Below are 276,792 nucleotides of genomic sequence, written 5' to 3'. Positions count from 1 at the left end.
AAATAAATTGGACCGCCCCCCTCCCACTCAAAAGTTTATGGTTGGGGGGGGCGGATTGATGCTATCGCCCCCTCCCGACCCCACCTAATCGGCCAACATACTAGAGGGGGGGGGCGAAATAATCTAAAAATAGTTTGAAATATAAATAATTAGTATTTATTATTAACATAAGTAATAAATTCGTATACAAATTGTGTGACTTCTATACTAAAATTCGTCCGCCCCCCCCCCGGGGGGGGTCGGCCGAGTGGGGGGGGGCGATCGCCCCTACCGCCCCCCCCCTGGATCCGCCAGTGAGGAGTGGCGGGGGCGTTGGGGGTGGGGGGAAGGAGGTAGGCCTATCTGTGAAAATATTACCGTGATCGCTCTTTAAAAGCATTTATAAAAAAAAAAGTTGAACAATCTGGATTCAAACTTGAGGACTTTAGCCTCCTCAAGCCAATACACTAACCACTGTACTAAAGAAGTGCTAATGAAAATAGAAAATTTTGTTTCTATTGTTAGTTTCAAACTTTAAAGCAAAGTATAATGGGTACTAATTCAACTTATACCAACATATCAGTACAATTTCTTTCCCTAGTTAATTAATTTGTTAATTTTTTAAAAAGTGATGTATATTCTGTCAGGTAATGTGCACGATGTCAGCTTGATCCGAGATTGGGTGTGGGAGAAACAACATGTACAAACTTTTTACCAGACAGAGTGAGTTGATGAAAGCTTTGTAAAAACTAAGCGAGCAGAAAGTGTAAGACTTATTAGAAATGTCTTTCTGTCACACGAAACACAGGGAATATAATTTTAAAAAATTACTTCTCAAAATAACAAAATTTGTTTTGATAAAAAACAACCTGTCCTTGCTCCGATTAAAAAAAAAAACCCGACTAGTGCAACTATGGGTGATTCACTTACATAACAATGCCAGCAGAAACTTAAACTAAACATTTCTACCTGGTTCTGACACAGCACGACTGCATTATGGTTTTTAGATAAAGGTTAAGTTTTTCCTGGCCTCAAACAGGCACCCTTGTGGAAACATAGAAAAAGAACCATAACTTGCAGTAAGCTTCCACAGTACCGTGAGCTAGAAAGAAAGGCTCGCTGTCACTTGTCCCATTCACTAAATCTTTCTTCACGGTTAGTGGCGGTACATTGTAGGATAAAAAAAAATCCCAGTAAGGCTCGGGATCGTCACGACATGGGAATACCAGGCGGTGATAACAGGAGTCGAACTGGCAAAATGGATTAATGAGCATTGGTCAAGTCAAGGGTCTCAATAGCCTTACACATAAACTTTCTGGACTTTACAGATTCCGTGGCTTTAGCGTTGTGCCTCGGTGGAAACGTCTGTTTGTGGAATCAGACAAACATCGTAAAGCGTAAATGTTCCTTATCAGATTAACTTGGTAGAGTTTCAAGGTGGGAATGAAAGAGAGACTCGGCAATCTATTCCCAAAAAAATCCACCACACCGTACCACAATGGGGCTCCATCAGTGACCCGTTGCTGAAGTGGCGTTCATATAGAAAAAAATTTAGAGGTTCCGCGTAGTTGCACGGCCGTCGGCCGCATAAAACGGGCTCAGGACAGGAGGTCTGCATTATGTATATGATACGACCCCACGCAGTAACGGTCGATGCCATTGTGGAAGTTTCAGACAGGACTTGGGGCGAAGCGCTACCGGTCAACGCCTTTCTTTTGAGAGAAATCCTTCTCAAAGCCATGGCTTACAAAGTGAACGCAGTCCTCTAGAGTCACTCTAGACCATAATATGTAGTCTAGGTATAAGTTTGATATAGGTCTACTTAGTCTACGTTTTATCTATAGTACCTCGAAATCTCTTACCTTGAAGGCATGTCTTCTTGTTTAGACTCAGAACGACAGATCTTCACCACAGTCCTGTTCGGGGGAAGCAGTCTACGGTACGAAAGATTTGACCCGCTCTGAACCTTGACACGAATATCTAGGCCTAAAAAAATAATAACAATCAATTGCGCATGGTCATTGGGTCGGGTTGAAGTACAAATCCAGGGGCGGCATTAAAAAAACAACTTTTTGTTATGCTAAAAAAAGTGGTTAGTGCGAAACGGTATAAATAGTGTATTTCGCAAAAATAACATATACACTATATTCTATATTGCACAGGAATGTGGGAAACATGGTTATAGTGTCGTTTTATTGCGCTAGTAAGTATAAATCTGTATTAATAATATAGAGAAGATGGCCCTAATGGAAGAAACTTAAAATATCTAGTCCCTGCCGCCATGTCCTTGAATCAGTCTTTCCCCTCTGCTAATGTCTATGAAGGCCTAATGGCTAAAAGACCTGCTAAGATTTATCTTTCTGATTTTTTCGAGGAGTCCTCGAAGGGAGGGAACTAGGAAGGAATTTACTTTTGTCTGGAAGTGATTACTCTTATCTTATCTTATCTAATACAGACGTTACTTCAAAAAAGAAGATGATTACGTCCTACGCGTCATGCATTCAGTCATGCATATTAACCAATGACTTAAATTCTGCCAAGTCACTGGTTTTCCTGGCTAGCTCAGGCAACCCATTCCATGCTCTAATAGCACTAGGGAAGAAGGAGTATTTGTACAAATTTGTCCTAGCATATGGGACGAGGAATGTGCCTTTATCTTTGTGTCTTTCAGATTATTTTATTAGGTTTTGTTTTTGTATTTGAAGTTAATAATATGCAGGGGCGGACTGGCTACATGGGCATTCAGGTAAATGCCCGGTGGACCGGTACCCAAATGGGCCGGCAGGGCCACCGAAAGTACCGCACGGATAGGGGCCTACCACTATGACACTGTAGGTTGTAGGTTCAATTCTTTTTGGGACTAAACACTGAGCGATTAAAAAGCAACATTAGGCCTAGGTTTCTTTTTTAAAGATATAGAGTTCACTGTATATATGCGTACAGTTATCAAATTTAACATACTGATTTTGGTTATAATAAGATGCCCATCATAAGATATACATCTTATGGGCTGGAATGTAGGCCTACAGGAATGCCCGGGCCGATATTAACACCCTATTCGCCCCTGATTATATGTGATACTTATTAAAAGAAATGTTTTAACTCTTTCTCTCTGTAATTATTTTTCCATATCTTGTCAAATTCTTCAAGCTGCTCATTACTATTTCACTACTCTGTTATGATTTTTAACAAAAGTTCCTCTTTCAGACCTAATGTAAAGTTCATCTGTTTCTGTGGCCTACGGTAAACGAGGGTGTCATGTGGCCAGCACAACGAACAACCGCCTTATTTTTCCCCAACTAATCTCAGGTATCCATTAGAGCTGGGTGGATTCAGGCGCCCAAAGATCCCGAAATAAAAAATCCCAGGTTCACCAGGTTTTGAGAAGCCAATCGCTTTACCGCTCAGCCACAGCGCCTCCACTCTGTAATGATTAAGCTTCAATAACTTTTTCATTTGTTATCAGAAAATGTTTTATTTGGTATATAATGGGGAATACATGCTCCTTTTTTAAAATAAAAAAACAAAGTAAAGTTTATCAAATCAAACATTAATTTAATTTAATGAGGTCGAACCAACGATGGTCAATTAGAAGAGCAAGAGTTTAAACTTTTTCTTATTCCAAAAGAGAGTATAATTTTGTACTGCGTGTAGGCCTATCTATGTGTCAACCATAGACATAAATAAATATAGACTGGAAGTAGGAAGTTATTTTGATTTGGGGGGAGTCAATATGTTTTATGTACTATATCTATGTGAAAAAAAAATGGCGGCGATTGAGCTATAAATTCTAGGACTAACATTTCAGCCAATATATACCTTTGATCTTTAGTTTTGAAAAGTGCAAAACTGCCATATTCCCAATATTTTGTCTTTGTTTTATAATCATAGAAATAGGCAAATATATATAGGTTTGTGATGTGGATCTACAAACTTATCTTTTCCCAAATATTTCCGATAATAATTTGTTCTTTATCGTCCAGTCTATATATATGGGAAAGGACCAATGGCGAACGCTTTTGTGCCAGTTTTTAGTTTAGAATTTTTAACTCCGCAATGGTTAAACTTATTTAAAAAATGAAAACATCTGCGGACTCCTCAGCTATTGGGCGATAAAACTAAATTTGACTCTTTTTTACATATCAGCTATTAAATTTATAATTCAAGTCAACTTACGGTAGGGGTCGGACCTAATCAGCGAACGCAATTTTCGCGGGAGTCATAATGAGCGAAAGGCCGTAAAAAATAGCGAAATAGCATGTTAAAATATAGGAAATTATGCTTCAAATAGTTCTATCATCTAACTTCTTCCATGAAGCATTATAACCATTGTCCTCCTTGTGGCATTAGGCCTAAATTTGTTTTCACGTTTCTTGTGCTCCACATCTCCTTTCTCTGCTTGGAACTGATGTCTATATAGCCTACGAAACTTGCGATCAAATATTTTTTTTAAAGAAAGAAACTACAAAATTCTATCTTGCCTCCTCCCTATAGGCTTGTCCACGTCTCCATTTTACAAACTCTCGTTACTGCGACTATTTTTTTTTTAAAGAACACATGTTCAGTGCACTTAATCACCATCAACTCGATCTCCCCCCCGCCTCCACACACACGCGCGCTGATTGACCCAAAGGCAGATCCCGAATGCGATGGATTGATGATGTATGGGGGCAAGATCTACAACAGCTTGGGTTTCGGGCATGGAGACGAAAGGCTCAGGAGAGATCTTGTAATTTTATACATGTATATTATATGATAACTCTTATATTTATTACTAAATATATAGTTCGTCTTTTTTCCGCTCCTGAAATCGAATATTTTCTGGAAAACTCTTGGAAATCTCCTGAAATCCTAATCTCAGAATGGTGGGGGAACGCTGTGAAAATGAATTGTGATCTTTTAAATATTTATACACATATTAATATCATTAATTAGTAACAAGAGGTTAACCAGCTAGTTAAAAAAAGGAGGACGGCAAAACAGAGCTCCCCCCCACCCCACCCCGTATAAGCCATATATGCCTAAGCGCTGTTAAGATCAACTGAAGCGTCATTTCACCCTCACTGGCATAGAGGAAAGTAACTGCCAGCATATGACATCTGAGAGACTGTTGGAGAGCTGCGAGTCAAACATTTTAGACGGAAAGAAAATGCGGGAAAATATGCTGGTCACAACTGGGCGTAGTCATGTGAAACACGTAGTGATGCACTCATCCTTAATCTTCGAAATCCAAGACATTGGGTTAAGGTTAAAAATAGGCCTATTATTTTAATATTTCAATTTACAAACAATAACAATAGATAAGACAAAAAGAAAAACAGATTAAATCAGTCACTAAATTACCATTAAATGGCTTTTTTAAGCTTATTATAGGGGCTTTCGCTGAATAGGTTTTCAGTTAAAAAGGTCATTTTGAGCGAACACCCCATAATATATTTTTTTCAACGGAATAAATAGCCTTTGCTATTATAGCTAACTATTTCCTCATCTATTTAGAAGTACAATATGCAATTTTTTTTCGGCCGATGTCTATTGATGCTTTAAAATCGCCTTAAATTCGGACCTATTCTCGTTTATCCGGAAACGTTTTGAGAATGAAATTTCCATACATGTCAACTTTGACCTTCAGCTACGTTTTATTGTATGAGGGAAAACGAAAGTGAATATGTGGAAAATGTAGAAAAATGGAGCCTTTGTAATACCAATTTATTAGTTCTGCAGTTACTTTCGAGATAAATTAGAATGGATAAAATTACGGGGAGGTGTTCGCTTTATATGCCATTTCGCTGATGGGCCTTTCCTATATATGTCTATGGTGTCAACCTATAATAGTCATGCATGTTAAACAGGAACTTTAACTCTGCTAAATGTTTATTTGGTCGTGCGCTATAGAGTAGAGTCACTATTGCGGAACAGGCATGTTTGCGGAACAGCTCATCGAAATTAGTTAAAATCTACTTTATTTTGACATTTTCTGCTAAACTACTGTAACGGTACTGCGCATGGTCCATTTCTCTACATTACCAATATAAAGGTTTTCCTTTTATGAAATGCTCAACTTGTGCAATTTTCAAAAGAAATAACGTGAAAGAAAAATTGCTACCTCATTTTGTACCTCATGCTGTACCAGAACAGACCATGGAAAAAGGTTGCGACTGATTTGTTTGAATGGCGGAACAATGACTACTTGCTAGTTGTGGACTGTTTCTCGAAATAATCTGAAATAAAACGACTGCAGAACAAAACAACTGAACAAGTCACCAGGACACTGAAAGTTATTTTTGCTAGACATGGCATACCAGAAGAGACAATAAGCGTCAACATGCCATTCAACAGTTTTTAATATAGACAGTCTGCTACTGAATGGGGTTTTACAATAACCACATCAAGCCCAAAATACCCTCAATCAAATGATCAAAGTGAGATGTTGGTATTGTCAATCAGTTATTCAACAAAGCGTACAAAAGTGGAAAAGATCACTGTCTCGCTTTATGATTGAGTACAGGAATACTGTATTCACCATCAGAATTGCTGACGAACACAAGACTCAGAGATATCATTCCAACTTATCCTTAGCTGTTCAAACCATCCTTACACGAGAATGTGCAGACTTTACTTAATTAACGTCTATGACAAAAAATGGGAGAAAGCAATTGTGAAAACAATATTCATGTCTCAGATCGTACATTATGAAGGTAAACTACGAAAAAACCTACAGACCAAACCAACGATTTCTAAATAAGAGTTTCGACGAAGACATCAAGTCATAGAAACTACTTTAAAAGAGCTGTTTTGACTGTCAATACCACCAGAAGTACTCGAATCAATTTTAATTCATTTTTGTGTTTATTAGTCTACAAGAATTAATTTCCCAGTAGAAACAAATCACCCATAGGTAATTATTTTTAAAAAAATTAGGATTTTCACAATTCGAAATCGCCTTCAGTCCAAGTGGTCGACAAAAACAATGTGATTCATCTGCAGTATTTCAAACAATTACTCAGATTCATTTTTGAAAAAGGCACACCGAATGGTGTCGATCTACTCTCGTCTCTTGTACTATGAAAGCCAATGTAGTCAAGAAGTTTTGAGTAAAGTCTGATTAGCTTCTCCTTCGTGGTAGAAGATGAGCACAATCTCATTTCCTATAAAGTTCAAGGCTATGAAGTCTGATCTTTGCTTTGAGAATCTTATCAGACTCAAGTCAAGGGTAGGTTTGGTCTATTGGCCTATGGCCTGCTTTTACGTTTTTTTTCGGCTGACGGCTCTACTCTTCGCTTCGTAGCTTAAAACACCGACACTCACTGCTTCGCACTGTTATAAGCGACTTCAGGCTAAAGTACCAGTCATGGATTTGATTCCATATTCTTTGGGGGTGGAGATTTTGAGAGATTAGTTAATTCTCCTGGATTGACCGCCTTGAGAACGCTTTCCGATGCACAGATCACATAGAAAAGTCGTTTAGGGAGTTTGGTATGTTGGCCTATGACCTCTTTTTTTCGGCTGACGTCTCTACTCTCTTCGTAGCTTGAAACACCAACACTCACTGCTTCGCACTATTATAAGCGACTTAAGGCTAAAGTACCAGTCATGGATTTGATTCCACATTCTTTGGGGGAGATTTAAGAGATTCATTAATTCGCCTTGAGAACGCTTTCCGGTGCACAGATAACATAGAAAAGTCGTTTAGGGAGTTGATTATCAGATATGCAGACTACATCTCCAGCTCGTCATAGTATGGGGCCTTTTATTGGTTAATTGAGACTACAGTCTAGATCGCATACAACACGACCTGGCAGCCAATGCAAACAAAGGCCTACTGTTCTGTGACGTGTGGAATTTTCAAAAGTGTGGATTATGGTCAAACAATTCACCTGTGTATGTTTTACAGTAATGTTTGGTGATCTTATGATTGTGGTGTTAAACTGATTGTCTTAGAAATATTAGAATCGAATTTGTCGAATTTGATTAGTTAGTCACACTTGGTGCTAATGTGACATTAGTTGTTATGTGTGAACATGTATATTTCTACTTGCTGGTCAGAAAGTGACCCAATTATTTTGAAAAGAATATAGACAAACACAAAAGTAAAAGTTTCCTTTAAAAAATTGTATTCTTCAAGCTAAAATAAAAATAAGGACTACTGGATACGAAACAATCACAGTTCAGACTAATAGAGTTTTAAATATGTTTTCAATGTTTGATTCAGGATCATGTAAAACATCATTGATTTTATAACTAAAAAGCTAGTGAGAAACTTTTACACTTTACAGCTCAACTGCCAGGAGCTAATTGAATTGGACTTTTAAATTTGCAGGGGATGCTTACCCGTGTGGTTAAGTTTGAGCATTTTTTTTTCATGACTAAACTTTTAATTTTGATAGTAACTATGTACCAGCAATTAAAATAATGTGTAACAAGTGTAAACTGATGGCACTTCAGATGAAAACTTATAAGTGAACTCCTGGAGCTATTTTAATTTCTTGCATATTTTTAAACCCAGATTTTGAGATAAAATTATTAAGAAAATGAGAAAAATCTTTAATAAAAAAAAAGCAAAGCTTAAAAACAGATCTTTTAAAATAAAAAATGAAAGATATGCAAATGTTTTAAAACTACTTCTAATATACATGGCATTTGCACTTAGTCTTTATCCTCAGACTTAGGCCTATTCAGTACTAATACATAATAAGATTATTTATGGCACAGACTTTATAAAATAAAATTAATTAGGGTGCATAGTTAGAGTACAACAAATTAATTAACTCAAATGAAAAAAATCAAATATAAATTAAAAAAAAAGGAATAGAAAACTTATAAAAAAAATTGAGCAATCAACAATTTAGCAAACTAAATTACAAATTTTAGCACATTAAAATGATTTAGATTATATGAAATATTAAAAAAATATTTTTCTCTCTTCAATAATAATAAAATAAACAAAAAAATTACACACAAAAAAGATTGTAACAACAATGCCATGAATCTATAAAACATCTTATGTCAATGAGCCCATTCTTTTCATGGAACATTTTATTGTAGAGAAGTCACACTGAAAGCTGAAACACTATGAACAGTTGCTACCATAGTTAACTAAAATAGCTGTAACTCCAACAATTGTTTGCAATTGTTTCCAGACCCAGTTAGTCAAGCCCTTTTCTTTGGGAGAAATAAAAATATGCTACATACCTAGTTTGTGAAATACCCAAGCACTTTTCTTATGGAGATAGAAACATATTTATCTAAATGTTTGTTAAGGTTATTTCTTTTATAAACAGATTGCTAAGACATTGATTGCATAACAATCCATCCACTTGATTAACATTCTGAAATCATTGTAAAAACTTCCCTCTCACTTAACTGAGTGCTGACTGGTCCAAATAAGGACATCACTTTGCTTTTTCAAAACTTGTCTGTTTAGGGACATGTGAGGTAGCAAGAGAGAGAGCAAAGTTATTCAACAGTGTAGCAGATTTTTTGTGTATTGAGGATGACTGGAAAAAGTGAGGGTGAGACACATTCATCAGAGATTGCAATTTATTTTGTGACTTCTGAGGATTATTGTTTTTAGCTATTTACTTCACTGGATTATAATTTCATTAAAATTTAACTCAGTTTATGGATTCTGCATCCCATGAAGAGTGTATCACGAGTAAGCATGAATCAGATTGGTGAGCAATATTGAACCCTAATAATAACAATATATATATTCACATAGAACTATATTTCTTCTATTTTTAAAGAAAAAAATTTAACCATGGATTTCCTCCTAAAAAGAAAAACATTGCAAGATTTGCAAAATTCCAATATCAATGTATACCTAGTCACTATGAGCATTGAGACATTTACAACCATAAAATTTGTAGTTAACAACATAGTCAGTGAGTTGCAAATATCAAGAGAACAAGCCAGTGGCCTTGAGAACCCTAGAAGGTCAACTTGTCTGCTGTAAGGCCAACACTTTGTTGAACTCTTTCCACAGTGTAGGGAGAAACTGATGAGAACAAAATATAATGAAAGATAAAGATCATTATACGAAATAAAATGAAAGATAAATAGTATTGTACCAGTGACATCAAGAATATTTTGTAAGTTAAAATCTAGACTTAATGAATCAGGAATAATAACCCAGATCTATGTTCAGTTGCTAATCAACTAAACACAGCAATTTATATTCTAAGTTAAGACCGAAACTTGTTCAATGCTGAAGTCTGTATTCACTAGTTAAATAGCTGAGTCATTGTAACCATGTCCCTGGTTGTTTTTAAAAAAAGTCATTATTTACCAGATGGAATGTAGTCATTTGCGCCAAAAAGATCTTTGCGGGCTGAATGCACTGCCAGTTTATTGGCCAAAAGAGCACCAACAGCTAATGAGATGGTTGGCTCACCTACAGCTAAAATAACAAAAAAAAGAATAAAATTGTACAAATGACTTAATTTTTGAACTCAAAACTAAAATAGTTCTCTAAGAATACAAAGATGTTCATGATGTTAGGCTATCATCAAAGTTACCTTTTGAGCTTCGGATGCCAGAAGGATTGGGTGTGTCTGGCAAAAGATAGACTCTCCAGTCTATGGGAATGTCTTTAGTGGTAGGTGGTTTGTACTCCTTTAATGAAATAAAAGCACAAAATCACACAAATGTAGGCCCTACTATTACAAGTAATGTAACTCAAGAGTTTAAGAAACGGAATGATATGGTTAAATAATGAAAAAAATTTGTTACATTTTACATATGGAGATTTATTTCTATGCAAATATCTGGTAGGCTAACTCTCAACACCAAAAAAATGTATTTGTAATAAAAATAAAATGAAAATAATTATTTAAGACAAAGTTAAATAATATTTTTAAAAAGTAAAAAAAAAAATGTTCAAATATATATAAATATTTTTTTTTTTTTTAAAGTAGCATGTGGATAGCAGGTGTAGTTATAGTCTATACAGTAAAATGTTAATCCTTAAATGTTTAAAATAGAATAATTATAAACGTACCCATGTCCCATCATTTAGAATCCTGCCAGTTTGTCCATCAAATATAATGTCTTCAGACAAATAATATCCTAGGCCCATGACAAAAGCTCCTTCAGCTTGACCAATGTCAATAGTTGGGTTGAGGCTATTAGAGACATTTATTAACAAAATATTTTACGATCCAAATCTTTTATCTTTAGGCAGTACAAAAAAATTTAATGACATTACAAAAATTTAAGTTTTTTTCCAAAAAAGTCCAAGGGGGAAAACTTGAAGTGCGCAGAAGAATGACCATTTAAGCTTAATTACTTTGCCCTGAATATATCACACCAAAGAGATTTCTTACCATCTAGAATAAAGAATTCAATCTTTCAACCAAAATCTAACTACAGATGCTCCATTCGGAAGCAAAGCACTTCACTCCTAAATAATCATGATCCATATATTTTATGACATTGCAAACTGTCATAACATTGCAAACTGTCATTAAGAAGCATAAAATAATTTGAACAATTTATTATTTAATGTAATCAGCTTACTACAACAACAGTATAGAATAGAATCCAAAATACAGAATTCCTGAATGACAGAATGATTTTAACAAACAGACATTTTTATACTTAAGTAGCATTATTTTAACTTTAGACAATAGGGCTATGATTTAAGATTTAAAGTAATCTACAATTAGTACATGCCTTTCCCCAAAATCAGCCATTAAATCAACTCTTCTGATCTGAGACTCGCCAGTTAGGACATCCACTTCAGTTTCTATCACAGCAGCGCAGTAGGTAAAGTATTGCAGAATTTTACTACCAACTGGCAAAGTGTAACTGAAAACAAATGAAGTACTGTAGTCCAAACAATTCATTTGTTTTACAGCTTTCTTGTTAGTTTCACTATAGCATTACTTAGGCATAGATTTTAAGCTAAAATATCTTGTTTTGAAGGAATGTCTGTAATTTATAAAATAATTAGTGCAAAAGAAGGCAACACAGTAGTCCGCATATTTAATATTGTTTGTAGTAAATAAAACTGCTAAATTTTAGTCGTGTCATACAATGGAGTAAACATAGATTTTGAAAAATGTCTGCAACATATGAATTACAGACGTATGTTTTGATGAGGAATTTCAACTCCACATACATGTTCTTTATTTTAGTTTTAAATCTGGTTGCAATAAAGCTATTTTACAAATGTTTAAGGTTGATTTAAGTTCTTATAGTCATCTGCAATTATAATTTTTTTTGGGTCTCAAAAGCGTTGGCTGAGGTTTTGCCAAAAAGCACTAGCTATATTTTTTTTTTAATTAGATCAATCTGCTTTCATTAACCAGATACAATATGCAATGATGTAAAAAGTACTGATGAAAATTTGGGAAAGGGATGAAATAAAACAACTTGATCTCTCAATTTACCTGTGGTGTGCATTCAGATCTATTCTGTTTTGTACACATTTTGCACACAACTCTTTCCAACTGGCATCTGGAAACTTCTCTCTGATTGGCCGCATTTTTTCTTTCAGTATATTACTTGCTTCAATGGCAGACTAGAAAGATATAAAAGTCCACTCAATACAAATTAGTCTAATAATTATTTTTAAGAAAATCATTTTGTAAGATAAATTAAGAGTGGGAAAACTAAGGCGAGAGAGGAGTCACATTGCAGAGGCAGGAGGATGCCTCTAAATCTGGCTTCAAAATTAATCTCAGTAAGAAAACTCTTTATACCAACAAGAAACTAAGATATGATAGCAAAGTTTGTTAAATAATATTTGTCTAAACATTGTATAATTTTTCTGCATCATCTGAGAGTGTTTTTTTAGTATTTGACTTCAGTGCCTTATAGCTATAATGTTTTTTATATTGTTTCTATTTAGAAACTGTTCTAATGGTGACTATAGAAACAAAAATCATTTAACCAAAACAGTACATAATTTCAAAACTAGGTTTATGAAAGGGTGTGATTGGGTAGAAATTTACTTTCTTAAACTTAAAATGAATATTAATTTCTATTAAGTAAAAATAGACTTGCCTGCATGGCCATTTCACTAGCCACACTACCTCCAGATATATTATTGTTTGGTGTAACAATATTCTGATTCGGTCTGACTTTGATCTGGTCAATAGGTACACCTAAGATATGTGCCACACCTTGAATCACCTGACATAAACATAAATGAGTTTTATGCTTCCCTATAAAGTCACATAAATCAAACAACATGTTATATATCCTAACAGTTAAGAACAGTACAATAACATTAAAAACCTTTGTATACAGGCCTTGACCCATCTCTACACCTCCTTGACAAATGACCACAGTGCCATCCCTTCCATAGATGGAAACATTAGCTGCTTGTCCAGTGCCAAAACAGTTCATTCCATACTTGCATGTAGTCATAGTTATGCCCCTTTTTTTCCAAAGATTTTCCTGCAATAATTTTTTTTTAAGTATTTTTTTTAAATGGAAACTAAAATACATTCCTTAAAATTTAACACTAATTATTATACATTTTCAATAAAAAACAACTAACTCTACTGAACTTATATGGCAGATGGACAGTGTAAACCTAACAGACTGATGTCATGTAGGATTTGAATATTCACTTATTAATAGAAAGGGGGGATAATGAAAGCCTTATAGAAGAATAAAGTTAGCATTTACACAGACAAGAAAATGTTTGCTAGTGTTTACTAGCCCACCATTACAATATGCATTTGGTCTTTCAGAGAAATGTAATGAATGAATAACTAAAAAGGTCAATTCTTTAAAACCTACTTATTTTTGCTTGTTGGTATAAAGAATTTTAAAACAACTTAGTCTACTATTATAGTTAAATGCAGGAAGCAGAAGCAACCTGAATAATAGAAGACTTTAGAGAATGTCTGTCATTGCTCTAGGGAGACAGACATCTTTAGATTTAAGTTAGTGCTTGGCACATAGCACTAATAATACACTTGATATAATAGAAGACTTTGAGAATGTCTGCCTGTAGGGTGATGAGAGACTGACACATTTAGATTAAAAGGCAGTGCTTATTATAGCACATAGCACTAATAATAAACTGGTGTCCTTGAAAACTATTTCATTTGCCTTGGCAAATCTTAGTCAGAAGTTGTTCATTGAATGCATTTAGAGCCAAAAATCTTCTTCTTAGTTCTTTGATAGTTCTTTGATATACAGGAAGTGTTTTTAACAAAACCTGATTGAAAGCATCCACTATTCTCATTCTTCCTTCCACCTCAGCAGTGTCTTTAAGACGTCGCCACAAGTCTCTAATAGTGCACTGAGTCAGCTCAACATTGTTCAAGTCAGTCTGTCAAATAAAACTTGGTTACAGTAAAACCATGGTATGTTGTGGATGAATTTAATTATATTTGTTTCTACATGAAGAAATGAATGTGGCTTTTTCTTTAGCTCTTTAATATCTAAACTTTATGGTGAAATTGAGTTAATGCATTAATAGAAACAAGAAAAACATTTTTAAAAAAAACTTAAAAAAAAAACAAAAAAACTTATATTGAGTGTAATTGTATCAATTAGTTTGGATCAGTCATGTAATTACATCTATGATTGACAAAAGAAATGTGTGCGATTAAAAATATTTTACCAATTGTTTTTGTTTAGCCTCTCAATGCGCTATGATCAGTAGTGAAAGGGGAAGGGAAGAAGGGGGTATCTTGGTGAATGTTTACATGATAGTTATTTAAATAAATAAAAATAAATTTTCACTTAGGCACAAGATTCCTCAAGGAGACTAATTCAACTTTCAAATTCTTTCCCTTGTTCAAGATACCAAACAAAATAATTAATTACCAAAAGTTAATAGCTAATTGTTGTTATTTTTTTTTTATTGATTCTTGTGTTGTCGGGTAAAGTGCAAAATTTCAGCTTAATCAGAGATTGGATGTGGGAGCAATAATGTGTACAAACTTTTTACCATGCAGACAGACAGAGTGAGTTGAAATAAGCTTTGTAAAAATATAGATATAATTTTAATTAAATAATGATTTTAAAAAAAGGAAGAAGAATGACCTGATCTCTCTCATACAGATTGAGTTCCTTCACAAGGATGGGATGCCTGTCTACTGCTTTAGCCACATGTTCCATTATAGTTTCAATGATAAATGAAGCTGGTACTGAACCTGCATCCCACAAATGATGAAGTTAGGAAGAAGTATAGTAACAATAGCATAAGCTGTATATAATTTAATAGAGTATTGAGCCAGAGGCAGCCATTCAGAGAGGCCTAAAGCACTGATTCTTGTGGAGTTATTTAAAAAATAAAAATCGTCACTTGTTAGTTATTCATGTTTTGACATGAATATACCACTTTAGTGGCTACTTTACAGTTTAATCTAATTCATATTGTTTAATAGATATATCATGTTTCAAAGGAATAGACCAAAACTTTTGTAATATGGTGGCTCCATTATTGATGAATTATCTTCTTATCTTATGAAATACAAACATTACTTCAAAAAAGAAGATATATTTCGTCCTATCAACCTTATTTAATGACTATTTTACCCAAAGAGGTCAAGGCACCGTGACATTTAAGTTGATTAGTTTGATGGACAATATGAAACAGTGGATGTCATGAGAAAAATGTATGAGACACTGGACTAATCATAAAGTGAACTTGAGTGAGTCAGGGGATACTTCACATACATACAATGCATCGCGCTAGAAGATCTAAAATTATTTTATGTAGTACTCTACTTGTGTTACAATTTTAAGTCCTTTTAAAATAAAGAAATGTAATCCTGTATTACTTTCAAAGAACTAAGAGCATTGTTAGAGAATGGATGAAAGAATCTACAATTAAACCATTAAAACACCCTGATTGTGAAACACACTGGATGTGTGATCTAGCATTACTCTAACCATTTAATCCTATCAAATTAATGATAGATTCTCTAGATTGCTAACTAATTTTGTGAAAAGCATTTTAAGATTGTCCTAGCACAATTGATCAGTGGCCTGAGCCTCGTCTGAAATTATTATTTAGTAACTTCAACTGTTATTGATTTCAAGTACTATTTTAATCCATGAATTCTTAACTAATAATCATGGTCAATATTTAATAGAGATGCTGAAAACATTACCTGGAGCTCTGACTGGGGATACATTTTGCTTGTCTGTTTTCATAGGATGCAACCGCACATGCCAATTAGGCACATGATAACCTACAAAAAAAAAATATTTTTTTTTTTTAAGTTTTCTGTCAAGCAAAATTTTTGTTTTACTTTATCTTATCTTATAAAATATAGACATTACTTAAAAAAAGAAGATGATTACGTCTTAGAAATTTGAAAACAGTAAAGGCAAAAAATAAACTCACACATGTCCAAGCCTTTTGTTATATAGACCAAATCATACACTCTGGCTTCATTGTGCCCAATTTCTCCATAAAAATCCATATCAATGACCTGAACATTGCCATCATTACTAAATCCAGCCTACAACATAAAAGCAAAAGCTCAAATTCAAGAAATAACTTTGGGTACAACTTAAAAGTGGTTTAATTAATTTGCATTTATTCCATTACATACCTTATATTTAGCAATAATGTTTGGTCTTTTACCACAAAGTCTCATATTAGTTGAGAGATCAAGAGCAATGCGCACTGGCCTATAGAAACAAAACATTAAGTTATTTTTTTCTTCTATTACTGAGATTTCTTTCTTCAATATTCTAGAGCCATTTGACTGAACTCACCTTCCAGTGAGATAAGCCGCAAGTGTACAGGCAGTGGATGTTGAACATGAGTCCCAAGCCTTGCCACCAAAACCTCCACCAAGACGAGGCACAGTCACATTGACACTGCACAAAGTTTAAATTCGAGTCATTAAATTTTTTTTTTTCTAGGCCAATATCCATGTTGCATATTAGGTTTTTTTTTTCAATGTAAAAATAGATTGTTAACAAAGGCATGCTTACTAATTCATAGGCTTTCCAATGACGTTAGCAGCAGCATGTTGGTTCATGTCACCAAACTGTGTGGCTGCGTAAAGGTCAATGCCATCCTCAGAGGGAACTGCCAATGAAACCTGAAAAAATCCAATGTGAGTGATTCAAATAGATTTCATAAATGTGATGGAGTTGAAAATCAAATCAATGTGAGTGATTCAAATAGATTTCATAAATGTGATGGAGTTGAAAATCAATGTGAGTGATTCAAATAGATTTCATAAATGTGATGGAGTTGAAAATAAATGTGAGTGATTCAAATAGATTTCATAAATGTGATGGAGTTGAAAATCAATGTGAGTGATTCAAATAGATTTCATAAATGTGATGGAGTTCAACATATTTTATTAACACGTAATTTTCTTGTTTGAAGACACAAAACCTATTTGTGTAACGCAATACAATGTTATAAGTAAAAAAAAAAATATGATAAATAAAAATCTTACATGTGTTTCCAAAAAGAAATGATACTGGGTTCCCATTCTACATTCACCTTCAACTATTTTGTCAACTGTCTTGAAAGCATCTATTCATTGAAGTAAAATAAAAACTCTTATTAATTGTGCTAGTTTCTTTGAAATATTACTTTAATTTTTAATTTATTTATTACCACTGTTATAATACGAAATGGCTTTGACAGAGCAACAATTTTTGGTAGATTATATTTCAGCAATTTTCGCTTACTTTCTGGGTCACCCAAACGTACATCTGGTACTTTAACATCAAACTTATAGTTCGAAGACAAGCTGTCATCCAGACTTAAGACAGGTTTACATAGGTCAGTGTAAGTAGCTTTCACTTTCTTTACTGCAGCAAAGGCCTGCACTTGAGTTTCTGATAAAAGAAAGATTGGTCCAAAAAGAAGAAATTAAATTTAGTATTTAAAATGCTACATTCTCTCATAAAAATGCAGTAAAAAAGAAAGACACCTATAAGATTAAGTTATAAGATTTTATGATCAATAGATTTAAGTATCAGAATAAAACATAAAAGGCATAATATGTCCTAAATATATCTAGGCTTATAATGGTGCTTTGAAACTGCGGATGAAAGATGACAAAAGATAGAGAGAAATGAAGAAAGATGGTAGACAGAACATGTGTGTTGATCCATCACAGGAGAAGGTGATGAAAGATGACAAAAGATAGAGAGAAATGAAGAAAGATGGTCGACAGAACATGTGTGTTGATCCATCACAGGAGAAGGTGATGAAAGATAAACAAAGAATACAGGATTTTATATAGTTATGAAGGCATGTATACTTGAATACTAATTCTTTGTATCTTAATGTTTACCTGCAACAATCAAACCAATTGACTGTCCAGCAAAATATATTTCCTTTGAGGCAAATAACTGAAAGGATAAATAATAATGGCATTCAATTATGTCTGACTTGCCCAAGTTAAACTGAATATTTTTAATATGTGCATCTAATATCTCTTTTGCACAACGTTTTATTAAAATTTCTGTGACAAAACTTGTATGAGTATAATATTATGCAAACACAATTAACCAACCAACTTTATGAGGATATTTAGTTACCAATATTTTAACCCTCAAAATGTTATTGATGCATGTTGATGGCAACATAATGATTGAATACAATCAATGAAGGAACTTAGTGGCCAATACAATGACCGAACCATTTTTTCTCTCCCCTCCCCCCCCCCCCCAGATATTAGATATTTTGTTGGAATATTAATATTTTTTTTATGAGTTGAATAAAAAAAACATCTTTAAATGCCACATTGCCTTTCTTTAAACAAACTGATGTTAGAGCTCTACTAAGGTGACTTTAAGTGCTAGAATGATCAGATTACATCACTCTATTTACTTCAAACTTGTATATCCCCCACCTCTTCAGACTTGAAGTCAAATCCTGAGCCTGAAGGCAAGTAATCATTAACTCCCCCTGCAGGAATATCTTTAGCAGAGTAAAATGCAACAACACCTGGCATAGTCTGGAATAAAAAAAATAATCATATTTTAAACAAATTTTACAATACAATATTGTTACACTTTGTAAGATAAAAAACTTTATTTAACATGAGAAAAAAGCTTAAACTCTTTCTAAAATACAGTATAGTTACACTTTATTAGATAAGCATCTTAATTATTTTATGTACACCCATTAGCAATAAGAGAAGCTAAAGCAATCGCTAAATAAACACAGAAGTAGCTACATTTCTCTTATTTAGTGACATTGTTAAATAATCTATTAACTCTTTCTCTTCTAATTGATGATACCATCGTTGATTTGACCACATTAAATTATATTTTGGTTTTATAAACATTAATTTGTTTTATTTAAATAGAGCATATATTCGCATTTAATTCTATACCAAATAAAATATTTTTTGAATACCAAGTTATTGAAGTTTAATCATAACAGGGGAGTGAACTATAAATGAGTAAAATGAATAATTCCTTCGGATCATAGATCACATTTGTAATGTTAATTTCATATAGATAGTTATTAGCACTTAGAAATATACACAAATAAATCTTTAATTGCACATTTTAGCAGCTAATTTAAATATATAATTTCTATGATTGCATTACCAATTAACATAACTGTTCATTTGTTTTACATTGGAATATACAGGGATTTGTTTTTTAACCAAAAAAAAAAACTAAAAAAAAAACAACATTTAACTTTTTAGTCTCACCAGTGCCTCTGAAGCATCAATGGAGACTAATGTAGCTGGACCAACATCAGACAAAACAAAGGCAGCATGTAATTCATTCTTGAAAGCTGGCATGTCATTGATGAATACAGCCTCCCCAGATGCCTAGACCAAGAGATTCAAACAGTTAAATTTTTTTTTTCAACATACACTTTCTTTACTATTCAAGAGATCATCTACTGATTTAAAAAATCTCTGGTGTGAGTATTTAGAGACAGATTCTGTTCATGCCAATGCACTGATTTGATTCCATATTTGCACTCAGATTGAATAAGTTCATTGCCCCAGCCAGTTAAGTCAGTTTGTTCATTAAGCTTATTGCTCACTGTGTATCAATAGGGTAATCTACTTTTCTGTACTTAAAATTTAGCATATCACATAATAATTATGAGCATTATGAAGGGCAAATATTTATTAAAAAACGAATGTAAACTAACAACATTTTTTGAAATGAATAAAAACTACAATCCTATATACAATCTTCATTCAAGTATATTCAATTGGCTTACCTGTAATGGTGCTGTTATTTTAGGCATTGCCTGTTTTAAAGGGAGCTCAGTCTTAATTTCTTGGTATGTTTGCAAACCTGATGAGATCGGACGATGAATGTTCTCTGGTCCTGACCTTAGTTTGGGATTATTGGGATTGTATATTCCCAATAAAACCTACATTAATAGAGAAAATATAATTTTTAGAAAAAAAAAATGAGCCAAAACTCAAAACATCTAATAAATATACAATGCCATGAAAGTTATTCCTTCATATCTGCATGCTAATATCTATTTAATTAAATAAGCCACTAACTGTAGTATTAGTATATTAAAAAAGTTTACTTTTTATCAAATCAATGATGTGTTTTATCTTTGTTTTATCTCTGGTTTGCAAAGGTGCTAAATCTAACATTGAACACAGCATATTCAGAACACAATATCATTGTTTAAAATATTTTAGTACTGTTTTATCAGTTGAATAAGAAATATTACCTAGCACACAAAAAAACTGTGTTCTCAAAAAGAAATTAAAATTTTAAAAAGCTTGGGTTTTTTCCTGTTTGATTGACACATTCAAATGTAAATAATAAAAAATTGTGTACTACATCCTATAACGATGAAAATCAAATTTAAATAACAGCGAAGGATTAATTAACACTTGCATTTACATGATATGATTTTACCTTATAGAGCAATGCTATGGATAAGTCTTTCCTATATTTTGGAGAAGCCAGTACTAGATCAAATTCTGGATTCAGTTCACTGGACAGTATGTTTAGTGCCTCTTTTCATAATACAAACATTATACACTTTAGTACAGACATGAAAAGATAAATATTAAATCATCCTAAAGCCTAAAAAGATTGTAAGTCTTTGCAGATTTATTTTGGTCCATGTTTGGAGTATTTGATTGGAATATAATCATCTCAAGTCTATGGAGATGTTTTTGGCCGACATTATTAATTCTATCTTTAAAAAGAACTTCAATACTGTAACCAAAAAAAATGAATTTTTTTTTTAAAAAGTAAAGAACTGAAAAGCTATGTAGTCATATCAAATTTTAGTAATTATGTACTGATTAATAAAATTCATATTTCTGTGAGATCAAAGTCATAGAAGTCTTAATATTTGACGTGCAAAATAAACTTCACAAATGTGTAAACATCTTAAATATTTTAAATTGCATTTCAAGATTAAAGAATCCACCTACGCCACAATCATTATTACTGCTCTAGCACCAGAAGACCTACACATAAAATACAATGAAAAGATAACTTTTGTTCCCTAACTCAGAAAGTGGTGCAGTAAATGAATAATTTTATGAGATGCACATATTTAAACAAAATAAATAAAAATGTAGAACCAAAGCCTAAGAATTTTAATTTCAAAACTTTTCAGCAATATTTCAAGAAGAAAATGTGATGAATTTTAAACAAAATATATATTTCCCATGTCAAGTAGAAAAATGACATTGACAGCTGTCTCATGGTGTAATTCATTGTTGTTAACAGTCTATTATGGATCTATGAATCATGTGGGCAAACAAGTCAAAGAGCTTACTGACTGTCAGAAAAGGAAAACACTTTTGAAACTTAATTTACTTTTCATCTGAATCATTTGACTACTGTTGTTTTCCAGCATGTGACAACATTCAGAGTTGCACAAAGTGAATAACAGACTTAAAGCTTGCTTGTGTTTCTCCTAGAAGGCATACTAGTAAAATTATGCACTAAATTGTAAATCATTCTTAAAAGAAATCACAAGTTAGACAAGTACCTTGAACAACAGCATCAGATAATGTTTTGTTGGTTAGAAACTCTTCAGTCTTTAGTGCATGCTCCTGTTTAGAAGAGGAAAAAGAATATGTCTACTAGGTTTCATACAACACCTTTTACATTTGAAGGTTGGGAACTTTTTGGAAAACACATTTCTAAACATCAATATTTACAAAGCTGGAAAGCCTAAACTAAATTAAAAAAAATGCCTTTGTAAATAATCTAACATTTTTATTTTAATATGAATTCACATTTGTATGAAATGACACTTCTAAAAAACATTTTGTATCAGTAACTTACAGTATCAGCATTAATTCCACCATAAACCAAAGATGGTCTCCCCTTGATGTCAAGCCCAACTGCTGGCAGACGGAAAGCAGCATTCACATAAGCATGAGCATTCTGGGATGGAAAAAAATGAACAAGCAAGAACAATGAATGTAATTTTCACCTGAATTTTTAAGAGTTATTTTTTTTAATGTCTACAACTTTCTTACTTGCCATCTTGGAGTTATTTTAAATGATCTGAAAACTTCATTTTCTGCCAGTTTGGGCAACTGAACAGCAACTATGACCTTTCCAGTCATGTTGACCTTTCTCAGGAAGTCCAACATTGTGTATGTTGCTGTTGTTGATGTGTCTGCATCTAATACAAACAATAGTAAAGGGAAAGTAGAAACTTTATGTTTTAGGTTAAATACTATAATAAAAACAAATGTAGTTGGAATAAGAACACGTTTCTTAATTCTTAATTGATTTAAGTACTTTTTTATCATAAAAAACAAAGAGTTGTATAAATATAAAAGGAAAATATTGTGTCAGTGGATGACTATGAAAGGGAAATAACCTGTCAGTGGATGACAATTAAAGGGAAATAATGAGAATCTTGTTAACTTACCATAAATATCTACTTTTGCTCCCAATGCTTCAAACACAGTAAATATGTCAGAGGGGAAGTCTGGATGTTTATGCTTGATCATTAAATTGCCAGCAATAGAACCAGCCTGTACAAGTGTTTCAACAAGAAACAGATCAGAGAAGAAAATCTATTTTATGGATCATGAAATATTTTAAAAGCACAAAGATTTACCAATAACTTAAGAGTGCTTACAGTCGACTCCTAGTGTGCTTTGCAATGCTAAGTTACCAACCATTTTTATAACATTTGTTTTTACAAAGAGTTCTTCATGTCTCATTTAGAGTTTGTAAAGCTTTATCCTAAGTAAACATTAAACTCCTAAAAATAAGATCAAGATGTAAAGGGAACATAAGCCTTCGGGGTAAAGTGTTAAAAAGACAGTATAATGTGCTGGTAAGAAGCATAAAAACTATAATTATAAAATCAAAATGTAACAATAAGGTTATCAGAACATTAATAATTTTTTCAACCAAATGACCTACATTTCTGACCATGACATTGGCAATAAACTTGAGGTGTCTGACAACTGCTGAGAAATATTGGAATCCAGCTTTGTCTTGATCAGCTTTCAGTTTGTTCATAAGGTTGGTGAGGGAAGTGGCAGCACCAAATGTCACTCCAGCATCACTTAACTTTCGAGGTCAATTTGAAATCAAATATATGAACATTGAAAATTATGTACTACAACTAAAAGGTCTGAACACATTGAAAACAATTCAATCATCAGGAATATAAAAAAATTCATCCTTTAAGACTAAATTTCACAAAACCAAAGCAGAAAATGGATGCTCATGTCAGGAACCTTTCCCTCCAAACATGATTTAGTTTCATGTTACAGTAACTCAAAGATCAAAATGAAGTCTAAGACTAAGGCTGCTTTACTGATCCTTATGGAAATTTTTTGTGATTACAAGGACTCTTTTCTCGTATAAAAACAACACAACAGAAACATTCACATAAATAGAGCAGGCACAACATAAAGAGTTCATTCAGCGACTACACACAAGCATCTTGGTCCTTTTCATGTTTCCTGATCAACGAGTGGTGTTGATATAGTCTGACTGAGTAAGGTACGAACGAGACTTGGAAACATCCAGCAAAATAATTTTTTTCTTTACTTAGTCAAGCTATTGGGCCTCACATTTACTTATTTTCTAATCATTTTCTCTCAGATAGTTATCATCAAGAACAATGCTCACATAACTGTTTCTGCCCTTAAACACACCAGTAATGCATTTCAATTGCTCAAACAGAAATTAATGAGTTAATTATGGATTGATTAGTTAGTGCTTGTTTTTTTCTTATCTACTATAAACAAGAAAAGTAACTTAACTTACACTCTTACATTTCTCTATTGAATGAAATATTATTACCTGGTAGCAGTATATTTCTTCAACTCGATGTAAATCAATGTAGATATCAGAGAGCTCCTCATTTTTGAATATTCCTGTAATGGGAATGTCTTTTCTGTTATTATTTAAGGAAAACTTTAAAAAAAAAAATTTTTTTTTTTATATAAGAAGTCGATCTTCTTTAACTTTTTGAACCCACCAGCCCGATTTATCGGTCTGCGCGTAAAAACTTCACGCCCCGCCAGCCCGACATATCGGTCTAGCGCACCTTACCTTAAACCTTATAATGTCCATAATTAAAAATCCAAAGAAAAAAAAAACATTTCATGTAGGACTGACTATTCTACTTATGGTAAATAACAATAATCTCGAACCCATGAGTTTTGTATTTTTAAATGGTAAATTGAATTACAAAATGAAAAGAATTTTTATTGATTCAGGTACTCGTAGTCTAATCCAAATAAATAAACTTTTTATGAACAGGGAACTATATCCTCAATTATTCTAAGAAATGAACTAGATCTAGAAAAGGATTACAATAGTACTAATGATAGGGAAATGGAGATTTACTCAATGATCATCTAGATCTAGACAAAATCGGAACAGTTACACTAAATAAAAACACTAGATCTACATCTATACTAGCACCAGATTCATTGAAGGAATGAGGGGTCTACATGCTGAGAAGACTGCCATGGAATACCAAGCAAATATATGGGAGATAAAGATTCTATTAAATAAATTTCTCTCAAAATAAAATAGTTCATTTAAAAGTTTTAATACCATTAGTATGTTTTTAATCATGCATGTGTAAAGCGTAATTTTCCCCAGGAGCCTAGGGGAATAGGAAAGTAAAGGTTAGGGCACTGCGAGGGTTCAAAGGGTTAAGGTGTAATTGTATTAACATTAATAGTTTGGTAAAAGGGAGATAAAAAATACAAACCAGTTGAAGTATTGCCAAATATCATTTTGACTTTCTTGTTGACATTATCCTTCAATAATTTTCCTAAATCTTTCAAACTTGTTGGCCTGGGCAACAAAATAATGAAATAATTAAAAGCAAGATCTATAGTTTCACATTATTATAATGCTAATTTTAAAAACATTTCTGTAGCCTAATAATAAACAAGAAAATCAAAAATACATCTTTTTTCATCTCTATAATATCCACACTACAACATTCCATCAACCCTTAAAGTAATTTTATATTTAATATACAACTGTTTTTTTGTATATTGAATAATTCCAATGATATACATCTAGGCCTTTAAATCTAGACTTAGAAGACAATGCATAAACTTTTCCTGAACATTAATTTATTATAGGCCTACTCTTGAATCAATAATAACTTATATTCGGAAATTCTCAAACAGGATAGTCCTTTCAAAACCAATATTGGCTCTAGATTTAAGTCTAGTCAAGTCAATTGAAAAATTATAACAGTGAAACTAGAGCCAACAAGCAGGTAATTCCTTTCTCAGCAATATACATCAAGTGTTAAATTTCTAAGGCAATTGTTAAAGCTGTTTTTGAGATCAGCATCCAGGCTGGTTCCTGGCTGTTTCTAGGTTCCATGAAGTTTTGACTTGATTAGAAGTATTGTTATAAAAGTATCAAAGTAGTTTTAATTTTATTTTGTAAATAGTAACTTTACTGTACTCTACCTGTACCATCTGTTTCCATTGACCTCAATATCCAGACTTCTTTTACCACCTTTCTCTTCCTGATGACCAGTGCAGGGCTCTCCAGTTCTAGGGCACAAATGTTTGTTCAAATCCTAAAACATAAGTATAGCCATAGACTTATCAAATAGTTTTATGTTTTGAAAACACAATATATGTCTTCGGTTATTTCAAGAATTCTACCTCTATATCAAATTCTACCTCTATATCAATTGACTTTGCTCCTGGAATATTTCCATCAGTGGAGAAAGATTTCATGGCATCCAAAATAGATCTGTAGCCAGTACATCGACAAATGTTCCCATCAAAATTGTCTTCAATCTCTTGAGCTGTGATGTTGGGGTTTTGATGAAGAAGGCTGGAATTTAGATAGAAAAGAATTAATTTTTTAAAATAATGGAACAGAAAGAAAAAGAATATACAATCAGCAATTTATTTGATAAAGAGAGTAAATGTAGTTAAATATTAAAATGAAACAAATTAAACAAATAGGAAATTTATTTAAAATGCAAAAATATAGACAACAAAGAGTTTCAATTGGAAAAAAACTGGCAGAAGTAAACATGATTACTTATAATCCCATGTAATCAGAATGGGAATACACAGAGGACAGGTCAGACAAATAATTTTGGAGAATATTTACAGTCCAAGTGGGACTACAGCAAGTGTCTAACTAACTTTTTAAAATGTTACTTAAAACTTAAACACTCTTATGCTTTTCATTTTTAGTTTGTTAAATAATTAAATGCTTTAACTATCACCTTTCAGTCTGCCACAGCACATGGTTGACATCAATATGTTGACTTACCCATACATATTCATCACCATGCCTGGAGTGCAGTAGCCACACTGGGTTCCATTAAACTTTGCTATTCTCTCTTGTATAGGATGAAAGCCAACTTTCTGACTGCCTATCCCTTCCACTGTGCTAATCTGCCAGCCATCAACTGCGTACAAGGGAGTCAGGCACTATATAGGATAGATTAGTCATATATTTCAGCAGCAATACCAATCCAATTTAAGTTTAAATTTAAAGTTGAACTTAGATCTATGTAAATGGTATGATATGTAAGGAGAAGAAGAAAAAAACCTTTTTTCTCATATCTAAGAATATATACGCATTTTTCTTCTTAATTGCTAATATGATAATGAACTACCCTATCTATTGTTTAATGTCCAAAAAACTTATTTATGTTTATAGCTTGATATAGCAAGAGAAAAAGATAACTATTACACTAAGGTTACAGTGAATCTAATAATGATATTAATTGCAGAAATTTCTTCTAGAAAACTGACTTTGCAACAAACTACCTGGTAGCCACACTAAATAGTAAGAAGTTTAGAGCGTGGAAGTAAAAAAAAAGTTAATTTCAAAATGATTAAAATAAAAGGATAAAATCTATTAAGCTTAATTATAATTATAATGGCAATGATGAAATATGTGATAAAAAAAGCAGTGAATATGTCATTACAATAATTTTTGTAGTACAATCAATAGTACAATCAAGTGATATTCACACACATTTTGTTAAAACAACCCAAGGACTTTCACTAAAAAAAATAAAAATATTTCCATCAAATTTTATGAGTTTTCTTAATGAACTTTTTCCAGATTTTTATTTTCTGATTACATATGATATTATTATGTAAAAGGCTATTGCATATTCAATTAATTAATCTTTTTAATCTTTAGAAAGAGAAAACTTAACTTATTTTTAGAGGAATTCCACATCAATTGTGTAAATAATTTTGAAGAACATAAAGGTTGAAGTTTCATCTACTGAAACCATTAAAAAGGCTTAATTCTCAGGCTGTTTGGCTCTAAAAAATATTCCCTCAGCACATTTATTAATTTTCTTAAAATAATCAACTCACTGATTGGACACTGTATGTCTGAAGTTTGTCCGAGTCTGGCAGAAGGTGGCTCACAGCGACAGAGCAACAACCACAGCCTGCCTCTCGGCACATGACCTTGGTGCCTTTTAGACCTGCTACCTCTCTCAGGTACTCATTCAGAGATGTAGTGAGAGAAAGCTTTTGGGAAACTGTTGTAATATTTATGTATCATAAATAAATAAATATATATATATATATTAAAATGAACAATTAACTAATGCAATTTGAAAAGTAATCAAATTAATCATCCCTGTATAATAGACCTACTTCATAATTGTTATATTATCACAATACAATAACAATACTGTTGTTTAAAAGTTACACTCCATTTTTATTTACGTGAACAAGAGTAGAGAAACAAACAGGAGAGTCCGATACACACTAATGACACACTTAAAGAAAAACGTGAACAGTAGAACCTGGGAGACTACAAGAAAAACAAACGCACACACAACATACATAAACACACATATAAATATAACAATAATTTTTTCAAATTCATTACTTAATCAAATACAACAGACCTCACATTAAAGCTAGTATTGATCTCTTATTGAATTAGTAAAATGTAGAGTCAAATGAACAAACAAAATATCTTTATCACTCTTTGATAGCTGTGTTGTTTATTTATAAGGCTAACCAGGCTCAGCACTAGTATTATTAGGACATCAAATAAAAAGTCTTAGTTTGATTGAGAGTAAGTAAAGAAAACTATTTTTACCACTGTGTTTCTCTCCATTGATGTAGAAACTGATCTGATCAGAACTGGAGACAGAAAAAAAAAATATACATCACTCTTAAGATTTTGCTTCATTGCATATATTGGAAGTTTAAAAAATTGTGCACTGATTTATTTTTCCTTAGGAATAATTAATGAAATAATAATGAAAGAAAAAAGATTTTTTTAAAGACAAAATTAAGTTTATGAACAATTTAAACCACTTGAATAACATCCTTGATCCTTACGGATGCCTGCCTGGTCACTCTGAACAGTCGTTCAAAGGTCTCAGGTTCAAACCTTGCCTGTTGCCATCCCCCACAATCCTATGGGACATTTTAGCTATATATTATCGGATTAGGGTGGAGTTTGACTCGCTTGCGACCTAATGTATATGTTAGTTTCACCTCTAGTTTCATCTCTTTATGGATATTTCCAATGGTTCAATGGTGCAGTCTGGTGGGAAGGGGGTTCATGAACACAGCATGCCTTCACATCCCTCACTATACATGCATAGTGGAGATTTTCATGGTATACTAAGCAATGTCAAGGATACTTTGAGACAGAAGTCACGTGAAACTTACTTGCAACAGATAAATGTCTTCAGCATAAAATCCTGCCTTTTAGCCTTATCTTTACACGAAGAAACTTGTTAACTTATTAACTTAAGTCACTGACCTATATTGCAGCGTAAGGACTAGTTGATTTCAAAACAATTGTACCCTCAATTCATGAATAACCATTGGGACAGTTATTACAGGACAGCACTCTTTGCTATCATCTCCATAAAACCATCTCCACAACAGACATCGTTCTTAAATTCCAAGCATCATATTTCAATTCATCAATTCGTTACCTAAATTTGTAATATTTCTCGGGTAAGTCAACTTCAAATAACATTATTGTTTCAAGACATTACTCCACTGTTTGGTGATCACGTGACATGAAATTATTCAAAGAAGGGGAAGGCGCACATGCAGGAATTAGAGCGTTTAAGTCTGCATCTTTGTGGATATGAGTTGGTGTTTCTAAATCGTCTGACGTGACATCATCTCCAGGAGTAAATGGAGTTGTGAATGTTCCTTCGTTAAAGTTATCCTGAGATTCAGTAATGTTCCTGAAATGTTTGTGCCAGTTGGGGAGGAAATTAGTCATTTTAATGCATCTCTGGGCAGAGGATTCCAGTTATTTTTTTTTTTTTTTTGCTTTTTTATCTCTCATTTTTTTCTTTACCTTTTCCTTTCAATTTATATTTAGTTCCGTGTTGAACAGTTTAAATAATAATTGTGGTTTGTCAATGACTTCGTAGCTGTGAAATCCTGCGATCTTGCAACAAACCGACCAATCCAATTATATAATGCACATCAGAGAGGACAATCCATTACTGAGTCAATTTTAACAGTGGACTGCTGTAAACATAACTACATCATAACATGAGGGAATACTTCCAAATTTTAAGTCCAGAGTCCCGTTTTAGATTCACACGAGTATGTTAACACCAGTTCGACTTCTATACGACTATAAACAAAACATAGGTCTTTATGTAGTTTGTTAATCTCTTAGTGTGTCAAGAGGATTATCACAGAAGCACGGTAAACTGCTATAGGAAGTGAACCCATTATTTCGGATTATGTGGTTTAATACACAGCTAAGTAAGTAAAGGTCTTTATGATAGACAAGGCGAGACCAATCAAGTTTACGGGACTGGCGCAAACAGCACCAAATTAACACTAGGATATGCAAAAATATATGCATAGAACGTATCAAAATTCGTATTAAAAGTAAACGTGTACATTGGTTCTAAAAATACAATCACTGGGCGAGCTAGCATGTTTATCTTTCTCGACAATAGTTAAAATATTGTAAATCATTGCATTAGCCGACAGTGTTGCTGACTAACGTAGAAACGTCAAGTCTGCTGTTGTGCACACGACTTCTCATTTCAGCAGAGATGTTACGGAGATGTTACGTATTCAAAGGGGGTCAACGTGCCAAATTGTGTAACTTTGTGTTGCGCCAGTAGAGTAAGGAGTGAATAATACGAAAATTGGCATCGCGTGTTGAATGTGTGAATTATTAAACGCGTGAACTATTACAAACTTGGCTTTGCACAGTTGGGGAGTTAGCTAAGAGTGTCGTCTAACAACCACAACAAATAATGACTAATATGAACATTAGTAATGTCATCTAACAATCACAACAAATAATGACGTAATATACGCATTAGCACATTCATCTAACAACCACAACAAACCAACTTTTTAGTTCCTACAAATAGCAATCTAAGAAGACAACCGCCACCAGCGCCATTATAACTACGACAGGTTGTCGCGAAGTGAGCGACTTCTGTAAATCAAGACTAGAACCGAACGGTTCAAATGCTCTTTAAAGTTCCTTACTCTGTCAGACTGTATCAGCGCAACTCGTTGACTAGTGAACGTGGAAAAGATCAAGAAGTCTGTTTGTAAAATGTTTTACATGTTTCGGATGTTCCTTCAGAGTTGAAGATAATTACTTCCTAGTCCAAACCTCCCGGAGGACGACGGGGGATGGGAGCTGGCAGGGTTTTAACCCGGGACCATCGATAAATCAGAACGACAGTCCAGCGCGCAAACCGCATGACCAGGCAGCCATCCTGGTCACTCCATGAACTTCTCTGAGTGTTCTGTCTGTTCTATTTATTATGAATGTTGTTGTTTTTATTTGAGAAAAAAAGTCATTGTAATAAAATTTGCAGCAAGGATCTGTAAAGCAATTTTAGTCTTAGATTTAGCAAGTGGGTAGACAAACTAAGACAACGGAATCAAATTATTCAACCCTGTCACTGAGATTCGACCTCGTTATCCTTGAATGGTAAGATGACTTTTTTTAATACTCACAAACGTTTACCTGATCTGAAACTTCTTTCATGACGAACAATGTAGTGGGATTAAGTCCCAAGAAGCTTGCGAAAGGAACCAGGCAGTGTTGCTCAAGGTCATCTTGTCACCATTCCAGACCTTACTCTAGCCTTGAACGAGTTCATTCTCCTCCCCTAATGTCGGAATCATCTACATGTGGGTTTTGAAAGCTATATCAGTCTTCAGGGACGTCGATGATTTGGAAGAATCCATGGTGCACTTCCGTATTTAAATAATCCCCATAAAGCTGCTTGACACTGGGTCAGCTGAATAAAATTCGGCCTACTTTAATTTCTGCATCTCCACATAACACTAACGGTAGTGGCAAAACCAGGACAGAGTGTGTTCATATAATGAAACATTTGTTAGCAGCCAAACACACGGACACCATGAATGAAAGCCACATATTTATTTTATAAAAGCAGCACTATGGTACACATTTCTAATGGAGGATACCGTGAATGAAATATAGCAGCTCTATTTTAACATTTCTCAAAGGAATAATCAGAAAACTTAATAGAGCCATGGTTTGTCTGTAATATGCTAAACGACTATTTGGATCGCTGTTAAGAATGTCGGGGAAGGCGGGTATTGAAAGGTGGGGGAGGGACTGTTGATCTCTGGATGACAAGATGAGACAACACGTATGTCAGGTGTGGTCCCTGATTGGGACCTGACGACCGATACCAACGTTTAGGTGTGGAAGTGTGAGCTGCTTGTACTATCTTATCTTATATAATACAGACGTTACCTCAAAAAAGAAGATAATTACGTCCTACGAGTCATGCATTTAGTCATGCATATTAACCAATGACTTAAATTCTGCCAAGTCACTGGTTTTTCTGGCTAGCTCAGGCAACCCATTCCATGCTCTAATAGAACTAGGGAAGAAGGAGCATTTGTACAAATTTGTCCTAACATATGGGACGAGGAATGAGCCTTTATCTTTGTGTCTTTCAGAGTATTTTATTAAATTTTGTTTTTATATTGGAACTGTTAAAACTGATACCCAGTGACTTAAACCTTAGGAGAAAAGAATATATGGGTTAGGGGAGGCTTGACTATTCAACCTGTTATAGTTCGCGTTATTTTATCGTCAAACTGTTTAAAACTTGTGTCTTTCTTTTATATACCAAGCTTATTATTAACTCTTTTTTTTCTTTCAAGGAAAAAAACACCAAAAAAAAAACTAGTTAATCAATCCCATGTAATTAATTCAATTTGTGTTTAAACTAAGCCTAAGGGAAATAAGCTTTATAATACTGAGAAATATGACAGCCATTAAACGCTGCTCTCCGCCCAAAGTTCTCGAACAACAACCTACGAAATGGCAGGCGTGTAGAAATCGAAAGATCAGGAGAGTAGATTACGCAACTGTGTACAGTTATGATTCAAATTGATTGATGCCATTTCACACAGTATAAGCGACAGTTCTGGGCGCATGCCGCAAGACCAGTTAGGTTGGCTGATGTGGAAGACTAACGGGCGAATTGTATGAAGATCTAGATCTGGTTCGAGAACTTAAATCTAATAAGGTGCTTATCCTGACTGGATGAAACCATAAACGAAAACTTGTCCGTATATGAGGCTTCGTCTGACACAGATGACATAGGTCCAGTAACTAGGGCAAAAGTGTGTGTGTGTTGGGGGGGGGTGTCAAATATCTGGCTAGTCTAACCTTGAAAGCTATGTCTACGAGAGGCCAATTAAAAACTTACTGGCTTTTAATTATTTAAATCTGAAAAGACAAACTTATTGCGAGAGGTAGAACTAAATCTTTAAAAGCTTTCAGTTGAACTGATTGCGGTAGGCCTATTTTAAAATCATTTATAAGGCCAGCCATGGGCGTAGCCAGGATTTTTTTTTCGGGGGGGGGGGATTTTTTTTCGCCCTCCCCCGCCCCCCCCCCCTCGCGAAAAAAAAATATTTCTATGTATGTTTGTATGTATCATTCTTTCGGAAGACGCTTATTGTGCCCTAGAATAGGTTCTTCCTGGAGTTAGTACGAAAATTGTAGACTTCCGCCATTGCTAGCAAGGGGGTCTGGGGGAGCGCTAGGAGCTCCCCCAGCGCGGGGCAGAGCCCCGCCGCCAAGCACTATTTCTGATATTGAAAGCCAACAAAATGCATATTCTGATGTATCTACAGTGCATTTTCCTGCTATTAAAAAGTGCTGTTCTTACTGACTTACACCCTCCCGCGCCGTTCGGCGCATTTGCCGTCAAGCTGTTTCCACAAAATTCTGTCACTGGTAATGTCTGAAGCCTCTTCCTACCTGCTCTGAGGACCTCAATGAATGTGTGGCGCCAATTTGTACTAGGATGTTATTGCAACTCTTCTTATGCCTAATTCATTTTGTCGGAGAACATGTCCCGCAAGCCTCATGCGACGCTCTGTCACAATCTTACTAAGGGGGTCGACTCCCAGTTTGGCATAGGATTTCCTTGATTTAAACCCGATCTCTATAACTGACTCCTAAAATCTGTCTTAGCCATCTTTGTTGAGCCACATTTAGTGTTTTTCAATTTCGGCAGATGACTATTCACTGCACTTTATTAATTGAGCCCCCCCCCCCCCCACTGGTAGAAATGTGTAACCTCTCTTGAATACGCTCTTGGAATTAAGTGACTGTAGTTTGCTTTAGATTTTATATCGAAAAGGGAAGTTTTATCGTCAAAATCATCTGTTGGGGGTTTTAAACTAAAAAATCTCTGGTGTTTTAAAATTCAAAGCCCCATTTAGCTACGGTCATAGAATTTAGTAACTGTAGTTTGCTTTAGAATAATATTGAAGATAGAGGTTTTCACCCTCAAAAAGCTCTGTATGGGGATTTTTAACTCAAAACCATCTGGAGGGGTTTTAAACTTAAAAAATAAGCCATCTGTAGGAAAGGGATTTAAACTCAAAACCCCCAATTGTCTTGGCTACGCTCAAATAATTTTAGTGTGTAATTTTTTATTTTTTTTTATATTGAAGAGGTATTTTTTAGCATTAAACCACTTTGAAGGGGGGTTTAAACTCAAAACTCCTTTTTTCAACGCACATAGCATTTTGAGTGCGTAATTTGCTTTTTTCTTACATTGAAGATGTAATTTTTACCTTCAAACCCCGCTTGCGGGGGGTTTAAACTCAAAATCCCTTTTGCTACGCTCATAGATTTCTGAGTGTGTAATTTTCTTTTTTTTATATTGAAGAGGAACTTTTAGCTTCAAACTCCACTGGAGGAGAATTTAAACTCAAAACCCCTTTGAATACACTCATAACATGTTAAGTGTATAATTTGCTTTGTTTTTAATATTAAAGAGGTTTTTTAGCTTCAAACCCCGCTGAACGGGGGTTTAAATTCAAAACTGAGTCAAACCCCATTTAGCTACGCTCATAACATTTTGAGTGCGTAATTTGCGTTTTGAAGAGGTATTTTTTACCTTCAAACCCTACTGAAGAGGGAGTGGGGGTTAACTCAAAACCCCTTTGGCTACGCTCGTAGAATTTTGAGTGTGTAATTTTCTTTTTTTATATTGAAGAGGGGGTTTATCGTAAATTTTGGAGGGGGGTTAAAAATCAAAATCTTCCTTAACTGTGCTCCTGAAATTTGGGGGATTGTCGTTTGCATTTTTTGTTTGTTTTGTGTTACAAAAGAGGGGAATTTAACTGCAAAAACCCCTGGTAGGGGGGGATTTAAACTCAAACCCCCTCTAGCAGGGGGGTTTAACCTCAAACCCCCCCTTGTAGGGAGTTTTAAGCTCAAAACCCCCTGGTAGGGGTTTTAAACTAAAACCTCCCTTGCTGTGCTGAGGCAAGTGATAGTTTAGTATTAAAATCTCACCTAAAATAAACAAAATCAAAGCAAAAAATCAGTGACTAAATTCCGATCCCCCCCCCCCCATGAGGCCAGCCAATCTGTAGACGTTAAATCTAGCATATAAACAATTCATCTTATCACAAATATGTCCTCAAGCAGCCCCTTTAAAAGTACGGTTATGGACATCCTAGAGTCCTTGGCGTAATGCTCTGTGTGAAAAATGATTTGGGTTGAAATTCCTCGGCCTACTATTCAACTTATGCAAGGGCTGGAGCTATCGACCCTTGAATGACTCGGCAAAATGTAATGCCTGCAAACTAAAAATAGCTTCTCACTAAGACTGAATTGGCTTTATCATTTAGAATGGGACACTTTAATAGCTGTGCGGAAAAAAAAGCATAGGCCTATTTACATATGCCTCTACTACTAATAATAATGGCAATGTCTTCGATTCCGAAACTTATGGAGATTTACAGTGTTTCATATGACCACGCAAACCCAGTTGCGACCTACATATTTTTCTACTCCTCATGCAGACAAAGCCGTTGTCAACTAGGGGTCTACTGAAGTTTTCTTAACGTCTTTTAAGCTTTTCTTCTACAGGGACTTTTTTTGAGCCTCAAATGTGTGTCCCGCGGTCAATTGCTGCCAGCTACTTTCTTCCATGCTAGTGAGGGCGAAATGACGCCTAAGTCGATCTGCATAGCCGTCCTCTTGACGCACGCCAAAAAAAAAAATTACCTTTGGAATGCGGTTGTCCAACCTAGCGCAACTGTCAAATGCTAGTAGTAGTAGAACATAGTTATTTGTAAGCTAGAATTGCGTATGCCCATTACGGAAGCGTTCGAGGAGCCTTTGGTGCCTTTTATAGATCACCCAGGTCTCAGAGCCACACAAAAATGGGGTGAGAACCACTGCTTAATAAACTTTGATTTTTTTTAAAGAGACCTATTCCGCCATAATTCTTGGATACACCAAACATGAGCTTCAACTTGCCCTCCATGAATTAGCTGAGGCTGCTGCCTCGTTTGGTCGGTCTATCAGCCTCAAAACAATAACAACAACAACAACAAAAACTCAAAGGTCCCCAAAAGGAACTAACCCAGCTCCACACATCGATGTCAATGGCCACTTCCTTAATGTTGTCAACCGCTACACGTACAAGGGCGGAGAAATAAACCGTCTGGCTAAGCCTGAGGCCAACAGCGCCTTTGGTCGATCTATATCTAATATTATCAAAAATATAGCATACAGATTTAAATTTTCAAACATGACATCTCTACTGCGGATCCGACAATCAAACGATAACGTTAAAAGTTCACTGAAAATAACAAAGTCCACAAAGGTTCAGCAGTTATCCACGTTTTACTGCAGACTGGACCACAGTTATGTCCATGTCACTCAAATGTTGTCGCCGTAGAAACTCTATTCCAACTGTCAAGAAACCAAGAGCCCTGAGATTGTGTATAACGGTACACAAAATCAGATTAATACAGCAAATAGTCGCGTTCGGAGTCGGTCATCTATGGTGCGTCGCTATACGAAATAAGTACATGACAATGCGTACATATCTATAATAGGACAACATACTGTAAAACTTACAATATAAACGTATGTAATTGTAGCATATAGAAAAGTTTGTGACGATGTGCAGCCACAATCAGGGCCACAGTTAACACCGAAATTAAAGCTTAAAATAGAATCGCCATTGTATTAGCACTTCAGTGTCAATGGCATTGATAGAGATTTTAAAACAAAACAAAGGAAGAACAATCTGGTGGATATTCACAGGTCCGCAGTAGATACGAATAAATACAAGGCACGTACAAAATCAATGCATGGAGTGTGCAGCAGGCCATCTATTGATAAACTTACAATATATCTACATCTATCTACAGAGGGAGAATGAGAGAGAGAGAGAGAGAGAGAGAGAGAGAGAGAGAGAGAGAGAGAGAGAGAGGAGAGTAGGGCAAGAAGAGAATGACACATTTCAACACTTCAATCTCTACAAAAGTCACGAATAGTTTACAGAATCATTCGCGATGTAATGAGGTAGTATACCTTAGAGCAGAAGTCGGCAACATGCGACCAACCCACCGAGCCTGGACAAAACAATAGCAGACCTTTTGACTACTTTTTTTTTCCCAAAAGATAAATAAAACATATAGGTTTACTTATTGTAATGAGACAGTCCTAAAAATACGGGTATTAGAAAGGGTAAACAATTTTGTACACTAAAAAAAAACAAATAGTGCTCAATAAATTATTCATAAAGCTAACCAGCCTACCTTCTTGTAAAAGTACAATACGTTACGCAAGCTCAATCATACATGTGTTTAGCTTTCAATTATAGCTATAAAACTTGACATAATGATTGTAAGAATCAAGTACGATTGGATGACCATAATTTGACTAACAGTGTGTGGGTCGGGTTATATGACAATGTCGGGTTCCATTTCGACACCCAGTTTGTCCCAGGTAGACTAGTTTATTGTTCGTATATATCTATATCTAATCTAGATTAGTTGTATTAAAAAGTATTAATTATAGAGTAAGTAATACAGGGGATATTATAGGCCTAAATTACATTAATATTCTAATATTGATTTCATATAGATCTATATACTATATATCTAGTATATATTCTAAATTCTAGTATATATACTTTTTGAATGGAGTCTAGATGTAGATTCTACTTCTTACTAATGTCTAATATGATCTATATAGATTTAGATCTATACTAATCTATTATATAAGATATATCTACTCTTTAAAATATAAAAATAATCTCTTACCTCGAAGGCATGTCTTGTTGTTTAGACACGGCACGACTGTATTGTGAATACATGATGCACACACCACAGTGCTGCTCGATGAAGCAGTTACTGGAACGCAAGTGTTTGACCCGGTGCGAACTTTGACACCAAACACAGAGATATGTAACCTTGACATTTTTCCTCCAACCAATAGACTAACGTCTACAGATCTTAAAAAAAAACAAAAAACAACAACAATGGATTGCGCAACGGCAGGGACGACAATTGATTTATTTTTTTTTGCGTTAAATCCCTTTTTATGCTTCAAATATTAAAATATTGTATTGCCATATAAATAATAACCACATTCAGCATATACTAAAAAAAATGTGAAAACATGGATAGAACATTTAAATACACTTTTTAAAGAAGAAGAGGCGGACCACATAGATGAATAGATGCACACTAAATTACTATTTAAAAATTTACATTCACATTGTATTAGACTATTAGTGTTGCTATGTAAATCTCACACATTAGACATATATCTATCAAACACACTCATGTCATGATGTCGAATGTCGAAAAGCCAAATCCCTTGCTACGCCTCTTCATGTTATAAAATTACTATAAATTGTTTGTAAATATAAAATACGTGTGATATGGTTATACTTATTAGCGACAGTAGGCCTACTATATAATTCACCTTAAACTTCACCTATCCCTTAAACGCACATGCAGTGTCGTATTTAAAACGAGCTACACCCTTTTAAGAACAATAAAATTGCTAGAGAAAAGAAATGTTATTCCCAGAAACATGCGTTCGCGTCTGCGGAGTTGAAATAAACATTTCATACTTTGCCTAAATCGTTTCTTATCATTGTATAAAATACACTTACATTTGATTAATATCCCTAGGTAATGTAGGGCTATACATAGGGAATACAGAAATAGAATGCTTGATCTTGTGCCTCGCCAGTGACATTAATGAAGAGACATGTATCGCCAAGGAACATGATTTAAAAGAAAAAAAAAAACTCATGCTATTATTGTAAGTCATATGTGTTGCATCAAGTGTCCCTTACACCTAAACCCTAACACCAAAACTAAACACAACACTGACTAAAACACACTATTTGTCACTTACCTGTAAGTCCAAACGTAGATCTAGGACATAATGCTCTAAACTGAAACTTATTTTGAAGTTTTAAAAAAATAGGAATCAGAAAATAAAATGTTACCGTACTATCAAAACCTACAGTTCTATACTTTATTATTAAAATACATAATATTAGTTAGGCAACTAAATATAACAAATGTTATAAGTATTAATCATAGGCCTACTAGCAAATCAAATGATTAATAATATGATTACGTTATATTTAAGAAGGTAACAAAAAGAATCCATTATTATACAAGATTAATATCTAAATATCTATATCACACTCTCTCTCTCTCACACACACAGACACACACATATATATACATATTATAACATATAACACATAAACATCTATGATGTGATCACATTAGTAAAGATGAAATTAATCACAAGAAAACAATCACACAATCCCATGACAACAATCATATGACAAGATATTCAACAATAACATGACAATCACGACAATCACGTGACAATAATGGATTTTGGCTGTTGCGCTTGAAAAGGCACTGAAGATGACAACTAAAGAGTATGAATACAGATTCGTGAAAGAAAATAGATTTCGATGAACATGAAGATTCAGTTTCAACTGCTCTTTCTCTTCGCAGAGCCAGGTCTGTGCTGCCAAGCTGTTTGCTCTTTTGCTGTCAAGGAAAAATAGCGTGCTGTTCTTCCTGAGCTGCTCCGCTGTGCTATCCTATACAGACTGTTTGTTTCAAAGGTTATATAAATATGTATTAGTTCTAGATATTTAAAAAAAAACATTAGGAAATTTCATTTCATAAACAGATCCTCTTCACAATTAAACAAGTAATATAAATTTAAATAATATCATTCTCTAGACCAACTTTGTGTTTAAATAAGATCCATTCCAATGTAATCTAATCGAATCGGACTTGATTTGATAGGATCGTCATTGATTGGGTAGAATCTGATCAGATCAAATGGAATCGGATCTGATCTGATTTGATTAGCTAGGATCGAGTTGTCCAATATAGGAATGGAACCCACGACATTCATGTGATTAGCGCGACGCTCTATCAACTTCGCTGCTAGTTTTGGAATTCTCCAGACTTTGACAAACTTTTTCCTTTCAGCCATCTCTAGCCACTCATGAAAAGACTGTAAGCTAATATTTAATAATAGTAGGAATTGGGAAAAAATATTTATAGACTACATAATATAAACATTTATCATAATCTTCAATCTTGTCTTAAGTGCTTTTACTTTAGCATGCAACTTTTGGCGAACGAAATGGGAAACTACTCTGCAGAAAATATAATCAGCTACACAATTTGATCTACTAATTCCCCTTGAACTTGAAAGTACAAGAAATAAGAAAGTAAGTAAAGTTCCCCTTTCAGACCTTGCGATCTATGAGCAGATGATATAAAGCTGTAAAGTTCAGCGGTTTCTGTGACCAGCACAACGACCGACCGCCTTTACTTGTCCCCAACTGTTAGGTACCCATTAGAGCTGGGTGGACTCAGAGGCGCCCTAAAAAACCCGAAATTAAAAATCCCAGTCTTCACCAGGATTCGAACCCGGGACTCCTTACCACTGAACCGCCGCGCCTCCATACTTGTACGGAAGGTAATTTAATTTTCTAATCCATTAAAGCCCAAACTACGACTGGACTGTTAATCTGTGCTATCAAACCCCTCGAAAGTTCCGTCCACAGTGCATGGTGAACTTTGTGAAGACACATAGGCTCGGTTCCCATAAACTCCTTTTTTAACTCTTTCTCTCCGTAATTATTTTTCCACGTTTTGACGGATTTCTTCATTTCGCTCATTACTATTTCACTCCCCTGTTATGATTAAGCTTCAATAGCTTTGTTGTTTGTAATCAGAAAATGTTTTATTTGGTATAGAATTAAAGGGGAATGCATGCCCATTTTATTTAACACGAAATACAGTTTATACAATTCTACGTTAATTTAATTTAACGAGGTCAAATCAATGGTGGTATCGTCAATTAGGAGAGAAAGAGTTAAAATGTATTTATTCATTTGAAATTATGTAGTTCATCACTCTTGTGTCTGAAATGTAGGCCCTAATGCCCCCCATGCCGGAAACTACTGACATCCTTTCCTTACCTTGCCACAGAGATATGATTCTGTTCTCGAATGAAGTCTTTGGCTCTGAACATCTCCCAGATATTCTGGTTCGTTCAAAACAATCAATAACGCGTTCTGTAAGTCTGTCCATAAATGTACACAAATGATGTATTTTTATTGGGTGGATTTGTTCACAAAATTGTGATTTTATTGAGCACATACAAATGCCACAGATCTAGTAGAAAATACCCAACTTTGGAAGCACTGAAAACATCTATTTAGAGTAGAATGATCGAAAAAAAAAAAGGTTTGCTAGACGTTTTGTCCCACTAATAAATTATATCTACCTTATCAGTTTATCGGGAAAAGGATGCAGCTTTTACAAAACTGTTTTTAAAAAGTCAATTTAATTTTCTAATCAACATGGTTAAATCGCTTGCAGTAGAGGCGTAAAATCCTTCTACGTCTTAGTGAACCGGACCAAAGATTGAAGTTACTTTTTCTTCTACGCAGAGTGACAATAAGTGACTTCAAAAGATGCACTCCCTGGTCATGGACACATTCTTACATGCTTGCGAGTCTTGGACGCTGAGATAGAGAAGAGGATCCTAGCAATGGACCCCACAATGACCTGCTAACTATTGTTAAAAAAAAACGCTAACTAAAACTCTATGGCCAAAGTAGCCTACAAGGTCTTAGGGGCTAGCAAAGACCTTCCTTCAGGGAACAGTACCAGGAAGAAGAAGAAGAGGCAGACAAAGAAAGCGAGGGGAAGACAACATAAAAGAAAGAAATGGCCTGCCATTGAAGATGGTTCTATCCAAGGCAAAAAGACAAAAGAGGAATGGCGAGAGACGGTCGACAAATCTTGTGTGGTGCCCCAACGGTCTAACAGACTAAAAGTCACTAAGGGACAGGTGAAGGTGAAGGTGAAAAAACAAAAAGACAAGGAAAAAAAGTTAAAAGTGTTGTTTTTTTTTAATCATGCCAATAAAATTGATGTGAACCTCTAATGTTAATCAACGTACATTCTAACTTTTCTAGTGAAGATTACCGCGGGGATAGGGACATGAAATGGACTGTGAATGTTACAAACTAAATAAAAACAAATTAAACACTAATTGTTACAATATCTCAATGCGTAGCAATCTTTGTATCAACTCCCTTTTAATTACTGCTAGGTAATTGTTACAATATCTCAATGCGTAGCAGTCTTTGTACCAACTCCCTTTTAATTACTGCTAGGTAATTGTTACAATATCTCAATGCGTAGCAGTCTTTGTACCAACTCCCTTTTAATTACTGCTAGGTAATTGCTACAATATCTCAATGCGTAGCAGTCTTTGTACCAACTCCCTTTTAATTACTGTTAGGTAATTGCTACAATATCTCAATGCGTAGCAGTCTTTGTACCAACTCCCTTTTAATTACTGCTAGGTAATTGTTACAATATCTCAATGCGTAGCAATCTTTGTATCAACTCCCTTTTAATTACTGCTAGGTAATTGTTACAATATCTCAGTGCGTAGCAGTCTTTGTACCAACTCCCTTTTAATTACTGCTAGGTAATTGTTACAATATCTCAATGCGTAGCAGTCTTTGTACCAACTCCCTTTTAATTACTGCTAGGTAATTGTTACAATATCTCAATGCGTAGCAGTCTTTGTACCAACTCCCTTTTAATTACTGCTAGGTAATTGTTACAATATCTCAATGCGTAGCAGTCGTTGTACCAACTCCCTTTTAATTACTGCTAGGTAATTGTTACAATATCTCAATGCGTAGCAGTCTTTGTACCAACTCCCTTTTAATTACTGTTAGGTAATTGTTACAATATCTCAATGCGTAGCAGTCTTTGTACCAACTCCCTTTTAATTACTGCTAGGTAATTGCTACAATATCTCAATGCGTAGCAGTCTTTGTACCAACTCCCTTTTAATTACTGCTAGGTAATTGTTACAATATCTCAATGCGTAGCAGTCTTTGTACCAACTCCCTTTTAATTACTGCTAGGTAATTGCTACAATATCTCAATGCGTAGCAGTCTTTGTACCAACTCCCTTTTAATTACTGCTAGGTAATTGCTACAATATCTCAATGCGTAGCAGTCTTTGTACCAACTCCCTTTTAATTACTGTTAGGTATTGTTTGGACTATTGGTTTCGAATACGTGAAAAGTGATAGAGTGAATTTTAAAAAAGACCGTTTGTAAACAAATTGTAACAAACGGAACAAACAGTCCCTTTTAAGCATTCACTCAATGACTTTTCACGTATTCGAAACAAATGGGGGGAAGGGCCCTGGATATTTGTTACGTAACAAAACAAAACAAAATCAAATGTAATAACAGGTACCAACCAAATGTTTAAAAACGAAAAAAAAAAAAAAAACACTGCATAAAAAGTAAGAAGAATGACAAGATTTTCCAGAGAACTATCTGGTTTAATTTTACCGTACGATAATTTGGGCAGTTCGTTTAGTTCTCAGAACTTCAATTCACAAAGGTTTAGAGCTTCAAAATTTTACACATGCTGGAGAAGTTCATGTTGATATTTTTTCAAGCGTAATCATCGATGGACATATGGCAAGTGCTGAATGTATGTTATGTATCCCTCCGCCAGGCTCAGACCCAAATGAGACAGATTTGAGTTAAGAGAAATAAAGAATGTAAGGCCAAACATACACGCTCGTCATTGTACCTTCTTTAGATCAACCAATGCACAGTTAGGTTGTGTTAGGTTGCATTTGTTCCAGAGCAAGATTTTTCTTTTGGGTTTTATATTGGTACTGCTTTTATTTGAGTGTGCATTTTAATGATATCATGGTCAGATAGTCCAGGGATTAGGCCTATTTCATAATTTACCACTAATCCAGGTCTGTTGGTCAGAAATAGATCTAATATGTTGTTTAGTCTAGTTGGTTTCTTAATACTATTTCTAAATTTAAATTGTATATTGTTTCTATGAATAGTTCATTAATATCCTTAAGGTTTTGATGGTGGTCTATGGTTAATGATTTCCAATTAATATCGGAGAGGTTGTACTTGTGGTCACCCATAATCCAAAAAACTACATTTTTATGTAACCTGAAGGTTACAAACAATTTTGTCCAAGTTTGAAAGAAAGATTGAATCATGATTCTGTAAAGAATGCAACACAAGCATCAGGTATTTTGCTGAAATCACACAAACAAAACTTTCATGGCGTCGTTACAAAACTTATCTCAGACCAAAGTAAATGATTACAAAGTGATGAAATGAAGTTCTCGTTTCTGATGGCCATCTGTTCGAATGGATAGACACGAAAAATTTGTGAAGATTGTCTTGAAATTTTAGACAATGAGATCAAAGCGCCGAAAGAAGTAGATATTTCTCCCATCAGTTCTATTGATACCATGATGAAAAATGTAATTTGGGAAAATTATAATAAATATAAAAAAAAAAGTCTTTTACAAAAGTCCTTGGGGAATTAATATCATTTTTGCTAAAAATGGAAATTTGATTCTGCAGTGGTGAAATGTTCACAAAAATTATCCTACACCTTTATAAAAACTAGCTTCATGGCACTTCCATTATTTTGTATGCCAGATTCACCAAAAAGTTAGCTATTTATGAAAATCTACAAAAAGACTTTTAGGTCCAAGGCTAAGTATGGTGGAAATAATTTTAAGGGTGGAGTGAACTCTGACCTTTGATAACAACATTTGAAAAAAAAAATTACCCGCAGTAAATAATGATGCCTGTTGTAGTGGTGATGCTCCTAATAATATATTCAAAACTATCACAAATCTTCAGACGCTCTACGCACGTGCCAGTGACAGCTGAAAATAAAATTTTTAGAAAAACAATATAGAGTTTCAACCCCTTCCTCCAACCAAAAAAAAAATTTCAACTTTGTTCATCTTCCTACCAGTTGCTGGAATCCATTAATAAAGTAAATCATCAGGAATTCAAGCTATAGCCTTAAAAAAAAAACATATTTAAAAATATATTTTTAAAAAGACCATACCTCCATAATTAAACTTCAAATATAATAATTAAAGAAAAATTTAAAAAAATGTATTCAATATGGATATTGAATCCTTGACACCCTCAGCTGTTAGTACTTACTCATTTTCTGATTCAGGCAGCGAAGAAGACATACTTGTGTGATTATGTATTGGTATGTTGGTTATGTGATTGAGTGACATGAGAGTGGGTGGACCCGAAGATTACTCAAAATCTCATTCTCGTGACGATTAGAAAACTAGTTGGAGGGGGAGGGGCAAAAGCAGGTAACCACATGATCAAGTTTTATATTCAGTTTAGAAGTAGACATAAGAAAACATTTAAAAAAAAAACAACTATAAATTACCTCCACATGTAGGTACGATATTTGTAACCAATGAGATTTCAAAACCATCAACTATCATATTTTCACGATAACAGATTGGATCATTTCTGACAAATTCAAAACATCTAGAGGCAGACATTGCGATCCTGTAAACATGTTAGTCAATAGTTTTAACTTTTACAAACTTTGTACAGTAAAGTAAAAAGAAAACTTAATCAACTCGAAAAAAAAAGTTAATCTAAGGGAAAGAACTATGCACTTACAACTATATCTCTCAATAATGTAGAAGTTAAAAGGCAGACAGACAGACAAACAATATAAGCATTGTAATTAGGTAAAATATATTTTTTTACCGGCAATAAACAGAACTGGTCATAGCATCATGGATGGCCTTTAATTCATCTTCAGCAGACTGACAATAAGCTAGACGATGACTACAGCTGCCAACAGTGGCTAGATTTTAAAAAAATGAACATTATATAAGAAAGATTTTAAACACGAGGTTTAATAAACATTACTATACCGAGTTGTTCTAGCATTTCCTTTGAAGAATTCTTTCCATATAGAAAAAAACAACACTACGTCACACGGCCTAGTTAGACTAAAAAACGCCTTCATCAATACGAGCCAGTTATCAAGTGTTCATAGACATTGGTGCACCGAGTGAGTTCTTATAGCATTTCATTTAAAAAATTAATTCCATGACGTCAAAAGAAATTAAAAATTCACTACGTCGCACAGTCTAGTTAGACTAAAAATGCCTTCATCAATACGAGCAATTTTTCGAGGGTTCATAGACATGGATGCACCGAGTTTTTTTAGCATTAGATTTAAAGAATCCATTCATATGACGTCAAAGGAAAAACATTCCATTACGTCACAATAAGATAGTACCAACAAAAGGTCTTTATTAACACGAGATATTTAACGAGGGTTCATAGACACTAGTGCACTGAGTTCTAATCCTATACTCTTAAGCGAGCAATTCTTGTATGTATGTATGTATGTATGTATGTATGTATGTATGTATGTATGTATGTATGTATATATATTTATATTTATATTTATATTTATATATGTATATAAATTTTATTTCGAAAACGGCTCTAACGATTTTCTTTAAAATTTCACGGTATGTGCATAATAGTGAGAAAAAAATTCTCAACTCATTGGCCACATCGGGAAAACTCGAAGTAGACCGTTATATTGATTTGAAAATGGCTCATTATCGAAAAATTAATTTTGGCTAGAATGTTTTATGAATGAAATTTTCTATATGACGTCAATGGGAAAAAACTTGACACCGCTTACGTCACTAGGCTCACAGCAGTACACTAAGACTTTTCTTCCCAAACAAGAAAAAGTTTTAATGATTCAATTGGCCTAATTAAACATTTGCGCACCATCTTATTGTACATTGATCCATTATGAAACTATGGAAGAAAAATAATGAAATTAAATATCTTTTGTATGATTAGTTATTGTGTTTTAAAGGCTTTATAAATTGTTTACACCATAGGTAGCTTTTACTTTGTTATTATTTTGCTGGTGAATTATCGTAATGTGTTTAAGCTTCGAAGTCTACTGTCCCATACCAAAACATAGGAAATGGTCATAACACAGCTTATCTATGCCTTACTTGCACAACCAGGGCCGGCCCTAACATTTGTGGGGCCCCTTTGTGAAATGGATTGCGCGCGGATCAGTAAGGGTAGGGATAAGGATAATAAGTGAAAATAAAGATTTTGTATTAGAAAATAAATTCGTATTTGCATTACATTTTTATTAAATGAAAGCTGACGATGCCGTTTTTTTATATCACACGTAGGACTGGCTTTACCATTTTGATTGACACCCCAAAATGACAATTTTGCCTTTTTAAGGACATTTTTATGAGTTTCAGATGATTTTCAGCTGCTCCTTGAAAACAAGGAGACCCTATTATAAATTATAATGGTTTAATTTAATAATTTACACCTAGAATTAGTGCCACCCAAATCACCCCTACCCAATTTCTCAAAATATATCTTTTCACGTTTGAGTTTGTACTGACCACATTCCGTGTCTTGATCTTTACTATGTGTGGAGTTATTGTCGTCATTCAGCGTAATAGAGCTTTAGATGTTAACATGGTTTTTGTTATATTAAAGTGTGGCACTTAGCTAGTTCGTATATTACACTAATGTCAAATAAAAAAAATCTTTTGGAAAGAAATCCAAAAATGTCATCCAGTGTGATTAGCAGAACTCACATATAGCATGTCATTACCATTCAGAAATCTAACTTATTATAGGCCTATATTCATGAAATAAGCAAAACCTTTATAATTAAAAAAAAAAAAAAATCGCTGAACGGTGTTAGAATTCATGCTATACATACAATATTATGGTAGAGTGAAATAAACATTGTTATAAAAGCTACGTGCTTGTTAAATTATCGTCAAATGATATCTCGCGCCAAAACGTCCCGTCGCCAAAACGGCTCGCGCCAAAACGTCCCGTCGCCAAAACGGCGTCGCCAAAACGGCGTCGCCAAAACGTCACGTACCGTCTACCACTTTAAGGGATGTCTATGCGCGGTGATCTTTGGGCTGAGTAGGTTTTATTGGGTGACTTCTGGAACATGATTTCTGTTTTACTGAGATTTATATGTTAACCAAAAAAAGCAGCAGCGTGATGAAAATTCGTTGACTGCGAGCTGGATATCAACAGGGCCAGCCTTAGGCCCGGTACGTGACGTAACATTATCTGGGAAGCATAGTATCAAATGACGCATTGCTTTAAAGAGAGGTAGATATGTGATCAGGGATCAGGGGTGGAATGGCTATATGGGCATTCGGGCAAAAGCCCGGTGGGCCGGTAGGACCACCTAAAGGGCCTCGTGAATTCCACTAAAGAATGTATTAGATTGTATGAGGTTTTATATTACCCTCTTGTAAACGGGGCCCTCTGAGCTTTCTATAGGTGCTAGATCCAACAAGTGAAATCAAAATATATCTCTTGCCAGATGTAAATTAATTAAAAGTTGTACAGTAGATATAAACCTTTATATAAAACTTGCAGATTAATGAAAAATTAATTGTGTTGTCATAAAAGAATTGAAAAGTAAAAAACTTGCGACAATTTGTAGTGCGCTCCCCTGTCTGAAACTGATTTCTCATATCTTGAACAAGAGCAGCTAATTCTTGTTCACAAGGGAGAGAACTAGTGCATTCTAAAAATTTTGCTGCAGCCCTTAAAAAAATAGTAATATAATGTAAAAAAAAAATTTTTAAATAACATAAAATATTTTTTTTCTTAAGTCTTAGTCTCAAGGTATAAATTGTCATGCCATTTACCCTAGGTCAAAATGTTTTTTGGTTCTGTTAGCCTAACAGGACCTACGGAGCAGATCTGAATATGACTTTCATCAATTTACAATCTTTATGAGATCACACATCCTAAAGCTATGCATATTTAATTTTAGCCATGTTTTAATAGAATCTTGCCTGTTCAGGAGTTTCACTTTTAATTTAACAGGAAATATTCATATACATTTTGTATTTTAACTAGTTGAATGATTTTTCAAGTCTGTGATTATTTATGTGATAAACTTCTTTGTTTCTATTGAACACAAACTGTGTTATTGTGTTTTATTATTTAAGCACACATGAAAATAATATATCATTAACAAGCTCAACATCATTTCAATTTCACATTTGAAGTTTTAAAACAACATGCCAAAAGCGGAAATTACCTAAAGTATTAGGTGTAGTTGAAGGATAAAATAAGTTCAATGAAGCCTAGACACTGCTGTGCTTTTTTTTTTCTTTACCCAAAGAGAATAGCCTTTTCATATTTAAGATTATATTTCTGTCACCATGATTTTTATTTCTAAGTCAGAAGAAAATGTAACAAAAGACCCCCCCCCCCCCCCAAAAAAAAAAAGAATATTATCATAAAAAAATTTATGGTGCACAAGGCTATATGTTCTTGTTTTTTTTATGATTAGCATCATAAAAAAACAGAAAACAAAGTAAATAACAAAATAAATATACTATTTTCAAGATAATCTTGTTTAAAACTTACGCGCATTGTGTTTTAATATCTGACTGTGGAGTTAGGCTCACAATATCTGTATTGCACATGCTTAAACCAACAACACATTGGGAGGGTCGACCACTGGCATCTAATGATTGAAAAAATCACATCATTTTTTTAAGCCATAACAAAAAAAATAACAATTGTGGGAGAAGGAAAATGTTAGTTGTCATTGTAAAGTTTTTTTTAGAAAGATTCTCACCACAATAATCTTTCAAGTAGGCATTTTGACTTGCCAACTGCGCTCGTAGAAATTGTGCTCCTGAAGTAGATGAGCAAACACTGGTTGCAGTAAAGTTTTTCATACAGCCCAATGCTGTAAATGAATCTCTGTTGGAATAAAACATGTAATATTACATTTACTTTACCTTGTATTATTTTTATTTTTCATAAGTTATCTACCTTATTAGGTTTTCAAAAAAGCATAGAAAAGACATTATATATTTATAAGGAATGGATAAGTCACACATTGTTTCAGAGCCTCTGTGCAAAAGAAAAAAAAACATAAAATATTGATAATGCACATTATTTATAGTGATCCTAAATTAACAGTTGAAGTGTTCACTCATCATCGCTCAAGTCAGAACATTACAACGAACATGATTATTCACAAGAATTTTTCTGCTTTTCCTAATTTGATAAAATAACTAACTTGTCATTTGAGATTAACTAGTATTTAGGGAATTAGTTTTGATAAATGTTTTCTGATATTATTTATATATGTATATTTAGGTGACCCGACAAAATAGTGCCGATAAAATAGCGTGAAATTTCCCGACAAAATAGAGCAAGACAAAATAGTGCGGACTTTATATATTGCGGTCAGATTTTAAAAAAAAAACTTAATTAACGTTAATTAACGGATCACTCCGTTATAGTTTAACATCGACCTGGGATTTTCTTACTACGGGAAGAAAAATGTGTTGTAGACGAAAGAGAAGGAATTCATGAAGCTCAGAAGGCAGGAAAACACTTGGCGGAGTTAACGGACTTCCCCAGACCACCTTGCTGGACGGAGAAGGAATCTGATGACTCTTTAATACTATTTCTAGAAAAAAATTGTTTTGGTTATACAAAACACTTTATAGTTATCTACAAAGCACTATTTCTGACAAGAACAAGACTTAACGTTTAACTGGATGCCAACGGTAAAAGTTTGAGAATCACTGCTCATTTGCCTGGGATGAAATTGAATGTCTCTCACACTTCAGATATGGCCAGTGCCATCCTTTCTTAACTTTGTGACTTACAATCTTCTTACTAGGAGACATAGTCCAAGCTAGACTAAAGGAGAATGGGTTTCTGAAGCTTAGAAATGCTGAAAAGCTCTTTAGCGCTCCCCAAACCGATTGCTAAAGGGGCTGTTCTGTAGTCACAGATTAATAATAAATTACTGTAGACGTTACTAACTAATAATGATAATAACGAGACTGTCTTGATTAAGGTAGACATATATAACTTCTACATTATTATCATTATTAATTAGTAATTTATTATTAATCTGTGACTACAGAACATGATGTCAGATTTGTTTTCAGATCTTGTGTCAGATCTGGTGTTAGATTAGGTGTCAAATCTAGTGTCACATTGCTTTAAAGTGCTGGTAAAAGGTAGATTTAGATCTAGTGGTTTCTAAATTGCTAAAAGTACATTTTATTTGTGGTGTCGTTAGTTCATGTTGTTAGATCTAGATCTAGACATAGAATCTAGAATCTGTACGAATAATGGAATTATTCGATCCTCAACCGTTGTCACTAGACGGTAATCTATCTGAAAGATGGAAAAAATGGAGACAAAGTTTTGAACTGTTTATGGTTGCCACTGAAAAAAATACGAAGCCCGAGCCAGTGAAGAAAGCTTTATTGTTACACCTGATCGGTGAACCCGCTCGCGACATCTACAATACTTTTCAAGTATGTGAAGATGAGACTGTAGACAAAGTAATTGAAAGGTTTCAGAATCATTTTTTGCCTAAGTCCAACACTGTGTATGACAGATTTAAATTCTTTTCAAGAAAGCAGAAAGACGGAGAAACGTTTGAACAGTATTATACTGAGTTAAAGAATTTGGCAAAAGAATGCAAGTTTGACAACCTTCGAGATGAACTCATCAGAGATCGATTGGTGTGTGGCATACAGTCGGATCGAGTGAGAGAGAGACTTCTGAGAGATGTAGACTTAACTTTAGAGAAGGCAGCAAGCATAATTCGTGCTGACGAGCATACACAGAACCAAATGATAGATATGAAAGGACTACATGTGGATGCTGCTAATAAATTAAAGAAGACAGAAGATAGAAAGCCAGTCAAAACCTCACAGGGAAAAATGGCAAAGAATCATGTAACAAGTCTCATTAGAGATTGCAGATCTTGTGGTGGATCTCATGGAAAATACAATTGCCCAGCATTCGGACAGACATGCCGAAAATGTAAAAAGAGAAATCACTTCGCTGTAAAATGTCGTTCGAAACACTTCAAGGCTGTTGATTTTCTGGAAGATGAAAGTCAGGCAAGCCAAGTAAATGAGTTGTGGTTTGAAGCAATTGGTACTGACAACAATGTCAAAGTTTGGATGGTTGATGTCAATATTATGGGAAAAATAGTCAAAATGAAGATTGACACAGGAGCACAAGCTAATGTGATATCAGAGTCAACGTGGAACAATTTAGAAACTGATACTCAGTTAAAGAATTCAAATACTACCCTACTAGCATTGGGGGATGAAGCATTAGAACTGAAGGGAGTTGCATCAGTCACATTTAAAGTCGGCGATGTAGAAGTTATATATGTCTACCTTGATCAAGACAGTCTCGTTATTATCATTATTAATTAGTATTATTAATCTGTGACTACAGAACAGGGGCGGCAAACTTCCTTTTTATGGTAGATGGTGGTTGAAGTTTATACTATACATCATAATGTTGTACCGCTTCCGTATAAAAGTTTAACAAAGGAAATATATTTAGGTGATTTTAAGTTCAATCTTGATTATCTGCGGCATCTCTCTTTGATTAAACCAGGGCGATTAGTTAATCTGCCGATCACTATTCTTATCTGTAAATCCTGCCTTTGAAGAAGAAATTTGTATGACTATTGGGAGGACAACGATGTTGGTCGCCAGAGACGAAACCGCAGAGTGACTACAAAATTTCCTATAGCATTATGGAATGTTAGAGATCGTGTGCAGGACAATCTACCACGAACAAACAATTCTGTGGGGTGATGGCACCATGCATTTCAACTGTCTATTGACGGTCATCACTCCAATGTGTACAAGTTAATCTCTCACTTCCTCAGAGAACAGGAGAACACTGAGAACAAGATTCTGAGGTACAATGCTGGAGAACGAAGTAAAGCTGCAAGCAAGACAAAGTGCCTCCAACTTAACAGACGTCTTGCAGCTATATTGCCAATGTACGGAAACAAGCAACAGATGGAGTTTCTACGTGACATTGCATACAATTTAAATTTGTGAAAATGTGTATATGTATGTGGATGTAAATCTGAAAAGTATATAGAAGTATATATGGGTGTTTTTGAGGTGCATTTTTAGAATATAAATAAAAGATTTATTTAGAAATTTTTCATTTTTGCTTAGTATAATTTGTGCATAATATTGCATATTTATATCTTAAGATATCTAAAGTGTTTCCTGCAAAATTACTGAAAAATAATGATAACGTAACGTTAAAATAAAATAAAAAATATTGGCTCTATTCATATTTTACGATATCTAAAGTAATTTTTGCAAATAAATGTAAAATATTTTTCCGCGCTATTTTGTCGGCGCTATTTTGTTAGCGCTATTTTGTCCGCCCTTTTTTGTCGGGGTACCATATATTTATGTATTTATTTATTTATATATTTGTATGTATTTATTTATTTATTTTTATGTATTTACTTATTTATTTATTTTTATTTATTTATTTACTTTTTTATTGGCCTTCTTCAGTCGTAGAACGACTATGGTTCATCTCGAACACTTTTTCATGTGGCTGTGGAGCTTTATTTTAGAGAGGAACACTACCGTCCACATATATTGCAGGTTAAGGCACTAGCGGATCCAGAACTTCGGAATTTGGGAGGGGGTGATTCTTTTCCAAACCCTAACCCTAAAGCCCAGGAAACCCTAACCCTAAGCATAATTTTTTTTTTAAATGCAATGTTTCTCAACCTTTGGCCCCCCCACCAACAAAAAAAAAACAACAAAAAACAGCCATGTTGAGGCCTTTCTCTTGACAGCTATGGGGTCCAACGCCAAAAGTGTTTTCTTGCATTCTTCACAGCAGAAACGCATTTTCCTGACATCTACAGCTCATTATTCATCCTATTCAAAAAGGACCTTTTGAAAATGATTTACTTGAAATATATTCTAATATGAATGTACAGGCCCATACTACATTGCAAACAAAACCAATTTGCTCCTTGAAAAGATAAGGTACCCCGCATATTTAGATAAAGACTTTGAGGATCGCCGCCGAAAAATAAATATTCGAAAAATAATATTTAAAAAAAAAAAAAGCTCCTTTGTAAGTGATACATTTTGTTCAATAGGCATGTTTGTAATTTTGTTTTGATACAGAACTATAATTCAAAGCTCTAAACAAAACATTTTGGAAATGGGAGGAGAAATTAAATGAACTCATTAGATTCTACTCTAAATTTTTTGCATTTTTAGGATTCAAGCATATATTGTGAGTCTCAAAATTATTTATACAAAAGAAAAATATCAGTACGAGTAAAGGTTGGAAAAAGGTACCTAGGAAAATAGTATTTGGGTTCAGAACTCATCTCAATTGTCTAAAACAAAGTCTTTCTTAAGATAACTAAGATAAATGTGTGTGCAATTACATAAACTCTGTCGCCATGTTTGACTATTCTGTTTTAAAACGTCATGTTTACGTCTGGAAAGGGGAGAGGGCGGTAGAGTGAAAACGTTAATCCTCGCTCCTTTTTAAAATTTCTGCTAATGATTGCATTTGGCATTAAAGAATATGGGTGGGGCGACTCGATATAAGAATTTAATTTATAGCATATATAAATTATATTAGTGACATTTTTTTTTATTTTGTAATTTCTTCACTAAAATACAAAAAGAAAAAAAGTATTGCATGTCGCTCCTCACACCTGGTACAACCCTTTTTCATTTATATTTACTAATGCTAAAATTTGAGATAAAAGTCTGTGTGCGACATAATATACAAATGGGTTAAAACATCAATATTTAGCATATATTTATATTATAGAGATATTCAACAATTTTGCTAACAAACTATGATTTCTCTATTAATATTTGACCGCCCCCCCCCACTCAGAGGCCTAGAGTGGGGAGGGCAGTGTCGTGCGCATCTTGTAGGGTATTTTCGTTTGAGCACCATAAGGTTTTATTAGTTCTGTTCCTAAGGATGCGCTATATTAGTGTCATTGTTCTCTTGTTGTGCCTTGAGATGAGTCTCTTTGTGTTCGCTTGGTGTGCCTTGAGATTGAGTTATCTGTGTGGTGTTATTCCCCAGTATTGGGTAAGTTAGTTTATTTTACTATCTTCTACATGTCGTAGATCTAAAATCGTTTCTTTAATAATCGTGAGAATGGCGGTATCAAAGGAGTGTTTATTTTTCTTATCCAGGGACGCAGGCTTGGGACTCTGCTGGAGTCAAGTCTGAGTTGTAGGCTTGGTAGTTGACTATTGCCCGTGGCGTTGGGTTGGCGTTGTGAGAACTGATTGACTATGGCACTGAGATTAAGGTGTGCTATAGTCCTGTGAATGTAATTTGTAATGGCTATTGATATTTATTCATAATGTATGCCTCATAATATCATATATATCATTAACTCATTAAACCTTTGTTGTTATATGCAATATTGTTATTCACTAGTATACGTTAATATTTGGTTTATTCGTTCCTGGATATTTATTGCATAAATTGATTACTAGACTGTTAGGGGTGCCCAGGCAGACGAGCCAAGGCTAAATTATAACCCCGGCATAAAGTTAATAAACACTGTTCAGGTGGGGAGCCCGGCGGAGTACATCATACCCTAGATGAGCGCGAGGACAAAACCCACCTGACAGGCAGCAGAAGCAATCACCCCCCCCACCTCACCGAATCGGCTAAGATACCAGAAGTATAGCGATATAATATAAAAATTATATAGTAATTCAACTAATTTTGTTTACAAACAATGATTTCTAAATAGAAGTAGGATCGCCCCCCCCCCTCAAAGGGCTTTGTTGGGAAGGGAAGTAGATGTATTCGCCCCACCACCCCACCCAATCGGCTAACAGGGGAACAAAATAATAAAACGATTAGTTAAAATATTAATAACAAGTTTTAATCAATAGATATTTAATTGATTGTGTTAACAAGCTGTGATTTCTACAAAAAAATTGGACCGCCCCTAACTCGAAAGTTTATGGTGGGGGGGGGGAGCGGGATTGATGCCATCGCCACCTCCCCAAACCACCAAATCGGCGAAAACTTCTAGAGGGGGGGGGGAGCAAAATAATCAAAAACTAGGTTGAAATATAAATAATTTTTATCCGGCGGGGGGGGGGCGGATATATATATATATATATATATATATTGTTACGATTCTCTCTCCTAATCAGTCTTCTGTAAACACTGCTAAAACTCAACACAACACATCAAGAACTTGACAACAACAGCTCCACAATATCGGGTACTTTAATAATGAGTGAATAAGTAGATAACAGCCAATACTAGACAATTGGCACCAAACACATCAACAACTAAAATGTCACTCTGTACATCACCGTACAAAACTCTACTATCTCTCTTTCTGGACTCGTACATCAACACCTGAGGACTCAACCAGGACCGACTTCATAGCCGACTAACAGTCCCGGTCTCGACGCTCTCCGGTCTTGAACTGCCGCTTTCCTACACACTGTGTCCTCGTACACGCAGGCTTTCGATCACATGACCATAACATTGGTCATATTTGCCTGTAATCGTGTAATCGTAGTACTGTCCCTTGTCCATGGCCCCGCTGACCTGAGTGATTCACGTGTGTGTCAGCTGAGTCTATAGTTAACCCTTTTGCGCCGCCAATAGGGTCATAACATTGCCCCCTTCTCAGATTTGTCCGTCCCGGACAAAATCTATCTCACGACATGGGCAGTGGAGATGAATCGATGCAGGAGGAGGTCTATCGGTGGGGGCGACAATGGGCTTATATTGCCATCTCGATGGAGCCATCTGTGTTGTAGTCAGCGTATGTCTCTTTCTTCTGCTCCAGTTGACCTTCACCTGGTTGCACTGACGTCTTGGTTGCATCGCACTGCACTTTGGACTCAGCAAACGTCGCCTTCTTTGGTCGCTCACTACTGAGAGCAGCCACTTAACACATGGGGAGGGATATGTCAGGACAGGGGTCACCAAGATCGTTGGTCTAACAGGTTTCTTCATAGGGCTTTGAAGAGAAAGACTTGGGGGTTGGGTTTCAGGTTCACAGGAGGGGACATTGTGGCTAACATCATCTTCAGGCTTGCCCGGAGGGCAAACTAGTGGAGCAAGTTGGCAGCACTCCACTTGCGAAGGTCCCTCATCTTCAGCATCAAGCTCCAGTTCACTTACTTTACCATCACCAGGGCTTCTCACTCTGGTCTCGTCAGCTGGACAAACGTCTGCTGGGTGCAGACCTTGCCGATGGGTTCCTTGGAGTTGGCGTTCTCCCTGCAAAGCTCGACACACAAAGTTCTTGCCAAACATCTGGGTGCAGCCACCAGGATTCGAGTTCCTCCCATCAACACTGGCAGATTGACAGATGTCTTTAATGTCCTCAGCTACGAGCTTGGGGAAAGACACAACGTTGTCAGGTTCTGTCTGACTGATGGAGGCACTCAGATCAGGTACGTCTACAGCAAAAGCGTTGGTTGAGCTATTGGTCTCTTCTCTTGTTTCTTCACCTGTCTCTTTCTGCGAATCACCCTTGATCACATTCTGAAAGCCAGCCAACATCTGTTTTTGAAATGTGATCAAGAGCTCTATCACATCAGGTTCGAGTTCAAAGAGGAACATGTTTGGATCTTCCTCTTCATCCACCAGGGCTTGCCGGAGACGTTCTTTAAGAGTTTCGTTGTTCCTTTCGTAGTACTTCAGTCCTCGCCATTTCAGCTCTTGTTTCAGTTCTTTCAGATTCAGTTCATCTAGCAGTTTTACAGAAACCATAGGAAATCCCACTTCAAGACACCAGTGTTACGATTCTCTCTCCTAATCAGTCTTCTGTAAACACTGCTAAAACTCAACACAACACATCAAGAACTTGACAACAACAGCTCCACAATATCGGGTACTTTAATAATGAGTGAATAAGTAGATAACAGCCAATACTAGACAATTGGCACCAAACACATCAACAACTAAAATGTCACTCTGTACATCACCGTACAAAACTCTACTGTCTCTCTTTCTGGACTCGTACATCAACACCTGAGGACTCAACCAGGACCGACTTCATAGCCGACTAACAGTCCCGGTCTCGACGCTCTCCGGTCTCGAACTGCCGCTTTCCTACACACTGTGTCCTCGTACACGCAGGCTTTCGATCACATGACCATAACATTGGTCATATTTGCCTGTAATCGTGTAATCGTAGTACTGTCCCTTGTCCATGGCCCCGCTGACCTGAGTGATTCACGTGTGTGTCAGCTGAGTCTATAGTTAACCCTTTTGCGCCGCCAATAGGGTCATAACAATATATATATATATATATATATATATATATATATATATATATATATATATATATATATATATATAGTGAGGATAAATTACGGTCTTCAAAATCCCAATTGATCTTTGTCCTAGAATGGCCACCCTCCATTTGAAAGGCTGTAAAAATGTGTAAACTGGCCTTTTTCTTCTGGCTTACTTGGCTGCAATAGAGATCTACTATTGTTTCTACTTAACACTAAAAATTGATGATTCCCTTGAACTGCAGAGAAATGTGTGTTCATGTTTGACAGTAAGTCAACACATTGTTTGCTTTGCTAGATTTAGTAATTAGGAATAGTTTAATAGGTTAGTGTTATTGACGCGAAGTTATTTTGTAAATGTAACATGGCCTACATTTATTTATATATATAAATATATATATTGGATATTCTTTTAGAATTGAAGTTTATTCCATGCTAACCCAAACTTCTGACAGGGCCTTGTGCAGGGTTCAAACCTAGAACCATCAAAATAACAGTCCAGAGCACATATCACACAACCAAGCAGCCAATTGATTGTGAGATAAAGAATCAGGAAAACTTGCCTCCAGAGGGAAAGATTTTTTTGTTATGATGCTTTAAACTAAATTTAATAATCTTTCAATTCAATGACTAAAAGTATTACCTGCAAAAGCTTGTCCAGTTGGTTTGAGTAATAGATAGTCCTGAGATATCAGTGGTCAGGCCTAAAGTACAGTTTCCAATAGCAGCAGCACAAGGTCCATCTGTAAGTCACAAATATGATAAAATTTTCTATAATAAAGATGCCAAGGAGAAATTTAGCAATAAAGGAATAAAAAGAATATCTTAGTTTTAAGAGTAACACTTACAGCATCTAGTCAATAAGGTATCTTGTTTAAACATTGTCTCTGCGTCAACCAAAGAAGCTACCAATCCTGCATCACACTCAGTGTTAGCCTTGATGGCATTAGCACAAGTAGAGAACTTGGTCACAACACTGAAAGGTTCACAAACGCTCAAAATTAGGTGCTAAAAATTCACTCACTAGAATACTGTCTGTATTTCAAAACCTAGACACTAATTTGAGTATATAGACTAAAATTGATAAACTCTAGTTGGAAACTCAGGCAAAATAAAATTAATTGATTCAATCAATAATAATTTTTTTTGCATATGAAAAAATAATTTTCAAGCAATTTTATACATTTCTACTTACGGACAAGCAGCCATGACATTGTTATTTTTATAATCTAATAATATATTTTGAGCTTGTAGTACACATTGATAGATGTCATGGCCACAGCCTATTAGTTTACCATCAGGACCTGTTGTAAAAAACAGATATAAGGTGTATTTTGATAGATTTATTGTTTAACACTGACAAAGTTAACACAAAAGAACCATTGCAATTCTAAATCAACTTTACAAATTCATTTACACTTCTAAGGGACCTTTTTTTTAGAATTAAATCAAATCAAAACATTTTTTTAAAGGTAATTTTGATGTTTGGCATAATCTGTTGACACTTAAATTTATTTTCCAGGTGTATGTATTATTTAAACATAATACAATAGAAGATTATCCACACAAGTCAAAAGGAAATGTTCTGATAAAATTTGGACTTTATGTATAAATAATGATTACTATCTTCTTAAATCATATTTTTAATGAGCATATGATTATAAAAATGCTGCTAAATATGTAGCTCTATAAAATATTACATAAATGATTGATTTTGAAGTGATAAAATTAATTCAAGATTGTATTTTCACACTAAAAACTCAATCATTAAAATTTTGTGTACTTATTTTGTCTAATTTTACATTTTAGTTAACATTTACACATATTCGAGTTAATTTAAAAGAACACACAATATAACCATTTAAGAGAATACATAATCTTACCAATGAAGAGAATACACAATCTTATCATTTTAGAGAATACACAGTATAACCATTTAAGAGAACATACAATTTTAGCATTTAAGAGTATACACAATCTTACTATTTTATAGAATACACAAACTTACCATTAAAAAAAAACACAAAATATAACCATTTAAGAGAATACCCAATCTTACCATTTAAGAGAGTACAAAATCTTATCATTTAAAAGAACACATAATCTTAAAATTTAAGAGAATACATAATCTTACCATTTAAGAGAACACACAATCTTACCATTTAAGAGAACACATAATCTTACCATTTAAGAGAACACACAATCTTACCATTTAAGAGAACACATAATCTTACCATTTAAGAGAACACACAATCTTACCATTTAAGAGAATACACAATCTTACCATTTAAGAGAACACATAATCTTACCATTTAAGAGAATGCATAATCTTACCATTTAAGAGAATACACAATCTTACCATTTAAGAGAACACACAATCGTACCATTTAAGAGAACACATAATCTTACCATTTAAGAGAACACATAATCTTACCATTTAAGAGAACACACAATCTTACCATTTAAGAGAACACATAATCTTACCATTTAAGAGAACACATATTCTTACCATTTAAGAGAACACACAATCTTACCATTTAAGAGAACACATAATCTTACCATTTAAGAGAATACACAATCTTACCATTTAAGAGAACACATAATCTTACCATTTAAGAGAACACATAATCTTACCATTTAAGAGAACACATAATCTTACCATTTAAGAGAACACACAATCTTATCATTTAAGAGAATACACAATCTTACCGTAACCATTTCAAAGAACACATTTAAGAGAATACACAATCTTACCATTTAAGATAATACTCTTCCAAAAAAAAAGATTCATTAAAAGACATATACGCCTATTTTTTTTATTTTAGAGATGATGAATTGTGCATTAATAAACTGTGCTGTGAAAACTGTGCATCAGTAAATCTTGCTGTAGTAGATTTAAATTGTGCAATCTAAGAATACTTAACCGCTTGATACATTTTATATCTGACCAATTGTTCATTAGCTACAAACTCCTTAATCAAAATCTTATAATTAAACTGAAATGATAAAAACAAAACTGAATATAAATCTGTTATTAATTCCGTAGAGCCTTCATAATCTAACAAACCTACCACATGTATTGTGAGTTAAATCATTCAGAGTTGTAAATGCAGCTGCAGCTGCTACTTGACATCCAGCCACAGTGACAGCATTGATGCAGTCTAGGGCATATTTATAGTCACTGTGGAATAAATTACTTTCAATTTTGTAGGAGCATGGAATCTTCATGTGTATATGACATAAGTATTTAAGTATGTAAATTGAATACTGCAGTATTTCTTTATTAATTAGAAGATCCATGATGAGACATACAGATCTAGATTTTCATTAGACTGGTTTTGTAGTCAATAGTTTTGTGCTTTTAAAAAGCTACCTTTTTTAATAGCTGTGATCAGTTTTCTACTGGAGGGATCAATTTGTATGAACCAAAAAAAAAATCACTATTTGGCCTATATTATTTACTGCTTAAAAATCGGATATGTGCCACTTTGACCTAGATCTACATCTAAGCTTTCTTGTTTCATTTACAACTTTTGATTACTTAGATATATAAAGATCTGCTTCATTTTATTTGTATATTTCACTTTTTTTTTAAATCTCCTTTCAGTGGCCTTCAAAAGGAAATAGTCACTATTACAATTACTTTTTTTTGTAATCTGTTTGGGTTTCATAAACTAGAAAAAATAAAAAGCCGACATCATGCAATGATTTGCAATGGCTACTTCTTTTCATTTTTTTAAAGCAACCAATATAATAGTAACAACATTAATATATTTCCATTCTGTGCCTCTGTGGTATCATGTCATCAGTCGACCTAACAAAAACAATATTATGGGCAACACTTTCAATACCTTAAATGTATAGGGTTATGGTTGTTGATATTTTGCAGATCATAGACTTTTAATTGAAAATATTGAGACCCGGACCTTGTTAATGTTATGAGTGGACCACTTAGAGGACCTATTCTGAGTTTGTGTTTCCACACAAACTATCTTTTAACTCTGCTCATTTTTTTTAAAAAAAGAACATTATGACATTTTTAACCGATATATCTAGATCTAGATCTACATACAAGCATAAGTTCATAATATGTTACTTTGTATTGAAGAATGTCACATAGATATAATATATGTTACCGGCAAAGTGCAAAATCCAGCATTCTATAGAATGCCTAGATGCCTATGCCTGAAATACTTGAAACGTCGTAGAAAAGTGAGAAATAATTTCTCCATTTCCTACTTTGCTTAGGCATTGTATAGAATGCCAACAATTGCTTTAGGCAAAGTGTTTATTCATCTTCTTATCTTATATAATAAAGAAGTTACTTCAAAAATGAAGATGATTACGTCCTACACGTCATGCATTCAGTCATGCATATTAAACAATGACTTAAATTCTGCCAAGTCACTGGTTTTCCTGGCTTTCTCAGGCAACCCATTCCATGCTCTAATAGCACTAGGGAAGAAGTAGAATTTGTACAAATTTGTTCTAGCATATGGAAAGTACTTTATTAATAATATAATATTTCTATTTGCCAGTAATCTAAATAATTTAGTCTTGTTCTTTTAAGTGTGGAGTTTGTTTAATTACGACTGTCTAAGTTGGCATGCTTTGTGCAATGTAATTGTACTAGGTAAAAAGTTGATACAAAAGATGTTTCTTAATGTGTTGTATAAAAGGCAAAAGAAAATAAGTCTATTCTATAATCAAAGCAAATACAGATACTAAAAAGGTACCACTTGATTAGATATTGCAGGGGCGTAGCTAGGTATCTTGGGGCTTGGGGGGATTTACCTCTTTGGGGGCCCCTTGCATTTTGACATTCGACATCATGCCATGAGATAATGTACTTAATAAATATATAACCCTACATTCAAATTGGTAAAGTTTATCAGTAAAATTAACACGTCGTGCTTTCTGTGCAACAAAGGTCAGAGGTCATCATCTACATCAATTGTGTCTAGTATTTGTGACTCCACTGACATTAAAGCCATGCTAAGCCTATTTTGTGTCATTGTCATTTATTAACTTGAGCTTTGAGAATTATCTCTCACATGACGCAATTAAAGTGGCCTGAGTTAGCAGTATTCAAATGGATGTTGCAAGGTTTGAGCACACATCCTTACCATATGAAGCCAGCTTCCTCAATATGTCAATTGGTGATTGTGGCACTGGTTTATTGATAAAAAATGCTCGTGCATCAATAACATCATTGAACAAGCGATTTGCCTGTATTTCATCAAACAGAAAAAGTAGCACAGTTTTTCATCAGCATGTCATCATCCATAGACTTCAAGAGGTGTCTTGGTTCAAGAAGAACCCCAAAGGTGTCCACATGGTTTTCCAGCCTTTGAAATATATCTTTCATCTCCATATGAAGTCTGTCCAGCACTTCTGTTGCAACACGTTTGAATTGCAGTTCTATTGACAGTCCCACATCAGAACTCAACTCCCCATCAAGTCTTTTCTTTCTTCTGGTTGTTTTGATTGCAGGAAATCCATAGCATTCACTACCTTCTTTTGCTCTTTCGATGGATTGAGTGATCAGTCTCTCATCATTTTGCAGAAAGCATGAAAGGATTTTAATTTCTTCAGCAGCTTTCGCATGTGCAGTACAGACTTTTGTATGTTTATACAGATAAGCAAAAAATTCATAATTTTCCACTACATGAAGAAGATTCTGTGCATTGCTTCTAGTATCCATTCTTTCAGTTGTTGATTCAGAAAGTTTCTCCAACAGCTTGATGCAAGGAAACTGCCGACGTAACTTCAAAAAAGAAGATGATTACGTCCTACGCATCATGCATTAAGTCATGCATATTAACCAATGACTTAAATTCTGCCAAGTCACTGGTTTTCCTGGCTAGCTCAGGCAACCCATTCCATGCTCTAATAGCACTAGGGAAGAAGGAGCATTTGTACAAATTTGTCCTAGCATAATGAACGAGGAATGTGCCTTTATCTTTGTGTCTTTCTGAGTATTTTATTAAATTTTGTTTTTGTATTTGAAGATTATGGTTCAGTGTTTTATGTATAACTGCTACTTTACTTTTGAGTCTTCTATCCTGAAGGCTTTCAAAATTTAGTGATTTTACTAAAGGTGTTACTCTAGTCAAATGTGAATATTCGTTTGTATTTTGGATGGCTGCCTAGTCGTTTGGATTTATCGATGGTCCCGGGTTCCAACCCTGCCTGCTCCTATCCCCCGTCGTCCTGCGGGAGGTTTGGACTAGGAAGTAAACTATCTTCAACTCTGAAGGAACATCCGAAATAAAACAAAAACAAACATTTTTGTGTCTGTTCTAGTTTCTTAATGTTTTTTTGAGTTGAGGGGTCCAAAACAGAGGATGCATATTCTATTTTTGGTCTAACCAAGGTTAAATAACATTTTAGTTTTATGTTCTTTTTTTATTTATAGGTGGGAAGACATGTTCCAATTTAATTCCCATTTCTGTAATTCATCTAATTCTCTTGTAAAATATCTGCATCTAGTGTTGTTTTTATTGTTCTATATATTATGCAACCATCTGCGAATAATCTGTTTTTTTTTTGCTCCTGAACTAATGCAATTTGGTAAATCGTTTATGTAAATTAAAAATAGTAGTGGACCTAAGACTGTTCCTTGAGGTACACATGAGTTTACTTTTATCGGTGTTGATTTAGAGCCATTTATTATTACAGTTTGTTCTCTCCCTATTACAAAATCTTTAATCCACTGATGCAATGGACCATTAATGCCGAAATATTTTAATTTTTTATGCAAACTATGGTGGTGAACTTTGTCAAAAGCTTTGGAAAAATCTAGTAAGATAGCATCTATTTGCTCACTGTTATCTAAACCTTTTGATAAATCATCAATTAGTCCTTTTAGTTGTGTTTCACATGATCTATATTTCCTAAAACCGTGTTGGTATGGAGTAAGGACATTATGTTTGTCTAAGTGGTTTATGATGTTGCTACATATTATGTGTTCTAGGATTTTACATGTGATGCTCAAGTTTATTTAATTACAGTTTACTATTGTAAATACTGTATCATACCTTTTGTGATTCCAAGTTCTAATTTAAAGTTTCTGTACTTGATAACATTTAGATCTAGAGATATAGAATCCTCGGCATCACGGTTATAAGATCTCAGCACTCCTGACAATTCGACAAAGATCAACTAACAAGAAACTGATAGTCAAGCTCATCATCATCAAAGATTATTAACGATCCTTCAAGATCTTTTATTACCCGTGATACTTTATAATTATCTGAATAAGACTTTTCTATTCTGCCTGACGCAGAACTAGTTATTTCATAAAAAGCCTATCGAATCATTTCGTACTTTGCCTAAAAACGCCTTGCATTTATCAATTTGCCGGTTACATATAGATCTATATAATAGGCCTATTTTAAAACAAAAACACTTAGCTTACATGCAGACTGATGGAAAATCTGCCACTTGCGATTTCCGTCCAATTTTCTCTCTGAAATCATTTCCAATACAAGCATTAACAGCAGAACAGTCTTGACACTGAATGTATGTTACACAGACCACAGCTGAAACGTAGAGAGAAAAAAAGTTCTCTAATCTCTTTAAGATATATGGATGGTGGTGTGACATAATGGGGAATAACATTTTTTTTTAGTAATTTTGATTATAGGAGTGATTCCCCTTACGAAGTTTATATAAGGCATGTAGACCGTGTTTAATTTTTACTTGCTCCTGAATTACTAGCTTGACCACTGGACCTGTGTTGTGAAATTGTATTTTTTTCTGTTAGTGGTCGTGTGTCTTGGGGTACTCGTGAGAAATGTGCCCTGCTCTGGAGATCTTTGGACTAAGTATATCTTTAGTCATTATTGTATTTTATATAATGTATTAATTAGTAGATATAGCCTCAAATGATTTCCAGGCAGTATATTGTTATAAACCTGGTGGTGGCACAGATGGGGGTAGTGGTGTAAGTGTAGTCAGCCGACGCAAATCGCCCCAGGCCAGCGCTAGACGAGCGGTCAAGCGTGACGAGTTACGACTGTCAGCCGAGTCGAGGGTCAACAGGACAGTTCGGGAAGGATCGCCGATGTGAACAGAGCTCAGGAGCGTCACGAGAGTTATAGTCATCTGACCACCTAGAAACGTCGAGGGGCGTTCTGTCCGGTTCGAGAAGGCCAGTAGGGACCCTATATAAGAGCGGAGGTTGCGCAGTCAAGACGGTCGAGAAAAGGGGCTCAATACAGCAAGGTTCAGAAAGCGGGTTCACGGCAGGGGTTCAGAGCCCGGTTCACTACAGTCCGGTCGACTACAGCACAGTTCAGCGGTGTGGTTCTGTACGGAGCATTACGACGGTTCAGTGCGGAGTACTGTAAAGTACAGTTGAGACGACTGGCGTCTTGATCTTGGTCTGCGATCGAGTCCGACACAACGAGCCTAGTGTGTGAAGTCAGTCCTGAACTATTGAACCCAGTGCAAGCCCGGAACGAGACGGAGAGGCCAGTGCAAGAGTTGATACGGCGGAACGGTGTTATCGAAGAGATATTTGTACAGTCTTGTGTTACGTGCTGCCAATTGTACAGTATTGGCTGTTATTTATTCAACCATTAAAGTGTTACGTTACTTTGGAGCCCTGAGTTGTCAAGTTCTTTAAGTTGGTGGTGTATGGTGCAGTTTGCAGAGAGCCTGGATAGTGAGATTCGTAACAATATTTTAACCCTGATGTTATGCATCATGGGGTACTCCTAAACGTGACATATTGTTGTAGCCTTGTCTGTGAGGGATTCAACCTGTATTGAATCATCAAATAGGCTTTACTGAACGGATGTCTATAGCTGGGATTCTATGAAGCTTGTAGGCTCATAGGTTTCCCTGAAGCTTATAATTCATCATGACCCTTTTGTTTGTTTTGGTGACCCGTCAAAATAGCGCCGACAAAATAGCGCGGAGAAAATAGCGCCGACAAAATAGCGCGGACAAAATAGCGCGGACAAAACAGCGCGGACAAAATAGCGCGAAATTTCCCGACAAAATAGCGCGGACAAAATAGCGCGGACAAAACAGCGCGGACAAAATAGCGCGAAATTTCCCGACAAAATAGCGCAAGACAAAATAGCGCCGACTTATATATGACATGTATAAAAGTAAATGATTTTTAGTAATTTAATGTCCTGGACATCATTTTTGTTGATGTCTCTATCTTTTTCAATATTAATAGATCTGAGATTGAAATTATGCCATACTTGCATAGAACAAGAGTACTTTAAAGTTTATATCATTCATTGATTGAAATGATGGAAAGATGGCGATCACATTTCTAATCTCGCCAAACGTTTGTTTAATCTCAGGCAGTGACCGACCAACTCAATCATTAACTTTGCTATTTCCTTTCCGTCTTTGTCTAATACCATTACATAGACATCAAAGTTTAGGAGTGTCAATTTGGATTGTAGTCCTGAATCCATTTCCCGTCTCTCCCAAGCACACCCCTTCATGAGACAAGAATAGAAACCTTGCCTTCCTCTTGACAAGCATCTTTACTTGTTTTTTTAAGTACACTTTTATAATGTAAATAAATGCTATATTTTTAAATTATTCATTTGACATTATTAAGATTTCTGCTTATTTATGTTTTAAGATATCTAAAGTGTTTCCTGCAAAATGACTGACAAATTATGATAACATTAAAACAAACAAAATATATGGCTCTATTCATATTTTACGATATCTAAAGTATTTCTTTCAAAATGACTAAAATATTTTTTTTTCTGCGCTATTTTGTCCGCGCTATTTTGTCGGCGCTATTTTGTCGGCGCTATTTTGACGGGGTACCGTTTGTTTTGTGTTTTTTTCTTTGGCTAAAAAGGGATGTGTCAGCCTGAAGCCTGTATCCCCGGAGTGGCCAAAAGTGGTCATGTGTTGACCTGAGACCTGTGACCTTTTTTTTTCTACACTGATGTGTGATTCCCAGAATGTGACGATAGTGTATATATTACATGACTAGGGCTGTGTGCCATACTATTTTTGAATGTGTATCTTTTGTTCATTTTCTGTGGAGTAGGCCTGTGAGTTGATGGCCATTTACTTACATAATTATTTTACTCATGTAAATAAACTTATATATATATGTTTACCTGCGATTTTCTTAAGTCTTGTTTTGCATACATTAGTTTAATTGTATACCTGGAGATTATACTTTATAACCTAGGCAGTACATGTAGGGACCAATGTACCTCTGGACGAACGTGCCAGCACACACTGATCTGTTGATCTAAAATACCTAAATCTCGCCTTGGTGATCTCAAACAAGCAATTAACTGCATGAAAAATAGAAAATCCCCAGGGAGTGATGGTATCCCAGTGGAAGTAGTTAAGGTCAACGAATCACTCCTGCTCCATGAACTCTATAATCTCCTCTGGCCTTTTCAAACTCCTAAGGAAAATAGGTTGCCCTCCCAAACTACTGAAGTTCATTGAGTGCTTTCATGAGGAAACGAAATGTACTGTCAAATTCAATGGAGCCCAATCAGCACCTTTTGAGGTTAGCAGTGGTGTCAAGCAGGGATGTGTGCTCGCACCTACTCTGTTTGGCATATTCTTCTCTTGTCTACTACATTGAGCCTACAACGACATCAACGAAGGTGTGTTTCTCCATACAAAAAACAAGGTTAGGAGGATACTTATCAGAGAACTCCTGTATGCTGATGATGCAGCTATTGTAGCTGACTCTGATATCCAGCTTCAGACCCTGGTTGACAAACTATCTGCCGCTTGCCAGAAGTTCGGCTTAAATATTAGTCAAAGCAAGACCAAGATACTTGTCCAAAACACTAATACCTCACCTCAAATAAACATTAATTGCCAACCACTTGAAATTGTTGATCACTTTTGCTTTCTTGGCTCCATCATATCCAACGATGCTCTACTGGATAAAGACATCAACAATAAAATAGCCAAAGCAATGGGCACCATGTCACGGTTGCAGAAAAAAGTGTGGGACAACATATTGATGACTAACAATACTAAAGCCTTAGTCTATCGGACCTGTGTGATGAGCACTTTGCTATACGGAAGTGAAACATGGTCAACCTACTTATGGCAGGAAAAAAAGCTGAATATCTTCCACCTCCGATGATTAAGGCGGATCTTTAAAATAAAGTGGCAAGATAAGATAACCAATGAGGAAGAGCTACGAAGAGCAGGGTGCAGGACATCCTCTCTGTTATCAGCAGCAGACGCCTTGTCTGGCTTGGCCACGTTCGCAGAATGCCAGTAGGTTGACTTCCACAAGACACCCTATATGGCGATCTTATTGAAGGCAGGAGAGCCGCTGGTCGCCAACTCTTACGGTATACAGATGTATGCAAACGCGACATGAAGCTATTTAAAATCGACACTAGCAGCTGGGAAAAAGTAGCACTGGATAGATCCACATGGAGAGAGAGCATAAAGGAAGGGTCTCGGATTGCAGATGTCATACACAACAGAAGCAGAAAGAAGGGTGAAAATGCAACGGCGCCTGGTGATTTCATATGCCCAATCTGCAACTGCAGCTGTGTATCAAAGATTGGCCTCTTTAGCCACATAAGAAGTTGCATAGGGAAAAGATCGTCTCTCGAGACGTAAAATGCCACACAGAGTTTAATCGTATACCTGGAGATTATACTTTATAACATAGGCAGTATAAGTAGGGACTAATGTAGGCCTACCTCTGGACGAACGTGCCATCACACACTGATCTGTTGATCTAAAATACCTAAATCTCGCTATAATTCTAATTGAATATTTCTAGCTACACCCGCTAACAGGTAAATTAATTGATCAACATTTTGTTATGTTGAATGGGGTGCTCTTTTAGAATCAATCCCCATTAGTATGTAACAGATGGCATGTGTGACTTGTTGCAGTAAATCGTTTGACTAGATCTAAGAGACTATATGGTGGGGCTCAAGAAGGTGTTGTTGTTTTTTATTTTATGTGTATGGCGCGACGGAAATCATAGCGTTTCTCAAAATGCTGGGCGCACCGATGCTTCTTAAGAGAGGTCCTTTGTATATATGGGGGGGGGGGATTGAAGCAAGTTAATTTATGAATCGAGTGGCAAAAAAAAAAAGATGTATTTTCATTGAGTTTTTTTAATCCATGTTTGAAAATTAAACAAGTAAAATGATATTAAATAGCAGTGTTTCAAAAATTAAAATATTTCAGTAGGAGATGTCTCATTTTAGGTTAAAGTTATAGACTAGATCTGTAGATCTAATTATTAAATTAACTATACATATATATAATAATATTATAATGAGTCTAACGTTAAATGTAATTCTTCTCGGGTTTCTTGCATCAGAATAGTCGAAATTCTCCTGAGCGGCGAAGAAAGAATAGATCTACAGATTCTAGAGACATAGATTTTGTAAATCCAGATAACGTTACATTTATTTTATAGACTTATATAAAGTTACATTGATGACTTTTATGCGACAATAATAGGTTCTTGACAAGAAATCTTACTTTCACGAAGATGATCTTATGAACCCCAAATGAGTGTTCGAAGTTATTTTTTTTTTACATTAGATATTATGCAGTTATCTCATGTCATAATGCAGGGGCCCTTAAAAGGTCAAGCTCCCCCCTTCCCCGGGCCCACAAATGATGGCAAATTTCTAGCTACGCCACTGTTTCAAACGACAATCTATAAAGGGGACTAATTCAGCTTATACCACCACTTCAGTCAGGTAGTATTTCTTTCCCTTGTTTGAGATACAAATTAATTTATTACCAATAGTTTATTAACTAAATTGATTAACTTTTTTATTATTGATCCCTGTGTTGTCAGGTAAAAGAAATAATTGTGCTAAATTTCAGCTTGATCCTAGATTGGGTGTCGGAGACAGATGCACAGACAGACGGAGAGAGTGAGTTGATATTATTTACATATTAATTATAGCAAAATGAAGGCCATCAAATGAAATGTACAACTCAAGTACTCTATTTCTTCAGATATATCACATACTTTTAGAGGTTTTAGTAGCAGTGGCGTCACTAGAGTGTGTGTCATCAGGTGCGGTCCCCTCAGGGTGCCACCCCCTCCCAAATTCCTGTTTTTTTCGTTAAGCCATAATACATATACTTTAAATATACCATCCTTAACGAATTGTTAAATAACTATAAAAGGAGTATCGATTCTATTTTAGAATTCCATCTATTACAATGTATCTAGAGTTCAATTTTGCAACAATGCGGCCTTACAATTACAAAAAATGTTGTTTTTTTCTGGATTTCTCATTTTAAAACTAATCAATAAAAATTAAAGTCGATATAAAATATTTCTTAACTTTATTTTTTTTTTTTATAAATATTTTATATGACGTCAAATATACGGAGATAGTAAGAAATAGTTTATGGCTTTCTTAAATGATTCAGAGATATTCTTTAAGGTCTTAGTGGCACATGAATCGTGTACTGTCAAATTTTAGTTTCTTCAAGAAAAGTTTGGAGCCTTTAGATTTCTTCTCAATCATGGTCTATCTGTTAAAATGTCTTATTTTTGAGATTCATCAAATACGCTAAAAATTTTGACACTTAAATCTACGATACTTCGTCAGTTGTTGAAATAAAGACTTTTTGGTTTATCTGCTTCATCAATGATTGCTTCTAGCATTAAAAAACGAATTGGATAGAGTTGAGAGGTGTCTGAGTGGTTAAGCGCTTGTCTTCTGAACCAGGGGTCCCGGGTGCGAATCCAGGTGAAGGCTGGGATTTTTAATTTCGGGTTCTTTATGCACCTCTGAGTTCCCTCAGCTTTATTGGGTGTCTGATATTAGTTGGGGAAAAGTAAAGGCGGTTTTTGGTTGTGCTGGCCACATGACAACCTCGTTAACTGTGAGCCATAGAAACAGATGACCTTTACATCATCTGCCCTATAGATCGCAAGGTTTAAAAGGGGAACTTGGTTAGTGAGCCCGACATCTTTTGATTGCTCGCCTGACATTTTCTTCTTGTTTTTTTTTTTTTATTAAATCACACCTTTTTTTTTTTTTTTTTTTTTTTTTTTTTTTTTTTAAAAAGAGCTTTTCAATACCACTTTGAGCTAACGTGTTATGCTTTAGGTTAAGAAAAGGTTTAATTGGTCACCACTTTGTCAAAGGTTTAAAGGTACTATTGTGTATCTTTGGCCTTCTAGTACATTTTCTTAACAACAAAACTAATAAAGCAAAGACGGTAAAATGATAAACATCTTTCAATAGATCTTAAAACTCGCCTCTAGTGGCTATAATCTCACAACGAAAATATTCTTTCAATAGTACAAAAAATATTTAGGCAAGAAGTATTTTCTAATAAAAATGTTGACCACATAAATGAAATGAATGTTTTACACATCTATTAAATAGCTTTTCTGTTGCTTCTTAAAATTGTCTGTACTCCTCCATGGTTCCAGACATAGTAGCTGCATTTTCATATCCATGAGCTGGACACATCATACAGTGAAGCTCACACATTTCTTTACATTTTAAGTTATTAAGTTTATCTCATCAACTTTTTTTCTCCCTTAAAATCTTATAATTTCTGAATCTGATCAGTGTCTGCTATGTCAGGTGTGCCTAAAACGTCTATAAATTTTTCAACATTTTAGATGTACTTGCAGTAATGGATTTTGTTTACATTTCCATCATATCAAAGAAATTCTTTATTCAGTTAAGACACATCGTTAATTTGATCTCAAAATGTACTGATTTTATAAAAACAATCCAGGTGAATTTTCTTTTAATATTCCAATTTTAGACTTTATTTCCGCTACCTCTTAAATTACGTAACAAATTTCTATTTCATTTCTACAGAATTGGATGAAAATAGTTACAAGAAAAGCTAAAAAAATTGGTTTGCTATTAAGTGACTAATTCATTCCAGTTAATAAGTCTTTTATAGAACCATTCTTTCGAAAACTGGCATACTTTTCCTTAAGTTCTGGATAATGTTCTTCATAAATCATGTGAATTAAGCACATGCCATATTATAATAAATGAAAAACTGTCATGGAATCCACATATTGATGAAACTACAAAAAAATCAAACAAAGCATTAGGATTTATTAAAAGAAATTTCTATAAATCAAATAAGAACATAAAACTAAAATGTTATTTAACCTTGGTTAGGCCAATAATAGAATATGCATCCTCTGTTTGGGACCCCTCAACTCAAGAAAACATTAAGAAACTAGAACAGACACAAAATAGAGCAGTGCGATTCATAACAAACGAATATTCACATTTGACTAGAGTAACACCTTTAGTAAAATCACTAAATTTAGAAAGCCTTCAGGACAGAAGGCTCAAAAGTAAAGTAGCAATAATACATAAAACACTGAACCATAATCTTCAAATACAAAAACAAAATTTAATAAAATACTCAGAAAGACACAAATATAAAGGCACATTCCTCGTCCCATATGCTAGGACAAATTTGTACAAATACTCCTTCTTCCCTAGTGCTATTAGAGCATGGAATGGGTTGCCTGAGCTAGCCAGGAAAAGCAGTGACTTGGCAGAATTTAAGTCATTGGTTAATATGCATGACTAAATGCATGACGCGTAGGACGTAATCATCTTCTTTTTTGAAGTAACGTCTGTATTATATAAGATAAGAATATAAGAAGAACAATCCCTAAAATATTGAAGTCAATATCAATCGGCTGACTCATTGTAACATTTCCTTTATCTTGTCTAGAGCTTCTTTTACAGTCAAATTCTGACATTACATCATCGTCTTAAGAAATCTCAATTGCCACTTAGTTACTTTCCAATTCTGTGGAATTTATATTAATGGCATGTGAGATTTTTTTTAACATATTATGCCTGAAGAATGTCGTCATTTGATAAACAGTGTTTATCTAGTAGCTACAACTTCAATAATTTCTATAAAATAGATTCGAAAAAAATATTTAAAAAATCAAAGCAGTGTTCATGCAGCTGGTATACAGCTGACAGTAACCTTCACTTTTTGTTTGTGATATAAAGTATGATGTTATGTTTTGGACATTTTGAATCAATTTAATTTAAAAAACTAAAAAATGTTTAGCCGAAACTTAAATAAAATGTACATAGATATATTTATTTAATTGTAAATTACATATTCCAATATTTAGCCATTGACACTCACTTTTTAAAATTGTTAGTTATTGCAAATTGCATTTTTTTCACTTGGGTGTCACCCCCCAATTGCGGACAGCGCCCCCTTAGTAACGCCACTGAAGTAGCCTTTTATTAATTACATATTTAAGTTTGGCCTCCACTTGCTAAAATCCGGCACTACATTTCACTACATACAATTGTATCAGGTGGGTTGTAAGTAAATATCAAATAATTACTTTTCATTTAAGGAAAAAAAAACTATTTAGATATAACAAGATGCTTTGCGGCTTGGAGACACTTCGCAAACATTCGCTTTTATTATTATTATATCGCAACGACATAAAAGAAAGAACGTTTCTTTTTAATGTATGAAAAAAATGAGATTCTTAATAATAAGGCTTGCCTTCGAGTCCGAAGATTAATGAGGAATGCAGTATTCCCTCTTGCTTTGCAGACCCAGTACAATTTTTATGCATAGTATTGTATTTTTATTTCTTAAACTATTTTAAACTTATGTACTCACCAAATATCGTTAGAAGTAGAGTAGACCTCATTGTTGGGAAACAAAACTTCAGCTCTTGAAAGTGTTACAAATAAAAAAAAAGTAATTTTAAATACTTTTTTTTTCTTCACAAAATAGGATGATCCCGATTCAGACGTGGATTATATTTGACTAATCTCTAGAAGAGATTTAAAAAAATTATCTCCCCCGACTCCCCCCTAAGATTTATCTTAACTATGATAAGTTCAAGTTCTCATTAATCTCATTCAGCAGTTCTCAACTTCTCTTTCTAAAATAAAAAAAAAATACTTTAAAAAAAAAAGCTAATATTAAGTGTAGGCCTTTCAATTAGTTTGGATCAGTCAATAGAACTAGACCAACAATAATAAATCTGTACCATTAGAAATATTTTTTACCAATTGTTTTTGATTAGCGCAATTTCATGTTTTAGTTACTGTTCTCAATACGCTATGATCCGGACCAGTTGGAAAGTGGTATGAGGAGAAAGAATGGGGTATCTGGGTGATCGCTTGCGCTTTTATTTATTTTATTTTTTTAAAGGAAACGACCTGAACATGTGGACTAAAGCCTCTCAAGATTCTTAAGCACGCGCGGTAACCACATGAGAGATTTTATAGTTTTTTATTGTTTCTATTTCATGTTTGTGTTCACTAAGGCCTCAGATGATTACCTTATGTAAAGAGGACTAATTCAGCTTATATCACCCCTTTAGTCAGTACTATTTCTTTCCCTTGTTTGGCGGATACTAAACAAAAAGCCGGATGGCCGGGAATGTGGATAGATCAATAGGGTCGTGAAGTTTACAAAACTCTAAATATTAATGATAGTGAAGAGGGAGATCCGCAATTGCTATTAAAGAAAATAGAAGACTACAAAAGGGCAAGACAAAATAACAGTGTCTAGATTTAGAGCACATCAGAGAAAGCAGGAAGAAGGAGAAAGTTTTGATAATTTTGTTAAAGACCTAACGCTTCTCATTATGGACTGTAATTATGATGATCCAGATGATATACTTATTGATTTGATCATTAGTGGAGTCATACACGAATAGGTATAAGTAAGATCAGGGACAGAAGTTGACTCTAAGCAAGGCTTTAGAAATAGGACAACAATATGAGATGTCGCAAAGCCTATTGAAAATGTTTAGGGGCCAAGAAGTTCTAGCAATCAAGAGACAGTCACACAATGTACTCAAGCAGAAGTCTAAAGTTAAAGACAACTCAAATAAATTATGTAGTAAATGCGGCAAGAACCACGAAAAGGGAAAATATCCAGCAATAGGAACCACAAGCAATGTCTGCAAAAAGAAAAACCACTGGTTTCAAATGTGCAGAAAAAGCCATAGTGATGAAAATATTGTACATATTAGCACTGCAAGTAGCCAGGATAAAAAGGACAAAAATTGAGAAGATCAATGTCGTTGAAGACTGTAAAACTACTCTTGCATGGCAAAGCATTAATTTTTCGTATCGACACTGGTGCAATGTGTAACATTCTTGTGAAGTCAGAGTTTAAAAAGCTCAAAGACAAAGTAAAGCTTGCTTATTCGGCAAAGTCAATCAAGTCTTACACTAATCACGTCACAAAGCCTGCATGTTTTTAGATATAAGTATTTTTATTCATAAGTGAATTTTAATTAAAACTTTTGAAAAAGTGTAGGGGCCTCCACAAAAATCCGGCCCCGAACCCCCACATTCTTAAATCCGGCCCCGAACCTCCACATACTTAAATCCGGCCCCGAACCTCCACATACTTAAATCCGGCCCCGAACCTCCACATTCTTAAATCCGGCCCCGAAACCTCCACATACTTAAATCCGGCCCCGAACCTCCACATTCTTAAATCCGGCCCTGTAGATAATGGGTCATGGTATATTTATATAAAATTAGTGTTGTTGTTTTTTGTGAACTTACTAGGACGTAGCAAGCGCTTTTCACACTAAGTAAGTGCCTCTATAACCGTTCTGCGTTCTCTAATCTTTATTTGGAATGGGTTGTCTGAGTCAGCCAAGAAAACCAACGACTTAGCAGAGTTAACGTCTTTGATCAGCATGTATAACTAGATTGACACATGAAATGCGTAGGACGCAATAATCTTCTTTTTTTTTTTTTGGGTAACGTCTGTAATTTATAAGTAATATTTAAAAAGTTACCGAAACATTTAATAATATATTAATTTCAAACTCATTAAGACTGCTATTGTACTGTTAATACTTTTCAGATTAAATGCACGTATACATGAAATAAATTACGTCATCCTATGCAAGCAAACATCCAGTTTTCGATGCATTGTTAAACGTTATATATTTCGAAGAGAAATAGGCTTACACATATCATATGACTTGCCATTTGTGGGTCGGGTTATATGGTAATGCCAGGGCCGATTTTGATACCCAGTCCGCTCCTGTAAATAGGCAGAAACGTTTTATAAACTAATATTTTTAATTCTTTGTTAATAACTTAATACCCAAACACGCTTAAAACATTATAAGAAAAAAGAAGGCAATATTATGTGATTACTTTTTCATTTCCATTTGAGAAAAGTTATATCTTACACCGGAAGAAGAGGTCAAACGCCCCAAGTCCCACTTTTGAAGGGCCCTGCATTTAGTTAATGATTTACATGAAATATGCTTATTTGTGAAATTGTGATGTACTTGTTCAGGCTGTCTTGAGGTCAACTATAGATGACTGTTGAATTTCAACCAATTACTCTGCAAGCGTTTGAGTTTTATTGTTCGGGTGTATTCAATGTAGTTGATCAACAATACAAAATAAACAAGACGATCGATTTAACTAGTAAAGAGATGTGGTCAACACTGATGAACAATTCATAATCTATTTATTCTAAGAAAAGGCCACAGTAAAAGTCTCTGTCAAATAAACCCGTCTTTACCCTAGAGGATTCTATCGCTAACAGATTTTCCGGTCTCTAACCCAAAATATCCCAAACGTCATTAGTCCCGTTCAATATACGTCTTCTATGCTGCGTCGCTAAATAACTAATCTATAAACAAGGTGTCTAACAAAATGTATAACCTGTTCTTCTGTCGTGTTTCCCTTCGATGATCAATCTAAAATAAAAATTTGCAGAAAAAGGTTCAATTTAGCATCTTTGGCTTCATTTAGTTAAACTTGGAAATCCCCCAAACAAAAGAACAAATAATTCTAGATCAAGGGAGTCTTAGACGAATAGGTGACTAAATAGAACAAGATAACAAACTTAAAAAAGTGATAACCCCCTCTCATCTGTACTAGCTCCTTACTCTTTTGATTCATGGCGGGCAAAAAAATGGGAGGTCAAAAGATAACGTTTAACGTTTCGTTTATTTCTTGCTTTAAGAGTCTAGATTATAGGTCCACCTGTTTTTGACCTGAATTATCTCTTCTACTTGTGCCGTTTTTCTCTTTTTATAAAAAAAAAATTAACAAATGTATGAAACGATAATCAAACTTACAGTAATAATGCGAAATAATAAATTTGTAAAAAAAGCTAATGATTTAGAAAAAAAAAATTAATTAATCTATTTTCTCGAACTGGTATTATTGTTTTTGAATTAGATATCTATCTTGAAAAATGCCAATATAATTCAGTTGCTAATAACCAGTTTCATTTCAAATTCTATTTTCATTTCAAATTCTAGTTTCATCCTCTTCATTACCATAGAGATGTTGCAAAGATAGTATGTAAAATTTAAAAAGCTTTCATAGACAGACCATGACTGTATTCAATTCAATACTTGATTCTTGATATTTTATTTACCATATGTCATTTCAAAATTTCCAGATATTATCACTAAATAAACATGCTACATGTTACCTCAACAGAGACGATTTGTTTCAGCAATAACAGACAAATGACCCAATTATGAGCCCAGCTAGATAGAGACCATACTCACGTGAATATTTCAGCTATCTGGGAAGTAGGATTAGCAAAGACGGTGGAACCTATGACGATATACGAATTGACAGTAATAAAGCTAGGTTTGTCCTTATCACTCTTCGGCAATCTCATGCTCCAAAGCACTGTCTTTAGAGAACAAGATCCAAATCTTTAACACAAATATCTATAGGCGGTCCTCTCAAAATATGGAAAGTCACGAAAACAAATATGGTAAAACTCCAGACCTTCACCAACAGCTGCCTAGGCTTTTATTAGGTGGCCCAAAAGGATATCTTTTGTCAACTTGTGGGAGAGAGGCTATCAAAAAACCCATTGCCTAAGATATTAAAAAGCGAAAATGGAGCTAGATAGGACACACCCTTCGAAAGCAAAAAAACAATTACATGCACCAATGTTGCAAGGCAGACACTAGATTGGAATCAGCAGGGAAAGAGGAACGTGGGCAGGCCCACTCAAACCTGGAAGAGGCCATTCATCAGCGAAGCTGAGGATACTGGAATGACATGGGAGCAGATGAAGAAAGCTGCTCAGAACCGTGTGAGCGGTGGAAAGGTGTATATTAAGGCCCTATGTTCCACTAGGGCTAACAGAAATAAGTCGATAAGGTCAAGAGACAAGCTCTTTCATACGTCCGTAATAATGTGTTCAGCACGGCGTACATTTTCAAAGCTGCGATTAATTTTTAAATTGCTTAAAAGGTTTTTTGTTAACTTGCAAATAGTTCAGAATATGATATTGTTATCTTTTCTACTTAAAGAGTTAGAGCCAAAACAGCAACAACACAGATTTTTAAAAATATTTATTAAATTATGTTGAAAAAATATAAACTCAATACAAAGCACTGGCGGATCCGGGGGGGGGGGGAGTCTGATTTAGATTCGGTGTAGTCTGATTTAGATTTGGTATAGTCTGATTTAGATTCGGTAGAGTCTGATTTAGATTTGGTACAGTCTGATTTAGATTCGGAATAGTCTGATTTAGATTTGGTATAGTCTGATTTAGATTTGGACACTTAAAAGATATGGTTGTGTTGTAGAATTTAGCCTGGTCGTCATGTATGCGTCGGTGGTCTCGATGGTCCCGGGTTCGAGCCGTGCCCGCTACCATCCCGTCTTCCTGTGGGAGTTTGGGATAAGAAGTAAGATTATCTTCTACTGTGAAGGAACATCCGAAACAGATAAAACAAACATTTTACAAATAACACTCCAGTCATTATAATTTTAAGAACGAAAGTTAAGAATGAACAAAAAATAATATGACAAATGGAGTCGAGCTGTAATGATGCGGTCACTGACCGGCTTCCAAGCAATGAGCGCTGAGGCTGCTATTTTAGACATGATGATTCCTACATCACCAATGTGCTCCTTGTCATGTCCTGAATATATTATTGTCTTGCCATCATTGATTATTTGTCCACTTGATGTCCACCGCATCTCGCAGATCCCAAAGATGTCCAGCTTGTAAGAGTCAAACTCTCTTAAACGTTGGGCCAGTTTACCACATAGATTCAGGGTTCTTACATTCCACGTGCCTATAAGAGTCGATTTCCTTGCGTTGAAAGGCTTGCCATGTATCGGGTATTGGACTTCCAGTTGGCTTTGATCCAACACCGTCATCAGGGTTTGGCCGCCCTCGCCGAATATATAGTTTTCTTTAAGTTTGCCGTTTCTGTAGCAATAGTGGTTTTACAGGGTGGGGTCGCTAGCCCCACGCCAAACCCTCCTCCTTTCTCACCCGGGCTTGGGACCGGCAGATGGCGGAGTTAGGACAATATGACAAAACACACTATCTATTAATAGACTTCGGATCATCCTTTAGTTGTCTGCAAATGACCAAATTACCAATTTAATTATGTGCGATTGAATGTTTTAGAGATCACCTACTGGTTCGGGTGGAAGATATTCCTAAAAGTGTGCAATGTGCTTGACGACTAGAAACCTAAATACACCATATCAATTTAGAGGTAGATCTAAAGATAAAGTTTATCCTTTTATTTGAACGGTTTGTAGTAAGCTTTTATTTTAATGACCTATTACTCAAATCTCAAAATATGTATCCATGGCTAATTGAAGCTGCTAAAGCCAATGGCAGCTGACAATAAAGTTAAGGGGGCCTTTACTGGCTACACAATCATTGAGGTTAGATACAGCTGTGTTCTAGTATCTCTCACTTTATAATCTCTGTTTGAGGACATGCTGTTGGTATATACTTCGTTTTAACTTTTTGTAGACAGTACTCCAATAGCTCTTTACATGAGTATAAAGTTGTTGGACATGTTTCAGGCCAAAGCTAGAATTTCAGATCAAGGCAAATATTTTTTTTTAATGAGCCCTCTTTCAGGATGAAAAAAAAAATGTTTTCAGTGACATCATTGGATTTTTAAGTTGTTTTTTTAAGCTGTATGGAGCATGAACTGAAGAGGGGCTGACGTGTCTCGATATACTTTGTCAAGAGAAATTTGGATGAGTAAACTGGATCCCTGTTCAGCCAGTCTGCAGCACTGGCTTTTTACAGAGGGAAATGTAGAGCTTGCATTAACTGTGTGAAGGGAGAGATAAAATATTGTAGAAGTTTGAGTGGGTACACAGTGAAATCAATGGTCAGGCCATGATGAGGACTTCTAAGCAGGCAACAAAAAGTTGCTGGGTGGGCCATGATGAGGACCTCTAAGCAGGCAACAAAAAGTTGCTGGGTGGGCCATGATGAGGACCTCTAAGCAGGCAACAAAAAGTTGCTGGGTGGGCCATGATGAGGACCTCTAAGCAGGCAACAAAAAGTTGCTGGGTAGGCAATGATGAGAACTCTAAGCAGGCAACAAAAAGTTGCTGGGTGGGCAATGATGAGAACTCTAAGCAGGCAACAAAAAGTTGCTGGGTGGGCCATGATGAGGACCTCTAAGCAGGCAACAAAAAGTTGCTGGGTAGGCCATGATGAGAACTCTAAGCAGGCAACAAAAAGTTGCTGGGTGGGCAATGATGTGGACCTCTAAGCAGGCAACAAAAAGTTGCTGGGTAGGCCATGATGAGAACTCTAAGCAGGCAACAAAAAGTTGCTGGGTGGGCAATGATGAGAACTCTAAGCAGGCAACAAAAAGTTGCTGGGTGGGCCATGATGAGGACCTCTAAGCAGGCAACAAAAAGTTGCTGGGTGGGCCATGATGAGGACCTCTAAGCAGCCAACAAAAAGTTGCTGGGTGGGCCATGATGAGGACCTCTAAGCAGGCAACAAAAAGTTGCTGGGTGGGCAATGATGAGGACTTCTAAGCAGGCAACAAAAAGTTGCTGGGTGGGCAATGATGAGAACTCTAAGCAGGCAACAAAAAGTTGCTTTGTGGGCCATGATGAGGACCTCTAAGCAGGCAACAAAAAGTTGCTGGGTGGGCCATGATGAGGTCCTCTAAGCAGGCAACAAAAAGTTGCTGGGTGGGCAATGATGAGGACTTCTAAGCAGGCAACAAAAAGTTGCTGGGTGGGCAATGATGAGAACTCTAAGCAGGCAACAAAAAGTTGCTGGGTGGGCCATGATGAGTACCTCTAAGCAGGCAACAAAAAGTTGCTGGGTGGGCCATGATGAGTACCTCTAAGCAGGCAACAAAAAGTTGCTGGGTGGGCCATGATGAAAACCTCTAAGCAGGCAACAAAAAGTTGCTGGGTGGGCCATCATGAAGACCTCTAAGCAGGCAACAAAAAGTTGCTGGTGGGAGTTCATCATTACAAAGAAATAAAATGTGAAAACAAAAAAGAACCCCATGATAAAAACACTTTTTTTCCAGCATGTTTATTTGAAGTTTTATTCAATTTGCATGTGGAACTTTAAAATCAAATTAGTTTGTGGCACTTAACAAAAACATAATTAGAGAATAGTTTCCTAAAAATAAGGAAAAAACATACTTGCATTACAAGATATATCTAACACTAACCAGGACTTCATCAAGACTAGTTCAGTTTACTAGGCTGTCATGTTACTATCCATTTCATAGTTGGCAACACAACAAATGAAATATAAGAGACACCATTTAACCTAAATAGGTTCTGATACTCTTCCATACTCAGGTAAAGCCTGTGCTATACTAACAAATTATTCCAACACTATTTGTTAGCAGAAAGAAAGAAATACTTTATCTACTTAACAGCTAGATCTAGTCTGATTGTAATCTTTGATGGGCTTTTGATTTGTTTGATGTTTCTTTTCATGTTCCTTAGAGTTATATGCTTATTAATTATATGTAAATTATAATAATTTGACAATTTTACTTTCAACCTGATTATAATAGATCTAGGTCATTAACTATTGAGGACATTACAAAAGCCATCTTATAACATCTACAATTCTAAAAGGTTCAATGTATATATAATAGAGACATTTACTATCATATTAATATTCTATATAGGCTTACAAATCATTTAAAATTATTTATAACTGTTGTCATAATTTTGCAACAAAGTTTAAACTAAAATTATAAACAAGAGGTATACAGTTAGAAGGATTATAAATAAAAGGTTACAATTGTTTTGTAAATCTAATATATTGAATGAGATTTAAAATGACTCTTTCACACACAGTTATATCTCTCTATATATATCACACTTGCCAGACTTTCAATGATTAGATCACTCACATAGAATGAAAGGAACCTGTGAAAATCTCTCCTAAAGCATGAAAGACATGACAAGATGAAAGACATCAAAATGTTCTGGATTTCACACATAAATGATGACTGATGATATGAATTTCAAACTACTTGATCTTGAGATAACACTGAGTTAGCTCCCTTGATTTATATCTGGGTGATTCGTTACCATAATGGAGTTACGATTTTGTCCATGCTAACCAGCAAACAAGCCACTAAAAGAATGAGTGGAACATGTACCATGGTAGCACCTGTGAATGAGGAATAGTTAGAGGTTTGTAAAGGGAGAATAATAGCAATACATTTTGTTTGTGTTTACTAAATTATAGCTTTAATATACCGGGTAGCGCTACTGTCATGCTTATAGCAGTTGGGAATTGTGCTGGCCACATGTTAACCTCATGAATAGGTCCCAAGGTCTGAAAGGGATTCCTTGTTGAAAATAATGATCTTTAAATATCTAATTTATTTTTACATAGACATATCTACATAAAAAAAAATCTCCCAAATCAAAAGGGAATCTGTAGTTTACCAACCTATGCATTATCATTAGTTTTTAAGAACCAATTTTAAGGTAAGGTTTTATTAAGATAAATATAAATATAAAAGTTAAAGAAAAAAGGTTTTACAATATATCAAATTGCAAAATATCCCAATACTTGCACAAAATACATGGTGTTAAATATATACCCTGTCTATACTTTCTATTAATACTTAAATATATACTCTGTCTATACTTTCTATTAATACTTAAATATATACTCTGTCTATACTTTCTATTTATAACTTAAATATATACTGTCTCTATACTTTCTAATTATACTTAAATATATACTCTCTCTATACTTTCTATTTATACTTAAATATATACTCTCTATACTTTCTATTTATACTTAAATATATACTCTCTATACTTTCTATTTATACTTAAATATATACTCTCTCTATACTTTCTATTTATACTTAAATATATACTCTCTATACTTTCTATTTATACTTAAATATATACTCTCTCTATACTTTCTATTTATACTTAAATATATACTCTCTCTATACTTTCTATTTCTACTTAAATATATACTCTGTCTATACTTTCTATTTCTACTTAAATATATACTCTGTCTATACTTTCTATTTCTACTTAAATATATACTCTCTATACTTTCTATTTCTACTTAAATATATACTCTCTATACTTTCTATTTCTACTTAAATATATACTCTCAATACTTTCTATTTCTACTTAAATATATACTCTCTATACTTTCTATTTCTACTTAAATATATACTCTCTATACTTTCTATTTCTACTTAAATATATACTCTCTATACTTTCTATTTCTACTTAAATATATACTCTGTCTATACTTTCTATTTCTACTTAAATATATACTCTCTATACTTTCTATTTCTACTTAAATATATACTCTCTATACTTTCTATTTCTACTTAAATATATACTCTCTATACTTTCTATTTCTACTTAAATATATACTCTCTATACTTTCTATTTCTACTTAAATATATACTCTGTCTATACTTTCTATTTCTACTTAAATATATACTCTGTTTACCTCCTTTGCACATAGGAGCAATCAAATTTCTGATGGTGGTCTCCCACTTGGTGACTTGTACTTTATCCTGTGTGCAGTTATTGTCAGTTCTGACAGTGTCAAAACAGTTGATACCTTGTCTTGTACGACTGTTGATAGCATACACATTGATGCATTAGACAGATCTATTTATGTCATTACTTTTAAAACTAAGCTCGATTAATAAAATTATTAAAGGTCTACATTGCTAAACTTAAGGGAAAAAAAAATCAGAAATGCCACTAAAAAAATTAACAGTTTTTGATTATAGCTTTCTAGTAAATAGAACAGAGAATTAAGAATTCAAATGCTAGATATTTCTACAAGATGTACAAAATGTCTAATGGCCAAAACACTTGCAAATACATTTCAATTATCATATATGTAAGAAAGTCTTACTTGCAGAAGGCCACAGGGTCTGTTGTAGCATTGATATTGTTAATGATATGTTCAAAGTCATCACAAACCTTAATGCGGTCCATGCATGTACCAATGACAGCTGAAAATTTATTTAAACTTAAAATGAAGAAGATAAAAGCAAAAAATCATAAACAGAATACCACTAGCAACACTTAGAAACAGTGATAGCATGGAACACAAATAAAAAAAATTATCAAGATTATGACTCTGATAGAAACAGTAGCACAAAGACTAAATATATTTAAAATTAACTTTATTCCTTTCTAAACAGTATAAATCTGAACAAAAAAGGTTACAAAGACAGTTTGTGTGGAAGCACAAAATCAAAATCGGCCCCCCGAAGTGGTCTGCTCAGGGAAGTAAAAATTGACAATTTTCAATATTTTCAGGAAGAATATCAGAAACTATCAACAACTACAACACTATCTCCTTCAATACAAAATGAAGAGACATACTTGAGTTGAAAGTGTTGTTAATAATGTTGTATTGTTAGTTTGAGCATATGGAGATATATTAATGCAATTATTTTTACATTGTTAATATTCAGATGTATTCAAAATCAAAATCGGCCCCCGAAGTGGTCCGCTTAGGGAGGTAAAAATTGACAATTTTCAGGAAGAATATCAGAAACTATGAACGACAAACTATCAACAACTACAACACTATCTCCTTCAATACAAAAAGAAGAGACATACTTGAGTCGAAAGTCTTGTCAATTATGTTGTATTGTTAGTTTGAGCATATGGAGATATATTAATGCTATTATTTTTACATTGTTAATATTCATATGTATTCAATGAACTGATATATTTTCTAGTTTATTAAATAATCTAACATATTTGATTTTTTTAAAAGGAAAATGAATAGGCTACAAAAGTATAATAATAAAAAAAAATTATTCAAGAAAGTTTTTTGTTCATTAATTTTAAATGAGCATGGAAAAAGAAAATATTTTTAAAATTCATTAAAAAGTCGATATACTGAAAGATTAAACCTTTTAATTAAACATTAAATCCATAAATATTAAATATCACAATAGTAACACATTTAATCACTTCAAATTTCATAAAAGATGAACAAATGCATTAAGGAATTATATTATTTACATTTTTCGGGTTCAGAGAAATAGAGTAAAAAAGAGGAACCATTAACATAATGTTGTCTTCTTTTTTTTTTTTAAACGTGTTGGTACTGCATCAAATTTACTACCAAAACAAAGAACAATCACTCCCACGGAAAATAAAAAAAAGAGAGAAATAAAAAAGTTTAACATAAAAAGATAGTGAAATAAATATTTTTAAACCACGTTACTAACTGAGAGTTACGCCAAACTCACCAGTGCTAAAAGGTTACTCACTGAGAGTAGTGCCGCACTGAAAAGAGTTAAAAGGAAGGTGGACTCATGAAAAAAGTTTTAGGTCTTAAAATGACTTTGCCATTGGAAGAAAATCTTTCATTATTTAGTCACTTTGTTTTATTCATTTCACTGTTCAAGTTGCTAAATGGGATAAAATGGATTACAATTAATCCAGAAAAATATTAATTTTTTTCTTTAAAGGTAGAAAAAAATTCAGTTGTAAAGTACCTCCGCAAGTAGGTGCAGCATCTACAGCCATTGAGGTTTCAAACTCACTGACCATCATATTTTCACGTTCACAGATTGGATCATTTCTGACAAAGTCAAAACATCTAATGGCAGATGTCACAATTCTGTGGACATTTAAAAAAAATAACATACACTTTTACATTCCCACAAAAATGCTTTTTTTTTTTTCAAATATAATATTTATACATCTTTAAAAAAAAAGACAAATTTAAGTAGTTTAATAATTTTTTTACTTGCAAAATTGTTGCTTTGATGTAGTAGCGGTGATTGTTTTCAGCTGGACATCGGCTGACTGACAATTAACTAAACGAGTGTTACAGCTTCCAACAGTGGCTAAATAAAAGTAATTTTTTTAATAGTAAAATTTTTCAACAATTTATTTTATTAAAATAAAATTTTATGATTATTTAGAGAAAAATTGGAGGTCGAGAACAGCAGGTGGGTAACATAAGTCTTTGATCAAGGACAGTAGGTGCAATCACCCCACCCTTACTCATATAAAAATATAGATAATTAGTATATATTATAAAGAATAGCAAAAATTTTAGTATACAAATTGTGTGACTTTTCCCACGCCACAACCCCAACCCCCCTTGGATGTGCCAGTGATCAAAGCAACCACTACAATTCAATGAAACATCAAGCTGCAGGCAAAACTAATCCTACACTTATCTTAATTCCTCAACAGCTCTGTAGCATTCTTCCTACCATTTTCTTGTAGACACAAGAATTGAACATAATGCAAAAGTTTGTCTTCAGTGCATAATCAATACTAAAATGTCCTTGTAGTTCAAAAATATAATCACAAAGATGTTCCTTGAGCTTGGCTTAATCATCTCCTAGATGCTTCACTACTAAATAAAAAAAAACAATACCCAAACTATTCTTTGTTTTAGCCCAAACTTCATGCAGAATGACTGGCGTTGGTATGAACCTGGAACCATCGAGACAATAAGAAAGCCAGTCCAGTGTATTTCAATTAATTAGTATATTTTTATATAATACGTCATAATGACCATCAATGTCAATCTATTAAGTAGAGCTCAGATTAATTAGATACTGTCTATTAGTTCAAATGTAAAGAAGTACAGAGTTGTATCTAACAGCAGAAAGCCATGTATGATCTACTCATGGATATGCATAGGATGTAATTATCTTTGCTTTTGAAGGAATGTCTAAAATGTATAAGATTGACAGATCAGACAAAGAAGGAACAAAACACAATGCACATTTTTGCCTTTTCTGAGATGTTTTAAGAAATAACCAATAAAGAAATTCCATACATTTGCATTTATTTAGTACCTCCTGACATACACCTGTGCCATTTTGGCAGGTTGAGCTATGCTGATCTGGTATGGTGATTTCATGGCACATGACTTGCAAAGTATTAGACAACAATTTGGGTAAGACCATTTGGAATACCTCACTTAATTCTATCTCACAATGTTTACAATTGTAACTTACGACAATTTGTAGAGCGCTCCCCTGTCTGAAATTGGTTTCTCATATCTTGAACAACAGAAGCTAATTCTTGTTCACAAGGGAGAGAACTAGTGCATTCTAAAAAATTTGCCGCAGCCCTTACAAAAATATTGTAACATAATGTAAAAATTGTTACAATAACATAACAAAATATAAATACATTTTTTCGTAAATAAAAGTCTTGATCCCAAGGTATGAGTTGTCATGAAATGTCATTCCCCCTACGTCAAAATGTTTTTAAGTTCTGTTAGTCTAACAGGGTCTACGGAGCAGATCTGAATATCACTTTCATCACTTAAATAAAGCCAAGTCCCCCCTCAAGACCTTGTGGTCTATAGGGCAGATGATGTAAAGGTTATGTTTCTGTGGCCCATGGTTAATGAGGGTGTCATGTGGCCAGTACAACAATCAACCACCTTTACTTTTCCCCAACTAATGTCAGGTACTCATTAGAGATGGGTGGAATCAGAGGTACCTAAAGAGCCCAGTCTTCACCAGGATTTGAACCCTGGACTCCGGTTCAGAAGCCAAACTCTTTACAGCTCAGCCACTGTGCCTTCTCATCGCTTAAGAGCCAATAAACAATTTACAACATTTATGAGATCCCATATCCTAAAGTTATGTTCATTTATTTTTAGCCATATTTTATCAGAATTTTGGCTGTTCAGGAGTTTTGCTTTCAATTTAACAGGAAAAAAATTCATATACATTCTGTATTTTAACTTGCTTAATGACTTTTCAGTGATAAACTTGTTTGTTTCTACTGATCACAAACTGTGTTCTTCTGTTGTTTGTTTTTTGGTTATTTTTATTATCTAAGCATACATGAACTTATTCCATAAAAATATCTCATTGACAAGTTAGAAAACAGGGAGGGGGTAATTCATTTGAATTTCACACAGATAGGAACTACAGAGTGCATTGTAAATTCAAAACATCATGGAATCATCATCAGAAATACAGTATTAGATGTAGTTTAATGAAACCTAGACTCTGCTGTTTTTTTTCCTTAAGCCAAAGAGGATTACATTTTCATATCTAATAAATTATTTCCATATCTAAGAGGCTTATATTTCTGTAGTGATGAGTTTTATTTATACATTGTAACAAAAAGATTTAAAAAAATAGAATATTAACATAAAAATAGACATTCATATTCAACATTAATTTGAAAATTTATGATGCACAAGGCTATATTTTTTTGTCTTAGATGATTAGCATCATAACGAAGCAACATAAATTTTCCAGATAATTTTGTTTAAAACTTACGCGCATTGTGTTTTAATATCTGACTGTGGAGATAGGTTCACAATATCTGCATTGCACATGCTTAAACCAACTACACATTGGGAGGGTCGACCACTGGCATCTAATGATTGAAAACAACTCATCATTTTTCAAAGTCATAACAACAAAATTAACTATTGTGGGAGAAAGCAAATGTTATTTGTCATTGTAAAGTTTTTTTTTAACAGATTCTCACCACAATAATCTTTTAAGTAGGCATCTTGACTTGCCAACTGGGCTTGCAGAACTTGTGCTTCTGAAGTACCAGCACAAACACTGCCTGCATTTAATTGTTTCATACAGCTTAATGCTTTGTATGCATCTCTGTGGGAATAAAACATTTAACATTACATTTACTTTACCTTTTATTTTTTTCTTACGTTTTCTACCTTATTAGGTTTTCAAAGAAGCATAGAAAAGACAACATTATAAGGAATGGATAAGTCACACATTGTATCAGAGCCTCTCTGCAAAAGATATAACAAACAAAAAACATAAAATATTGATAATGCTGACATTTTTCTTAAAATGCACATCATGTATAGTAGTCCTGAATTAACAGTTGAAGTGTTAGTTTGATAAAGATTTTCTGACATTAGTTTTTCTTTTTATATGTGTATATGTATTTATATATATATTTCTTTATTTATTAATTTATATAGTGAGGAAAATAAATTACTACAAAACTCCCAGTTGACCTTTGTCCTAGAATGGCCACCATCCATTTGAAAGGCTGTAAAAAAGTGTAAACTGGCCTTTTCCTTCTGGCTTACTTGGCTGCAATAGAGATCTACAATTGTTTCTCCTTAACTCTGCAATTTGTTGATTCCCTTGAACCGCTGAGAAAATTGTGTTCATGACTGACAGCAGGTCAACACATTGTTTGCTTTGCTAGATTTAGTAATAAGGAATAGTTTAATAGGTTACTGTTCATGCCGCGAATTTATTTTTTAGAAACCCAACATTGGTGCAAATCAATGATTTTATATTATATATACCGGTATATATATATTTATATGGCTCCTTATGTCTTGGTAGACAATGGATGCGCCCAGGTTAGTAATATATATATATATATATATATATATATATATATATATATATATATATATATATATATATCATATATATATATATTGGTTTTTTGTTTTGTTTTATGTGTTTTGGATATTCTTTCAGAATTGAAGTTTATTACAAGCTAGCCTTTAACTCTTTCAGTGTGGTGTTTCTCTCAGTGAGCAACTTCACTAGTGCTGGTCAGTGCAGAGTTACTCTCTGCAAGTAACTTGGTTTATAATATTTATTTCACTATCTTTTTTATGTTAAACTTTCTATTTTTTTTTTTTCTTCATTTTCTGTACATAGGAGTGATTGTTCTTTGTTTTTGTAGTAAATTCGATCTTCTTATCTTCTTATATAAGAAGATATCTTATTCGATGCAATACCAACATGTTTTTTTCCAAAAAAAAATACAACATTGTGTTAATGGTTCATCTTTTTTAGTTTATTTCCCGGGATATAATACAATTTCTTAGTGCATTTGTTCATCTTTTGTGAAGTTTGAAGTGATTAAATGTGTTTAGTATTGTGATTTTTCAATATTTATGTTTAATTAAAGGGTTATATCTTTTACTATATCATTTTAAATGAATTTTTAATATATTTCCTTTTTCCGTGCTCAGTTTAATGAGAAACATTTTTTCTTGAATAATTAATTTAATTTTTTTTTGTAGCTCATTCATTTTCCTTTAAAATAAAATCAAATATACTATGATTATTTAATAAAATAAAAAAGTCATATTAGTTTTAGTAACTCTGCCCCCCTTGAAAATTTGTGGTCATCGAAGAAAACTCCATTTTTTAGGGACGGGAAAAGCCGATATTAGGTTTGTGCAAAATGTCCGTCTGTCACACTCTGATCTCGAAAACTAGAAGAGATATGAAAAATATTATTTCACCATTAGATGCCACTTAAAAAGTTTAGGTGCAACGGCTACTTTTTGTTTTCTCTCTCTCTCGTGTTAATAAAGACATTTTTAGTCTAACTATATAATAGGCTGCGTGACTTCATGTAGGCCTATTTTTTTCCTTTAACGTCACATGGAATAATTCTTTAAATGAAATGTTCATAAGAACTCGTGTTTATTAAACCTCGTCAACGTTCTCGTATAGATAAAAACATTTTTTACTCTAACTAGGCCGTGTGACATAGGCTAAAGGATTTTTTCTAATCTAGATTTTTTCCACTAGATCTAGATTTTTTTACACTAAATCTAGATTTTTAACACTAGATCTATATATATATTTTTTTTACAATAAATCTCGATTTATACTCTAACTAAAATCATTGTAGATTCAAGATATATAATTTCAACGTCTAGTTAAGAATTATAAAGACTACATCAAGATCTAGAATTTCAATTTCTAGATCAAAATCTTGACTTAAAGTGTAGATTTTAATTTCCATATGTCTAGGTCTTTATTGCAATGTAATAAAATATTAAAATTAATCTACTATTTTTAAAGTTAATGTTGCTTTCAGTCTATAGATAGATTATCTAGGCTTTTTTATTTTACGTAAATCTTATCTAAATTACATCCAAATTTAGATCTTAGATCTAGGAGATATATATATTATATATATATCTTAAAAGTGCTAAATCAGAAGTTAAGTTAAGGTAGTCCTTATACTAGTTCCATTTAAATGAAAATGCCTATAGTTGTTTTGGAAAATGCGCTGGGTAATCGAGCAGGCATTGTCGAAGTAAAAGCTCAAAACCTGTTCTTTTCTATTTGTTTTTAAATTACAAAATATGCCAAAAGATTATATAAAGTGGCTCGTCTGACATATTGTACATATTCTGTAGTTGCCATGCCGAAATGTGTAATATATCTCTATATCAATAATTGGCTATTAGTTTTTTTATTAAGTTAACAGCAATGGCTGGTCGTGTGGACTGGCCTGATTATTTCAAGTTCATAGCTGCTCGTTGCCAACCCCATCGTTCATCGGAGGTTTGATTTATATTTATGATTTATAAAATCTTTAACTTAGAAGGAAAATCCGAAGCATGTAAAATATTTTACAGAAAAAACATTTTTCCAATGCCAAATAAGTCTTTAAAACATAATAACTTTGACAATCAATACAAAATTACGTCCTGAATATTCCTTGCAAATAGGTGGATCTATAGGGATCTGACGGGGGCCGCCTCTGAATTTGAGTGATAAAACAAACTCTTTGTAATCTTGTTTTTTTTATCAAAATAATTTGCACTGAAAGATAAAAAGTTGAACATCCAAGATGACAGTCCACAGCACATACCACAAAATCAGGCAGCCAATTGATTTTTAGATAAAGAATCAGGAAAACTTGCCTCTGGAGGGGAAGATTTTTTTTTATGATGATTTAAACTAAATTTAATAATCTCTCATTTTAATAACTTAAAAATATTACATGCAAAAGTTTGTCCAGTTGGTTTGAGTAATATATAGTCCTGAGATATCAGTGGCCAGGCCTAAAGTACAGTTTCCAATGGCAGCAGCACAAGGTCCATCTGTAAGTCACAAATATGATAAAATTTTCTATAATAGAGATGCCAGGGAGAAACTTAACATTAAAGTAATAAAAGGAATATTTTAGTTTTTAGAGCAACACTTACAGCATCCAGTCAATAAGGCATCTTGTTTAAACATTGTCTCCGCATCAATCAAAGAAGCTACCAATCCTGCATCACACTCAGTGTTAGCCTTGATGGCATTAGCACAAGTAGAGAACTTGGTCACAACACTGAAAGGTTCACAAACGCTCAAAATTAAGTGCTAAAAATAAACTTGCTCACTAGAATACTGTTTTTCTAAACCTAGTCACTAATTTGAGTATATAGACTAAGATTGACAAACTCTAGTTGGAAATTTAATGCAAAATAAAATTAATTGATTCAATAAATAATATTTTTTTTTGCATGAGAAAATAATTTTCAAGCAATTTTATAAATTTCCACTTACGGACAAGCAGCCGTGACATTGTTATTTTTATAATCTAATAATATATTTTGAGCTTGTAGTACACATTGATACACATCATAGCCACAGCCTGTTAGTTTACCATCGGGACCTGTTGTAAAAAACAGATATATAATGTATTTTGATAAATTTATTGTTTAACAATGACAAAGTTAACAAAAAGAACCATTGCAATTCTAAATCAACTTTACAAATTCATTGAATGTATATTTACACTTCTATGGGATCTTTTTTTAGAATTAAATCAAATCAGAACATTTTTTAAAAGGTAATTCTGGTGTTTGGCATAATCTGTTGACACATAAATTTATTTTCCGGGTGTATGCATTATTTAACCACAATACAATAGAAGATTATCCACAAGTCAAAAGGAAAAGTTTTGATAAAAATTGGACTTTATGTAACTAAAGATTACTTATCTTTTTAAATCATATTTTTAATGAGCATATGATTACAAAACTGCTGCTAAATATGTAGCTCTATAAAATATTACATAAATGATTGAGTTTAAAGTGATGAAATTGATGGATTGTACATTCACACTAAAAACTCAATCCCCAATCCGTTCTGGACCAAGAGAATACACTTCCAAAAAAAAGATTAAATAAAAGACATACAGGCTTATTTTTTTATTTTACAGATGATGAATTGTGCAGTAATAAACTGTGCTGTGAAAAACTGTGCATCAGTAAATCTTGATGTAGTAGATTTAAATTGTGCAAAGTAAGAATAGTTATGAGTTTGATACATTTTTTATCTGACCTATTGTTCAGGGATACAAACTTCTTAATGTACATCAACATCTTATAATTAAACTGAAATGATAATAAAACTGAATATAAATCTGTTAGTCATTCTGTAGAGCCTTCATAATCTAATAAACCTACCACATGTTTTGTGAGTTAAATTTGTCAGAGTTGTGATTGCGGCTGAACCTGCTACTTGACATCCAGCCACAGAGGCTGCATTGATGCAGTCTAGGGCATTTTTATAGTCACTGTGGAATAAAGTACTTCCAATTATGTAGGAGCATGGAATCTTTTTATGTCTATATGACAATAGTATTAAAGTAAGTAAATTGAGTACTGCAGTATTTCTTTATTCAGTAGAAGATGAGACACAAAAATCTAGATTTTCATTTAGACTGGTTTTGAAGTCAATAGTTTTGTGTTTTCAAAAGCTACTTATTTTAATAGCTGTGATGAGTTTTCTACTGGAGGGATCAATTTGTATGAACCAAAAAATCACTATTTGGCCTACATTATTTACTGCGTCACTTTGACCTAGATCTACATTTAAGCTTTCTTGTTTCATTTGAAATAACTCTTGAATACTTAGATCTAGAAAGAGCTGCTTCATTTTCTTTGTATATTTTACTTTTTTTAATCCCTTTTTAGTGGTCCCCAAAAGGAAATAGCCACTATATACATATATGTAATTTACAAAATCTATTTATAGATTGATGGAAGGAAAAGGTTTCTTCCTTGAGGTCTTGAATGAGAGATTGGACCTTTAGATAACCATCAATTAGATAATCGTTTATTAACATCTGTTAGGCCAGGTTAACATTCAACCATATCTTCATTGAATACATATGAATATCAACAATATAATAGTAATAACATTAACATATCTCCATCCTGTGCAGCTGTGGTATCACATCATCAGTTGGCCTAATAATACAATATTATGAGCAACAGTTTCAATATCTACATGTATAGGGTTGTGATTGTTGATATTTTTCAGTTCATAGGCTTTTAATTGAAAATATTGAGACCTGGGCCTGGTTAATGTTATGAATGAACCACTTAGGAGGCCTATTGTGAGTTGTGTTTCCACACAAACTATCTTTTTACTCTGCTAAACTCTCGATCTAGATCTACATACAAACATTAGTAATGATATGTTACTTTGTATTGAAGAGTGTCACATATATATAATATATATGTTATCAGCAAAGATCAAAATCCAGCATTCTATAGAATGCCTAGGCATTCTATAAAATGCCTGAAATGTCCTGGCAAAGTTAGAAATAATGTCTCCATTTCCTACTTTGCCTAGGCCAGGCATTGTATAGAAAGTCTAATCCTTCTATAGAATGACTACAATTGCTTTAGGCAAAGTGTTTAATGATGATTTAAAGTACTTTATTAATGATATAAATTTCTCTGAATAATATTTCTATTTGTCAGTAATCTAAATAATTTAGTCTTGTTCTTTAAAGTGTGGAGTATGTTTAATTATGACTGTCTAATTGTAGTCAAACCGAATTTCCATTTGATTAATCAATAAAAGTTATCTTATCTTATCTATCTTATCTAAGTTTGCATGCTTTGTGCAATGTATTTGTACTAGGTAAAAAGTTGAAACAAAAGATGTTTCTTAATGTGTTGTATAAAAGGCAAAAGAAAATAGGTCTATTCTATAATCATGGCAAATACAACTACTAAGAAGGTACCACTTGATTAGATATTGATAAAGCTCTTAACACGCTTTGTTGGGATAATCATGGAAAGCACAAGTTTATTTATCAAGTTAATCAAGGTTTCAATGCAATTGATTTTTTGTCTGAAATATTGTCATCTATTTTGCCATTTTAAAAAAAAGTGCTTATATCTATATATAGTATAAATAATCATTTTGACATTGATCATTGTAATCAGCTCAGTGGGCTGTTTAAAAAAAAAACAGAAATGATGTTTGAAAATAATTATAATTATAATAAGGAAATTCTTGCTACAAGTTTGATCTAATTAAATTTAATCTAAGTCCCCTCCAGATAAAAATAAAAAGAACATATAATAACATTACCTGCCCAATGAAAAGCTTTTTTTTTATACTTAGTGCAATTTTAAAAAAATGTTGTACATGGAGTCCCATGCGAATGATAAACAGTTCTAAAAAGTCACTTTGTAAGAGAAACTTATGATATACATACTAATTAATTTTACATTCTTTTTCATTAAATACTTTGTAAGCAAAGTTTGTAACATTCAATTTGTCTTTTTTTTTTCTGTACTCCTTTGTGAGGTTCTATCTATTTAATTGTCTTCCTATTGTTTGAAACATGTCTGGTAAGCTTCAATATCCCGTAAGCTAGAGTGGCGGTCTTTGCACGGAACAGTAGCGGTTACAGTATAGGAATATGAGACAAGCTCCCCGCAGTCAGCACTGATCTCGGCCACTTGTAGCGAGTGGGGCCCAGGAACGGGGATGGAGCGCTGTGTACATGGCACGGCCCATTCTGGCCCAGTCAACCGATATGACCATCTACCGTTGGGAGCCCTCAGACAGGACAGGGGTGAAGAGCCCCATGTCCAGGCCTGGTAGTTGGATAAAAGCCTTTCTAACCACCAAGGGTATAATGGCACCTAAGGCGCCGACGCCCTACTGGACTTCACTGAAGGTAAGCTTCAATGGGTCTCATGACATTTTTTATCAACATAAGACAATTTATAAACAAATTATGAGTGCGTCTGGTTTGAATGTACACTTTGGTTTCTTATAGTTATAATGTTTTTTGTTTGGTGTAATGCACAAATTGTAATACAAATTTCCATATCTTATCTTCTTCTTATATAATACAGACGTTACTTCAAAAAAGAAGATGATTACGTCCTACGCGTCATGCATTTAGTCATGCATATTAACCAATGACTTAAAGATACGGACAATAAAGATTATTATTATTATTATTATTATAGGACCAATCAAAAATTGGGAAAAGCAATAAAAATGCATGCATATTGAATATCTAGACTATTCTTACATTTATCGACAGATTAAAAAATATATCCTATCATTATTTTAGTTAAGAAAGTTAATTAGAACATTATTATATAAATTTTGTATTTGACGCATTCCATAAAATGCCTAGGCAAATCATTTTATACTTCGCCTAAAAACGCCCAGCATTCTTTAGAATGCCTGCATTTCGCACTTTGCCGGTAACATATATATACATATATAATATATCTAATATATAATAGGCCTATAAAAAATTAATATAAAAAACAAAAACAGTTAACCTACATGCAGACTGCTGGAAAATCTGCGACTTGTGATTTCCGTTTAATTTTCTCTCTGAAATCATTTCCTATACAAGCATTGACAGGAGAACAATCTTGACACTGAATGTATGTTACACAGACCACAGCTGAAACATAGAAGTAAAAAAAAAGTAATCTTTTAGAGATATATGGATGGCATGTGTGACTTATTGGAGTAAATCGTTTGACAATATCTAAGAGACTAAATGGTGGGAGCTCAAGTTCAAATGTAGATGGAGTTGTTTTTTTTATATGATGTGTTTGGTGAGCGCCCAAAGGCACCACAGAAATCATAGCGTTTCTCAAAATGCTGGCTGCAACGATGCCTCTTGAGGGAGGTCCTTATAAACAGGTATAGGGGGTTGAAGCAAGTTAATTTATTAATCACGTGGCAAAAAAAAGGTGTATTTTCATTGTATTTTTCAATCCATGTTTGAATATTAAACAAGTAAAATGATATTAATAGCAGTGTTTCAAAATTTAAAATATTTCAGTAGGAGATGTCACTGATGTCTCATTTTAAGTTGTTTTTTTTTTAAATTATAGACTAGATCTATTATAATCTATAGATCTAATTATTAACTTAATTATAAATAAAATAATATAAAAATAATGAGTCTAGACTAACATTTTCGCGAGCGGCGTCAGTGCAGTCAGCGTCAATTATATAGACATAGAACATCTAGTCCCTGATCTAAATCTAGACATAGATCGAGAATTCTAGATCTAGATTAGATCGAGAATCAAGAGTAGAGTCTACTAGTACTACTACTACTATACTTATAACTATACTACTACTACTACTAGTACTACTAGGTATGTGACAAAAGTTTTGAAGCATAGGCCATAGTCACACTCATACACCTATAGACCTAGTTTTTATGCTTTATGGGGGTTATAGATCGAGATCTAGACCTATATTACTATATAACGTTATGTTGATGACTTTTGTGTGACAAAATGAAAAGGTTCTCTGCAAGAACTCTTACTTACACGAAGATCAACTTATGTCAACTTATCAACTTATCGAAGTTATGATGATCACAGGCGTAACTGCGCTAGATCTATGTAGATCTAAATTTCTAAATCTAGATCTATGTAAATCTAATTTTCCTCGCATATTATACTGCCCAGCGCTGTTTTTTTTTTTAATTATTAGACTTAATTTGACCTACCATTTTTCTTTTACTAGGAAGAACATTACAATATGCCCCCCCCCCCCCCAACTCCTTTTTTTTTTAACTTTCTGACATGCGCTCTTTTTACTTTGAGAGGAAAAAAAAGGCGTTCTGATTCAGGGAGAAAGGATTTCTGAATCTCAGGACGACGTTTTGGCGCAAGGGCTCTGACCCGAACACACTGGCGGACGAATTTTAGTATAGAATTCACAAAATTTGTATACGAATTTATTACTTATGTTAATAATATATACTAATTATTTATATTTCAAACTATTTTTAGATTATTTCGCCCCCTCCTCTAGTATGTTGGCCGATTTGGTGGGGTCGGGAGGGGGCGATGGCATCAATCCGCCCCCCCCCCCCAATAAACTTTTGAGTGGGGGGGGCGGTCCAATTTATTTGTAGAAATCACAGCTTGCTAACAGAATCGATTAAATATCTATATGATTAAAACTCGTTATTGATATTTTAACCGATCTTTATATTATGTCGTTTCCCTATTGGCCGATTGGGGGGGGGGGGGGCGAATACCTCTACTGCCCTTCCCACCTAAACCCTTTGAGTGGGGGGCGGTCCTACGTTAATGGAGAAATCATAGTTTATGAACAAAATTAGTTCAATTGATATATAAATTTTATATTGTGTCGCTCCCCTTGGCCGATTCGGTGGGGTAAAGGGGGGGGGGCGATTGCATGTACTGCCCTCCCCGCTCTAGCCCTCTAAGTGGGGGGTGGTCCTATTTTTATGGAGGAATCATAGTTTGTGAACAAAATTAGTTGAATATCTATATGATATAAACTACGTATTGATATGTGAACCTATTTGTATATTATGTCACACCAGACTCTAATATCAAATTTTATGATTAATAAATTTAAAAGAAAAAGGTGGGAGGGGTGTTTCATGCCATTTCCTTTCCCTCATCGGACAAAGCAATAATTTTTTTTCTTTTTGTATTATAGTTAAGAAATTACAAAATAAAAAAAAAATCTGTCACTAATATAATTTATATATGCTATAAATTAAATTATTATATCGAGTCGCCCCACCCCTATTCTTTAATGCCAAATGCAATCATTCGCATAAATTATAAAAAGGAGCAAGGATTAATCGTTTCATTCTATCGCCCCTCCCCTTTCCAGATAGAGTTTATGTAATTTCACATGAATTTATCATAATTATTTTAAGAAAGACTTTGCTTTGGAAAAGTTAGCATTCAAACGAAAATTTTCAGTGTAAGAGTCACGATTGAGATGAGTTTTAAACCCAAATAATGTTTTCCTAGTCGCCTTTTCCCAACTTTTACTCAATCTGATATTTTTTTAGTTAAATTTGGGACTATAACTCACAATTTATGCTTGAATTTTATTCAATATTATTTATCGAATTTTATTTTTCGGCGGCGATCCTCAAAGCCTTAATCTAAATAATATGCGGGGTATCTGATCTTTTCAAGGAACAAATCGATTTTACTTGAAAAAATATTCTATTATGAATTTAGAGGCCCTTACTACATTGCAAATACAACCGATTTGTTCCTTGAAAAGATAACATATCCCACATTATTAGATTAACACTTTGAGGAAGTCAGAGTAAAAGTCTACAAACAGGCTTGACGCCACACTAGAATTCATCTACTAGATTTTAGAATTCATCTTATCAATAGCGTGCCTGGTATAACAAAACAAAATTACGCTCTTTAAGTACACACGTTCATCAAAGTTGATCAACTTTGCTGTATCATTCTTTGTTTTCCTTTCTGTATGTAGGCTATATTTTATTATTGGCCTAGTTAGATTAACTCTTTCTCTCCTAACTGACGATACCAGCGTTGATTCCACCAGAATGTGGTAAATAATTACGGAGAGAAAGAGTTAATATGAGTGAGTCTGGTGTGAATGTATATTTTGGTTTTCTGTAGTTCTAATGTTTTGTTTGGTGTAATGCCAGATTTTAAGACTAATTTCCTTGTGAAGGCTGAAGTCATTGCATGTGTTCAGTAATTTGACAAGGGACACTAAAACTAGTTATGTCTACTTTGATTTATCGAAGCCCTAACGTTTAGATTAGAATATTAGAGCTAGACAAATAAAATAGGCCTATAAATATCTAGTCTAGCTAGGCCTATAAAGATCTAGTCTAGCTAGGCATATAAAGATATAGCTAGCTATGCCTATAAAGATCTAGTCAAGCTAGGCCTATAAAGATCTAGCTAGCTAGGCCTATAAAGATCTAGTCTAATTAAGCTTATAAAGATCTAGTATAGTTAGGCATATAAAGATCTAGTCTAGCTAGGCCTATAAGATCTAATCTAGCTAGGCCTATAAAGATTTAGTCTAGCTAGGCCTATAAAGATTTAGTCTAGCTAGGTCTATAAAGATCTAGTCTAGCTAGGCCTATAATATAAAGATCTAGTCTAGCTAGGCCTATAAAGATCTAGTCTAGCTAGGCCTATAAGATCTAGTCTAGCTTGGCCTATAAAGATCTAGTCTAGCTAGGCCTATAAAGATCTAGTCTAGCTAGGCCTATAAAGATCTAGTCTAGCTAGGCCTATAAAGATCTAGTCTAGCTTGGCCTATAAAGATCTAGTCTAGCTAGGCCTATAAGATCTAGTCTAGCTTGGCCTATAAAGATCTAGTCTAGCTAGGCCTATAAAGATCTAGTCTAGCTAGGCCTATAAAGATCTAGTCTAGCTAGGCCTATAAAGATCTAGTCTAGCTTGGCCTATAAAGATCTAGTCTAGCTAGGCCTATAAGATCTAGTCTAGCTTGGCCTATAAAGATCTAGTCTAGCTAGGCCTATAAAGATCTAGTCTAGCTAGGCCTATAAAGATCTAGTCTAGCTAGGCCTATAAGATCTAGTCTAGCTAGGCCTATAAAGATCTAGTCTAGCTAGGCCTATAAGATCTAGTCTAGCTTGGCCAATAAAGATCTAGTGTATCCAGGCCTACTAGATCTAGATGTAAATGTTGAGAACGTATAAATATTTAAAAAGAGAGGACTAAATAATCATCATTCTTAATTATTGAGTTAATGATTCATTGTTTGTGTAATGATAATTATTGCTGTGTAGGCTCAACACTACATATAATTGTCAGGTATTCTTTTGAAAAAAAAAAAAACTACAGAAAATTTAACTGTAGCGGCACAGTTACAATGATGTTGAATTGTATTAGCTACATCAGCATGCATGCGAATATGATATATAGTTTTATATAATTTACCACCAGTCCGGGGTTTACAGACCGCATAGAAAGCGCCATTAGTGCCCAATTTACCCATCATACCTGAGCAGATAAATACATATTAAATAGGACCTAGTTATCATATTGTTCTTTTAATTGAAAGGCGTGGTGGCAGAGTGGTACAACGCTTAGCTTCCGAACCGGAGGGTCCTGCTGAAGACTGGGATTTTTTTTTATTTCTGGATCCAGCTCTAATGTGTACAAGGCGGTTTGCGGTGCTGGCCTCATGACACCCTCGTTTACTGTGGCCACAGAAACACATCATCTGCACCATCGATCGCAATGTCTGAAAGGGAAACCTTACCAATATTGTGTGTGTATGTGTGTGAGTTTGTGGTGATACGTATAAGCCCATCTGCTCATGTGTTTGTGGAGGGGGTGGGGCTAACTAGTTATGGCGAACCGCAATCAAAGACTTATAGATAATTAGAAGCAGCGCTAAAAGACTACTGTTGATACTGGATTGTCTTTTTTGTAAGTAGGCCCAAATATGATAACCAAAAGTGGTTATCTTATCCTTGGCTTTTATGACTATTGTACTAACTGTGTTCATGCACTGGTGTTTACTGATGCGCACCAGCGCTTTGTTCAGCAATGAATATGCCATATGCCGGTCCCAAGCCCGGGTGAGAAAGGAGGAGGGTTTGGCGTGGGGCTAGCGACCCCACCCTGTAAAACCACTATTGCTACAGAAACGGCAAACTCGACACATAATGAAAACTATACATGCGGCGAGGGCGGCCAAACCCTGATGACGGTTTTGGATCAAAGCCAACTGGAAGTCCAATACCTGATACATGGCAAGCCTTTCAACGCAAGGAAACCGACTCTTATAGGCACGTGGAATGTAAGAACCCTGAATCAATGCGGTAAACTGGCCCAACTTTTAAGAGAGTTTGACTCTTACCGGCTGGACATCCTTGGGATCTGCGAGATGCGGTGGACATCAAGTGGACAAATAATCAATGATGGCAAGACAATAATATATTCAGGACATGACAAGGAGCACATTGGTGGTGTAGGAATCATCATGTCTAAAATAGCAGCTTCAGCGCTAATTGCTTGGAAGCCGGTCAGTGACCGCATCATTACAGCTCGACTCCAAACAAAGCAAATTAAAGTCACTACCATCCAAGCTTATGCTCCTACAGAGGATGCAGAAGATACCATCAAAGATCATTTCTATAATCAACTACAAACCACTCTTGATGAAACACCTACTCACGACCTAATTCTACTGATGGGAGACTTTAACGCCAAAATCAATCCCAACCGAACTGGCTTTGAATATGTAATGGGACCATATGGCTCTGCAGAAAACATCAGTGATAATGGCGAGCGCTTGATTTCTCTCTGCGCATCCAACAGCCTTTCAATTGGAAACACATATTTTAAGCACAAACAAATACACAAAAAAACATGGCGATCACCAAATGGAGAAACCTTCAACGAGATAGATTACATTTGCATCTCCAAACGATGGAGGTCATCTCTGTTAGACGTGCGGACCCGCAGAGGAGCTGATATCGGCTCAGACCACTACCTTGTCAGTGGCAAATGTAAGCTCCGATTGAAACGCCAACCAAAACAAACCACACGACCCCGCCCATTTAATGTAGAGAAGCTTAAAGACGGCAATACTGCAGCACAGTTCCAATTGAAACTAACGAACCGCTTTGAGGCTCTTGCAGATATATTGACCCTTGAAGAAGAGTGGGCCAACTTCAAAGATACCACTATTGGGTGCGCGGAAGAAGTTATCGGAAGGAGGCGAGGCTCATACAAGGAACGGTGGATACAAGACAGAACATGGAAATTGATAGATGAGAGGAAAGAGGCCAAACGTAGACGAGATCAGAAAAATGAAACACAGGATCGCAGCCTAGCGGAAGAAGCCTATAGGGAAGCAGATCTGAAAGTAAAGAGAAGCTGTCGGCGAGATAAATGGGACTGGATTGAGCAGAAGGGACAAGAGGCACAAGCAGCTGCAAGCAGAAATGACACAAAAACCCTCCATCGTATTGTCCGAGATCTCACTGGAGCAAAGAGTGGACATGGGGCACCAATAAAAGACAAGCAAGGCAAAACTTTGTTAACCAAAGAAGAACAGGATGCAAGATGGGTAGAGCACTTTAAAGAGACCCTTAACCAACTGTCGCCAGACCTAACTTACATATTCAAGGACCCCTCTCCAGACAATGATCTCAAGGTCAAGACAGACCCAATAACTGCTGAGGAGGTTACCATGGCCATAGCAGTGCTAAAGAATAACAAAGCACCAGGACTAGACATGATATCAGCAGAAATGCTAAAATATGGGGGACAGTGCATTGTTAACAGAATGACTGATCTCTTAAATCTCTGTTGGCGAACTTCAAAAGTCCCAGAGGACTGGCAAAAGGGAGTGATTGTAAAGCTTCCAAAAAAGGGCAACTTGGCAGATTGCAACAACTGGAGGGGCATTACTCTCCTCTCTGTCCCAGGCAAAGTTTTCAGCACTGTTTTGTTGAGACGGCTTCAACAGTCTGTAGATGAAAGGCTCAGAGAAGAACAAGCAGGCTTCCGAAGAGGCAGATCATGTACAGAGCAGATTTTCGTTTTACGAAATATCATAGAACAAAGTCTTGAGTACCAACAACGGCTAATGATCAGTTTTGTGGACTTCAAAAAAGCGTTTGATAGTGTCCACCGAGAATCACTATGGAAAATAGTTAGAGAATACGGTATCCCAGAAAAATTCGTCCAGATCCTACGACGCCTTTACAGTCAGTCTAGTTGCTGCATTAAAACAGAAGAGGGAACAACAGAGTTTTTTACAATCGAGACAGGTGTGAGACAGGGGTGCATCTTATCTCCCTTCCTTTTCCTCCTAGCCATCGACTACATAATGAGGAGAGCAATGAACCAGACTGCCTTTGGTATTCCATGGCATGAACAACTCCGATTGATGGACTTGGACTTTGCTGATGATGTTGCACTACTCGGGGCTACAAATAAATGCATTCAAGAAATGACGGAGAGCCTAGACAGAGAGGCACCCAAAATTGGCCTCCGCATAAACTTGGATAAGACTAAAATTATGCGAGTGGGATATAAGGCAAAGGGTGTCCCCATCAGACTTGGCGAGTCAAAGCTTGAAGAGCTGGACAAGTTCACGTACCTTGGCAGCATCATAACAAATGATGGAGATGCTTACCATGATGTAGCATGTCGAATAGGAAAGGCAGGGAGCATTTTCCAAAGGCTGCAGCCTATTTGGACTAGCCAAGCCATTGGACTCGAGACAAAAATACACCTTCTCAACACAATCGTCATTCCAACTGCTACATATGCATGTGAGACGTGGAAGTCATCTGTCAAAATTGAGAAAAGACTAAATGTGGCTCAACAGAGATGGCTGATACGGATTTTGGGAGTCAGTTACACAGACCGGATCTCAAACAAGGAAATCCTATGCCGAACTGGGAGTCGAACACTTAGTGAGGTTGTGACTGAGCGTCGCATGAGGTTTGCGGGACATGTTCTACGTCAAAATGAATTACGCACACCAAGAGTTGCGATAACCTGGAAGCCAAAACGAGGAAAGCGCAAACAGGGACGTCCTCGTATTACCTGGCGACACACCTTCATGGAGGACCTCAGAACAGTGGACACCAGATGGGAGGAGGCTCCAGACATTGCCAGTGACAGATCATTATGGAGACAGCTTGCCGCCCAATGCGCCGAACGGCGCGGGAGGACCTAAGTCTAAGTCTAAGTAAGAATATGAACGGACAATTTGGTTGAGCAACGAGAGTAACAATTTCCGGTTGAAGTGTGTTGTCTTTCTATTACAATTTCTCTCATTAGTAATAATAATAATAATAATAATAATAATAATAATAATAATAATAATAACATAATAATAATAATAATAATCTTTATTATCCGTAAGGAAATTTGTCTTACAATTTGTGCATTACACCAAACAAAAAACCTTATAACTATAACTATACCAGATTGTTCTTATTTAATGATTTGATTGCCAGGGGAACAAAAGAGTGTTTGTGTCTGTTTGTCTTTGCTATCGGTGTCTTGTATCTCTTTTGTGATAGTAGCTAACTCCTGGAAATATTATGAAGTTATCACGGAGTTAGAGCCAAGTTATAAGTCTAGCCTAAATAATACCATGACTCCATGCCAAAAGAAGTTGTTATTTTTGGTTCAACTTTCTGTGGGGTGACTTCTTCCCGAAGATCACCCAGGGCTGATAGTCTACGGTCTATTCTAAACAGATTTAGTTTGAATCATCCTTTTACAGAGATAAGTAATTTATTCTGAGTGAAATGTTATATGGGGTCAGCATTTGTGTCTCTGAATTTTTATCTTTCACCTCTGCTTCTGTTATCTCTAACTAGACTCTAGTACTCCTCCAAATGTAATGTTAGTCATCAAAAACTTTCAAAGTTAAAAAAAAATAAAAAAATTCTGTATTTTTAAAGCTAATTTTACTGTTTTCCTATCTGTGATATGAGCTGTTTCTTAAAAGAATGATATTCAACATCAAGAAAGAGCCGTAGTTAACAGCCTGGACAGAATATTGCTCGTTATAACTATAGTCTGTACTGATTCTTCTTAACACTGGTTTGTATATTATATTTTTAAAAAAATGTTACTATTTGAGCACGATTGTAGTCTTTAATTTTCAACCGATTCCAAGCTTGTAATTGTAGTTCTCGAAGTAGCCCCCTCCCCCATACATACAAAAGGGGGTGGGTAAGTGAAGCATAATTCACTAAGTCAACTAATCAAACAATAACATTTTATAACCCACTTTGCTGATGTTTTTCGCCCTATTTAAAAATTAAATCAATATTTGCTGATTTTTTAGGACTCTAACAATTTAATGCCCTCTAACAATTTAATGCCACAGACGTTAGAAATGACCTTGATTTAAAATGCACGCAGTTTTGTTTTTTAATACCGAACTACTTAAATATAAATTCGATACATTTAGTCTTCTTTACCTAGCTTATATCTACTCACTCTGTTTGTCTGGTAAAAAGTTTGTACACGTTATTTCTTCCACACCCAATCTCGGATCAAGCGGAAATTTTGCACAATTATTTCTTGAATCTGACAAAACAAGAATCAATTTTTTTTAAATTAACCAATTAGTTAGGTATTGGTAGTTAATAATTTTTGTTTGGTATCGATAAGGGAAAGGCGTTGTACTTGACAGATGTGGTGGTATAAGTTGAATAATTCCCCTTTATAGGTCGTCGCTTAAAAGTTTGAACTCACAATAAAAATAACTACCGGTAGGCCTATAGGTTAAAACCTATTTTCATTAGCATTTCGCTGGCACAGTGGTAAGTGAATTGGCCTAAGGGGGCTAGAACCCTCAAGTTAAAATTAAAGTAGTGTAACTTTTAAAAAATAAAATACATTTAAAAAGCGATCACGCTAACATTTACACAGATACGACTTCTCTATTCCTAACCCCCTCCCATCCACTTTTCCCAACTGGTCCAGACAAGTGATAGCGCATTGAGAAAGCTAAAACCATAAAATTGCGATAAACAAAAACAATAGGTAAAAATATTTCTAATCGCACTAATTTATTATTGTTAGTCTAGAGCTATTAGACATTTCATTACACGATGGTCACAGCCTCGGGCAGAACGAATCCCTTCGCGCAATGGTTGATACACCACTAAGTTTTAGCAAGCATACAATATAATATTTTTTTTATGGATGAGCGTAAACCAAAAAAAAAAAAAGACATTTTTAAATGACTTACCAAATGTGGCCAGTAAAAAGAAAGCTTTCATTTTGTAAACACAGAAGTCAATATAAAGTATACACAAGAGATTCTGGTGGATGAATATGGACAACACAAGTGTACGAAAATTTCCCAAGAGTCACTTTCTCATTAGCATGCACATACACAAATGGAACTGAATAACTTGTCTTCAACTTAATCGCTACCCGACATAGACTGGTATAAAGGGGGCGTATCAAATCACGACTTTAAGTGCTTTGTAGCTCACACGGTTGTATTATCAATCGGATGCCAGTGAGATAACGTGATATCAACGAAAGATAAAAAAAAACAATTAGTCCAGCCAATATGAAGAGACCATAAAAGACAACTGCGATGCACGGAGACGCTGATGGATTTTTTTGTCATTTTCTGTACATGGACTTAAAAAAACAACCTGGGATTATTTAACACGTAGTATTTGGTAAAGTTTATTCTTCAAGGTATTGTAGGGCGGTAAAAATAAATGGACCCCCAAAAAAATGTGGGAAAATGGGTTGTACAATCTTATATAGATCTGGAGGACCAGATCTTATCTGGGGATACGCCAATGACCGAGAATGGGGATGAAACCCCGCCTCACTCCCACACACACGCAACGCAAGTGGATGATTAAACTTTAGAGATAGCTTTTACATTCTCCACCGAAATATTTCTATTAAGGCTATAAATTAGATCAATCAAATGTTATATTTTAAATATGCAAAATTTTAACAATTTTTAGTAAGGACACTGGGACTGCTAATGTATTAGAAACCAAAGAAGCTCATTAATCAACATTAATCAATTATAAACTCGATGGTGGATGTGGAATCTTACTTCTGCGTTTAAAAAGGTCTGGTATAGCTGAATCATGAGTAGCATGGACCTGAGTCAGCTTTGATTGGACGTTTCCTATAATAATAATAATTTGTATTTATAAAGCGCTGTTAACAAACAAAATGTAGGCTCAGAGCGCTGTAATAACATTAGGCTACAAACACAAACACAACAGCTAGAATGACAAACTAATCTAAAAAAAAGTTTTAAACAGATAGGTCTTAATGTTCTTCTTAAAAGTGGTGTAGCATATTGTTTGTCTGAGATCAATGGGGAGTGAGTTCCATACTTTTGGTCCGTGCATTGAAAAAGCCCGCAGACCGTAGCTTTTGAGGGAGAAATGTGGCACCACTAAAAGCGTTGAGTCCATTGAGCGTAGGGCTCTCTGTGGGACATATGGAGTAATCAGTTCGCTAAGGTACAAGGGCATCTCAATGTTATATATACACTGATGACAAAGTGTGGCGACATTGTAATCGATTCTCGCTTTCACGGGAAGCCAATGGAGCGTGCGCAAGAGCATAGTAGCAGAATCTCGTCTTGTTTTTCTAAAGGCGTTGTTCTGTATACGTTGCTGCTTGGCTATTTTGTCATCAGGAATCCCTGCTAGCATGGCGTTGCAGTAGTCAAGGCGGGAGAGTATGAATGCCACATCTAGCTTTTTTGTTGATTCCGTTGTTAAATACGGTCGGATCTGGCCCAATCTGCGCAGCTGCAGATAAAGACCCATGCAGAGCTGACTTATGTGTGGGTCAAAAGATAGTGTTGTGTCGAAGAAAACTCCAAGATTCCGCACAACATGGACCTAAGGAACCTGGCAGTTCGTGATAAAAAGAGAATATGTGTTTTCAACTTTGTATCATCTTACTTTTTGGGCTCACTATTCTGTTAGAACTTCCATTGAAAAAAGAAAATAAAGCAAAGGACATCTTTTATCTAACTCTGTACATGGAAAGGTAGAAGTGGGTCAGTACTTCTGATTCTTTCACAACTTTTCATTCTCATGTTTTACTCCCTAATAAAATAGCATATTTGTTGTTCTTATCTTATCTTATAAAATAACGACGTTACTTCAAAAAAAAAAAAAAAGATGATGATGATGATTACGCCCTACGCATGTTCGTAGGGCAATCTTGTCATGCATGTTAACCAATGACTTAAACTCTGCAAACTCGTTGGTTTTCCTGGCTGACTCAGGCAACCCATTTCATGGTCTAATAGCACTAGTGAAGAAGGAGTATTTGTACAAATTTGGACCTAGCATATGGAACAACGAATGCGCCTATAAGTTTGTGTTTTTTTTTTAGTTTTTTATTAGATAATGTGTTATTTTTTATTTAAATATGTTGGTTCAGTGTTTTATGTATAATGACTACTTTACTTTCAAGTCTTCTTTCCTGAAGGGTCTCTAAATTTAATTATTTTATTAAAGATGTTACACTGTTGTTCGCAACTCAACAATAATAAAAGGCAATGTACAGCAAACAATGGTGTGGGGCCTACTACTTTAAACAAATTTTCAATAATATTTCGGAAAGAAGATTTTCGTGTGCATACAAAACGTTAAATAATGAGTAGGCTGCATTATGTATCACGTCAAAGTCTAGAACTATAAAGAGAGGGAGTAAGAGAGGAGAGAGACAGAGAACAATGAAACAAAAGGGGCGATTTAAATATTATTTTAATTCATTTAACAAAATAGCTTCCTTCTAGTATTGGATTGGGTCACAAAAGACGCCTACTCTAACGCAGGGAAAGGAATCCAATGGACTCTCACACTAGAGCTGGAAGATCTGGAATTCGCTAATGTCATAGCCCTATTATCGCACAGACTACAGGATATGCAAGAAAAGGTCACAGCTTTAAGCGAAGTAGAAAAAAAGAGTAGGCCTCAAAATAAGCCACCAAAAAAACAAAAGTACTTAAAGTAAACAATAAACGAATTGGAGACATAGTACTGGATTCTCAGACCATAGACCAAGTAGACAATTTTATATACCTTGTGAGTGTAGTCAGTATATCAGGTGGAACAGATGAAGACATTAAACGCCGTATAAATCTAGCGCGTCAGACATTTACACAGCTAAGACCAACCTGGAAATCTCCTCACATCTCAAACAAGACTAAACTAAGAATCTTTAACTCTAATGTCAAGTCTGTCCTACTGTATGGTTCTGAAACATGGAGAACAACTGAAGCGACAACAAAAAAAGTACAGGTACAGACCTTCATCTATGCATCAGATGCATGAGAAATATCCTAAAAATACACTGGTAAGACAAAGTAGAAAACACCAAACTGTGGGAGATGAGAAAATGTAAATGATGTTAAATGGTGTAATGTTGAAGAATGCGAATGTCGTGGAATGCTGGGTTCGTGCTTCCTGGAGTACTCTTGACACGTGACAAACATATATACTACAAACTGACTTAAGTCCGTTTCAGCAGACAAACGTAAAGTTTATTTGACGATAATAATAATAATACTGCACTTCTTGTTAGTGCTACAAGTCAAGAAAATCCTGTCCGCATAACAGCGGTATCAAATATATCCAATACGTTAAACTCTCTATAGTACATTACAAATCACATCCGCATCTCAGCGGGTAACACTGTACAGAATAATCCAGAATAATACTATAAGTACATGTCTCAAAAAGAACTCTGGCATCAACTGCCTAAAAGTTACTTCTTACTGTAAATACTGCTCGACTTTTCTAAGTCGCTACTGTCCGTCTCGGACCAAAATATACTACTTGACTACCCGGTCCAAAGAATACCACTTGACTTAACTTACTGACTTGACTGAACTCAAAGTCAACTTTATTCACTCTACTTCCTGTTTTCTACATCAGGAATTCCACTTGTCTTTTAAACTCTTAACATGACGTGAACATTAGATCAGGCAATGTCAACTGAGACTGTGACAGTTGACAGAAAAATATAGAAGTGCAGATCTTACAAAGGAACTGAAGATGGTCACACCCATAGAAAAGATACCAGCAACAGAGCTAGGCAGGCCTTAGAGTGGAACCCCCAGGGAACAAGACGCAGTGAAGGCCAAAAAGAAGATGGCGACGCAGTGTACTTGAAGAAGCAGAGAAGACCGGGGAGAGCTGGGAAACCATCAAAAAACTAGCAAGAGACCGTGGAGAGTGGCGTGCTTTTGTCGAGGCCCTATGTTCCACGAGGAACCCATAGGAATGATGATGATAAACAAAATAGCTTAAGAAAATAAGAGTTGAAAACAAATCAATATATTATCATTTGTGACCCCCATAAAGAGAGTTGATATTAGTAAAAAAAAAAAGACCTTAGCTTTATCTATCTATCTATCTATCTATCTATCTATCTATCTATCTATCTATCTATCTATATATCTATATATCTATCTATCTAAGAGTGAGATATTACTGTACATATTGGATAAGTCTTCGATTCACATGACTACGCAAAACAAACTCACTTGCGACCTGCATATTTGTTCACATTATCTTATCTTATATAATACAGACGTTACTTCAAAAAAGAAGATGATTACGTCCTACGCGTCATGCATTTAGTCATGCATATTAACCAATGACTTAAATTCTGCCAAGTCACTGGTTTTCCTGGCTAGCTCAGGCAACCCATTCCATGCTCTAATAGCACTAGGGAAGAAGGAGTATTTGTACAAATTTGTCCTAGCATATGGGACGAGGAATGTGCCTTTATCTTTGTGTCTTTCAGAGTATTTTATTAAATTTTGTTTTTGTATTTGAAGATTATGGTTCAGTGTTTTATGTATTATTGCTACTTTACTTTTGAGCCTTCTGTCCTGAAGGCTTTCTAAATTTAGTGATTTTACTAAAGGTGTTACTCTAGTCAAATGTGAATATTCGTTTGTTATGAATCGCACTGCTCTATTTTGTGTCTGTTTTAGTTTCTTAATGTTTTCTTGAGTTGAGGGGTCCCAAACAGAGGATGAATATTCTATTATTGGCCTAACCAAGGTTAAATAATATTTTAGTTTTATGTTCTTATTTGATTTATAGAAATTTCTTTTAATAAATCCTAATGCTTTGTTTGATTTTTTTGTAGTTTCATCAATATGTGGATTCCATGACAGTTTTTCATTTATTATAACACCTAGGTATTTTGCGTTTTTAGTCTGTGTTACTGGTTTGCCATGAATAAGATAAGTGGAATTAATTTGTTTTAGTTTTTTTGTTACTCTTAACAACTGACATTTTTCTGGGTGGAAAGACATGCTCCAATTTGATTCCCATTTCTGTAATTCATCTAATTCTCTTTGTAAAATATCTGTGTCTTGTGTTGTTTTTATTGTTCTATATATTATGCAATCGTCTGCAAATAATCTGACTTTTGTTCCTGAAGTAATGCAATTTGGTAAATCATTTATGTAAATTAAAAACAGTAGTGGACCCAAGACTGTTCCTTGAGGTACACCTGAGTTTCCCTATCAGAAAGTCTTTAATCCACTGATGCAGTGGACCATTAATGCCGAAATATTTTAATTTTTTAAGCAAACTATGGTGGTGAACTTTGTCAAAAGCCTTAGAAAAATCTAGTAAGATAGCATCTATTTGTTCACTATTATCTAAACCTTTTGAAAAATCATCAATTAGTCCTATTAGTTGTGTTTCACATGATCTATATTTCCTAAGCCATGTTGGTATGGTGTGAGGACATTATGTTTGTCTAAGTGGTTTATGATGTTGCTACATATTATGTGTTCTAGGATTTTACATGTGATGCTGGTAAGTGATACTGGTCTGTTTGATGCAAGCAGAGCCGTTGTCCACTGTTACATAAGGGAGATCTCATTATAGGTGGTTTGGACTACAGTTTGAAACTTTTTCACCTTTACTCGTAATTTAGAATAATCTACGCTAAAGACTCGCAAAGTTACAACTTGCGTACCGGTAACTATCAACATGATGAAATGACTTAGTAGACCTGCTTTACTATTGGATATTCCCATAGTTGGCGGATAATCTATAAATAGCAAGCTTTTGGTGTATCCGGTGTAGGCTGCAAAAATGTTGAAAAGCTGGGTTTTAAAAAAGATACATTTTATGTTTCCTACACATTTTAGCACAGCAGAATCAAAAAATTTTCAGCTCTTCTTTTTATAACCGGAACTTCTATTTAGTTTGCAATTTTGAAGTTCAATTTCGCGTCCTTGACATTGTTTAATTAGTCGTGAAAATAATGAGAAACACAGTGTGTTTATTAACGTCAGTCAAGATTAGTCTCTAGATCTGTAAACAAGCTCGCAAACAAAACGTACGTATTCTGTTAAACAAATGTTTAAACTTTAATAATGTAAACAGTGTCTTCATTCCTTAGGAATATTTCGACGTCTCTTTTAAAACGCTTTAAGAAATATTCTTGATAGGGAACATAACTATGGAGTTTAAAGTTGCTTTGGTTTTACTTTGCCCAGTTTTTTTTTAATGGAATAATATTAAAAAATAAAAAAAAGACTTCTAATTTGGCCAGTGATGGGCTTTTATATATATATATATATTTAGACCATAAACCTTTCCCTTCACGTCGACTTTATCTACCACGTGTTTCTGACACGTGATTTAAAGTATTCGTTATGTAACTGTGATAGTGCTCCTTACAAAGTAAAAATGAGATTAAAGTATGGTCACAGACTTACATATATATAAGTCTATGGGCATGGTCTTTGAGTCATGTTCACTTTAAAATTATCATATTGGGGATTTTCATAAAGAAGTCAAAGCCATGAATAGCAAGGGTTTTGGTTGTTTTTTTTGGTGTATCCGGTGTACACAATGAAGGCAATGTTGATAAGCTATGGGTTTTTTAAATTACATGTTAGGTTGTTGTTTTTTTGCTTTTATTAGCACTACACAATAAAATTTTCTAAGCTCTCGAGTTTGTAGGTTTTATTTAGTTAGCGACATTGATTTGATTTAGTTAGCGACATTGATTTGATTTAGTTAGCGACATTGATTTGGTTTAGTTAGCGACTATGAAGTTCAAAGTTAATAAGAGTCCTTGACATTGTTTAATTTATCGTGAAAATCTACAATAGATCTAATATGGAAATAATTTACAATGCTGTACAATAAGTATTCTCAGAAAATATAAACTTTTTCTTTAACTCAGTTTAGAGTTTCATTAAAAAAAAACAGTCAACAGACAGATGCAGTTTGTAAGACTTCAATTTTAAATGAAAAATGATTTGTAAGTCTGAAATGGTCATTACGCAAAGTGTGGCCCCATGTGGACGCTAGCAAGGAGCTTTTGTACGAATATGTCTTAGTATAAGCCGTATGAGATGCAGCGGGTGTCTTAGTCTTTGTGTCTTTCATAGTAGTTTATTAGCTTTTTGTATTTGTAAATTATGGTTTAGTGTTTTATGCATATTGCTACTTTGATTTTTAGTCATCTGTCTGAACTGTTATAACTAACTAATGATGTTACTCTTGTCAAATGTGAATATTCATCTATTATAAACTTTTAAAAGTCCTGAACAATGACTGACTCTTCACTAATTTTCCCCACTTTAAAAAATACAAAGATTTAACCTGTTATTACTTAGCCAGTACGCAGAACAAAACTAAGACATTTTCAGAATCGAAACGTCAGAAGTAAAATTTCACGAAAACGATTTTTTTTCGCAATGTCTCAATTCTTAATATGTTTTCATAAAGTCGGCATATTTGCTTTAACTATTTTTAGTTGCAGTTTTTAATGTTCATTTCTACCCAATCTGGACATTACTAGTAAGGGATATAAAAAAAAAAAGAACGACCAGCGCCTCTCCTGTCTTTTGTTACATGACCATACAGAATGTCTTGTGGATGTGGACCTTGTGGCACTCAGTGAGCCAAGGCGTCTGCCGCTGATAACAGCGCGGATGTCCTGGCGCCCTGCTCTTGGCAGCAGTTATCATTGTTTTGTTTTTTATCTTGCCACCTTATTTTTAAAAAATTCGCCTTAGGCATCGGGGGTGGAAGATATTTAGCTTTTTTTCCTGCTATGAGTAGTTTTAGCATGTTACACTTCCGTATAGCAGAGTGCTCATCACACAGGTCCAGTAGGCTAAGGCTTTGGTATTGTTAGCCAGCAAGCTATTGTCCCACATTCTTTTCTGCAACCGTGACATGCTGCCCATTGCCTTGGCTATCCTGATGATGTCTTTATCCAGTATAACATCGTTGGATATGATGTAGCCAAGATAACAAAAAATGGTCGTCACTTTTCAATGGTAGGCCATTAAAGTTAGGTTCAGTATTTAGTGTTCTGAACTAGTTTTTTAGTCTTGCTTTGACTAATATTTAAGCCAAACTTCTGTCAAGCAGCAGATAGCTTGTCAACCAGATTCTGACTAGTAGAGTCGGCCACAATAGCTGCATCATCAGCATACAGGTGTGTATAGTCTTCATAATAACTTTACATTTACAATAATATTTCGAGTTTTTAGTCTGTTCAGGTTTACCATGAATAACATAAGTAGTTTTTTTTTATATACTTTTGTTACTTTTTTGTTACTGTTAATAATTGAGACAGAAGTCAATATCTAAAAAGTCGCGATCCATCTTTAAGAGTACGTTGCCTACATTCACCGGTGTTTGCTCCTCAACTGATTGGTCGAATAACTGCACTGAGTCAATGTAAGCGCCAATGTATGCGCCAATGTGTTGGATATAGATCGGTTGCAGCACGAATTCGATCTCTGAAGACTTGTTTTTATATTTAAAAAAAGAGATCCTTATTACAACAAATATACAGTTCACAATTCAGATCACCCCCATACCTGGGGCCTCGGCTATCTTTCTTATCTTATCTTCTACATCTTATCTTATACATTACAGACGTTCCTTTAAAACATGATACAAGTATAGGCCTACGTCCGAGGCACATCCATGAGTTAACATAGACGTAGGCTACTTGTTAATAAGAGGCAAACTCTATTTTCCTGATTTATTCTTCAACGCCGTAGCAGGGTAAGAAAGAGTAGGAAATGCCTACTTCGGCATAGATCTATATGAATATGTCCTAGAATGACCATTTAGAAGGTGGAACAGGGCCGGCCCTAGGTAATTGGAGACCCTAGGCGAAGTGAATAGGGTGGCCCAAAATGAAATAGAAAATCAAAAAAAAAAAATTAAGACCGAAAAATGTGTAATGAATGAAAAATCTTCCTGTATCCAAAACAACAAATAAGTTCAATTCATAGAGCGCCGATAGTACGAATGTACTTCATGATTCATGGTCACCAGACAAGAAAATACGTTTCGACATTTCAGCAAATGGAAGAAACAATGGTCTTCTAACATGTGTAGTCTAACAAGTAGATCTAAACATTCGTCAATATACCTTATATCATTCATAGTAGAGACTTAAATGTAGGCTAGCAGACATAGAGCCACAGAGTTCTGCTAGATTTGTGATTTGATCCATTTTTTTTTCTTTGAGTCCTGTGCGAGGCCCCCACCAATCGGAGGCCCTAGGCTGCCTAGTGTGCCTATGCCTAAGGTGGGAAGAATGGTGGGATGTGTGGTTGAGAGGCCAAAACCACTCATCGAAGGCTTGGCCATCTCGAGCAGAGTTGTGTTTGCTGATCTACTAAAGGCAGCATGGAAACCTTCTCCCATATAGCCTCCCCCCTCCCCCATAGGTTCACAAAAGAGACTGGAACATAGCGCTCTGACATGCTATAAGCGTGAAAGATTCCCTATATAAAAGTTTTTAAAAAAAAAATCTCTGATGTATTTTTTTAGACATTGTTGCCCATAAGGCCTACGTGTCTATAGTCGTTTCCCAATGAAGTCCAATGATTGTCCCCCTTAAATGTGAGGTACTCAAAGGGGAAGCCTTTTTTTAAAATTGCTTCATCTATTACATCTAATAATTACGAAAAAAAAATATTCACCCTGAACCACTTTTACGCCTAGTAGCAGTCATCAATTATATGGGTCAGTTCTTTTTGCGCCAGTGGGCGTTATTCTTTATCAAATGTTATCTTTTAGCAGAAGATAACCTGAAGTCAAAGTATACAGCAGAACTGAGCATGTGACAGACCCATATTTGGTCAATAGGGAGTGTGTTAATTTTAAAACACGCAATATACGGTTTGAGAATATAGTACGTGCATATTAGATCTATATGCTACAAGCAACAATGATGTGTGTTAGCCTATACATTATGTACTTCTACAGAATGTAAATCGGTAAGGTCAGTGCCTGGGGAAATATCGTACACACCTGTGATAGATAACCAAGACCAAGTGTAGGGCCTATGTTTTGTATGGGAGAAGAGAAAGTATAGAAATATTTAAACAATTTAAGCAGTAAGATATATGACATTGAACAAATATCTTTACAATTGCTTCCACCAATAGTCGTGTAAGCAATAGCCTTCCACTAAACATTTCTTCCATCAAAATTCTTCTGTTCCTAGTTCCTTCCAGCAATAGTCATCTACATATGTCTTCCACCAATAGCCCGTTAGGCCTACTTATAATTTGTATTGTTCCACTCTCAGAAAATGATATAGAAACTATTTATTGTTACTTCTTTTCAAACGTATGTTTCACAATAGCCTCGGTCTGCAGCTCTAAAAGTTGAACAATCGTTTCGTTCGTCACGTGGCATCAAACTGCAAAAAAAAAAAAAAAAATCGAAATGGAAACGAGGTTCTGTTGCTTCATTAGGTACTGTGCGAAGAAGTTTCGAAAGGCCGGATTGTTCTGCGTCACGTGGCCCGCGGGTCGTAAGGTGGGCATCACTTGTGTACAGGGTGCACGCAGATGAAAAGCGGGTTAGACAACGTGTTGACGCGGACCGAATTGTTGAATGATTCGTTATCGCGGATGTTTCCGAAAATATTGATTGATCCTCCATCTCACGCTTTGTTTATTCCTCTAAGTTTTTTTTGTAGGCCTATTGTTTTGACTTCCTCTGGGAGCTGATAAGAATCTGGCAATGCTCCCTTACGCTCCAGACATCATCTGGTACCATACTATCGGGCTTATATTAAACAGCAATGGATAAAATATGGCTGGCTTTCCGGTCGTTGGGATACGATCTGGATTGTCGTTCAATGGTTACGATGATCCCGTATCGGATTTGAGCCCTGCCCAATGTCACTTGAGCGAGGAATCTGAAGGAACATCCGAAATGTGTAAAAACAAAACAAAAACGGACGACTATGCAAAATATTCTAAAATACGGAATAGCTTGTTTGCAAGGCAACGCTTCTTTTAAACTGTTGCGCCGTCTAGAAAACATCATAATAAGGGCATCAAAAATCACACTCACAACATTACCATATTTAAAGGAACTTTTTGAATAAAAAATGTCTAAGAAAAATCGAACAAATCTTGGAAGACAACGGCCACCCGCTCCATCAGAGCTACGTCAGGTCGACTGCTGTCAATCAAAACAACAACAGAGCGGTACAAAAACTAGTTCGTACCTCACTCGGTCAGACTCTATCAACGCCACTCGCTAATATCAGGAAACATGAAAAGGACCAAGATGCCTGTGTGTAGTCGCTGAATGAACTCTATGTTGTGCCTGTTCTATTTATGTGTATGTTTCTGTTATGATGTCTTTATATGAGAAAAGAGTCATTGTAATCACAACTAATTTCCATAAGGATCAATAAAGCAGTCTTAGTCTTAGAGTTAGGTTTAATAGATCACCAGGAGTGAACACATTTTTGTTATCGGATATCATGAGATTAACTGAAATACTTCCAAATCACCATATGATATTCCTGGATCAATGATTCAATGTGAACAATAGGGTGTCTACGCAATTAGAGGTTTTTTTTTCAAAACTATAAGTCTATTCTATTGAGTAATAATAATAATATGTAATAATAATTATTATAATCTAATAACATGGCCAACACGAGGAAAGCGCAAACAGACTTCCTCGTATAACTTGGCGCAACACTTTTATGGAGGACATCAAAACAGTGGACACCAGTTGGGAAGAGGCTTCAGACATTGCCACTGCCTGGTCGTGTGGCTTGCGCGCTGGACTGTCGTTTGGATTTATCGATGTTCCCGGCCCCGGGTTCAGACCCTGCCCGCTCCCATCCGCCATCCCCAATCGTCCTACTGGAGGTTTGGACTCTAGGGAGTAAACTCTGAAGGAACATCCGAAACATGTAAAACATTTTACAAACATTTTTACAGATCTTTGTGGAGACAGCATGCCGCCCAACGGGAGGATCTTACTTTAAGTAACCTAAGTCTAAAGTAAGCCGTTATTTCTGCATGGTTTACGATATTCACAAATGACCTGTAGAACAATGATAGAAATTTATTACAATTATATTTAATCTGTAGTAAGAGAAAATGAATAATTTAGTTTTATTTTGGCGGTGCTGTGGCTGATTGGTACAACACTTGGCTTCCAAACTGAGGGTCTTAGATTTCATCTTGGTGAAGACTTGGATTTTTTACAATTTCAGGATTCTTAGAATGCTCCAGAGTCCACCCACCTAATGGGAACCTCAAATTTGTTGACACGACACCCTTGTTAAACATTATCCATAGAAACAGACGACCCTTACATCATCTGCCCTATATATCGCAATGTCTGAAAGGGGAATTTTACTTCACTAGTTATATTTAGTGCATTGAAATAGTTTTATTACTAGGATACTGATCTTCTTCTTCTTCTTCTTCTAGCCAGCTTTATTGCTGCTGAGCTCTTTTGCAGACTGTGCCAAGGGTTCCAAAGGACTGTCAATGCCGGGGGTGAAAGTGGGGATAAGCACCCACTTTCCAAGAAATGCTCCCATGGCTTGCGTCTCTAAATGCCTCTGACAGTCAAATCCAGCTCCTGGCCTTCATGTGTGATTTTCTAAAAAATCCGGCGGAACCTGTTCTTACTGACAGGAGAAGGGATGAAAGGCGGAACACTGGCGCCTCAAAACCAGTTTAGCTTCGTGTTGTTGGGGCACGTCAGCCTAAATAACGCAACCCATCTAGGAGAAGGAAAACTCTGACTCCAAACCTCCACTTTGTGGCGATACTCCCCCGTGTGGGTATCGGGGCTTGGAAATGACCAAGAGAAATAAATAACCCCACTGCCTTTCCACTTGCATTTCACTAAGTGAATAATAGTGGACCTTCCCCCCCCCTCTAGGTGCTTTTTGACAGAGGTCTGGATTGCACTACACCAGACGGAGGTCCTTGTCTCACTACATTCTAATACTAGACATAAACCCATCATGAAGTGTTTTTTTTTCTAAATCTGGTGAATGTGATATCGTGAAGGGGCCTGGATCCAGGATGTGACGATTCCACAGAGCATACAGAGGGCACAGTCCACTTTAAGCTTTCTACTGCAGAAAATTTCCATTTGGAGAGCTCTATGGATGGCGGAGAATGGACCATTGGCCAACCCCACCTTGTCCCATGGATATTCCGGTTACAGTCTTCAGACCTAGATGTTTCCTTTTATGTCAGTATTGGAGAAAATTGCCAAGACCGAAAACTCCCTTAAAATGCGGGGACTATATATTTATATATTTTTTAAAAGCCTGAGGAAACACCCAGCCTACACTAAATGCCTAGGATACTGATAGTGAAATGGAAATGTTAAAGATAGAAACATTTTTTTTTAGAATGAGAATGCTTTTTTAGATCATGTACTGAGTTTTATGTCATTCTTATTAAGATAATCAAATTTTCAATATTAGTTAAAACAGAGGTCACCAAATCTAAAACAATGTTAACTTGGCTAACATGGACACGTATCTAGCTATTTAGGTTAAACGTTGTCATACTTTCCCATATATTCTCCAAACATGTAAATGAATTTAAATTTCAAGGCATATTTCTCAGTCTTTTCCTTGACTCCATCATACAGCCATTTCTAAAAAGAACATTTAAAGACAACAGGGAATCAAAATATAACTTTCAGTGACTTCATAACCTTCATTCCTTATCCACAAGCAGACATTCCATGGTAGTGATGAAAATTCAAGTTATATATAATGTAGAACATAAAGTCAGGGAAACCAATGACAGGAAAGGCCATCAAGCTCCTGTAACAATTGAGCTTAAATAAACTTCTGCAAGACTAGGATTCCATAAGGTTGTTATTGCCAGAAGTGGTAATGGATTTAAGCAATCTACAATCTATAAAATGTTACGAATGGCATGAGTCTCAATTAGCTTCTGATAAATGTCAAACTCCTGACCTTCATATGTGGCTCAGAGATTGGGTCCAGCAGAACTGTTATTATTGACAGGAGAAGGGGCAAAGGCCAACAAGTGGCACCTAAAACAGTAAGCTTTGCAAAGGAAGGGCTTCTAAGATTTCACTAGCTACTCATCTAAGATGAGAAACTCTTAATCCAAACCTCTGCTGCCTGACGGCTATACATGGGAAATCTTCGGAAGGAAAAAATCAGGAGGTGGTGACTCCTAGGCAGATTGCAGCACACAGTGGCACAACCTGTGATACTGCTGATCCCAAACTGTATGATGTACCTGCCATTCATTTGGACATGTGGATCGCTGGGAACTGTTGTGTGGGTGACATTGTTTCAATCATATGTAATGTCCAGGTTTTCATCTCGAGATGAACCATAGTTATTCCACGACTGAAGGAGGCCAACAAGGACTTTTAAGGGAGGTCAACAAGAATCACTTCCACATTTCAATTCATTTGAGATAAACTAATTCTGCTGATCAAAGGTATCCAAAGGCTACAATAATAATAATTTTAAATTATAAGAGTGCTGTTAACAATCATGATGTAAATTCAAGGCGCTGTGATTACATTACAAACATAAACATGAGAGTTAAGAGGACAAACTAATCTAAAAAAGTTAATTACAGAAAACAATAAGGCAGAGGAAGCTATCAAACATTGGCTAATATTATAGACATAAATATATTTATCTATCAATTTAAAATTCTATAAAAATTCAGGCTATGTGAAATCTATCTTTAAAAAATACTTAACAGATATTCCTACAGACAGATAAGCATTAAATGAAAGGATAAGAAATCTTTGGCACAAAGTATTCAACAGTTATAAATAGAAATATTAAATGCCATACCACGAAAATCTCTGAGACATTCTCTCTTAGTTTTGCATGGAAATGGATTTTCACAGCCCATAAATTCTTCTTCAATGCATGAACGCTCTTTGTAGTTGACTCTACATCCTTTAAATCTCTAAGTGCAAATGTAGTCTTCAAAGGTTTCTACACCTTTCAAAGAGAAAATAAAAATATGCATTAAAAAAAAATAAAATGTGTGTACAATATCACCAAGATAATGAATGGCTGCCTGGTCCTGGGGTAAGTGCTCTGAACTGTTGTCTGGATGGTGTATAGGTTAAACTTTGCTGACCGCCATACCTTGCCGCCCTGCAGAAGGTTTGGGATTGGATGCAATAATCTTCAAAACTGAAGGAATGTCCAAAGCATTTTTTTTTTAAATCGACCAATAATGGTATACTTACTTACTTATGGTAATTACAGTAAATGTCCATAAGGATCACTAAAGCAGTCATCGTCTTAGTCTTACTCCTGTGAGGGAAGGGCCACATCTATAAAACCAAACGTGGCTCTGAGCAGCTTTCTTCATCTGCTTCCATGTCACTCCAGTATCCTTAGCTTCACTGATGACTGACCTCCTCCAGATTTGCTTGGGTCTGTCCTCTTTCCTAGCGGATTCAATCAAGTGCCTGCCTTGAAACATTGGTAGCTGGTTTTCGTCCTATCCTACTCCACTTTCACTTTTTAATATGGCTATGGATTTTCGCTTGGTTCTTTCCCACAAGTTGACAATAGATATCTTTACAGGCCACCTACTTCCTAATAGTCGGCAAACTGGTTGTGAAAGTCTGGAGGTTTTTTTTTTCCATATTGGGCATTATTGGCTCTCCATGTTTCAGAAATGTATTAAGAACCAACTAAACATTTGGTATATGCAAGTATTATTTCCTGCTCAAATAACAGCACATAGTTTAAGATAGAGCAAATAAAAGCCCTCTACAGGATTCTAAAGAGGAAAAAGTTGTCTTTTAGTCTTTTTATTTATTTTTTTTTAACTTATTTTTATGTTTGAGAAAACTTTTTAGAACAGAAGACTCAACATCTCAGCCCAAACTCTCCTGCAAGGTGGCAAGCAGGGTTCAAACTTACAATCATTGCGACAACACTCCAACGATCAAAGTATGTAGGCTATACCATAGCAAAGATCAGGATGTCATCATTATGTCAAAGATAAAGAAAATAATACGGTAGTCAAAATGCAATTTTGTGAAATTTTTTTTAACACATCTTATGTTATATAATACAGAGGTTACTTCAAAAAAGAAGATGATAATGGAGTGTGCTCTTATCCTTGTGTCTTTCTGAGTATTTTATTAGATTTTGTATTTGAAGATTATGGTTCTTTGTGTTTTTACCTTCCTTTATCTATGTCTTTTGAAATGATCCATAATATCTAAATTTGTAGATCTATTAATTTTGATCTAGCTATATATGTATAGATCTAATATGTTGTTAGCTTTGTTTTTTTTTTAAACAAATGTTTGTGTTTCTTAATATTTTTTTAAATACACCCTGGCAAGTCTGCAATGCCGCTGACCTCAAACAGTATCAACACTGACCTTTCCTTTGGATACTTCAGCTGCGCGGAGAGGGGGGAACTGATGTGTGGGCAACATCGTTCCGACCACAGCTAATGCCCAGGCATTCATCTGATTTTCCATGAGATGATCCTTGGTGCATGGTGAAGTTGATCTACACTTGGCTAACTAACAAAGAGGGGGGGGGGGGTGAGAAAACACTTTTTACTAGCTTCATATCTATGGATCATCTCATACATACATAGAGAGAGTGGGTGGCGAAGAGAGAGACGTGGATAGCGGAATACCGAAGGATCTTAATTATAACTACATTAAAGAGAAGAAAAAAACAAAGTCGTTTATTATGAACTATATATATGCTTTTTAGAATTTTCAGTGCTAAGGTAATAATTTGTAATACCAGGGGAATAGTTAGGAATTTCCAATCGTTTGGTGGCCTGGGGTGCTAGACCTTTTTGGGGGACTCTTTATTATGAGTGAGTCCGGTGTGAATGTACATTTTGTTTTTTTCTACTTACAATGTTTTGTTTGGTGCAATGCACAAATTGTAAGACAAATTTCCATACGGACAATAAATTTATTATTATTATTATTTTGCGTAATATTTAATTTTTAATGTAAAAAATACTCATTTGGGGGCCCCACTCATGTTTTTTTTTTATTCTCCCCCCCCCCCTTTTAGCTACGCCACTGTGTAAGACCAATAAACAATATAAATACTATTAAATAAAGCTATACATAGAGAATCTAAATTTAACTACATATGCAATAAATACAGTGGCGTAGCTAGAAGTGTGCCGGTGGTGCGGGCCGCACAGGGCATCAAGTAATGAGGGGATCAAGCCGAGGATAAACTTTGTCAGTAAAACCTACACATTTGTTTAACAAAGGAAGAAACACTAACAAATGTATTTATTTCACTGCTTTGTTTTTCTCCTTTATGCTTCCTTACAATTCATTTAAGCTGCAGATTATCTTGAATCAATTTAATTACATTTGTTTACAGCTCTGAAGCCAACACACTTTTACACTTTCTTCAGGGTCACATGGTACATTCATTGTTCAATGCTTCGTATAATAATATGGGACAAAGTTGTGTTGGTACATTTTTTTTATTAAATTGTTCAGTACACGGGTTTCATCTAAATCTAGATTTTATTTATATGCGGCATTATGCCTCTTGACTCTAGTTAACTTTTGTAGCTTATTTTCATTTCATTGTGATTAGTTTTAGTCATTCTGGAAAGAATTCACTACTTCTTATCAATTTTAATGCCCAAATTTTTACATTTTAACTTTTATTTTCGAGATCATTGTAATGTTGAAATGTAAACACAAACTCAGCAATAGGACAGGCCAGAAAGCTTTGGAAAGTCTCCTTCTTCCAGTTAATGCCAAAGTTTTGCTACCCCTGCTTACTCTTCTCAACAAGGTAAAGTACTACATCTACATTTAAATCCAACGACAGATTCAATGAGTAATGGAGGTTATCTATAAAAATGAACAACTATAAATGAGACAAGCAGAGCTCACATTCAGCAATCGCTTAGAGGGAACTTTTAGTTGTCTGCTAGTAGGGAACTCTATTGACAGCAAGGCGCCAAGACGCAAGATTTAATTAAAGAATATGGAAAGAGTACAGAGATTATCTAAAGAGAATCTTGGATATCATTTGTTTTCTCTCACAAATAAACTCTGTGTAGAATATTTGTATTACACAAATAACAAACTAGTGTTGTCCAATTTCAATAGCCTTGCTAAGGGTCAACTTCTGTCCCTGATCAAGTAGTCTTAATTGTACCTTTTCGTGTATGACTCCACTAATAATCAAATCAATAAGCATATCGTCTGGGTTGTCATACTCACAGTCCATAATGAGAAGCTTTAGGTCTTTAACAAAGTTATCAAAACTTTCTCCTTCTACCTGCTTTCTCTGATGTGCTCTAAATCTAGACACTCTTTTATTTTGTCTAGGCCTTATGTAGTCTTCTATTTTCTTTAATAGAAATTGCGGATCTCCCTCTTCACTATCAGTAATATTTAGAGTTTTGTAAACTTCACGGCCTTGTTGACCTATCCACATTCCCAGCCATCCGGCTTTTTGTTTACTATCGGCACCAGCTAACGGTCCTTTGAAACAAAAGCTCACCTGCTGTTGAAACCTTAAAAACTCTTGATACAGATCTTTAGCATTCCAATTCAAGATTGGTTGCTCAAAATAAAAAGAAGCCATTATTAGATTAATAAAAACCTTTGTCTGGACAGCTTTTTAAGTTTTATTCTGACACCATGTAGAATATTTGTATTACACAAATAACAAACTAGTGTTTAAGAGGGAAGACATTTTAGGAACTCCGTTTATTACGTAAACACAAGCGGTGTTGCACTGACGCGCTAGTGTGCAAATGTACATATAATACTATTATGTTACACTCTGCACTCTATCCAGAAGAAATGAAGAAATTAATTGTAGATAAAATAAATGAGAAATGGACGAGCTCTCATCCAAATCACAAGAAAGATGACGCTTACTATAAGCTATCCCGACAAGACCAATGTCTAATCTTTCCACTCAGGATTGGACACAACAGAATGCGACAACACATGTACCGGAAGCTCAAATTGGAACCAGTGAAATCTGCCCATGTGGAGTATCACCAGAAAATGCTGACCACGTCCTCCAAAACTGCTCTCTTTACCAAGAGGCCCGTATAAGTCATTGGCCCCAAATCACCCTAATAGAAAGAAAACTATATGGAGAGCTCCCTGATTTGGAAACCACTGCGCAGTTCATCTCATGTATTGGTATAGTCATATGAACACTCCAACATAACAATGAGAACGATGAAGAAGAAGAAGAAATTTGTTTTCTCTCAAAGCAAAATCTGGCACTCTGTGGAGATGGCTAAGTTAAAGAAGTAGTGGAGGGTCAAAAATGAAAGCAATTTCTTGGATCTGATGAAACCATTATCCAAGAACAAACCACTCCTGACATAACATGTGCTTCAAACCAAGCTTAGTTCCACACTGAATGCGTAAATGTCCCTACAAATACAAAACAAGTTTATTGTAATTTTGGACGATTACAAAATCAAATACTACAGCAAGTGAAACAATTTTTAAAAATTTCATTTTTATTGGACAGTAACCTACATCTGACACGTCAAGGCTGGATTAAAAGTCCTAAATTAGTGCAATATTGGCTGCATGAAAAAAAAAAAAAAAAACAGGCAAAAGCAAGAAGTTTCTGTAGAAACACACATATAAGATCTACGGGTTGATTTTTTTTTATTGGACCACATTCTTCTAGAAACTATCATCAAATTTTAGCAATATCATGATGCGATATGAAAATTATTGATAAACTGCTAGTAAGAAAGCACTGATTTATTTGTAGTATCTTTTTTGTAAAATAGATTTTTTTTCCAAAATAGCAGCACTTTAACATTAAATACACATTTATTTTGAAGGGAAAAAAAAGGACTTTTTGTTGGGGTGGGGCATCATGAGGACCGGCCGCACCAGGCATCAAATACCCTAGCTACGCCACTGAATAAATATCAGCACAGTTTATTACCATAAATTAATTGACCTTTAATTACCTTGTCATATCAATATTATATTAATTAGTTCTAGCAGCTAGATTTTGAGTCTAAATAATAGATTTAGGACTATAAGCGTTATAAGGTATAACTAGAATAATCTAGATCTAGAATATTTTTTGGGCTACTAGATCTAAAATAAAAAGAAAACAAAAACCCAAATCTGAGAGAAAACCCTAGATTTAAGTCAAAACAATAACAAAGATGGCTGACCCGTGAACTCATCCAGTAACGTTAGTAATTTGTAAGATTAGATGTTAAGTCAAGTAAAAACAAATCTAGACAATTATTCAATTTTTTATTACCTTGATATTAATTAATCAACTTCTTCTTTTTTGAAGGAACAAAGTCACTCAGATCCTTTTTTCCGTTAATTTTCGGTTTTATGCGTAGATTTTCAATAAGCGAGCTCTCTAGCGTTTCCGTTTTCACTTTCAGTTTTCAAGGTTCTATGTCTATAATAAGTCTTAGTCTTAGTGATTTTAGTCGAGTTGTTGAAGAACGTGCTTTTGAGTTGGACAACTTGGACATATTTTATAGATCAAGATCTAGAATATCCAGGTAAATTAAATGGTTAAATCTCTGCGTATCTAGTTACGTAAACTAATATATAATATATTAATAGACTAAGACTAAATAGATCTAGATTATTCTAGATTGACTAGATAATAGATTAGATCATTGATCATTGAATTATTTTATTATTCTCTGCTGGTAATATTAAATATAAAATATAAACTATCTATATAAATTATAATAATTATAATATTATATATTCAATATTGTCTATATTTTAATATATTATATATCTACTATTATAGTACAATATTTTATTATATATAGTTACTCAACTTACTGTAATCTGTAATAGTATAGCACTATAGTGACTATATACTATATTACTATTAGTATATAGTCATTATAGTGTCTAGTCTATAGGCTATTACTATAGTATAGTCTAGTTACTCTAGTAATACCCTGGCCTAGGGCTAGGCCAGGCTAGCTTACTCACTGTAAACTAGTGTACTGTAACTCAGTAACTTCAAGTTAAACTAGCTAGACTAACTAGTCACTAGACAGCTAGAGCCCTATGATTGATACTCATTGATATTATTTATTACAAGACGGCCTAGTGAGGCCTTGTCCTAAAAATACTGGAATTAGAAAGTAGCCTAGAATCTAGATCTATAAAATCTATAATCTATATTATATGATAAATAATCATGTAGTAGATCTATATGAAGTATATGATATGAATATTTTAATCTATATATATACTATACACACACTATAATATAGATTATAGATAGTTACTAAGTTAGTTACTTAGTATATTTAATATTAGACTTTATATATAGTATAATATAATATCGTTAAATATAGTGTCCTATAGACTATAGTAGATTATACTTATAGTTATATAGCATCAAGATCAAATCTAAGCATCTGATCTATATTCTAGATCTAGTACAGATCTAGATTTATATTATATAGATCCTAGATTGACCTAGAATCTAGATCTAAATTTGAAATACTAATTGTCAAGTAAAAACAAATCTAGATAATTATTCAATTTTTTTTACCTTGATTTTATTAATTTTTATCAACTTCTTTTTTTGTAAAATGTTTTACATGTTTCGGATGTTCCTTCAGAGTTGAAGATAATTACTTCCTAGTCCAAACCTCCCGCAGGACGACGGGGGATGGGAGCGGGCAGGGTTTGAACCCGGGACCATCGATAAATCTGTACGACAGTCCAGCGTGCAAACCGCACGACCAGGCTGCCGAGTCACTCAGATCCTTGTCATTCATTAGATGGGTCTTAGTAAGATTTTTGTTAGATGTAGCTTGAAAATAATTTGAATATATTCAATTTATTGTATTTATTATGTCTGTTACAGATAAGGCCTCTATCTAGTCCATTTTTTCTATAAATTTTTTTTATTTTTTAATATGCAGTTAAACTGAATTTTTAATTTCTTTTTTCTTTCATTTATTCTCTGCAAAAAGATTCTGCAAGTTTTTTTTTGTTTTTTTTGTGGATTGTAGCACGTTTTTTGGAGGATTCAATTATTTCATTGTGAAAAATATTTGTTCAGAATGTCAAAATATGTGTTTTGTCTGCGTCAAGCCGTGAGATATATTCAAAAAACATCTAAGACACTCACCAAATCAGACATATCTAGGTCATGCCCAACAACGCACAACATTTGCTTGCTTTGCCAAAGAAATTTTGTCAATCATTCATCTGCCTCACCAATCAAAAACAATGACCTTAAAAAAGATGAAGAGGGCCATATAGAAGAACTGGAGGAATCATTCCTCCAATCAGGGGAATTAGGTAAAGAAATAAGAAGTGCAAATAAACACAGAGACAGAGAAAACTTGTCAAAAGACTATAAAAGCTTAGAATTTGCAGAGAGTAAAAAGAGTCTTCGTGAAAAATCCAAATATTTTGAGAAGAAATTCTTGAAACACACTCAAAGCATTGCCTCTAGTGATGAGGACCTGGAGAATAGTGAAAGCAGAGTGTCTGAAAAATTCTCTCACAAAGTAAAAAAGAAGACTAAAGATGTTGCTTCAGAGGAACAGTTTGGTTTATTGGCACAAAAGATAATTGGAAACACTGAAACTGATAAGAGGAACCCTAATGAAAGGTAGGATAACTCTTAAATTTTTTTTATCTTTATTGGTTTGATGGAAATGTGTATGTGTTTGTTTTAAATGTAGTGTGGGTAATCGTAATGCTAAAATCTGAAAAATGGTTGTTGAGTCTGATACTAAATGGGAGTACAACATTCAAACAAGAGAGTAAAGTACATTATTAATTTAAAAAACTACAATTAAATAATTGTGATGATATACTGTTTGAGTGCCAGATGACAACGATGTCTTGATGTCATGATGTAATTGTGTTGATTAGACAATGTGTTTCTGATTTTCTAAATTTGTACAGTTCTCTCTATTCAACAATTTCAGGCTTCTCCAACAGTATCATGATCCTGGAGATGCTACTACTTTAAAGTATAAACTCAAAACTGAAATCTTCTTTTTAAAGCTTTAATTCTTGAACTAGGAATCACTTTAATAATATACTCACTACATAAATGTACAATACAATTCATTTTAAACTCTTTTACTCTATCTTCCTCAACTGAATATATCCGTCCTTTAAATACTACCTTTTTCCCCTTTTCTAGTAACACCCAAACTATTTTTAGAGCTTATGGAAAAGCCATCATCGTTTTAAATAAACTTGTCATTCCTCGTCAACAACATATAACCTTGCGCTGCAGAAATACAATCTAAAAGTAAACTTAATGCAATATCTTTACTAGGCTACGTGAATATAATACAAACAATCTACTGCTTTTGTTGTGCTTAATGATTTTGACTTATTTTTTCACTTGTATTTTAGAATAGATGAAGCTCTTCCAGAAGATAAAGATGAGCCTAGAGATCGCAGGCTGGACATTCCTTTAACCAGAGAAGGAAGAATAGGGAAAACTTCTTTTTTTTATAACATGCAAATTGCAAAATTTGGACGAGAGGGCAAGGTGAAAGTCTTTGCTATATATATATATATATATTTTTTAAAATAATATTGTTAGAAATATTAACAAGATCCTCTTCAAGATAATTATCAGTCTTGGCCTTTTTTTTTTTTAAGAGAGGCACTGTTTGTTTTCTTTTTTTTTTTTTCTTTTTTTTTTTTTTCATCAGGCTTTCTTTAGCTGTGCAGAATTTATTTACCTAATCTACAGTGGATAGTTTACCACTTGGAAAAAGATTTTCCTAATGTTAGCTGTTATCTTTTTGGTATAGTTGTTAAACATTTGGCATAGAGTATTTATTTCAAATTTTCAAAATGGTTTATAAGTTAGCTGTTATTCAAACAAATGTATAAATAAACTAGTAGGGTACCTGCATTTAGAATTTCATGGACATGATGGTCTATCTCCCTTCCTCAAGTTATTCACATTTATCTTGAATGGTCAGTCTTAATTCATCTTCCTTTATCTTGAATGGTCAGTCTTAATTCATCTTCCTCTGCATTCTCAAGTTGGATAATCAATTTCAACAACTCAGCATTGTTATATTTTGGTGATAGTTTGTAAATAAAATTATTCCAAGTGTATATTTACACACTAGCTCTAGTGTGGGAAGCGTGGTCGAGAGGCTAAGTGCACTTGAACTTGGTTTGTCTTGGCTACCTAGAAGGGGGCTCGAGGTTCGACACCCGACTCGGGCAGAGTTGTGTTTACTGAGCGCCTAAAGGCAGCACAGAAAACCAACTCCTAGATATCCCCTCCCCCCCACCGGTCCACAAATGAGATTGGACCGAAGCGCTCTGAGCATGCTATAAGCATGAAAGTAGCGCTATATAAAAGCTATAATAATAATAATACATTCAAAAAGAATCAATGACTTAACAAATTTCAGATAAAAGAAGCCATTGCAGTATTTGAGGACACTATGATGCTGAGAGACAGAGTCATGCCCAGTAAAAGAACTTTCATTACATTGATTGGAATTCTGGGAAGAGTTGGTTACACAAAGAAAGCATTTGAGCTCTACACAAAAGTAAGGCATCATTAAAACATTTATTAATATTGTCATAGAGGGGCAGGATTTTCTTTATGTTGTATTACTTTTTAAAATATTAGTCATCCATGGAAATCTTGGTAAATTTGCTCAACTTAGGGTTTTCCAATCCATTCAGATCTAATGAAAAGCTGAGATAGTTGAGAGCAAGAAGTGATTGGTGGTTATGCTGAAGGAAAATTTTGTTCTTTGATGATAATTTTTAAAATGGTGTGGGGTTTTGTGCTTATTTTATTTTTATCATAATGCTTTGTAAAACAAAATAATTTTCAGTTTGCTATGAGATTAACAGCATGTGAAAATGATAATTTAAAAAATTAAAATAAATAGCTGTATCTTTTTTTTAGTAGTAAGGATTGTTAACAGCATTGACTGTGGGTTTTATGTAGTATTAAGGGCTTCATTTCTACACTTATTTCAGAAGGTCCAGGTGTCAGGATGTGCATTTTTTTCTCCCTATTACTCATATTTTTTTAAAAAATGTTTTTTCTTCTAAGTAGTTAGAAGATAGAACTCGTGGCATCTGTTAATCTGTTAAGTTAAAAAAAATAATTGTTCTTCACATCTGCAGATGAAGCATTTAGGCCTTGACCCTGAAGATCACATTTATACAAGTCTGTTCAATGCTTGCGCCAACTCACCCTTCCCTGCAGAGGCCCTGAGAAAAGCACAAGACTTGCTGTGGAGCCTCCAGGATCGAGGAATAACGCCTAATATTTTCACCATAAAGGCAGCCATGAAGGCTTTCTCGTTGTGTGGTGATTTCACAATGGCTTTCAGACTTATGGATAAAGCCAGCAAATGGTTAGAGCTAGATGCAGAATGTTTCAATCATCTTCTTATTGCCAGCATATCGGATAAGTCAAAAGGTTTTTACAGGGCATTGCAGGTAAATATTTTAACCCATCTTCTAGCAAATATCCAACATTTACATGCTTGATCATTTTCTTGTTTGATTTTCTTTTTCAAGTAAAAATTTAAAATTAACAAAGGCAAAAAAAATGATAATAATATTTTATATATTAATTTTAAAAATTCCTAATGTGTTGACAGAGCCAAAAAAAAACTACATTATTATTGACATGCTTTAGATTTCTTAAGTAAATAAATAACAAAAAAAAATTAAGATAACTTCTGGTTGTCAGCCAGAATAAATGGAACAATGTTGACTGTTTTGCTGTTTTAATTATAACTGATGGCTACCTGCTTTTGAGGTATGCACTTTGGACTGTCTTCACTGTGGTCCTTGGTTAGAACCCAGCTTGCTGCAGGAGGTTTGGGCAGACATAATTATTTTATTTCTGAAGGAATATCCAAACCTATAAAACAAAAATAAGAAAGATATTATTAACTGTTGAGGAAATTATTTACATTCATTTTCCTTATGGTGCAAGTTATTCTGTGTTTTTTTTAAATAGTTTCTTGTATCAACATTATTATTTTATTTTCTCTTATACATTTCTGTTATCTTTAAAAACTACACTTCAGATGACATATTTCTGGTTTTTCTTTTAAGGTTTGGCAAAAGATGAGAGATTATAGAGTAGTGCCTAACACTCAGACTTACAATTTGCTGGTCCGGTGTGTTAGAGATTGTGGTATTGGAGACCTTAAGGAATTTGCTGTGTATTTAGGGCTTGAGTCTCCAAATGCTGATATTGACAACACTGTCCTCCTTGGAGATGGTCTAGAGAAGAGAACTGATAAGGCAGAAGAGAACTGTCAGTTAGTTGTGATTGGTGAATCTATTAAAAAAAACAGAATAAGCAGGAAAGAATTCAAAAGTGAAAGTGAATCACTCAGTTCAACTAATCCCAAGATTAAAAGTTTGTATGCAAATACAGACAAGGTCAGCTCTGAAAAATTGTATAAAAAAACTCTAACACTTCATGCAGTAAATGAAACAAAAAAGGAACAGGGCATAAACACAGACTTTTCAAAGTCTTCATATTTAGACATATTGACTGATAAGAAGAGTATCAACAGTTTACAAGTTATTCCTCAAGATAAGGTCTCCCTAAGTCAGTTGAAACATCCAGAAGGGAGGCTTGCTGCTCTGGGAGGAGCTGGCAGTGTTTTGAAGCACATGTCTGAGACTGGAGTGCCACCTTCTATCCAGACCTACACATTACTGTTATCTTGCACCCCCAACAACCAACAGAGTGAATTTCAGCTGTTGGCTCATATGGAGGGCTATGGCCTGGTGCCTGACATTGATTTCATGAATGATATCATGATGAGACGCAATAAGAGGCATGAATGGGACACTGTCAAGGTGAGCTGAGACATCTGTCTTGTATTTATTTATAAATTAGCAGGTCACTAAACAAATTGAAATCTTATGAAAAAAAAATATCTACATTGTCATTTCTTCTGATTGAAAGTAAGTTTGATTTGTTCAGATAAATTATTTTTTTTAGTAGTTATTTATTTTTGCAATTCAAAATGTTTATATATAACATTTAAATTAATTTTTTATTCATCACAGTTGACATGTTTCTTTCATTGACTTGCAATTGATATTCTGTTGATGGGATATATTTTTTTTTCACTTTGCTCATGGTATACCCATATATTTTTATTAAAAAATTAGCTTAAGGAATCAATTAAAATTAATTGTTGCTTTGAAAAGCTGGTGAACAAGTCCTGTGGCCACCTTTCCTAAACCTTTTTTAATCGCCTATTTATCATTTCACCCAGTGATCAAATGCATATCGAATATGTTCTGCCAACTGCAGTGCTATTCTCAAGACCAAATAGTTGAGGAGTATTTAGAGCTAGTTATTATAAAGCTATGATTAAAATGATTTTGTCAAGGGCAAAAATCATAATGACATGTGTTATATTTATTTAGTGATGTTCTAACAATTTATTCAATAATGAATACATTTTATCTTAAGGATATTCTAGCAATGTATTCAATCATATTCAATGCTTGTGTTTGTCTTCTTATGCTTTTGGATATAGGACCTACTTCCCATTGTTTCAAAATTAAGACTAAGCCCAAATATGAGGACTTATGCTGCCCTGGCTCTGACGTGTCGGACGAATAAAGATGCTCAAGAATTTTTGGACACCATGAAGGTTTGTTATCAAAATATTGATTTCTGTCAATTGGACATATTATATAAAATTAACCTGTTTTGATGACCAACAATTAAAGAGTTTGTCCTGTAGGAAGTAAAACTAGTGGCAGCAATTACTTTCCCCAACAAATGTTAGGTAATTGTTAAGGTAGGTCTTAAAATTTTAAATAGCAGCCTTCACTGGGATTCAAACGTAACACCTATAGTTTGGAAGGCTTGTGACAGTGCAGACACCCTAGGCCTTGATGCCTCCGGATTTAAAAATATCTAATTTTTTAACAATATATACATATTAAATATAAGAAACTTAGAGAAATGATATTTAATTCACAAATTCTCAATTTCTTTCCTCATAAATATGAAGTGCTTTTAGATTTAGCCTATTAATAATATTGTTATTATGTGTATTTCTGTTGAACTCCTTAATTTTGCATATATAACTTTTGCCCCTGATTCTTCAGTTTATTTTGGTCTTGATTTTTTTTTAACAGATCTAAGTTGTGTATCTATTGTTTGTTTCTCATCTCTAGGCTGCTAACTTAGAGCCAACAGCTGAGATTATGGGCCATCTCATTGCTTGCTCCCATCTAAACTATAACTACAAGCTGAGTATGTTGATGAAATTAGAGGAGCTTTGTTTGAAGCCTACCAAAGAAACTATTTTCATCACAGAGAGCATCATAGCCAAAACAAAGAAACTCATCATTGAAGCAGTAAGTTTTTGTAGTTTCCAGCAAGCTGCAGTTTTCATGCATTTTAATTCTTCCAGTAAATCTGGCATGTTTTTAGAGTATGTCACAACAACAAAATTGCTTAATGGTGAGTTTGGATTCCTAAAGGATAAAAGTTTAAGTAGTGTTCATAAAAAGATTAAAACAAACACTGTAAACACATGATATAACTTAGTTTCCACAATAGATTCACATGAATAGAATGAAGCATGAAACTTATTGAATCCCCAATATAAGCTTGTCTCCCCTTTTATAGGTTCCCAAGCTCAATTTAGAAGATTCTACGACCATATACCATATTAACCAATATTTAAATTCTAGGCTCCTCTTGAAACCTTTAAAAATACAGATGGTGTCAATAAGCTGTATTACATCCTTATGGCCAGTTATATGTTACTTAATATGATGATATTTTTGTTATGCCAACTTGTAAACATTTCAGAATTTATTTATTTTTTTTTTTTTGTTTGTTCAGGAGAAAAATAAAGATGACAACAATTTTGTACTTTCTCCACAATTCCAAAAAAATTTTCAAAAGTTTTTGAGATTTTATAAACAATGGCTTCAGAGAACAGAACTTCCAACACCAAAACATCCTTGGAAAGCTTACGAACAAACTAAAGACACAGAGTCAAGTGACGCTTCTGAGCTCAAGAAATTGCCAGAAAGTTTGAAGGTTTAATTATCATTTACAAATGTAAGGGAAAGGGAGTGAAAGAGTTTTATGTCAAACATTTTTTTTCCCTCATTCTCTGTAAGATAGTTTTAGAGGAATACTGTACGGAATGTGAAGTCAGGCATAAAAAAAATGTTTATCTTCTGTGTTCATGTGAAAGAAAAGTGAGGCATGTTATGTTATTGTTATTTTCAGGAAGTGATCTGTTATTAGTGAAAATATTTTGATTTTTGTTCTCAATGCGATAGAAAATTAATGATCTAATGTTTATTGGGCATCTTCATCTTCCTTTATAACCTCCAGGTGTAATAATTTCTTCCTATATTTTGCGCATAGCCAACAGGTTTGTTCTCTACTTTGTTATTTTGGCTTCTGTACATTCAAATTCATTGGAGAGCTCCACATGAACTTGAATTTCTTCAAATGTTCACAAGACATATAAAATATATTGAGGGAGAGACACTCACACTTAGAGAAACCAAAACGTCTCAGAAAAAGCTAAAAAGCTTACAAAGAATGTACTGAGAAATTATGAGAAAAAGTTGATTATTACACTCTAGGTTTTTTTTACATAAACAATTTTTGGAGGGGAGGGAGACATTTTATCAGGCTTAGGTAACAGTATTATCAATGTTCATTTAGGAAGAATTATCTGAAGATAAATATTAAACATTTCTTTGAATCCAGAGTTGTCTTCTCATGATTTCCTCAAAATTTAATTTCTATTACAATTTCTCAATCTTTTGATTTTTAAATTTTGTTAAGAAGATTAAGTTCATTTCTACACTGTGTTCACCTTCACCTATCTCTTAGTCTGTTGAACCATTGGGGCACCACACATGATCTGTTAACCATCTTTTTTCCATTCCTCTATCTTTTGCCTTTATATAAATCTCTTTTAATGGCAGGCTCATCCATTGTTTTATGTTTTCTTCCCATTTTTTTTGTCTGCCTCTTCTTTTTCCCTGGTACTGTTACCTGAAGGAAAGTCTTTGCGAGCTCTGAGGACTTTGTGATATGGCCATAAAATTTTAGTTGGATGTTTTTTATGTTTCATTTTTATGATATTGTTGAGTATATTATATAGTTGTAATATATACACAAGCAGTCTTCTCTATGGAAGGTGCAGACAATATGCTATCATAAAACCGAAAGACAGCTTCCAGGAAAGATTTTAAGTGAATAAATTTATGATTTTTCATTGCATTTTTGTTTACATTTACATATTTGGAAATGTCTAGAGTAATGATTTCATTCTTATGTTACTAACAAGTTAAAAAAAATATTCTTAAAGTTTCTTGAATACATTAGCTGTTTATAGGCTTATATAGACACATAATAACTTATTTGACTGCATTTTAAAATAAAACTTTCAGTTCCCAATTCTACTTTAATAGTAAAAGAAGCTAGTTTTGACAATGTCTTAAAGCCAGATATTCTAGTCAAATTTTAGTTCAGTAATTAAAATGAATAGATTTTCTATTGTGTACTGATACACAAAGTACTTGCAAGTTGATGTTTTTAGTTATTACCTGTAATTGAAATTATTGAATGAATCCCCTGTCCACTAAGATCTTAGTACTTGAAAATGAATTTGAATTGAAACAGACTATTGACTCGTGGCTTTGCTTTTAGTATAATTATGTACTGAATGTTTGCAGATGCAATTTAGTATCAGAAAAGCATGAACTGAAGACACTAGCATTGTTAATATAATTTAATACATTTGTTGGAAATTTACAAAGACAAAAATGATTGCCATGTAAACAAAGAATTGAGTTTTTAAAAAAATACAAGAGGAATGTAACAGACAATGTGTATGGTATCTATAGTTTTACTTTTTTTACTTATTGTTTTATTAAGTGAAACATAAATTCAGTTTTCAAGAACTACAAAATTATTACATGATAAAATGATTTGGATTTCAATGTTAAATGGACAACAATTTCCACAGAAAATAAAAAATTTCATTTGAACCTTTCAAAACCAATCCTTCAATGCACACACTCCAATACAGTCTAGAACACTAAATTCATTGCCTAAAGCAATCACATTGAATGTTAAATGTTTTGTTCAATAGTGAAAAGTAACAGCTCACTTTCACTCAAATTCAGAAACAAAAAAAACAAACAACTGCTGTTCTTTATTTCCTGAATGAGAAGGGGGGGGGGGGGCAGGTTACACTTCCAACTTATTTTTTTCCACTTAAAAAACAAGTAGTTTGATTGATCCCTGGTGCCCTTATGGGACAGAAAAGTCTTGGGGTGTAATTGGGTGCAAAGGTGTCCCTAACCAGTGCCTCCTGGGCATGTTTTTTTTTTTTTTTGAGGATAGCCTGATATAGAGGAATATCAAGAAAGCACAAGGAACCTAATTATTACCATATGAAAACTTTTCTTTCCTCAATATGTGAGTCAAAATTTTGTATTCATTTAAACTTGGTCTTCACTCCAGTCATTTAACTGAGAAAATTGCACTGAAAGAATCACAAGGCAACATTGGCTGCTTCAGTAATCACTCATACCCTTTACACTAAAAAGCAATTAATTTGTATTATGCAAACCTTTTATTTCAAGCATAAATAGTTTTTAGTTTCCCACACACTTTTCCCATTCTGCCATTGAATTATTAAAAAGCCATTTTGTTTTTCCCATAGCTGGGGTCAAGTGTGGTATACTTTTGGAAAGTTGGCTCTCCCCATAAACAAATACTGTACAAATATATCAGACCTACACAAGTAAGGCTATGGTAAATATTAATACAGGTGATTATTTTTTGAAGCAGAACCTAAAAAAAAAGTTAAAATGTGAGCATTTGTCACAGACATTAAGTTTAAATAGTTGTCGTTCTAAAGTTTTAACAACACTTTTATAAATAATTACCAATTTGGTCTGTTAAAAAATGTTTATTAGTAAAAAAAAAAAAAATTATGAAAAAACATCTTATCAATAATAGCCATCAAAATAAAATACCCCTCCACACAATAAAGTTAACCAACCCCTCCATTTTATCTTTTTTTAAACAAAATGTACTCAGCAAATTAAAATTAAATTTGAAAAATTGTTTAATTAGAAACTTGTTTAAATGACAACTCAGCACTATTGACCATGTGGTCAAACTAATTATAATACAGTCCATAAATAACTATTAAGTCAATATAATACACAAAATTCCCTCATCAACAACCTCAAACAGTGGGCTAAATCATATTCTGTGAACTTAATTCAGCCTTGGAAGAATTAATGGGCAGTATAGCCATCCCGATATTGCACTGATAATAAGACAAGGGCGCTGAGTCTGCAAAAGCAAATGTATCAGCCGCCAGCAACTTGTTTTGTGTATACTTTCTAGATCCAGTCAGATGAGCACTAGTTCTGTATTTTGTGTTTTCTCTCATTCTTTTGTTGCTCCACTTGGTCCTGCACCAGATGTCGCTTTAGAGGCAGCTGATGACAACATCTAAAAATATGGCATAATATTTAGTTGTTCTTTTTTTCTAAGTTTGACAATGAATGCTTCTATGTGTCATTGATTATTGTAATTTTTGTGAAACTAAAAGTAATGTTAACTATATGTCTAAATTGGATAAATAGATGAATTAACTTCTTATCATATCAAGCACATACATATAGGTTCTAACAGAAACCAACATTGATTGGAAAAGTAACTGGTGTTTAATTGCTGAAACTTGCTGAGCTCCCCTGGACAAGAGGGAGTTAATTGATATGTGACAGAAACATATTTGACAACCCACGAGTCTTTTTTTTTAATTATTATTTTTTAATACATAAACTTTAAAAGCTACTTACAGAAGTAAAAAGCTTTGTAGATAATATATTGGTTGCTACTGAAGATAAGTTTTTCTTGGCACCAACTCTGCAGCGTATGTAACCATATAGATTAGCTCCATTCATCAAAAAACCCACAACTACCACCATCTGTTTTCAAATGAAACCAGAACATAACAAGTCAGTAATGTGTTATACACTAATCAAAGTTATGATGATAAATGTTTTGAGGCACATCAACAACTCTTTGAAAATGTTTTTGTTCTTATTGCCTCAAATCAATGCCAATAAAAAAAAAAAAAAATACTTTAAAAAAAAACAACAACAATTAGTTTGGATTAGTCATGAGATTAAATTTGTAATAGATCTGGACTAACAATATTTTTACCATTTGTTTTTGTTTAGCACAATTTCATGATTTAGCTTTCTCAATGCGCTATGATCCTATCACTTGTCTGGACCAGTAGGGAAAGGAGTGGGGGGGAGAAAGAAAGGGGTATCTGGGTGAATGCTACCATGATCGCTTTTTCAGGACTCAAGCTTCCTCAAGGAGGCTTGAGTCTGTCAAGTAAGATTTTGTTTCCCTTTTTTAATACCAAACAAAATAATTAATTATCAATAGTTAATTAACTAATTGGTTATTTTTTTATATTAATTCTTATTTTGTCTGGTACAAGAAATAATTGTGCAAAATTTCAATTTGATCCACAACTGGGAGTGGGAGAAAAAATGTGTACAAACTATTTACAAGACAAACAGTTCACTCTTAATTTTTGTAATGACTATTAAAACTTGTCTGTTGACCTCAACCAGAGAGCCATAGTAATGCAAATTTACATCAACGTCTTAAAAAAAAAAGAATAACAATTTATTTGATGTCAAGTTTAACTTCATTTAAATTAATTTAAAAAAAAATGACCTTTTTAAAAATATGTCCACAGTCTGTTAACTTAAAGAAAATGGATTCAAATTCAGTCATTATGATTTGTAAGATGAAAACAAAAAACAACATTAAATTTAACAACAATCTAAAACTACAAACTACTTACAAACCACTTTAAGCTGAGTTGAAATATGGTGGCAAAGAAGAACACAGCCCATAGCACCTGACATACAATAAGAGACAGCCAAAATATTCTGGATTCTGCAGCAGAAATTTTGATGGTACCTGAACCCTAAAAGAGAAATATTCAATTAACAGTGTCTATTAAGTAATTAGAAAGATAACACATAAAATAAGTTATATTTGATATTTATTTACACGTCATTAAATAAAGTTATTTGTGACCAATGAAGTAAATAATATAACACCAATGAATACAATCAATGCAGACAAAAAATTTACTAGTTAACTGTTTAAGCCTTCTGTATATGAAAAAAAAAAATTTACCCTAACCTTACGAGATTCATAAATCCATCGGCTAACACCATTTTCATCAACATAATTCCACCACCGCAAGCCAACTAATAATCTACCTGGAGTAATGAAAAAAATATTGTGTTTGATTTCTTTTAATATTAAGTTATGTATAAAATAATCTCTATAGCTTAACAATAATGTAATAAAATGAAAGAATTATTCATCCATTATAACCCCATTATATAGCAAATTTAAATATTATATTTTAGTACTTCAAAGTTAAGTTAAATGTTTTCTTGTAATGGATAATATTTTTTTAACATGAGTAGGTATATGAAATGTATATATACTTCAAGATAGCAATAACATAACATAACATGCAACATTTCCCTACCTGATATATTTTTCACAGTCCAGAAATCCATACATAATAAAAGTATAATCACAACAAAGTTTGTAATGAAACTAGAACTAAACAGCCCACATAGTAGATAAGCAATCAGTGCTGATGCACGGAAGAACAGATGAAAGAATACAGCAACTGGATGTCTGAAATGAAGCAAATTTTTCCAGATATAAAGTGTCAGTAATAATAATAATTTTAATAATAATAATTTTTTTTATAAAGCGCTGTTAACAAACAAAATGTAGGCTCAAGGCGCTGTAATAACATTACAAACACAAACACGACAACAGAAATCAAATACTAATCTAAAAAAGTTTTAAACAAGTAGGTCTTAATGTTCTTCTTAAAAGTGGTATAGCATGTTGTCTGTCTGAGATCAATGGGGAGTGAGTTCCAAACCTTTGGTCTGTGAACTGAAAAAGCACGCAGACCGTAGCTTTTGAGGGAGAAAGGTGGCACCACTAAAAGTGTTGAATCCATTGCGCGGGGCTCTCTGGGGGACATATGGAGTAATCAGTTCTCTAAGGCACAAGAGCATCTCATTGTTATATATACACTGATGACAAAGTGTGGCGACCTTGTAATCGATTCTCGCTTTCACAGGAAGCCAATGGAGCGTGCACAATAGCGTAGTAGCAGAATCGAGTCTTGTTTTTCTAAGTACTATTCGTGCTGTGTTGTTCTGTATACGTTGCAGTTTGGCTATTTTGTCATCAGGTATACCTGCTAGCACGGCGTTACAGTAGTACTTTAAGAACGAAAAGTCATTATTTGGTGAGTCTGGATGTTCTACTTTCACATTTAGATATCAAAACCTAAAAGCAGTAATAAAATATGATGAAAGCATCCTCTTCCTCTTGCTTAAAATAAGTGAAACAAAAGTTTAAGGTCTTTTGAAGCATGAACTTTTGTTTTTTCAGCTTCTTTAATGCATCATTATACACAAAAATTACGCATACACACAAACCATTTTAATGAAAAAGCCAGTTTGCAGTATGCACAGGCTTATAAATATATTCAAAATCCTTTTTTATTGCCATTTTCATCAAGTCATCATCATGCTCAAAGCTGCAACTTATGGTGTTTCAAATTGTGTCTTTTTTCATTGCTTATAACTGTCTCTATCTGTCCAATGTTGTTGTTGGCTAATGAGACAAAAATTAAAAGAGCATATGCTGGGAAATCGAGAAGAGATGGTTGGTTTATCAATATTCTCCATAAGTGAGTGAAAATTGTAGAGGGCCATATAATTTTAAAAGACTGTTTCTACAAAGATGCATTAATACATTTTTAGACAAAAATTTACATGGATTAGGAAGCTTCAAGTAGTAACTTGCTTGTAACATTTCTTTCTGGAAATTAACAGACATAAGCATCTTAAAAAAAATGAAATGCAGTTATATTTAGTGTACACCAGACATAAATGTTGTGTCAAGTACTAACAGACTTACATCAATTTCTTATCTTTATTAACCAAATCATCTTCTTCACCAAAATTTAAGGCAACATCAGACTCCTCCATTAAGGCCTGCAAATAATAAAAAAAAGCCTATTAGATGCTGAGTACACTTGCTTGAAAAAAAGATAGTAAACATAGAACATAAATAGTAAATTATAACCATATTGGATAAGTCATTTTCACTTGGACATCCCATTTAAGCTTAGGCTTTTAAAAGGGAACAATAAAACAGTGTGGGCTTCCCTTAAATTAACTGTACTCCATCTTTTTTTCCCTGGCTGTTACAAAATAAATAGATTTTATTGACTCTTGGCTTCCTCTTCATTCTTTTTAAGTATCCAGTTATTTAGTGGTGAAAAAGAGCACCAGGTGAAAAGGATTTTTTTTCTTTTTAAAAAAAAAGGACACCCTATTAACTCTTTTACTGTATTAAGTATGATATTGACAAATGCAATTGGCAGAAATGGAATTGACAGACAACCTGTTCAACTTCTATAGTATTTAGTGTTTGATAATAAAATTAAAAGGATTACCATTAAAAATTTATGCTTTGACTATGTCATGTGTGACAATAGTGTTCAGCTATATATATGAGGAATTAAGAGATTTTTATCTTAATTATTACATTGTAAACTTTTTTTATAGCTTTAAGTTTGAGATCAATAGATGAATAGACTTAGAAGTAATTTGCTTTAAAATTACCTTTCATTTTTAAAATCAAACCCCCTTATTAGGTGCCTTAGCATTTAACCTTTTTTAAAAGGTATGGTACTAGTCGGTAGTGTATAAGAGTTAAGACTAAGACTAAGAGTCATATTAGAATTAGGATCTATATTACTATATTATAGTATATATTTATGATTATTATGAATATTATATTATGAATATGATATTTCATAATTAAATAATTTGTATGGCGGAAAACAGATTCTCTATTGAAAATGCATTTTTCGAGTTCAATATTCATTATCTCTGAATATAGACCATCTGTGGTATATTTGCTTTTACTGATGGATAGATCTATGTTTCTGGAAGCTTCATTAGCAAAATTTTTTTGAAATTCGTTTTTATATGGAATTTTTGCATTTGTGAATATCATGAAGTATTGCCAAAAAGACAGACAACATTTACTTCTGGATTTATGTGATCCCATTTCAAAAGGTAAGAAACATATTTAGAAATATAACTCATGTATAAAATACATACTTAGTATTTAAAAATGATTGTTATACACCATAAAGAAAAAAAAAAGTAAATAAAATGCTTCTTTTGTCTTAAATTTGAAAAAAAATAGCCTCGATGCAATTTTTGAAGTTGTGATGTCGCCAAACAATGTGTACATTTTTTTAAAATATAAATTACATTTTGCAGATTTTCGTTTCAAAACACTTATTTTTGTATTTCTATCATCATAATTAATTTTTTTTTTTATTTTTTGGTTATTTAAAATAAAAAAATATTTATAAAATCTCGTTTTTTTTAACACCAATCAGAATGGAGGTCGCCGGAATTGACTTCATGACCTCCCGTTCAAAGTGCTTTTTTTTTTTGTCATTCGCTCAGAAATATTCGAAGCGATAATTCTAGCAAAGGTAATTATAGACAGAATCTATTACAGATAATTCAGTTCATAATATCAACTGCTTAGTTAATTATTCTGCTTTAATAATAGGATGTCGTTTTCTTCAATAATTAACTTCAAGGACGGGAACACGGGTATCTATCTTTAGCCAGGCGCGCGCGATAAAAACAAACAAACACACGTTTTGACTTAGTCAACCTGAAGGCGCACCTCTGAATTGAGATCTTAGTCTGTAAAAGCTAAAAACCTATAATTTTTAAATTAATATCGACTATTACGGCAATTATTTTACTTTAATATTGGTACATTGCATGCGTCATAAAATCGGCCCGGCAATGCGATGTTTCAGCGCGAGGGGGGGGGGGCACATTTTGAACTTAGATTTTAGATCTAAATTAATCTATCTTTAGATCTATAATAGTTTCTACAGATCTAGATCTATAAAGACTAGATCTTAACCATATTTTAAAATCAATCTAGCGAAATGCTTTTAGATTAGTTAGACATAGATCGATCTCTAGGTCTAGGACTAGATCTAGGTCACTGGACTTAGACTCTGAGATTAGATTAGTCTAGATCTAGTCATTAGAGTTAATAAGTGTGAAATTATTTAAATATTTACTGATCTAGATCTAAATTCTCTTATCAGGATAGATTAGATCTAGAACTAGATGATTTAGATCTATATTTATATATAGTCATTTCTAGTAGATAGTCAAGTAGCGATGTACACACGTGGATCAAGAATCAAGACCGTAGTGATCTAGTCTAAGTCTAAATGTAGACTCTAGGTCTTAGATCTATATACTTTATATAGCCTTATATCTACGTCTAAATATAATTCATAGTAGGACTTAGGACTAGATTTTAACATGGAAAAAAATCTGAGATCTAAATATCTACTATCTAGTCATTTCTAGATCTAGTAACTAGTACTACTAGTAGATAGTCAATTAGCGATGTACACGTGTGGATCTAGGAATCTAAATGTAGATTAGATCTAAGATTTTATATATCTAAATCTAATTCATAGGATCTTATAAACTCAGTAGGGTTAAATAAGATCTGATCTCTAGATCTACATCTTAAATTACTTAAAGTTAAAGTGGAAAAAATCTAGATCTAGTCAATTATAAACAAGAGTAGAAGAGATTCAATAGACATAGTGACATAGTTAAAAATAACAACAAACACATATTAACCAAATTATAAAAGTTGTTTTTATTTCTTTTCTCAGCAACAGTTACTACAGATACAAAGATTGAGATTATTTGAGATAGTAAACAGAATAGTCAATAGATATAGATCATGCACCATGCAAGTTAAGCTTTATTAGGTCTAACTCTAAGTAGAGTACTCTAGACCTAGATCTAAAAAGTGATCAAGAACTAGAATAGATCTAAATCTTGATAATATTTCATTTAATATTAGATCTTTTCTAGTCTAAAATTATACATATCTATAACCTTTATCTAAAATTGATATAAATAGTATCATGTTAAAACATGAAGATAAGAGAAAAAAAAAAGACTTTTTATTGGTAGCGTGGGCCGAAGAGGGGGCTTATTTATTAATTATAAATACTTTTTAAGGTTTTTTTTTTTTTAAATGTTATATAAATATACTTTACTTTGTGACATAGTTTTAAGCAAATAATATTGTGAATTTGTGAAATTCATGGATTATTGGACATATCTTCTGTGAATTATGGATTTTTCATTATATGGGGTAAGTGTGTTTGACCTCATTTTTTTATGTTAAATACTTGTCTGATGATAATGAATTTACTTTTTTTGGATTCCTCTCTTCTTGGGCATTAAAATTGATACATAATATGTCTAAACTGATTATGTTTTTGTTATTTAGGATAATGATAAAGTATAATTTGCAACCTAATTTTTTTTACGGAGGGGGTGGGGTCTGGGGTGGCTCAATTAATTTGCATAAATGACTTAAAAAACTTGTTTTTATATTTTTTTCAAATGTTCTATAAATATACTTTACTTTGGGATATATTTTTCTATAAATAATATTGTGAATTTGTGAAATTCATGGATTATGGGACATATCTTCTGTGAGTGATGAATTTTTCATTATTAGGGGTAAGTGTGTTTGACCTCATTTTTTCAAGTTAAATAATTGTCTGTTGCTTCTGATTTTATTTTTTTTGAATTCCTCTATTCTTGGGCAATAAATTTGATATATAATATGTCAATAAAAGTAATTTTGAAATTGGTCAAAAAAATGGTCCTTAAAGTAGAATGTTGAGAGTTCAATCTGTTTTCCGTCGTATATATTTTAATATTTATGATTTACCATTAATCATGAAATAATTCATCATCATCATGTATTAATAATTAACTTAAAGTTAACTATTAATTAGTATTATTAAATTTATTAATTAATTATTTTATTATGAAATTATGGTGATGAGTACGCCGTAATACTAGATCTAATAGTAAAGTTTTTTTTAATAATAATAGAAGTAAAAACTGATTTATTTAAAATTTTGACAGATTTTTTTCTAGTAAACTAACTTACTGTGTTGCTAGACATTGTGATGTAGATCTATTATAAAGTACTAATCTATAGAGTCTATATCTAGATAGATTAAATGTTATTATAGAGATAGAGTCTAGATTAACTTTAAGATAAAATCATAGATCACTGCAACGTCAACCGGACAAGACTCTTCCAAACTGCGCAGAGAAGTTTAAGAAACACCTCAAGTGAAAACAGAAACAGGTGAAAATAATGCTTCCAACTAAAAGCGAATAGATCTAATAAAGAATTTATTTAATGCAATATCAATATAGATCTATATATTCTATATAGACTCTTGATCTATTACCGATTATGCTGCTAGAAAAGAAACTATATAGGATCTAAAGATTTTCTTTATGCTTTTTAAATTTAAAATAATTCACATAGATGTCATTTATTATGACTCTCCCCCCCTCTCACACACACCTTATGATTCTTATCTTTAGGATATCTATTATCAAGTAAAAACAAACTCAATGTTTTTCAAATATTATGCCCAAATAAGATAATATTAAATACTATTTTGATGTAGATAATACAAAAAAAATGTGTCAAATTTTGTTTCAATTTGTTTTTACTTATGATAATAAGTAACAAATATTGAGATATATTCTTATTTAATGTTAAAATTCTAATTATTGTTTATATATAACATAGATTATCTTGTCAGCTCATTGGATAACTTTAAATTTTGGAATGCGCTCACGTTAGCATGTAAAATAAAAAAAATAAATTTAAATTAAATTTTGGAATGCGCTTACGTTAGCTAGTAAAATTTAAAAATTAAATTAAAAAAATAGCTAGCTTGGAAACAAAGGTATGTTACTCTAGTCTTGTTTGTGTTAGATCCACTGGGTTAGATCTTAGAGAATTTATTAGTTCCTTCATTCCTTGGTTTGGAGTATGGGTCTGAATTTCTGAGCTTACCTAGATCTAGAGAGGAGGCGACTTAGCTATCTATATTTAGAATTAGATCTAGATTCCAGTTTGTGAATGCACACATATCAATGTCAACATTTAAAGGATTCCTAGTTACTTTTGTTTTCTTTGTGGCTAGTGAAATATTGTACAAATTATATCGTAGACGCCAGAAAACGACCAAACATGGGATTCGGAAGAACGAAAGTGAAAGGTTAAGCAAGAGTTCTCTGCAAGTTCTATTTTTTCCTGATAAAAAAATTGCATGTAATTCCTTTTTTCTTTCAAGCAGTGGGTGCTTAAGAGATAACTGTCAATATTCTCATGAAAAGACCTCGTTAAGTGAGTTATATAAGCATATGACAGCCTGTCAAACGTCCATGGATATTTGTGTATATGTAATTACATGCAAAGGTTTGGCAGATATCCTCTCCGATCTGTATAAAAATGGAGTAAAAATGAGAATTATTACCGATAAAGACCAGTTGTCTTCCTCTGGCTCAAAGATCTGGAATCTAAGAAAAGAAGGTTTGTGGTTGCATTTTTTTAAATAAGTTTCAGATGAGGATTATTATATATTATGATTATGTCCTAACTAAGCCTTTTGCAGTGTGACTGTGCCCACAGGTAATGTAAAATGTTGCAGGCTGGGTTCAAACTTGGGACCATTACTTACCTCACAACCAGGCAGCCCTTGTTTGTGTGATAACTGTATATAGACTTAGTTTTGACCTGAGTTAAGACTAACATTTCAATTATAGGTGCTCAATATGAGTAAATCTATTATTCTAGATTGAGTCTAGTAACTGTCTAGTCTATGCTTTGTTCTGGACTACCACTCAGAAGCTACCATTCATTCTTTTTTGTTTGTAGTGATTGAATGGTGAATGTTCTACACACATTTTTTCTTTCCTACCAATATATATTATATATATATATTGTGGCCATTAGCCACTTACTTTTTCTTTCCCAATAATTATCAGATGCCCATTACATACAAGTCAAAAGCCTCATGATTTGACAAACAATTTAAATTAGAGTACCATATAAAATGTTATATTTATATTGATTAAACTCCCAAATCTATTTGGCTTCCTAAGTCACAAAAAGATTTTATGTCATATATATATTATTTGTCTTTTTATGAATTGGTATCATTATGATGATCTTTTTTGAGTCTGGAAAATGTTTTTGAAAGTCTGGAATTTAATTTTACTTTGAAGTTGTATGAACCCTTCTGCAGTAATATGATTGATATGTATTTATAACTTTTTTTTTTCTTCTTGCATCTTAATTAGGCATACCTGTGAGAGTGAATGACAGTTCATTTCTCATGCACCACAAATTTGTTATAGTGGATGAAAAAATATTGATTAATGGTTCCTTCAATTGGACATACCAAGCTATCACAGGAAATCAAGAAAATGTCATAATCACTGATGACATCGCAGTGACATCTTTATTTAAAGCTGAATTTCAAAGACTGTGGGATGAGTTCTACAAGCCACTGACACAAGAAGAAGAAAACCAAATAAGTTTAAGACAATCTCGCCCTCCCCTTAAAAAGCAAGATTTTTCCTAATGCTAAATCCACTAGATTTAACTATTGAGTTTTATATCAAGATTTATAGCTAATGAAAATGTTACAATAGAAATTTTTAAGTTAATATATTAAGCTTTAATGCTGAAAAAATTTTATATGTAATATACCCTAGCCCAAATGTTACTTTTTTTTTTTGTTAGTACAAATTTCTTTTCTTTTTTTGTCAATAATATATTTATAAAAACATTTTATAACTATTTTTCTTCTAAATTCTTATTTATATGTATTAATAAACTAAGCCTCTATAGTGCTGCAAATGAATACCAGTACAAAATACAATTATCCTTACAATTATTTTAAACAAATTATTGCTGAAAGGAATTAATTTGTACTAAAATGGCATTGTAAAAGTTTGGCTCTAAGTAAAGTACTGGTAATGAAAAAGCACTGGTTCAGAATGAATTTGTCAAACAGCCACAAATACACAAATAAAAATGCTATTTTATAGAGTTAAGAATTTTTACTTGTTCATTTTTTTTATGTTGCATCAAAATAGAGTATTAAATGTTACATCAGAAGTATATATATATATATTAATTGATTTATCCTATTTATATTCGTGTTTCTTCCATGCACATTACTTTGGTATAAATTAATTATACCATAATCATTCTAATATTTCCTATTCTTATTTTATAACAACCAATAAAAGTTAAAATTGTAAGTCTCAAAACATGAAATATACTTCTTTTGCCTTCTTATGGTTACCTATTTTTTTTTTTTTTTTTAAAGAAATTAACTTGAAATGTGACTGAATAATAATAAATGTACTATGTACTAATAGTACTACCCTTGACCAGTGATAGGTAGCTAAAAAAAAAATTTCTTAAAATTTTAAGTAACAGGCATTTGACAGTCTACCCCTCCATGTTAAAAAGTTCCAGAAATGTGTTACCCAAAGTCTTCTCAGCACACCATAACAAGAAATAGTTTGAATCATCTTAAATGTCATCCTTATTATTAGGTTCTACTTACATCTTAGGAGACTGCAAGTGTATTTTGTAAAATATTGCATTACTTCATTTTGAGATGCTACTCAATGTTAATAAATTGTGATTATATCTCCATTGATTAATCATAGGTAGACAAACTGAATGAGGGGAAACTCATTTGAAAGGTTGTGTTTATCTTTGAATAGTTTAATTTCTTAAATGTTCATCTTTAGTTAATTAGTAACTTAATTAAAACCACATTTCTAGATACAAGATAGTGATGCATTTAATCACAGAAATATTTCTTAATGATTAAAAAAAACTTTTAATGGAGAAATAAAGTTACTAACATCATTTACAATATCTAAAATTTAAAAGTAAACAATAAAACTTGTGAAAAAAAATAATTTGCAAACTTATAAGCTATACAAGCCAAACATCATTCTCACTTTTACACATTAACACACACATAAACAATCTTAAGTATACATACAATTTACATCCAAAATCGGTCAAAGTTCACTTTATTAAATAAAAAAAAAAGTACAAATTTGAATAATGACACAATTAAAAATCCATTATGCAGTGTTTTTAATACCGTCTATAATAATTGCCATCCCCTTCAACTGGAGCAGAAAAATCACTGTAACGATTAGGAACACTCTGAGAATGAGAAGCAGAACTGTAGGATCCATCATTTCTTTGACTCACTCTGAAATAAAAGAACAAGACAATTTAGTCCTAACATACATTGTACATTGTTGGAGGGATTTTGTCTAAGGTTCTTTATGTATTATTGCCTTTTTTTTTCTGTTTACAAACTAATATTTAAATATTTCACTCAAGGCTATAATTTAAAAATCTGAACCTATTTCATTTAGCTAAACAATTTTCAAAACAAATTTTTTTGTTATTCAAATTAAAAAAAAAAAAAAAGTCAGTGATTAATTAGAAATAAAAAAAAAAGCAGTAACTACATGTACCTGGTAAAAGGTTTTCTATTAATTCATAATAAATTTGTGATTAACGCATACATACATGAAATAAAAAAAATTGGTACAAGTAGACTGCTAAGTAAACACCTGACAAGTAAAGTTGGTAACTAGTCTGTCACTTACTGTCCAAAAATGACATAAAAAAAAAAAATTATTAACTACTGACCTGCTAGTACCGGGATATTCAGGTCCTCTCTGACCTCGACTGCCTCCTCTGGCAGCTTCAGAAGCTGAATTAATGGATGATCTGTCTTTTGTGCGACCACTTTCTCCACTGGTTCCCACACTACTGAATGCTGACACATTTCTTTGAGAGCGCTGTGCTTGACGAGACAAATCAGCACCAGAGCTGTTCCGGTCAGACCGCTCTGCTCTGTCACGGCTGCCCCTGTCAAGTCTATCAGGCCGACTGTCCATTTGTCTGTTCAAGTCTACTCTTTTACTTCTATCTACGACCCTATCAGGTCTGTTGGGTCGATCAATGCGATCTCCTCCAGCTCTTCCTAACCTTTCAACTCTATCATCTGTTCTGTCCCCAGCTCTGTTGTCTATTCTGCTACTTCTGTCTCCTGACCAAGAACTTCCACCAAATTCACTTGAATGCTAAGAAACAAAATATAAACATCTTTTAGTCTTGTAATATACATTAGTTAAAAAAATAAATTAAATTATATTCTCAATTTTTTTTTTAAATGTCCCTTTTATAGTTGCATTGTTTAACTTGTGCAGAGGAAAAACACAAAGAGTTTCTGCTGTATTCTAGTATGTTTATATCTCAAAACAAAATAACAGCTTTAGAAATCACAAATCATGTTTGAAACAGGGCTAAGTATAAGTGAAAGATTTTGTCAATATTGTATGGATATACATTTAAACTATACATCAAACAAGATGTTGAATTGACAGAGAAGAATAACAAAATGGGATCTGTAATAAGTTAATCCTATTCAAAGATTAGGTTGTATATTATTCACAATGTAAATATGTTTTAAAAAATGTGTAGCCCACGCAGACATATATATATATATGTAAAAAGAAGTCATTAAAAGGACTCACAGGATCAATAGCCCTAGAGCTGCCCAATCCTATTTCAGGAGTTGCACCAAAATGTCTTGGTGCATGGCCAAGCAGTGACGTTCTGTGTGAGGAACCAGGAAGAGAGAAATTGTGCCCTCCACTTGTCTGAGCTGTGCTTAGCATGGCTATTTGATTCTTTATGGCTTGATTCAACTGGTTTTGAAGCTGCAACATTTCTTTGGTGACCTACACAAACATTTTAACAAAATATTTACAACATCATCATAGCTTAGCAATGTTGCTGACTTAAATAGTTCAATATATATCTTAAACCAACCTGGCTTTCTTCTCTATCATTTCTCCTAGAACCCCTGTCACGAGAATCTCTATCTCTATTTCGTCTATCATTCTGACGCTCATTCATTCTGCGACGGCCAGGTCCACCTGGATAATCTCTGCTGCCTGAACCAACAAAATATAAACAGCGTTTGTGATTACATTTTGTTATTTCTTAAAAGCAAAGAAATTTTTTTTAAAATATTTTCAATGATAAATGCATACCAGGCCCATGATTTTTAGGATCTGTACCAAATCGTCCTTCTCCACGTCTGGATAAGGAATGTCGTCCACCTTGTCCTCTAGGACCATCCCCTCCATCATCCATTCCCTGGTTCATTCTCTGTCCTCTCATCAGCTGACCTCTGGTTGGTTTCTTTCTGGTCATCATTGCCCTCTTTTTGATCTGTTGAACACGTCTGTTGAGAGATGACATTATGGGCCTTCTGGGCAGTGAACTTTGGTTTAGGCTTTCAATAGAATCTGGTGGTCCAGTATCTTTCTTGTTAGGTGTGGGAATGAAGAACATAGGTGGCAGAGTAATTGCTTTAACTGTTAAGAGAGAAAACAAGTGTTTTTTTAACATATTTATTGATATGTGACAAAAGATATCAATAAGAAATGATCAAATAATGTCATTCTGATAAGGGAATAATAAAAGCCATTACCTAACTCATCCACAGACAGTTTAACATGGACATCATTTATCTCTAGACGTTTGAAGGACTTGTACACCAATAAAGATGTTACTGGAGTTTTACATTTGACTGTTGCCTTGCTATAGAGACATGACCATGATAGAGAAAGCCAATTAAAATAACTATTTAACAAATAATAATAAAAAGAAATAGCTGTTGTTTTATTTATGGAATGATCAAAGCATTCAAGTTTAATTTTAAACATTATTTAATTATCATACTAACAGTTACCCAGTATTTAAAATTTAGCTTTTGTGAAGTGAAATACTTCAACCTATACCAGTACCAAATAAGTGAAAAGTTTTTTTTTTAATTGAAATTGAAAAATTATTTTTTGAACAGATCACAAATATAATACTAAAAGAAATGCTAATTTTGGATTTAAAACAGTTTTATATGTAGGAAACATATGTTAGCAAAAGTATATTTCTCTGAAATAAAAACATCTTTCATAGTTAGTTGAGCAATAATTTGTATCAATAGCATATAAATGACAAAAGTTTGAGGAAATGTATATCAATTGGCATATTCATCTCCATTTATCAAACTAACATTTTTATTGTCTATTTGTTGAAGCTGTAAATAAATCAATGTTGCATAATAGTTGTATAGCAAATGTTAATTCAAAGTCAAACATAAAAAGCACATCATAAATTCAGATTGAATTTCAACTTGAAAATAATAGGCCTCAATATTGATTCAGTATTTTTACTTCTGATGAGTAGAAAAAGAAGTCTTTTTTATAACTGCTTAGCTTGACCAAAGGACAGCTTGTTCTCAAGTGCAAGATGAATGACAACTTTCTATATAAACACTGTACCCCAGTATCTGAAGCATGTCACTGTTAATGTAGTTTAAGGCATTTTTATCAGTAAGCTGCTATTTGTAGACTTGTACTTAATACTGTATCTGAAGCATTTTGTATGTCACTGTAGATGTAGTTGGGCTGCTTTCTGTAGATGATATTTGAAGCATATGCATCTTATTTGTCTCATATGATCTACAAATAACTTTTTTTTTTTAAAAGGACTTTTCAGTTAATCTGAGTGGGCTGCTTTCTGTAGATGATATTATGTACTTCATACTGTAATCTGAAGCATTTTGTTTGTGACTGTAGATGTTGTTGGGCTGCTTTCGGTAGAGGATATTTGAAGCATGTGCATCTTATGTCTCATATGATCTATATGTAATGAAAATTTTGAGCTCTGAGTTATTCACAAATAACTAAAAAAAAAAAAATAGGACATTCCAGTTAATCAGAGTGTAGAAGAATTTCTTGTGACTTGTCATCTGTAGATAATAACTGAAGCAGGTGCTCCCCAGGTGATCTAATTGTGAGTAAAATTTTGTTCTGTAGACAGTTATGAGTAGATGATGGAAGAAAGCTGGAGATGTTAAGCCATCCTCTTTAGGAGATAATTTATGTATATGACTGGATCCTCTGAAGCAGATTATTCTATCTCAATGCAGTTGAAGAAAACTTGAGATGCAAGCTATCATCTGTAGAAGGTGAGAACTCAGTAGTCTAGCTAAAAAAAATCTGTATATCTAGTTCAAGAGAGTTGGCTTGAGCTACCAACTGTCAAAACTTAATTCAGGTACATTTCACATAGAGAAGCACTTTTTTTTCTCTGAACACTTGAGTCCATGAATAGAAATTGTAGTGTTCAGTTCACTTTATATTGAAGCTATACACTGTAGTAGCTGCTGGCCATACTTGAGCAAGGTGAAGATATGAGAGTATCCAGTGGCTTATATACATAACTTGTCTTGGCAAGAAAATTATCCTCTTAAAAAGTCTTTAAACTGATATATATGGTTATCATTTACCAGCTGTCCCTTTTATGAATGTGTTGTCTATGAAAACATTATTGTTAATGTCAAGATTATAAACGAATGAGCCAAATTCACTTACGTATTTGAGGTGGTAAACAGCCAAATAGTAGTCTGTATAAGACTTTGCAGTCAAATGTTTTGTTTTTTAAATTTTGCAATGCAACACTCAGTGCCTGACCTACTCACCGTTCATCTGGATTGTCGCTCTCAATTATTTCAATTTCAGTGGCAAAGGGGAAAATTGCACCGATGAAATCTTTGGTGGCCGCCCGGGGCAGCTTGTTTAATGTGACAGTTTTCTCAATCAGGGTTCCTGAAAGAAGATTGTGGCCATGTGAGACAAAGTTGCTCATTGGTTACAGACTGTTTAACACGAATGTCGTTTCTAGTTGACCAGATGGCAAAAGCTGATCAGATGGAGTCATGGCCACAAATGTCGCAACCGTTGCTTGTGAACTTGTCCAATCAAATGAGTCAGCAATGTTTTTGTTTTTCAGCATTTATTCCAATATTTTTTTCTTCAGTTTTTTTCATCTTAAAAGGTCTACTTATGCTTGTAATTTAGTAGAGCAAAAAAATTTTCCCTTAAAACATAATTAAACTAGCTGCATTATAAGTGTACAAAATCATTTTACTATTTCTTTTTTAGATTGCTTTTTTAAAAAGTGAAATAATTTAATTTTTTACTTCTTTATTTAAAATTACAATCTTGTTATGCCAAACATATACCAAACAAATAAAACATTGCTGACCATTTGTCTTGTGAGTTGCTGGAATAGGCGGACGATCTGCAGCTAAGAGAGTTGCTGATTTAGGAGATAAAAAGAGCATGGCTTTGTTAGAACAATAACATAGGTTACTGCAGTGACCCAGACATAAGGGAACCTTACTGTCCGTGGGAGGCCAAGTACACCAGCAGCAATACTGTTTGCTCAGAGGTGATACCAAGTGAGCAGCCAGGAAGGTGACATGATGTTCGCTTGAATGCAAAACGGCTGTGACAGCTTCATACGAGAAGTACGAAAGCGAGAAGTGTCACAGCTACATCATTTATCTCCATCTCCATATTAGAATGGGGCTGTGCAAGACCTGGAGTACAACTAGTAAAAAAAAAGCATTTTAAATATTATTAGTATGAACTATCACACTTTCTGAACTTTCCCAAGAAATCTAGGTTCAAGTTTAGACTTAATTATTATTATCTTTCAAATTTTGAAAATCTTAAGATTAACAGGTTTTGTTGCAAGGTTTGGATATAAACATAAAGAAAATAACTTTTTAAGTGGAATTTTTTAACTCTACATATTCAAATTAACATCTTTGCTTTTAGTCTTTGAAATAATTTAGTATAACTTCATTATTGACTTTGTAATGGATCGTTCTAAACATAAGACATTGATAGTATTGGGGCTCAGCCTAAGGTTTATTCATTTTGTTTTTTTAACAGAATGACTATAAATTCTACTTTATTTTAGCTTTGTTAATTTACAAAGGGGGCAAATTGTTTTCATAATGTGAAATTTTTGTTATTAACAAAAAATTTAATGTAAAAAAAATATGTTAATTATGAAATACTTATTTCTATTTGATTCATAATAAGTTAATAATACAATTTTTTTATACATTTCAGATCTGATATTCTAGAAGCATCTAGGGTTTGTTTATAAAATATATCTGTGGTCTTTTTTTAAATATATACATTTGAGCAATTCATAAACTGGTCATATGAATGCTTTGTGGTTACTTGAAGTCAAAAGTGTAGCTGCAATTCTTTGTTTAAAGAATTGGATACTATAGAACAATTTACAAGTTATAGAACTTGGAATAAATTCTGTCTACTCCAATGGTCTCAACAACCTTGAAGACAATGTAAGAATGGTGGTGAGTCTGACGTGGAAATGGTGGCTATTCAAGATGTTGCCTCAGCCCAAAACAGGTGAGCCTTAAATGCCTGAAGTTGTTGATAGAGAAGGGTATAGATGGTTGCTGCTGCTGCTCTGAAACTCCAATATGATAAGATGACCAAGTGAGATACTGTGTGTGGGTGTGCATTTTACTCTACAGCTGCTCACATTGTGTATGCACTGAAGAATGTAGACATAAATGATATCAACAAACTCCAAGGATGACTGATACAACAGGAAGGTAAGAGCTTGGTATCTGCCAAAAATTTACTTCACAAGATTACTGTTCAGAAAAAAAAAAGTAAAAATAAAACAAAATGATGAATGAAATGGACTTACCCTTTTCACCTTTGGCATCAAAAATCTTTTTAGAGAGGAACTTGTCAAACATTAGAAATGCTAAAGTTAAAAAAGAAAGAAAAATAATTGTACTTCTCACCTAGCTACATTGCTGAATGAGGAACAAACAAATCAACAATGACAAGAACTAACCTTTACACTCCTTCTTCGAATCATCTCCATCTTCCTTGCCACCTGTGTCTTTTCTAACCACCTCGATACTCAACAGGTTGTGGTGAAATCCCATTCTAAGAAGCTTGCCAATGATGGCAGCAGTTTCCTTCTGAGTGGCAACATAAAGCTCTGCTTTACTGTGGACCAGAAACAAAGACCAAGGCTGCATAAATACACAATCATTTGTTCCAGATCAATTACAAAGTAGCATCTTTCCATTACAATTTTGATTTTTTTTATGATCATTTACAACTAAAAAATCATTTGGTTATTTTTTTTATATTTATTACAGGTCTAATATTGTCTATCAAGATATCAACCACAAAAACTTTTTTTTGCTACTACCAGTGATCTTCCAATTGAGACATTTCGATCAAACTTTAAATATTTAAAGGCATTTCGATCAAACTTTAAATATTTAAAGGCTCTACTAGCACTAATCCCTAAACAAGATTTGGAAATGTCCGGATATTACACAACAATAAAAATAACGGGTCCCCCCCCCCCCTGTAACAAATAGGAACAGCACTTAATACCCCCCCCCCCCAACCCCACCAGAGTAACTAAAAAATAGTAAAATTTGAATTATATAAAAGAATTTTTTTTTAAATTAATTATCATCTGAAATATGTTTCACAATTGCAACATACAAATTTTTAAACTATTTTTTACTGTTAAATTACAGTTACTACTTGAACTTTCTGCTAAGAGCAAACGCAGACTGAAATAATAATGATTTGATTTAATTGAAAAATCAGGTATAGCATATTTTTTTTCTGCAGTGTTCTTACAAAGTTATTTTGTTAACTCCATTCTAAGAAAGGTTTCAACCATTACTTACCCGTGTCTTCCTTCACTGGGAATGTACAGAAGACTTTCTGAAGCCAACTTACACAGTATGCTCATATAGTTCAACTGCAAGTCTTCTGCATGAAGTGGATACACTTTTAACTGCCATTTACGTTCTGTAAAAAAAAAAAAAAACAGTCATATATATCCTAATCCAATAGTCTATATTTACAAGGATTAAAAGTATGAACTGAGACTTTGTCTACTGATCAGGTGTTCTAGTAAGGTTTCAATAAAGATTTCTGCAATAAAAAGGAGGCGGGGTTGATGCCAGAATAAAAATACATTTTGACCTTTAAAAGTAAAACTAAGGAAGAGTAGTTCAACATCATGTCAACCGAAGAATATTACATTTTATTATAACTAAATTTAGAAATGTGCAAATCAATGAATTATGCTGTACATTGACTTTATGAATTCATTTTAAGATTATTAGTATGTATTAAATAAAAATTTTTCCCCCCATTTATTCTCAATTAATTAAAACCTACTTCTAAGGCTGTTGACATCGACGACTGGGGCCTTTGGTTTTTTCCGTAACCTTGAGTTTGAGGCACCAGCTTTAGATGAATCAGCATTTGAAGCTTTTCCTCCATTGTCTGAGCCACTATTTCTCTGACTTTTATCTCTGGTGTCTACTTTAACAGTCTTATCATCTTTGTCTGAATCCTCTGAGTCCCCTGCCATGTCCAACACTACAAAGTTTTCGTTACCACCGACACTTTCCTTTTTTATTTCAACTGTCTCAGCTTGCATGGAAGTTTCCTCTTCAGTGTTCATACTTGATTAATAGTTCTCTGCAAAAGTTATTTTTACTAGTCAGCCAATTGTTAGTAACATCAGTGTTAAGTGAATTATTTTTATATCCAAAACTAGACCTAGAAAAAAAAAAAGGAAAACATCTATAACCTTATCATTTGGTCTATAAAATTAGATATGTTGACATGCTTCACTATGCATAGTATAGTTAAAATCTAATGTTAAAGAGGGGTGGATTAGGTATGGCTAAGTACATACCTCATTAAACATTTTTTTTTCCAGACTATGATATCGAATGCCTTGTAAACCATATCAAACAATATTATTTAAACATTTGTATTACTGTATTTTTGCCCTGATTACCAGCAGGTTATTCAAAGGTGCAAGGTTTACAAAATTTATTTTTATTTTACTCATAAACATAGCTTTTAAATGGAACCTATGGACATACTGGTGGGTCTTTATATACCTCCTATTGTTCGACCTGTGGTTGTGAAATGTACATATAAACCTCAAGAAAACAATTCAGGCCAATCGTAGGGCCTATGCACAATCAGGCCAACCATAGGGCCCAGCTCAGCTGCTGCAGCAAATCTTTCTCCACCATCTCAAGATAACTAAGTCATTTTTGTCGAAACAACATACTACAAATATGAAGTAAGCTTGTATTTCACACAAGTGTTGCACTCTATGTCATGAGCACGATTGCATTTAAGGACAGACGTCTGATGAGCAACAACTTTATATGCAGGTAGTTTTCAGGAAGTCACTCTTTGCACATGCGGGGTATATAAGGGTGCGAGTTGAACGATTTTGTTTTCACTCATTTTGTAATTTGTGTGGGGTATATGCGTGTAAGTATGCTTATCTGGTAATCATCTCATTTTTCATTTCAGGAATTTTCTGGTCAAGAATGAAGTAAACAACCATTTGTAAAAGAGAAGAAGTGACTAATTGCCATACCCCTGTCGTAATGATAGATATATGGATAAATAAATTTAGCAATGGCAGTGGAGGAGCATAATACACAGGTTTAGTAGCACTTTTCCATGACAAAATTTTAGGAGTTTTTTAAAGGATGAAATGTATGATATGTGTGTGTGTTTCCCGTCCGTTTGTGTGATACATAGTAAAACATACACAAAACTAAGACTAAGCATTTATCAAATCAATTATTGTTATTTGATTTTAAAAATAATAAATATCTTGCCAATATGCCACAGAAAAAATGTTATCAGCTGTGGTATGTCCACAGAAAATGTAATGAAAGTTATCTTTTAATCAATTAACAACTTGACAGTCATCCCAAAACCTCAAACATTGAAACAACCATTTTTTTTCAAAGATTTATTTAAAAACATTACAAATGGTTGCTTTTCCATTTTTTAAAATAAGAAACATTCTTAAAGATGCCTTCATAATGTATATTCTCTGTGATGGAAATGTACATTTTTAGTTCCCATGATTGGCATGATGTGTATCTTTAAGTTAAAGATACAAAGAGTCATGATGTGCATTTGAGGTAATGTTTTATTCTTTTATTAAATTAGCTAACTTAAATCCTTCTCATAAACAGAGCCAGTAATATATAGGGCAATATAGGCCTATTTGAATTTTAGTTGACATTTGCTTACTAAAAAATGGCTTTTTTGGATCGGAGGGGGAGATTAGACCAGAGAGGGAGGGGGTGGATGAAAGTGTTAACTTTTGTTTTTCTAGGGTTGGTTTAACTATCGGTTTTAGTTGAAACTAGATTAACTAGATCTATAAAAAAATGGATCTCTAGATACTCCTGTTCACTGTTATTAACAAATAATAGTTAGGCGCTAATGAATAAGTTAAAACCACTAAATATTGTCATTAATATTGACTTAAAACGCTTCAGATTCCCACTATATTTCACTATAAACTAACTGATACTAAGCACAGCGCACGATGTAAACACAACAATCACGTGACTCGGAAGAAATCCGGAACAACCCCATTCTTGTTTTAGACTAGAGTCTAATAAAGTCTAATTAAGTCTAATTACTCTAATTAAGTCTAATTCTAAAGAGTAAAGACAAGTCTAAGTCTACTAGATCTAGATTTCTAGAGTTCCCTAAGTCAGGCTAAGGCTAAGTGAATTTGAAAGACATTTTTGATTTTTGACATTTAATTTGTTACTTCGTATGATTTTTACATAAATTTTTTAGTGTTAAATTTATCAATTATCTAATATCAGTACACTTAAATAAATACACTATTATGATAATCATTAATAACATTAATATTATCATTTTAATAATTAATTATTAATTTTTAATATCATCATCATTATCATGACTAGTGACTAGACTAGAGTCGTAGAGTGTATCAGTATCATGATTATTTTAATATTTACTAGATCTATGACTATGACTATCGAGTATCGTCACTGTTAGTACTGTTACGTACTAGACTCTAGATCTAACTATGTATTATGATGAGTGAATCTATCATTACAGAAGTCTAAATAAATAATTTCACTACATCTAGAATTCTAATTTTAGATCTAGAAAAAATCAAGAGTTTCTAGATCTAGAAAAAGTGAAGAAGAACAATTACAATCATGAGCAGTGACTATCGGAATATTTTCCTAGCACAAACATGGGGCACAAATTAATCTTGACACAAAAACGGAAGTGTAATGGAAAAAAAAGTGAATTACAGTGCCCTCTAGGAGTGGATTACATCCTGTCTCTACCAGTTAGCTCCCCTCTTACCTTATTTGGTCCAATTTTTGTTTTCAGTTATTTTTCTTTATAATTTTTGCATAAGTAAAACATGAGTGAAAATTATGTACTGCTTTTATCTTTTAGTACCTTTGAGGGTAAATGCTACAGAAAACTGCTGGGTATCATATACCAGGATTAGAAAAATGAGTTTGTACTTTCAATGTTCACAGGTCAACACTCGGCTGACAAAACGGAGGAACTCCTCACTACCCGAAGAGACGAAAGCTGAAAAGTCGACAAAGGAAAAGCAGAATTAAAGAATGGGTCGGACTCAGTGGCGTCATTAGGAGGGTGCGGTCGCACCGGGTGACACCCGTTAGGGGGGGGGGGGTAACACCCAAGTAAAAAGAGCTGCACTTTGGGAATATATATGGCTCCTTTTGTCTCGAAAGGCAATGGATGCGCCCAAAATGAGTCACTGGTTTTGGCTTAATCTTGAGACGGGGCAGAATCTGGTGTGGCTAATCAAGCCAATTCTAGAACGGCAGACTTTGCCACAATTCGTACATGTGTATGCCTCTGATTTCAGGGCTAGCGGACAGGGCAGCTTTTTGTTCTCAGCAAGTGTTGTCCCAGCACGCACAGTCTGTCTCCATGCACTCCGGTCTTTGGCTATGTTTTCCCACATACTTTCGCTGATGCCTGTGGCTCTCATGTCTCGCTTGCAGACATCTCTATATGTTAGTCTTGGGCGGCCCTTGGGTCTGACTCCTTCCACAAGCTCAGCATATAAGATATCTTTCGGGATTCTACCATCTGGCATGCGGGTGACATGTCCGAGCCAGCGTTAGGGGGGTAACACCCAAGTAAAAAGAGCTTAATATCACAAACAAAACGCTAATCCATACTTTCAGATGTATACCAGCTTCATGTATGTATATGAACACTGCTTTGATTTTAAAAAATGTTGCAGCGAAATTCTTCAGGCATAAAGTATTATTTAAATCTCACATGTAATTAATGTAAATTTTGTAGAAATGGAAAGTAAATAATTGGCCATTGAAATATCTAAGATGATGATGTGATTTCATTTTTCTATAAAAGAAGCTCTAATCAAGATGAAGGAATAGTTACAATGTGTCAGTCGAATGATATACTTGAATATTTTAGGGGATTTTTCTTCTATGCGTGTGCCAATTTTACATGATTTAGGAATGAAATTATCCAGAGCGAAAGGAAAAGTTGTAAAAGAATGGTTATGATGTTTCATAATAGGGACAATTTAGTCTCTTAATAGCGAAAAACTGTATTCTTTTGTTATCGACTATTTTCAACTAATTTTATAAAAATGAAAGAGAAATGAATAACATTAATTTAAAATGTTGTTGAATTAAAGTCTGAAATTGGAATATTAATAGAATTATGAAGAATTCCTCTGGATTTGTTTTACATTTAGGCGCCTCTGAGTCCACCCAGCTCTAACGGGTTCCTGACATAAGTTGGGGAAAATTAACGGCTATTGGTCGTTGTGCCGGTCACATGACACCCTCGTTAACAGTAGGCCACAGAAACAGATTACCTTTACATCATCTGCCCCATAAATCGCAAGGTCTGAAAGAGGAACTTAACATTGCTTTAAAATACTTTATTCGTTCGGAAATTATAGCCATTAGAGATGCAGCTTAAGATCTTTTATTTTACCTATCTTTACTTAATTTTTTTTTCCCACTGGTCGGACCATCTCTTGATATTTTCAGTTCTGCTAAGAACAGCCGTTGACCTGAAAGAGTGGAGGGATTTGGTTACACGAACTGTGAAAGAACCCCTACGACGAAAGTCAACAGACTTAATTAGGATGAGCAAATAATGATGATTTTAGTCTATTTGTTATACATGTTTTACCACTTATTGAGAGATGTGACTGTATACGTGGAGTTATTTCCCTTATTACGTTTTGCACACGTTTTTCTACCATATCCCAATCTCGGATCAAGTTGAAATTTTGCTTAATGTATTCAAAGTTGATGACATTACATGAATCAATTAAAAAAATAAATAATAAGTAAATAATTTAGTGCTAATTAATTAATGTTGTCTTTTGTAAAAACTTTGAAAAGGGAGCTTATTCCCGCAGTATTGAGATATATGGTAGTTATTTTTTGTGGTTATTCCCCTTAGATGAGCTTTGTTTTTGTTAACTTTAAAAATGTATTGCTTGTTTTCCACCTATTCTATTCAAGGAATGGAGAAAGACGGTAGTCAGATTATGTAGGGTGCTCCTACGGTTCGAAAGTCTAAGAAATAGGAGAATGACATCAGTTAAATTGAGGCCAATGCTGTTTGAGTCTACGTATAACACAATGTGTGAGTGCCTCATCTGACCCGCAGGGGCCGACGACAAGTATATGTATGAAATAAAACTCATGTCAATTTTTTTTTTTACTTTCAGTAAAATTTTTCTCTGGAGGCGCGGTGGCTGAAAGGTAAATCCTGGTGAAGACTGGGATTTTTAATTTCGGGATCATTAGGGTTAAGTCCACCCAGCTCTAATGGGTACCTGACAGTTGGGGGAAAGTATAGGCGGTTGGTCGTTGTGCTGGCCACATGACACCCTCGTTAACGGTGGGCCTTAGAAACAGATGACCTTTACATCATCTGTCCTATAGACCACAAGGTCTGAAAAGGGAACTTTACTCTTTTTTTTTTATCTTTCTTTAAGTAGTAGGGACCTACTATATCTTATCTTATCTTATATAATACAGACGTTACTTCAAAAAAGAAGATGATTACGTCCTACGCGTCATGCATTTAGTCATGCATACTAACCAATGACTTAAATTCTGCCAAGTCACTGGTTTTCCTGGCTAGCTCAGGCAACCCATTCCATGCTCTAATAGCACTAGGGAAGAAGGAGTATTTGTACAAATTTGTCCTAGCATATGGGACGAGGAATGTGCCTTTATCTTTGTGCCTTTCAGAGTATTTTATTAAATTTTGTTTTTGTATTTGAAGATTATGGTTCAGTGTTTTATGTATGATTGCTACTTTACTTTTGAGCCTTCTGTCCTGAAGGCTTTCTAAATTTAGTGGTTTTACTAAAGGAGTAATTGGTCAGAAATGTAAATTACCATGTAGCTTTTTATATTTCTGGGCTTGTCACATTTTCACAGGTAGACTTTGGGCCAGTACTTGACACGGCCGGGTATCCGGACTAAGTCTCTGAACCGTGGCGATAGCCGAGAGTTTTTTTGTTTTTTTTTTTCTTTAAAAATTGTGTTTTATCATCAGAATTTTTTATTATTTTTTTTCATATGTCAAGGACAAGTGCTTAGATATGACCTGTATACATACGTTAAGCAATTAGAGCATGAACAGTTTTGTATCCCAGGACCGTCCATCCCGCCTGGTTAAAAAGAGTAACTACACTATATACACCTATAATTACATTTTATAATTGGTCAAATTTTTATATTCGTGTCATAAGACACGTACTTCGAGTCGCAACATATTTTTAGTCTATACTTTGTACAGATTTACTTTACAAGCCTTGCGTGTAGCGAAATAATACAGTATTTCATAAAAATTCCGTTTCCTAAATAGATCACGCTCAATAGCAAGAATGACCAAATGTTTCAATCTATCTTCGAGAATTGTTGACCTCAATTCTTCATAAGATTGAGGTGCGAGAAGCTTCTTTCATCGGATTCCACAATTACGGGTATACCTATTGTATAATGCCGTTTTTTTTTTAACGCGCGTAGGATTGGCGTTTTCCATATTGATTGACACCCCAAAATGAAAATTTTATCTATATTTCAGGAGATTTTTATGAATTTTCAAAAGATTTTAAAAATTTCTGGAGATTTTCAGGACTTTTTTGTATATTTTGCCATTTCAGGAGATTTCTAGGAGCTCCTGGTAAATCAGGAGGCCGTGGTAAATCTGTTATAAGTTATAAAATGGTTTAATTTAATTAATAATTTACACCTAGAATTAGCGCGGGGCCTATGAAAGTGCGGGGCCCACTGCGGTCGCATAGGTTGCAGTGGCCTAAGGCCGGCCCTGCAAAATAGCGGCGTAGGCCTATGCTACGCCGCGGGTCTACTAGTCTTATATAAGACGTTACTTTATGTGTCAATCTAGTCTTGCATATTAATCAATGACTTAAACTCTGCTAAGTCGTTAGTTTTCCTGGCTGATTCAGGCAACTCATTCTCTTTGTTCTCCGTCTATCTCTCTCTCTTTCTCTCTCTCTCTTTCTCTCTCTCTCTCTTTCTCTCTCTCTCTTGCTTTCTCTCTCTCTCTCCCTCTCTCTTACTTTCAGTGAGTGCCTGTTTTCTCTCCTCTCAGTTGCTATGAGCAGAAGCGTAAATCACTTGAGCATGTTCACATGACCACTTGAAAACTTTGATAAACATGTACTCAGGGGCGGACTGGACAAGTGGAACAATGCCCAATGAGCTGTCACCTTTGCGTCAGTGGGTCCACCAGTGAGTGATAGGTTGGCGATCTCAATCACACACTTTCCGTTATATTATGTAATAAACCTAGCCGAGCTTTTGTGAGCTTCTGACCTTTTTACATAATTAAAACAAATTAACCCGTAAAAGTCCTTAGTTTCAAGGAGCGTGCAAATCTGAACTCAGTTTGCTATATAGCTGGACACTGTGCTATTAATCAGTTACATTTTGTTCAATGTTATGGAGTATCTTATCTTATCATATCTTGTAAATTACTGACGTTCCTTCAAAAAAGACAATCATTACTTCCTACTCGTCAATGCGTTGATCGAGTCGTGCATGTTTATTTGACACTTAAACTCTGGTTTATTCAGACCTTTTATGTCATGGCAATAGTGAAAAAGGAGCACTTGTACGAATTTGTCCTAATATATGGAATAAGAACTGTGCCCACGACTAGTATCATACAATATAAATACATGTTTTTGAGTTTATGGAACGGATAGTTTATGACAGTAAGTCCGCTCCTGGATGCACTTTTAATTAGTACGCAGAATAGAAACAAGAAAAAAGTTGTAGTTTTTTTTTTCACGACATTGTCAAGTGTTTGTTTGCTATATTTCCATTCAAACATTAAGAAATATTGACATCAACACTTGTGATACTAATGCCGCTATTTGCGTCGGATCAACTCCATGGATACGGGGAATTAAGTGTCCTAGTGCTTAGGTAAAACATCTAGTTACTATTATTGCTTTTTTATAGTGAACCACCGTCACCAGCATGAATCAAGCAAAATATTTAAAAAATGCTTAAAAAAAAACAAAGCTTATATAATGTGTATCAATTAGTTTGGATCAGCCAAGTAGGCTAATTAAATTTGTTATAGATCTAGACTAACAATAATAAATTTGTGCGATTAGAAACATTTTTTCACCAACTCTTTTTTATTAGCGCAACTTTATGCGTTTATATTTTTCAATACACTATGATCTGTCTGGACCAGTTGGGTTGCAAAGGGGGAGAAAGAACGGGGTATATAAGTGATCGCTTTTTAAATGTATTTTTTTTTTTAATAAAAAAGGAGAACAACCTGAATTCGAACTTGTGGGGAAAAGCCTTTTCAAGCCATCGCGGTAACCACTCTGCTAGTGAAGAGTCTATGAACAACGAAGATTGTATATTTATCTATTGTTACTATTTCATGTTTGTGTTCACTAGGCCTAAGATGGCAACCTAATATAAAGGGGACTAATTCAGCTTATACCACTTCAGTCAAGTACTATTTCTTTCCCTTGTTTGAGATACCAACAGAGTAATTTTTTTTACTAATAGTTAAATAGCGAAAATTTTATTGATTCTTGATTCTATAAGAAACCAAGAATTCTATAAGAAACCAAGAATTCTATAAGAAACCAAAAAACCAAGAAATATTACTGTATTCTAGTACTTTTAGAGGCGGTAGGAAGCCAAGAGATTCAAATATATTTAGGTACTTTTAGAAGTGAAAAGAAACAAAGAAATTTCATTCCATTAGTATTTTTAGAAAAAAAAAATTATAATGTATTCTGTTACTTTAAAAAACTGCTAAAATCAATTTAATAAAGTGATTATATCTCGGTACTTTTAGAAGCTGTAAAAATCAATAAATTGGAATGTATTCTGGTACTTTTAAAAGCTGCTAAAATCAATTTAATATATTTCAGTACCTTTAGAATCTGTAAAAGACAATACTGTGGAATTTTTGTGTGTGTAGTACTTTTAGAAGCTATAAATTATAAACAGAACAATAGGCTACATTGGAATGTATTCTGGTACTCTTAGAAGCTGTTAAAAACAAAACATTGAAATGTATTCTGCTACTTCTAGAAGCTGCTTGAACAATACCTTACAATTATGCTCTGCTACTTTTAGAAGATGTTAAAAACAATACATTGAAATGTATTCTGCTACTTTTAGAAGCTTTTACGAGACCATAAAATAAAACAAATTTTTCAAGTTTTATATCGGCAAAATAATCTTAAAAGTCCACGCATTTAAATAGTGAGATACAATTTAAAAAAAAAAAGCTAGTTAATTGAGACGTCACTACTTGGCCACCCTTCGAATGTCATTCACACCCCTTCCGGCGCCAAGCTCCGTCATTTCATTTTTATCAGCTTTGTATTTTTGTATGTTCTTATAAAACATTATAAGATAAGATTAACTTAGACCCGCGGAGAAGGGGAAAGCGATGGCAGAGAGGGACAGACACAGAGACAGACAGAGAACTAGGACTTGAGAAAACGATTCAGTACAATGGAAATAGAGGAAATGAAATGGAGAAAGAAAGAGAAAGTGATTCGAAGAAAGAGAAATAGAGAGAGAGAAAAAAAACGAGATTTTTGTTTTTGAAGCCATGCCCAAGCCTGACAGTTAAGATTTCAGTAATTGTCTTTCAACAAAAAAATGTCTCAATAGACTCTTAAAAATTTCGGCTACGATAAAATTATATTTAAATCTGAGTGTGCATCCGATACATACACACAAACATTAATTTAAAAATCAAGGGCAAGGCCGGCATTAGGCATAGGCAAACTTGGCAGCCGCCTAGGGCAGGGGTTCTCAACCTGTGGGTCGCGACCCCTTTGGGGGTCGATTGACGATTTGCCAGGGGTCGCCAAAGACCATCAAAAAAGTCTGTTCTTCTATTGCTGTATGTGTGTGAGGGGTGGGGGTCGCGGCAGAGTGGGGGGGGGGATTGTAAAAAGGGGTCGCCGAGCTTAAAAGGTTGAGAACCGCTGGCCTAGGGCCTCTGATTGGTGGGGGTGTCGGCGGCGGTATCGCATAGGACTAACATTTTTTTTAGAGAAAAAACAGCGTAACTTTGATCAAATCTCAAACATCGCAAAACTCTATTGCTCTATGTCTGCTAGACTAGCTCTAAGTTTAACCACGACTCTAGGTTTATTTACTTGTTAGACTACCAAATACCAATGCTAGAAGACGTTTTGGTTTAACATTGATTGACCTTGAACTATAAAACAAAGATCTAGTTCCCGGACATTGAGTTTTTGATAAACTCATTATTTGAAAAACAGGGAGAGAAGCAAGGCTCAAGATCAAGGAGACATCTAGAAAGTTCAGCAAGTACTCTAGTTCAAATGAACAAAGGCCCAGTAACTACACGCAGGTAACCTCAACGCAGGCCAGTCCACGCAGGTAGGTGACGCATTTGGTGACCTGCGCATCTAAATTTTTTAAAAGTTAAGATTAAAATTTTATCTAGTTCTCACACCTCATGCCCCCTCACTTTTTAAGATTTCTTTCTATCTATCTATCAATCTATCCATCTATCTATCTATCTATCTATCTATCTATCTATCTATCTATCTATCTATCTATCTATCTAGTCTGTCTGTCTGTCTGTCCGTCCGTCCGTCCGTCCATCTATCTATCTATCTATCTATCTATCTATCTATCTATCTATCTATCTATCTATCTATCTATCTATCTATCTATCTATCTATCTATCTATCTATCTATCTATCTATCTATCTATCTATGTCTGTCTTTATGTCTATCTATCTATCTATCTATCTATCTATCTATCTATCTATCTATCTATCTATCTATCTATCTATCTATCTATCTATCTATCCGTCCGTCTGTCTGCCTGTCTGTCTTTTTTTACCTGTGCATCGTATTTTTCCCTCAAAAACGTTTGACTTGATTTGGAAGGACCCGCTTCATAATGCACCTCCCTACTCACACACACTCTCCTATTTTGTGCCCGTTAATTCTAGTAGCACGTTTACTTTCATTTCATTGTAATAGATGAGAAGATGTTGTTTTGTTGTTTTGTTTTTAGTTGGACTTATCGAAACAAAAGTTTCCTTTTACATCAAATTTTATTTGTTAAGATTCTTAGAATATTGTTATGTTTGTCGAAGACAGAAAGACAGATAGATAGATAGATAGATAGATAGATAGATAGATAGATAGATAGATAGATAGATAGATAGATAGATAGATAGATAGATAGATAGATAGATAGATAGATTAGATAGACAGCGGGGTCAATGTAGTGTTTAAACTCAAAGCGTGAGATAATTAGACTTATTTTTTTAAAAATGTAATCCTGGTATTTAGTTCTAATAACCTAGTTTAAATCAAATACCATTTTATCTGTACTCTGTAGTGTATCACTCTCCGATTGATCGATCTTTTGAACCAAAGTCACCAGTTTACTTGACCCTTGGTGATAAATAATCTATTGTAAGACTTGCTCTTTGATTATCTCATTACTTAAATGAATTCTTTTGTCTTGTTTTTATATCTCATACTTGGTTACGTGAAGATAAAAGAGAAAAAAAAACATCTGCACTAGCGACATCATAGAACAGGTTATAGCATGCTTATCCCTCTTGACTTAGACCGATAATTGGAGGAGTGTTGTTGTTTTTTTTTTAAATTCTTCCCTTGACCGTTGGTTTTTTGATGGGGGCATGATGCTCAGACGTCTTAACTTAGAAATGTTAGAAATACCAGGTTGTATTTTTTTGTGTGCATGTTTGTAGGAATGTAGGCCTATTCGAATTTTAGCATGTATTTAGGTCTAAATTATACTTGTAAATTATACTTATATCTTTCAAGGGAAGTTGATAACCGTCTGGCCAGGGCCAGTAGCGCTTTTGGACGCCTTCAAGCGAGAGTTTGGCGGAACAGATCGCTCCGCCTGACTACAAAAATCAGTGTCTACCAGGCGGTGGTTCTCTCAATCCTTTTGTATGGCTCTGAGACATGGAACTATACAGGAAACATCTAAGACTTCTTGAGCGCTTCCACCAAAGATGCTTGCGCTCCAAAATGGACATACGGTGGCAAGACCGCACTACAAACAGCGATATCCTTCTATTGGTCCGACAGTTTCGCTGGGTAGGGCACGTATCCCGTATGGGAGACGAACGTATGCCAAAGGCAGTCTTTTTTTGGTAAGCTAAAAGGTGGTCGACGTAACAGAGGCGCCCCACGGAAACGCTTCAAAGACCAGCTTAGGCGTCAACTTACCTTGGCTGACATAGAAGAGAGCACTTGGTTGCATGCGGCCTCAGAACGAGACAGCTGGAGGTCACTCACGAAGGACGCGGGATACACATTTGAGACCTAAAGAAAATCTGCTGCCGAGGACAAACGCAGACGGCGAAAAGAAAATCTAAATCAACCATCTGCGGACAATGGTTATGCTTGCCCTGGATGTGGCAAAATATGTAGGTCACAGCTGGGACTGCGCATCCAAGGGAAATACTGCATTCCTCACTGATCTTCGGACTCGAAGACTAGCCTTAGATACTTATAATTTCTACCGTGTATATGTTTGTTACTAGCAAAGAGCTATAGGCATGTGTTAGGAGACGGAAGTGGACTGGCTGTACAAAAGTACCTTTTTAAGAAAAATAATATTCGCCTTGTCCCCATTGACAGGACCGGCCTTAGGTCCTAGGCGAAGTAACTTTGGCGGCCCCCAAATGAAAATTTATAATAAACAAGAACAATAAAATCACGCATTTTATTAAAAACGTATTTATATCTATATCGAAATCAATCAATATGATTTCGACAAGTACTGTATTGCTAATTGATGATGTTTTGTTTAACATGTTTCGGATGTTAGCCTCAGAGTTGAAGATAATCTACTTCCTTGTTCAAACCTCCCGCTGTACGAAGGAGGACGACAATCGAACGACAGTCCAGCGCGAATATCGCACAACCAGGCAGCCATCCTGAAGATGGATGAAGGTGACCATAAGCCTAAATCTTTCTAATCATAGCCGATATGGTGACTCTCCTTTGTTTCGCTTGAGCCTGCATCTCCTTTTCATGCACCACGCTCGAAATAACGTCTCGACCTTTTTAAACAAAACGTCTTCTAGCATTGGTAGTTTAACAAGTCAATCTAAACTTTCGTTAATAAACCCAGAGTCATAGAAAAAAACTCAGAGCTAGTCCAGCAGACAAAGAGCAATAGAGCTTTGTTATGTTTGAGATGTGATCAAAGTTATGCTGTTTTTTTCTCTTTAAAAAAGGCTAGTCCTATGCGACCCCATCACACACACCAATCGGAGGCCGTAGGCGGCTGCCTAGTTTGCCTAAGCCCGGCCCTGCTCTTGATTTCTAAACTAATGTTTGTCTGTATGTATCGGATGCACCTTCATATTGAAAAATAATTACATCGTAGCTCAAACCTCCCGCAATACGACAGGCATGGCTCGAATAATAGTCCTTAGAGCATACCACAACGACCAGGCAAACATGTTTGTCATCAACTAGCCAATGCATGAAATCCACATTTACGAAAGGATTTGAGACATGCAACCATTTATACATTGTCTCCTTTACATCTTTGGGAAGACCAAACTCTATAAAGTGGGGTTATCATCCGCTAACAGATGCCTACGCCGGATATTAGGAATTAGGTGGCCAGAAAAGATAACTACTATCGATTTGTGGGAGAGAACTAGACAAAAGCCCGTAGCCCAAGACATCACAAAACGAAAATGGAGCTGGATAGGACACACCCTGCGAAAACCAGCTACCAATGTTGCAAGGCAGGCACTTGACTGGAACCCACAAGGAAAGAGGAAAGTGGGCAGACCCAAGCAAACCTGGAAGAGGTCAGTCATCAGTGAAGCTGAGGGTACTGGAATGACATGGGAGCAGATGAAGAAAGCTGCTCAGAACCGAGTTCGGTGGAGAGGTGTGGTTGCGGCCCTATGCTCCCCTGGGAGTGCACAGGATTAAGTCAGTAAGTTATCATCCGCTAGCTCTCTAACCAGCTATTTTCAGACCAGTTTTCGGGTTTTGTAAAAAGGTTTATTGCCCTTTTTTTATTTTAGTTTTAGCTGTCGTGATTATAGTTGTAATGTTATCGCAGCGGCCTGAGCCCACATCATGTTTGTTAACAGCGCTCTGTAAATTAAATTATTATTATCATGTTCCTTCAGAAATGAAGATTATTACATCCAAGCCCAAACTGCACTCAGGTCAGGACGGGGAGTGGTGGCGGCGGAAAGGGTGCGAACCCAGGTCCATCGAGATGACAATCCAGAGCTCATACCACTCGACCAGGTAGACATCTATTTAACTCAGTTGGTCAGAGTTCAATTCTCAGACAGACAAGTTCAAAGTGAAAGTTTAACCAGAAATGGAGAAAAGGAGATATTTGGAATAGAAATATGATGGAGCATAGGCCAGAGCAGATTACCTGCAAAGAGCTCTTTAGATAGTATAGTTAATATTTGTTTTAATTGGCTAAAAAATTCAATTTAGATCTACATTTCAAAGTTGCTGTGGTAGCATTGTGGGAAGCAACTATTCGCTTACTAATAACGTATGTTTGTATGGTCTGATGCATTAGTTGTCTTCTGGTATTCTAATGGTACTGCTGGCCTGCTAATTGTATCTAATTGAATCCAAGAAATCCAGCTGACCAGATGAGGACTTAAGCAAAAGATCTTTATGGAAACCAAAAGATTCCCGTTTCAAATATATATTCACCTGACAACTTTTAATATCTTTAGTACCCCCGATATCAAAGCTGCTTTTATTTTTTAAACGCATTTTTACGCCCTTGTGGCGTTCTGAATGACTTCACCTTACGACCCGTAGTCGATGTTGCCCACCCCCTCCCGACCTCTCCCCCCCCCCACCCAGTGTTTTGTCCTCAACTGAGATACAGTTCAAGTCACGTGACCTTTCCGCGACAAAAGCATTGGATGGACTATCTCCTCAGGTAGATTATATATATATATATAAAGATAGCCTCATGAGAATTAAAATACAGTTGCGACTTTTCATATGTCCATCTGTTATAAAAGTTACTGGCTTAGTCATTAAGGATTAGAGTCTAGACGAAAATCTTTGTGACGATTCCGTCATGTTATTGTTTCTAGCATTTTTCGCTTTTGGTAAGTGAATTTGAAATAGTAACAACGTAATCCAGTATTTTTTTTAATCAGTGTTTTTTTCTTTATTCGCAGAAACTATTATCAATATGTTTTTTAAACCGTATAATTGAAAAAAAAAACGTTTGAAGATCGAACTCATGACATTTGAGATATTAGTGCAACTTAGCCATCCAGCTACATTTCTATTTGCAAAATTTCAAATTAAGCTATTGCCAAGTAAACTGCTTTTGAATTATCGTCTTCCCACCCCCCCCCCCTTTTTTTTTTTTAGATCTCAAAAGATTAGAAACAATTGTTTACTTCAGCTGTCCTCTAACCACCTTCCACCCACTTTACACCTTCTGGAGTATGAAGAATGTGTGATAATTAAACAGAAAATTGATTGAAATTAAATTTCATGGAATAAACGCAATATAGATGACTTTTTTTGTTTTTTGCTTGTTAGTTGTTTGTTCGATAGTATTTAAAAAAAAACGCAATTTATTATATAATTAGGCTAATTATTTGAAAAATTTCTCGGAAAAAAATATTCCACTTGAACAGAGAGTGACCATGCATCTATGTTGTTGTCAGATTTAGCGGACAAGGGGACTGAGGCGGTTACCCCACTTGCCACCTCCTATAGCCGCCGCTGTTTTGACGAATGGTTTATGGAGAGAGAGGGAAAAGGGGGGAACATGTAATGGGACCACTCAGTAATGTAATGGGACCACTCAGTAATGTAATGGGACCACTCATTAATGTAATGGGACCACTCATTAATGTAATGGGACCACTCATTAATGTAACGGCACCACTCCTTAATGTAACGGGACCACTCATTAATGTAATGGGACCACTCACTAATAAAATAAACAAACATTTCAGTTTTTGCTTTTGTTTTCTTTGTTTGCTTTTCAAATGGACTATTGTCAATATAAGGGAAGAGAGAGAGAGAGTGTGGGGGATGATGTTACCTTTCAACAATTTTGTTTCTCCCCAGCCGATGTTGTTGTATCTCAGGTGCACGACATCAACACTGACCCACTGACTCAAGAAGAGTTGAATGCGAAAATTGCAAAGCTAGAATGCATTGTGAATACACTGGGGAACCAAATGATGCAGGATCAACTTTTCGTCGAAGAAAGGTAATCGGATATTTTGTCCTTCACTAGGTCTACAAGGTGCATAAAATAATGGCAATGTCTTCGATCTTGAAGATGAAGGATGACTGCAGTGTTTCACATCTGATGCAGACAAAGCCGTTGTCCGCCAGGGGTCTATTTAAGCTTTGCGTCTTCTGCGCTTGTCTTCTGCTAAGGGCTTTTCTTTAGGTCTAAAATGTATGTCCCGCGTCCTTCTTTGAGAGCTATCCAACTGTCTCTTTCAGTGACCATCTGATGCCAGCTACTTTCCTCTTTGCCAGTGAGAGCAAAATGGCGGCTGAGTTCATCTTTATAGCCGTTACAAAGTGGTCAAAGTGTCAGCATTTTAATTGTATTGGTTTATTTCGTGTCAAGTATGTACGTCTCCTAAATGTGACAAAAAAAAGATAAAGCCAGATACCTATTCTAATTTGATTACTAAAGCTTTAAGTTTATTGCAAAGGGAGGGAACCAGACCATTAGACATACATCACAATGAAATTACGCCCCTGATTCAATCTATCCCACATACACCAAGATTCTCTTGTAGACGATTCAGGTTAATACATCGTAGTATCTAGTTAACTTAAAAAATCATTGCCTGCTCGCAATTCCATTTGACAGGGTGAGGTCTGACGGGATGTCTGGTGTCAAGAAGGTCAGGCTGTACCACGAGGGCACGAGTCCTTACTTTGCAGATACTCACATCGCCCAGTCGGCCATCGCTATTCACGACCATGCCAACTACGACCGAACTTTAGGGATCGGTAAGTTGTAGGATTAGTGTTGTTGTTGTTGTTGTTGTTGTTGGTGTTGTTGTTGTTGTTGTTGTTGTTGTTGTTGTTGTTGTTTTTTAAAAGGTTTTACGTGTTACCAGTGTGCCTACAGATGTGAAGTTAATTACATCCTAGACCTAAAACATCCCGCAGAACGACGACGGGATAGCAGCGGGCAGGATTCGAACCCGAAAACATTGAGACCACGGAACGACAATCCAGAGCGCATATCCCACGACCAGGTCATCCTCTCGGTCACAGCCCATTTTAATCCGTTGTTATTACAAAAGTGTAAATTAACTTTTCTTATTCCATATGCCAGATTTATATAGGTACTCGTTCTCTCATGGTGTCCCAAAGCATTGTGCGTATTGCCCATAGACTATATATGGTATTGACTGAACGCGACAGTAAAACCAAAGTACAACCAATGACATAGAGTTGAAGTCTCTAATTAACATGTGCAAAATTGGCGTGGGATTTTTTTTTAAAGGAAATTCTATGAATTATAAAAGAAGATAAGAATTAAGAATTTCAATTATTCTACTACTCTAACTGCTACCACCATCACTCCAATAACTATTTTTGAGATTTTCATACATGGTGAAAAAAACTATAAAAAGTTAGCTTTTTTTTTCCTTTGGTGTATCCGGTGCATGAAATAAATTAAAATAAGCTATGTAATTTTTGTCCACTTTTTAGCACCGATACGAAGGAAGCTTTGGACTTTCACTCTAGGACTTTAATAACGTATTAAAAAACAAAAGTGGACAACTAACTAGAGGCGATAAAGGAGATTTGATAGGAATATCCACTGCCACACATTCAGAGAAGATATTGTTAAAAATACTGGCTCAATCCATCATTATATAGTTGGCAACTGTGTCGTCCTTGACATTGTATAGTTTGTCGTGAAAACTCCATATGAACTGTTCGGCTTTTTTTTGTTTCATTCTTTTGAATTTTTTTCAACTTTCATTTGTTTTAGTCTCTTTTTTTTTTAAATGTATTTTCAGGGGAATTTATTGGCGTCTTAAATGGAGTGGAGTTTCGAACTCGCCACAATGACTACAAGCTTAAACAGCCTTCCACAGTGACCAAAAACTACCATGAGACAGAGGACATTTTCCTACCCAATGTCCCACCAGAAGTATTACACCAGCATACTATCCAGGTAAAACTAGCATCATTTCTGTTCATTTTTCTGTAGAAAAAAAAAAATAGGCCTACAACTTGGGTTGGAAAAAAAGAATGTTTTGGAGAAAGTGCGTGCATAATAGAGAGAACTTGAAGTATTCGACAGCCTCCGCTGGTTGGGGAAACTATTCTTTATATTAGGAAGCAAATGCATTTGCATTATTATTAATGGAACACAAGCATAATATAAAAAAAATACTTTTAAAAAAGTTTATCTAAAGGGAAGCGCCGCAAAATCAATGTCATATCTCTAAATACTACAAGATATATTTCCCTTTTTCCATTTTTTTTATTGAGTCACCGACTAAGAATAATATTGCGAAATTTCAAATTGATCCGAGAATAAGATGTTCATAAAAAACGTATCTCCCAGACAGACAGGAGTGAGTTAATTAAAGGCTTGTAAACATGTTACAGGCTTTTAAACATCTTAATGGTATGGCGAATGTCTGAATTGTGTATCTCCAGGGTAAAATGTATTCATTGTGTACTTAATAACCCGTGTTAATTTTTGTTTTAATTTAGCTTTTATTTTTTTAAGAAATCATCTTTTTCTGCACTTTTTCATTCACTAGAAAAAACAACTAAATATACAACATAAAAAAAATCAGCTAAACAGGTGCCAGTAACTCTTTGTTTCTCTTCATATCCGCAGGACCAGATCACTGAAATGCGTGAGTGGTACCGAGCTTTTAAAGAACAAAACATTACCCACAGAGATTATCGCCCTTACTTCAAGCCGATCATCTGTGCTCTGGAAGGAGCCTGGACCCTGTCCAAAGATCTCGAGGAATCATTCCCCAGTGACAGACATCATTTAGATGCCAAAACCTGGGCTGACATGGCGGAAAAGGTTAGCGTTACCTCTGCATTATATATATTTTAAAATATATAATCTTTGTAGTGAACGACAGACGCATACGAGACTTATAGTGGATAACCCTACCGGAAATACACCACCCATTGACTCTTCAAAAACGTTGCAATTTAAAAGGCACGACTAATTTGAATAAAGGTTTTCTTCCATTTTTTTTTCAGATTAGTTACACGTCATACACCGGAAGTAAGCACAACTTGGAAAACTTTGCGTTCTTGCCCTCAAAACTGTACTCCATGGAAGGTGGCGTGCCGGAGTATGCCCAGTGGAACTACCGAGTCATCTGTCATCCACTCAGGTTGGTTGACATGACAGATACAAAATTTTTTAAATCCCATTTAGTGCAGCTTTTGCTACCCTTGTAATCGCAGTGCCCCCTTACAAGGCAAATAGAAACATCTTCTGCATAATAATACTAAGGCTTGTCTTCGAGTCCGAAGATTAGTGAGGAGTGCAGTATTTCCCGTGGCTGTGCAGCCCCAGCTGTGACTTTTTTTTTGTAATAGCTTTTAAGGAGAATACGTAGTTTTGACCCAACAATAATTTGGATGTCCGTAAAGTGCTATTTCTGATATCGGATATAAATAGAGGTATAAATGGGAGATAAACCAACTCTAAAATCTGGAATGACGAACAGTATACCACAAAAAGAAATATACAAAATGAATGGAAACAAACTTAGTTTTAATATTTCGAATGTTCCTTTAGGGCTCTCTTAACTCTGTGCTTATAATGACCAGTCGTTTAATTGTTTCAATAAGAACATAATGCACAACACAACAATGCTAAATCCCTTGTCAAGAGAAATAACTCTAACGCGTGACAACGTAATATATACAAATAATGTAAATTTTGTGAATAGTGAACATTCGGATATTACGTAACGCAAAAAAAAATCACCTTTTTTAATCACCCCTCCCCTTATATCCCCTCCCCCCCCCCCTTTAGCCGTTACGTAATATCCGATCGTTCCCTTACGACACATTTTAATTCTATTTAGTCGGTTATATTTTGTTTTATTTTTTTCTCAACATAGCTTCGACATTCCAACGTCTTTTTTCAAACTAGAGGATGATATTGGCCACAGATTGGCTACCGAAATGGATCTGAAGAGGGCCATGAACTCCAGGGCAGCTCGTTTTAAAATAAACGAATTTAATCAGGAAAGGTGAGTGATTCCAAAGTTCTGCTTATGATGAATCATTATTTTATTGCTTAAAATATTATTCCTTTCTGCTCAATGCAACTAAATGCAGCAATACTGTAAGTCTTTAATCTGTCCTAGAGAAATGGATCGAGCTATTTTAAATTCTATTAATAAAAAGCTCCAGAAATGTCCAAAGCATCTTATCTTATCTTATATAATAGCGAAGAGTGTATTTCTTGGATTCATTTCGTTAAAAAAAAATACACGAGAATATGGGTTCCAAACTGCACAACAAATTATATTTTTAATCAAATATCTAGGGTAGATGGTTTATCCTTTTTGAATAGTATTTTTTACGTAAGAAGTTATTTTAAGCTTAGAGTGTGAGATAGTTCAAATGTAATCAAAGTGTAATCTAAGCTAAATGTAATTTATGGATAAGCTAAGATCTGCAAATATCTATTGCAGGCTATCAAAAGATTATAAATATTGCATTTCAACCACAAAAAAAATCTACCTTCTGTCTGTTAGAATGTATATTATTAAAGAACATAAATCTATAGTAGGCTTTTATACGAGTCTATAGCATCTCAGCAGGCTTATATGGCTTTACAGAATATACTAAAGCCTTAAAGCAGGACTTTCAGGTTCCGCCATTTTGGCGAAGTAGTCGTTTTGGAGCAGGACATTTTGGCGCTGAATGTTTTAAACACATTTCTTACTATGTATATTACTGCCATAGACATAAATAAATATAGACTGGCCAATTAAAGAGTTTTATGAAACGAAAATTTGTGACTTGCAATTTTGTGTACTTTATTATACAGCATTTATGAGCAGTATAAAAGTTAAGTATTCATAACTATTTCAGCCACACACCTATATATATATATTGTAAATAAGGAGGCAGTGTAGTTTTGTTTAATCTCTAAGAATGAAGATCATGCAATTTTTTCATAATTCGGAAATCCGAATACAATAGATATACATGTTTTCAAGTTACATGAAGTTACTTCCTTCGGCCAGTCTATATTTATTTATGTCTATGATTACTGCATGTTTATATGAAAAAGTTGAAACTTGAAAAAGAAACAAATAAAAAAAAAAACATTTCATAATGTGACATAAAGTGACCTAGGATTACACCCCTTGTACAACTTGTTGGATACACATTGCGTCACGCAGTAGAAAAAAAAACTTTCTGTATTGTCTCTGTGACATGCTAGATCACGCCGTAAATAGCATAGACGAAAACAATCCCTTTCTCGTGGAAGTGTACGGAGGACCGTATATTAGGGCTTAGCGAAATAAGAACGCACTGCTTTTGGTAGGCAATTATTAGATTAAATAAAGGTCCATCTTTTTTTTAAAAAAAAGGGTGTGTGGGGTGGGGAGAGTTAGTAGGCTGAGGAAGACCAAATCAATTCTAAGTAAAAGTTTAATGTTTAAAAAAATCAGGGGCGGCTACTTGTAGGATAGAGGGAGGTTAGAGAGGTGTTAAAATGACTTGGATATCTGTAAGCAAAGATGCTTTTAAGCAAATATCTTATGATTGTGGAAGCTCACCACTAAAAAAAAATATATTGGTTTCAAGATATTTAAATAAAAAAAATACTTTAAAAGAAAGTTTATCTAATGGAAAGAACTGTACATTTACAACCACATTTCTCAATACTGTAAGATTTATTTTTTTCTATGTGAATCAAAATTAATTAATTACCTCAAATGAATCAATTAGTTGGTTAATTATTTTTTTTTTATTGACTTATGTTTTGTTAAGGACGATAAATATTTGTGCAAAGTTTCAACTTGATCCGAGAATGGGACGTGGGAGGTGTAACGTGTACAAAATTTGCACAAGACAGACAGACAGACAGAAGGAGTGAGTTGATGTAAGCTTTGTACAAACCTGCATGAGGAAAGGGGGGTAGTGGCAAGTCAATGTGTGTTGGGCTCTGTTAGTCTAGACTTGCTTTGCTGACATTGTAAAATTAAAAAAACAAAACAATACAAGGCTCAACTTTGCTATACCCAGAATGCTTTAGTTCGCTCAGGTTTCAATGAGGATGCCACTTAAGGCTAAACTCCGATCAATATTGAATCTGTCAATAGTTTGCATTGGTCCAACTGTCTAGATAAATTCACGTCTCATTCGAATGTACTTTTTACCCAGGCAAACTATTTACACACTGCTGGACCGCATCATGTACGAGCTCCCAGGTTTGGACAACTACCTGGCCAACATCACAGACATCACCTACGGCCTGACAGCCATGGACGTGAACCAAACAGGCAAGGCTCTCAACGCTGGCTTCTACCACAGATGGTACCAGTACAGTGAGGCAGGAGCAATGGGGGACTCGGTGAGTGGCCGACCCTCTCAACACCCCGTCTTACTATCCCTCCTCAAATGTACCCTACTAAATTACAATTTACAAAGTTCAAATATAGTAAGAGAATGACCTAAATTCAGTCGCAGTTCAAAGTTGAACTAAGAGGTGTGGGTTGAAGGGCAAAGGTCAATGACCGATGAAGAGCATTAACTATGTTTATATAAGGTGCTAGATTTAGCTAAAGTGCTAAATTTACTAGGTTATTTGTTTAAGGCTACAATGCTAGTAGTTTAAAAAACACTATTTAAAGACGATACTCTAGAATCTAATTGTGTCTGGTACATAGGCCTACATAGATGACGCGACAGTTTAGGGAAGTGACATTAATAAATTGACAAACGAATAAACAATACATTTATTATCGCAAAATTGTTTTTGGTTTATTTATTTATTTGTCTGTACTCAAGGTCAACCATCGAGGCTTCAACGACGAGACGCTGTGGGTTGCTATGACAACACAACCCAACATCATGCCCCTATCAATGAATTACTGCCCTCAGGAAACGTGTGTACGAGAGACCAAGAGGTATCGTTCAGATCGTTCTGGAAAATAAACACACCATTTTTTTTTAAATGTGCTTTAACATTTTTTCCCCCTAGTTTATAAAAGTTTATAAAACATAATCTTTAATTAATTTAAAGAAGTATTTGTTCATATTCTTTTTTTTTTTTTTTTAACAGAGTTACATTTGCCATCCCGTTAGAAATTATCTATGCAACGCCTCTGTTGATGTGGAACCCCTACGATGTAGCTTTCTATCCAGTAAGTCCATGAACAGTTCCAACCAAAAACTTGATCACTGATTTTTTTTTGTTCTCTTCTGTTGTTTAAAAAAAAAATAGAATTAAAAAAAAATCTAAATGTCGAATTTTAGTATCGCCTTTTTAAAAGATTATTGTCTAACTGTGTGAATGGTTTTGTTCACATCAAGCATTTCTCATCACATGACAGGAAGATCCCAAGACAGATCCTCGTGCTCAGGGCGTGACGGCTAATGGTCGTAACGGTGGACTCACCAGAGAGACTGCGTATAATGGTACGAACAGGGAGAACTACTACAGGTACATAGATACACATTTCTATAGATTTATTGACAGGTAAACAAGACTAACCACATAGACAAATTTCTAGGAAAGTTTTCGAGAACCGTGTCCAGGCAGGTTTTTGGGTGTTTCCTGTTTCTTCCCATAAAAGAATTTTCAAGCTGAAAAGAGAAATTGTAAGATTTTATGGTGAAGTGTTTTGTTTTATTTTGTTTTACGATATAACTAAACAAACCTGTGAACTATTTATTTATCATTTTAAACAAACGTGTTTCATAAAACACAGAAGCTAAAACGACATAAGTAATTCAGCATTACTGACTAATACTGAGTAGGTATATATACACACTGTCGCCAGACGCTATTATTATTATAGCTTTTATATAGCGCTGCTTTCATGCTTATAGCATGCTCAGAGCGCTTTTGGTCCAATCTAACTTGTGGACCAGTGGGGGGGGGGGGGGGGGGGGGTTCTAGGAGTTGGTTTTCCGTGCTGCCTTTAGGCGCTCATTATACACAACTCTGACCGAGTCGGGTGTCGAACCACGAGTCCCCTTCTAGGTAGCCAAGCCAACGTTCAAGCGCACTTGGCCTCTCGACCACGCTTCCCACGTTGTTTGTAATACTCTCGAATCCATCGCTTTTTTTAAAAATATCCTTGAATCCAAACTGTCTTAATCATTTTTCACGTTTCTTGCGCCTCAAACGTCAAGAGCTTTCAATTGATCGCACGTTTTTATTTGTATGCAGGACCCCAGCTTCTTTCTACACCAGCTTTGACGTAGAACAAGACAACGCAGACACTGCCAAGGGGTCAGTGGGAGTGTTGGACAAAAACGGAAATGTGCAGCAAATGGCTGCTTCAGGACCTCGCATCATCACACCGGAAATTGAAGGCGTGGGAACCATCCGGCTTAGATATCCCATCTTTCCCGTGCACACAGATGGTAGCACCATTGGAAGGGACTTAGCGGTAAGGGATCGCTATTTTGAATACGCTAAAGTCATTTCATTCAGGTGGCAAAAATATATATGTCATGGCTTAGCTTTTAGATCCACGTTAAACTCTGCAATTTTATTTTAAATGATTTATTATTATTGTAAATCATGAGTCAATTGTTATTATCTGGTACTACAAGGATTGAGATTATTTGAAGGGTAACAAAATTCAGTGTTGTCTCCCTTAACAGAGTCCTGTTTAGCCGGTCAGCGGCATTACCTCCCTCTGAAACGCAACAAAAACTTTAAAACAATTAGATCTATTTAGGACCTTGGTGATTTCAATTTATGAGGGCATTTAAAATTTAGTGTATTTCTAGAAAGGGCCGGTTCTACAGATTGCGGGGCCCTATACCAAACGGATTGCGCGGGGCCTAGTCTGCGGGTAGGGATTTACTAGGGATAAGGATAATAAGTGAAAATTAAGATTTTGTATTAGAAAATAAATTCGTCTTTGCATTTTATTAACACTTTACTAAGTACAAAATCATGATTAAATTAACTTTTAGATTTAGGCCTACTATCGATTAGCACAATATCGCTTTTTTTAGGAGGTCAAGATTTAGATCTGTATTTATATGTCAGTGACTGTTAAAGTAAATTAAGTATTCGAACTTCTTGTTTTGGTTCCAATTCGCCCTATTATTACATTTTTATTAAATGAAGGTTGACAATGCAGTTTTTTTTAAGCGTGAGTAGGATTGACGTTTTCCATATTGAACGACACCTCGAAAAGACAGTTTTGTCTGTTTTTAAGGAGATTTGCATCAGTTTTCAGAAGATTTTAATAATTTCAGGAGATTTTCATGACTTTTTCGTATATTTTGCAATTTCAGGAGAATGCCAGAAACCCTTTAATTAAAAGTTAAAATGGTTTAATTTAATTATTTACATCTAGAATTAGCGCGGGGCCTATAAGTGTGCGGGGCCCACTGCGTCCGCATAGGTTGCAGAGGCCTTAGACCAGCCCTGTTTCTAGCCTAGACCTAATTTGATTTAGGTCCTCCTCAGAGATCGGTAAAACTATCTTTGAATTTTGCCGTTTCTGGAGAAATTGAGGTTTTGCAGAGTTGGCGGGGGGGGGGGGGAAGGGGAGTGGGATTCGTTCAGTCTTGCCTAACCATCCTCCTTTCTCAACAGGGCCTGGATCCTGCCTTCTAGCTTAACAAAATGTATCCGTGATGACTTAAAACGCAATAGATTTATTCCAATTGCTTAGATATTTAACATGGTAAATTAATGTTAGAATAATCAGGGGCAGACTAGCTATAAGGGCGCTGGGGCTAGTGTCCGGCGGGCCGGCACCTAATGGGCTAAATGGTCCGCCTGAATGGCAGTCAATCTTGTATTACATTTTAAAGATTTTATAAAATTATCTTATAAAAGTGATCCACGAAGCGTCATTGCAGGCTCCACTCTTACCTTTTAACATATTTTAAGTAATAGCTAAAGCTGCCTGATCATACTGGATCCGCTTGCCGTGCTTCTACTAGGCTTCAGTACACACTAAGCAATGAACAGATGACATATATGCCTGTTTCCATATGGGCATAGAATTTCCGTTTGTGTGAATATATTCGAATGAGCCTATACAAGGGGCCAACAACGTCTCCAATACATTAGCATATTAATACAACATTTTAATGATTTTAAGGACAGTTGTGATTGAATGCTCATAATATGTTACACAATATGTGGGCCGGAAGGTATTGTAATACCAGGGCCGGTTTTGACACCCATTCCGCCCCCCTGATTATAAACACTACAGGTACGATCATCATGTAGTAATTTTCTGTAGGGAAATTCTGAAAACCTATTAAAAAGATAAATTAGAATACTACTTCAATAGACAAAGAGGCAAAAGTTGAGATACACAAAGTGTCAATGATTTCAACGTCTTCACATTTAGGCGTTGAAAGAGATTGTCGTCCGAATGAACAAATACCAGCATCTGTTGGAACAAGGTCAGTCCGTTACACAGCCTGTCGATGCGGATGTTGGGTTCACCTTAGGAGAAACATACCAGTAAGTAGAAGTATGCTGGGACTTTTCATACATGGCGGGAAAAAAAACAACTATAAATAGATGTTTGGTGTATCTGGTGTACAAAAGAAAGGAAGGGTAGATAAGCTGTGTTATTTTTAAAGGGTATGTGATACTTTTTTTGTGTGCATTTTTTAGCCTTGCAGAATCAAACTTTCTAAGCACTCCTGTCTGTACCACAAATAAATTTCAATTTGGAGGGTTAGGGTTACGATACTGTCAATCATTGAGATTTTGTTACAATTCTAGATCAGTTCTTTTTTATTTAGTAGCACTGAAATTATATCACTTTGAGAGGACATAAAGTTGAGTAGCACAGAAATTATATAACTTTGAGAGTTGAAACATAGTGTATTTAAAGTACGTTAAAATGTTCACAGTAAATCAATCATTATTAGAGATTCTCATCTATGGTGGAAAACAATAAATAGCTTTCTTTTTTTTTTTTTTTTTTTTTTTTTTTTTTTTTTTTTTTTTTGAGAATCCTATGTACAGAATTAAGGAAGTTTTGATAAGCTCTGTTTTTTTTTTAAAGTTATATGACAATTTATTTTATTTAATTTGTTTTCAGAAACCCCCCTGGGCTTCACGCTCACGAGTTCACAGTCTCCGCCGCTGATCACGCTTTGCTGCTGTCCGGTAAGAACATCACGGTGGTGACGTCATTGGCTCTTGGGCACACCCACGAGCTGAAGATCGACTACGACTCGAGCCGAGGGTTCTACTTCTACTTGACCTGTGACGGCATGGACAACTGCTGGGACGGACACCCTCACAGACTCATCAAAGAATTTTAGACTCCACAAAATGTAACCTACCATTTCACTATTAATCTATGCATTTAAAAATAAATTGATCTGTGTACCTCATAACATTGTTTCATGAGATAAATGTCAATAGAAATGTTTTCACTGAAACACACAATTGAATTTATATAATGTATTTATGTTTACCTCGTGTATGACCTATATAACATTCTAGGCTATAATAATCATTTATTTTAAACCAAATTGACGCTATCAAAGATAAGATTTTTAAATATAGTGTTTTGAACAGTTCTATCACAATGACAGGAACTGGTTTTATTTGAAATAATGTCTTGGTTCTTTGTAAAAAGATGGTGAAATTTGTCACTGTACAGATTTGTCTTTAAAACAGTGAAATGTTATTCATTAGTGGACTCAATGTCTTACTTACAGTAATCATGTTTAATGCTGTATCATCGCAGTGTAAATGTTTGTGAATAGAGTTTGAGTGACATGTTTGTAATCACTAAAATAAAAGTGTAAAACTATTCAAAAGTTTTTGTTTAATTAACATTTTTTTCTATATTTGTATTAAATAAGTATTAACAGAAAAAGTTATGTTTTAGTAACATTTAGTAACGAGTTACTGTTTTTGTTTTGCACACATATAGCAGACGACCCAAATTGTAAAAGAAAAAACATAATTTTGGCCATATTTTGAAGCTACACCTGGTCAGGGTATGCAGATGCATTCAGACAGGAGGCTGTGGGGTTTCATAGATCAAGGAATTCAATAATTTAATATTTTAAAAAACTATTAAAAGTAAAGTACCCCTTTCCATAGATCATCTGTTTCTATGGCCAACGGTTAACGAGGGTGTCATGTGGCAAGCACATCAATAAAACGCCTTTATTTTCTCCAACTTCGTTAGTCTTTAAACCAAAGACCTTTCGGCTCGAAAGCCAAGCGGTTAAGATTAACAACGACAACTATTGCAATACCCATAAGTTAATTTATGCTTATGTTGGATACCTCTTCGCTGTGTCTTGAGTAGAGAGTTTGCTATGTTCAGGCAGAGGTAACAACTAATTTCATCTAACAGAACACAGACAGAGGTAACAACTAATTTCATCTAACTAAAAGAACACAGACAGAGGTAACAACTAATTCCATCTAACCAACTCAACACAGAGGTAACAACTAATTTCATCTAACTAAAAGAACACAGACAGAGGTAACAACTAATTCCATCTAACCAACTCAACACAGAGGTAACAACTAATTCCAGCTAACCAACAGAACACAGACAGAGGTAACAACTAATTCCAGCTAATCAACAGAACACAGACAGAGGTAACAACTAATTCCAGCTAACTAACAGAACACAGACAGAGGTAACAATTAATTCCATCTAACTAACAGAACACAGACAGAGGTAACAATTAATTCCATCTAACTAACAGAACACAGACAGAGGTAACAACTAATTCCATCTAACAGAACACAGACAGAGGTAACAATTAATTTCATCTAACTAACAGAACACAGACAGAGGTAACAATTAATTCCATCTAACTAACAGAACACAGACAGAGGTAACAATTAATTCCATCTAACTAACAGAACACAGACAGAGGTAACAACTAATTCCAGCTAACTAACAGAACACAGACAGAGGTAACAATTAATTCCATCTAACTAACAGAACACAGACAGAGGTAGCAACTAATTCCATCTAACCAACAGAACACAAGCGAAAGTCCAACAATGAAAGGAGGCAATCATGACGATTCAAACATTTAATCCGGAAATGAAAGGAATCCATCTTTTACGTCGCGTCGCTGGACTAACCAAAATTAGTAAGCCCAAAACCTTCTCAATTGACAAAACGTAACTGTATCTAAGACTCTAACGTAATAACTTTTATTTCACAAGCAATCTTAGTCTCTGTATTATACAATGACGTTATTGTCGCTATATAAAATATATATGTATATGAAAAAGTGTTTGAGATAGACTATAATCGTTCTACGACTGAAGGAGGCCAACTATAAAACCTAACCCGAAATTAATCGAAACTTATTGTAAACTAGCGAACCATTATAATTGTATTTACTAAAAAATGTATGTACATTCTACGTTTGAATGGGGCAAAAAGATATTTAAATAAATATACAATTTATAAAAAAATAAATGATGCGATCTTTGATTCGCAAATGTCAAGAAGAATAACTCTTTAAGCTAGTGATGACCGCCAGTTCTTGATCTCCCTTGGTCACATTGATTTCTTTGGATGAATCTAAGGCAATGTCCTTAATACACCAGAGTCTTTTAGCCCAAGGGAATAGCAAAGCTGGGTCACTGGTCACTGGAGATTTAGACAGCGTTCCTGTAGGAAATATACAAACGACGTTAATATTATTTTTTTTCCATAAAATGCTAATTATCTCAAACTAAATCAGAGATCTGGATTCATAATTCCTTATTTGCTTAACTCCCATGCCTCCATGTGGACACGGGGAAATATCGATATTTAGTTGTAGACCTACTTAACTGTAAATGACACTACCAAATAATCCAGCTATTACAGTCACTGTGACCCCAATAACTGGACTCCAGGAATAGGACAGATCGTAAAGAGAAAACTCTTTATCAGTTCTGAAACAAATACATTTTAAACATTTACAAACAATAATCTGTTAGGCTGCAAGGATGACGAACTATTTTGTATATCTCTAGTACATATTAAGTGCAGATTTAACAGTAAGGACGCTAATTGAAGTATGGAAACGCTTATTCCACCTATGACAGTATCAAAACTGTTCAGCTATTCTGAAACTTCATGATTGGAGGCATGATCCCTCCAGGAGATGCACATTATGCGTCTCAGGCAGCGCAAAGGGAAGCCATTCAATATGTGCTGTTGGTACAGGTATGTTGACCAGCTCTCACTGCCATAAACACAGGCATTGTAGACTAGGATTTTGGTTGCTGAGGTCAATTTGGCATTTAGCCAGACGCGCTTGGAGAGTTTTTCCATTGCTGTAGAAGCACAACATAGAGATGTCTGCAAGCGAGACATGAGAACCACAGGCATCAACAAAAGTATATGGGAGGAAATAGCCCAAGATTGGAGTGCATGGAGACAGACTGTTCGTGCTGGTACGATCCCAGCCGACAGCAAAAGAAATGAAGTGGCCTTAGTCAAGAGAAAGAAAAAGAAAGCTGGCCTATCAGCTACCCTAAAACAGATGCATACACATGTACGAATTGTGGCAAAATCTGCCGCTCCAGAATTGGCTTGATTAGCCACACCAGATTATTCCCAGTCGAAACCAAATCCAGTGACTCCTCTGGGCGCATCAATTGTCATCCGAAACAGAAGGAGACATATCTATAAGATATTCTGAGACACTGAGAAAGTTTTGGGAAAAAAACACCTAAGTTGGCAAGACCAGACTGGCTCAAGCAAAGGTAGTGATGCCAAATCAAAATAAATCAGTCGAAGATTAATGTGGAGAGAGTTAAACAACCTTTTCTATGTGTTTCCTACATCCTCAGGGAGAAATCAAACCAAATTCTATATTGAACTATTGAATATCAGTGCAGGAACAATATTCAAGATGAAATAACAGAACTAATCAAGATTATCAACTAAAAATACTATTTGATTGATTAGATTGATTAATCACTTTCAAATCTTAAATGTTAAAATAAAACCACTGCCTTTAATGTTAAAAAGTCAATATTCAAAAACAATTAAATGTTTATCTTATCTTATCTTATATAATCCAGACGTTACTTCAAAAAAAGAAGATGATTACGTCCTACGCGTCATGCATTTAGTCTTATCTTATATAATACAGACGTTACCATCCTTAGTTTCTAGTGCCAAAAATGTTGACGTCACTTATACCTGAAATAGGTTATGGTCTTTGTTGTGGATCGCATGATGCCACTGATTCCCGTTGAGGGGGAGGTCGCTGCTGAAGACACATTCCTAGCCACAGCCCAGGCGCTGGTAGTGTTTGCACTGGAACACCCCACAGTGGTGCCAAGAGGTAGCCTCGGGGCTCTGGCTCCGTACATGAAGGAGCCAAGAGTCAGCCAAATATTGACAGCGAGCCCAACGCTAATTCCAAACAGCCCTCCCTATTGATAAATAATTTTGTATCATTTGAACTGATGATGAATATATATAAATCTAAGTCTATGATGAAATGGGGATTGGAAATAGCTGCTTTTCACATTACATTTTTACAAAGCTTATATCAACTCTGTCTGTATGTCGTCTGTCTGTATAGTAAAAAGTTTAAACATGTTTGTTTTTCTCGCATTTCCCATTCTCGGATCAAGTAAATACTTTGCATTATTATTCACTATTCCTAACAAAACATACCTCAACCAAAAAAAAATTGTTAATTAAATAGTGGCAAATAATAGAATATGTTTCATATCGAAAATGGGAAAATAAATCTTAAAATATTGAGAGACATAACTGAAAAATTTGAAATTCTTTCTTCCCCTTAGATAAACTTTTTTTTAAAGTATATTTTTTTTTAATATTTAAACTGTTTTAACTTTAAAATGAGATATATATTATTGGCTAACTATTTCTCAAAAGTATAGATACATGTGAACAGTAAACAGTAAAGTAGTCAAATAATGGCTGCAATATAATTAAGTAATTTTAATGAACTCACCACAACCTCAGCTTGTGGAAAAGCAGCACCAAAGAAAAATAGTCCAGTCAATGGAGCGGAGGCGGCACTTATGGCAGAGTAAGTTAGCTATTGAAATAACGTGAACAAGTTATGACGATTTGTTACAGATTTATTCAGGTTACATGGCTTAGCAAATATCCTAGAAACATTGGTTAATTAGGATAAGATTCTACATCTAGCTAAACAAATGCAATATTTAGTTATAAAAAAAAAACAAGTTCCCCTTCCAGACCTTGCAATCTATTGGGCAGACGATGTAAAGGTCATCTGTTTCTATGTCCCACGGTTAACAAAGATGTCATGAGACCAGCATAACGACCAACCGCCTTTACTTTTCCCCAACTAATGTCAGGTACCCATTAGAGTCTTTACCAGGATTCTAACACGGGACCCTTCGGTTCTGAAGCCGAGCTCTTAACCACTCAGCCACCGTGCCCCAAGGATGATATGTTCACCATTCTTATCTTATAAGTTACAGACGTTACTTCAAAAGAAAAGATAATTACGCCCTACGCGTGTCGTGCATGTTTTAATCAATGACTTAAAACTCTCCCAAGTCGTTGGTTTTCCTGACTGATTCAGGCAATCCATTCCATTCTCTAATATCACTAGGAAAGAATGAGCATTTATACAAATTCGTCCTAGCATATGGAATAAGAAATGACAAATACCCGAAATGACAAAATGCTCAGAGCATTCAAGCTTTTATGAAAATGAAAAGATTTGGAGTCAATTGAAACGCAGTGTATCTTTTCTGTACATAGTTCCGTCTAAAGTCTAAATCATTATTTGTTTTGTTAGTGTGTTATGTTTTTAATCACGAACAGGGAAGGTGTAATAATGGGTTCTTAAAAATAGAATGCCTTTAATGTTACCTGAGTGACTGGTCCAGAAAATTCCCGTAACAGGTAAGCCAGTCCAATAATACCAAGACCGTATATACTAACTTGGAAGAAATAAATACAAGATATAATTAAAGGTTCTTGTAAGAAATGGCAAGCTTTAATGCTGTCCATAAACAAATGAAAAGCAAAGAAAGGTCTGCATGCCAGCTTAATTATTTGGATCAATTAGCTGGCCTTCTTCAGTCATAGAACGACTAGGATTCAAACACATACATCTACACTATACATACATTTTTACACTAATCACTATTATACAGGGATATGAGCTAAAATTTTAGATGACAAGTCATAAGGGTTGTGTTGTTGTTGTTGTTGTTGTTGTTGTTGTTGTTTTGTCCAGCGGGCAATGTGTTGTCTAGTTACACTAGGGCTGTAAACAAGCAAACAAAATGAAAGCTTTAATTGCCATGAATAATGAGATCTAATCTCTTTCTTTCTCTCCCCATCTCTCTCTCTCTCTCTCTTTTTCTCTCTCCATCTCTCTCTCTTTCTCACTCACTCTTTTTTTTTTCTTTCTGTTGATAAAATCTTTTACAAGAAACAATGATAAGTTGTATTTTTTTGTACACATTTCTTTCATATCAGCTGAATGTCATATAATTATTCCTGTATAACTCAGTATTACTTGATAGAATAAATAAACCCTCAGATATAAATCATGAATAAACAAATGACTTTCCGACCCCCGGGTCTGCCCTTTATATATCCTTTAGATATATGTTTGGGTTCAAGAAAACATGTGAACAATCCAGTATCTGCGTAACATAACATTCTCTGTTTATTTTTAGCGCCTGTGAACGTATATGAGCGATTTATTTTTATTTCCACCACATGAGTACGTTCTAGAATAATAATTTTAATAAATCATCATCATCATCGAACTTCGTTTGAGTGAGGGCTTGAGAGGCTCAAATCCTCTCTGCCAAAAGCCCTGGACAGGTCGCGAATTTTTGGTTTCCCAGACCTGCCGAAACGAAGATCAGCCAGTCTGGGCAGTCAAACAGAATATGAGGCTCCGTGAATCAAAATTTTGCCATAGCCGTGAGAAATATGAGCCAACAGGACAGTGACCTGTTCTACACTGTGCTATAATAGCCTCCACCACGGGGAAGTGCGGTCTGAGCGCCTCATGCGCTTCCAGACTCCACTGGCTTTTTTTTTTGGGACTTGTCCCAGCACTCAAATCACTTTTCCATTTCTGTTTTTTTAATTATAGCCAGAGCATGATGAAAACTTACAGCTTGTTCGGTGGATGTAAATTGCCCTCCCCGGTGGGCCAAGGAGTCTGCAATAGTGTTGCCAATCACACGCCATAGCGTTGCTTTATGTTGTGTAAAGCCATGATGACAGTTGTCAATATTAAGGGGGGGGAGGCATGGTCCACGGCTTTCTAAGGGGCTACCCAAATCTCCTCCCTCTGGAGAAATCCATACTTATGTCGAGAATAAATTTTAACAAATAACTTCCGTTGTTATTAGCTACAATCGAGGTGACTACTACCTGACAGTACCTATGATTTTAGTGATGAATGTTACCGTGGCTTCACTTTTCTTGGTCAAACAGTGGGACAAAAAATCTTCCACAGTGTTTGCAGCGAGTGAGTTGAGACCAGACGACAGAGTACTGGGGAGAAGAAAGAAAACGTGTGTGTCTCCAGTTAGCCAAGAGTTAAGTATCAGTAGGCCTACACTGATGGGTTTGGGCTCAGGAGAGTTAAAGTTTTCCAGTTGTATTTCATATGCGGAACATTTTGCTATATGTTCTAGTAGAGATAGATAGATAGATAGATAGATAGATAGATAGATAGATAGATAGATAGATAGATAGATAGATAGATAGATAGATAGATAGATAGATAGACAGACAGATAGATAGATAGATAGATAGATAGATAGATAGATAGATAGATAGATAGATAGACAGAAAGACAAAAAGACAGACATAGATAGATAGATAGATAGATAGATAGATAGATAGATAGATAGATAGATAGATAGATAGATAGATAGATAGATAGATAGACAGACAGACAGATAAATAGATAGCTAGATAGATAGAGATAGAGAGAAAGAGTAGATAGAGAGAGAGAGAGACAGAGAGAGGGAGGTGCAATTATCTTATTTGTCTATACTGGCAGGAGAACATTTTAACAATAAAGTGGGTTTGTGTTTATTCACAGATAAATTATTTATGCAAATGAATATTTATGATGCGTACCACAATGGAAACCCTAACGAAGTTAAACGCAGGCTATAAATAACTAAGAATTCTTTTCATAGAACATTTCCATTTCCCAGATCCCTATTTCTTACTGACTTATGGGACGAAAAAGTGAGGCATCATTAAAAAATAACGTTTTATATTCTAAATACTTTAATTTTGTAAATGATTTATTGTGATGATACCAGAATTTCCTGACCTACAATTTGGTAAAGGCACGGTTTCTTAAATCTTCAAGCATGTGGCGCTGTGAGATAGCTAGTTTATTTATTTTTTAAAATCCTATCTTTCGAATAAGTACCTTAATGCCCCTGAAAATATTGTAGCGATGTAGATACCTGGCAGCCCAGGTAAGAAACCAAGGGTCAACATGACAAAGTAGGGCATCAGCTGGTGACATATAAAGTAGGCCTACGTTAAACCGATATATATGAAAGAAATCCATTAGGAACATATATTGAATTGAAGCATAAGACCCATTTTTTTCTTTGTTTTGTTTGAATATAGTAATAATAATTTGATTTCTATAGCAGCATTAACGATAATAAATAATGTCTGCTCAATGCGCCATGAGACCAAGCAGACACACAAACGAATGAAGGAAAAAAAACAGTAGATCTAGACATGATCTAGTAGCGTAGAGCCAATGGAGCGCAGGGCTCTCTGGGAGAAATTAGGATTGATCAGTTTATTAAGGTACCAAGACACATAATTTTAACTTCTTAGATCATGTGGAGATTAGGATTTTCTTCTTTTGTCTCTTTACAAAGTATATTTCCAGGTCAAGAAGATGAGAAGCTTCAGCAAGCTACTGGACATCACTAACAGGAACGACATATAAAGTAAGAGAACATGCTACAATGTCCCCCCGTAAACTCTGGTAGTATGACCAACATATAAAGTAAGAGAACATGCTACAATGTCCCCCCGTAAACTCTGGTAGTATGACCAACATATAAAGTAAGAGAACATGCTACAATGTCCCCCCGTAAACTCTGGTTGTATGACCAACATATAAAGTAAGAGAACATGCTACAATGTCCCCCCGTAAACTCTGGTTGTATGACCAACATATAAAGTAAGAGAACATGCTACAATGTCCCCCCGTAAACTCTGGTAGTATGACCAACATATAAAGTAAGAGAACATGCTACAATGTCCCCCGTAAACTCTGGTAGTATGACCAACATATAAAGTAAGAGAACATGCTACAATGTCCCCCCGTAAACTCTGGTAGTATGACCAACATATAAAGTAAGAGAACATGCTACAATGTCCCCCGTAAACTCTGGTAGTATGACCAACATATAAAGTAAGAGAACATGCTACAATGTCCGCCGTAAACTCTGGTAGTATGACCAACATATAAAGTAAGAGAACATGCTACAATGTCCGCCGTAAACTCTGGTAGTATGACCAACATATAAAGTAAGAGAACATGCTACAATGTCCCCCCGTAAACTCTGGTAGTATGACCAACATATAAAGTAAGAGAACATGCTACAATGTCCCCCGTAAACTCTGGTAGTATGACCAACATATAAAGTAAGAGAACATGCTACAATGTCCCCCCGTAAACTCTGGTAGTATGACCAACATATAAAGTAAGAGAACATGCTACAATGTCCCCCCGTAAACTCTGGTAGTATGACCAACATATAAAGTAAGAGAACATGCTACAATGTCCCCCGTAAACTCTGGTAGTATGACCAACATATAAAGTAAGAGAACATGCTACAATGTCCCCCGTAAACTCTGGTAGTATGACCAACATATAAAGTAAGAGAACATGCTACAATGTCCCCCGTAAACTCTGGTAGTATGACCAACATATAAAGTAAGAGAACATGCTACAATGTCCCCCCGTAAACTCTGGTAGTATGACCAACATATAAAGTAAGAGAACATGCTACAATGTCCCCCCGTAAACTCTGGTAGTATGACCAACATATAAAGTAAGAGAACATGCTACAATGTCCCCCCGTAAACTCTGGTAGTATGACCAACATATAAAGTAAGAGAACATGCTACAATGTCCCCCCGTAAACTCTGGTAGTATGACCAACATATAAAGTAAGAGAACATGCTACAATGTCCCCCCGTAAACTCTGGTAGTATGACCAACATATAAAGTAAGAGAACATGCTACAATGTCCCCCGTAAACTCTGGTAGTATGACCAACATATAAAGTAAGAGAACATGCTACAATGTCCCCCGTAAACTCTGGTAGTATGACCATGTCGAAAATTCCTCAATGATCTTCTTGTAATGAACAGTACCAAGAAACGGAACAATAGAAAATACCAAGGACTGATTTTATCATCTACGGCAGTGGTTCTCAACCTTTTAAGCTCGGCGACACCTTTTTACAATCCCCCACTATGCCGCGACCCCCCCCCCGACACACACATACAGCAATAGAAGAGTAGACAATAACAATCCATATTTTCGATGGTCTTAAGCGACCCCTGGCAAATGGTCAATCGACCCCCAAGAGGGTCGCGACACACAGGTTGAGAACCCCTGATCTATGGTTTAACAGAACTCCTTCATGTCTACTGCGTGAGTGAAACATAGAATAAAAAGTCAACGATTTTATACTTAGGATTGAGGATGCAATTAGAAATTACAGATTATTTGTATTAAGATTTTTAGCTTATTGTACGGGGTATACCCTCTAAAAATATGAGATAGTGTATAATGTTAGCAAGTACCTGTAGGGGGTAGGCCCTCTAAAAATATGAGATAGTGTATAATGTTAGCAAGTACCTGATTGGCATTGGTCACATAGCCAGCCGCAAGAGGATCACATTCCATAACAAAAAAATAAGCCACAAGCACCAATCCTGAGAGTATGAGGACCGTCTTATAGAGGAAAGCAAGTGGAACACTCAAGAAAAAAACTCTGGAAATAATGCGAACATGTCAATTATGTTCTAATTTGTTCTAATGCTTGACCACTATTGTTTTAGTATTATTAGAGAAAGACGCGTTGGCACTGCATTCGACTTGTCAGCTATTGTTAGATAAGAGTATAAGAAGAGTATCTATTTCTGTTTGTTTTCACTAGTGAGAAGAATCGTGTTGACTAAAGCCAAGAAATCGCTAGTTCTATTGATGTTAGCTTATTACAGAGATTGAGAGAGAGAGAGAGAGAGAGAGAGAGAGAGAGAGAGAGAGAGAGAGAGAGTCTACAATACAACATAAAATTACAAATTACCTAAACGTTAATACAGCAACTTTTCGGACACCAGATACATACGCCATGTTTTTTAGTTCTTGTTGCTAAGGACGCATTCAGTATTGAACTATGGGACAGTTTTTTTTTAATTGGTTAATAGAAAAAAACAACAACATTCTATTGAGATCTATTATACTTCCTTCGTTACATAGCAAAACTTAACAAACGATCTTGAATGGGACATGACCTATTTAACGAGTTCCCGTCAGACCTATTACTTCAGAGAATGTTAGCAGCAGCACATTAACTCTTTCTTTCCGTAATTATTTACCACACTCTGGTGGAATCAACGTTGGTATCGTCAGTTAGGAGAGAAAGAGCTAACATTGTATTCTATGCCAAGCCAAAATAAACAATCCTCCATTTTGAAAAATGTGACTTAAACATCCGCTTGTTAAAAGCTAAACAGTTTGTATAAAGCGTGTTCAATACTAGATCTAGATATAGCAAGCTTGGTGCTCTCTGGTCCATTGCAATTGTGGACATGCGCTGGGTGGAGCTATCTGGGAGGTTTCCGTACTGCCTTGAGGTGCTCATCAAACACAACTCTTTAAACTCAAGCCACTTGTTAGATAGCCATGCGGCTTATGTTACAGCCGCATGTCTTCCCGTGGATACTGGACCTTGTTCATTGCGTTAGATTGATATGCTCAAAGACCTGTATCCCTCATTGGTACTAATGTGTGTGCATGTTTTTGGTGTAATCATGAATAAGTCCGTCGCAGTTGAGGTTATAAAGAGAGGGAGTACAAGTTGAAAAATGTTACAGGCTGGAATCGAAGGACAGAAAGTCGTGTAGGTTTTAGAGAGGGTTGTATTTAGTGTTGTTCAAGAAATTATTTTTTTCAACTGAGTTTCAACATACATCCACTATGATCTACATTGAAGTGGAAAGTTGTGTATATATTGTTAATTCGTTAATGAGAGTTAAGTTTTCTTTGTTTTAAAAGAAGTAAGACTTTTTCTCTTTTCAGCTTCCCATTAAGAAATCAATACGCCTACAATGACTTACTTGGATTAACTGTCTAGACTTATCACCCAACGAATGTCGTTAATCTTAAACATCCTATAATAATAAGGCTTGTCTTATACCAACCCATTGGCTTGCTGTGGTGACTTCACTGAAGAAATTCGTTGCACTGTTGACTGAGAAAATCCCGAAGATGCCCAATAGACGAATCCTCCAATGGACTGATCCCAGACTGTGTGCCGTACACGAGGGTCAATTCTTATACTACAATAAACAGAGTTATCGTTATTATTATTATTATTACAGACAGAATTATCGTTATTATTACAGAGTTATTGATACTGTTTTTAGTTTGTATATATATATATCTTAGTTTTAAATGAGAAAAAAAAAGTTTCTAATACCGTAAAGACACAATAAAAATTCTCTCGACATCTTTCTCTCTCCCCAAACAAATCATGACAGGATCAGATAGAGAGGTGTTTGTTAGATATTTTGCAGACATATGTCCTATTCATGGTGCCGTTTTATTAATCCGTGTTTGTGCCATAATTTTTGCGTTTTGTTATATACCGGGTATTTAGGATAATCTCCAATACGTTTTAAAGCGATTGTTTTTGTTGTTGTTGTTTGTGCAGTCTAACGAGAATTAAACGAGATTATAGTCTAACTTCAACATACTGTGTTTATATAAATTGACGCAAATTTTTATTTGGTTTTGTTGGTATTCTCAATAATATTCTTTGTTCGAAAAAGCCTCTTAATCCCTTTAATCAAATTACAACTACTTCTGTCAAGTGTCAATATGTTTTCGGATGTTCGTTCAGAGTTGAAAGTAATCTACTTCATAGTCCGAACCCGGGACCATAGAGACGACAGAACGACAGTCCAGCGCGCAAACTGCACGACCAGGCAGCCATCCTATGGAACTATAGATATATGTATATATATATCGTTAGATAGCTTGTTTAGTTAGTTGGGTGGTGCACTTTAATGTACTGACAGTGAACGGATATTTGAAAATGACGACATAGACTTTGGGGTTAGAGGTTAAGATTGACTTATAGAGATCAGTTACCGCTAGACTATTGAGGGGATAACATCGTTTTATAGTGACACACAGAGGCACATGACAGAGCATCATGGCGTCGCGCTGTGAAAACTGGCGCACAGGTTGCTGAGGAAAAAAAGAACAACGCTCGCAGAAGAAAAACGCCAGAGAAGAAAAGCAAACGACACTAGGTCAGCTGGAATAACCTGCCCAGTGTGCGGCCAAACATTCCGGGCTCACATAGGTCTCACCAGCCACATGAGGAGGCATAAAACCCCAGTGCAAAGCCCTCAACCCCCTGGATGACAAAGTGGTCATCATCGAACCACGATGGACGAACTACATATATAGTGACAGACTAGACTGTGGCCCATTCTGTAATAAACGTTTGTTTGAAGTTCACCTTGAGTCAACTGTTCCTGTTTAGTACCTGTTCAATCTTGTAACGTGATGTTCATGTCCCGAACTCGCAGTCGTAATACACTCAACAAGGCACGCACGCACTTCGTCTAATTAAGCATCTTCTAGAAATACTTCAGCTACATTTTATCACACATGCATCCGTTACAATATGTATATATATATATATATATATATATATATATATATATATATATATATATATATATATATATATATATATATATATATATATATACTAATGCTTATTCTAGCCTCACACATAATACTGTCACATACACACTGTCACATAAACCTGAATATAGTCACATAAAGACATAGAAACTATCACATACACATATAAACTGCCACATACACATACACAGTCACATACACACATATACACTGCCAAATACACATACACACTGTCACATACACGCAAAATTGGAACCAGTGAAATCTGCCCATGTGGAGTATCACCAGAAAATGCCGACCACGTTCTCCAAAACTGTTCTCTTTACCAAGAGGCCCGTATAAGACATTGGCCCCAAACCACCCCAATAGAAAGAAAACTATATGGAGAGCTCCCTGATTTGGAAACCACTGCGCAGTTCATCTCATGTATTGGTCTAGTCATCTGAACGCTCCAACATAACAATGAGAACGAGGAAGAAGAAGAAAGATACACGCATACACACTGTCACATACACACTCATCTTACTCATCAAAGATCATTCTGCCATTGTCAGCAGCAACCTTCATCACATTCTCTATGCCACCAGAGTCATAGCTTCCCTGAAAAGTTGAAGTGAAATTATGTTCTTGGAATAAGAGTGAAATTATTAGAATCAAAATAGAATTATAAGAATTAAGTGAATTTATATTATCAGAATCAAAGTGGAATTATCAGAATCAAAGTGGAATTATCAGAATCAAAGTGGAATAATCAGAATCAAAGTGGAATTATCAGAATCAAAGTGGAATTATCAGAATCAAAGTGGAATTATCAGAATCAAAGTGGAATAATCAGAATCAAAGTGGAATTATCAGAAACAAAGTGGAATTATCAGAATCAAAGTGGAATAATCAGAATCAAAGTGGAATTATCAGAATCAAAGTGGAATAATCAGAATCAAAGTGGACTTTTTATTTAAAAAACCAAGGTAAAAATCAAGTAAAATTATTAGTATCAAAATGGAATTATTTATTAGAATCAAATAATCAGATTAAAAATCATGTTTACAAAATAACAATTAGACAATTTAAGCTGTCATCATTATGTGTTACGTATAGTATACAGAAAACAGATGTTTATAGTTAAACACACAAACGATTATTAATCTTGACTCTACTCTGTCAACTTATTGGACTTCTATAGCAAAAGTCTGAAACGCAGCACTGCTTCTTTTGTATGATTGAACTCCTTCATCCCTTCATTCGATTTTGTTTGTTAACGTTGAATCATCGACTGTTCTAAATATTTCATAGACTTACAAGACATACTATAGACTAGATTTTTAAAAAATATATTGTCAGATATTGCTTCCATAGTATTTGGTCATCTAGAGAACTTATTTTAACAAGAACAAAGGTCATCTAGAGATCTTATTTTAACAAGAACAAAGGTCATCTAGAGATCTTACTTTAACAAGAACAAAGGTCATCTAGAGATCTTACTTTAACAAGAACAAAGGTCATCTAGAGATCTTACTTTAACAAGAACAAAGGTCATCTAGAGATCTTACTTTAACAAGAACAAAGGTCATCTAAATATCTTACTTTAAAAAGAACAAAGGTCATCTAAATATCTTACTTTAACAAGAACAAAGGTCATCTAAATATCTTACTTTAACAAGAATGACAATGATGCCACCAAAAATAATAAAAGTCTGAAAGACATCTGTCCAAATGACACTCTTAAGCCCACCCTGAAACAAAACAAAAAAAGTTTTAATTTAATGTCACGCACTTTATTTTTTATGTTCTGAAAAAAAAGCAATATCTTTGTTCTAATAATAATAAATATCTGCAAATATGTATATATTCATGTAACGGCAAATGTGTAGACTTACAATGGTTGTATAGAATGTGCCGATCAAACCGATGACAACAATGGAAAGCCAGAGTGGAAGTCCGGCCACTGATCAATACAAAGAAATTGTAAATCAATTACACTAAGAGAACTGATATGTCGACAAGGGTTTAAAAAACACATTAAAACAGTGTTTCCCAAACTTTTTTCCTTTACGGAATATCTCGCACATTCTGATTATTTAGCGGAACACCTTGCTTATTTTAAGAGATGTTAATTCACCTGGTGGCCTGCTAGTTAATTGATCTAGTAGTGCGTGGAACACCTAGTCAGGCCTCGCGGAACACAGTTTGGGAAACACTGCATTAAAAGATAGTTAAAGTTTTTAAGAAAACGTACACTCGTTGCATTATTACTTGCAATGCCTCTTTGTAGATGTACTGATACATACAAAATAACGCGATGCCATTTTTGTCGCACTCAGCCTTCTTGTTTTTACGGAATGTAGGGGCATCAGAGCCTGCCTTATGCATAGGCAAACTAAGCAGCCACCTAGAGCCTCCTGTTGGTGGGGGTCTCGCAAAAGACTCAAAACAATTTTTAAAAGAAGAATTAGCGATACTTGTGTCCAATGCTAAGTTGGAATCACTTTTTCAGATTTAGATTTATATCAACTCTTCTTATGGGCGAAGTTAGATATAGTCATGTAGTTTCTTTTACTACACTTTTCCATTGGAAGAGTATCTTAAGAGCATATACATAAATAAATATAGATTGGCCGAAGGAAGTAACTTCATGTAACTTGAAAACATGTATATCTATTGCATTCGGATTTCCGAATTATGAAAAATTGCATGATCTTCATTCTTAGAGATTAAACAAAAGTACACTGCCTCCTTATTTACAATATATATATATATATATATATATATATATATATATATATATATATATATATATATATATATATATATATATAGGTGTGTGGCTGAAATAGATATGAATATTTAACTTTTATACTGCTCATAAATGCTGTGTAATAAAGTACACAAAATTGCCAGTTTCACATTTTCGTTTCATAAAACTCTTTAATCGGCCAGTCTATATTTATTTATGTCTATGGATTTATATCAACTCTTCTTATGGGCGAAGTTAGATATAGTCATGTAGTTTCTTTTACTACACTTTTCCTTGGAAGAGTATATCAAGAGTTCAATCAAAGCTAGGCCCGTGAAATAATCTATTTAGCATAGCTTTCATTGTGTCTTACCTGTTTGTAAAGCCAACCCTGGGGACAGTAAAGATATAGTCATGTAGGACATCTAGGGAAAAAAAAAGCACGTATTGGTTTACAAATACGTATTACTGAGCGTTGCAGCTAAATATGGTCATCAACAATATAATATACTTAGACCTACCACTGGTATAACTAACAAGTGTTAATGTTAACAAAATAGTTGGGATATACTTCCATTTTTTAACTCTTTCTCTCCGTAATTATGTTCCTCGTTCCGATAGTATTGTTCATTTTTGCTCATTTGTATTTCACTATCCTGTTACTGATTTGATAAAACTACAATAACTGTTTTGTTTGTTATCAGAAAATGTTATATTTGGTATCGAATTCTAGGGAAATGCATGCTCTTTTTGAAGAACACAAATTAAAGCTTATAAATCCAAAATCAATTTAGTTTAATCTGGGTCAAATCAACGTTGGCATCGTCAATTAGGAGAGAAAGAGTTAAAAAGCGAACTATGTAAACTTACGCTTGAGATGATCCCAAGAAAAGTTCCAAGGATCCTCACAAATTTACTGTTGTAACGTCTTTCTAAATACTGACACCAGATAAGAAAGGTTAATATTTAGTTTGAGAGTCGTGAAAATGTCTGAATAAGGAACTAATGTGATATATTGACAAATTAAGCTGGACTGCTATTAGTTTAGTAATTCTCGATTTGTATGGTGACAAGTAGGCCTATTTCTACAACTAGGGTTTTTGTTCAGGGCTTTTGCAAGAGAGGATTTGAGCCTCTCACGCCCTCACTCTAATGGAGCTTGAAGATGATGATTAGTTTAGTGTGGTCTGTAGATGTGGTGTAGGTGTGGTCAGCAGGTGTGGTCAGCAGGTTGGTCTGTAGGTCAACCCATTTGTCTGCTTCGTTTAGATCTATGAGAAACTATTGAAAATAGTAGGCGTGGTCAGCAGGTGTGGTCAGCAGGTATGGTCAGCAGGTGTGGTCTGTAGGTCCACCCAGTTGTCTGCTTCATTTAGATCAATGAGAAACTATTGAAAATAGTAGGCGTGGTCAGCAGGTGTGGTCTGTAGGTGTGGTGTGTAGGTGTGATGTAGGTGTGGTCAGCAGGTGTGGTCAGCAGGTGTGGTCTGCTACGTTTAGATCTATAAAAAACTATTGAACATTCAATTTCGACATATTGTATAGCGTGTTAAAAATAGGTGCAAATTAAAGGCTTCTTTTTTTGTCTTTTGAATGTTTTTTTTTTAGTTTTTTTTTACATAAATTATGCAAACAGGGTTTTTTTTAATACGAATACACCATATTGTAACAATATTTTTAAGAACTACATACCCAGGAGCTAGTACCAATAAATAGTCTCACTGTGGCATTTTACACTAAATTGATGTAAACCTGATACCATTTATTCCAAAAAATAAATTTGAATACAGAACTTATTTATTTATTTTGTTGTTTGTTGTACGTGTTGTGGGTGTTCCATCAGAGTTGAAGAGAATTTACTTAATGAACCCGAGACCATCAAGAAGTCCCAAAGACAGTACAGCGTGTATACCCATATACGAACAGGCAACCAACCGTGTATTATCTATTACCAGTTAACAGAAATATAGACATTTTTGGTTAAAAAAAAAAAAAAATATGCGTTAGTTAAATACACTTCTTCAAAGAGTTCAAAACAAGATTTATTAGGGACTTAATCGCGTTTTAGGCTTATAGCTTTGCGTATATCAGTATATGGGTAATGGGTGATTATATATATATTATATATTTGTCCACGTGTATTTTATTATACGATAAGATTTAAAAAAAAAAATAAAGTGATTTACTGTAACTCATTCCTTGGCCATAAGTGATCGCAGGCAATAGTGCTTTGTTTTTAATAAATATTTTGCTAGTTTAGTCATTTTGACGTTGTGACGTAGGGGTATATAAAACAAATATAATAACCTGTATCGAAAGTCACAAAGTAAAAAAATAAAGAAGTATTTAGGCATACACTATTGTAAGTTGTCGTGGCCGAGTGGTTAAGGCGATGGACTAGAAATCCATTGGGATCTTCCCGCGCAGGTTCGAATCCTGCCGACAACGCTTGTTTCCTTTTTTTAATTCAAATATTTATTTTGTAGTCGAATTTTTTGCTTCTTTGAAAACTACACTATACTCTAAGTGGCAACGCAGACCCAACTGTAACTTTAATATATTTTCTTTTTTTTTTTTTTTGTGAGGAAATGCAGAGAAGTCCAGGCAAATGATTTAGGTTTGTCAAGTCCAATCTTGTTGCCACGTTGTAATGTCAAGTATTATGTGACGAATCTTTTCTTTCCATTGACAAAAATTGTGTCCAATTTAAAGCATAAGTAATTTTTTTTTAATTACTATTATTACTTTTTCTAGTTTTATGGCTAAAATATTAAATTGGGAATACCCAAATGGCTTCCTTTGTAACGGTAACGGGAAGAGAAAGTAGTGAGAAATACGCTATAGCATTGATTCTGTCACTGAACATGTTGACCTCATAGACACTGGTCAGTTATGTTTACCTCAAAGACACTGGTCAGCTGGGTTTACCTCATTCAGTCATTGACACTTGTCAGTTATATTTACATCATTGACCCTGGAAAATTATGTTTACCTCATTGAAACTAGTCAGTCATGTTAACCTCATTGACACTGGTCAATTATGTTTAGCTCATCGACACCAGTAGCAGCCTTAGGGGGTGGCAAGTGAGGCAATCGCCCCAGGCCCGTGCCTAAGGGGGGGGGGGCGCGATAGGAGATTTCCTTGTCACCGTCAGGTTCGAAAACCAGACCAGTTCTCATAAACTACAACTTTTGTTGCTCAATATTACTGGGCATTTATATGATACCAATTACTTTTTAAGCTCTTAACATGACATTTTTGGTTTCGAAATACCGTACAGTTTCGACTAAGACATCATCTTATGACATGTACATTCTAAGCGACTATCACTGTTTAACATATCACCATGGCATTAAAAAAAAACAGCGCATTTCCTGGGAGAACAGAGAAACTTTATGCGTCGAACAACGGCCAATTTTTAGGCTTGGTTGAGATGCTTGACAAAATCGACCTAACCATGCAAGAACCTCTTCGACGAATTAAAACGCCGAGGCTCACGACCAGAACCTTGGATATAGGACTCAAAACGAGCTGATGGCATATTTTCTCGTCATCCTTGACTGCCGCTTAATGTTAGCCACAAAGAATAGATGTCTTTTACAAAGCATTTTGTGGACTTATCAGATCCTGAAGTTAAGCTGGAGAGCATTTCGAGCTAATGTAGTTTAAAGGCCAATAGTAGGCCTACAGTATTTACTTAAGATAGTATGTTTAGTAACAAGTAACAACAAAGGCCTTCAGTGTTCGTGGCGGACGATCCCGTTAGAATGGCATGGTACGATACATCTAGTCTACCCTTACTGCGCAGGGCCCCGCATTTGACATTCGCCCAATGCCCCGAGCACTGCTAAGGCCGCCTCTTATCGACACTGATAAGTTATGTTTTACCTCATTGACACTGGTCAGTTATGTTTTACCTCATTGACACTGGTCAGTTATGTTTACCTCATTGACACTGGTCAGTTATGTTTACCTCATTGACACTGGTCAGTTATGTTTACCTCATTGACACTGGTCAGTTATGTTTACCTCATTGACACTGGTCAGTTATGTTTACCTCATTGACACTGGTGAGTTTCAGAGGATAGAAGAGTGGCACCGATGTGACAGTCATGAACAAGAAAGATAAGCTGGGCACAATGGTACTATACACTATCATAGTCCCATACGTGTACACCTCCGCAGGCGTCCCCAGGAGAGAGATGGCCGAGTGGAAGGTGGCGAAGAGAGACAGAGCCACGGGTAAGGCGCCCATCTGACGGCTCCCAAGAAGGTACTCAAACTGAAAATAAAAACGAAAAAGAATTATCCTATTTAAATGTGAAAATTGGTTTTAACAAAGGTGTCAGTGGAAACAATTGAATAAAGTGTTACTAGGCTAAAGAGAGAGTAGGATGCATAAATCTGACAAGCTTGACCACTCAACTCCACTGTCCAGGGTCGGATAGGGGTAGGCTTTAAGTGGAGGGCCCGGGCAAGACCATTCATTATAGAAGGCCTGAACACTGACTTGCAACGTCACAACCTGTGGGAAGTTTAGACTAATAGCGCGTAACAGGTCTGTATGACAAATGCGAATGTTACAAAGTTCGTAAACTTAGTTGATCCCCCTCCCTTTTTTTAAATAAAAGTAAAATAAAATCACTAAATTTAGTGACACGTCAGGTCCAGACAGAATAAGAGGTAGGCCTAATGTAGCAATAACACATTAAACATTGAACCACAATCTACAAATAGGCCCACGAGAACAAAACCTAATAAAATACTCAGAAAAAACAGAAAGATAGAAGCACTTTTCTTGTTATAAATGCTAGGATTAATTCGTAGGCCTACGAGTGCTCCTTCTTCTCTAGTGACTAGTGCCGTTAGAGCAAGGAATGGGTTGCCTGAATCAGCCAGGAAAACCAAAGAAATAGCAGACTTTAAGTCACTGGTTAACATATATATATGACTAGATTGACACACGAAATGCGTAGGACGTACTTATCTGTACTTTTGAAGTAACGTCTGATTCGAGATTTATAAAATATGCTCTATGTTGGTCTTTCATTTGTCATCATTGATTTTTTTTTATCTCGATTCAACAGCACATCACTCCACAGCGTCTTCCATCCTCCAACTTTGAAAAATGTAATAGGCCAGCCAACATCTGCTAGGCCCCACTTACAGTGGAAGATTATAAACCTAATGTAACGGTAGACCTACTATCTGTTCAGTGGTTAGCATATATGTACAAAAAGTCTTTGAAAATGAAAGCAAGAGACTAAACAACATACATATGTAAGTTGTCGTGGCCGAGTGGTTAAGGCGATGGACTAGAAATCCATTGGGATCTTCCCGCGCAGGTTCGAATCCTGCCGACAACGCAATACTTTTTTTTTTATTTTAAATAGTTGAAGTTAGGGTTTTAAAATACAAATTTATTATGAATGAAATAGAAATAAATACAAGCAAAATGTTTAAAAATCCTTTAAACAAAAAGTTTACCTAAGGGAAAAAGCTCCGCACTTACAACTATATATCGAGGTAATGTAGACATTATTTCCCTTATTCGATATTAATCAAAATAATTAATTACCTATAATTAGTTGACTGAATTATTATTTTTTTAATTGACTTTTACGTTGTTGTTTTTTTTTTACGTACAAAGTTTAAAGTTTCAACTTGATCCGAGAATGGGTGTGGGGGACAAAACCCTACATATTTAGCCATATCTGTGAATAAAGTGCACACACTTTTTACCAGACAGACAGAATGAGTTGATATAAGCTTTGTAAAAATATATAGCCTACCCTTGTATAAATGTCGAATAATGCATTGATTCTAAACCGTGTTCATTTCACTTTATTGTATACCTTTGTTTTTGTTTTGTTTCCCCTTATTGCAAAGAAAATGCCGATTCCCAAAGAAAAGCCAAGCATGGCCGCCAACATGACGTAATCTGTGATTCCAAAATAAACTTGTTCTCCTATCTGTGACATTTTATCTTCTCCTTACAGGGGAGAGTTTTCAAGTCGCTCTCAGATCGCTCTGTTAAAAAAAAAATCATCAATTATTAAATGAATATACATCTCTCTATATGTAATCATTGTCTTCGAGCCAGGAGATAAGGAGTAGGCCTACAGTACAAGTTCCGTAAATGAACGCATTTATTGTAGAGTCAATGATTGCAGCAGAGAATTATTATCTTGCTCGGATGACTGATCACACTTATCGTACTAGAGTCTTAGCGGGTCGGCTACAAGAATTTTACAACAGCAGTAGGCAGGTGGCAGCGTTACTGGCTGGGTTTCATCTGTGCACCTCAGTCTGAGACCAAGGGGCTAGAGTCACCTAAGCAACCAGACAAAACAGCTAAACTAATTTAACTAAACTAATAAAAATAAAAGCTAAACTAATAAAAAATAAAAGCAACAAAATAAATCTATACAACAAAATAACGTATACTTTATTTAATATATATAAATGCACAAAAATTAAAAATAAATCAATAATAGAATATATATTCACTAACCATTGGACCCAAGCAGCAAACCAAACCCTACTATATATACCAAATTACCCACAATAACAAACTAACCAAACTTTGTAACCAATCAAATTACACTAACTCACTACATTAATTGACTAAACCCATCTCATACTAACAATACTAATAGTCTATTATACTATACTATCGATCTACAGACTATGCAACAACAGCAGTAATAACTGAATTACTGAGGCAGTAGATTAAGCAGAAGCAACAATAACTGAATTGATGACGATGCTCTGCAGATCGATTTCTGAGCAGGTATTTATCGCATAGTCGTCAACAAATAACTCGCGAGTGGAAAAGCCCCATGAGCTGATTCCATTGCTGCAGTGGTCTACAAAAAAGGTGGACAATCCCAGATTGAAAGACTTCATGAGCTGTTCTTATTTAAGTCGGAACTGGAGTCAATGCCACAAAACTTTAAAGATGCCTCAATTGTCCATCTGTACAAGCCCAAAAGAAACCCCGAAATTTGCGACAAACACAAAGGAATATCTCTTGTCTCTACTGCTGGAGAAATCCTCGTACGTATCCTACTAAATCAGCGAATGCAACATCATGCATCACATGGTCTTCTACCAGAAAGCCAATGCGGCTTCAGAAAGCAGCGTGGAGACATTGACATGATCTTTGCGGCAAGGCAGCTCGGGGGGGGGGGATGTTAAGAACAAAACGTTGATCTCTTCACAAAAATATATCTTATCTTATATGATACAGACGTTACTTCAAAAATATATCTTATTTTATATGATACAAACGTTACTTCAAAAATATATCTTATCTTATATGATACAGACGTTACTTCAAAAATATATCTTATCTTATATGATACAGACGTTACTTCAAAAAAAAAATATATCTTATCTTATATGATACAGACGTTACTTCAAAAAAGAAGACGATTACGTCCAATATGAAAAGCTTTGGACACTGTTAGCCTATCGCGAAACTTGTGTAATAAGAGGTTCTACTTAGAAATAGACATCTCTTCGTCTCTGCACTTAAGTTAACAAACTAGTTTTCTGTCTCTAGTCATCCGCTGTAATCTACAAAAGTTGAGTTCGTCCAATTCATGCTGTCGCCAGTACAGAGTTTTGCTCTTTTTTTTTTTTCCTTTTTTTTTTTCACACAGAAAAACATTGAGCCAAGCTATAAGATAATTGTTAAAAGACATATATATATATATATATATATATATATATATATATATATATATATATATATATATATATATATATATATATATATATATATATATATTCTTTGAACCAAACATTCTAACCTTCTTTTTTGTTTCAACAATGTTAAACGAAATCAGTTTCTTCTCAGGATTATGCGCTTTAGCAAAGGTTAGCAGATTCTGTTTTAAGTCAATGTTTTCATTTTCCTGAGTTTTATTTGTCTTTAGTAGCAGTTTCATATCTACATTGAATCGGGCAATTGTTGACTTTAATTTAGCGCTCTCTGACCTCACATGGCAATGAACAGATTCGGAAATCCCTATAAATTAAGCAATTGTTAACTATATATTGAAACTTTGTTACAATAACATACTATAGAAAAACAATAAAATTATGTATCACCAAATTAATACATCAGGCTGTTGTGTTAGTTTGTTTGGTTTTGTTTTGTTTTTGACAACAATGCCAAAAAAAAAACTATTGGAGGTTTTTGTCTTTAACGAATAATTATAAATAAATGTTGCAAATAAATGTCACAGCTGGAGCTGCTTATCCACGGTAAATACTGCATTCCTCATTAATCTTTGGACTAGAAGACAAGCCTTATTATTATTATTATTATAAATGACTATATTTTTGGTTCATCCTGTGGATAGAGTATTAACAAAGTTTCCTAGTTCTGTCAATAAAAAAATATGTAGTCGTCTTTATAAAAGCTTGAAAGTTAAAATAATAAGAAACAAACTACTTACAGAAACAGTCGTATATTTAGCAAGCTGATAATATCTCCTGCTTTCTAATTATGATAACAAAACTTAGTCACGCACGCCAAACGAATGTTATAAATCAGCTCGTGCTAGATAGAACATGGTTAAGTCTCTAGTTTGTTCACCTCTTTTACATCTGTCTGCCAGAGACGCACGAAAAGTAGAGTACAATATTTTTTTTGACCAATTTAGTCCGTGCATCTGCAAATATATATGCATGAGTGTATGCGTTTATATGCAAGTGTAAAGGGAGAATAATTGTTAGGGTTAAGGCTGGGTATTTTTACAAATAAGAGAAAGAAGCTTGAGTAAAAAAAAAAGTTTTCTTTTTCGCAAGTTTCTATTCGGTTTTAAGTAATCTTATCTTATCTTATATAATACAGACGTTACTTCAAAAAAGATGATGATTACGTCCTACGCGTCATGCATTCAGTCATGCATATTAAGCAATGACTTAAATTCTGCTAAGTCACTGGTTTTCCTGGCTAGCTCTGGCAACCCATATATTCCATGCTCTAATAGCACTAGGGAAGAAGGAGCATTTATACAAATTTGTCCTAGCATATGGAATGAGGAATGTACCTTTATCTTTGTGTCTTTCAGAGTATTTTATTAAATTTTGTTTTTGTATTTGAAGATTATGGTTCAGTGTTTTATGTATGATTGCTACTTTACTTTGAATCTTCTGCCTCTATAGATCTCTATGTTTACTATATCTAGTCTAGCTCTGACTTTGTGGTGCGGAAATTGCGATATATGAATGTCAGTTATTTTTCGATTTAGATACGTAGGCCTACAGTTTTTTAATCAGTTGCGTAATTCTAGTTCTACGCTTTTTTTCCTTTGGGGCCACCAAATTCACTTTGCCTTGGGCCCCACAAGGCCGTTTCTGGAACGAGAATGCACATATCACATAACAATCACGTTAGACTAAAATTAGATCTTACAAACAATTATTTATTTGTTTATCTGGAAATAGAATCATTAATTAGAAAATATCTGATATACAATTTTCGCATGTTAATTATGAGTGAGTCTGGTGTGAATGTATATTTTGGTTTTCTATTATTATAATATTTTGTTTGGTGTAATGCACAAATTGTAAGACAAATTTCCTTATGGATAATACGGATTATTATAATAATTATTATTATAAATCTTTCTTTTGCTTCCCTTACTATTCATATCTATAACTTTGGTCACGTGTTATGCGCTCCGACTGTCGGACACGTCCCGTTCATAGTTACGGGTTCAAACATCCCCTACCGTCATGTGGGGTGTTTGGGTTCGGTCGTTAGGAAGTCTCCGATGTAGTGATCTTCATTTTTGAAGGAACGTCTGAAACCTTACAAGTCAAGGTCAGCCCACCCTGCCCCACACATCATTTGTTGTTTTCACTTATTTTCCATGGACAAAGGGAAACAATCTCATCTTCATTCTTTGTTGACGTCCAAGCTGATATATTTTTCTTAAACCTAGATCTAGATCTCTTAAATATTTATAGTGACCATTTTTTATGCTCACTAAATCTAGATATACGCCAAACAAAAATAACAATTAAAAAAAGTTTTTTTTTTAACAGAAGGTCTAGACTAGAAACTTCTAGACTAGAAGATTTACATTATTTTCAATACGCTTATAGCCTTATTTAACTTTATTTTTCGACAATAAACAACATCCAGTCCATATTATCTTACGCCTTTTCAATATCATAACTTCAATATTAGAGAACATCAGAAATGATTTGAGAGAATAATAGATTGAAAATAGTAGATCTAGATTAGTAGATTCTAGCTTTATTAAGATTTTAATGACTTGAGAGAATGGTAATTCTCGATCTAGAGTCTAGGATTCTAAATAAATATGCAAATTTAATTTTATTGATCAGTTAGACACTAGATCTAATACTTATACTAGTAATTACTACTAATTAGAATTATTCATTATTTTATTGTTTAAATTCTAATTAATAGAATTTAATAGATCATTAGATCTAGATCTATCTAATAATCTAATTATTTTCAAATTTTGGAAATAAAAGGCCAAGGTAAAAAGCTAGAGTCAAAGGGTCTAGATTCTAGATCTAAGACTAAAAATCTAAATCATCTATCATTTCTAATTCTATGGCTATGGATCCGTCACCAACACCCCCTCGCAGATTTTCGTAAGTACAGAATATATTAATATCATTTTTGTTTCTATTAGATTAAAAGATCTATATTAATCCACTCTCTTCTACTGTCTCGCACAGTAGACCACAGTAACGATGACTGTCCTCCCTCTTTTCACATGAACTCTCTGGTTTATCTACAGTCCCTACTCGTTTGTCCATTATTGCAAAAACACTTCTAGTATCCTCTGGAACAACATGGGAGGAAACATCACATCCTGTCGTTGTTTATACATGTCGATTCCAGAGGACACCTACTGTCACTGTTCATTTGTCACAATGCCCCCCTTCGTAAATCTGTTCGTCCCCTGGAACAACACGTGAGGCACGTCACATCCTGTCTTTGTTTACACGCATAGATTCCAGATAACACTCGGTGCTGTGTCATCTCACCGGGGTCACACATAGTGACCTCTACCTGTCACTGTTCATTCGTAACACTATTATGGTAAATCGCGCCATCCAGTCTGCACCATTTTTTTTGGTTTGAATGTTAACAGCTCTGTCATTAGTGTAATGGTTAGACCTAGCTAGGTAAAAAATTAATAATATAATAATAATATTAATATAATTATATACTAAATTCTTATTATACTATATTATTATAATTATATATATTAATATTATTACAATGTTGAATTCCTCATCCATCCCTATGCCTCTCATGTTTTATTGTTTAATGTTTAATAATATTTAATAATAATTTCATTTACTGTAGTACTGATAGTTAAATTTAGATTTTTGGAAGTCACTCACAAAGCTCTAAGCCTTAGCTTAGTAATGTATTACTATTTAATAGAATGTCTTGAAAAGGTCCTACATAAGCTATGTTGACCTATGTGGCTTTTTATAAGTCCAGATATTATTTATTGGGAGCCTTAATAAGGTTATATGGTAGCTTGCGAGTTGTGTTGCCTATATATATAGATATATCAGACCCTCCCCAAACCTTTGCAGCATATAACTGGATAATTTGAAAGCATTTTTTGAAGAAGATATATATTCTAATATATCTTCACAATGCAGTTCTAGCATCTACCCATTTTTCTTATGACAGAACAAAAAAATTTTTCCTAAGTGACATAATGGATCTTTGGATATCTTTAGCATGAACAAAACAATACATACGTCTTTCTGAAAATGAAGATGGTCTTATGACAATTGCGCCCATTACATATGTCTACATGTGTGCTCTACTGCATCAAAGTTCTCTCACACTTCAGTAGTGCCCGTCACACCCCTTTTTAATTGAACTTTATTATTGACCTTCAGGTGCTCTTCTTACTTGAAGACAAAAATGCATCCTAGACACCAGGTTAAAGATTTTCTTTAAAGCCCAGGTTGCTGGAAAACACTTGACAATTTAGAATTTTTATCAAACACATTTTTAAAAATGTAATTGATTTCACATTATTTCTCTTTTGCTTAATAATCAGATTTGTTGTGATGTTAATTTTTTTTTGTGACATTTGTGATTTTAAAACAACAACTAATGTTTCTTTTTTTTTTTTCAAAGCCACTGGAAAACTTCAAAGCGAACTTTTACCTTTGGAAAATTGATTAACAATAAATTAAAAGGTTCCAAGTCTCCCAAATCAAACAAGGTAAATTATATTAATTATATCTTATTGTAGGGGGCACGGTGGCTGAGCGGTTAAGGGTTCGGCTTCTGAACCTAGGGTCCTGCGTTCCAATCTCAGTGAAGACTGGGATTTTGAATTTCTTGGATTTTAAGAGTGCCCCTGAGTCCACCCAACTCTAATGGGTACCTGACTTTAGTTAGGGAAAGTAAAGATGATTGGTCATTGTGCTGGCCACATAACACCCTGCTTGTTAACTGTTGGCCATAGAAACAGATGATCTTAACATCATCTGCCCCATAGATTGCAAGATCTAAAAAGGGAAACTTAACTTTGACCTTTATATCTTATTGTATTATATTATAACATTATTTGTATTGTTTTTTTTTCTCCTCATTTATTTGATCAAGTTGTTAAAATTGTGGACATACATATTAGCTCAGTGAATAGATTTTTTTTCAATTTTGTTTTCAGTCAGAAAATTCCTCACTTATCAAGTCCTTACAAAAGATACGTGAAAGTTCTGTTAACGAGGAGAAAGATGATGGAAAATTCATGCTGAATGATTCCCCTAAGAAAAAGTCTTCTACATTAAACTCTTCAGATTTTGAGAAGAAAAAACTTCGAAGTAATACTAAGAACCTCTCTGACAGAGATGATTCAACTGAGGAAATTAGTGTTGATAAAGAGAATAAAGACAGATCCCAAAAAAAGCATTTCTTTGATAAGAAGAAAAAGAATAAAAAAGAGAAAATAAAAAAAGGGTTTGATTTGTCTGTTAAATCTACATCAAAAAGGAAACATTCAACAGAAAATGTGGACAGTTCTGTAGGGCACGCCCAGGAGCAGTCAAAGGTTTTGCTTACTAAACAGAGTAGCCATGACCATATTCCTCAAAGTTCTGAGTCTGAAGCTCATCTGGAAACATCTCAGCCAAAAAGAAGTAAAAAATCAAAAGATGTTGTCCAGCGTTCCCATGAGACTCTCGGTAACTCTAACAACACAATTTCTGAAAATGATTCCCAAAACTTCACTCGTCAAGAAAAGAATAAAAATAGTAGTCGGGAGCTGAAGAGACTATCTGGTTTATTAAATTCTTCTAGTAATGAAATTCTTGAGGAATCAAATAGTCGACCTCCTGGTTTGCGGAATCGTAGTTTGCTGATGTCAAGCGAAGCCATGAGAGACAAACGTCAATATCCCATCCATTTTTATTACTCCAGCAAAAAAATGGGAACTCTGTCTAATACTAGCGGCAACAGTTCCAATAGTGCAAATGCATCCCAGAAATCTGACAGTTCAAATAGTAAAAAAAAGAATGCATCAAAAAGTCATTTGACTAGACCATTAAAAGAATTCAGACCTGTTGTGGACAGTAGTAATTCACACAGTTCACTGCATCACAGTGAGCAGTCACTTGTAGAAAGACTAGGAGTAGACAAAATCTCACCAGATGTTGATAAGTCAAAGTCCAAAAACTCTAAGAAAACCTCTCTCAAGAGTTCGGTGAGTGTTAGTGACGATGACAGCATAAACGAATTCGAAGAACATAATTCCAACGCTTTGAATCAAAGTGAATCTCTTAAAAAGCAAAAACTTTCAAAGAAGATAAGTCAGTCAACGAAAGATGTGAAAATAGCCCAAGATAAACCAAATCATAATTCAGAAATTGTCAGGGTCAAACAGAATATGAAAAGGAAACCTGAAGCAACTAGTCAATTGCATTTGGCAAATCAACAAAGTTCAGTGAAGAAAATGAAATTGGGTAGAAATAATCAGGATGATCGTAAAAAAAACAATGACTCTTTCAAAAATGTGCAGTCTTCTGTTCATACTTACCCACCACCAATATCAATTCCCTCACTGCAAAAGAATTCTGAGACATCAAAATCTAGACCAAACGGCCTTAGAAATAATAGTCTTTTGACATCACCTGCCAGTAAACAGTATCCAATTTCATATTACTATTCCAGCAAGCATCCAACAGATGCCAATTGTAGTGTAGAAAACGAATACTCACCTCCAAAAAAGCATGTTAAATCCTCTTCTAGTATAAGAGGTGATGTCAATGATTCCGATACAGCTAGCCAACAGTCTCCTGAAGTGCCTGCAGGTCAGAAAAAATCTTCAGTGAAACCATCGAGTTTAAAAGCAGGGAAAGTCTCAGTCTCGGACTCTGTTTTTCTTACCAACTCTTTAAGCAGACAGCATTCTAAAGGAAGAGATACAACCGAACCAACTAACAAGTCTCCAGAGCCATTACCCGCTGGCATGAAAAAAAAGATTGCCAGCCGTAAAAGATCTTCTAGTCAAGCAACAATCAATAGTGTAATGATAAAGAGTCAAGAAAATAGTATAAACAGCACTGTCTTAAACTCTCAGAAAACTCAAAGAAGGAGAAATCTTATAAAGGACCTTGCAACTATTGAAGAAAATGTCTCACCACAGGCTAAGAAAAAAGGTAAGGATCAAATGTTTCAACTTCATGTGAAATTCTGAACAATGCAGTATGTCATGGAATGTTTGTTTGTAGTTCGTTACCTTGTTTTCTTCTTTCTAGTATTTCTCTTTACCTTTATCTATTGACTTTTAAAACTTATCAAATGTCAGTGTTAGTTATAAGTCAAGACAGAAGGTGTAGAGTTCAGACCTTTTTAATCTGATTTGATTAATAAAGCATGAAAATTGCTGAAAAAAAAATTATCTTGCAAAATATCCAATTCACAATTACTCTTACAGAATACCCAATTTAAAATGACTCTTACAAAATGTTTTTTTCTCTGTTTAAAACAAAGTGTAAAGTAAAAATATAATGCCAATTATCTTTTATAATATTCACTGTGAGAAAAAAAACTGTATAACATGAATGAATAGCAAATTTTTTTTTGATTGACAATTGTTTTTGCCATTTTAAACATTATGTAGCAAAATTGTTTTTTTCTTGATTGTGTATATTCTCAGTTGCTGAGATTTTAGCAAAGAACAAATACACCAAAAAAAAAAATTCAAAATACTTCAACTATTAATCCAATATTAATGATTGAATATTGAAATCCCTCAAAGGTATTTGGTAAAAGCCAAACCAGTAACAGGAATATAATGAACCAACAGAACTGAACTTCAGTGGATTAGGTTGCATGCAGCTCATACTGATATTTACAATTTCAGAGTCGACTTGATAGCTGTAGGAGACACTTCTCACCTAGTTCTAGTTTCTTCTAGAGACACCAGATGTGACTTAATAAGCAAATTTTTTTTTCCTTTCTAAGCCCCTAACTCTCAGTGAGTCATTTCTCAGCTGGTTATATCCTTAAATGTTGTATCAAGCAATTGTATTCCCTTCTTAGCACTGCTAGAATGCACCAATCATTCTAATTGCAACCTTATTGTAGTAAACAAGGGTCAAGTTTAGGTCACTTGCTCAGTGCCTTGTGAATGTGACAAATCCTGAGTCACCTAACACAACCCAGGATGTTACAAATAATTGCCCTAATAAAAATAAGTCTAATTTATGTGCATTGTCTGCGTGTCCTCTTGAGCTAAATGTTAAAACTAAAAATTTTTTGTATTATATTTTCATTTCTTTAATTCTTTTGTTGTTGTTTTTTTTGTTAGATAAACGCAGATCAGTTCAGGTGCGGTGTGAGGAGGGCACATCAAGGCCAGGCTCAGATGTTACTGCCTTTGATGTTTTACTTGAAAACATTGAGAGTATAGAACAGAAGCTCATGTGAGTATTTATACTTGTTGTACAGGGTTATAGCAGTATGTAGAACTTCACCAGACTAACCTGATTTTGTTGGTATAACCAAAACTTCAGTGGGTCAGTTCTGCTATTTGTGGGTCATGTATTTATCTGCGTGTTACCTTATTTAACCTTTATATATTCATATCATTTGTTGCAAGTAAAACATAATTTTGTATTGAGAGGCTAAAATGAAAAGAATCTTGATTGACAATATTTGTACATGAACCTTATATAAGAAGGCCTGTTTGTTTTTGTGATTAGCTGTAATTGTGTTCCAGCCAAAGCTAGAATTTTAAATTAACTTTGGCGCAGCTTAAAAAGTGAAAGTTCCCCCATGGATGTATAGAACTTCTTGTTAGTGAAATGCAATATTTCTTTTATTTTTTCATTACTTTCCTAACAAGATCTGTCATATCTCTATTTCCTTACTTCTCTTCAATACTTTACTTACATGATTATCTACCATTATATGTAAATGCCTGAAATTTTATTCATTTGATCTCGATGTTTGAACGAAACTCAATAAATATACATTTCCATGACTTCTGCTATTCATATTTACTTTAACCAATGGAAAGTGGCTCCAGGTCAGGAAAAACTAGTCTAATATCTCCCATACAGCCCTAGTGTCGTGGAAGATACTTCCCCCTATAGTAATAATCAAAATTTTAAAATGACAAGATAGAAGGAGTCTCAATACTTTCTATAATCTATCGCAATATGATATTATTCTGCTCATTATGTAATACAGGTTATAGTGCTTGTCACAATATAGATATCTTATATAAATGAAGTTAATTCTATTGACAGGGAAGATGAACTAGACATGAACAATCAAAGGATAGTGACTAAAGTTATGAATGACTTGAAGCACCAGCTTGAACAATTGGTAAGTCAAAAGGAAGGTTGCAATTAGCGCCTATTATAGTTCTGACATAGACTAGCCTGGCTTCTTTAGCTTTAACATTTATTTTTTTCTGAGTCAATGGTATTGTATTGAATTATGTTATATCTCTTTGTAAAGCTCCTGGTATAATATGAATTCAAGAGTTCAGGAGCTAATTATGTTCAAAGTTAAAGTTAACAAAAGAACTTTTATTTTTTTGGGCAATTTCATTATAACAGCATGAATTACCAGTGTTTGCTGCTATCTATTCAAAAGTAAAGGACCCCATTCAGACCTTGTGATCTATTGGGCATATGACTTAAGGCCATTGTTTCTATGGCCTGCTGCTATCAAGGGTTTCATGTGGCCAGCACAGCGACCAACCACCTTTACTTTCCCCAAGTATTGTCAGGTACCCATTAGAATTGGTTGGACTCAGGTGCATCCTAAAAATCAGTTCTCACCAAGATTCGAATCTGAGACCCCTTGGTTCGGAAGCCAAGTGCTTTACCAATCAGCCATCACGCCACCGCTGTTATCTGAACCTATTGTTAATATCTTTAGACTTACATACAAATGTTTACAATTAAATAAAACATAAATCGCTGACTCCTGCACACATACATTTATTGATGGATGAAATACTCCATGAATAATATTAGAATGTTGAATTGTAAATATTTCCAATAAGATGACACCAATTATAACAGCTGTTATTTGTACCAATTGTTAATATCATTGAATAAGATATATGTGAGCATATAATTTATTTGCTCTTATTATGTACAGTGTAATGCACAATTGTAAGACTAAACTCCTTGTGGCTTCTCAGTTCAGAATTGTCCATTTATTCAGTTCAGAATTGTCCATTTATTCATTCTTTATTTTTAAGGGGAAATAGATATATTTCAAAGTGCAAGCCCTAACAATTTTTTAGATATACTTTTTTCTGTAAAGCTCTTTAAAGTGCAAGCCCTAACAAAGGGGCAATTTATATATAGAGAGGACTTGACATTGAATAATATTTCTTAGTCTATTTTCATGCCTTTTCCAAACCTATGTCTGTTTAGTCTCTTACAGCTGACCTAATATACTAGTGACTATTTCAATATGTAATAAAAAGCTGAGATGATAATAGTTGTTTTTACACTTTCTAAGGCTTTCTAATGCTGTTACTAGTTGTAGAATTTCTTAGTAACCCTACTGCTTTAATCTCACTATGCTTCTTCTTTTCAGCTCATGAAACGTCTTGACTTGAAATCCATAGAGCGTGAGTTGAGAAAGGTAAAATGGTTGAATTTTTCTTTAGTGAAGTTAGGAAATTTAAAAAAACAAACATTTATACTAATAGTTAATTTTTTAAAACTTTTTTTTGTTTGTGAATATTTAATTTCATTGGCCCATAACAAATGATTCTTTTTTTTTTTCCTATGACATTTGTTGATGAGATAAAACACATTTTCTCACGTTTCTTACTTTTTTCCCACACTTTTATTTTGGGTCATTTTGCTTCGGTGTTTTTTTTTTTGTTTGTTTGTTTTTTTCTCCAAATCTTGGAATGTTACTTTGAGTTAATATTTGACTACAAAAAATAATGAAACTATGTTAAATGTGCAGACAAAAGCCAGATGTAGTCAACTGAAAGAAGACATTTCTAAGAAACAGAAGGATAACATGGAGTGAGTATATAGCTCTGTAGTAGTAACTCTTTAATAAAAAGATTTAATGGTCATATTATTGACTGCAAAGAAAGTTGACAATGGTTATAGTTAGTATTACACACAAATGGAAGAATTTAAGGTAATTTTATTAGTTGATAATTACAAACAAATGGAAGAAATTATCTGATTAGATTATTATATAGCCATGTGTTAACCTTGTTGTACATATTAATTAGAAGCTTATCTCTACCAAGTCATTGTTTTTCTTGGCTGATTCAGGATAGTAATAATAAGGCCTGTTTTTCGAATCCCAAGATTAATGAGTATTTCCCGTGGCTACACAGCTCCAGCTGTGACCTACATATTTTGCCACAAGTGCTCTCTTCTATGTCAGTTAAGGCAAGTTGGCGCCTAAGGTGGTCTTTAAAGCGTTTCCATGCAGGCACCTCTGTTACGTCGATCAGCTTTCATCTCACAAAAAAAAAATGCTTTTGGCATACGTTTTATCTCCCATATGATAAATGTACCCTGCCCTGCATAATTGTGGGACATTAAGAAGTGTGGGTAGTCCAAAACAGTCTTTCAACTAAGAAAGTCTTGAGAAAAAAAAGAGACATTAATGAGATGTGGGGATTTCAGTTGTGACTTACTTATTACCATCTTTGTTTTCTGAACTAATGATTTGGCCAGGTTGGGGTTAAAATTATTTCAAGGACACGAATGTACTGTATTTTATTACTAAGACTAAGACTGCTTTATTGATCCTTATGGAAATTTGTTGTGATTACTACTCTTTTCTCATATAACGACAACACTGAACACAATAGAAACATACACATAAATAGAACAGACACAACATTAAGAGTTCATTCAGCGACTACACACAGGCGTCTTGGTCCTTTTTTCCTTTGCTTAAAGCAATCTGACCCATCTGTTCATATTTGCTTCCAGATTATCTAGTCAAGTGCAAGCCCTACAAAATAAGGACCTTGACCTGCTTCTGGTCAGTGGTTGGATGACAGACTACACAAAGCTAATGGAGACATTGGACAATCAATTGGGCTGACAAAATATATGATGATCTGTTCTGCTCTTGACAAATGCTTCTCTTGAAAGATGTCCCAGAAAATGTTTCACAGTCTAGTAGTGATGCAGAGGCTTCTATAAGCAACAGCACCTTAGTGTGACATTGGAATGCACATCAAGCATTTTCTCTTTCATTATGTAGTGTTATCAACTGCTATTTGTTTTCACCTTACAATATATGCTGCAAATCTGAAATGAAATTGTCCATATAATCAATTGGTTGGACCTAGTGTGTAGATGTGTATATACTATACTTTCCTCTCTGTATATAGATTCTCATTGTACAGTGTATGTTGCACTCATTCCCAGACAGACTCATACACTTTGTTTGTAGCATTCATAAGTCTATTGAACTAAAAGCTTTTGAATCATCCTGGGGCGTTACTCCTCTTTCTCTCCACCAGTTCTTATGTATTGTTTCTTTTATAATATAAGAGTACAGTCCCTTTGGTTTTGTATTGGTGTGTATGACATTTTTGTAGTTAAAATTAAGGACACCTTTTCTAAAGCAGCTTTTACAATCATTAATAACTACAGTAGAACATAGCAGCAACACTAGCACATGAACTGGTGCCATAGTGTGGTGCTACTGCTTTAGTCTATATGGTAAAATGGACTAAATGATGATCAAGTAAAATGTTACTGCTCAACAATTATTTTAGAATGTCCTTCTTTAGTTTTGTTGCCACCAAGAATGAAATTAATGTAACTATTTTTTTATCTGATGAAAAGATGTGTGAATGTAATACAATGTCCTTGCAATGTTCTGCATCTGCAAAAGTACAAGTTCTAAAAATGTTGTTTTTTAATTATTTCAACACTTGAAATATATGTATAGTGGTACTTCAAAGATATCTGAGAAGTCAAGATGAGCTCTTGTGTTTGTTGGTTTACTGAATAGCTGCTTACTACATAGTACAGATATAAAGGCAGCTCTAGGAACCAAAGTTTTAATCAGAGAAAATGGTGAATTATATATAATTAAAGTAAGGGACTGCGACTGCGTCGACCAGGCAACCGATAAAGCAACTCTGCCTAGCAGTGGAGCTAACCTCTAGACCCAAGAGATGTCCAAGTAAAAGATTTTTCTGATTTTTTCCCTAGTGTTGCCTTTATATATGTAATATGTGTGGTTACTAGCTGGCAATGTGTTGAAATAAGCAAGTTTACACATGTTAATTTGTGGAAGGTCACATGATTACACACCCCCATCCAGACCCCGTCCACATTCCTATCCATACCAGTCCCCACAAACAATTCTATATCTAGGATCAACACGAGCCTGAGGCTTCTTCTAAAGACAAAGACCATAATTTAAATTGCATCTATGTCTCTCTAACAATAAAACAAGACGACGTTAATACATAACATAGAGATACCTTGGAAGTAAGGAAACCTAAATGGAGTTTGAAGTGTTTTAGTGCTGATACAAATTATGAATGATCATGACACATGGCATCTAATCATAGCAGCACTAAGGTACCAAGGTTATTCAGAGAAGAAGGTAAAGAATATGTGGAAAGGCCCAGATGAAGACTCAAACTACTGAAAGTTACATGTCATGCTTAGTCTTTGCATTACAGGAAAGACTTAAAAACTATAATTTCAAACTATCCTGGCTGGTAGGCACTGCTGAGTTAAGAATGACATTGGCTGCTATGATCTTTTGTTGCACTCTATATGGCAGCTAATTTGAAATATTGTATTCAGATTTAGTTAACATAGACATGAAGTGAATGTAGCCTTCTAATAAATACATTTTATCCTGAGATTATATTGTATGCCATATACTTTGCAAAGATTATATTGTTTGCCATATACTTTGCAAAGATTATATTGTATGCCATATACTTTGCATAGATTATATTGTATGCCATATACTTTGCATAGATTATATTGTATGCCATAAACTTTGCAAAGATTATATTGTATGCCATATACTTTGCATAGGTTATATTGTATGCCATATACTTTGCAAAGATTATATTGTATGCCATATACTTTGCAAAGATTATATTGTATGCCATATACTTTGCAAAGATTATATTGTATGCCATATACTTTGCAAAGATTATATTGTATGCCATATACTTTGCAAAGATTATATTGTATGCCATATACTTTGCATAGATTATATTGTATGCCATATACTTTGCAAAGATGTTCTAATACCACAGACTGATGTTCTCTTACCATGTACATAATACTGAGTTTCTAATACCAATGTCAGTAGCACTGATGTTTAATACAATGTATATAATACTAATTTTCTATTGTGTTATACAAATGATTTGATAATGTATTGTTTTATAATCAAAGATTTCTGATTAAAAAAAAATTAATCAGCTCTCTTGTCATTTCCCTGTTTTCTTCCTATTTATTTGAAAGTATATAGAAAAAAAAGAGTAGTTGTGGACCTCAGCCTTAATTCTCCTCTGCATTCTCTATATTCAGCTATTGAGAATACTGGTGAAATCAAAATTCATGAAATATACTTTTGTAAACTTTTTCACCCGCCTGAAATTTATTATATGTTTTTGAACCTCTAATGAAGTAAACAAAAATTATTACAATGATTAATTAATGTTTAGCTGTTTACAAGACTACTTTAAGTTTCATTGGTCCAGTAATTGGTCATGTCAACCATCATTATTACTTACAAAAAGGATTTCCATTGGCTATGAATGTATTAGTATTGACTGGGCCATTTAGAGAGTTTAGTCAGTGGTTGACTTGGCAATTGAGAACGTTTAGTCAGTGATTGCCTGATAAAACAGTATAGTGTTTCTGCTTTATTCTATGTTGTGAAATAAACAAAACAATGATAGACTAAATATTTATTAATTTGGACTCAACTACTTATCTCATTAGCTGGGAGTTTGACAATTACTGATTGAGGGCATTGATTTGAAAGCTTATTTGTTCTGAGGGACAGCCAATGTCTACTTAATTATCATTTATCATTATATATCTATAGTTCATTACAATTTTTGTTGTAAGTATCAAGACATATTCATATACATTCTTTATATTATCTCAGACTTCTTTTTTTGTTTGTTTGTAATGACAGTGATCTACAATGTGGACATAGGACAAAAAAAAACTCTTTTTTTTGTGTGTTTCTAAAAGTCATTTCACCTAACGATGTTTTGACAAAACTTTTGAGTCAAAAAGAATTCCCTGAAAACTTAACTAGCTCCTCCCTTGTGATCGAAGATGAGCACATTTCTCATTTACTATGGACTCAAAGATCACTGTAAGGTCCAATCCTCACTTTAAAAAGCCAGCCGCATACATGGCATGGATGTGTTTGGTCAGTTGCAGATAGGCCTGCATCTTCTCTCAGCTTTTTGTTGGTTAGGCGCTCGTTCACCCTGGCCACTCTTCCTGCTTGAAATCTTGAGACTCACAGCTTCATACCATGAGGAGCGATTGAGAGCTAGTGCTTCCCAGTCGTGAATGTCAATATCACATACCTTAAAGGAGCTCTTGAGAGTGTCTCTATAGCACTTGTATTGACCTCCTTGGGAGCGCTTCCCTGCACACAGCTCCCTGTACAAAAGTCGTCTGGCATGCGGACTACATGTCCCGCCCATCAAAGTTGGGACCTTTATACTGTCGCATTGATACAATGTAAATAGGGAACTAAATCATACTGTATACTGTACATATTTGTTTGAAATACAGAATTGTTTGGGAGTAGCTACAATTGTTTCTTATTCCTAGAAGTTCTATTTATTTTGTGTTGGTCATAACTGTGTTGATATTTCATAGATTGCCTAATTAACCAATCATCTCAGTTTCAATAGTTTCCTTTTTTTTTTGGTTGCAAGATGGTTTAAATTTTGTGCCAATATTAATAAACCAATAATAGCATTATAGGTATAATTTGTTTCACTGTAATTCATATTAAAGGCAACTGCAAGTGTAACATAACATTGGATTCATAACTTCTTGTCAAATGTATTGGCTTGGATTCAAGGGCTACAACTCTCTGGAGTTTCATGGGCATTCTTCTAATTTCTGATTGCAAAACTAACCTAGCAACTTAGTGCATTTACTTTGAAATGTCATGTTAACCTTAGCATTTAGAACATTATACCTACACATTTACACTATTTGAACATTTTTGAAAATTATTTTTTTTTTTTTTACCATGTATTTGAAAATAAAGGATGTTTTGTATACAAGCTGGTTTTCATGTTTTACATAAAATGTTCTATTTGTATGTCATTTTAATTGAAGCTCTTGATATAAGGCATTGTTTTATGAGTTGAATTTTATATTTGCTATAAAGACAAAGCTGTGACATTCTTATTTTGCCACACAGGAAACCTTTGTATGTTGACAATTATTTCTCTATTTGTCATGTGTGCCTTAAAATATCTTTTCAATGGACTTTATATCCAGCCCAGATGATGCTAAGTCATTTCTAATGCAACACCTGAAACTAGCATTCTAGTCTTAGACTTAGATGCTCCTGCGCTGTTCAGGGCATGGGCAGCAAGCTGTCTCCACAAAGATGGGTCACTGGCAATGTCTGGAAACTAAGAGTCTAGTTAGAACTAGGAAATAATCTTTTTAAATGAACACTTGAAACTAAGAGTCTATTTAGGACTAGGAAATAATCTTTTCTAATGGAACACTCCAAACTAAGAAAGCACAACAAAATTTCAATTTGAAATGTACACAAATGTTCCAGATTAAAGAAAGAAATTGAAGAGAAAAAAATCTATCCTTCATCAGTCAATTTAATAGGATTTTCAGACATTTGGCAAAACCTTGTAAAGCCAAGACTAGATCATTTTTTAAATAAGTGCATTACAGAACACATCTTTTACTATGGCCAACCATGTTTTTTTTATAATAAAAACATAAAACTATTATACATCGGCTCAGCTTTATTTTTATTGTTCAAAATGATGCAGTGTCCTGAGCATGTTCATTTCTTATGTACAACTAAACAAGCACACAGAGCAAACAGTAGAATGCATTCATAGACATTAACATCATTCCTAATGTTTAGAAACATTTTGTCAAATGTACATTAGAACTTAAACCAAGAAAAAAAAAACAGAAAATCTTCCACTACTTATTAAAAAAAAAAGGAAGGGGGAGTATGTCAAAATGAAAAAAAAAAGAGCTCCTGGGTTCAATGCTGCAATATTCTTAATCTTCAGTCTCAAAGACAAGCCTTATCAATTGAACAGGTTAGCCTTGAGAAGATCCTTGTAAAGATTATTGTCAAACCTCCTTTAAAACATCTTACTTAGACTTAGGTCCTCCCGCGTCTTTCAGTGCATTGGGCAGCAAGCTGTCTCCATAAAGATCTGTCGTTGGCAATGTCTGAAGCCTCCTCCCACCTGGTGTCCACTGTTCTGAGAACCTCCATGAAGGTGTGGCGCCAAGTAATATGAGGACGTCCCTGTTTGCGCTTACCTCATATTGGCCTCCATGTCATCGCAACTCTTGGTATACGTAGTTCATTTTGTCGCAGAACATGTCCTGCAAACCTCATGCGACGCTCTGTCACAACCTCACTAAGTGTTCGACTCCCAGTTCGGCAAAGGATTTCCTTGTTTGAGATCCGATCTGTGTAACTGACTCCCAAAATCCGTCTCAGCCATTTTTGTTGAGCCACATTTAGCCTTTTCTTAATTTTGACAGATGACTTCCATGTCTCGTCTCACATGCATTTGTTGCAGTTGGGATGACAACTGTGTTGAGAAGGTGAATTTTTGTCTCGAGTCCAATGGCTTGGCTAGTCCAAATAGGCTGCAGCCTTTGGAAAATGCTCCCTGCCTTTCCTATTCGGCACGCTACATCATGGTAAGCATCTCCATCATTTGTTATGATGCTGCCAAGGTACATGAACTTGTCCAGCTCTTCAAGCTTTGACTCGCCAAGTCTGATGGGGGCACCCTTTGCCTTATATCCCACTCACAAAATTTAGGTCTTATCGAAGTTTATGCGAAGGCTTTATGCTTCTCTATCTAGGCTCTCCGTCATTTTTTGTATGCCTTTATTTGTAGCCCTGAGTAGTCCCGAGAGGAAAAATGGCATGGTGACATGACTTAAATTATTTCTTTCCTAAAATAGGAACATTTTCTGACAGTTTTTAAATGTTAACAACGGAAGCATAAAAAAAAAGGCACAAAGAAAATAAAACAACATTCAAATGGGACAGACACAATTTAAATATTAGATTTGGAGCACTGCTCTATATATATATGTACATGTGTAGTATAGACATGCAAATAGTGTTGAGATATTTCTATTTACACTCTGTGAGCACCATCAACTACAGAACAAGAATCATAAAATAGTCACCTGAATCCATTCAAGTCTGTAACTGTGTGCATGAAAATAGACATGCAGCTATATGACTTAAGTACCTTCTGCTATACATTTGTGAATTACATAACTGAAAAATAGGAGAAGGGGTGGGGTATTTAATATCAACAAGTCTAAGAAATTAAACACCGGAACAAAATAATAAAAGTATTTCATAATTTGACAATTGTGTTTTCAGCTTTAAAAAAATACAAAAAGCTCAGCACTTAAGGAGAAATAAAGAGAAACATAGGCTGAAACTCTCAGAGAAAGCATCAAATAAAATCGCTGTGTCTATCAAATTAACAATGCAGTAATGGCATTAGTCAATTAAACATTGCATTAAAAAAAGTGTACAAAATATTACAAAAAAGTAACTATAAAATATATCATTGTCTATTATTCTACAACAAAAGGCATAAGGTATATATGCTTTTATATTATATGAATCTGAATACATTCTTCCAAATCAATGTAGTCCAGGCTAGAAATATTTTTGTAAAAAGCAAATATTTATATTAATATTAAAAAAACAAGGTTTAGTGAATGCAGTATTTTAATTTATAAACTAAAATTCACTAAGTACAAAGACAGACAGACATGGACAGGTCAGTTTGTTCAAAAATAATTATTCTTATAGAGTTTGTCATTTAATACACTTGGTAGGTTTCTGTGTATAATATTTAAAGTATATGTGTTTGGAAATAATTTATAGAATAGAATGGCTGCCTGGTCATGCAGTTTGCATGCTGGACTGTCGTTCAAACTTATTTATGGTCCCGGGTTCAAACCCTGCCCGCTCCCATCTCCCTCATCCTGTGGGAGATTTGGACTAGGAGGTAAATTATTTTCAACTCTGAAAGAACATATGAATCATGCAAAAATGAAAAAAACGTGTGTAGAACACTTTATCAAAAAGCTATATTAGTTTTACTTAACATAAGTAGTGTTAATGACACACCAATAAGAACTGCATCAAACAACTAGTTGAAGTTTTATAAACGAAATTATCAAAAGCAAAAATCAAGCATTGTTTCTTTTTTTTTATCAAATCTGCATTTTCAATGTTTCTAGTCATTTGTAAAAGTTGGCTCAACTAATGTCAGAACAAACATGTGCATTCTAAATCTGAAACAAATAATGATTTTGTGGGTCTCAGTGAATCCTATACAAGAACACAGAGCCAACAAGAAAACTGTAGAACACAATAGGTAGCAAATATTGGACTGGACTATTGGAAACTCAAACTAAGCAATGAAGGACAATGAGAAAGCCAAGTCAAAGAAAACATTGACAAGTTAACATTAACAAATAATGGAGTTGTTTCAAAAGAAAAACCAATCTTACATATATACAAATTAAAAACAGTCAAGAAGATGCAGATACCTCATGTGTCTGCACCTGTATCACACAGTCACACCTATATGAATTATTTCGCCTTAAATTGTAGATACAATTTGTGATCTTTCCATTAGGCCCTCCAGTCCTGATGTGTTTTGCTGAGAACATTGTACTGTTGTACTAATCACATTCACATTGATATATTTACATGAAACACATTAAATAGTTAACTAAAAAAGTACATTAGGGCATATGAACCATTATTATGTTAGAGCAGTGTTTCCCAAACTGTGTTCCACTGAGCCCTAGTGTTCTGAGAGGCCTGAGTAGGTGTTCCACAAACTACTGGAATCATTAACTAGCAGGCAACCACGTGAATCAATCTCTCTACAAAATAATCAAAGTATCCTGCTTAATACTCAGAATGTGCTAAATGTTCTGTTAAGGAAAAAGTTTGGGAACCACTGTGTTAGAGCAATACAATTTTCTATGAATAAAACTTCTATCTACAAGGATATTGTATTAACTGGCAAGGGAAGTGAAAATAGAACAAATAATACATATTTATGCAGTCACTGCCATTTTGGTAAGGCAAAAATTAATGCAGACAAAATTTTCTATTATTACACAGTGTGATTTTGTTTTATAGATTTGAGACATGTAATTAGTTTGTCCTTTCAAATTAGTGTTTGGGTTATGGAAAAAATGTATTTCCCCATTTCATTAAAACTCATAAGCCATTAAGTTTCCTCTATGAGGTTTTAAGTTCTCATAAGGAAGAAATTCAGATAATAATCACTGCTTTATAATCTATTAGAAGCAGTAAATCAGTGCATCAGTTGAGGGGAGTGGAAGAGCACTTCTGACTTGTCAAGGCACAAAATCTAAAACTTGAGAATTCCGAGCTTATGCTATTAATTATTGCTTTGTACAAGTTTTTCTTTTCATAATCCAAAAGTCTTGCTACATATTATTACTGACTGGAACACAGGCCAAAATGTCAGTTCTAAAAAGAGCTGCAGATTATATATAAAAATGATAGAAGTTTATATAAGTTAATATAAGTTATTTCCCACCAAATCATCAAACTGGGTGGCAGAAAATATCTTCACTGAGGCAGAATATATATAACATAAAGGCAGAATGAGGTCGAATACACCACAATGTCACAAAATGGATGCAAGCACTTGTGGTGATGCCTGTCAGTTCCTAGGAATGTAGATCAAATCAACCCCAATATTTCCTGATTTGTCCATTGAATTGGAATGTAGAAATAAATAACACATAAACCCTGTGTTCTAAGTCTTTTCAAATTATATCACTTTAAAAAAAAAAAATGAGTCCAACCAGAACAGAGTCACTGACTATTTTCTTTGCTTTATCACAAATGAAACTTTGACTGGCTGGCTATATTCAGTATCATCAATCAGCTCCCAGCCCAGGCATCACAGGCACAGGCAGTGACTAATTACAAAACATCATACAAAAGATGAAAATCCTGATAAAGGAGTCCTTGCTCCAGCCACATTGTTGACAACAATATTGCCATTAGTCAGACTGAAAGCATAATGGCTGCTGTCTGCCTCACTGTCTGTGTAGGTGTAGGCATTGTTTTGTTGGCTCTGAAAGCGCCAAGAGGGATTTTGATTTTTGTTCACATTGCGGCTGGTGCTGGGGCCCGCCACAATGCTAGTGTTGTTGCTTGTACTGCGTGAGTACTGGCTGCTGAATGCTGGGGGCGGTGGTGATGCAGGGACTGGAGCCTTGGCAATAGAATCAATGCTACTGCTATCACTGAGACTTGTCTGAAACAAAAAATTTAAAAAAATTTACAATTTAATACATTACATTAATACATTAATAAAACATCAAACACATTAAGTCCAATCTTCTTGCATTAACTTCTTGGCATATTATTTAGATTAGATTTTTTAATAGTAAATTTGTACATGCTATCATTAACATTCTGTCAGTGTGAGTTCCAGTTATATACAACTAAGTTTTAAATACATAGATCTGACTGTTTAAATTATAAACTAAACAAACCTCTTCATCTGAAGAGTCTCCTATATTAGATGGCTTCTCAGACAGAACAGAACTTTCATCGGATGCAGTTCGTTTTCTAGCAGTAGCACCTGCAGCCATGGGAGGAATACTCTCTGAGTAGATAACGCTTGCTGGACTTGGTCTTGGGGGTGACCTAGAGATAAGGGATATTAGAAGAGCAAGATTAAACTATACAAGACCTGGTGACAATGGATAATGCATGAGCAAGTTCAAACTATTTAAGAATACTTTCATACAAGCATACATATACTCTTTAAAGGTAAAATAAAACAGGAAGCCACATTCACTGTACCTTGTCAGAGTGCCATTTTGTGTTTTGTTATTGCCCAGCCTATTGACACTTCTACGAGACTGACGTAGCTCCATGGAAGGAAACCCTCCTTCCTCTGGCTCAGGCGTTGCCGACATGACGGTGGTGGAAGTTGTTGACCGCTTCATTTCATCTGGACATGGAGAGACAAAAATGAAGTTTTCACTTGCTTGCTACAAATAAAATGAGACTTGAATGTCATGGCTACATAAAGTAAAGTAAAGTTTCCCCTTCAGACCTTGCGATCTATGGGGCAGATGATGTTAAGGTCATCTGTTTCTTTGGCCAACAGTTAATGAGCAGGGTGTCATGTGGCAGGCAAAACGACCACCAGTTGGGTGGACTCAGAGGCACCCTAAAAATCACAAAATTCAACATCAACATTCAACAGTCTTCACCAAGATTTGAACCCAGGACCTCAGGTTTGGACACCAAGCGCTTAACCACTCAGCCACCGCGCCATGGCCACCAATGAATTTTACAAGAGCTTCAACATTATTTCACCCAACACCTTCATTTACTGTTTTACCTGTATCAGATGTTCCTTCAGATTTGAAGATAATTACATCTTAGCCCAAACTTCCCCAATGGCAGTGAGCAGGGCTTGAACCTGGGACTATCATGACCATCAAACAACTGTCCAGAACGCGTACCACCCGAATAGGCAGCCATGTTAAGTGATAACAGGTAGAAATAGAAATGAAAATATTTTTAATGGCTTGGTCCACAGTCACCTCAACTGTGGGCTGCATAGGAATTGGAGATAGTATAATTCTTTTTTCTCAAATCTAGAGAAAACTTTTAAAAAAAAAATGCCAAACAAAATCTGATGACAATTAGAAGTACAAAAAAAAACTTAAAGTTGACAAGAGATAACTCTTTAATTATGGAGATTGAATAGAAAGCTTACTTTGTTTCCGTCTCTTCTTCTCAAAGCAACATAAAAATGTGATGATCAACAAGATGATGACAACACCACCAAGGGCCACAATCACCAGGAACCACCACTGGGTGTGGAATGGTGCAATGGCCTGTTTACTTATCACTACAACAAACAAGGAACAACAATTAGACTAAAACATAGTCAAACAATGCTAGAAAATCATGACCAGTTGTCTGTTTATCACAAATTTAATAAAAACAAAATCTGTACTGAAATTCCTATTCCAGCTCTGATGCATTTGAAATTATTATCATTAAAACCACTAAAAGACTACATTTCTCACTAAAAGACATCATTTGTCCCTAAAAGACTACATTTGTACCTAGATTAATGTTAAAAAAGGTGTATAACATGTACATAGAGTTATTACCTATATAGTTATCTAGGTTACATCAGGTCAACATATATTGTATGTATACAGTTGTTTTTTCATTGTATATTGTATAATTTTTTTAAATACATATTATTTGTAATAATATATCAATTCCTTCCAATTAATTATATGATTCATTTCCAACAACAGTTTGTTAGCAGTATGTATCCTATAAACTGACTTCTTACCCAATAAATCAGATTTATCTGATGTGCTAAAAGCAAGCATTATACCAATAATGATTTAAAAAATCATTTTGTACTTTATGTTCAAATAATGCAGTAAGCTAAACAATCATAATTTGTTATTAAAAACATAAATAAAAAAAGAAAAAATTGACCAGTATGGGGATCAAACTCACAACTAACACTTTATTATCACCATGCTCTATCAACTTAGCCATCCTGCTATACTACTAAGTATGAAAGTTTAGTTTGAAATAGCATAACCCTCAATGCTAAAGTCAGACTGATGTGCTCCCTGGTCATGGCCACATTCTTAAATGCTTGCGAGTCTTGGATGCTGACTGCAGAGCTAGAGAGGAGGATCCTAGCAATGGAATAGACATGCTACAGAAGGATCCTAGGTATCACATTTAAAGATCACATCAGAAACAAAGAGATTAGAGACAGGGTTACTACAGCAATGGGACCCCACGATGATCTGCTAACTATTGTAAAAATAACAAACGCAAACTAAAAATCTATGGCCTTATTACAAGGTCTTCTGGGCTTGCCAAGACCTCCCATCAGGGAACAGTACCAGGAAAAAGAAAAAGAGGCAGACAGAAAAAGGGATGGGAAGACAATATAAAAGAATGGATGGGCCTGAAAGAGGTTCTATCCAAGCCAAAGACAGAGATGAATGGAGAAGGACGGTCAAAAAATCTTGTGTGGTGCCCCAATGGTCCAACAGACTAAGGGATAGGTGAAGATGATTATTAAATTTTGTACATGAGTTTACAACCAACTTTCCTTTCCATCCATTAAGAATGTTTAAGCTTTTGTACTAAGGGTAACAGAATTCCAAAGACTCTATTCAACTTCCAGTGGTGATGAAATGTGAAATATGATATTCATAACTCAAAAACAAAATGTAGCTTTTGTACACAACACATCAACAAAATACAAATTTTTATTACTTCATTATTGATGAAAAGAAAGCAGAATGATTGGGAAACAATTACCAGCATAACTGGGAGTGTTGTACAACTCAGAAGGTGGGCTGGGTCGGCTGATGCCCACTGAGTTGATGGCTCTGACACTGAAGTAATAGCCAGTGTTAGGCTTTAAGTCATTCTCTGATATCTGGGCAGAAGGCTCAGGTCGGTTCACATCCAGAAAGAAAAGCCATTTCCCAGATTCACCTTGAAGTAAAGAAAAGAACAAAATATATTGTGTTCATTTTAAATTCTAACAATTCAAACTTTGACATTACATAAATACAAAAAAAAAAATAATAACAGTTAATAGTTAATTAAACTGTTGCTTTAATTTCCAAATGTTAAGTTTTAGAGAGAAGGTCCTAGTTTATATTTCCAGACTAAGCACTTCTCATACAAAAAAAATCCTAACAAATAAACTAATTACTTTACATACACAAAACTATATATATTATTGAAGAGAAATGAATCAAATAATACAATCTTATGGAATTATTTGAAATATTAACATTTATTAAAATAAGCCAAAATAATTTGCATAATTTTTGAGATGTTGGTTTGACAGAAAGTTGGCATCATATTTATCAATCTCCCTGACAAACATTTGAACTAAATTGATAGTAAAAAAAAGTATAAGTTAAAGTAATAATACCAGATGTTTGGTTTGCTTATCTTATCTTATATAATACAGAAAAAAGAAGATGATTACGTCCTACGCGTCATGCATTTATTCATGTATATTAACCAATGACTTAAATTCTGCCAAGTCACTGGTTTTCCTGGCTAGCTCAGGCAACCCATTCCATGCTCTAATAGCACTAGGGAAGAAGGAGTATTTGTACAAATTTGTCCTAGCATATGGGACGAGGAATGTGCCTTTATCTTTGTCTTTCAGAGTATTTTATTAAATTTTTTTTTTGTATTTGAAGATTATGGTTCAGTATAATTGCTACTTTACTTTTGAGTCTTCTGTCCTGAAGGCTTTCTAAATTTAGTGATTTTACTAAAGGTGTTACTCTGGTTAAGTGTGAATATTCGTTTGTTATGAATCTCACTGCTCTATTTTGTGTCTGTTCCAGTTTCTTAATGTTATCTTGCTTTAGGATTTAAGGCACTAACTATTATTGTAAGATATACAGTTGATAAATAAGCAGCTAGAACTCACCATCTTCTTGGTAATACAATTTATAAGCATAGATTGGGGACAATCCTGGTTTCTGATTCTGCCAGGTGAAATAGATGACCTTTGATTTGTAGGTCACTTCCGGTTTCAATGGGGCATCAGGTGAACCTAGGACATGGTGAGAATAAAATGTTATGTTTAAAGTTGATGTATAAGCCTAAATTAGTGTCAGTGATGTCAGTGCCTGTCACTCTTTAATTCTGTTGGCATCGAAGAAAACACACTAGCTGATACCCATGCATTGCTATGTTTAAAGTTTGTATACATTGATTATTATGACTAGAAAATTTTTTTGTGTGCATCCCTCAATAGGTAAGGTCACTCCACGCACACTTTTAGGCCAAGAATAATAGTTGCCCTTAATAAAGAAACACCTATGCTTGGTAGTCTGAAAGGGAACTCTATCCACAATTTAGTTTATCACTTTTTTCACATGCACTCTTCTTCTGCCAGTTAGTTGTATATATAGTTCGTCCATCGTGGTTCGATGATGACCACTTTGTCATCCAGGGGGCTGAGGGCTTTGCACTGGGGTTTTATGCCTCCTCATGTGGCTGGTGAGTTGTAGCACTCTGAGAGAAACACTTTCCCAATTTAGGACCTGCCCCCTCCAGATGTTTCTCTAGCACTTCAGCTCTACCTTTATTTAGCCTCTTACATATTTCATTTTGAATATGCAAGCACACAAGCTTCTTTTGCCCTTCAATTTATAGACCTTAGGATGAAATTTTGTTTTGCTTTATTTAATAGAACAGTTTGAGATGAAACCTTCTTCCATAAAAGCTTCCAGCACATAATACAACATTTTTCAGGTTCCTCAGTTCTAGATCCTGACTACCATGCTGATATGCAACAATGGAACAGAAATTTCCCTTCACACTATTTAGAAATTTAGTTTACACAAACGCACTTTCATATTATAATTTCAAAAAGAAAAAAATACTTAGAGCTTTGACAAAGTGTTTTTTTTTATTTTGACCATGTGAATTCATGGCACAAAAATGTTGGGAAACTTTACTGTTGATTGCACTTATAAAACATCTGTAAATTTGAACAATATGAGCAGTACCTAGTTATTCCAGATATGTAAGAAAAAAACTGAAAATAATATTTTCTAGATAACTGCTAAGTGGGAAAATCATTGATCGGTTTGTGAATAACAGAGAGAGCTTTGGCTTCTATATCAATGCCAGTCATTTAATCCCCAGAATGTAATGCCCATCACTTGACCCCTTGTCATTTAATCTCCAGTCCTTGATATTGGTCCAAGTACTTAAATTATGTTGAATTTTACGGAATTCTCAAACAATGCTTTTAAAAAAAAATGATCTGCTAAAACTAAGTATAAACCTTAGAACTTAGCTGATTCACAAAAGTTATGTAGCTGTATAAACTGTCAGTAAGACAGTTATCCAATTATCCTACCTGGCTGAGGTCCTGGGACAATTTTTGATTCATATGCTGCTCCCCTGCCAATACTTGTATTGGCAGATAAAGAAAATGTGTAAGTTTGATTCTCCAGTAGATCATTCACATATTGCTGAGTTTCTGTGCCAGGAATTCTTATAGTGGAAATATCTGTTTTTTCTGAAATATTTTATCACAGGATTAAATCCAAACATTATCGTTGTTTGAAGTGATAGTGTGTTATTTGTTCACAGCTGACAGAATCTACATCTAGAATTTGTCTACAAGCAATAGACACAACAAAACTGTAGCTATTTGAAAATCAACTGATGACTGAAACACTTCAAATTTAATGTGATAAAATTCACATCAGTGTTGTTATTTATGAGCAGGAAATCTTTACCTACTGTTGTTTTAGAATATTTGTGTTAATAATAACAAAGTAGTGTTTATGATGGAAAACATATTAGGAACTTCATTTATTACCTAAAAACACAAGCGGTCTTGCACTGATGCACTAGTGTGCAAATGTACATATAATACCAATATGTGACAGTTTGATCAAGTTTGAAAATTCCAAGAATTTCTAAAACCAATTCAAGATAAAAATTATTTTACCACACAAAGAATAATAATAATAATAATGTGTGTCTTTGAGTTCGAAGATTAATATATAAATATACCCAATAGACACGCACAAGACTATCAGAAAGCAAAAGTTGCATCTTCTCTAAATCAAAGCTTGATATTATATATGAATGTCTTACGGTCATCTATCACAGCATAATACTGAAGAGTATAGAATGTTATTTTTCCATTTGGAACTTTTGGTGGGCTCCATAACACTGTCAACTCTCTCAAAGTAATGTTTTGAAACTTGATATTTTCAGGGGGTCCAGGAACTGAAATGATAAATATCACTTGTTATTATTTGCACATTGGATAAATTACACCGTCAAAACTATTACTTAAACTTTTATAAATTAAAAAGAAACTATCTGATATTGTGATTCAAGATAATCATAAATCTTGTAATATTTTATCTTTATTTTTTCAATTGCTTTGGTACAGCATACATTTTATCTTTTATAAAGCAGGTCTGACATATTCTAATTATAATTCTTGTTCTATTTGTTAACAAGAAAAACTATTGAGTTGACAAAACACAACATACTTCATAGATTTTTATTTAAAATTTTGCGTTAAAAGCAATAATTTATGTTATCCATTAGCGTTAGAGTTATCAACACTAATATTTGTTATACAAGTTTAAAAAATGAAAGATGATATTTGAGCTAAAGTGATATACTCACGGTCTTCTGAAGTTATGATTTTAGTTACACTGCTTTTAGGACCTTCTCCTGCAATATTGACAGCCTGAACAGTACTACAATAAGTGGTGTAGGGCTGGAGTCCAGTAACCAGCAATCTAAGTTCTGTGACTGACATCTGTACAGAGCTGCCTGTTGCCTCACAAGTCCCAGTGGGTGATAACCAATACAGTATCTGATCAGGAAAAATGTTACAACAATTAATATGCTGATCAAAAGGTTAAAAAACAAAAAGACAAAGTAAGCACTGCTGGTGGTAATATAAAGAAAGTGTTAAAATGAACTCAGCTATATCTGTCAAAAAAAATGTAATTTTTGGTGCTGAAAAGCTGTGAGAGGGATGATAACTAAATGAGCAGCATGCTCTGAAAACATTGCGTCACCACACAGACTGTAGGAACTTCCTAACAACATACAACAATTAGTGCCACTTGGAAATGCTTGTTTGTTTGTATGTTTTACATATTTTGAAGTTCCTTAAGTTGAAGGTAATCAACTTCCTAGTCCAAACTTCCCGAAGGACAAAGGGGGATGGTATTGGGCAGGGTATGAGCCCAGGACCATAGAGAAGTCCGAACGACAGTCTAGCGTGTATACCACACAACCAGGCAGCCATTTGGAAAAAAAAAAAGTATAAAGTACCCAAGACAATTTTCACAATATATTAAGTACCTTTAAATTTAATTTGAAATATCACAGGTGGTTAGAGAAGAAAAAATTACGGATTTTTTAAATCAGAAAAAAATAACTATAACTGAATACAAATAAATAATTTTAAAAGCAGATGACTTCTTAAATTCATGAATATACAAGTTACAACCATTGATCAATGCTGTACATACCTTGTAGCCAATGAGCTCTCCATTTGTTGTACCAGCAGGTGGAAGTTGCCAGGTTATTTCTAAAGTGGTTGAACTTCTGTTAAACATCATTACATTCATAGGTGCAGCTGCTGGGGCTGTGAGGAAATAATTCAGAACTCCACTATGCTATAAACATGTTAATATATATATTTATTTATTTATTTAAAAATCTAACTATATCTTTAAATGTTAACAAAGCTAACCATTGAACTTTTATTTTGAAAAAAAAGTGTATTAACTTTATACTAACTTTTTATTAAAATAACAATTATTAAGTATTGTAAACTCAATGTTTAAGAACAATAACAACATTTAAAAATAACTCCAAAAAGATTGTATAATTATGAGCTCTGTTACTAATAAAATGTTCTAAATTAATGTATTTCAGTAACAATGTCCTCATCCTTACACTCACTGAACTATATAATCTTCCTATTTAATTTTGGTGATAATGCTTTATTATGGAAAATGTATAAGCAGTTTACTATTGCACAAAATTATTATTTTTTCTAGGCAGCATGGTCAAAAGTCAGAAATTATTTTGTGACCAATGATTTCAATCTATTTATATAGTAACAAAAAAAAGAAATAACAGTACAAAACATTGAACAATAAAAATAAAGCACATTGAAGGGAAACAGCAATGAGTGAAGTGTTAAGGTCAAGGTTAACAAATGGATGACACTTATTTGAATAGCTCCAAGCAAACAGAGTAAAAAAAACTGAACATGTCTTATGAATCTGTTGCTTGAATGTTCTAGAAATGTGTTAGTCAATAAACAATCAATTAAAAACAGAAAGAAATGAAGAGATGAAAGTTAGGCAAAAGCTTAATTCAAATTCTCAACAAAAGCTAAAGCCCATCTAAATGTCACTCAATTTACTGTCTTTGTCTTGATTTCAATCAATCTACTGTCTTTGTCTAGATTTCAATCAATCTATTGTCTTTGTCTAGATTTCAATCAATTTACTGTCTTTGTCTAGATTTCAATCAATTTACTGTCTTTGTCTAGATTTCAATCAATCTATTGTCTTTGTCTAGATTTCAATCAATTTACTGTCTTTGTCTAGATTTCAATCAATTTACTGTCTTTGTCTAGATTTCAATCAATCTATTGTCTTTCCAATTCAAGTCAGGTACAAGAGTTCACTAAGTTCCTACTAGAGTTCTTTATTTTTCTTTTAGTAAATAAATGTAGAGAACTGCAGTTTGATACAATAGTGCACTAAGTAGGCCTATTATAACCTTTAGTTTAATTCAGTAGCTGTCTAATAAAAGTCTCTTACTAAATTTTTGTCCAAGAATCAACAAAATATTTATTTCCTTTTGCTTATTATGAAGATTATTACAAGTATAAACACTTATAGTAAACTTTGTAAATATACAGGCAGATCAGGAAGAAGGCGACCTTATGATCTGGTAGCAAGAAAAGATGTAATTACATCTTTGTTGATTGTTTGTTAATAAATTGTTTACTTTCAATGGCACTTTAAAATTCATCAAAATTTAAATTCATATGAATTAGTTATATTTTTATGATATAAATAGATATACAAACTATTAAATAATTTTTTGAAATTAAAATAAGAAGTTCATGTATTCAACTCTCTAGGTTTTAATATTTGATAGCAATTAATAAAGAGTTGTTAATTATTTCTTCAAAAAATAAGAAACTGTCAAAACCTGTAAATGTTCTACTGTTTAAATGTTTATGTTGAAATATTTCATCTTACCAACATCTCCGACTCGGAAGACCTGAAGTGTACTTGGTGGGCCACGTCCAACGGTGTTGGCCGTCATGATTTGGATTTCATATTTAAGGCCAATGATCAGCCCTTGCAGGGTTGCAGTGTACAGGCCAAAAGGGATGGAGTCTTCTCTAAATGCCACTGCCCCTTCTTCCCGGAATTGAACAATGTCAGATAAGGGTAATCCATTCCAGGTTGAGTTTGGTGGTGGCTAACAATGGACATTGCAATGAAAACATCTATCAATACCATCAATAAATTACAGGCAAAGAGTGTTCTACTGAAGTGGCTTATTTTAGGTACATTTACAGTAAATAGAGATAAGGTTGTAACTTTCATATCAAAAACATTTAAATTGCAATTCTGTCTGGGTTTTGTTTTATGTTAAATTGATAATTTTCTACAGAATAATAGATTATATTTTTTATTTAAAAAAAAAAGTTATAAATATGAACTAACATGAAGTGAAAGCATGCCATGATCTAAATGAACTTGTAAAAAGTGAATACAATTCAAGTTTAAAGGAAAGAATATCAAAAATATAAGCAGAACAAAAAGCAAACAAAATTTGGAATATAAAATTGACAAGACAACTGAATCAACTTTGGAAAGAAGTTTAGAAATAATACAACAATTAATGCAATACAAAAGAAGACAAACTAAATTGAAGTGTAAGACCAATGCTGCACCAACTCTCAACAAAACACGCCACAATATGAAGGTCTAGTTTACAGAAGTAATACCAATATCAAGGTAAATGGAGACAGTCAGACTCCAAGGCCCAGAGCCAATCAGATTGCAAGCTTCCACGTTGAAACTATATTTTTTACTCAGAATAAAAGAGCTCTGAGTGATGACAGTCTCTGTGTTCTCCGCCATGTGATACTCCCATGATGCCTCAGAGTCCTCACACCTGTAGCGTACTCTGTAGCCCATAAGAAAAGGGCTGTTCCAGAGTCTTACAGAAAGGGGCTTATTGGATGAAATAATACATTTTCATTATCAGGGAGGCTCTGTATTATACAAATGACCACTGAGATTGAAGATGAAGACAGTAAAATATGAACAAGAGACCAAATGACTAAATTAAATATACAGCAGACATAGCAATACAACTTACATCCCAAGTGATCCTGATTGATGTCTGAGTCACAGCCATTACCTTGACATTCTGTGGAGCACCATCGGGTTCTGTTCAAGGAATTATCAAATATATTATATATTAATTTCTCCATACTAGAGTTGTTAATTCAGCTTTACATTAGTGCCTATATATAACAATATTTAGAATTATACATTTAGATACCATAATTCTTTCTCTTCTTAATTATTGTCAACGTTCCAACTGAATTATCCATTTTGCTTATATGTATTTCACTACCCTGTTATGCATCATCCATAGATCTTTAATAACTTTTTTTTTGTTATCAGAAAATGTTATATTTGGTATAGAATCAAAGGGGAATGCAAGCTTTTTTTAGATAAATCAAACTGATAAAACCAAATTTTATTTCGAATAATGAAATTTAGAAATTAAAACTTACCAACTGTGGACATGTCTAATAGGAACTAGTTCTAGATTAGATCTAGGCAATATTTTATAATCAAATTTGAGCTAAAAGTATGTCTTATGATAGCTATTTATAATTTCACTAAACTTAATATATAACATATATAAACAAAAATAATTGTCTTGAGCTCACTATCCCATGGCTCTATTATATGGAAATTTAATATAAAGAAAATGGAGCCTTCTTTGCCCTTATTATTTAAAAACATTTATTTAGTAAGAACCCATGTTTTCCAAAGGGAAACTATTCTAGATTAAACTTTGAGCATTTAGTGACATTTTGGGAGGAAAGAAAACAGAACTACTGACTTTTAAGCATCAATGATTATATCATCAATTGGGCTGAAAGAATGGTGTCAAATTGACAGTATCATCAATTAGGAGAGAAAGAGTTAAGCAGCATAACATCAATATTTAATGTTTTATTGCAAAACCTTTAACCCAATAGTCTGCATAATCATAACTTTGGATCTTTCTACAATCATTGAATGATTCACTAAAAAGGCCTTCATTAGCAAATGTTTCATTAGGAAGACAAGACACTTACTGTCTGGTAAAGTATAGATTTCATTAGATGCACTACTATAGCCACTAGTACCAACATCATTGGTAGCAGCCACTCTAAATGTATACAAAGAGTTGGGCAAAAGTCTGAAACAGTCAAAAAAAATTGATTTATAATAATATCTTCCAATAGTTACAATACAATGCTGAAACTAGGGTCTAAAATAAATTTAACTATGAAATATATTACACATTTAAGTTTTTCCACAATACAACGCTGAAATAGAGGTCTAAAATAAATATAACATTTGAAATGTAGTTGGCTCACATTTATTTAAGCATGATAAAAATAAACACTGAAAAGGTAGCAGAGAAATGAGAAAATAAATTGAGATTATCATCAGTAGGGCCTGAAAGCTTGGGGTGGTGAATATCATCAGTAGAGGATACATTCCTTTAAAGGCTTAAGGAACAGGCAAAACAATAGAATTCACCATTCACCATCTTACAAATTACAGATGTTCCTTCAAAAAGGAAGATAATATCCATATGCTGTTCTAGTCATGCATGTTAATTCAGACAATCAGTTGCACAAATTTATCCTAGTTAGTAGTATATCCGTTTAGTAAAAGTTTCAAATATAAAATTATTTCAACAAAATTGTGTTTCTCTCTTTATTCTCTATTGTACTGACCCTGTGACAGTATAAGATGCTAACTGTGGTTTGATTGCTTGAGGCACTGTCTTCCAATCTTCATCTTTTTTCTTGTACTGTACAGTAAAGTTTCTTACTGGCCCATAGTTGTCATTGCCAGCCTTCCAGATTATTGTCACTGACCTAGCCAGGATTTCAGAGGAGTCTATTCTCAAATTAGTAGGTGGATCAGGTCGATCTGAAAAAGATAAAAGTTTTCATTAAAATAATGTTTATCTAGCTCACCAAACAGGTTTGCCTAGTTTCTACTTACAACTTGTAAATGTTTTATTTATTGTCTAGCTAAATTTGGTGGAAAAACTTATTTTAACCTCTATGTGAGGACATTTTCTAAAATGCTCCTGTTTAAAACTTTAATAACAAACTGAAACCAGGGTATTCAGTTTACAAGAAGATACTATCTAAACAATTTACTTTTTATATAAGAAGATACTCTCTAAACCATTTACAATTTACTTTGTATACAACAAGAAGATACTCTCCAAACCATTTACTTTTCATACAATAAAAAGGTACTCTCCAAACCATTTACTTTTTATACAAGAACATACTCTCTAAACCACTGACAATTTAATTTTCATACAAAAATATACCCTTTTAACCATTTAAATATTTTTTTTTATATTATGAACAGCAGTAAGTAAGTTTTTGGCACAAAAAAAAGGAAAAAAAAAAAAGAAAAAGAAAGTTCTAGAAAAAGTGACAGGCATAAATTAAGGAGACTTTTAAAGGAGGGGAAAATAGATCATAAAATGGAGAATAAAGAAAGTAAGACAAGTAAGATGGAAAAAAGTAACTAGAGTAATTAAGAATGAAGCAAGGATGGGAGATATTTAACACTTTGCTTTTGAAAGGGATTCACCATATATTAGCCCTCATGTACTTTAAAAGGTCTAATAACATAAAATATTTGTAATTAGCAAATGAAAAACTGCATCACTCTTGAAGTTAAACAAATCAAAACAATTAAATAATAGCATTTTCTTACCTCTGTTGGCAATAATGAAAACATCCACTTTGGCTGTTTCACCCCAGCCATTTTGTGTCCTGGCAGTCACAGCAAATACATAATAGGTCTCTCTGGACAGTCCAGTTACTGTCATATTAAACTCATTATTTGGCTTCTCCACAGCATTGCTTTCAAAGACAGTGTCAGGCTGATCTCTCTGCTTGTAAGACACCTTGTACTTGATGATCACACCGTTGGGCTCTTCAGGAGCCTGCCACACAATAGTTGCAGAGTTGTCAGACACTTGTGGGAAATAGATGATCACAGGCGGACCAGGAACTAATCAAGAGAAAATAAAAATGACAATTATTTTTTTGTTTTGTTTTACTTTTATTGCAATAAAAAATGTTGTCATACCAAATAAAAGTATTTTAAGCTGGACTTAAAATTATTTCTTTGGATCAACTTGTTATTGTGACTAGGTAAATAGATTGACTTTATAAATGAAAATAATGTACCAGTATAGAGCATGAGGGTTGTAGAGGTGGCTGAGTGGTAACATGCCTCGCTTTTGAACCAAGGGGTATTGAGTTTGAATGAGATTTAGAACTCCTGGATATTTAGGAAGCCCTTGAGTCCACCCAACTCTAATGGGTACCTGACATAGCTTATGGAAGTAAAGGTGGTTGGTCATTGTCATGGCTACAAGACACCTTTGTAAGCCATTGGCCATAAAAACAGATGAACTTTATATCATTCACCCCCATAGATTATAAGGTCTGAAAGGTGTACATTTTATCTACCTTTAGTGCATGAGAAAGTTAGCCGAAAGATAGCAGAAGAGCAAAAGTTCAATGAAAGGAAATGAAACATTTCTGTAATGTAGTCTTTGTTGCCAAATTAGATTGCAGAAACATTGCAATATCTTTTTTCAAAATAAGTAGCATTTGAATTGGAGTAGCTAGAAAATATACTTTAAATACAAGTAAAGCTAGTAATGTTTTCCTTTGAGAACTTGTGCTTTAAGGGACGGAATTTCATTTTTGTTTTTGTAGCTTAAAGCTAAAAAGGTATCACATAGCAAGGAGAGTTTCTATAACTGATGTCAGATAACTATTACAACTGGGATGAGTCAAATAAAGATGCACTTAACTGCTAGATTAAAAGTACATTACAATGTTCCAAACATAAACTCTGTTAATTGTTAACTGCAGCTTATTGGTTATTGTGAATTGAAACTATTGACTTTTTTCTACTATTTTTTAGTTGACATGTTTCTGATATTCCCTTCAGAATTAAAGATTATTACATTGTTGCCCAAACCTCCTTGGACCATCAAGAACACATACCATAGGATCAGGTAGTTAAGTTTCAAGTTGTTAATCTGGGGGGGGGGGGGTATATTTCCTTACCATCTTCAGCTGTTCTTTTAACCAATGCAGTGCTGCGTGCTCCATCCCCCATTCTAGTAAAGGCTAGGACTTGGATTTCATATTCTGTGTACTTTTTGAGATTTGTCAAAGTTACATTTAGAGTTGAGCTGCCATCTAACTGGACAGTTTCTGACTGAGCATTGACTGAGCTGATTTTGTAGATGACCTAGTTATATCAAAATAAGAGTTTATTATTATTCAACAACATTTTAAGTTTCAACGACTTAAACCCAACAGCCCAAAGCAACTACCAATTTTAGGCATTAGTGAATTAAAAAGCAGTCCCTGAGAATCAGGAGTTTCAAACATAAAGTTTAAAAAAAATGGATGTTTTCATAAACAGGACATACAAAGGAATTTTTTAAAGTAGTGTCTGAAAGTGAAAATAATTTATAATATAACCAAACGCAGAGAGCCTACAACCAGGCACAAGGGATAACAAAATAATTTCCTGATAGAGATAACTCTTAATGAGTAACTCAATTACAAGAGTCTCAATACATTTAACATCTAAAAAAACAGTTTTCACACTTCTCCTTAGAAAATAGTGTTGTCAAGGAACCCAGAATTAGATATTATATAGAACCAGCTATTTGGTGTCTCCAGTGTACAGAATAAAGAAGTGTTGATGAGCTATATAAAGTTTTAGGATCATTTGTTTGTCCCACACCCAAATCAAATTTTTCAAGCTCTTATTTTTTCTTTAAAACCATTTGGATGCCTTCTGTCTGATGGGCAGACAGCACAATGAAACTCTTGTGGACTAAAATGTATTCAGGGAAGCAAGTGTAAGGAAAATAATGCTAAGTATTTTATGAACACTTAAGGCAGGGGTTCTCAACCTGTGGGTCGCGGCAGAGTGGTGGATTGTAAAAAGGGGTCGCCCAGCATAAAAGGTTGAGAACTGCCGACTTAAGGAGAGTGAGATCTTGACTAAGCCAGAATGAATGAAGAACCAGACTTACTTTGTAGCCTCTGATGTTACCATTTTGTTCCAGGATTGGCAGTGCTGACCAGCTGACCTTTATACTAGTTGAGTTTATGGTTGCCAACAACAAGTTAGCAGGACTAGTTTTAGGTACTGTAGAAAGACAACATAAAGCATTAGCAATACACTATTTTATCACCAACAGAATTAAGTCAAGTAGTTAAAAATAAAATGAAACAAAATAAGATATAACCACACACAAAAAAAAATAATAATAGCACTTTATTTAGTTTAGTTTGGAATGAATAATCTATTCTGAGTACATACAACACTAATACAACACCAGTGTAAGGCTCAACTGCACATTCAGTCCAGTAAAAGTAAAACAAAGTTCCCCTATCAGATCATGAAGTCTATGGGGCAGATGATGTTAAGGTCATCTGTTTCTTTGGCCAATAATTAATGAGCAAGGTGTTGTGTGGCCAGCACAATGACCAACTACTTTTACTTTTTACTTTCCCCAACTAAAAGTCAGGTACCCATTAGAGTTGGTTGGACTTTGGGGTGCCCTAAAAATCCCAAAATACCAATCATTATCAAGATTTGAACCCAGGACCCCAGGTTCGGAAGCCAAGCACTTAACCACACATTCAGTCTAGAAACTGGTCAACAAAGTAGGCAAGAAAAGCAAAAAATAATTCTCTTTTAGTCTTATATAGTAGTCCAGTGAAGCTTTAAGCACAACTTTCATGCTGTAGAGTAGGCTCAGTGCACTCTGATCTAATCAAGTGCACATGTGAGGGGAAATGTATCTGGATGATGGGTTAGTTTTTATGGATTTATCTTCTTTTCCTAAGGATTTGAAAAATGTTTCTAATATATATGTTTGACATGTTTTGGATGTCCTTTTAGATTTAAAGATAATTACATCCAAGCCCAAACTTCCTGTAGGGGATGGCAGGATTTGAGCCCAGGACCATCAAGATCTACTTACCATCTTCTTCTGTCCTCTCTGACATTGTAGGGCTAGAGGCACTAGAGCCTACAGCATTGTAGGAGGTCATTTCTATCTGGTAGTCCATCCACTCTTCAAGGCTGCTCAAAATATATTCTTGAATGCTGCTGCCATTGCTCAGCTCCACAGTTGTCCAAGTTTGCTGCTGGACTAGAAGTAGATCTGCTGAAGAGGTGGTGTTAGGATTAACATCCTTGCTCCAACGCCGATAACGAATTCTGTATCCCAGAAAATCTCCGTTCCACTCTGTACGAGGTATTTGCTAGAAAAAAAGAACAGAATACTGTTTAAAAAATTACCACAGCTTTAAACTATTTCCAGATATTAGTCTTGATATCTGTCCCCTATGACTCGTGTCAGCCATGGGAGAGCTTAGGAATGGAGCACCGCAGGGGTGCGTTCAGTCACCAGTAATGTATACCATCTACACCAAAGACATTCAGAGCAAACCAGCTGATTTACTAGGTACAGAAGCATAACACCATTTTGGAAATTGGTCTAGCAGTCTGGTGAAGTTAAGGTGGGATATATTCCAGACCTCATTGAGGAACCCCATGGAAACATCAGTAAAAAAAGATGGATTAAAAAAAATGGGATTGAACTGTTGACTCGATTGGAATTCCACCGCATGTTCTAGCAAACAAGCATTGTACTCGGAGAGAATAAAAGAAAGGCTTTGCTAGCCTGCCCCATCAACCACACTGATCCTCTCACAGCTAGTGATGACACATTGTACTCGGAGAGGATAAAAGAAAGGCTTTGCTAACCTGCCCCATCAACCACACTGATCCTCTCACAGCTAGTGATGACACATTGTACTCGGAGAGGATAAAAGAAAGGCTTTGCTAGCCTGCCCCATCAACCACACTGATCCTCTCACAGCTAGTGATGACACATTGTACTCGGAGAGGATAAAAGAAAGGCTTTGCTAGCCTGCCCCATCAACCACACTGATCCTCTCACAGCTAGTGATGACACATTGTACTCGGAGAGGATAAAAGAAAGGCTTTGCTAGCCTGCGCCATCAGCCACACTGATCCTCTCACAGCTAGTGATGACACATTGTACTCGGAGAGGATAAAAGAAAGGCTTTGCTAACCTGCCCGATCAACCACACTGATCCTCTCACAGCTAGTGATGACACATTGTACTCGGAGAGGATAAAAGAAAGGCTTTGCTAGCCTGCCCCATCAACCACACTGATCCTCTCACAGCTAGTGATGACACATTGTACTCGGAGAGGATAAAAGAAAGGCTTTGCTAGCCTGCCCCATCAACCACACTGATCCTCTCACAGCTAGTGATGACACATTGTACTCGGAGAGGATAAAAGAAAGGCTTTGCTAACCTGCCCCATCAACCACACTGATCCTCTCACAGCTAGTGATGATACATTGTAGGAATATGTGGGAACCCCTCATAAGTCAGGCTCCTGCCTCACTGGGAAGGAGGAACCCTGATATGGATCAAGGAGTCATGTCTCATGATAATGGATGTGATTATATAATCATCTAGTTAAGTGTTTCCCAAACTGTGTTCCAGGAAGCTTGAAAAGGTGTTTGACAAACTATTAGAACAATTAACTAGTAGGCCTACACATGATTTATTTCTAACTATACAGAAAAGAAACATTGATTTTTATTATAGCTCTTCTCAGCAATTAAAAAAAAAAACACCATTTACATCATCATGAACTTTGAACTGATCTGGATTCTGACTCTAAGATTGGAAACAAAAATATAGATCAACCTTTAAATGATTACTGGTCAAGCTAGTCTGGAAAGTACCCTAACTATCAAAATAAGCTAATTGTGAGACACTTAGTATTATTAGTTTGTTTAGAGAGGTACCATAATTGACGGACTTAATGTGACTAGTGACGTCTTGACTTAGTTGGGTTAGAGACTACCTAGTCAGTTGATGATAGGATTTATAGACTTGATGGTGGCCTTTTTCCAGTATTAAACCATCATTTGTGTTATCTAATGGTTTGGACTTAGCTTCTTCACTTGTTACTTTTGTGTGAGTCTATGTTCTTGTTAGTGAGCTTGTAGTTATTGATGCCTGTCTGACTTTGACAGATTACTCTGGAAATGTCTGAGTTTCTTGTGCGGATGTATTCAATGCGACTAACTAACAAGAACATATTCTCACACAAAGTAAGAAGTGAAGTCCAAACCGTTAGATAACACAGATGATGGTTTAATACTGATATCAAGAAGTTAATCTCCTTAAGAACACACTGCCATCAAAGTAATTAAATCATAATTGTTCTCATATGTGTATTTATTTGAGCTTTCAACTTGAAAATAATTAAAAATTCTAATTTTTAAACATTTCTAATTTTAGAATATGCTTTAACTATAATTTTTTTTTAACAAATGGGAAATAATCAGACCTGAAAACAAGTAAAGGGTTCTGTTGAATTCTCTGAAAATAGGAAGTGTTCTGTTAAAGAAATAGTTTGGGAAACACTGATCTAGTTAATGGGGAACCTGACGACAAAGGGATCGGTGAGGAGCCACCTCGCATTCCTGGCTTCTAGGTAAAATCCTTCCCATTGGACAAGAATCATAATAGGGCGCTAGCTCAACCCTTAATGAAAACTCATAAAGGTGAAGTTATGGAGCTTAAGTTTATGATTGAAATATCCCGGGCATGCTACCCTGCCTCATAGTGGCGCCCGGGTGGAAACGATCGTAGGAGGAAACGATTAGGCTAAAGGGTAGCAAAACAAGACTCCCGTGGGGGTGCCTAAGGGGGTGCGAGAGCATCTGCATTGCACTGGGCGGAGTTGTAAAAAATCTCCCACAACCTTGTCACATCCAGGCACTGTTCCTCAAGGGGCCATTACATAAATGGCGTGTCCCGCACGGTTAGCCTGGTATAGAAAAGGAAAATGGCGGGGGTCTTAGTGTAAGCAGCTTCTTGCCATGAGTCTGACCCACCCGCCAGACAGAACAGTGTACACTGTTCTCACAGTGTACACTGTTCTCATTCAGGCCGGTGAGAGAGAGCTCTTGTTCACTTTTGCTGGCCTAGAGTTCCAAGAGCAGAAGGCTCAACTCTACCTGACAGTTTCAAGAAGAATAAGAATGATTGAAATATAAGTTTTTAAGCTCAAGAACTAGATCAACAACAAAAAAAAACCTACTCTCCATCGCACTCTTATAGCAGTAGAACTAATAGCTCTAGGAGTAACATCCTGAGGGGGAACACCTGGTGCAGCCTGATTGGTCTGGAACTGAATGCAGGGTTCACTAGGTTCACTCTTGTCCACAATGTTCTGAGCAATGATGCGCAGCCTGTACTTGGTATAGGGCAGTAAGTTCTTCACTAGAATCTGTGTTGCCGTTGGGTCACTCAGGTTGTATATATTCACCCAGTCAGCACTTGCATCAGTTTGGGCCTGAGAAAGTACATTACAATCTTAAGTTTACATCTTCTTTGTAAATTTACCAAGACCATTTAAGTTTCAGTTTTTTTTAAATTAAAAATTGAATTATCTTGATAAATATAAACATTATTCACAAAATCAAAATTCTATGTTAAATGTATCCTTCAACTGGGCTACCTGCACTATCCATAAGGTAATCAAGGTATGTCCATCAAATCCAGGGAAAAACTGAAGCAAAACAGTTCTAGCTTCTATATTGGTCACGGCCAAACTTCTAGGAGGCCCAGGTAGTTCTGAAACAACAAGAAAGCAACACTTCAACAACATTCAAGACAAGTACAGGGGCACACATTAGCTTTGGTTGAGAAGTTAATTTTTGTGGTTTAAGAAAATGACAACTCACCAGGAGGAACACCAGAGTCTATCTCTGTGGTTCTGGGATACCCAGGGCCTATACTTGTTTTAGCTTGCACAGAAATGACGTAGGTAGTTGCATACAGAAGATCATTCAATGCATGGGACAAGGTATCAGCACTACGATCAATTACTGTAGATTGGTTTTGTGTTTTGACTCTGTATGTGATTCTGTATCCTAGTGAAATAAAAACAAAATGTCTAGTACATGATAATATAGTCAATAATGGTGGTCAAAAGGATTGTTGGGCAATGTCTCACAAGTCTAAATTGAAATTATTATATAATCAGTTAATGACTGACAACTTTTTTTAAGTCTTAGAGGTTTGGTTGGTGGCATAATAAAAAAAAAAAAGCTAAAATTGCAATTTTTGTACATAAAAATCTAATGATGTGCACAATATTGCATTCAAAGTAATTAATTTTGAATACTGAGGTGACTGCCTGGAGATATATCTATTCAAAAGTGCAACTAGCCAATGCCAACTGAGGTCACAGCTTAAAATTTTCTTCTCAACCCAGCCTTGACATTTATTTTAATCTTGCAGAAAAAATGTCTAACTTAGAAATCAGTGCCTTGTAGTGTAATATGCACTCTGGACTGATGTTTTGTGGTCACGAGAGTCCCGAGGTTGAACTCTGTCCATTGCCATCCCCCGTCATCCTGCTTGGGCTAGGATGTTATTATCTTCAGAATCTGAAGGAACATCCGAAACATTTAAAGCAAACAAATATTAACCTGTAATAACTGCATGAGTTTAGCAGTGAATTTACCTGTAATAATGCCATTAAGTTCCAAAGGAGGCTGCCAGTTAATTCTGAGTGACTTATCTCTGATGTTGTCAATTTTTAAATCAGAAACAGGCCCAGGTACTTCAAGAGACACAGAAAATAAATGAAATCAACTATGTGTTCTAACAATGTGATCATAATAAAATCAAACCCAGCTAGATTACTGAGTCTAATAACCAACTAAACTAGGGTTACACTTGTACAAACAATACAAGTTGAATACTAAAATACTAACAATCTTCCATTGTCCTGTAAGACTGTGTAGGACTTTGTGGACCAGCTCCAGCCTCAGTTCTGCAAGCAAGTCTGATGTCATACTGAGTATACTTGAGTAGGTTTGTGATGTTGTAAGCCTGGGAATGTAACAAAACATTTTAGAATCTGTAGTGATATCAACATTACTCAACCTAGGTTTGTAACTTGCTTTTAAAGAAAAATAATAATAATAATAAGGCTTGTCTTTGAGTCCGAAGATTAATGAGGAATGTAGTATTTCCCATGAGATATATCAATTGTATGAAGACCCACTAATAGTGACGGAAATAAAAAAGAAGAGACTACGTTGGGCAGGTCACATTGAAAGAATGTCAGATAACAGAGGAGCGAAAATTGTATATAGGCAAGCAACCCAAACACATAACCCAAATGCGATGGATTGATGATGTGGAGGCAGATCTGAAGCAGCTTGGGGTTAGGGCGTGGAGACGAAAGGCCCAGGAGTGATCTGAATGGAAGGATGTGTTGAAGCAGGCCAGAGCCCTCCATGGGCTGTAGTGCCACTGGGATGGATGGATGGATAGTATTTCCCATGACTATGCAGCCCCAGCTGTAATCTACATATTTTGTTACATCCAGATTCGTAGAAAGATATTTAAGAAAAGTTAATTTTTACAATTTAAAATTATAATAAAGAGTTGTTTTTTCTTTATTAATAAGAGATCTAGCTTTGCCTGTAGTGATTTCAGCAGTTTGGTGATGCCTTTAAAGAAACAATTTCTATTTATTCAAAGAATTCTCCAAACTAACAAAAATAATTACAACAAAGTAGAGGTCAAATTAACATATTGTTATAGTTGAAATAGTGGTGCAGGTTGGGATGGCCCTTTGTGTCCGCCAGCACATGTGACTAAAGCCAGCATACTGTGAAGGGGCCAAGCCTGATGAGGAGTGGCCATTCAAGAATGCATTGTTGTGGGGCTGACAAAAAGCTTGTGGTATTTCTATGGGTATCCAGAAGCTTTCATGACCCTATATATATATATATAGTCAAGTAAATTACCAGACAGTCCAGTTCATTGCTCAACTGTAGAGTTCAGCAATTGTACTTGCTACCAAATGTAGTTTTTTTAAGGACAATTATTATTAATTGTTAGAGACTTAATAAGAGCCAATTGAGAAATGTGATGAAATGCTTTATAATAGTAAACATGTCAAATCTTAAAAAGCATAACCTCAGATAGGCTGTTGTTATGTCTCTAACAGGTAAAAATTGTCCTAAAAAAAAGGAACATGATGTTTTTATAGAAGATAGTCCCTCTTAACGAGAATGTAACTGAAGTTCTAACAGTACATTATCACAGTTCTAGATGACCAACCTGTCGTCCAGTTGGGTTCATCTCATCAAACATCACAAACTCACTCCTGTACAGGATCCCTCCTTGTTTTATTTCTATGTCATAACCTTTGTTGACCCCATTTAATTCGATAGAAGGGGGAGGATCCCAGAGTACCCTGAAATTAAAAGGAAAGCAAAATTTCCATTCATTGCTGTCACAAGTAATAAATAAATAAATAAGTAAAAAGAAAGCTTATAAAGGCTATAAATCTCTAACTATACTCTGAATGGTTTTCTTACTGAATTATTGTAGAGGTTGGTGAACTTAGAACAACATTTAGAGGTGGGGAGCTTGGTTTGCCCTGTAGTGTGGTCACATAAAAATCTGAAGTGTTAACTCCAGGGCCTTTCTCATTATAAGCCGCCATTCTGATGCGATACCTCCTGTTAAAAGAGAGATAACTAATGGTTGTCTGGCGTGCATCCTTAGTTGTGACATTCTGAATCTTTTCAGTTTCATCGCTAAAAGCATCAACCTACAAGGAAGAAAAGTATTAGGATTTAGTTCAATAGTTTCAAATGTAAATAATAGAGCAGACAATGTTTGTTTGTCAACATATCATTAAACCATATGTATAGTTTATAAAAGGACACTTTGATTCAACACTTGTTACTTAAACCAAGGCAAGAATGTAATTGGAGGACTTTATATTACCACACATTAACAAGAATTAAACCTGTTCTCCTTTCCCTTTCATACATCACACACTTCCTGCCATACTGTTGATAGTTAAGCAATACAAAAATTCTAACTATAATTTTATAGCCATTTCACTAGGTCCTCAGGGCTTGCAAAGACCTTCCATCAGGGAAAAATTCCAGGAAAAAGAAGAAAAGGTAGAGAAATCAATAGGAAAACATATTAAAGAAAGAGATTCTACTCAAGACAAAAGACAAAGAGAAATAGAAAAAGACGGTTGACAGATTAAGTGTGGTACCCCAACAGTTCAACAGACTAAAGGACAATTACTCTTACTGCACTTCTGATGAGCCTATAGTTAATAAACTATTTGAGGCTTTCTATTGTTAAAAAAACTATTTGAGGCTTTCTATTGTTAAAAAACTATTTGAGGCTTTCTATTGTTAAAAAACTATTTGAGGCTTTCTATTGTTAAAAAACTATTTGAGGCTTTCTATTGTTAAAAAACTATTTGAGGCTTTCTATTGTTAAAAAACTATTTGAGGCTTTCTATTGTTAAAAAACTATCTGAGGCTTTCTATTGTTAAAAAATTGATAGAGCTTTCTATAGTTAAAAAAACTATTTGGGCTTGCTATAGTTAAAAAACTATTTGGGCTTTCTATAGTTAAAAAACTATTTGAGGCTTTCTATAGTTAAAATAGGCAAAACAAGAACAACATAGTTGTTTGGTATCACTTTGGACTTTCGTCTCAATGGTCTCAAGTTTGAAACCTGCTCTCTTCCATCCATCCTACAGTAGGTTTGTACCAATGGCTAGAAAAATAACCACTCCACTCATTGTTTTTCTCTCCAATAAGGCAGACACCCCATACAACTGGCAGAACTTCAACCAATAAATTTAATCTACCCATCAGTTGTTAGCTACTCACTAGGTAGACTCTAAGACTTCAAATCCTAAACAAAAATCAAAACATACAACATGAATTGAACTGTCAATTTCGGCAACCAGCTGGTACTTAACCTTGTAATAGATGAGGTATCCAAACAATTCTCCATTCCATGAAGACTCAGGAGGAGCGTCCCACTGGACAATAATTTCTTGTTCCCCTCCGGTCTTACAAAACAAATTTTTGGGAGATTCACTGGGAGCTGTACAAATAGAAAATGATCAGAATTTGGCAAAAGTTAGAAGTCGAGCTTTCAAAATAAGTTGTGGGTTATACTAATAAATGATGAAAAAAAAAAAGTTCCCCTTTCAGACCTTGTGATCTATGGGGAACATAATGTAAAGGTCATCTGTTTCTGTGGCATAGGGTCAAAGAGGGTGTCATGTAGCCAGCACAACAACCAACCGCCTTTACTTTCCCCAACTAATGTCAGGTACACAGTAAAGCTGGGGTGAACTCAAGAGGCGCCCAAAATATGCCAAAATTAAAATGATCCAAAAAGCCTTACTATATTAGTTTGCAAAAAATATTTTGTTTGTTTTCATTTATTTCTTTAAGCATTCAGGTGTAAGGCATGGATGCAAGCAACAGAACCCAGTTTTGCCTGCAATGCAAGTACCTATGAATAGACCTCTATAGCTAGGCTAGATCTATCATTATTATTCATACATGGCGATGATACTGTAATTTGAAATTATATTTTGCATTTTCGGGAACACAAAATGTTCACCTACTTGTATGTTTGTAATATTTTTTAAAGTGTTTTTGTGCTGACAGTATGTTTGTTTACAGAGTTATATAAATAAATCACATTTATTAAATCTAAATCATAGAGATGTGTAATACATAAGTTTACATTTGAACTGATAATCCAAACATTCACTGCTACAGAAATAACAATGTACACACAATCAGAATACAAATTCAACAAAACAGAAGCTAGTGTCAAAGATAGAAGCTATGAAAAAATTAATAATAAGATTGTAGACAACAAACACAGCTGATATTAAAGCTACTGAATTAATTGATTGTGAAATATAAATAGGAAGTCCCATTAAAAAGTTGTATCAAGATATACACAAAAAATAATATTTCAAAAAATCCTTTATTCTCTTCACAAATTATTGTATGAAGTTTTTATATATTATACTTTAGTGGTCAATTTCTAGGTAGACATTTTCAACTCCAATTATTTCATAATAATATTCACATCACCCCATACAAAAAATATATATATATATATATATATAAATAATGGCAGGAAACTTACGCTGAGCTGGCATTTTAATGGCTTGAGCTGGAGCAGGATTGCTGGGAACACTCTCTCCCACTTGATTGACAGCTGTCATTCTAAATCTATAATACTTGGATGGGGTCAGATTTAAGACTATAGAAGATCGCAAGGTTGGGGAAACTGCATTATTTATGGTGTTCCATGGATTGTCAGAGCCAGTGCCAGCTGTTTGAGCAAATAATTTTTTTTTTAAATATCTTTAATAAAATTATGAATGTCAGTTTAATATAATTGTTTTGATTCTCTATCATTAATAAAATGAAATCTAAATGTCATGAACATGAAAAAATCGTAAGTAAATATCAGAAGGTTTACAAGTTTTCTTACAAGAAGACTCCAGTCGACTCTGTATGGTGAATTTAATAATGTCAGTGTCTCCATCATAACTCAGGGTCCAGTTTATGACAACACTATTAGGGATCACATTATTAAGCACAACAGCAGTGATTAATGGAGCACTTGGTGTATCTGTTAAGGAAAGAGATATCTACATTTGACTGAGTATTGTAAAGCGATAACGCACAACTCTGAGAACAGGCTTAATAAAGAAATTACTCTAAATCTAAGGAGCTATAACAAATTGGAGAATTCAGTAAATGAGGAGAAACTAGTCAGAGTGGGTAAGTATTTGCAGTCTTTGTGATTCTTCACTTCTTTTCACTACTTTTATTTACTTCTGTTTAATTTTCAAGTACTCAAAATATGCTCAAATGATTATTGTATATTTAAAACTAAGATGGAAAATAAAATACAAATAATGTAAAAATGAAAAAGAAAGAATCATGAAATTTAAATAAATGAATTTTTATCTTCTCTACAATATTTTGTAAATTAAAAGTAGATGAGTCTGATGGAATTTATTACAAAGTTATACATTTTTTTTCTAAGTCATTGAAAAATCAATCACTCCTTCCAACATACCTATAACCTTAAGAATAGCAGACTTGTTGTCATTGCCTCCAAGTGACTGAACAACACACTCATATCTGCCAGTATCTGCACCCACCAGGCCCAAGATAGAAAGGGATCCATTGGGATAGATGTTATATCGGCTGCCATTTATTTCCTAAAAAAAGGGAAAATAGTGTTTCTGGTTAAAATAAAATTTCAAAATAATTAAATTTCTCAAAATTATATTGCAAAGCCAGTTATCTTGCTAAAGAATGCTACTTTAAAATACATTTATACTTTTAAAAAAATGAAAATATAAGAAACACTGGTGCTTTATAAACATTGCTGATATGAATTTAAGAAAATGAAAACATCTTTCTATTTCACTGTAAGCTAAGAATTAAAAAGAAATACTGAAATTAAAATAATGTTTTGGTTTCTTTGAACTAGTGGTGTCGACATTTAATTTTTACTAACAATAACAGTCAATACTCAAATAGAATCTACATTTCTGTTCTATTGATTTGCTTCATGCATTGACATCACAATTGCAAGACTGCTCTATGGATAAAAGCTTTAATCTAGCTAGCCCTAGGACTTTCATTACAACTGTTGGTATGACTTCTTTATAATCTAGTTAATATTGATAATAGACATCATGGCTAAAACAATACAAATGAAAAAAAAATGCAACATGTTTGTTACACATGAAATTTGCATATAAACATACATTATATTCACAAGCTCTTGTATAAGGAAAAATAGTAAAATAAGTATTAGATTCATGTTAACCTAATAAACAAAACAATCCAAAAATGAAAAAAAAGTAATACTTTTTTAGGAAATGATCACTCTGCAGTGAATGAGTTAAACAATAATTGCACTATAAAGCATTAGTCACTATTACTTATTTGAGAATACGAAAATTTCCACAGGCCAAATTATAATTTTTTTTAATGTAATGGGTGAGTGTACTTTAAAAGGTAATAAATGATATGAGAAATTGATACAAGAAATACTTAGACATTATTTCTTGTAGGTCTACAGAAAAAAAAAAAAAAAGGTCATTTCCTTGTAAAAAGAAATTAAAAAGTAATTACTTGTTTAATAAAATCTGGAGATTTGTAGAAGAACCATGTCCATATGGGGACCACTGTTGGGTCCTTGCGAACGCCACAATCTAACAAGGCATCTGTACCAAGAATTCTGGACATATTTTGTGGAGGTTTAATGATTTGTGTTTTTACTGCATAGGAAAAATAATACAAGTATTTAACATATAATGACATAAAAAAAAAGTTTTGTATAACAAAAAATGATGTAACATTGAACATTTACTACAAGACAGTATATGCAAGTCCTTAAATATTATATTATATATTATTATCTCATACTTATAACAGTTAAAGTAGCACTCGCTGAAACTGATCCTTTGGTGTTGACAGCGATACATTTATAGGAACCAGAGTCGGTCAACTGGGATCCTCCAATTAAAAGCTGACCATTTGTAAACCATATCCGTCCACCTATAGTCAAGTTGACACCATCTAAAACATAGACCATAAGACTCAGTATTGTTGTCTATAGACAAAAAAGCATCATGATTAATTGCTAAAAAAAAAAAATATGAATAAAAAATAATATACCTTTAGTCCAGTATACATCAGGCAATGGTCCACCAATCACCTTACATGTAAATCCTGTGTCCAGAAATTCAGCCACTGTGGCATTCTTGGGAGCCTCTAATATAGAAGGTGGAGCACCTGAAAATAATGTTTAATAATTCAGACACAATTTACATAAAAACACTGTGAACATCAACTCAAGAAAGACCCACTATGATATACCTGTCAAAGAAAAATAGCGTATAAAATGAAATGAATAAAAAAAAAACTCTCACGTATACAACCAAATACTTACTATTCACAGTCAAAAGAGTGCTCTTGGTACTTTCTCCAGCAGAATTAACTGCAACACATTGATAAATACCTGAGTCTGGCAAGTCAACACTTGATATTGATAGGGTGCCATTAGCAAGTACCTGGACACTACAGATTAGTATAATTAAGTTAGTGTTATAGTTCTGCACAAAAGTGCCTTGAGATTCTAATTACAGAACATAAAATTGATGATGTCAATGTGATTTCAACTACTTGTGTGAATGAACAAAATTGTATTGAAAGATGTAGAAAAACATTTCAGAATGATGATAGGATATAAAACTTAAAGCATTTTAAAAAAAGAAAAAAAAGTTTACAATAAATTTCCCCATTTATTTTTACACTAAATTAACAGCTCTTTCCCCATCAAGATGGCAGAATACAAAATTTGGTTAATTAACACTAAGCTTACTTACCCTGTACTGTTCAAATCTTCCGCCTTTCTTCCATTAAAGTACCAGGTGATCTGAGGGGAAGGGAGGCCTTGGCCAAGACACGAGAGAGAGAATGGATTTTGAAAGTCTTTCTTTATGCTCGAACTGCTGGGGTCAATGGATACGGATGGTTGAACTAGGCACAAATAAAAAGAGAGAAGTCAAAAGCAATTTAGCTTTATACAATAAAGGATAGTTGGTACCAAACAATAGAGCTACTTCATACAGCTAAACACTCAAAGTTTAAAACTAAAAATCAATTTTGTTTGTTTTACAGCTTCAAGTGTTTCTTCAGAATTGAAGATTATATCCTAGCCCAATCCTCCCACAAGACAAGAAGTGGGGCAGGGGTGGAGGCAGGCAGAGTTCAAATCTATTGAAAAGACCGTCCAGAAAGCATACATAAAAACCAGGCAGTAATCCTGCAATCTAGCTCAAATTAAGTGAACTATGCTATCTCAGTGTTGAAGAAGTGAGAATAATATTAAAACAATCTTATGGAATATAAGTTAACCAATGGAATCATTTTAAAAAATAGTAGCTATTAGATTCTACTTGGCATTCTCTGCCTTGGACTAAAAAAATGTATACATCTGAGTATACTGACATTCAATACTAAACAAAACTACTTCAACAAATGAGAAACAAAATTTCAAAAAAATTGCATGAAAAAAATGACTATGCTGGTAGCACAATAAAAAAATTATCGTTAAAATTCAGTTGCTATCACAATGTTACAATGGAATTGGGTGTTTTCTAATCTAAACTTGGATCTGATGAGCCAATGTCCCAAGTCTGCCAGAGATACTTGTTTAGATGACGAAATAATAAAAAAGATTTTCTCTTTATGAATTAAAACAGCTTTAATTCTCAAGTAGAAGTTATGAAAGGATTGACACTCAATATATATTAAGCAATAAGACACATTATAATCCGGAATTCAATAATAAATTAACAAAAATAGATATAACATGAAGCTTGAAACTTATTGACTGAAAAAAGTATCTGTAGACCCTGAAACTTGTCTTTTATAATGGTTTACATAAATGTACTCTTACAGGAACCTTCTATAAGCAATGTGTAAATAAACTTCCTGTTAACACTACTCTGTGACTCCTTGATGTGTAAGCCACATGACATCTGCACACCTTTTAGTCTAAAGAAGAATTAAATTTAAAACTAAATTTTTCCAATCACCATGTAGAATTATCAGAAAGTAGTTACATAATCAAACCCTAGATTTACCATTACAAACCCCAAATGTCAACTCAATCTCTAGGACAAAGTGAATGTGTTTGCAAACCACTCATGGTGGAACTACTCACTTCTCCAGTACACTTAAAATAAAAATAACTCTCACAGTTTTATATGCCGGACTTACCAATTATAGAAAGGATGGCTCTTTCAGCTTGGCTAGGCAAAGAAGGTGCAGAAGCATTACATTCGTAAGTGCCGGCATCAGCTAGAGTTAATGACTTAATGGTCAGCAACCTATTTTCCTCTTCAAATAAATATTTGTCTGATGCTGACAATGGGGTGCTGGACTGTCCATTAACCAAGTACCATGACAGTTTTATGCTGCTGAAAGATCTGCAAGATAAAAAGAAAGATGTCATATATCACTTTGAAATAAAATTCTAATGACTATTAGGTACAAAAATGTAAGATGAACTGTTCTATCTGCTGAATTATATTTACTTACGGTCCATTGACAACACATTCAAATTTCACTTCATCACCTTGTCTAGCTGTTTTATTTTGTGGCTTGATAACAAACTCTAAAGGAATACTAGAAGTGCTGGGAGCTGAAAATAAAGGATGAGATTAATCATAAGCTTCTAGAAAAATGTTTTCACTGTTACACCTTATGTAGGGTGTTCAAATCTAAAACTGTACTATTGATCTGGTTTATGGAAGAAGATACTGCCATCTATGGACAATTAATGACTTTAATATCATTAAGAAATGGTAACAGATAAAAATCAACAGAGACTGTTCCTAACACTTGTATACAGAAATTAAGATACAAAATGTATAGTAATAAGATTTTCTCTTAGACTTTCAATTAAATAAAATAAAGAATAGATGAAAAAGAACAACTTAATGATCTAAAATTACATAACAGTTTCTCAACTTTGGGATATTCACTAGATTCAAAAGTTTTTCTTTTGGTGGTCTTCAATGGATTTTACAAAATGTTTTTCTATTTTACCATTATTTTTCATAATGCCATAAATGGTAGGTCGCCCATGCCATAAACTGAGAGAGTTTCACCACAGCCATACCACTTATTTATTTCAGATTTTTCAGGAAGAGATAATGTTGCAAGTTATATAAAAAATTTCAACACTAAAAGATATGGAAGATAAACTGTATAAAAGTAATCCCAGAAAGACCAATCAAGAATGTATCACTACTTAACACAGCAAGAAGCACATGAAAAGAGTTAAACATGCACGTGCATCTGAAGGATACATTTTGTTGAGTCAATGCAGGTCAGATTACTGAGTGTGTCAGTTTATCAAGGGTCAACTGTAGTAAATAATGGTCTAATGCTTTATGTATTATTGCTTAATATTTGCTATCTACTGTTATCAAAAAAAAAAAAAAAATCTTATTTGCCTTAATTTTCCTCTTCTGTTACTGTCTCTGTTAATTTGTACATTTTATAAGTTGGTCAAAGGTCAAAGGAACTAAATGAGTTCATTTCAATTTATAAAACTCTTCTACAATCTTGCCTTCGAAGGCCAAAACACAATAATATTTACCTCTCAGAAGACAAAACATAACAATGTTTATAAACCTTTAAGTAGACAAGATATATTAATGTTTACCTTTAAATAGACAAGACTTAATCTTCTTTACCTTTAAGTAGATAATGCATACCTATACTCAAAATAAAAAAGTTGCTGTTTGTTGTAGTGACTGTAGATGATATGTGAGTGACTCTGACTTGAAACTTTGTCCCACTGCTGGATGCCTGGACATTTAAGAGCACTAAGTCTTTACTTGTGGTAACATACTTAGTGCCCAGATAGCTATCTACCAGCCAGTCAACTAAGGCTGAGTCTGATATGTAGGATATTGTGGGCATGCGTAGCACTGCATATCTGCCTTCTTGGATGCTCACAGTCTGGTTTGGATTTTGTGGAAACAGTCCAAGTTCTATCAGAAACATAACAAAATATCAACTGTTAATACAGGTTTGTTAAACACAGGACCTGGTCATACACCAAAAAAAAATGTTACCTTAAACAGAAAGAAGTATGTGTTAAATGCAAGTGAAAAATAGCTTTACCTTTTACTGTTAGATAAAATGGCAAACTTCTAACTGAGCCAACACTATTTTGAACTATACATCTGTAAACTCCAGAATGGTTGAAGTTAGTGATCCCTAAGATCATTTGACTTTCTGTAGAGTTCTTAATGACAGAATCATTTCTTGTCCAAACATACTGCAGAAGTCCCGAGCCTCGAGCTGTAAGTAACAAGAGAACTACAGTGGAGTCAAGTACTTCCAAATAGCCAGCTTTTGGTTGTTTTTGATTGCTAGTGATTTCTGATGTGATTTCTAAGAATTCTGAAACAAGAAAAAAAGATAGGAAATTATCATTAATAGGAATAATCAAAAGAAAACTATGCTCTTTTTAAAGGGAAACTGGTGTTTTTTTTTTCAAATTTGATTTATTGGTATATATTTAAATTCTGCATAAAAAAATGTAATAGTAAACATTGTACCATTTTTTTAGATGCTTAGAAAACATTCATACTTAATAAATTAAACATCAAATTCTTCAAATTAAAAAAAAATGGAATTACACGAGATTTTGTTTTAGCTGATGCCTACACCACTTCCCTCATCAATACTGAATGCAGATCTAGATGTAACCAATTATACTGCTTTATTCTTACAGTGGTAATAAAGCACCATGTTATACTTGAAAAGGCCTTTTAGCTATTTGAGATATGTGGTCTTTTATGAGTCTAGATATTAGGCTATATGTCAGTTATAAATTTTTCATAGCTTGTGTTCTTATAGATAAATCCAGACATGGCTATGATAGTCTTTCGTCTAGTCTCACATGTGTTTTCTCTTTAGTCCATAGCCATAGACCTAGATATATTTCTAGATCTAGACTGTAATTTTAACTAGATGCCCTTTGTTTATTACAAAAGCTGCTCTTGGAAGGAAAAATAACAAGATTTTCTAGACTTTCTAAGTCTAGATCTACTATCATATCAGGCTTACAAACTGATGTGATGTGTTGCACATGAAACCAATTAACTCATTAAATGTACCATAATACAAATTAACTTTTATAAATTATAAAATTGAATTATCTTTGAATTATGAAAATTAAAATTACAGACAAAATGATAATTCCAAGTCATTTAGCTGATAATACAAAATGAATATATTGGTATTATCCAAATTAAATAATTATAATATATTTTTAAAATTAAATTTATCAATATGTTCACAAAACAGAATAACTTGTACACCAAAATAAACATAAAAACTGGAGCCTTTTATCCCAAGTGACTACCAAAGAAAATAAAAATACTTGTAAGACAAATTCAATTAACCAATTCAAATGTAATACTCATTTTCAGTAAAAAAAAATAAATTGAATTAATAAAATCTATGTTTAACATAGAGAAGCTGTTCTAAATTAAATTTATAGTAATTAAAAACAAGTTTTAACAAATGTTAACCGAGAGTGTTTCCTCTGACAGAAATAATGTTTTAAAATCAATGTTGAGCATGTCCTTTTTATCTTTAGTTAAACATTGTAACAAGTTAAATATACAATGTCTGTAGATAATCATACCTTGACTAAAGATGGGCAAAGGGAAAAGACTGCAAAGAAAAATAAGAAACAACCATATCTTGGATAGAACTGTCATCATATTTCTTTCTGATTTTCATCATATGCCTTTTAAATTTGAAGACTGCTGTAAAATAGAACCAAAATTTCAACGGTTAATAGCTGTAATGAAGTTTGTTTCTTAAAATGTTTTTATTTATCTGCCATATTTTTTTAATTTTTAAATGTCTTGAAGTATATAAAAAGTTAATTTTTCATTAAAGACATATAGAAAAAAAAAAAAAAAGAAATAGCAAAATTTATTGCTATGGAGGAAAGATAGCATGTTTGAGACAGTTTTAGAACTTTCAATAGTAAATGGGTTAGTTTTCTAAGCATTAGAGACAAAAAAAAACAACAACAATGAAATAGCCTGAAAACTGTAATAGGTTTTTTTAAATAAACAAGCTTATAGTGTGATGGTATTGACAATTAGTTTGGATCATGTAATTGAATTTGTAATAGATCTAAACCAACAACAACAAATCTGTGCAATTAGAAATATCTTTACTAATTGTTTTAGTTTAGCACTATTTCATGTTTTTAGTTTTATCAATACGCTATGATCCCAGCACTTATCTCTATACACTATGATCCCAGCACTTATCTTAATACGCTATGATCCCAGTACTTATCTCAACATGCTATGATCCCAGCGCTTATCTCAATACGCTATGATCCCAGCCCCAGCACTTATCTCAATAAGCTATGATTCCAGCACTTATCTCAATTTATATAAGCTATGATCCCAGCACTTATCTCAATATGCTATGATCCCAGCGCTTATCTCAATACGCTATGATCCCAGCACTTATCTCAATAAGCTATGATCCCAGCACTTATCCCAATACGCTATGATCCCAGCACTTATCTCAATACGCTATGATCCCAGCACTTATCTGGACAAGTTGGGAAAATGAGATAGAGGGAAGAAAGAAACGGAGAGCTGGGTGAATCGTATTTACATTGTATTGTATTTGGGTGGAATTGTATTGTATTTGGGTAAAAAAAATGGGAATGACCTGAATTCAAACTCATGACTCCTCAAGCAAACATACTAACCACTCTCCTAGTGAGATTCTTATGAATATAGAAGATTGTATAGTTATGTATTGTTTATTTCAAACTTACTTTAAGCTTATATCACCACTTCAGTCAAGTACAATTTAATTTCTTTCTTCCCTTGTTGGAGATACCAGACAAAATAATTAATTACCAATTTAGTTAATTAGCTAATTGGTTAATTTTTTAAACTGATTTTCTTTGTTGTCAGGTAAAAGAAATAATTTTGCAAAATTTCATCTAAATCCGAGATTGGGTGTCATGCACAAACTTTTTACCAGACAGATAGACAGACAGAGTGATTTGATATTTAATAAGCTTTGTAAAAAACATGGAACATCCAGTTACTGAGAAAAAAAGGGACAGACAACTAAAAGAGAACTTAAACTCTTTAAGACTGTGGCTTCACCAGCCAAAAATGTGATATATATATCACAGCAAAGTATGCAAAGCCTGGTAAAATGCATCCCTTTTCTGTAATCTTGAAAATAATGCCTTATTAATAAAATGTGGTTTTAACATGGGAAATGTTGACTCGTACTTAACAGAACATAGTATAGTGGAGTAACAGAAATAACATATTTAATATAGATATATAATATAGATTAGATATTAGAAATAGATAGATAGATTGATAGGCCCTATTAGAGATTAGATTAGAGTGATGTAGAGATAGATTATATAAATTAATATAATATTAATTATTATATATATAAATAATATTAGAATATTTAGTCAATATAGAGCAGTGATTCCCAAAGTGGTCCATATAGACCCCCAGGGGTCTACGAAGACCTCCAAGGGGTCTATGAAAGTAAAAAAATAAATTGGGGGTCTATGAGATGTCCACGGGGGTCTACGGTAATAGATTTCATTTAAGCAGGTCGTAACTTAATTTTCACATTCCATTAGTGTAATTATTTCATACACTAATATATGATTTGTACCCGAGTTAATCCTTTCAATATTTATCCTGCTATTGAAACGAAACATTCTTGTATTCAATTTCAATACTTATTTAAATAGCTTAATTTTGTCTACATGTAACTAATATTTAAAAAAAAAAAGAATGTAGACTGTACAGCGTTAATTATTTAAAATTGGGATTCCTTCCTTCCTTGTCAAACAACAGTTGCCTAAGTGACTTTTATGACGATATGAAACCAGTTACGCTGGAGGATCATCTGAGACAATGCCACCCTGACAAAAATTAAGATTTGAACAACTTTCGAACACTCAAAGTTCAGAATAGACCCACAAAATCTCTGTTCGACATCATATAGAGAAGATTTTGGTTTGTGAGCGTCTTACAAGATTTCTTTACTTATAGCAAAATACAAAAAAAAAAAAAAAACAAAGGTCGATAATTGTTATTACCTTTTTACAAAAACCTACATCTGTTAGTATTAAAAGAATTTCTTTAAGCGACAATACAGTTTAAGGTCGCTTCGGTGGCCTGAGTTATAAAATTAAAACCTTCTTATGTAAATCTTTGCAAAAGATATTAATACAGTTTGGTCAGACAAGGTGTAGTGCTGTGTGCTACAAACTGTCTAATGGTCACCATCTTATCTCATCTCATCTATGCCTGTGGTCCTTTCTGGGCATAGGCCACCAACCAGCTTTTTCCAGGCGTCTCGGTTCTGGGCGAGACTCTCCAACTGTCCCCACGTCTTGCCCATCTGCTTGGCATCTGCTTCCAAATCGCGGTGCTATTGTAAAGCTCAAGCAGCCTTCCATTAGCTGAAGAACACCTGGGGATCTAGGGGAAAAGCACCACCACCAAGATTAGGCTATGTAACACCATTGTTAAGCCGATACTACTTTATGGAGAAGAGACCTGGAGAACCACCATCACCACCATGAAAAAAATCCATCTATTCATCAATACCTGCCTGAGGAAGATTCTTATAATCCGCTGGCCAGACAAGATCTCGAATGAGGCACTGTGGCAAAGAACAAAGTATCAGCCCATTGAAGTAGATATCCTTCAGTGACGCTGGAAATGGATAGGTCACACCCTTTGCCAGCCTGCATCCAGCATAACATGGCAAGCCCTAGCCTGGAACCCACAAGGAAAGAAGAAGAGGGGACGGCCCAGGGATACATGGCGGTAATGGTGCCGTCTCCTAATATTTCCTTAAGGTTGACCGACGAGACCTGGTTTAGGCTCCAGTTACTCGCCTTTGCCCCTCTCCTGTTAATAAAAACAGTTCCGCAGATTTAATATTTGAGCCACACGTGAAAGATCAAGAAATACACGAGAAACTGCTCTTTGCGAAACCTTTTACAATGATACTTAAAGCAAATTCATTAATTAATTAATTATTTAATGTTAGAAAGACTAATTAATAGAAAAACAGATTTGTGTATAAAACATTATATCCGTAGTTGTGTAATTTTAAATTACTATTTCACTCTTCAACGCACTACAGTTAGAAATTTGTTTAAAAATAATGTTGATGAATTTGCAAAAATTTGCAAGTTGAGTAGGGGGTCTACCGAAAACCAGAAAACATGGCAGGGGGTCTACGAGACTAAAAAGTTTGGGAACCACTGATATAGAGTGTAAGAGAGATATAGCAATATTATATAATATATTATAATATATATCCCCAATATTAGTGAATTTAGTGGCTGAGATGATAGATCTATTTCAGTTTAAATTTTAAAATAAAGAGATAAGACTAGCTCTAGATTCTTTAGCTTCTACATTATAGATATGATTATATCCAGTCGGAAGTTGACATTTCAGCCATTTTGTCGTTTAAGTCATAAAGATCATGGCAAAACAATTTTATGACAGAGAAAAAAAATAAAAACATTTTGGTCCTGTGAAGACAATCCCATAGCCCATAGCCTCAACAGGAGTGTGCACACTAGACACTGCTACCGAAAAAAATCGATTGATAATGTATAACTAGATCTAGATTTTAAGACCCATATGATTTTAAATAATTCTATCTACTCACAATTTCCGCATTCTATAATTAAACAATACTCCAATTTGATTGAATTCAAACAGTTCGTTTCTTTAGTCACTTTTTTTATACAGTTTACTATGACACACGCACAAAGTCGTACAGGTAAATGCATTCGTTGAAACTCGGTAGTTTCCGTATCATAATTGTGACAGTCACGTGAGTCAAGAGCACGACGGCATTGGTTGGTATTAATAAGAATTAAGGTAGTACTAGCGTGGGAATATTTTTTATCCTCAAACAGTGACACATCGTTCAGAGCCGAGTGTTCAAAAGCTGACGAAGGCGACAAAAGCCGAAAAGTGTCTAGTAATGGTGGACAGCGGCAAAACACAGCAAGGGAAGTGCAAACGTCTGTGTAAGGCTGTAAGGGATCATCCATTTATGAAGCGCTGAGAAATCGCGCATGTTATCCCTGAGGGACTTTTGACGATCGATTTATTTTAGGGCCCTTTTCTATACGACTTAATTAAATTTAAATCCATTGATGGATTAAAATTATGAATATGGTGATTAAATTTGATTATCATATTATACATAGATCCAGGGCCTACATTGCTCGTTTAATTATTTAAAAAACCCAAACCTATTATTAGACAACGGCTCCTAGAAATATATTTTCAATATATATATATAGGCCTATATATATATGCCTATTATAACATAAAGACTTCATAATAGGCCACTGAGCCTACACATTAGATCCATATAGAAACTATCCATTTTATTTAGTTTTAAAAAATATATAAAATAAATAACTGCTTGTTGTAGTTTAAATTACCCTCTAATCTAGATCTAGTTACATACTCGACACATTTTGTTTCCATATTTTTCATAAACTAACTTTGTAAAAAAAAAAAAGAAACACGTTATAGAATGGTAATGTAAATTGTTAAAAATGTTGCGACAATTAAAATGTTTGAAATCGTAGTGATTCGGTTGTCTGCAACATATTTCCTTTGATGACAATCACATAAAAAAAAATCATAGCCAATGGATAAACTTTGTATGATATCAAGTTTTACACGTTAGAATAGGCCTAGTTGTTTTTTTTGTTTGTTTTTTTTTTTAATTCCGATGGTCTAATGCGATCCCTGACATATATCGTAAGTAGCGAACCGATATGGTTGAGAAGAGCTGACTTAAAACTATCATACAGGAATATTAAAGCCACTCACATCTATATTCTTAGTAACTGCTCTATCATCTACAATTATACATCAACGCGAACTCTACAAAAAATTTTATTAACTCTTTCTCTCCTAATAAACGATGCCATCGTTGATTAGACCCAACCAAATTAAATTAATTTTTGGTTTATAAACGTGTAGGCCTATTTGGTTTATAAACGTGTAGGCCTATTTGTTTTATAAACGTGTAGGCCTATTTGTTTTATAAACGTGTAGGCCTATTTGTTTTATAAAAAGAGCATGAATTCTCTTATAATTCTATACCAAAAGTAACGTTTTCTAATAACAAACAAAAATGTTATAATATAGTCGTTTAATCATAACAGGGTAAAATGTAGGCCTACAAATGCACACAAAAAAATAAATGAACTATTCTGTCAGAACATGGAAAATAATTACGGAGATAAAGAGTTAATACGCAACTTTAAAAAAAAAATGTCTCCCCATCTCTTCTCGGTCAACAAAACTTCTTCCATTAGAATGGGCCTATAGCTATTTGTTTGTTTGACATGTTTGGGGTGTTCCTTGAAGATTATTACATGGTAGCCCAATTTAAACCTCTCGCAAGGGGGTGGGGGATGACAAAGGGCGTGGTTCGAACCCGGGATCATCGAGACGACCGTCCAGAGCGCATACCATACAACCAGGCAGCCAATGATTTACTCAGATTTAGTTGTTGTTTTGTTTTAATGAAGTCGTGCTGTGCCACAATTAGCCTGCAACATTGCAAGTGTAATCTTAGGGTTAGAAGCTCTAGGCATGGAGCGTAGGCTAGATAGAGGCCATCGGAGGAAGGCCTATAAAACTCCTGGAAAATGTTTCATTTAATGTAGGCCTACGTTGTGTTACAATATCTAGCCGTCCAGCCTATAGGCCTACTTGTTGTGCAGACGCATGACAGGCGACACGGAATAAGATGATCAGTACCTTCACACTGGGCTCCCTTCCACACCTTTATCTTTCTTATTTATAATTATTTATATAGCCTGTCTTCGTTATCATGTATGTCACATTTACCGGAATTATTAGTAAGCTAATATAATAGCAGCCATGTTGTTTAATTCCGGTAGCAAAGAAAATTCGTACTTCTCAAATATGAACCTGCTTTAAAAAAAATATAAAAAAAACAACTGCGGGCCTTAAAAGCAGAGGCATGAGGCCATGTGCTTTTTATTTACGCCTAAAAAAATACGCCCCTGCAGATAGTTGGTTACTTAAAAAATGGGGGGAATGGGGTGGCATGTATAGGCAGGTTAAAATGGGAAATAACCTACGCGATTCAGCCATCAACTCAAAATAATCGCACGAGTTATCTGTTCCCTGGCTGAATGTGCCATTGTTCTCCCCATGCCACAGATAAAAAACCAGACTTGGTTGGTCTGGCTCTGTCTAAGAAGTGATAGTTGATATCAAACAAATGAGGGCATGGACTGCGTTTAAAAAATTTAAATGACGAGGCCGTCTTATAATAACATTAATTTACATAAACGATTTACTAAATTGCATTAGTTCAGGAACTAAAGTCAGATTATTCGCAGACGATTGCATAATATATAGAACAATAAAAACAACACAAGATACAGAAAGTTTACAAAGTGAATTAGATGAATTACAGAAATGGGAATCAAATTGGAGCATGACTTTCCACCCAGAAAAATGTCTGTTATTAGGAGTAACAAAAAAAAAAACTCAAATAAATTAATTCCACTTAGGTATCTTATTCATGGTAGGCCTAAACAAGTGACACAGACTAAAAATGCAAAATACCGAGGTGTTGTAATAAATGAAAACCTGTCATGGAATCCACATATTAATGAAACTATCAAAAAAAAAAAAAACAAATATAAAATACTCTGAAAGACACAAAGATAAAGGCACATTCCTCGTCCCATATGCTAGGACAAATTTGTACAAATACTTCTTCTTCCCTAGTGCTATTAGAGCATGGAATGGGTTGCCTGAGCTAGCCAGGAAAACAAGTGACTTGGCAGAATTTAAGTCATTGGTTAATATGCATGACTAAATGCATGACGCGTAGGACGTATAAATCATTTTCTTTTTTGAAGTAACGTCTGTATTATATAAGATAAAGATAACAAACAAAGTTCTATAAATCAAATAAGAACACAAAACTAAAATTTTATTTAACCTTGGTTAGGCCAATGATAGTATGCATCCTCTGTTCGGGACCCCTCAACTCAAGAAAACATTAAGAAACTGGAACAGACACAAAATAGAGCAGTGAGATTCATAACAAACGACGATTCCACAACTTTTCATTTATATATTTTGTTATATTTTCGAAGTAACGTCTGTATTATATAAGATAAGAAGATAAGATATTAGATTTAGATATTTTGAGTTTTTAGTCCGTGTAGCTGTTTTATCGTAAGTAGAGTTTATTTCTTTTTTTTTTTTAACTCTTAATAATTGATAATGTTCTGAACGGAATGACATATTATGCTCCAATATGACTTCCATTTCTGTTATTGTTTTGCTGTTCTATGTATTATGCAATCGTCTGCAAATAATCTTAACTTTTGTTCCTGAACTAATACAATTAGGCATGTCATTTATGTAGGCCTAAATTAGAAATAGTAATGGGCCTAATAAGACTGTTCATTGAGGTACACTTGTACAGTTAAGTACACCTTTAAGACCTTACGATCTATGGGGGGGGGGGCAGATGATATAGACTAAAGGTCATCTGTTTCTATGGCCAATGGTTAATGAGGGTGCTGTGTGGCCAATAGCCTTTACTCCCCCCCCCCCCAAAAAAAAAATGTCAAGTAGCCTTAAGAAATGGGTGGACCAGCGGCGCCCTAAGAATCCTGAAATTCAAAATCCCAGTCTTCACCAGGGTTCGAACCCGACCTATTGGTTCGGAAGCCAAGCGCTTTACCCCTCAACCACAACGCACAGGGTTTTACTGTTATTGGTGGAGATCGTCCATATCAAATTCGTTACTGGTACTTAATATTCAGGCCTAACAAAAGTAACATTTTTGCTTCAGTACCCAAACTCATCGTCTTGAAAGTCAAATGCTGTGATCTTGAGTCTGGGTGGAAACACAAACTCAAAATCGGCCCCCGAAGTGGTCCACTCTGGCAGGTAAAAAAAAGGTTTCAATATTTTCAGCAACAATATCAGAAACTATGAACTGCAAAATATTAACAACAAATATCCGCCATCTGAAACAAAGAAGAGACGTGCTTGAATAGAAAGTGTTGCCAATCATATTGTTAGGCGATATTGTTAGGCCGATAAACGATATGATACCACAGGATACGGAGATTTATTCATGTTGTTACATAGTGTTAAGGCTTCCGCGCGGTGTTGATTTTGTGGAAATATATATAGTGTAGACTGTAGATCTACGTCTGACTGGAAGTAATGCGTAACTCAAACTACTTCAGTAACACCGGCGAAAGGCCGAAACAATCAAATATGTAGTCGACGCTGATGTTGTTCTACAAATATATTTAATAATCAAGAAGGGAATCGTCCGATGTCAGCTATGTCCGTAAATCCGTATCTATTCTACTGCTCTACAAGAAGCGTCTTCTTTTTAGCGTCACTTAGAGCGTTCTTGTTTTTTAACCCACTTTACGTCATCGTCGCTAAGTAAAACTTTACCCTATTCCCGAAACAAATAACTAATTCTAATCATGTCATAACAATAGGTTCATATGTATTCAATGTACTGTTGACGATGAAGATATGGTTCATTGTGAGCCTGGTCTAACTGATGTTACTGATTATCTAATTGATGATATTCTAAAGGGTCAATCTCCCTGGTCTTACTGATGTTACTGACTAATTGATGATATTCTAAAGGGCCAATATCTCATTCAAGGCCTCAAAGAAGAACGTTTTCCCATTGTTTGCAACACAAAGAGTATATAAAGAGTGTC

The 276,792-nt window shown here is 34.5% G+C and overlaps 11 protein-coding genes, 1 long non-coding RNA gene and 2 other non-coding genes across 25 annotated transcripts; 7 read left to right on the top strand and 7 right to left on the bottom strand.

The window, feature by feature from the left end:
• Positions 1–8,067: 8,067 nt before the first annotated feature.
• Positions 8,068–38,098, bottom strand: LOC106059685 (uncharacterized). Its single transcript, XM_056021651.1, has 35 exons — positions 37,941–38,098; positions 28,447–28,490; positions 27,705–27,874; positions 26,638–26,798; positions 26,031–26,187; positions 25,812–25,924; positions 25,091–25,176; positions 24,169–24,242; positions 23,278–23,427; positions 22,775–22,880; positions 22,374–22,522; positions 22,177–22,278; positions 21,878–21,941; positions 20,785–20,885; positions 20,120–20,275; positions 19,593–19,715; positions 18,780–18,884; positions 18,219–18,276; positions 17,608–17,757; positions 17,370–17,449; positions 16,894–17,003; positions 16,672–16,776; positions 16,506–16,584; positions 16,295–16,412; positions 16,059–16,139; positions 14,986–15,095; positions 14,153–14,266; positions 13,219–13,380; positions 12,985–13,113; positions 12,369–12,499; positions 11,650–11,784; positions 10,976–11,099; positions 10,494–10,590; positions 10,265–10,375; positions 8,068–9,973 (listed from the first exon to the last, which is right to left on the bottom strand). The coding sequence occupies exons 1-35, from the start codon at positions 37,991–37,993 to the stop codon at positions 9,906–9,908; spliced, it is 3,876 nt and encodes a 1,291-aa protein (XP_055877626.1). The 5' UTR covers positions 37,994–38,098; the 3' UTR covers positions 8,068–9,905.
• Positions 38,099–41,051: 2,953 nt separating this feature from the next.
• On the bottom strand, positions 41,052–75,045 carry LOC106051810 (uncharacterized). Its single transcript, XM_056021650.1, has 13 exons — positions 74,876–75,045; positions 65,670–65,793; positions 61,321–61,430; positions 59,445–59,553; positions 59,098–59,225; positions 58,893–58,992; positions 49,735–49,862; positions 49,521–49,620; positions 48,571–48,686; positions 45,807–45,906; positions 45,475–45,599; positions 44,842–44,941; positions 41,052–41,265 (listed from the first exon to the last, which is right to left on the bottom strand). Exons 1-13 carry the CDS (start codon positions 74,904–74,906, stop codon positions 41,067–41,069), a joined length of 1,470 nt encoding a protein of 489 aa, XP_055877625.1. The 5' UTR covers positions 74,907–75,045; the 3' UTR covers positions 41,052–41,066.
• A 7,493-nt stretch (positions 75,046–82,538) lies between these two features.
• Positions 82,539–108,295, bottom strand: LOC106052781 (uncharacterized). Its single transcript, XM_013208229.2, has 14 exons — positions 108,078–108,295; positions 97,854–97,977; positions 94,709–94,818; positions 93,804–93,912; positions 93,458–93,585; positions 93,253–93,352; positions 89,992–90,119; positions 89,778–89,877; positions 88,491–88,606; positions 87,260–87,359; positions 87,006–87,130; positions 85,400–85,499; positions 84,983–85,110; positions 82,539–83,659 (listed from the first exon to the last, which is right to left on the bottom strand). Exons 1-14 carry the CDS (start codon positions 108,106–108,108, stop codon positions 83,574–83,576), a joined length of 1,485 nt encoding a protein of 494 aa, XP_013063683.2. The 5' UTR covers positions 108,109–108,295; the 3' UTR covers positions 82,539–83,573.
• A 5,828-nt stretch (positions 108,296–114,123) lies between these two features.
• LOC129924780 (uncharacterized) lies at positions 114,124–119,587 on the top strand. The gene is made up of 3 exons (XR_008776702.1): positions 114,124–114,205; positions 116,241–116,326; positions 118,841–119,587. It is a non-coding gene; the product is annotated as an uncharacterized LOC129924780 (long non-coding RNA).
• Positions 119,588–128,328: 8,741 nt separating this feature from the next.
• Positions 128,329–138,439, top strand: LOC106052783 (pentatricopeptide repeat-containing protein 1, mitochondrial-like). Of its 4 annotated transcripts, none has more exons than XM_056021648.1 (9): positions 128,329–128,368; positions 130,146–130,792; positions 131,554–131,692; positions 132,579–132,719; positions 133,312–133,629; positions 134,257–135,015; positions 135,708–135,824; positions 136,357–136,539; positions 137,033–138,439. In XM_056021648.1, the coding sequence occupies exons 2-9, from the start codon at positions 130,236–130,238 to the stop codon at positions 137,237–137,239; spliced, it is 2,421 nt and encodes an 806-aa protein (XP_055877623.1). In that variant the 5' UTR covers positions 128,329–128,368; positions 130,146–130,235; the 3' UTR covers positions 137,240–138,439. The 4 variants fall into 4 exon arrangements, with proteins under 4 accessions (XP_055877623.1, XP_055877620.1, XP_055877622.1 ...); XM_056021645.1 differs by lacking the exon at positions 128,329–128,368 and adding an exon at positions 128,387–128,696 and having other exon boundaries at positions 130,235–130,792; XM_056021647.1 differs by lacking the exon at positions 128,329–128,368 and adding an exon at positions 128,388–128,696 and having other exon boundaries at positions 130,185–130,792.
• A 496-nt stretch (positions 138,440–138,935) lies between these two features.
• On the bottom strand, positions 138,936–148,538 carry LOC106052782 (Golgi apparatus membrane protein TVP23 homolog B-like). Its single transcript, XM_056021649.1, has 7 exons — positions 148,370–148,538; positions 144,239–144,315; positions 142,776–142,930; positions 142,418–142,497; positions 142,071–142,196; positions 141,043–141,171; positions 138,936–140,692 (listed from the first exon to the last, which is right to left on the bottom strand). Exons 1-7 carry the CDS (start codon positions 148,382–148,384, stop codon positions 140,627–140,629), a joined length of 648 nt encoding a protein of 215 aa, XP_055877624.1. The 5' UTR covers positions 148,385–148,538; the 3' UTR covers positions 138,936–140,626.
• Positions 148,539–149,202: 664 nt separating this feature from the next.
• On the top strand, positions 149,203–151,613 carry LOC106052778 (uncharacterized). The gene is made up of 2 exons (XM_013208224.2): positions 149,203–149,818; positions 150,589–151,613. The coding sequence occupies exons 1-2, from the start codon at positions 149,380–149,382 to the stop codon at positions 150,870–150,872; spliced, it is 723 nt and encodes a 240-aa protein (XP_013063678.1). The 5' UTR covers positions 149,203–149,379; the 3' UTR covers positions 150,873–151,613.
• A 521-nt stretch (positions 151,614–152,134) lies between these two features.
• LOC106052777 (uncharacterized) lies at positions 152,135–163,430 on the bottom strand. 2 transcript variants are annotated; one of them, XM_056021643.1, is made up of 12 exons: positions 163,319–163,430; positions 160,465–160,770; positions 159,966–160,089; positions 159,104–159,261; positions 158,951–159,010; positions 156,894–157,020; positions 154,842–154,951; positions 154,399–154,725; positions 154,175–154,299; positions 153,877–154,083; positions 152,987–153,423; positions 152,135–152,537 (listed from the first exon to the last, which is right to left on the bottom strand). In XM_056021643.1, the coding sequence occupies exons 2-12, from the start codon at positions 160,751–160,753 to the stop codon at positions 152,417–152,419; spliced, it is 2,085 nt and encodes a 694-aa protein (XP_055877618.1). In that variant the 5' UTR covers positions 160,754–160,770; positions 163,319–163,430; the 3' UTR covers positions 152,135–152,416. The 2 variants fall into 2 exon arrangements, with proteins under 2 accessions (XP_055877618.1, XP_055877619.1); XM_056021644.1 differs by having other exon boundaries at positions 160,465–160,851; positions 163,319–163,405.
• Positions 163,431–175,682: 12,252 nt separating this feature from the next.
• LOC106052785 (uncharacterized) lies at positions 175,683–188,735 on the top strand. Its single transcript, XM_013208237.2, has 14 exons — positions 175,683–175,834; positions 176,817–176,961; positions 177,583–177,725; positions 178,751–178,908; positions 179,587–179,784; positions 179,970–180,106; positions 180,845–180,976; positions 183,129–183,318; positions 183,756–183,874; positions 184,030–184,111; positions 184,301–184,410; positions 185,143–185,365; positions 187,301–187,416; positions 188,006–188,735. The coding sequence occupies exons 1-14, from the start codon at positions 175,804–175,806 to the stop codon at positions 188,229–188,231; spliced, it is 2,010 nt and encodes a 669-aa protein (XP_013063691.2). The 5' UTR covers positions 175,683–175,803; the 3' UTR covers positions 188,232–188,735.
• Positions 188,736–188,811: 76 nt separating this feature from the next.
• On the bottom strand, positions 188,812–213,279 carry LOC106052786 (sodium-coupled monocarboxylate transporter 2-like). 5 transcript variants are annotated; one of them, XM_056021640.1, is made up of 18 exons: positions 213,091–213,273; positions 212,440–212,657; positions 210,478–210,652; positions 208,680–208,904; positions 205,492–205,560; positions 204,995–205,046; positions 203,765–203,832; positions 203,540–203,620; positions 202,414–202,487; positions 200,369–200,506; positions 198,801–198,936; positions 196,332–196,420; positions 195,321–195,433; positions 193,781–193,851; positions 192,885–192,971; positions 192,098–192,333; positions 190,736–190,839; positions 188,812–190,570 (listed from the first exon to the last, which is right to left on the bottom strand). In XM_056021640.1, the coding sequence occupies exons 3-18, from the start codon at positions 210,601–210,603 to the stop codon at positions 190,401–190,403; spliced, it is 1,839 nt and encodes a 612-aa protein (XP_055877615.1). In that variant the 5' UTR covers positions 210,604–210,652; positions 212,440–212,657; positions 213,091–213,273; the 3' UTR covers positions 188,812–190,400. The 5 variants fall into 5 exon arrangements, with proteins under 5 accessions (XP_055877615.1, XP_055877612.1, XP_055877614.1 ...); XM_056021637.1 differs by lacking the exon at positions 212,440–212,657; XM_056021639.1 differs by lacking the exons at positions 212,440–212,657; positions 213,091–213,273 and adding an exon at positions 211,137–211,207.
• Trnas-aga (transfer RNA serine (anticodon AGA)) lies at positions 206,988–207,069 on the top strand. The gene has a single exon. It is a non-coding gene; the product is annotated as a tRNA-Ser (tRNA).
• Trnas-aga (transfer RNA serine (anticodon AGA)) lies at positions 209,907–209,988 on the top strand. The gene has a single exon. It is a non-coding gene; the product is annotated as a tRNA-Ser (tRNA).
• Positions 213,280–214,536: 1,257 nt separating the features above from the next.
• Positions 214,537–228,426, top strand: LOC106052787 (serine/arginine repetitive matrix protein 5-like). Of its 2 annotated transcripts, XM_056021636.1 has the most exons (9): positions 214,537–214,931; positions 215,147–215,269; positions 216,792–216,879; positions 217,330–219,316; positions 220,471–220,585; positions 221,414–221,492; positions 222,726–222,773; positions 223,107–223,168; positions 224,102–228,426. In XM_056021636.1, exons 2-9 carry the CDS (start codon positions 215,229–215,231, stop codon positions 224,214–224,216), a joined length of 2,535 nt encoding a protein of 844 aa, XP_055877611.1. In that variant the 5' UTR covers positions 214,537–214,931; positions 215,147–215,228; the 3' UTR covers positions 224,217–228,426. The 2 variants fall into 2 exon arrangements, with proteins under 2 accessions (XP_055877611.1, XP_055877610.1); XM_056021635.1 differs by having other exon boundaries at positions 214,537–215,269.
• Positions 228,427–229,119: 693 nt separating this feature from the next.
• Positions 229,120–271,836, bottom strand: LOC106052779 (protein sidekick-2-like). Of its 3 annotated transcripts, none has more exons than XM_013208225.2 (40): positions 271,680–271,836; positions 267,610–267,733; positions 266,076–266,357; positions 265,664–265,942; positions 264,480–264,582; positions 264,159–264,367; positions 262,760–262,913; positions 262,324–262,451; positions 262,050–262,166; positions 261,798–261,950; positions 261,504–261,649; positions 260,434–260,578; positions 259,840–259,980; positions 259,489–259,677; positions 258,293–258,420; positions 256,871–257,106; positions 256,611–256,746; positions 255,251–255,368; positions 254,998–255,096; positions 254,213–254,401; positions 253,987–254,102; positions 253,567–253,821; positions 250,392–250,674; positions 249,435–249,550; positions 248,449–248,635; positions 247,076–247,375; positions 246,067–246,265; positions 245,416–245,519; positions 244,419–244,489; positions 243,284–243,509; positions 241,529–241,644; positions 240,669–240,861; positions 240,123–240,257; positions 239,374–239,535; positions 237,931–238,056; positions 236,790–236,969; positions 235,198–235,332; positions 234,270–234,420; positions 233,957–234,110; positions 229,120–233,715 (listed from the first exon to the last, which is right to left on the bottom strand). In XM_013208225.2, exons 2-40 carry the CDS (start codon positions 267,686–267,688, stop codon positions 233,389–233,391), a joined length of 6,567 nt encoding a protein of 2,188 aa, XP_013063679.2. In that variant the 5' UTR covers positions 267,689–267,733; positions 271,680–271,836; the 3' UTR covers positions 229,120–233,388. The 3 variants fall into 3 exon arrangements, with proteins under 3 accessions (XP_013063679.2, XP_055877608.1, XP_055877609.1); XM_056021633.1 differs by lacking the exon at positions 271,680–271,836 and adding an exon at positions 271,421–271,568; XM_056021634.1 differs by lacking the exon at positions 271,680–271,836 and adding an exon at positions 268,777–268,832.
• Positions 271,837–276,792: the final 4,956 nt, after the last annotated feature.

This window comes from Biomphalaria glabrata, chromosome 2 (genome assembly GCF_947242115.1).
Source record: "Biomphalaria glabrata chromosome 2, xgBioGlab47.1, whole genome shotgun sequence".
Taxonomy (NCBI): domain Eukaryota; kingdom Metazoa; phylum Mollusca; class Gastropoda; family Planorbidae; genus Biomphalaria; species Biomphalaria glabrata.
The sequence above is the reverse complement of the archived record's forward strand: the minus strand, read 5'-3'. Positions and strand labels throughout refer to the sequence as shown.

Excerpts from the sequence above, each read along its gene's own strand:
- LOC106059685 (XM_056021651.1), bottom strand. The coding sequence starts at position 37,993 with ATGTATTCACAATACAGTCGTGCCGTGTCTAAACAACAAGACATGCCT. Across the intron at positions 28,491-37,940 it reads CAACAAGACATGCCTTCGAG|TTCTGATCAGATCAGTTTCT; the intron begins GTAAGAGATTAT and ends TTCTGTCTCCAG. Across the intron at positions 16,777-16,893 it reads ATTGGAAAGCCTATGAATTA|TGTCAATGTGACTGTGCCTC; the intron begins GTAAGCATGCCT and ends AACTTTGTGCAG.
- LOC106051810 (XM_056021650.1), bottom strand. The coding sequence starts at position 74,906 with ATGAGGTCTACTCTACTTCTAACGATATTTG. Across the intron at positions 58,993-59,097 it reads TACCTTATTGACTAGATGCT|ATGGACCTTGTGCTGCTGCT; the intron begins GTAAGTGTTACT and ends TGTGACTTACAG. Across the intron at positions 48,687-49,520 it reads GATATTAAAACACAATGCGC|GGCTGCAGCAAAATTTTTAG; the intron begins GTAAGTTTTAAA and ends TATTTTTTTAAG.
- LOC106052781 (XM_013208229.2), bottom strand. The coding sequence starts at position 108,108 with ATGAAAGCTTTCTTTTTACTGGCCACATTTG. Across the intron at positions 93,586-93,803 it reads AATGTCACGGCTGCTTGTCC|TGTTGTGACCAAGTTCTCTA; the intron begins GTAAGTGGAAAT and ends TGAACCTTTCAG. Across the intron at positions 93,353-93,457 it reads TGCCTTATTGACTGGATGCT|ATGGACCTTGTGCTGCTGCC; the intron begins GTAAGTGTTGCT and ends TGTGACTTACAG.
- LOC106052783 (XM_056021645.1), top strand. The coding sequence starts at position 128,521 with ATGCGTAGATTTTCAATAAGCGAGCTCTCTAGCGTTTCCGTTTTCACT. Across the intron at positions 132,720-133,311 it reads CATTTGAGCTCTACACAAAA|ATGAAGCATTTAGGCCTTGA; the intron begins GTAAGGCATCAT and ends TCACATCTGCAG. Across the intron at positions 135,825-136,356 it reads AATTTTTGGACACCATGAAG|GCTGCTAACTTAGAGCCAAC; the intron begins GTTTGTTATCAA and ends TCTCATCTCTAG.
- LOC106052782 (XM_056021649.1), bottom strand. Across the intron at positions 142,498-142,775 it reads GACTGTGAAAAATATATCAG|GTAGATTATTAGTTGGCTTG; the intron begins GTAGGGAAATGT and ends TCATTACTCCAG. Across the intron at positions 140,693-141,042 it reads CTACAAAGCTTTTTACTTCT|ATGTTGTCATCAGCTGCCTC; the intron begins GTAAGTAGCTTT and ends CCATATTTTTAG.
- LOC106052778 (XM_013208224.2), top strand. The coding sequence starts at position 149,380 with ATGTCAACATTTAAAGGATTCCTAGTTACTTTTGTTTTCTTTGTGGCT. Across the intron at positions 149,819-150,588 it reads CTGGAATCTAAGAAAAGAAG|GCATACCTGTGAGAGTGAAT; the intron begins GTTTGTGGTTGC and ends CATCTTAATTAG.
- LOC106052777 (XM_056021643.1), bottom strand. The coding sequence starts at position 160,753 with ATGAACACTGAAGAGGAAACTTCCATGCAAGCTGAGACAGTTGAAATA. Across the intron at positions 153,424-153,876 it reads GCTCTAGGGCTATTGATCCT|CATTCAAGTGAATTTGGTGG; the intron begins GTGAGTCCTTTT and ends TTTGTTTCTTAG. Across the intron at positions 152,538-152,986 it reads GAATATCCCGGTACTAGCAG|AGTGAGTCAAAGAAATGATG; the intron begins GTCAGTAGTTAA and ends CTTTTATTTCAG.
- LOC106052785 (XM_013208237.2), top strand. The coding sequence starts at position 175,804 with ATGTTATTGTTTCTAGCATTTTTCGCTTTTG. Across the intron at positions 178,909-179,586 it reads TACACCAGCATACTATCCAG|GACCAGATCACTGAAATGCG; the intron begins GTAAAACTAGCA and ends TCATATCCGCAG. Across the intron at positions 187,417-188,005 it reads ACCTTAGGAGAAACATACCA|AAACCCCCCTGGGCTTCACG; the intron begins GTAAGTAGAAGT and ends ATTTGTTTTCAG.
- LOC106052786 (XM_056021640.1), bottom strand. The coding sequence starts at position 210,603 with ATGTCACAGATAGGAGAACAAGTTTATTTTGGAATCACAGATTACGTC. Across the intron at positions 203,833-204,994 it reads AGGGTTGGCTTTACAAACAG|TGGCCGGACTTCCACTCTGG; the intron begins GTAAGACACAAT and ends TGTATTGATCAG. Across the intron at positions 195,434-196,331 it reads ATATTTTCAGGGGCATTAAG|TACTCTGTCGTCTGGTCTCA; the intron begins GTACTTATTCGA and ends TCTTCTCCCCAG.
- LOC106052787 (XM_056021636.1), top strand. The coding sequence starts at position 215,229 with ATGGCTATGGATCCGTCACCAACACCCCCTCGCAGATTTTC. Across the intron at positions 219,317-220,470 it reads ACCACAGGCTAAGAAAAAAG|ATAAACGCAGATCAGTTCAG; the intron begins GTAAGGATCAAA and ends TTTTTTTGTTAG. Across the intron at positions 220,586-221,413 it reads AGTATAGAACAGAAGCTCAT|GGAAGATGAACTAGACATGA; the intron begins GTGAGTATTTAT and ends TTCTATTGACAG.
- LOC106052779 (XM_013208225.2), bottom strand. The coding sequence starts at position 267,688 with ATGATGACAGTTCTATCCAAGATATGGTTGTTTCTTATTTTTCTTTGC. Across the intron at positions 264,583-265,663 it reads CTTTTTTATTTTGAGTATAG|CTCCCAGCACTTCTAGTATT; the intron begins GTATGCATTATC and ends CTTTATTTTCAG. Across the intron at positions 236,970-237,930 it reads ATTGTATTACCAAGAAGATG|GTGAATCTGGGAAATGGCTT; the intron begins GTGAGTTCTAGC and ends CTTTACTTCAAG.